Source organism: Chamaea fasciata, unplaced genomic scaffold (assembly GCF_029207755.1).
Source record: "Chamaea fasciata isolate MVZ Bird 193981 ecotype frontalis unplaced genomic scaffold, bChaFas1.0.hap1 SCAF_7, whole genome shotgun sequence".
In the NCBI taxonomy this organism is placed as follows: domain Eukaryota; kingdom Metazoa; phylum Chordata; class Aves; order Passeriformes; family Sylviidae; genus Chamaea; species Chamaea fasciata.
In genome coordinates this window covers 55,614,757-55,849,845 of record NW_027094092.1, presented here as the reverse complement: position 1 = coordinate 55,849,845, position 235,089 = coordinate 55,614,757, and the positions used below count along the sequence as shown (strand labels likewise).

General features: G+C 42.5%; 2 protein-coding genes across 3 annotated transcripts; one reads left to right on the top strand and one right to left on the bottom strand.

Moving 5' to 3' along the window:
• Positions 1–39,047: 39,047 nt before the first annotated feature.
• Positions 39,048–211,986, top strand: BRF1 (BRF1 RNA polymerase III transcription initiation factor subunit). The gene is made up of 18 exons (XM_066188970.1): positions 39,048–39,298; positions 53,071–53,151; positions 82,272–82,445; positions 108,041–108,072; positions 117,022–117,094; positions 126,227–126,376; positions 127,969–128,062; positions 137,800–137,926; positions 138,888–138,927; positions 139,017–139,109; positions 139,796–140,074; positions 163,818–163,879; positions 165,997–166,078; positions 166,177–166,232; positions 168,004–168,260; positions 202,918–202,969; positions 205,971–206,139; positions 208,310–211,986. The coding sequence occupies exons 1-18, from the start codon at positions 39,112–39,114 to the stop codon at positions 208,345–208,347; spliced, it is 2,046 nt and encodes a 681-aa protein (XP_066045067.1). The 5' UTR covers positions 39,048–39,111; the 3' UTR covers positions 208,348–211,986.
• Positions 119,021–122,495, bottom strand: BTBD6 (BTB domain containing 6). 2 transcript variants are annotated; one of them, XM_066188972.1, is made up of 5 exons: positions 121,913–122,495; positions 121,362–121,659; positions 121,061–121,151; positions 120,658–120,776; positions 119,021–120,411 (listed from the first exon to the last, which is right to left on the bottom strand). In XM_066188972.1, the coding sequence occupies exons 2-5, from the start codon at positions 121,568–121,570 to the stop codon at positions 119,379–119,381; spliced, it is 1,452 nt and encodes a 483-aa protein (XP_066045069.1). In that variant the 5' UTR covers positions 121,571–121,659; positions 121,913–122,495; the 3' UTR covers positions 119,021–119,378. The 2 variants fall into 2 exon arrangements, with proteins under 2 accessions (XP_066045069.1, XP_066045068.1); XM_066188971.1 differs by having other exon boundaries at positions 121,362–122,495.
• Positions 211,987–235,089: the final 23,103 nt, after the last annotated feature.

Below are 235,089 nucleotides of genomic sequence, written 5' to 3'. Positions count from 1 at the left end.
GCACCAGCCAGGAATTTCAGAGAGGGAAGAAATTTCTCTCTAAGAGCCAACACTTTTTTTGTAGTCTTAAAGAAAATCCAGAGTACAGAAATTTTTGCCCCTTTTCCATTGCTGAAGATATTCTTTCCCACCATTCAGGAATAGTTTGTGTGTTGCCTTCTTCAAAAGTTGACAGAGTTGTTGCATCGTGGACCAACAAATGGTACAAACCTCAAAGTGTGAGGTTGTTCTTGCCCATACTTGGGTAAGCACCTGTTGGCAGCACCTGTACCTTACCTGCTGGAGCAGTTAAAAATGTCACTGCTCCAAATCATTTGCAGGTCAGCAGATAGAAATCTATTTTGAACGGGATTAAGGAGACAAAACCATTTCCAGAAGTGGCAATGCTATGTACTTTGGCAGCACTCTGTAGAAACCTTTATGGGTTTAGGAGGTCTTGGTTGCCTTTCTGTATTCACTGTCAAGCATCATGAAATACTTTCTGTCAATCGTTGTAAGAGCTGCTGCACAGTCTAGCAATCACATGTCATGGATGAAAGCAGAATTTCTTTTTGCCAGGCTGTGTCTAAAAATGCACACATATTTCTTTCAAAACCACATTTTTTTCTCTATTGGAAGACTCCTTATTTCCCTGCTGAAGATCTCATTCATTTGCATTTGTGTTTGCAAATGTTCCAACACAGCCTGGTTAAAGACATTTGATGGTAGCTAGTCCATAGTCCTACTCCCAGCAGTACAGGTGGGAGAGAACTAATTTGAAAATTCTGATAATGTAAAAAGTCTCTGTAATGCACTAAAAACTAAAAGCCAGGTTCTCTGCCATAACTTCCTTCAAATTTCCTTCAAAGCTCATGGAATTGAATAGAGAAGATCTTGTCTATAGCACTTCTATATTAAGTTTTCACCTTTCTCCCCCTATTTCTATAGCAGGGAGGTGGTTATTATATCCTGAGAAGAACTAGAAACTAAGCTGTGAAATTTTTTGTAAGGTTCGTAGATTTCTGAGCACCTCTGAGTACAGAATCAAAATCTTGAACATACCTTTTGAGTGAGAGGTACCTTTTAATACTTCCTTCTTTCTGTCAGAAACACTTTAATAACAAAAGGTTGATTGTCGGGGGCACAAGGATGTGTGAAAAGGGCTGACAACTGCTCATGTTCAATAATCTCATATGATAAAACCATGCAGAGGGAGTAATGGCACGAGGAGTTCAGTAAAAGAATGTGCAGCTGGTTTTTCTGGCTTTCCAAATTCAGACTGTGTGCCCGTAAGTGGTGCCAGGTCACTGCCTCCTGAGTTCCCTTAGACCTTCAGCGTGGACTCAGGAGCTGATTCTGCCTTTGCCTGGCAACACCTTCCGCCAGTCTGGAGCTGTGGCTGTAGGGCCACAGGGCTCTGCCTCTGGGGCACGGCTGGTGCTGAAGGTGAGGGGGACACTGTATCTCTCCAGAAGCTGCAGTGCAGCTACTAAACTGCCCTTTGCTTTGGATTATCCACGGAATGCACTGCTCAAATTGCTGAAAACAGGGAATTAGGAGCTTCCACATTGCACGAAACTGAAGTGAAAACCTGCACCAATGTTCACAATGTTTCACTCAAGGACAGTATTTATTCCATTCGCACAGCATGATCCTGTTTTTAATGAGCAGGCAGAGCACTTGGCAGGTAAGTGGCATAGTCATGGACAATATTAGCTACTGTGAAATTGAAATCTGTGCTTGTGTGTCCAATACAAACAGTAATGCACACACGGAGTCTCATATTCCCAGAGAAACCAGGGCTGACATTTAACAGCCCCTGGGAAAAGAGGAGTAAATTAATACGGTGGGTATGGGAGACAGAGGCTTGACACAGCAAGAAGAAAGAGGCAGAGAAGAGGTGGATGACTGGATGGTGAGTCAGTGATATTTTTGTTGAGATTATGCATTTGTTTACTTTCTGGGTGTGATATCCAAATTAAACATTAGATATACCTAAAGAATGGGTACATATACATACTGTTGAGTGTTCTCAGCTACTGGGATGCTCGTGGACACACAAACACCACAAGAAACAACACTAAAAGAAGCCTATTAAGGGATCAAGGTCAGTGTTTCAGAATTATGACAATTGAAGCAAGCCTATTTCTTGCTTTCTTTGTGCTCATGCCTCATAACCCAGTTTTTAATCATGCACTAACAAGTTTTTTAGGGTTTTTTTTTCTTCTGCAGGGCACCTGCCTCAGTGTGCAGAATGGGCACTGTAAGCTATAAGAAGGCAGTAGTTTCTGATTCAACAAATACCTTATATGCTGTGTGTTGTTCAACCCCAGCTCTGAAGAAGAATTATTGCTTGGGATGCTGCATGTGAAACTCATCACCATCACATCTTGATTACTTCACATTATCTATTTAGTTTTTACCCCTCAGATGTATGTAATTCCCACAAGAAAGAAGGTGATAAATCAGCAAAAGCCAAATGCCATGTGTCTATTATGGCGTCTTCGACTGGAAATGCCAAGGAGCTGGTTTTTTTCAGAGAGCTTGAGCTTATGCTTTTCTTGGACTGTTCAAAACAGATTTCCATTACAGAGGAAGGTTTGTCTCCCCTGCCTCCTGCACTTCAAACACTAACACAGGTAACCCTGGGTATCTGCAACACATCCCTTACATTTGCCAATTCTTTTTGTACAACTTTTACTGGAGTCAAGATGGGCCAGTGGTCTCCTGAGGCTGATGACTGGCCCTGCTCTCCAAAAATGAGCCATCAGTTCCATACATTCTCTTTTCCCCTGAGCCTGTTTCTACAGTGCTGCCTGGCTGCTGCAGTGCTGCCATGTATGAGATCTGAGGTTCTTCCCAAACCTGCTTCTCTCATTCTCTTAAATATGTAACTTGGCTGCCAAGTCATAGATATGTCCTTGGCAGCTGGCAATAGCAACTGGAAACAACATACACAATGCATTTGTATTAAAAAATGGAAAGAGATGGCTGCAGAGAGCAGAGCCAGAGAGGAATTTTCAAGCTGTTTTGATATCCTTGCTTTATCTGTCCATGGACTGATTCTGTTTGCATGGATACGCCTCTAAATAGTACCCACAAGAGAAAAGATGCAGTGTTTGGAAGACTTTGGAAATAAGGGAAGCTGGGGACAAGTTGCTTTATGGAAATTTTCTTTTCCCCACACTGTGTTGTCCATTTGTTCTTCCATGTGCTCATGAACATCTGTGTTACTTTCAGGACTATTTTCCCTAGTTATCACAAATTGCAAAAATGATTGAGGCCATTTTTAAGAGGTGGAGGCACAGGAAATGTTCCTTCTGTCTTAGTGACCTGACTTGTCTAAAAGTCTTAGATCAGGTATTTTCGTCCTTTCAAAGTATACAGCAGTGCAGCAACATTTTCTTAGGTTGTAGCTGACCTGGTCTGTTGCAAGGTGTGGTCCTTCTCTTGTCCCCTTATATTTATTTGCATCTCCACTGGCCCTTGTCTTGACTCCACCATGAACTGATACAAAATGCTAACTAAACAGAAAGTTTCTCATTTATTTTTTCTGCATGACTACTTTTGACAGTTTAGGGAGCCGCCTTGCTGTGGGGTCAAAGTTAGAGAATCATCACACAGGTAAATGATGGGAAAATTTTGATGGTATCGAGAATGTTTCTTCCATTAGCAACTGGCTCTTAGGCTGGTTTAGCTGTAATGTGAAACCTCACCCTTGATGGAGACTTGACTTCTATTGGCAAAAAGTGCTTTTGTCAGCATAACATGTACCAATTTTGGGTGTGAACTAAGCAATACCAGTTATACACAACACTGACCCTCTGTGAATGATGTGTGAGAGATTCTCTGCTTGAAAAACCCAATGTTTCACAATATCCCGAAGATTCTAAACCTCAAAATCAAGGCCTAAAGTGACCTGCCTTAACAGATAGGAATTATTTCCAGGTGCAGCTTCCAAATCTTGAGCTGACTGCTCACATAAGGACCTAGGTCGTGCCACATACTTGTGACCTGATAGATATACTTTGAAATAGATAGATATACTTTGAAATCTTGTAAAGCCCAAAGCTAAAGTGTGTATAACATTCTGAGTCCTGTCACTGCCCATAATAGAAAGACCAGGTCCAGCTGCCCTCACTGCTGCCAGTCCTGGGAAAACCAGGAAAATCTCTGCAGCTCCTGACCCTCAATGCCACAATAAGCATAAATCAGTGGCTGTGGAGATGTTATCAAATGGAAAACAATTATTTCCCTGTTTGGACTCCAGTGTTACCTGGGGAAGCTGCTTAGCAGAGCTGGGAAGGAGCAGAGCACATTGGCCATGAGTGCCAGCACCCAGAGCAGGCTGCAGTGGAGGGAACATGCTGGGATCCGCAGTTCCTAGGGGACAGCAGATGGTCACTGCTCTAAGCAGTGTCACCCTATCTCCTTCACTACGGATGGTGTCCTGGCAGCACTATGTCATCTGTGAGCCTGCCCACCTTTCCCAGTTCCATCCTGTTGCTGCTCTTCGTGTTTGCTTCTGCAGCAGGTCCCAGGGGCCACAGGAGGCCCCACGGGTGGGCAGGGACCTGTTCTGCTGCCCCAGCACGGTGGCTGGGACAGTCATTTAGCCATTTGCATTAGTGAGAAGCAGCTGAGATGTATTTTGAAGACACAGGGGTGGAATTTTCTCCTTCCTGTGGCGTGCTGGTAGGTCTTGCTGTGCTGGATTACCACCTTTCCTATTTTTCTTTCGTGGCTCATAATCCCTTGTGTGTAACATAAAGGTACAGCATTTGCGTGGGCCTTTTCATCCGAGAGTGGCAAAACACTATTAGAAAGCTGGAACTGAAGACTAGAACAGGCAAGCTGAAATAACCACTTTTTGTCAAAGGATTAGAGCCATGATTTCCTCATATTCATCTCTGTGGTCTAACCACCACATGGGCTGTGGGCTGCTGACTTGAAATTATTCTGTTGTCCCATATCCAGCCTCTACTACCAAATTAGATTGAGTAAGAATCTGTGAGAGCCTTGTGGCTGCCTGGCTGAACAGTACCTGGCAAAAAGTCACAGGAAAGCTTAAAGTTTCACTCAGTTTAAATTTGTAGGCAGAGGGATTTCAGCAATAAGAGTCATTTTGCTTTAAAGGTGACCTGCAAATGATAGTTAAGGGTTTGGAAGTCTCTCTTATTATTTAAGAAAGGAGTAATAGACTGCATTTATTTCCAGGGGATATTTTTGTTTGGAATTCTTAAAAACGTATAGATGCTGTAAAATGCTGTTACTAGTAGTTTTGTCCAGTGCCCCTTGAACAGTTTATCTGGTATTTATTTAAAGTTCTCAGAATATCAGGAACATGCATAATATAGCCCATCTTTTAGCAAAGGTTTCTTTTCTCCTGATACTTAGATTCTACAATTACATAAATATTATTAAAACCCCCAAAAGCAATGTGTTGTTTAATGCCTGGTTTCATTTGGTTTCTCAGTCTTTTCAGATTCACTAGTAATCAAAGAACTGATTCCTTTAGCAAATTTCCCATTAGTTATTCATAACCTGAAAGACAAAAAAGAACAAGTACACATTTTTCTTTCTTACACTGGCAATCTTTGAGAACTTCTGTTGAAATAACTCACACACAAACAGTATCTTAAAAGCAGGCTGAAGAATGATGGAAAGTGCCCAATATGCACAGAATTTGCATTATAAATACTTTGTTGGCCTGAGAACTTGAGCATAGATTTATGACATGCGCTTTATACAGTGCTTCCTTGCAGAGGATAAAACTGACTTGAGGTGTGTGGTACTGGAAAGCTGATACTAACACCCTTGAATCTACAAGGGAAAATAATGACGTTTGGTTTCCAATTACACAGCTTTAGGCCTTGATAAATACAGCAGTTCCAAGTAAATTCAGTCTAGTATGTTTTTTATCCAAGCATCAACTGCAGGACAAATTCTTACATCATGTTAATGGAGTAAAGGAGAAATACACATTTACTCTATACTTCTCTCAAGCTGAACTACAGAGGGACAGCTAAAATTGTGTGTCGTGTGTCAGAAATGTGCCCCACACCCTGGAGCAGCCGTGCTGGACGTGAGGGTCAAATGCCACCCCAGGTGTCCAGAGGTGGAGGTCCATGGCATGATGTTCCCTGGTGGTGTGTGTGACTCTGCAGTGGTGGGCAGGAGAGGACTGCTGACCTTTAAGGGAAACCACAACTCTGCAGGGGAAAAAGTGCACCTAACTCTGCTTTGAATGTCTGTGGCAGGTGTGGATTAGGGCATTATCAGGCCTCTTAAACTATTAGGGGGAAAAAAAAAACCAACCCAAACCCCCAAACTATCACCCCCTGCGTTTTTCTCAGGGGCAGGGAGGCAGTGGAGTGTGACACCAGTGGGTCACTCGCTGCCTGCTGCTGCCTCCTGCCCTGCTGGGCATTTTCCAAGCTTTTGTCCAGCTGGAGCCAGGCTGCTCACCTCTGTCCTGGTCACACAGCTACAGCAGACACCTTTCTTGATCTGTGTCTCAGCAGCTTCAGCCAACTTCTCCACTGGGCTTGGGAATGCCGCTGACTCTGCCTGGCAGCTCTCCATGGGGAGGTGCAGGCTTTGTGGTGACCTCTGCCTGATCTTCCCTCAGTGATCCCAAAGAAGAGCTCTGAAATGGGACAGTTTGCATCTGAAATCTTCCTAAAGCCACTTGGGACACTGCTGGAAGGGTTTACGTGTCACAGGGCACATGGGGCAGGAGGCAGAGCAAGAGGACCCCCAGAAACCCCTTTGTTCTTTGCTTCTGTATTCTTGAAAGCAGCGTCTCACAATGGCCTCACCACAACCCAAATATTTTCTTAGTGTCAGCTAGAGGTCAAAATTGATACATCTTCATGTTCTGGGATGTTGACCTCTTTGTACTGCTGCTAGTAATTTAAAATCATACTGCTGTGTGCTCATACTCTGTATTTCAACTCCAGTCCAGCAGCTGAGGAAAACCTCAGGGAAGGAAAAAATGCTCTCTTTCAGGAAATGCGTGTTAAGACATTGAAGAGGTATTTCAATTTGACTAGCCTAGCTCAAAAAGAAACAAGATCATTTGGGTGGGAATATTTTCACCCATTGTCTGAGGATCATGTCTGAACAAAGCGCATGAAGCAGGAAGCCAGCTGTCATTTCAACTGGGTGGATGAGTGGTCTGAACACAAAAACAGAGCCAGACATGCCTGGTGTTGAATGCTAGCTCAGGCTCAGCCTGGTCTGATTTTGGAAAAGTCATTCAACATCTTTGTTGCTGTTTCCAGATCGCTCACAAGGAGGTAAGAATTCCCATCTACTCCAAAGCGTATTGTGAAGTAATTAATTCATCTGTGTAAGGCACTTCAAAGATTAAATTATTATTATTATTATTAATTTTATAAATTCACAACGTGGTACAGCTGACTTTCATCCATTACTTAAAACCTCTTTGATCTAAATAATACCGTCGCAATTTATTATATTAGCAACTAAAAGAGCAACTTCAGACGCAAGCTTGGAGGTGAAATGTCCTGTTTCTCTCCACATCCCCAGCCTGGTTTGTAGCTCTAACAGTTGAAAGTTAGTTCAGGATACCTGCCAAGCACATTTCACTGCCTGTCCCTTTGAAACTGAGTGCAATGAGTAGAGCATGAGCCAGGCAGACAATATTGTCAGACTGGAATGAGCACTGTGTCCTTGAATGTTATATATTGGTCAACCACCAGCATCTTCCAAGAGGATTGCAGCTCCATGCTCCATGAGAGAAGGCTGGCTGACAAAGGAGGAAAATTCCTTAGGCTGTCCAAGTGGGTACAACATGAATACATTGGATGACGTAAAATGTGAGTAATTGCTGTTATTGCACATCAGCAAGGCATTGCTTCTACAATTTAGAAAGCTGTTTCTGCTGACACAAGCAATTTTTTTAGGAAATACTGTTTTTCTCCTCTGTATGCTTTCAGATGCTGCTCTACTTTTGAAAGAAGTGAATGACTCACATCACATTACCTTTTGTAGCTGGTGTGAGGTATGTCATGAAGAGTTCATTTCCAGTGGAGGGACCTCTCTTCTGATGGAGAAACAGAATGAAAAATATTAGAGGTTTAAAATCTCTCAGCTGTATCGTTCAGTGGGAAACAGTACCAAATTCATGTTGTCTTGAACACATGCAAAGAAACAATTCTATCACCTGTTTGAAAGCTTTCTATTCTGTTACCCAAAGGCAGGTGAAGTGCAGAAAATATGTTTCTTGGAAATACCTAGGTAGACCCCAGTTCAATCCGCTCTTCAGCATGTTTATTGGACTGTCAATAATTCTCCAAAAACCTTCAAAGTCTTAGTGAGGGGTGGAGTGCTTGCTACAAATAGGTCTCAGCCATTTTGCTAATATTTGGTATAATGCAGCCCTTGAGCAGAGACTTTGTTCTTTCTCATAATGTTCTGGTGATGTCTCTATCTGCAAACCTGGAAATTTCACAGTGACCATTCCACCTTCTACTTAGGAATGAGCAACTAGATGAGTTCCTCACGGCCCTGCTCTTCTACCTACCTTTTCACCTGGGGAAAAAATAGCCCTGGAACTATCCAGAAAAGGAATGCAGATCCTTGATTTTGTGAGTACATTAAGGGTATAAGTACACAGAGCTTGCCTCAGCAAATCTAGAATCATAGATCAGCCTTTTGGGTCAGAATCAGTGGGATTCTGCTTGTGAGTAGGAACTGCTTGCTATATTGGGATATATGGGACACTACAAAAACCCCTTGACCTCACCATTTATGCCTCCCATCTCCCTGTCCTCTGTGCTTTCCAGGACATAGGCTCCTCTGACTGGGGAGAGGCAGATTTTCTGGTGGGGTTTGAACTCTGGTTTGCCCCAGCCCTTCCCTGAGTGGTGAGTTCTGTTGACCACATGCCATGGCAGCACCACAGTCTCCTGTTCAAGGTGGTGGCAGGGTCCAGTCCTGCTGCAATGGGCCACAAAATACTCTGGGTCCACAAGGTGATTTGAAGAAATAATTTCTACTACCAGTGATGTTAAATCTGTGTGAGTCCCCTGGACCAAATGACCATCCATTAATGCCCTTTCCCAGGACTAACATTAGCATTCAGCCATTTCTGCCTCCAAAACAGAGCAGCAAACAGTCACAACTGAGCCTGCTGGGTGTTAATTTGTGCTGTGGGTGACATTGCTTTAAGACTTAATTTCTAAATACTTTGCAAAGCAGGTTCTGATGACTCTTAGGTGCTAGAAACATGTTACAGCATGAGAAATGAGTGCTAGGAAAGCAGTTCCCAAGTCAGGGTGTGTGACCACATTTGCTGCCTTGCAGAGTGGAAGTGGGGATCAGGAGCTGCTGTGTTAAAGGGTTTTGTGCCTTGGGAGAAAGCACTGCAAAATTACAAGCTATGATTGTAACAAACTTCTGTGATTTTCTGGAGTCTACAATAGTTTCTGGAATTGGTTCACCATTTTCTTAAAACACTTAATGATTACTTGCTTCACAGTTCATGAAGATTTGACATAAAGACGGGGAGATTGATCTGGATTGAAGAAAAGAGTTTTGGAGGGTTGGTGTCCCTAAGGCATTGACTTGTTCTACATCCACAGATTTACAGGCATTTCTTTCATTGCTCAAGGAACAATTTATAAATAAAGAACACCATCAGCATAGTTCAATACATGAAGGTCATAGACTCAGCTGAGGTGCTCTGGGCTGCAGTTCACAAAACAATTCCCTTGCTCTTGGCTGGTAAAGGACAAGGAGGCCACGCCATGGGTCAGGACACCTCACTCTGTCATTGACTGATGTGGCAAATGCAGCAACAGACTGAAACAAAGGGGAGTTTGGACCTACTGCAACACAGGGTTATGTTTCCTGGATCAAGGGACCTCTGCTTAGTAGGGATCAGCTATAAGCTACTGGATAAACCCTGCCAGCTGAGACTTTTCAGTGCATTGTGCCATGCAGTGCTCTCAAAGTGAGTCCTGCCTATTGGTGGGAAACATGTACTGAGTACTGTACTTTTCTACAATGGGGCTTTATTTATATTCATTACCATCCCTGAAGGGAAGTGCTTGCTTGTCAGGATTATCTGAATGGAGTGGTAAGAGAAGATTAAAGAACGGGTACTTGCCATGCAGAAGCAGGAATTCAGGATATCAATCTACTGAATTATAAATACAAGTAAGGGAAATAAAATTACAAAAGGCAATTTTAGTTCTATTTAATGTTGAATTTCAACCTTAATTGTTTTAGCGTCTTAGCTGAATTGGAGAAGCAGGGGGATTTTAGTCATGCTGTGAAGAGCTTTCTGGTATTGCATCTTCTATCCCTACTCAAGACCCCCCATTTCTTGTTGTCCACACAGTCTAATTACAAACTTATATGTGATATATTTCATATTAAATGTATCAAGAACTGTCTTTCCCCTCCTGTGGAGTAGAATTCTGGAATGGAATAGTGGGGGCAGGCAAGAAAACTACTGTGTTTCTGAAGGTGGAGTTCTGAGAACTTGTGAAAGGGATTTCGTAACTACAGAATAGAATCAGAATGACATAAAATTACACTTGTGATAAGAATCCTTGGGCTTGTGATATGCTGATGTATTTGGGCAAATGTGAAAGAAGATTGCGTAGTCATTTTTTTTTTCCCGTATCTATCCCACATAAATCCCATGCTCAGGGCTGTTGCTAGTGGCCTGCTCAGGAAGAAAACTCCTCCCCCTTCCTCCAAGATAAAATTTCATTTCAGGGGCTCTTTTGCTTCCCTGCGTAGCACTGGCAATGTGCCACAAATAGAGGCAGACTGGAGGCAAGACATGTCAGTACCACTTCAAGTTTCTCGTTAGTGATGCCTGTAATTTGCTCCCAGTTAAAACCAACAGACAGATTACTTGGAGACAGGGCTTGGTGACCCACCTAGTCCTTTATCAGCCTCATGCTCACATATGACAGGCATATCCAGTGCTGTGCAGTCCTCCAGCAGCTCTTCTTGCAGGCCCAGTGAGATAACCTAACAACACAGAAAGCAAAGCTGGTTATTCCTGCTCCTCGTTGGTGTATTTGGGGGTTCCTGCCTCTTATTTGAGAGGCTTAACTCATCTGTTGGGTCTAATTTTGTCCATAACAAGCCAGACCTGATGGTCTGAATACCTCCTCAGCTGTCTTGAACCTAAACCACTGATACTTGTAGAAGTATCAGAGTCCACAGTCCCTCAAGGGAACACCTAAGACCATCCAGGCTTTGGAATTCATTGCTTCTGTGCATTAAACTGTCTTTGGAAAATAAAGTCTTGGAAGGGGTTCCTGCCAGAGAAAGTCAGGATGATTCTGGACATCTTTTGCTTCTTGTGACTTTGTCCTTTCTTGATGCCCTGCTGATTGTTTCGAAATCCAAGCCTGAGGATTTCATGATTTTTTTCTAGATTCAGGAAGGTCTTGTAAAATAACTTTAAAAACAACTAACTAGTTTTCCAAAGCAATGAACATGAGGCATTTCCCCACTGGAGAGAGCTTGGGAGGATTCATCTCTGAAATATGTGACTCTAAGAACAAAAACTCACCAGCGGTGGATAAGACATGAATGGAACAAGGGCTATTATTTCTGTCCTGCATTTTCTTTCTCCTTTAGTTTCTGGTTCTGCTTCCATCCCTTTCATGTCTTTTGGGGGAAATCTGCTGAATTTTATTAGCAATTATCCTTAAGAAGCCCAGAGTAATTGTTCCAATTTATTAAGGAAGGGTTGGGTAAGAAGATTTAGAGCTGGAGCCCATCAAGGAAGGGCAAATAAAACCAACTCTCCTGCGTGTGGGAAGAGGCTGGAAGCTTTTAGGCCAGCAGCACTCCCAGGGACCGGCAGACAGTCGGGTGGATTACAGGGGAGGCAGAGGAAATAGAAAGCTCTTTGGTTTGGAATTTCCTTAGTGTTTGATCTGAATTGGTTTAAAATACAGGCTTGCAGTGTCAGCCGGTCCTGTTCAGAGGCGGTCCCAAAAGCGCTTCGTGGGCCTTTTTGAAGAGCAGTAAGTGGTGACTCTGGGAGAGCCAGACCCACAGCTCCAGGCTGCCGGTGACAAAGCCAGCCCTGGGGATCCCTGCCCCCAGGGCTTTCCTGCTGGCTTCAGGAAAGGCTCATAAGCTATGCAGGATCAAAGACGGCAGCCTGATGGGCTGTGGGCATGCAGCTTATATGCTGTGTGGGGCAAGAAAGACTGTCTGGGCCCAAGCCCCAGCCCCTGTGCCCCACCAGCACTGCCCAGCTGCTCTGGAAGCATCTGAACCCAGCCATGCTCCAGAGGGATCCCTTCATGGGGGTGTGAGCCAGCATGTTGGTTTGGGTGCCGAAAATCCATGCTGACTTCTCAGGAACAGTCCCTCCTTCTGCATCCCTACTGTCCAGAGCCCCTTCCCTGAAAACATGGTTGCCTTTTTGTTTTAAAAAGGACTGTGACGTTTCAGAGAATATGTGTTGGTGAAGTTAGGGGTGTCCAGGGCCTGCCTTGCCAAGGTGTGCTGTATCCTCATCCTCAGACAAGGCATGGCACAGCAGCACCACGTGCCCTGTGCAAAGCAAGCCAGTCCCTTCTGGGGACTCTCAGGGGCCTCAGCAGCCCAGGGTCAAGGTCTCTGTTACATGACACAAGTGAATGCCCAGGACAAAAAATGTCTTGTGAGCCAAGGAGTCACAGAGACCTATGAGATCGTGAGATAGAGATGTGTCCTGATCTTCCTGCAGCTCTGTCTCATCTCCTAACCAATTCCAAAAGTGTTTCTGGTGAGCTGCTGACAACTGATTTGGCCACAATGGATTGCAGCAGAGCTCTGGATACCAGACTGGAAAGCTCCAGCCCTGGTATGCAGAAGTGTTGCTGAATACATACAGCAGAAAACTTTAATGGGCTCAACGTGAAAGTCAGCAAGGTAAAAATCAGTGCAGCCCTGAATCTTACCCCTGCCACTTTCACTTAATCTTGAAAGCAAATCATTGGATGCCTGCTGGTTGTCATTTATGGCTGCATAGATTTTCTCTTACGCCAAGTCTGAGATAGCATAAAGACACCTTTAGCAAGGGAGGGAGACAATGTCCCTGAAGGGCAGCAAGTGCAGGGAGTAGAGGTAAGAAGGGGCTGTGCTTGGGCATTAGTGTAGGATCCCACCTCTGAGTGGGGAAGGTGGTTCATGGCTGTTTCAGAGTGGTGGAGACCAACCAGGCTTCAGCAGTGATGGGCTGAAATGGGAGACAAACTGATGGTGAGATTTAAAAAAGGACCTGAAGAAGGCAGGAGAGGGCGTTTGAAAAAGGAGAGAAACTAAGGGAATGATGAGGACAAGAAAAAGGGAATTTTAAACAGGTGAAGGGGATGGTGTGATTTAACCCTGGCCGGCAACTAAGCACCAGAAAAAATGGTTAATGGAAGGAAAATGTAATGATAGAGAGATCATACATTGTACTAGTGTTAGGGACTCTTTCCTCAGCCATGCATGTCCTCACACAGCACTCCAGTCCCTTGGGATCCTTTCAGAGCAGTTTCATGAAAACTTTCAGTCAGTTGGTGTGAAACTGCTGCCAGTCCCCCAGAGAAGTCACAAACATGCACCTGCCTTCCTGCAGCACTGCTCCAGGCAGCCTTGCTCCTGGCTGGGGTGGGGGAACCTGGGTTTCTTTGTAATCAAGAGGAGAAGGTAACCCATGAAACGATGGAGTCATGGGTGGAAATTGCAACAGGGCTTCCACTGTAGTGTGTCCCATACCACAGGGTGCTGGACACAGAATAAGATTGTATTTCCCCTGGATCCTGACACATCAGCTCTTCACCAGGCACAGTGGGACCAGCCTTCTCTGCCATATTCTTGCTCCCAAATCCTGATGAGCAGAGTCAACCTTCTCTCTGGTTGGACAGGAAGGGTCATGACAGCATTTCATTACTTATTGGGTGGCCCTAATGACTGCGCTTATCAGAATCAGAAGAATTTACTGCAATAACTTGGATTCAAGAGCTGGATGCAGCTGGGTAAAAGCCAGTTAGCCCTGCTGCCACCTCATCCATTCCTATTGTGTAGTGAATGGGAATGGTTGAGACAAGCAAGAGATCTAATGGTGAAAAACCACCAGCATGAGAGTGAAACTGTGTTCTTGAATATTTCCATCACAGCAGAGGCTGGAGGCTGGGTTGGGCTGGGATGTTGGTGTCCAGGCTGTGGAAAGACACAGGCTGGAAAAGAGCTGTGTTTTTACAGCCCTCATGATGTAAGGCAGGTGCTGTGTGAGGAGAGGGCTCACTGAGTTACTCATAGCAGGGTGGCTGACTACAGCTGCCTTCAGAGTTAGGCTAATGCTGAGCCTGTTATAATATAGGGCACTTCCCATACCATGCTGCAATTCTATAAACATAATCTTTTCCAGGCTGACTCATTCCAGCCTTAAATGTTATCTGGATCCTCCCAGACCATTATATGAACAGCCAAGTACAAGAGCTAAAGGACAGAACTGGTTAACTCTCTTAATTATAAGATAGTTAGGAATTTTTTGAGCACACATGAGTTTGGATGAAATGGAAACTGTGGGGAAGGTTACTTTTGATGAGTTATTTTTTTAACATGAAAAATGTTTAGATTAAAAAGCTGAGACACTCTTGGTGGTGTATCACCCCAAGTTTTGCTGTATTTCCTTATAGCCCAGCTGTGGGTTCATGGTGGTTTTGAAGCTGTTGCTTTTCATTCCAATTCACCATAGCAACATTTAAATGAAATCTTATACTATGTTGGTAAAGTGTTTTCTGTGCCAGATCTGCCAAATGTCTATGTGTTCACATGAAATTGTTGATGTTTCATGGGAGTGTTTCCTACCTTCAGCTTAAACACTTACATGATTTGTAAAATGCAGCACTAAAACCCTATCTTGACACTATTCCAGACTGGAATTTGAGAGTTCCTGCAGACCTGTTATTTGTATGTGTTAGCATTCGTCCTTTTGTGCCTCCAATGCTAAGGAAGGAATAGGTGTGTCTGGCTTTCTCCTTTTAAGTTACGAGGATTGTGCAACCTTTCTGTAACGCCAGTTCCCTTATGGGCATTTGTCACGATGGGAAAAATACAGAGTGTTCCCAAAGCTGTTTCAATGGGGCAAACAGGGCTGTGCTGGCCTCCTCTTTCTTTTATGCATGAACTCACCCTGTCCCCTTCAGAGCTTTGAGAAGTCAATATTGCTGTGTCAATTCTATAATAAATATTGTTATGTTACTAGAAGCCATGATGCTTTTTGCTCACTCGTTCAAATTTCTTACAAGTCCTGTTCTGAAGCTTGTTGCTCCAGGATGTTTTCCTGACCCTTTTCTGTATTTTCCTAATTAGCAACTGTGCCCTAGACATGGGAGGTGCCTTCTAGTTCAATACTTATTTTAGGAAACTTTACTTCATTCAGGTCTTTTGGCTTAGTGCCTCACCTCAGGGAACAAAGCACTAGGAGGAAGAAGGGTGAAGACCCCTGGACTTCTTTTTCTCTAATTATCAGTGTTATTTTCTGTTCCTGGCACCTACATAGGCTTCTCTGCTAAACTAGGACCTTAGTTCCCAGACACCACACGAGCTCTATAATGTTAAAAGGAGAATCTGGGTTTCATATTTAAATTTAAGAACCTGAGGTCACTTTAGGTTTCTCTTCTCTGGTACTCTGAAGACAGAATGCTGTGCTTTACCAGAATCCATAAGAAACCCAAATCACTGGAGTTGTTTTGGGAGTTTTCTTTGGCAAAGGGCCATGCTGTGCATGCAGAGTCAGGCCTCTTTTCCCTTGTATATATGTGAAGTATCAGCAGGATTGTGGCTGGTGGGAACCAGGTATGGAGATACATGGTTTCCTTGATCAAAAAAATCAGTAATTAGAAGTCCAGGGATGGTAAATAGAGCTAAAGGGCTGAAAGGTATTATCTTCATGGACTGCTCTGCATTGCTATTTCTGGGGTGATGGCAGCTGGGGATCAAGGTCTGGACCACTTAATGTTTTCAGGAAGGTAAGGGACACATCAGGACCAGGTGAGCTGATGTGGAGCCAGGCTTTCCTGTGCATCTGGCAGGACCAAGCCAGCCCTGTGGGGATCTGTAGGTTAGCAGGGAAAATGTGCTTGCATTCCCAGGAGGGTGAGTTGTGCCATCTCCAGGAGAACCGAGTGGCTGCTGGGATGTGTGCATCACCCTCTGCTTAATGGCCACTTCCATGATGGACAGTCATTTGGCTTTGTGGGACCGTCTTGGGCTCAAGTGGGTGGCGACAGCATCTCTTTGGCTTCCACTGGGCAAATTGCTGCTTCTTTAACAAAGGCCCTTTGTTGTTCCTGGGCATGTTTTACATTTCTTCTTGGAGATACATCAGGCACCTCCTTCCTGGTTTTCAAATTTATTGTCTCAGCATTGTCCTGGCTTTGCGCCCCCAATAATTCTGCTTGTTGCTCTCCCATTGATGTCAGGAAGAGGTTTTTTTATTGACTTCAGTGAGAACTGGGTTAGATCAATGCTGACCACTTTTGAGGGGCCCGTGGAGAGAGCTCAGTCGAGATAGCATAGCAGGGGAGCCTTGCCTGCTGATCACAACCAGCTTTGTTCTCTGTTGGATTTAATTAACTCAGCCTTACAATATTCTGCATTTTCTTCTTCTGAGGTAACGCAGAAGTCCCGTCTTTCTCTTGGACAGTGGGTCTCCGCGTGCTGTTAATGAGGATCCACCAGCAACAACTTTATTGCCCTGGTGGAATGCCAGCTTGGCATAGCCCCATGAGTCATATTCAGTGCTCTGTTCAGAGAACTGAAAGGACGACTGCTGCTATTAATTTTGTGCTCTTGTTTGCTGCCTTAGGAGGAAAACATCATTGCACAAAGATCGGAGCTTCTCTGAGGTAAAAAAGTCACAAAGATAAACAGGGAGTGTGACTGGGTGTCAGCCCAGAGTGTGTCCCTCCCTTGCACATGCACCCAAATGCTCCTTTCTGGTTTTGGTTCCCCCAGTTTATTTGCAGGGCAGAGTGCACAGAATTAAATGTTATCTCCAGGGCCTAGGTGTACCTGTAAAATACCATCTCTTTGCCCTTTAGCCCAAACCTTTTCCCCTTGGAGCCCTAAACTGGGGAGTTTCAGTCCCTTGGTGGCTCTTGGACTCCGGACAGTTCCCACCACAGCCTGAGGTCCCTCTGGGAAGTCTGCCTTACAGATTTCTTCTCATCTTTGGCCTCAATGTTTCATCTCTATAGGTAAGAAGTTTTACAGTCTTTCATTTCCATTGCCCTTGGTGACATTTCCAGATGCCAATAAGCTCCTCTGGCCTGCCACATACAGCTCCATCAGCCAGTTGTGGGACTCGCCGTGTAGCAGGGCTTCAGCAGAATCAGTACAGAATATCTGGGCCCAAATTATACTTTGTACTTAATAAACTGGGAAGCTTTTCCTTGAAAGAGTGGAACCATGGATTTAGTTCCAAGGGTACCCAGCAGTCCCAGTGATGCCATCTTTTCAAGAACAGACTTTGTAGAGATCAGATATATAGGGAGTTGATTCAGTTTATGCCAAGGATGACAAATGTTACACAGCAGTGAAAAGCCATATTTTGTTTTTTTAATCAGCAAGCGCTTGGAGGTGAGATGCAATGAGTTGGTATTTGGTAGTGATATTTTCTGTGATAATAATGCTGTCATTCAGGGTGGGGATCATCTTGTCTACCTGCAGCTGCCTAAACACTCTCTGACCAGTCAGACCATGCCTTCAGCTGCCTCAACAACCACTGTGGAATAAAGAAGCTCAGCCAGAGGGTAAATTGTTGCCTCTTGAGACAGATGTGTGTGATAGGAACCCCCAGAGAGTGACTCATCCCATCAGTCTCTTTCCATTGATTATTGAGGGAAGCTGGGGGGTGATCTCAGGTTAGACTAGCCAAGACTAAGCCAAACTGGTCAGAGTTGAGCAAGATGGAATCCATCTGAGCTCACTCTGTTTCTAGCTTCATCTGTCTGCACACCTTTTAAAAAACAGTGCTTTCAAATCTTCACTGGTCCATGCATGGATTTGGTAGTGTTATGGGGAAGGATAAAACCTAAATCTTTCTCACTGAGAGAGGGGCGACTGGACTGAGTATTTGGTCTACACAGGAGGAACAGGAGTGTGGGTTCTGAGAGGCCTGAGAGAGCCTGAAGCTTGCAGGGATAGTTCTCTTGGTTATCCGATGGCAAAGCACCTACCACCAATTGTAGTGCTTGTTTAAAAATCAAAAGTTTTCTGTAGAAAGGAAATAGCCTTAACATAAGCTTGAGAAGAAATTAATCAAAACTACTGAAAATCAAATTGGGGTTTGTTTTCTTGCTCATGATTCATTCCAACTTCTTCAGTCTTCTTGACTTTTAGTTTTTAATAATGTTCTGATCAGAAATTACTGATATACTTTATTCCAAAAAAGTGAATTTGTTACTACATTGTACTTTAAACATGCAATTTTGATGGTAATAGAAATTGAACCTTTTCTCCTGATTCATGAAAAACACAAAATCTTTCAAGTCTGGGTATGCCATAGGAGAGGAATTCCATTTCCCATCCAGCTGTGGTTAACAGCAGTATCACTGCAGTACTTTTAAATGCAATAACTCAGGACTACTGAGTTATGAGTAAATCAGTTTTTCTCTGTTGAAGTGTATGGAAAGCTCCCTTTAAGACTTAAGTCTTCTTTTGCCTGGAAATGAGAAATAAAGAATCACCTTCACGAATGCTACAGCACTGCACATGCAAAACCTTTGGATGTGTCTCCAGCACATGACCAGTGAGTCTGGTATTTCTTGAGAGCGTGAAATTTGCTGCAAATGCTCCTGTAATTGTTCTGTGGATGCTCTGGGATCACCAGGTGCATCCCGAGCATCTTGGCTTTATACATTATGCACAGAGTCATGTAATTGGTATGCAAAGGAACCAAACTCTCAGGGAGCTTCACTGGGATGTCTGCAATCCACGCTGTGTGCATGCTCACTCCAGACACAAACACAGTGGGTTTTCAAGATGCTGAGGGTACAAGCACGGTCATTTGTTTACCCCTGGGGCAGGGCAGGCATTCTCTGCTAAAGGAGGAAAGGTTCTTCGCTGGTTTGCCTAGGAAACATTACAAACCTGTACCCCTCTCTCCTGTTTTTCTTTTGTGTCAAGCAGATTAACATGATGTTTTCTAACAGGGCAGGCATCACTGGAGCTCGTTGTAGTGAGTTAAAATCCTGGATGAGCACACCCCATGGGACAACGGAGGAGAAGAGGGAGAAGAAGAAGACGAAGGATGAGTGGTTTCTCTATTCTGACAGGTGACTTCAGTTTGCCACCCTGGGAAGCCCCCAGAGGAAGGCTGAGCAGTGGCAGCACTGTGCTCCAAAGAGCAATGGCAGGAGGTGACTGCAGCCAGAGCAGCTCGCAGCAGTGATGTCTGTGTGACAGCATGGTTTCACTTTGCTCAGAAAATCACTTTGAAATTGCAGCTTAAGATGCCCAACTCATTTGTCAGAGCTGGGGGAGTTTGACACACAAGAGACTGGGCAGGGTGACTGGAGATCTAAGCTGTAATTCCTGGCCCTTCATCTTAATGCTTTTGTTGGGCCATTTCTGAGAAGATCATTTTCCTGGCTCATTTTGACAGCTCCTTTGACACCTGCAGATGAATATAATTACTGATTTCAATGTCAACCCTGCTTTCAGCAAAACAACCAGGAGACATGACTTAGTAGAGCCAAAAAATTGGTGAAATTTTGCTTCTGAAGGAAGCTGTTCCAGAATCTCTAATATATTGTGTTCACTTGGGTTTTTTATTTTCCTTTCCTATATTTAATTTTTTTTCTTGGATAGAATTAACCTTAATTATGGCTATTTACCTATAAAATTATCTGTACTTGCCAAATATTAAAATGTTAGCATGGAAATTTTAGCAAGGAAAATTTAGGATGAAATCCTGACTTGGTCATAGCTGATAAAAAACAATGGAAAAATACTCAATGATTAAAGAGTGAAAGACAACCACAGGTGCAATATTTCATCATTGCTAAGAAGAGGAATTTGACACGTTGGTGCCAGTTTGGAAGTTTTTCAGAAAAATATATGAATGCTGGATAAGAAGACAATTATTTTACCCTTGCAATATGTGGTTGAGTTTTTAAAAGGATGACAATTTGCAGCACAGTGACGATGAGAAATGTACTTCTTCTGGAGTGACCAATAGTCCAGGGACTGGATCACTTTTGTGGGATGGCCCTGCACTGCCTTATTGAGACAGACACTTGCAGTGCAGGTTCACAGCTAATACTTAGTCTTCTCACTTAGACTGGCATATGTGATATTAAATGCCTAAGTAGCATTGTGGCCTAGGCTTATTTCCCATGTGTCAGGTGAGTCCTTTTACCATTGGATGAGGCTGTTGTGGCCTGCAGCTTCTCTTTAAGCTTTTCATTAGACATCCACTCTGGTACACAGCAAAAATATTTAAATATAACCTCTCTGAAATTTTAGGGGACGGAAACCTTCTCCCAGAGAAGAATAAATATAAAAGATATATTTAGAACTGTGCGTGGCTTCTATATCTTCCTCATAGAAATGATGGTACACTCTTTCTTCTCTGAGCAACCTGGTCTAGTGCAAGGTGTCCTTGCCCTTGGCAGGGGAGTTGGAACTAGATGATCTTTAATGTCTCTTCCAACCCAAACCATTCTGTGATTCTATTCAAAATTAACATTTCTAGGTTGTACCTTCATTTTGGGCACGTTAGCGATCATATGATCTGAAAAATGGTGGTAAGACCTTAACATGGGGCTTTAGCTGCAGTTTTTTCTGGGTCAAAGCACGTGTGAGTGGCTTTCCCAGCTGCATGGGTGACTCCTGGATGGTGCATGCCTGGTGGAACACGCAGGAGGCAGCTGTGGCATCACTGCCCTGTGGCAGCATGGTTTCCCTACATGATGCAGCAAAATGTTGGCCAATACCTGGAGCTGAGGAAGGTCATGGAACCTCTTCCCCCCTTTAGTCCTGGGAGAAACCTGTCAGTTCCTCCATTACGAGTCCACAGGTGCAGCTGTGTCCCTCTAGCTGCAGCACAGGACCCCTCTGGGACTTGTGGGTTGACATCCCAGGACACTTGTCCTTGCAGAAGCACCTTGCTTTGTCACGACACGGCCACAGACAGTGCATGGAGCCTTCGAAAGAGTACAAGGGCAAGGTGTCCTTTGCCACCTGTCTGCAGGGCAATGCAGACTGTGGTATGTGCTAATAACTGGGATTTGTTATTAGTGCCTGGGGCAGAGATTTCACAGAGTTGCGCACTTGGTCGCTGGTGGGCCCGGGATGACAGGGGAAGACCAAAGGGTGGAGCACACACTCATGTAGGCAGCAAAGCTCCTGGGTGCAAACAAGCCTTTTGTGCATGGCCACTTACTTGCAAGTCCTTGTCACTGTAGAGAGGAGGGAGTGCTGAGCAGCTGCTGGTGCTGCTTAGGAACAGTCCATGAGCTACTCACATTCAGAGGTGATATTCACCGTGCTTTGTTTGTCCCTCTACAGACTCAAGGCAGGTTCCTCACAGGCTCCTTGAGGGAGCAGCCCCATGAAATAGTGAGCAACAAGGGCCTGCTTTTTTCACGCCATTTTTCTTGGACAAAAGGCAGCTCTAGACCAGGCAGGGTCTCAGTTACTCAGTTCTGCACCTCGAATGTGCTGGCTGGCTCTTTTCATAGGATTTACCTGGGTAAACCCGCATGGTCCTAAGTAAGCCATGGTTTAAAACACTGCATTCACCAGCCAAGTCCTCAGCCATGGCTTTGCATCTAAGTTTTCTGTGGTAATCTAACAACAAACTTGAACTTTTCAGAAAGGGTTGAGAAATACCTTGAAGTTCAGGTCCTTTAGTCAGCAGAGTCCTTTCCAGGGCTCCCTTCTCAGCAGCAAGCGTCTGCTTTTTCTGAGGTTATGTGTGTCTAACACAGAGAACCCATGCTTGTTTCAGCATGTAAGCAAGACCTGGCAGCCTTTCACACATGACAGTGAGTCACCGTTCAGAGGAGAGAGTGAGTCAGAAAGGGCAGTTGACAAGCTTTATTTATCACTCTCCTGTTATTTGGCCCAGGAGAATTTTATCCTAAAAAACCCACCCTTGCTAATGATAGGCAGAGCTCAGACAAATCATATGACTACTGGCTTTTTCCCCCCATAGGTTTTACATGCAGTTTCATACCAGGAGATTATGACAGTTGGCTATTTCTGAGAATTTTTATTTTTCAAGGGGTTCTGAATGTACCAGCTATATTGGAATTACTTGCCTGATCTAGGGTCATCCTAAAGAGAACAAACTGGAGTGCCTCTGAGTGACGAAAAGAGCCTGGGGGTGTTTACAGAGTTCCCATTTACTTTCTTCTCTTAGGGCTGCTTTGCTCAGAGCCTAATTGAATGCTGCTAGCACGACCTAGTGTCTTGACTCTCTTTTGATTATGGTTCTGCCACTCACAGGCTCCATATAGGGTGTGTCCAGTGTAAGTATCTATTTTCAGAAGTTACATGGTTCTGTTACAGAAATTCATTCCAAGCAGAACGTTGGCAGGAAACGTCGCAACTCAGAAATGGAAAAAGAGACTGAGAAAAGAAGAAAAAAGTCTGCCTGATGATTAATTAAGGAAACTCTGTCCTTGGCAGTTTCAGACTTTACAGTTTTGAGAAAGGGGGCAGTGTAGCAAGGGAAGGCAGCTGGATTTGGGGTGACCATCACATGTTGTTGGGTGTCTTGAGGTATGGAAAAAAGTTAAGTGAGCTCAAGTCCATTTTACTTGTATTGCAGGTGGGTTTGGAGCAGCAGCCTATGAAGGCAGCACCCATTGTGCTCAGCAGGTTCTCTGTGAGCCAGCACGGCAGGACCTGGAGGCCCTGCAGGTTCCCTGCCTCCAGTCTGTCTGGTTCAGACTGTCCTTCTTGTCCTGTTGGGGGCCAGTACCTGATACACATGGAATACCAAGGCAGTCTGAACAGTGCATTTTTCTGTGCAGGCCAAAACCAGCATTTCATCAGCAAAGTAACAGTATTTGTCCTTTTTTGCTTGGAATCTTAGAGACATTTTAGTAGTGCTAAGCTCTAGTGAGACCAATGAACTAACACTTCTGTATGTGTTTAGGAATGTGGCTGGTTGTCCCTAAAAACGGGGACTCACTGGGTGCTGCAGCAGTTAAAGATGCCATCGTGTTTCCTGATCCCACCCGTGCTTTCTCTCTGCCTGGGGGGAAAATATTTTTTAGCTCATCCATTTAGCTCCCCTCACAGACAGACAAAGCACTCTTTGACAGAGCTCAAAAGACGCTTCCTATTGCTCCTGTTTATTCTGTGCTTTGTCTCCCTTACCCTGTCAAAGCCAAATCTTCACAAACCAACCAACCATCCCTCCTCCACTCAAGGAGGTCCATTAGCAGCTCCTTTGTACAGACACAGCTGCACCATCACCTCACTTGCTCCTCACCTGGGAATGGGTGCGTTGCTTGTGTTGCTTTTTTTACCTACAGGTGTACTACAGGAAAGAGCGACACTCAAACTGGAAACTGGATCAGGCAGTGATTTGCTGCAGGAAGAGAGGTTGTCAGGCTGGATTTCTTTAAAATCTGGATTTCCTTTCTGGATTTTCCTGCTTCCAAATGTTGGTGATATGTGCTCCTGTGCTGGCTGGGACTAAGACCTTCATCCTTTAAAGAAACTGCCCTGGAAGGGCCACAAACTAGTTACAGCTTCTGTGGTTCAGACTGAATTGTAAATATCTGCAGTGAGATTTTTACAGCTTGAAGGAAAGAAAACAAACTGCAATTTGAAGAATTTCAAGGTGTTCTTACCCTAATTCTTCTTCCATGTGAAAGAGATCATACTAAGGCTCAAGGAACAGGCTGTAAGTACACTGTCACCTGTCACAGCCTTTCTATTTGGAAGAGACAATGCTGGTATAAATGTAGTGTATTTCTCCCTGTGATCTTGCCTATTTACAGAAGAATAAACAGTCGTTTCCCCTTTCCTTGAATACAGCAGAAACAAACACAGACAACTCACTTCTGGACACAAATTCCCGAGTCTGCTGGTCCTGACAAGGTCTGACCTCAAACAGATTCCCTTCTGTGTGGCTCCTTCCTTTTTTCTCTCCTATCTGAAGCCAATAAAAGCACATCAACCATGACCGTATCTGGGCAAGCAGGAAAGTCCTTGACTTGGTGAAGGAAATGGAAACTGGATTTTTGAGAGGGCTTCCATTGTTCATCTGTCTTTACTACACTGGAAAAGAATATTTATTCTTTCTACTGAACCTGACAGAGTATGCACGATGTGTTTGTAACTATAATGGGGTGTGTGAGGATTGTGGATTAAAGCCTTGCCCCAAGGCTGTTATTATCATTTTTCAGAGGAATAATCAAGAGTTGAAGGTGCACCATCTAATTTAGGTGTTTCAGCAAGTCATCTTGAGACGGTGCCTGGATCTCCATATTGATTGGATTGGGAGGCACAGTATTCACAGTATTGCAGACCTGGACAGGCAGGGCACTGACCCACCCATCACTCCTTCATACTTAGATGCTGTAAGAGCTCTAACAGCTGAAGTGCTGTGATGGGTGGATATGTGCATTTTAGAAGGAGAAGGGTGAGATGTGAAAGACAGTTATGCTCTGCACAGAGAGGAGCAGCCCAGATGCATGGAATTCTTCTATGGACTGGGTGATGGCCAGGAGCAGAGGGAAGGCCAATACAGGGACCATCGTGGTAAGCATTTGGTACAGATCACCTGGCCAAGAAGACAAAACAGATGAAGCCTTCTCTCACTAGTGGAAGAAGTGTCACTTTTTCAAGCTGTAGATTTTGTAAGATTTACTACTTGACATAAAATCTGCTGAGCAGGAAACACAGTAGGGCAAGAAATCCCGATTTCTGGAGTGGCTCAGGGATGACTTCTTGATACAGGTGCTGGCCATACTGAGTAGGGGGATGCTCTGATTGATTTGCTACTCACAAACAAGGAAGAAATGGTTGGAGTTGTAATGGTCAATGGCAGCCTTGGAGAGACCAAGAAGTGGTAGAATTTAAGACCATGAGACAGCAGAGATAGGTGAGTAGCAGAAAAATTACCCTGGGCTCAGAACACCAGAGTTTGCTTTGCTTAGGAAACTAGCCAGCAGCTGGTCATGGTATATTGCTGTGAAGAGTTAAGGGATGTTTAGGGTGGACGATCTTCAAGGGCCATCTCCTCAAAGCCCAGGCATAGTCCCTTACTGTCATGCAGGAGGTTAAGAAGGCAGTGCATGAGGCCAGGGTGTGCAGAGAACTACTGACTAACTCACACATAAAAAGAAAACACATAATAGGGGGAAGCAGGCACAGGCAATCAAGGAGCAGTGCAGTACTACACAGGATGGGATTAAGAAAGCCAAAACTGGGCTTGAGATGATAGGCGGTGATGATGGGAAGAGCAACAGGAATGGCTTCTACAGGTACATTAGTAGTGAAGGGAAGACCAAGAAAATTCCACTGCTGAATTCCTCAGAAATGTGCCTTAAATTGTGCAACACTGAATGCAGCATGTCCTAAATGCCACAAAGCCCCCAAAACACCCACGTGACATGGGAATGTAAATGAGAGGGTGGTAGTAGTAGTAGTGGTCCAGGAACCAGAGCTGCCAGGAAGGTCTCTAACCTGTGGTTGTGAGGATTACAGGGTTTAAGCAGCACTCTCTGCTGCTCCACTCTAATCTGCCACCCTCCAGGGGTGCTGTAGGTACTGCAGGACTTCCTGTCCTGAACCTCCCATGGCTCACTCAGGGTGTTGGTGAAGGACTTCATGAGTCCCTAACAGATCTAATAATAGTCCCGGGTGGGCTGAGACCTCTGAAACCGAATTAACATCAACATGATCAACTGTGGCAGCTGATAGTGGATCTGTTCTTGTCTCACTGAGCTGGCAGAGGTTACAATGGGAGCAGAGTGCAGTGTAGGACTTGCCACTTAGGAGTTAGCAGGAAGACAAACCCTCTGAAACATACCCCAAGCAGATCTTGGAGTTCTTGTTATGCTTTTACTTTGTCTCTGAAAGGCTGCTGCTTCAGATGTTGCACAGTTGCTGGTTCAGCAGGTTCATATGCACAGAAGGGCTGCCATAACTGCTTCAGGATTAATTTGGGTTTAATCAGTGTTTTGGACATGTTAACATTTTTTATTTCAACACTATTGCAGAAGAGTTTTGCTGGAGGCTACTTAATCCTCTGGAGACTTCTGGCTGGAAGCACGAACAGATTTTTCAGGCCTGAAGCAGCAGATGTGTATCTGGACAAGCAAGACACTGGATCCCCTGCTGACTGAGTACATGGAGCCATGAATGTCCTGGAGCAAAACTCACAGTATTTCTGAACCATCTCTGTGGATGATGAAATCTGATGGAGCAAAACCCAATGATTACTGAGCTTAACATTGTAGTGAGGATGTAGCTTTAAGCAGGACAAATTTGCATATGCCTATAAGAAATGAAATAGACAATTTAGATCATCTCTTTGAAGAGTAGTACTTCTTCTTAATGTTGAGTCTGAACTATTGGTTGATGACAGTCCAAATATTCCAGGTATAATTTTTCAGCAGAAGTTGTATGACTACAGAAAGGTGAGAAACCTAGCTGAGAGCTTATCTGCATTAAAATAATTGCTTCTGTGCTATTCTAATTTCATTTCCAAACAGGGTTTGATCGCTGTGTTACTACCCCCTTGGCATGAGTAGAACTATATTCTTTTTAAATTTTTGACCTTCCCTTCACAACATGAAATATCTGACTGTTGTGACTAGAACACCACTCAAGAGGGGACATTCTCTTCAAAGGGAAAACTGATGTACTACACTGAGAAGAAGGTTGGTAGCAAAGCAGAGGAGTCGGGTAAAAATCCAGGAGTCTAGTTTTAACATCATGAGGAATTTAGTGCTTAAAAGGGCTTACATGTAATACAATAACTAATGCAGGATAATAATTATCTTTCTTTCATCATTTTGTAATTGGAAAACATCATTAAAAGATCCCTTTCAAAATAAACATCATTGTACCAGGGTGAGCAAAACAGATGAATTGGCATTGAGTTCTGGATTTCTCCAGAATGTTCTACTTTAAAATAGAACAAAGAAAAAATGAATCAGTGGAATAGTAACTTTGTAGAGTAAAATAACATAATCCAAGTGCTAAGAAGACATTTACAAACACCATTATAAATGCCAAAACATTGCTTTAGCTTTCCAATGAGTTCTAAATGTGAATCTGTCAGTTCCACTGAAGATCAGGAACTTGTCCACATTATTGTATTTTGACAAAATACTTCTCTGTGGTCCTCATCTGAGGTATCATCCAAGCCAAGCCCATCCTTAATGAATTAATATCAATGGAGTCACATGCCAGGAGTGTGGCTCTTTCAACACCCATTAGTCTAGGATCAGATTGGTATTTAATTGGTCCAGTTTGCAGAGCAGACCCCTGGCTCTCACTCCAGCCCCACACTGTATCAAAACATAAGACATTATGGACCTATTGTATCCTTCTCTCCCCTCACAGTCCCAAGCACCCACAGGCCTTCTCACCCAAGTTGGTGAGATACATCGAGGGAACATACACCAATTGACTTAGCCCAAATCTTTCTGTCATGCTTCTGCCTCTCAACGAGATCATTTGTGTGTTTTAGTTCCCTTGTGCCGTCCATAAGCCTCCTCTGCGGGTACAGAGCATGGCTGAAACCCCCAAACTGGGCCCTGCCAGAGGGGGCTGCTGAAGAGACCCTGTGACTGCAAGAGAGGGAGAGAGAGAAAAGTCCATACCGGTGCTGGTAATTTTACCTGGGATCTTCACAGCTCTGAGAATGTTGGCAGATGTTGGATATTGAGCACCGCTACTCGTGGTGTATTTTTAAGTGGGTCCCAGCTTCTCAGTGTCAGCATCCTGGAGGGACAGAGAGGAGCCCCATGGCTTCTGAAACCACACATGTTTTTTTCCTTTCAGGAGAAGACAAGGGCCCTGGCTGGAAATAGCCAGTATACAACAGCAGAAGGTACTGTCAGTGGACAGCATGGAGTTATTTTGGTCTCACACAATGCATTACCTTTGCTATTTATCCTTGAGTGTCTTTTCCCAGCACTGTGTTTATTTATACTCACACAGCTATAGCCCCCTGGGTGGCAATGTCAGTAATTCTCAATGCAATGGCACTTGTAGTGGTGAGCAAAATGCAGGAGCTGGTCCCTGCCAGTGGCAAAGTGTCCAGGGATGACAGCAGTGAACCAGAGAACTGTGTAATTCTTGGCTTGCTCTTACCTGGAAAAGAAACAGGACGGAGATGGAGCTTAAAAAGGCAAGCCACCTAGGCATCCCCATAAAGCCTTAGTGGTTTTGCCAAGAGAATTAAAATGTTTTAAAAGGAATCAAGTAAGTTTATAGGAAATTTGGAGATCTATCTATGTCAAGGGCTCCTCATCCTTACAAGGCAAAGCTGTTGATGCTGCACTTTTTAAAGGTACTTCCTGAGCTATCCTGGATCAATTCACTCAATGCTCTAGTGATTGTATTTCAGTTTGGCTAAAGGGAAATTCATTGTGTCTGACAACAAATTATTTTACTCTCTTCAGGAAAGAAGTGATTCTGTGACAGAGCAGATTCAACACACTCAGTTAATACTTACATCAAAGAAATGAGCTGGTCCTTTTACTGACATCTGAAAAATGAAGCTGGATTTGTTTGAGCAGGGCATTTTAAAGGTTTTTTTAAAAAATCCTATTTGGTAATATTATTCAATAATCAAGGCACACACAGCATCTGGACCTGTATGCTCTGTTGGTAAGTGTGCCTGCCTGTTTAGAGGGGCACAAATTTCCTGGCACCAATGAGAGTGACACCTCAGGGCTTTTGAAGATTAAGCCTTAGTTCCCAGTGCTGACATTCTCCATAAAGGTCAGTTAGCTTTTCCCATGTTCCCTGTCAAAGTCTCTGACACTGAGCCCCTCTCCTTTGCTAAAAATGATTCAAGCCCTTGAATATACCCTTGACTAAGGAGCTATTTTGGTTTCAGAACCAGCTGTTTTTCTGGTGCAAATCGTTGTAGCTCTAATTTAAGCCAAAGGATATCAGTTTGGCTTTGATAGTAAAACTTACACCCTCCTCCCAGGTGGATCTGTCATCCCTACAGTGCTAATGCTCCCAACAGCAATCCCTGTCCCCCAACTCCAACTCCATGCCACCTGCATGGATGAAGCCACTCCTTCAGCCCCCAGGCTTGCCAGAGCTGTGCTTTGCTTGTTTGTTGGATCAAATCACATTCATCTCTGAGAGGATTCTTACACCTCATCCCTTCCCTTCCTTCGTGGTCAAAGAAATCTCCCTCTTGGTTCATGTCTCTGCGTAACAATATAAAAGAACCAACCAAAATACAGTGGGGGGCTTTAATTAAACATATCTTCATTATATAGATGGATAACTTGGGGTTGGCAGTATCTGGTGAGTAGCCCAAGGTCATAAAGAAAGTCTGTGTCAGAGACTGCAATTATATCCAGCTTTCCTGAATCTTAGACCCTTATGTTTGTCATTAGAGCAGCTAAAACAGCTCTTTTCTACACTTCTCCCTGCATGTACTAATGAAAGGTGCATATTTAACAGTTTCAGTCAGGAACTCTTTATTTTGTACTCAGATGCTGCCAGAAAAATCCATGTTTTCCCTTTACTAAGGCAATGGAAGCATATACATCTGATGAAATTTGGCTTCTTCAGCCAATGGACGAGCTAAGCTTTTTCTGTTGCTGCACTTTCCTTAGTTCTTGAAATCAGCGCTGAGACAAGTCCATTTGTGTGACATGTTCCTATAAAATGGGATCATGAATATAAAATCCAGACTTCTTATATCAGTCTGAACATACCAGACATTCTCTAGGTCAGTATTTGGAAAAAGCTGTCACAGGCAGCTTATAGCACAGGAGTGGATTTCATACATATGACTTAGAATCTAGTTTTAGCTGAAGCATGTATCAGTGACTCATTTGTTAAAATACTGAGACTTGAAGGAAGAAAATGGTCTTGCTGATTGTGTTTCTGTGTTTTCTAGTATGTGTCATGGAAAAAAAAATTGACTGTCATGCCAAACTCTGCCTCCAAAAAGGTCATATTCCTTTAGCACCTGTTGATTAACACAATACCTGAAACACCCTTCCTTGCTGTTAATTATTAAGGATGATTGAAACCTATCTGTGTATTTCTAATAGTTGCTGGAATGCTGAGATAGTAGATATTTACCTGTTCTGACCTGCTGGGCTGGAAGAATCTAGAAGTAGTAATTTATTTACATTAAGATTCCCATTCTGATGAAGTCTTCCCAGAAGACTGGACAGTGTTATATTGGTGAATGTCCTGATCAGCACTGTGCTGCTCTCCCAGACATCAGCAAGGCTGGTTAGATTTTGTCATTTCAGTCTCTCAGGGCCTTTTCTAGTAGAAAACCTCTTACACCCAGGAGGAGATGTCACCTAGGGGGAATTATGTGACAGGATGAAGTGGCAGCATTGTGGATGGTGGAAAACTTTGATGGGTCGTAATCCTGTGGCAAATTGAAAACAATGGTTGAAATGGCTGAAACAGAGGTGGAAAACAATGCATGAGCTACCCAGTGGAATTGCATGGAGTTAGGACACCCTGGCGTTCCCTCCAAGGCCCCGCAGTGCAGAGGTAGCTGTCCATGGATCATGGTGCAGGAGGGCAGAGGTACAGAGGGGAAGAGGCCATGGCCTGGTACCACAGAACATGTGCTATGAGCTTGTCTGCAGATGAGTTTGGATGAAAAAGTCTCACCTTCAATCACAGAAATTGCTGCATTGGATTGGGCTGATGAAGACAGGCAGGGGATCCAGGGCAAGCTGTGCCCTCGTGGGTGCTGCATGTCAGCATCCCCCATGGCAGTATAGGAAAGCAAAGCTCTGGTGACCTGGAGAATACGTGTCTGGAGCCACTTACATCGGCTCTCTCCAGGCTGCCGGGCTTGTTGTGGCAGAAATGCAGGATTTCAGCAATCCTGTTCAAGGTTCATAGGCTTTTCAAGAGAACTGTCAATGCATGCCAGTGCTGCTTTCACTGAATGAAAAATGGTGTGGAGGGGACATGAATCAGCAGGTTAGGATTTTATTTCCAACTGGAAAATTAATATTTACCTTGTGATTTCCCGGCTTAAACTTTCTGTGCATATTGCTCAAATTTTTTTCATTATTGCTATAATTTAATTGTGGGATTTACATTTACTCTTTGGAAAAAAATCAAATGAAACCAAAACCAAAACACCAGATCAACCTTTCAGTTCTGTCATTCAAAAGAAAATTTGTTAGCAAGATATGTGCACTTATTAAATTGGAATGTTTATTAGTTGCTCATTACTCCTTCAACTATGAGAGGAAGTTTTCTTTTTCTCTTATTTCCCAACCTGTTTCTGTCAGGGAAACCTGATAAAATCTCACTTTTAAACTGCAATTTCTCCTCTTGTTTTTAGCAGACTTGATGATTGCAAATGAAAGGTGACCACAGAGGGAGTGGCTAAAGTGCCATTGTTGTACAGGCTGATGATCATTAGTCACGGTATATATTGGGAAAGGCTCCTCATAATTTTATATGCCATAAAAATAGTTTGATTTTGCTCTGAGTCCACTAAGTTGCTGTTTCAGCTGGATATTTGTTGCAGCTTGCTGCATTACAAAATCTTTGGTCATCTGGATAGTATTTTTGTAGCATGGGTGAGAAGTCATGGTAGTAGCTCTAAAGCTTTATTAGGAAGAAAGTTCCACAGTTACTGTTTAGAATGGGATAAACTAGGAAGGGAAGAGTTTATTTGTCAGAAATGCTAACACTATAATTTTATTCTTTTTTTAGACATCCTTTCTACTGACATCAAATATAAAGCCCCTTTCAGTAGGGGCTTTCTACATGTAAAACATCAGAGGTAGAAAATGTAGGGGAACATCCTTTTCTATCTTTCCCTTCCAAAGGAAAGCACATAGTAGTTAAGCTTTACATTTTCTGGAATGTTGCATGCATGTGGATGTGGAATTGAACATGCTAAGAGCTCTCTGAAATACTTCTCATGCTGCTATGAATATGCACACTCTACTAACAACTTGCATTATTGAAAACATTGTTGTCTACTGTACTCATTTCAAAAATAATGGTTTTGTGTAATTCTCAGCAATATGTTACAAACATAACCCCTGTAATGAAAACTGGTTCAAAAAGGGACTGAAGACCTCATTGTTTGGTCGAATACATAATCTGCTGACTGCTCTGTTCAATTTGGGCTTCAGACTGTAAACTCCTGGGTCAGGTTTTTTATAATCTTGGTGTGAGCTGACTGATTGAAGCACAGACAATGGAAGGGCAAGCCAAAGGCTCCAGATCTTACTGGCATATTGTTATATCAGATTCCCACTTTTAATTTACAGAAAAAAACCCCCGTGTTTAACTCATGAGATGGGGAAGAAGAACACAAAACTGTGATTTTAAAGGGGACAGGGGGCAGTCTGAATCTGCAGCACCTGGAAACAGAGCCAACAGATGTGAACCAAGAGGTCCTCCCAGGGAAGCGTTAATCTCCAGACCCGTCCCTCACTCACACCATCAGTTCTGTGGCTCCCAATTCCCAGCTAAGTATGGTGAACTGTAAAATATAGAGGAGAGGGATGATCCCAGCTCTTTCTGAGTAAAGCAGAGATTGGCATGGCTGGGGTGACAGCATTCCCCCTTTGTCTACTGATGTGGTCTTTCTGAAGAAATGGCAAGATTGCCTCATTGGAGACAGATCCTATTTAAGAAACTTCCTACCTTGGGGTAAGAGTGGGGAAGGAAACATGTGGCTTGCACAGCACTAACATTTTTCTCTTAAATTATGTTATAAATAAAAAAAAATTGCACTCACTGGGACCTGGGGTGATGATAAATGTCTCATTTTGAAAATTGTGGCAGATTTTCCCTTTGATAACTCCACACTTAAAGAAAGTATAAGAGATTTCCTTTTTTTTTTTTTTTTTTTTTTTTTTTTTTTTTTTTTGTTATTTAGTCTGACTCAAATTATTGGTATGAAACAGCTTGATTTACTCAAGGCATTTTTACGTCTGCCCTCTGAAAAATGTTACTTGTCTAATTTATTCAACTAATTCAAACTAGGAAATCTGCCAAATTCTTGAAAATTCTCCAGTGACAGGAAATTATTATACTGTGACTTCCCTAAGTCAAATGGTGTTTTTATTTAGCCTGCTCATAGCTTTAGACAGCAGACAGCAACTTTGCAGTTTTGACTGATGGTTTCTTTGGCACTTGGATAATTTTGGCATATTTGAGGCTCTGGGACTCTCCTGTCAGAAAAGCAGGCAATGACACACGGCTCATTCAAAGGACAATTCTTTGATGTCCTCTATGACCCAAACAGGCGAGAACTGGCCTCACCCACTGGCCAGCCTGTACTTATCCAAGCTGCTTGCTCCATCATAACTTTCCCTAGTCCTAACGGTCTGTATCAGGGAGGACACTGTGTTCCTTACCCTGCTTCCAGCCTCTCTTCCATGCTGGCAAAAGCAAAGGCTTGAGTGTGGCTGCAGCAGTGTTCTCTCTTACGGTTGCAGGTTTCAGTTTGAAGGGAGTCCCTGATGGCCAAACAGCTCATGACATTAAAAAATACACGCTTTGAGTCTATGTTGACACACAGGCATTTCATGGTCTTCAATAACAATTGACTGACATGCTCCTCTTCGATGCCAGCACATGCATTCTGGTTATGGCAGGCTTCTGCCTAAGAAATGCCAATAAAGAGAATTTATTTATTAATACTGCCTGGTGACAGAAAGGTTTTTAATGTCCTAATCCAATGCTAGTGAACTTCTGTTTAAGTGGCTGTCTTTTCTCCTAATCCTATTTGTTACTTGCCAGGTATAATTTATAAATGGTCAGCACTGTCTTAGGTACTTTACAGAGTTTATAGTATATATACCTTTTAACTGCATTGAATTTACTGCATTGAATTTTCCTCGTTGCTAAAGCAGATAATAAGCCATTGCACAGCTACTTTTTCAAACTTATTCTTCAGAACTAAAGGAGGCTCATATTTACTTTTTGATGCTTCCAGCTCATTTAGTCTGAGTTTCTGGATTTCTGTTCCAAATTTGGGAAAACAATAGGAACTCTCGGTGAGATCTGTGGTTTGCTTCTGTGTTTGAGTATGCAGAACCACTCAGTGTCAAGTCCTTTTTTTTTTACCCTTGCACATGAGTACCAGTGAATATTTAGTGAAGGCCTTATTTTTAGCCTGTATAGCAGATGTATTTGCATCAAAGTATCAAGTATGCACAGAAACATGAGACCTATAACCAGAAATTTCCTCATTTCAGTTCAATTTCCTTATGCAGACAGTTGCTTAAACAGGCAGTTGGCTGACTGGAATGGTTCTCTGATGGTGAGTGATGAATCCATGAATGGTTTTAATAAATAAATTTCAGAATACAAGAGCTGCAGACAATCAGAATTGCATTTTTATAGGAATATTTGCCTGTGCTTATATCCCCAAGTAATGGAGGCCTGCAGTTATTCAGTGCAGAACATAACTAATGTTTCACTAAAAAGGATTTCCTGTTAAATGACTCCCTGAGCAGATTATTTTGTGTTAGGACTGTCTGATCAGCATCACACTACTTATCTGGAGAAAGAGGTGCTCTTGTAAAACGATCATGATTTAGGGAAGCTATAAAACAGGAGTAAAAAATCCCAACTGACATGAAAGAGGTGTAACAGGAGGAACTCTTCACCACTGACTATAGCACAAGAACTCAGGACTGCCATGTGAAATGTTTGGGCCATTTTTAAACTTTTCCACTTGCTACCCAACTATATTGTGATACACCTCAAAGCACCAGATGTTGTAGCTCTTGAAAGCATACACAGACAAAAAAATTGATTAAAGAGCTAAAAAGTCTGCTAGTGGGTATGAGCCTTCAGCTGGTGAATCCTTAAGTTGCAGACTGCTAGAGACCAGGACACATCTATTTTTACCTTGCTTACATCCTTCTTAAAAGCACCCACTGACAAGTCATGCATCTTCAAGTGGTGTGTTGGCAGGGGCAGATGTTCAGAGCAAAATAGCTGCTTGCAGCTTCCAGCTTATGAGAGACTTCCTCAAGTGGTGGTGGTAGCTTCTGAATCTTTGTGCTCAGTATCTTTGGACTTTTCCTCTGCTAATTTCTCAGCAGATTTTCTAAGTGACAGAATTAGTGCTTTCTGCTGTCCTCGTGTACAAAAAATTTTACCAGGCACAGATCCTGGGAAAGTAACTGGGAAAGCCACAGGGTCTCTGCCACGCACCCGGGAATCAAGCTGAGCCATCAAATGCTGTCTCTGGACAGCAGCGATGTGATTCAGTAGATGCCAAAATCTTTTCTTCTCAGAATGTTCCCCCCAAAGTTTTTTCAATTACCATTCATTGATGAGCCTCCTGAAAACAACGTGAGGAAATAATTACAGAAGATGCAGACCTCCCTCCCCAAAAAAGGAAAGAAAAAAAAAAAAAAAAAACAAAGAAAAGAAAACAGATGGAAAAATCAGCCTGACGACTATTTCATTTCCTTGGGTGCCCCCTCGTGTCCATCACCAGCGTAGCCGAATACTGCAGTCTGAACTGACACAGACAAAAAAAAAAAAAAAAGAAAAAAAAAAAAGAAAAAAAGAAAACAGAAAAGTATTCACTTGCTATCACCTTATAAGGTTAATTCATTTCGAAATCCTTTTTCCCACCCCTCTATCTAGTAACCCTATGACTTAATCTCCAAGGTGTAAATTTTCACGTTGAGTGCATAGTTTATGCCTTATCTTGGACTGTCCAAAACCAAAAACCGCTTCCTCTGCTTGTCTTTTGCCTCAAGTTTTGTGCATTTTCAAACTTCTTGAGTGACTTCATCAACGCTCTTAGGCATGATTTTAAGAGGGAAAATTCCAGCTGAAATTCTGAGGATGCTCACAGAAGATGATCAAATTAAGGGATTAAGCTTTGCTCACTTCAAATATGAAAATATTTCCCACGCAGGCTGGTGTGTTGGGAAACTCAGTGCCCCGAAAGTTGAGTTACGACCAAAAAGCCAGAAAGGCTCTGGATTTTCTGTCATATGACACTAAAGCATCTGCTTCCAATCTTAATGTTCACAGAGGAGGATCCACCTCTCGCAGAAGTACAGTAACTGTCATCAGCTTGCCCTGGTATATTTCCTGTTGTACTTCAGAGCATTTGCAGGAACAGAGTGGGATTCCCTCACACTCCAGGCTGGATTTGTACAGCCCATTTGCATTCTTCCTGATGCTGTAAGAGCAGTAGGGGGAAAAAAAATAATTTTCAAGCAAATGAGAACTGTTCCTCTCTTTGAAACCTCAACAACTGAGTGTCAAAACCATACACCCCCAGGTGGATTGTATTTGATGTTTTTAGAGGCAAAGCAGGAAGGAAATTGGTCGGTCTGGGCTAACAGACATCCTGATCACCACTTTTTGGAACACTTAGGAGTAAAAATGAGAGATATTAAATATGAATAGGTGAAATGGAAAACAGGTCCTTTCCTCCTCTTAACTAAGAGGGCAAAATAATGCAGGGAAAAGAGCTTTGTAAATTCAAATTTTTAAATGACCAGCTCTTACACTCAGGCTTAGGACAATTTCTCAGAAGGTTATTTTTTTAGCCTACATGAACTGACCTAGGGGTCATTCAGCAGGCTCAGTGCTATAGGTCAAAAGAAGTTTAGTTAATCCTATAGCAAGCAGAAAGGGCAAAGAACTTACAGAGGTGAAAAATTACTTGTATTTTAGCTGATAGAATACAGTCCTATGGAAATGTTTGAAATACTTCAGGGGTATTGTATATGAAAGCTTTCATGAGTGGGAGGCAAAGACTGAAGTCTCCTGGACTGGGAACCCATTTTATTTCATCATCACTACCCTCACCTTATAAAAAGATAAAAATTAGAACAGACATCCCTCTTCAGTAGGACATTAAATGAGATTCTTTCTTTGGACAGCAGCTGTATCTTAGGCTTTCACAAGGGCCCTCGGCTGCTCACACTCAAAGTGAAACACTCTGAACTTGTTTGGGACTCACTGAAAAGTCTTGCAACACTTAATTGAAGCACCAGCAATCTTCAAAGGGATGTAAAACCTAAGTCCTCATGGGACAGGACTACGTTAGTCTCTACTTGAGTGAGGTAAGAAGAAACTTTTTAATGGAAAGGTATTTCAAAACTGCTCACTGCAGGATTTCTTGTGTTCCTGCTGGCCTTTGTCAGAACCTATCAGGGATTGTTTATCAGGAATATGATTTCCCTCTGATATTATCTACACAGTGTATAATTTTGTGAGATCATGCTTGGCTATTGTGGCACTCATTACCTCATCATCAGCAGGAGGAACTCCAGGAAGGAAATAACCTCCAGAAGCAGAAGGAATCCGGAGAGACCTAACGTTCTTATTTTAACAAATACACCTCTGTGAAAAGAATAAAAAGAAGACCAACTGTGTACATAGTGGTGCAATCTCCATTATGATATTTCTCATTTTCTTTTCAAAAGCACAGAACCTTAAGATTTTTAGGCAAGTGACATAATTTGGGCCCTATAAGATGCTCAGCTTTCTGGATGGAAAGATATTGCTTTAGTGCATGCCCCAGTGTGCCTCTAAAAGAACAAGTCATTTTGTACCATGTACCCAGTCAGTTCATGGAGGTCTGTACCTGATACCTGGCTGCATCTGAGTCATTTGGTGGAAGACAGACCCTGACAGTATTGAGTTTTATAAGGTGAAAATTTCTGCTTCTGCATTAATTCTGCATTTCAAAAGCCGACAGATGGAAGTCTATACAAACATCCAGCTACAGCAGCTATTCTGCTCAGCTTCCTTCCCATCTGTGTTATGGTGCTGATTTGCTAATTGTGGGTTGAGTGCTAAAGTGAGCAATAACTTGGATGAAAACTGAGTTCTTTGATTCAGTGATTGTATGAATCATTGAGGACATCAAGCCCTTGGAGCAAGTCCAGAGGAGGCCACCAAGACGATAAGAGGGATGGAGCACCTCTCCTATGTGGAAAGCCTGGGAGAATGGGGATTGTTCAGACGGGAGAAGAGAAGGCTTTGGGGTGACCTAACTGTGGCCTTACAATACCTGAAAGCACCCTACAAGAAAGATGGAGAGAGACTATTTACGAGGGCATGTAGTGACAGGACAAAGGGGAATGGATTTGAAGTGAGACACAGCAGGTTGAGATGGAATTCTAGCAAAAAATCCTTTACTGTGGCCATACTGAGGCCCTGGCACAGGTTGCCCAGAGCATCTGTGGCTGCCCCATCCCTGGGAATGCTCCAGGCCAGGCTGGATGGGGCTTTGAGCAACCTGGGATAGTGGAAAATGCCCTTGCCCAAGACAGAGGGATTGGAACTAGATGACCTCTAAGGTCCCTTCCAACCCAAACCATTCTGTAATTCTACAAAGAGTTCCAAAGCACCAGACTTCAACTTTACACTGCGTTTGACAGGCAGGGCTCAAATTGCTCTAATGAAATAAATTCATTAGGCCTCAACAACTTTCATCTCAGCATTACAGAACGATTGAACAGATCTGACGGATGAATTTGATTGATGAATTTGATCGATGCCCAGAGGGTGCTGACACAGGTGCCCTGGCACAGGAAGCTGCGGATGCCGCATCCCTGCGAATGCTCAGGGCCAGGCTGGATGGGGCTCTGAGCAACCTGGCCTGGTGGAAGCCATCCCTGCCCATGGCAGAGGGCTGGAACCAGGTGCTGGGGGGCAGGCAGGAGCCGCAGGGAAGCCGATCCCCGAGGGATGCGGGGCCGGGCGGGCGGTGAGGGAGGAGCGCTCCGGAGGGGCGGGAGCGGCGGGCGAAGCCTCGCGAGAGCGGGCGGGGTGGCGGCGGCCGCCGCGCTCCTCCCCGTGCCGGTGCCGGCGAGCGAGCGAGGCCTGTGCCGGGCCGGGCCGGGCTGTGCCGGGCTGTGCCGGGCTGTACCGAGCGGCGGGGGCGGCGGCCGGGCCCGTCCCGGTGCAGCGGGCAGGATGCCGGGCGGGCGGGTGTGCGGCGCCTGCGGGTGCGCGGAGATCGAGGTGGACGCGGCGCGCGGGGACGCGGTGTGCACGGGCTGCGGGTCGGTGCTGGAGGACAACATCATCGTCTCCGAGGTGCAGTTCGTGGAGAACAGCGGCGGCGGCTCCTCCGCCGTGGGGCAGTTCGTGTCGCTGGACGGTGAGCGCGGCCGGGCCGGGGCGGGCCGGGGCGGGGGGCGGAGAGGGGACCCGGGGGCACGGGGAGCGAGCGGGGCGTGGGGAATAGCGGGCGGTGTATGAAGAGACGGTGTTGCGGGGATGGGGCACGTGGCTGAAGGGAAAGGGTGCTGGAAGAGGCGGGGACAGGGTGAAGGGGCTGGGAGCGGTGTGGCATCAGGAACAGAGCACAGGGATGAGCCACCCAGCGGGTAAGGACCGGGGGATGCTGATCGACAGCGGCGGAACATGAGCCCGAGGCGTGCCCAGGTGGGTAAGAAGACCGGCGGCATCCTGGCCTCTGTCAGGAATGGTGCGGCCGGCAGGACCAGGGAAGTGATCGTTCCCCTGTACTGCCACTGGTTGAGACCACACTTCGAGTGCTGTGATCACTTCTGGGTCCCTCAGTTCGGGAAGGACATTGAGGGGCTGGACCACATTCAGAGAAGGGAACAGATCTGGGGAAGGGTCCGGAGCACGGGTCTGCGGTTGTTCAGCCTGGAGAGGAGGATGCTCAGTGGGGACCGTACCACTCCACAACTCCTGGCAGGAGGGTGCAGCCAGGTGGGGGTCGGGCTCTGCTCCCAGGGCACGAGTGGCAGGGCGAGGGGACATAGTCTTCTGCTGCGCCGCGGGAGGTTTAGGTTGGACATTAGGATGAATTTCCTCGTGGAAAGGGTGATTAGACGTTGGAATGGACTGGCCAGGGCACTGGTGGAGTCACTGTCCCTGGAGGTGTTTAAGGAAAGGCTGGCCATGGCACTCAGTGCCATGGTCTGGTTGACAAGGTGGTGTTCGGTCATAGGTTGGACCCAGGGATCTTAGAGGTCTTTCCCAACCTAATTGATTGTGTGATTCTGGGAGTTCAGGAGCAGGGCATGGGGGAGAGGGAACAGTGGCAGTGTGGGGAAAGGGGCAGGAGATGCTGTGCTAGAGGGTGGGGTTCTGGGCATGCTACGTGGAGGAGTAAGGGCAATGTATAGGGGAGATAAGGACGCTGTGCTGGGAGATAAGGACAATGTATAGGGAAAAGGTGCTGTGCAAGGGGATGTGAGGGACAGACTGTGGAAAACTGTATTGTGTAAAGAGGGGATATGGATGGTGCATGTGGGAGCTAGTGCTGCACAGAGTGGAGATGGGAGGGGCAATGCATGGGGAGAAGGAGAGCATGCTGTGCAGGGTGAGACTGAAATGGGGTGGGGGAGGCTAGGATGAATAGGAGAAAAGAGCTGTGCAGGATGAGAGAGATGCTCTGAGTGTGATGGAGTAAATGTGTGAGGGACTGGGGGCACAGGAAATGGGGCAGTAGATGAAATTATTTGGGACAGAGGACAGGAGAGGTTGGGTTGGGTGTTTAACAGATAGAGGGAACATGTAGGGGCACAAGGAGGAGAAACAGGCTGGACGTGAAGGGTCAAGCATCTCCTGTCAGTAGTTGGGTTGCAGGGATTGTGTGAATGCTCTGGAGGATAAAACATGGAAAAAGGCCACATCAAGAAGACACAGTGTTTAGAAGGGGTGAGAAGGAAAATGGGTGTGGGGAGGATGTAGTGTTTGAAAAGGGAGAGATGGAAAATCTGTGTGGGGAATGTGTATATGGAGAAAGAAACATAAGCAAAAGCATGGAAAAGAGCTTAACTGTGAAACAAGCGGCTCTGATGGATTGAATAGCTGTGGGGAAGGAAGAGGAATTCTTTCTGTGGTAGAGAATGCAGCACTGCAAATTGGAGTTTGGGAGTTTACTGTAGGCTAGGAGTTGTCTGATGCCATTCCTGTCTTCCAGCTCAGGGTGCTGGCATTACTTTTTTTATAGCTTATAGCTTTATAGCTCTTGTATCCTTCACTTTTTCCTGTTGTGATGTGGAGACTACATTTTTAAGGGCTTGTTCTGCTTTTTCCCTCCCACCCAAAATTGTGCAGGACAGATGGTATGCAAGTTAGAGCGCATTTTGGGATGCCTTTATCCTTAAAAAAAAATTGAAAGGAAAAGAGAGAAATGCACCATACTGAGACTTTTTTACCCTTCTGGATGAATTGCACAGTACTTTACAAAATTTATTTAAGGTATAGCCCCTCTCTTTTGTGTAAGTCCTGAGATGCTGCTCTTGGCTAATCTTTTTTTCCTGGCTAGTACATTAATTCTTTGCTCTTGTATATCTAGTTAGTTACCTGTTATATATTACCCTGAAAGAACAAAGTCTAGAAGACAGATAGGCACCCTAAAAGGGTATGTAAAAATGAAAATGTGATTGCAGCACATTCTAAGATGCTCCTGGTGGCTTTATCGGGCTGGCACAAGGTGGGTACAGGGGCTTCACTGGCACAAGGTGTGGTTGCAGGGGCTTCACTGTGTTCTCGTACTGTGATCCTTTAGCAAGACCCCATGTGCACTGATGTGTGTACTTTGGGAAGTGTTGTTTGTGGAAATGGCTGAACAGAACTTTAAAAACAATGCTGTTTGTAGGTTTGTTAAGTTACTGCAAAGATGAGTGAGGGTGAGGCCCTGGCACAGGTTGTCTGGAGAAGCTGTGGCTGCCCCATCCCTGGAGATGCTCCAGGCCAGGTTAGATGGGGCTTAGAGCAGCCTGCTCTGGTGGAAAGTGTCCCTGTCCATGGCAGGGGGTTGTCACTGGATGATCTTTAAGGTCCCTTCCAGTCCAAATCATTCTGTGATTCTGTGAGTACGGGCCCTGTTTCACACCAGAAATATTTTAAGGAGATTAGGATATAGGTGACTTAGGCTGGTATGATTCTTTATGTTCCAAAGCAGATGCTTCTGTTGTGAATAATTTTTTTTTTCCTCAACATAAACTGAGTGATGGAAACTAATCTGAAAAGATATATTTGTGCAGCAGTGTCTTCATCATATGTGCTTGTCTGTTAATAGGTTTATAACTGATTAAAATCCTATGGAATGGGGAGAAGAGTCATTTACTGTGTAAGAAGGATTTTGTATCTTTCCAAAGGGTGGAGAATTTACATAGGAATGTATGTTTCTTTTAAGTAAGAAACTGTGTACTTACTGAAAGCAACATTTTCTGGTCAATTATGTCTTTCAGTGACTTCTGATTATATTAGTAAATTTCTACCAAAATTGAATGAAATGCCTTGGTCTGAGGCTCCTTGCACTGTGGTCTGATGATCTCAGAGAGTCTTACTGTGTGGAGCATTTGTAGTGTCAGAGTGGTGCTGGTTTTGAGTCCCTGGCTCATGGTTAGTAGGGCTGGGTGTCTCAGAGAACGTTGTCTAAGGTTTGCAAAGGATGAGGGATGTCAGATTCTTTATTGCAGGCCTGGGAATTGAACGGGGCTTTTGGTATTTGTGGAGTTCAGAGCTATTGGTTGTGCAACAGTATTCCTAAATTCCTTTCAAGATCCATAACAGCTTCTATTTGTGTATTATGACTTTTTGAATACAGGTGCATTTATTAGTAATTTATTTTCGCCTTCATCATAAAAAAGCAAAAGGGAGTGGAAAGCACTGAGACACTGATTTTTCTTTTTTATATGTAGCAGAATATTTTATTTTGCCAAGCTACACGTTAAGATTTCAGAATCTTCCATCAGTTTACTGAAGGAGTGAGTCCTGCATTTCTCTATATTAACCTGAAGTGGCCAAGTCCTTGCTAATAAGTCATGAATCCCTATAAAACATCAGAAATCCCTTTTATTCTCTCAGGGTTGGAGGAAGGTGTGAGATTACAGTTAAGTTTTCTCTGGCAGTATTTACATTAAGCTAATTATGTGCCTGGTGTAGGAAGCCTCAACACTGATGCCTTTCACAGAGAAGTTTGGTGTGGCCTGTGTTTTCCAATGCAGGTGTGTGAGTCTGTTCCTTTCCATTGTTTTGATGTTTTAGCAGCTGAGCTTTTGGTGTGCTCAGAATGCATGAGCTTGTGCTTGGCTGTGAATGAGGGGTTTTGCTTTGCTCTCCATGAAGTCTTAGGAAAATGCAGGCTAGTTAAGTGTGTTGGACAAAAGGGTAGGATTATAGAATCATTTAGGTTGCAGGAGAACTTTTTATCAGGTTCAGCTGTTAACCCAACACTGCCAAGTCCAGCACTGAATTTTGTTCCTGAGTGCCACATCTACATGCACAGGATGAGCCAAGAAGGTAGAAGTCATGAAGGACAAAATATGCGTTCTGCCCAGATAAATATAGGGTAACAACGCTTTTTGGCAAAGTGGCTTGCCTTGAAAGTCCTTTGGAGCTTTCTAAGGAAGTTGGTAAGTGGGCGAAGCAGATGTTTGGATTTTCAAGGGAAGGTCAGCAAGATCTTTCACCAGAAGCTTTGTATAGTATCTGAGCTGTCATTGATAAGGGAAGATCTTTACAGGGCAGAGTAGCTCTTCAAATGATAACAGATATAGTCTACAGAGTACAGAAGGAGGTGCTTGTGAAATTCCATAGAATCTGGACTGATGATCTGGAAAACAGGTGAGTGGTGAGTTAATGAGGTTTGTGGGCAATACTAAATTATTTGGGGTAGTAAAGACTGTAGAAGGACCTGTTGTTTTTAGTGGATGGGTGGTAGGATAGCAGATAGGATCAAGAGTTGCTGTGAAAATTAGCACTGTTCCTTTTTTCCACATGTGGGATGGTTTCTTCTTCTGCATCCAGACTGGCTAGGGTAACATTGGAGGGATATCCTTAAGTCATGATGGATAGCTTTATAAAAACCAATTGCTCAATGTTCATTTGTGGTACAAGAAAACCTGAGTGGGGAGGGGATTGTTAGAAGTTAAGGGAGCATATGCAGCATGTCTGTACACTGTTACATATCCGCAGCAGTATCTCCAGCTGAAGTGCTGTGTGCAGTTCTGGTGGGTTTCTCTTTTCTTCCCCCTCCTCAGGAAAACCTCTATTAGAAGTAGAAAAGATGCAGAGAGGATGATGGAGTGATTAAGAGGAGAGTTTCCTGAAGAGCTTCTCAGTTAGAATGGCTGAATAGACTCAGCCTCTTCAGACTGGAAAAGAGATGATTGAATGGGGCCATAGTAGAGATCTGTAAATGCAATAAAATAACACAGCAAGGATGAGAGGCTGCTCAGGGTCACATGATGCAAAAGCTAAGAATGTGCTAAGAAATTTAGCAGCTAACTGATTGCAAAGGTAGTGGGTAGGAGATTTTATTTGGTTGGTTTTGGTTTTTACAGAAACCTCCCTCCTCCGTGTGAATCTGAATTTTGGATGTTAAAAGTTTACATGAGTTTAAAGTGATTGGGGAGACAGAATAAAAATGTGTCGTGGCCATTAAAAAGATATATTATTTCTGGTTCAGGAAATCCTTGAGCCACGGATCTCTAGACACCAGGAGGTTTTATGAGAGAACTATCACAACAAGCTTTCCTCCTATGTTTTGTGTTACCCTTGTAGGCATGTACATTAATGGACTTTCTCATTCCGAGGTAGGATACTGGACTAGTCTTTCAGTCTGATTTGGCACAGCTTTTCTTTTGAGTCTTCACAGGAAGATCATGTTCTTTGAGCTTTACCGAGCTAATCCCACCATTCCTTTCAATGCTGTCTGTCTGCAAGACTGGCAAGTCAGCTCTTCTTGCAAGGTACTTGTCAGTTCCTGGGTGGTGAGCTGCTAAGTTATTTCACTAGCAAGGAAATAACCCCTTCGTGCTCTAGAAGGGGCTGCTGTGTATTGTTTTGTTGATCTTTTTAGAGGAAGATCCTCTGGAAGCTTTGATATGCCCCATGCTGGTCTAGTTAGTTGTAATTCTGAATTCTGTTGTGAGTGGTCACAGTCAGGAAAGAATCCAGCCTCAGCCCTTCACCCTAGCTGTGTTACTGTCTTGAAGCTTGTGAAGGCCCTGCCTTGAAATTGGGTTTCTAAACCTGACTGGTTTTACCCTGGATGAGTAAGGTAGTAGTGGAGAAGGGTTATCATGCCTATTTTAGCTCCAATGAACTCTGTTTGCACAGAAGGTATTTGAGGCATGTACTTTTCCTAACTGAGTCTAGTTTGGAACAATAACTATTCACTTTATAATTGATGGCCAGTTCAGACTAGCCAAACAGATTGTTAGCAAATTTGGAGAGCTTTTCAATCCTGCTAATTGGAATGAATGGGTCCTGCTTTTTATTCTTCTTCATATCCAAGTTCTTAACAGTTCTGCCTATCAGTTGCTACATTTGAACACATCCCAGCAGGAAGTACAGCAGTACAGGGTCTAAGAGCAAGCTGCATTTCTCCCTCTCCATTATGCTATAATTGCATCCTGGAAGATGGAGTTACACTGAGCCCTTTGCCAGTTTGCACTGGTTTGATGGCTGCTGCTTTTGTAAGAAAGGCAAGAGTTGTGTGCCATGTCTCGAGGTTTGGAGTTCTCTGATTGCTTGTTCACTGTCTGAGTGGGAGTCCCCTGTCTTGTGGTAGTTGTTGGGAAGAGCTGTTTTCACAAGGATTTTCTTTGAAGCTGACAGGAAAAAAACTGAAGCTGAAGAGGGTAAGAGAAAGCTGAGCATGGAATAAGCCTGACAGCCCTGATCCCTCTTCAGGTTTTTGTTTAAAGAAGCTGAGAAAGGTGAAATCTGCGACTTGTGACACTAATCAAAGGAGAAGTCCCACCTGGGAAGGTTGATGTACAGGCAGCCCACCAGCAAGCTGGAAGATGTAACTGAGAAACAAAGCACAAAGAAACGATGCTGCAAGGTGTACTGAGCTTGTGATTCTCAAGCACACTGTCTGGGGAAGCTCAGCTTCTTTTGTTCCAGAAATTCCCTTTAAATGCTTGGTTGTAAGTTGAGAAGAACAGATCTGGTCACAAACCAGGTACTGCTGGTTCTTGCTGTCCCTGAGCAGCTTCTCTCTGGGGTTCCCCCAAGGCTGCCCATGGCCCAGGACCCATCCCAGTCCTCAGGGATGTCATTCCCTGCCACAGGGACTGCACAGCAGGGCCGGTCTCCAGCTCCCCACTGCCTTGCCCTGCCCACCCATGGACCCTGTAGAACCAGGCTCATGTCCTGTCTGGCCTCAGCCCATCCTTGTGGCCCTGTTTGGACATTCTGGGGCTGTGCCTAACCTTATTCCCCTTGCTGGGCCTGACCCTGACCCCCATGTGCAGTCTGACATCCTGCCTGGCCTCAGCCCATCCCTGCACCCATGCAGGTGCTCAATGCCCTCAGCTCTGCCTGTCCCTGCCCTGCTGTAGAATTCAGGGTCACATCTCTAGTACAGATTTAAATGAGAATTATCAGTAAGTCTCTTAACTTCTACTTAGTGACTAAGCTTGGAGGTTTTAGGGCAGTGGCAAATACACAGACACAGTCACAGAAACAGGATTCTGCAGTGGGCACTGACAGCATCAGTTCTTCTTCAGCACTGAGTCAGGATCCCTGGCTCTGGTACAGCAAACATGCATTAAGACTCTGCATCTCCAAGTGTACATGAGTTTGCAGTGCACTAATTTGAGGCTGGTGGGAGGTTATCTTCTTGCTTTTGCTCCTAGGGGAAGGGGAAGTTGTGAACTAGTAATCCTTAACACACCAACAAGTGTTTGTTAAAGTTTTTGGTGTAGGAGGTCCCACAACATTTGTAAGTAGCCTGCTTCAAATTTCAGAACATCAAGGAAGAGTTTATTTCTACTATTACAGGGGTTTTTTTGCAAGTAAATTATAATGAACTTAATACAGAGAGCCATTAGCGCTGCCACAACTGCTGAATGTGAACTCTCACTCTGCAGTGTCCCATGACAGATTTAATCTGTCTTTAGCTCTTTAGTAAAGCTGTGGTATGCTCAGTGTTTTAGGTGTACCTGTGGAAGCTTACTCTGAAGTATTTTCTATACTATTTTATCCTTAAAATCTTTGTATTTTTACATCGAGGCATGTGAGCTACATTGACCTCACATGCAGAACTTGACAAGGGTTTGCCTTAAATCTAAATATTTGTCTTTTGATGATTGTGGAAATGAAAAGTTACGGTCAACAAACCTGAAAGGAGAGAGGGATTGACTACACTGAGGAAAAAGCTTACATAAAATTTAAGCTGAACTTACTAGTCATTCATCTTCTGTACCTTTTTGTCCTCTAGAACTTTTTAAGATGGACAGGTACTGTCACGATGATTGGTAGTGAGTCAGTTGTGAAAGGGGAGGAACTTTGTGTTTTTATCAGTTTCTGTGCTTTTGTCCAGTTGGTTCCTATGTACAACAAAGGATTCTTGTGTATTTCTGAGTATTAAAAAAGTGAAAGGCGTAAGAGGGTTTTTTTTAATTGGTAGTTGTTAAGTTTCCATGTAAGATATTGAAAGACCAAGTCCTGGCATTAAATGTTTCTTACAGTGCAGCCTCCAGTAGTCCTGAGCTGGGCTCTGCAAATAATATACATGCTAAATTTGAAATGAAAACACTGGGCACTGAAAAGTTAAAATAATATTAATACCAAAAAGTTTCCTCGTATTTGTGGTCCAGCTTCTTAGAGATGACACAAATTCATGCTTAATTTTAAGTTGTGCTGAGTCGTCATGATGTCAATTGCAATACAGAGAAAGGAAGTAAAAGTATGCAGGATTTGCAGACTCCTTGATGGAAATCCTGAAGAGTATTTACCTGTTTTACTCTGTGCCAGATTTTCTCATTACAAAATTAGTTCATAATCAGGCCGTGTTGGGAAGGAAGAGGTGGAACTTTCATGTAAAATAATCCTCTGCTATATGTTTTAGTGAGATGAATCAAATCAATTCTGCTTCTCTCCCCAAATCCTCCAGGTGGCAATCGTGCACCAGAGTTCATATGAAGCTTTTTCTGGCATTGAGTCTTTCTCCTACTGTCCTTGGGATGGCAACAGCAGAGGGTGCTGCTGTCAGAAAAGTGCACATAACGTGGATGCTGACTGATTTCATAGATTTGGGCAGTCCTAAGTTGGGTTGTGGTATCTCTACAGTTGGTAGTTATGAAAATAAGCTATGATGGCAGAGATTTAAAGTTTGTCTGTGTAAGTTGATGTGGCAGAACTGTTTCAGCAGGCTCTGGTGCCTGCAGATCTGTTCATTTCCCTGGAAAAATGAGTGAGAAAAGAAGTGTTTCAGTTACAAACTTCGGAACTTGAATCACATAATTTTGCTTTTAAAGATATGAATTGTAGTGGGAGGTTTACTTACCCTCCTTTTTACTTTCATGGTCTAACTTCAGTAGGACGCTCATTAAATTTTTTATATTAGGTTATCTTGTCTTCCCCGATTATGGAGCCATTGGTGTGATGCAGTCTGCATTCTTTACCAGACTTTACCAGATTTTTTGCTGGATCTGTAAATACTTGTATTTGAAATAGAAGCTTTGCCCCTACCTTGTCCTGAAGAAAGGACTGGTGGCTTTTGGATTTAATTTGACAGGGAAGGATTTTGGTTGGATTGGTCCTCTCAGATAGCAGGTGCACTTCAGTTCAGGTTAGAAGCAGCTTCATTCCCTGTCTTCACTTGCTCATTTATGTAGAGGAAGCAAAATCTATAATGCTGGGATTGATTCTGTTTCTCCTCCAGGTGTTGAATCTGAAACTCATCATGTCACTAGCTGACAGAAAAGTGCCCTTTCAGCTGCAAACGCCCAAGTGGCTGCTCTTTGCCTCCACTGTGTGGAGTGATTTGATAAGTGCTGTTCCTGTTACCAATCTTTTTTTGGTTGCTGTTCAAGATTACCACAGACTTCAAGATTTGCTTGCACCTTTTACAGCTCTAGGAGTATTTTTATAGAGAAGCAGAGTGATATGACTTTGTTAGGGAGTTGGTGGAGCAAAACAAACTGCCGAAGTGCTTGTGCTGTGAGCAGCAGAGTGGTGATGGCAGCTTTTGGCTGATGGAGGGATAGTCACTGTAGAACCATACAATTGTTTAGTTGGAAAAGACCTTTAAGATTGTAGAGTCCAGATATTAACCCAGCTCTGACAAGTAGTTTAGCACTCGAATGATGCAGGGTAATGGTCTGGGTCTGGACCTGTGTGAACTTTGACTGAGTATCATCAGATTTCCAGACATGATCTCCTGCATCTTCAGTTCTGTTGTGTTAAGGGAGTGTAGCCCACTGGGAGGATCACATAAAAACTGGAGTAGCTGTATTTCTGAGCTGCCTAACACATTTCTTCACACCTTCTGTTGTCAAAAATTTCATGTAAATGTCCAAAGCAAACTTGAAGACAAAGGGAAGCTTCAGTTATGCAAAGATGCAAATCTGAGTGAGTTTCTAAAAGTAATCATAGAGTCATAGAATATCCTGTGTTGGAAAGGGATCCACAAGGATCACGAAAGCCCTGCTCCCAGCCCTGCACAGGACACCCTAAGAATCACAGCAAATGTCTGAGAGCATTGTCCAAGTGCCTCTTGATTTCTGCTGGTCTTGGTGCTGTGAACACTTCCCTAGGGAGCCTGTTCCAGTTCCCAAACATCCTCTGGGTGGAAAACATTTTCCTAGAAGCCAAGGTGAACCTCCCCTGACATGCCTTCATGCTGTTTCCTCGGGTCCTGTGGTGGGTCGCCAGGGAGAACAGCTCGGTGCCTGCCTCTCCTCTTCCCCCCACGAGGAAGTTGTACCTGCAGTGGGGTCTCCTCTCAGTCCCCTCCAGGCTGAACACACCAAGTGACCTCTGCTGCTGCTCATATGGCTTCACCTCTGGGCCCTGCACTGTCTTCATGGCCCTCCTTTGGACCCTCTAACACCTTTATGTCTTTTTAATACTGTGGTGCCCAAAGGTGCTCCCGGGGCTGAAGGTGAGGCTGCCCCAGTGCAGAGCAGTGTGTGACAGTCCCCTTCCTCACCCAGCTGGTGATGCTGTGCCTGATGCCCCCTCAGGACACGGCTGGCCCTCCTCAGCAGATGGGATGAGTAGATGGCAATGTCCCTTGAGAGGCACCACGTCATGGGGTGCGTTTGAGTTGCCTTAGGGAAATGGTAGCGTTAATGTTGAAGATTTGGCAGGCGGTACTTGAAGACACCAAATACTTCTCAGATATATTTTTGTATGTCTTGAAAGCTGAATGTGAAAAACCAAAAGCCTGCTTAATTCACTTTTGAAGTTGTGGGGGAAGAATGGAAAAGGTCAAGAAATGTAAAAATTGCAGTTAAGCTGGGATGTTAATTTGGTTGTGCCTAGCAATTGCTGTTCCTTTCCTTTGTACTTTTTAAATTGCTAGCTTTGTTGGGATTTTTGTCTTTAAATGAATTTGATGATTTCAGTTTTCTTTTTTCAAGAGTTTATCTTTTTATTAACCAGCCGAACAGTTATGTTAATGAGTTTGGTTTGCATTTTGCTTGTAAGATTAAAGCTGATGATGAGACTACATAGTCAATGGCAACATTAGTTTGCAGTTCTGAGAGTGAAGTGCTCAACAGACTAGTTTCTGTCAGTTTTCAAAGACAAATGCTAAATAGAGATGTTCAGCCTTTCCAGTTAACTTGCTGAAAAATGGGTACATCAATTCTGATAGTAGAATCTGTCTTTCAGATAGCTCTGCTGGTATCTGCTGCAGTCTCTATAGCTTGGAAAGAAATTACTTTTATGTATGATGTTATAGCTTGATGTCTCATGAAAAAGAGTCTCAGAGCAAAATCACTGAAATCTCAAGTTAATTTCATTTTGTTTGTATTATTTTGGATTTTCACTCCTGAGTAAGTTATTTAGTTACTAGCATTGTTTATCACCACTGTAAGATTTTGTGCAAGCTTTTTAGTAGTAACAAGGAGACATTTAAAAGTGCTGTTTAGCCAGTGCCAGTCCAAAGCAGTTCAGTATTTTGGTATATTCAAGGGTAGAGGGGACTGGGAAGTGGAGCTTTTGTGTTCAGGAGGGGGCAACAGTGCCTCTGACACAAGTGCTGGGTGAGCGTCCTGCCTCCAGCCTGCTTGCTCCTGCTTCTGCCTTGTGGTTGGTGCCCTCCTCTCATGTAGTGATGCTGGGCTCTCCTGCTGCAAATCAGACTAGTGAGGAAGCCTGTAGTAAAGGAAACCTTAAAACAGCAACAACAACAAAAAAAAGACAGTGGGAGGCAGAATTTCTGTTTAGATTTGTTCCTCAAGAAAAGGAATGTAAAACTATTGCCATCGTTGATATTTTTTTTGCTAGGTAAACCATTCTTACTAAATGTACACCTTCTTTATGCCTTCTTTTGTAGCTTGGTAGCCTGTCTCTGGTTTGATGCATTGGTTTGTTTTCAAGTGTTTGTGGAAATACAAGGCTATATCTGTAAAAATGGCAAGGAGATGTTTCTGTCTCTAATAGTCAAACACGGAGTTGGGGGAGTTACCTTTGTACCCAGTGAGGAGATCACCATTGAATATTTCTCACTTCTTATTAAGAAGAAGTAGTTAATCTGTGGGGCATTTATATGAGAGGTGATTATTGTTTGTTAAAGGATGTGTTACTGAATAAAGTTGGTTTCTGTTGTGGGTAGCACTGGAAACCTAATTTAAAGGTTATATGGAAAAATAAGCTTTGAAGGCTGATAGTAATTCTGCAGGAATATTAGCTTATTAGCTTTTCTGGGTTTTGGTTTTATTTGGTTTTGGTTTTTTCTCAGTATAGATGTACATTAAGTGCAACTGAGAGGAGACTAGAGCTAAAAAAGCCTGGTAAGAGTGAACGGTTCTGGTCAGTTTCTCATCAGTTGTACCTGCCATGGAAGTATCTTATTCAGGTGTGTACAAGAAATGCCCTGAGCTGCTTTAAAGAGCCACTTCATTCGCCTCTCTGTGTCTATCCCAAAGCCTTTCTAGTTCATTCTGAAGAGCTAGTCTAAGAGGAGAAAACAGCCACAAGAACTTGAGGAAAAGCTGTGTGCTTCATAGACAAAAAGATAGCTTTTTTCCCTATCCTGAAGACCAGACTACTTGAATTAAGTAGAATTCCATTTACTAGCAAATTGCTTGTTTTCAATCCTGTGCAATTCAGCTTTTTGGTCTCACTTGCTGTTAAGCTGATAGGTTCTGTTATCCTGCTTGAGGTACCCTGATTGTTTTTAAAAAAACCTTCCTGCTTTAGTGGGAGACTGTTTTTGTCCTTGGTAGTTTAATTCCCTGTTCTGCAAGATTGGTTTGCATGAGTAGTTCCACTGACTCCCAGCAATCTCTGCATTCAGGCTGCTCAGCATTGGCGTGGATGCCCAAACCAGCCTCTAGTTTATGCTGATTTACAACTCAGACTTCTTTTAAGTCTCCAGCCTTTCAGAGTGTAAAAGTGGCAGTTCCAGACTTGCAGTTTTTGTAGCCTAAGTGTTGCTGTGTTTACCTAATGACAAACTGAAGTTACTTTGAAATAAGCGTTATGTCTGTAGTAGCCAACACAGTCAGTAATGAATGCTAAACATGTTTTATGTTCTGTAATGCCAATAATTACCTATTAAGATTCTGTAAATTCTTCATTGAATATTCTTCAGACAAATAATACTAACTAAGCAATTTTTTCCCTCCTTTGTTTTGAGAAATACTTTACAGTACTGATTTTCATGTTCTGCTTAAAATAGACATTGAGAGATTTGTGTTGTTTCTTTGGAACTAAGATTGGGAGGGCTTATGGAGCCATGTAATTCTTAGGGTATCCCAAGAAAGAAATAATTTGCACAGTATTGGTACTTGATGTCTTAAGTACTCTAAGACCTTCCTAATGTTGTTTGGCATGTTGTAGATTATACAGATACTGCATATATTGGCACAATAAGTTTTATTTTAATAAATAAAATTTACAGTTTATTAACACTTTATTTTAATTAAGTTATTCTCTTTGACGTGTCTGGTATTTCTTTTTTTTTTCCCCTAATAGGTGCAGGGAAAACACCAACTCTAGGAGGAGGATTCCACGCCAATCTGGGAAAGGAGTCACGAGCACAAACTCTACAGAACGGTACTAGCAAATTTTAGTCTTGCTGATAGGAATTCTTTTTATTGATATGGTTGATACTATTAATTTTTAGTTTTGAATGTGACCTCAAAACCTTGGCAGGCCCCTTGTTATTCAGTGGACAAGTCTGCCTAGTGCTGATTTTTCATTGTGCTCTCATTTGGCTGTTCCACCTGATTTATGAGTTCATGTAGCTGGCTGACAAAGGATAATGGCACCTGACAATATTACTGTGGTTTAAAAGGGCTTTTTCAAGGTTGACATGCCCACTGCACCTTTTTATTATCTGTTAAACCTATTGTGGCTTTTTATTTATTCTGTTTTCAGGGTTCTTGAAATGCTTTATTCATGTTTATTTTTAAGTATAATTCTTCGAATATTTTTGGTCTTAAGCAATACAAGTGTGAGATAATGCATATAAGTAATCATGTGCTTAATATGGGATCGTTGAATAGAGAGAGGAAAAACGGAAAAAAGGTTTTAGCGCACAGATGACATTAAAATAAATATTCTCATTACACACTTTACATTTTAATTGGGATCTCCATATTCTACACTCTTTAAAGAGGGTGAATAATACCAGCTTTTATTCCAGGAGCAGAATGGTCTTCCAGTTTGCTGTTGCTCATATCAAGGGACAGGAGTTGTCATTTTTTGGCTAATTAATACTCCTGTCTCATGACTCTTGGAGATGACAGCTGATGGACTGTCATAGCAAAGTCTCAGAAGCTGACATGTAATTAACCAGGGATGTAAATGGGTTTTACTCATTTAGGGGAGCTATTTTAGAGAAAGGTATTTTCCTAAATTAATCTTACATTTGCAACTCAACACAGAAAAATCTTGCCTATATTATGCCTCCGTAGGTATATGAAGAGTAAGACTGATCTGATGTTATATCTTCACAGGTATAGACAGGTTAAGATTGATCTGTGTCATTGAAGTATACTCAGATTACTCTACTCAGCATTATTCAGCTGATGTATATACAGATTGTTTTATATACAGAATGTTTTATTCAGCTGTTTTCACTTAAGTGTATTGAGCCCCGTTTGTTTGGCAAAGTAAAGCTTGCACTTTAGGTGAGCTAGTGTCAGTGTCAGGTCTGGAGTTACTATATTAGGAAGTTTAAATTTCCTGTCTAGCATGTAACCTGTATAAGCAGTGGGATAAAGCCACTAAACGTAATGAAGACTGCTTTTGGATTAAGGCACTTTAATCAAAACTGTAATTTTGAACATGCATTTTTAAAATAAATTGGCTTTTTGTGCATAAGAACTTCACAGTTGTCTGTAATTGTAGAAAAGTAAAGTGCTGATGGAAGGAAATCTGTCTTGTTGCTTTGTGGAGTGTTTGAATCCTTCAAAAGCCCTTTTGGTTATGCCAAAAGGTAATCACAAGTAAAGACAGCGTAGGCGTTTTTCTAGAATCTAAACACAGCTTTTCTCTTGGATGAGTGTTTGCTGGGGAATATGTCTGAGCATCTTCCTTCCCCACAGCTTTGTGTGGGGGGCCTCCCTGATCGAAAACAATGATTGTGACTTGGCTAAAGTATATCAGCATTGTGTACGAGAAATTTTAGTTGCTTTAAGTGAACTTTTCTTCCAAACATTCTTGAAACAGGAAAATAATTTGTCTTTTTAGTTACACCTCTCTGAAGCTCTTTGCAGGTTTTGTTCTATTTTCTTTTTCCTGTGTCTATCCTTTATGTAAGGAGCAAGTATTTGGTCTTTGATTTCTGTAGCCAACCTACATTTGTCATGCTGCCAATCTGTCTCTGGGAAAGTTCTTTTCAGTGAGCTAAGTGATGTTCTTGCTCAGTCTCAGGCATGACAACAGCAGCTGATATTTCAGGTAGAGCAATTGGTGTTTGAAAGGCTTTTCTTTTCTGCCGCTGTATAATGAGCCGGTTGTCTGCTGCTTTTAATCACACTTTTGGCTTTACATAGTTTTTAATTGCAAATTGAGCTATGGCAATGAGCTTAAAAAAATCTCACCCTGTCACTGTGGGCCCATAATTGTGGCTTTTTTTGGGGGGTGAAATTATGTTAAATATCCATCATGGTTAGACTTGAAAGTGTAGCAAGGTAAATGAACTTACTGTACGTATTTTAAAGGGGAGGTATGGAGTTGTTCATCCAGTGAAACTGAAGTGCGCTGGTAGTTGGCTGTATGAAAAAATAACAGTTATAAAAAATGCCGAGCTACTTATTTATTTGCTGGTGGCACTGTGTTGGCATTTCCAAAGTTCACAGTGCTGCAGGTGGAGTGCTTTAACTCTCCCGTGGGGATGCTGGCGCAGGGCAGCCTGTGAGGGAGGGCTGGTCCTGCCACTCTGGTGGCTCTTACATCAAGGCTTCTGCTGCCCTCCGTGCTGTGAGCACACAGTTCTCCCCTGTACTGTCGGTGCTCCATGCAGGCTCCTGCTGAAGGGAAGAGCCAGGCCCTGGGAAGCAGGGATGGGCAGTGGATGGAAGTCCCCATTGTGCTGGAGTGCAGCTGAGAGCCTGTGTGTGGTCCGAGGGCTCGCTCTGCCTGCCAGCAACCTGCGAGCCTGACGTGCTGTAGGGAAAAGTCCAGCCGTGGAGCAGGGACTTGCTGGGTTTTAAAAAACAACCACACCTCCCCTTGCCATCTCTCCATCCCCCCACTCCTTCCCCATGTAGTCTGGGCCAAATTCTCCCTTACTGTAAAGTGTCTTTCCAGGGGAGGTGGAAGGGAGGTGATCTGGACTGACTGTCTCTTACTTAATTACCAGCAAAGCAGCTGGCCTTGGCTGAATGTATGATGCTGCTGTTTTTTGAGGCTTCTAATGAAAGGATGTTTAGAATTAGATGAAGAACAGTTTTCCATTAGAATGCTTAAGGTAATAACTTTTTTTTCATACATTCTAAAGTGAAGAAATGCAAAAGTAAAATCTCCCAGCAGCTGCTCATCAGCTCTGGACTCTTCTACAAAATCATGGTGTGCATTGGTGTTTTTATAAATATGTATATTTATGCTCTAAACAAAGCCATGGGTAAACCCTGAACATTTTGTAGTTTTCAGGTTTGTGTAAGAATGTCCATTATACAGAACTAGTCTCCCTTACCACACATGCCTTTGCTCTACCTTTCCTCACTATTTATAATGCAGCAGGGCATGGCCGTTCAATTTCTGCCTTTCTTTGCTGAACCAGCTGATGTTTGTGTATGTTTGTTTGGGAATTGGCTGCTTACAGAAACTGGAGTTTTGTTTACACTTGCTAAAATATTTATGCAGAGTAGATTTAATACTGTTGTATTTGCTCATAATCACTTTGATTTTCAGAGTGCAGTACTGTGCTAATTGAGTGTATGAAGCTCCACAAGTTCAACAAGCTCAGGCCCACAAAATGCTTTGTATCTGTATGTACAGACCTAATTCTTGTAGTAAAAACCTGCACACCTGTGAGACGATGTGGTATTTCTGCTTCATCTTTGTTTTAAGGGATATGGCAAAATAGCTAAATGCTACTGATTTTCTGAAAAAGAAGAATTATGAATAAAATACTGGCTCAGAGCGGGGGGACTCTTTGACAAGACATCTTCCTCTGTTCCTGAGCCTCTTCAAATTTCTTCATTATTGGTCAACACTTACAGTTCCACGATTGAAATGCAGAGTGATGTCTCTTTAAGTCCCATTTTACAGTTCCGTGCTACATTACATAATCTCTCTAAATAGCCAGTTTATTCTTGTTTCCTTGCAGACAATCTGCTCTCACTCTATCAGTGTCAGAGTCGTTGTTACAAGGGAGTTGTTCTTGACTTGGAGCTCTGATACTTTCAATAGTCTTCAGTGACCAAAAGGAAAAGGGAGAGGGGAGGGAGGGTCAGTGGTGTGATTGTAACTTGAAAGCTTCAGTTGCAGATATTCAAATTTGGTTTAAACTAAGTTTGAAGATTGCAGCTGCATCTAGCTTAATCTAATTTCTGAACTGTTGTGCTGTGTTTTTAATTATATCTATAAATGAATGTGTGTTTTCCCTCAGTCCTCTTAAATTCCAAAACAGAGCTAAGAGTATTTTAATGCTAAATGGGGAAGCGTTTCTGAAGATGTTCTGCAATGCATTTTTGACTGTTCACATTTAAACTATTTACTTACTTCTTTAACGTTGATTGTCATCACTCATTTTATAGCTGGTTTGTTACAGGTGGTTATGGAGGGTTCTGCTTCCTCCCATAACTATACATTGTGAATTAGACCAGGACAATATATTACACATGTGAAGAACAGAAGTATTCAAAGGGGAGGAACAGAGAACACTGTTTAACAAAACTAAAACAGCAATGGAAAGGAGAATAGTGGAATCCTAGAAGAACTGAGATTAAGAGAGATCTCTGGAGGCTGACAAAATGGTGGCTTTGAAGTTACCTTAAGCTGCTGAGGGCCTAGGGCAGCTGAGCTCCAGTTATTACCAAGGAAGGATATAACGGAGTTTCCCTGGACAACCTGTTCTCCAGTGGTTGGCTACCCTCCCTGTGAGGAATTTTTTCCTTGTGTCGAATCAGAACTTACTTTGATGAAATGTGACTCTTGCCTCTTGTCCTTTTGCTGTGCATCTCTGGTGATGCAGCTCTGGCTGCATCTTTATAACCTGCTACTGCAAAGCTGAAGGCACCAAAGAGAATTCTCCCTCAGCTTTCTTGAGACTCTGCAAATTCATCTGTCAGCCTCATCCGTGTGCAACAGACTCTGAATCATCATAGGGGCTCTCTGCTGGACTTGGTCCAATATGCCAACGCCTCTTCTGCAGAGGAGTCCTGGACTGGACAAAGTACTCTAAATATAGTCTCACAAGTGCTCAATGGGGGATGATAATCACTTCTCTGGGCCTGCTGGCTGCAATCTTAATTACATGGCTCTGGGATGAAGTTAACCTTCACCACTGCACTTGGGCGCTGCTGAGCCCTGTTCAGCTTTTTGTCCATGAGGAACATAGACCCTTTTCTGCAAAGAAGTCAAAGAGTCCCCAGCCTGTGTTTTTGCCCTGCAGTTCTTCTGTCCCAGGTGCAGAAGAAATGCATTTGGCTCATGAGGCTTCTGTCAGCTCATTTCTGCAGCGTCTGAAGATTCCTCCGAATAATGGCTCTGCCCCTCAGCATATTGGCCACTGTTCCAATGGGATGTCATCTACAGGCTGGCAAAGGAAACCTCCTGGCCTATTTTTATGTTGTTATTTGAGGCATTAAACAGTATTGACCCCATTATCAATCCCAGTTTTAAGTCTGATGGTGAAAGTGCTGAGCACTATTCTTTGAACCAGGCCAGCCTTTCACCCAAGTTGCTGTTCACTGGCCTAGTCCAGATCTCTGAAATTTGACTACCAGGGAGAATGGTTAAATGGGATGAGGGAAGAGCTGTAGTTAGAATTTATCTTGACTGCATGCCGGCTGTTGCACTTGGGCATGATCTACCCTCATTGAATCTGTGCTGGCAATTCCTGATAACTTTCTTGGGTTTTGTGTGTCTGGAAATGGGTTCCAGGTAGATCTGCAGGCTTCCAAGAGGCGGAGAGGAGCCTGACTCACCTTTGGAGTCCTACTTCTCCCTCTGGAAGAGAAGCCTGATGCTTGCTGCCTTCTAGTCAGAGAGAACCTCTTCAAATTCCCATAACTTTTTAAAGATGTCAGAGATTACTTTTTTTAACTGTCTCCCTTTGCATTCTCAGATGTATCCCAGCAAGTCCAGTTAACATGTGTGTGTAGACTGTGCCTAAAGGAGCCCTTGCTTAGTCTTTCTTTACCACGGATAGTTGCCTGCCTCTTCTCTGAGCCAACTGAAGCCCTCTGAAATCCAGTGCTGTCATTATGCTGCCTATCTTCCTCACACCTCTTAAGATGTTGTTAATCTTGGGTTGCTGTAACCAAGCCTGCCATCAGACTTTACATCCTTCACCACTTGTTCTTTTCCAAAGAGTGGTAGGTGTATCACAGCTTCTGCTTGACTGGATCCTGATGTGCTCTGGAATTCCACTGGATTGCCTGTGACCCACTGTGGTTCCTGTACAGCAGCTGCTGGGGTGGATGCAGTTCACCATGAGAACCTGGAAGTCTTCCTGCTTTCTAAAGAAGGCTTCATCTTCAGGATCGGATGGTGTATGGCAGGTGCTCGTGACTGTTTCCTTTGGCCTTGCCTCTCATCCAGACCTGTGTACTCTTTCTTGGCCTGTCAATGATTTTTCAGCAGAGCTTCACGCTTTCAGGCTGTTCCTTTGTATAGAATGAATCCCTGTCACCTTCCCTGTCTGCCCTTCTTGTGGAGCCTGCAACCATCCATCTCATTACTCCAGGCACGTGAGCTGTTCCACTGTGTGTCTGTAACTCCCCAGTGAATTCGTAGTTTTGCTGCTGTGCAAGTCTTCAGATGGTTTCCTTTGTTAGATGCAATCTTTTCTTTGACTCTTTCTCCTGTATCAATTCCTCTCCCTGGCTTTGATTTCAATAATGAAACTTCTAGTCTAGGCTCTCTGCCATTATCTTGTCCTTCTTGCCTTCATTTCTGTTGTGATAGAAGCTAATCCTAATCCTCTCATCTCTGTGTTTATTAGCACTACATCAAGTTTTCTCTTGTTGTCTTTTAAACTCATCATTGCTTAAAGTTCTCCTTTTCTGGTTTTGCCTCATATCTTCCTAAATTTCTTTACTGACTAAGGCTTTGAAAGACTTCCTCTTCTAGCCAGACCATTGCTTCTGTTTTACACTTTGATCTGTCTACTGCCTTGTCCCTTACGAGTTCTCTCTTATCATCAGCAATTTTTCTCTCATCCATTTCCTTCATCTTCACATTACATGTGTTAACTTCCCCCATCTCTCTTTGAAGGAGGATAAGGGGGAATCTTATCTTTTTCATTTGGGATGATATTACATGTTTTTTGTGTGTGGGTGTGTTTTGTTGGGTGATGGATTTTTTTTTTGTTGTTGTGTGTTTGGTTTGGTGGTTGATGTTTCAAGTACAACCTTTTCCCTTGGTAAACTTCTTCAACCTCAGCACACCTCTTCCATCTAGTCCTATGTCATGGCTGGACATGGGTGGCAAAATTTAGATGTCTGTGTGAGCTCCTGTTTCTCATCTCCTTTCAGAGGCTCTGCATAGAGGCAGACTGATTTGGGGTGTGATTAAATTAATCCGAAAGGAAGTCAATGACTCATTCTCTGAAGCGTCTGTTTCTCTTCACTCACTGAAGGGAAGTCTATATTGACTAAGTCCAGTCACTCATCTCTGGAGATAAGGGTGATGAATCGTAGGCTTTGGTGTCTGCTGAATCTGTCTGTATTTGTGTATCTCCTTGTTGACAGAGTTAGCATGGCCAAAACTGAACTACGAATTGCATCCAACTGTTCTGCCCTTTTGCATGTTAACAAGTTCAGACTTCTTCCCACTGAGGCCACTCACAGCTTTCTTTCCTCCTGTCTTGTAAATCCACCCTCTCCGGCATCTGCTAAACCATGGATGTGTCCTAGCCATAACATTCACAGATTTGTTTCTTGAATAAGTGTTTCTTGACTTTCATTACTCTTTCTCTCTCATCAGAACATGCTCCAGAGCCAGGAATGCAGAAAAGTTGTGACCTGGAATGCTAATTCTCTGGTCCTTAACTTCTTCATCAAACAATTTTTAAAGGAATGTTGTTTTCCCCGCTTGTTTGCCCTTTCACATTTGTGATTGCTCTTACTGATCACAGAACAGTTCAACAGGGAACTTTCCTGGTGTTACTGGGCTGTTGTGTTTGACTTCCAGCTGGCTGGACCTCTGTGCTTCTGAAGCTTGTTGGATGTCAGTAAATGTGGGCTTTCCTGGTCCTCTGGTAAGTTCAGCAGCACAAGCCACAGCTTGATGGACTCCCTGGTGGCTGAGTCTTCAGGGTATCTCAGTATCTTGCACGCTTTTCTCAGAGCTTCATCTTCCAGGGTTTGCAGGCAGCTGCAGTAATCAGCAATGACTTGAAGAGATGGGGAAAAGCACTTACTTAAGGAAAACAAACAAAAAACCTCAGAGGCAGAAAACCTACTCTTTAGCCAGCATGAGTTACTCCAAGAATTTGGGTAAAAGCAGAAAATTGTACTTCCCTGCCTGTTTCCCTGTTACTCTAGAGTTTGATTCAGAGGCCTCTGAGGAAGTTGGGATCCTTCTGGCACTCTGGCTTCTCTTTAAGCACGTGGAGAATCTCATCAATCTCATTTTGCTAATGAGACCCTGTACTTCATCATCTCCAGTTACCTTTGTTAAAAGACCAGTTGAGTTCATCAGCTGATCTGGGACAACCTTTTGGTTATGCATTGATTAATTAGTTTCTGCTTGAGTTGAAATTTGGAAATTTTTATTGTCTTAAATCTTGGCATATAAATAAATAATATATTTATTATATTTTTATATAAATAAAAAATAAATTTTTGTGTTTCGCTGGGGAATGATGAATAAAGTACCTGTCTTGGAGATGCTTTTGATGTGCTCTTTATCCTTATAGGGACAGTTTAATGGAGAAGAGTCCATGTGTCCTTTAATGAGATCTGATCTAAGAAGAAGATCTGGGATCCTTTAAGAGTAGAGAATCTGCTGGAGATAATGCCCAGATTTTGCCCAGAGGCTTCTTGACAACTTAAAACTTTGAGCACAGCATTCCACTGGGTTGAAATATGTGAGTCAAGCTTTGCTGGTCTTCCTAACTCTGTTCCTGTGTTTGCTTAGCCAGAAAAGGGAAAAATTAGAAAAGGCATTTCTAAAGTTCCTCGGCAATGTTGGTTCAGTCTGTATGTGACTGAGTAAACAGGGAGATTGTCCTGTGACTGAGGACAGTCTCTGTTACTTTTTGTTTTAATTTTGAAGGTTGTCTTTGAAGTTGAAAAAAAAATAAAATTGCAGTCTTAATCAAATGAGTTAACATGACTTGTGTTGTCTTAACTAATAACTAGAAATATTTGCATGTTTAGCTGCTTTGAACTGGCCCGTTTGTGACTCTGGAGTTGAAAGCATCTTTCATGATTCCTTTGCTCTGTCTCCTCTCTGGTCTCTGCTCAGTCTCTTGGTTTATTAGCTGGCTGTGGGCAAGAGAACTCCTGTGGCAGGGAAGCACAAATCTATCATTCATTTCATCAAACAGGAGAAGAAATGCTCTCTAAAGTTCTGCACACTTGTGAAATTTCTTGCTTGAATATTGAAGTTTTGGCCTTTTGTATCTCCAAATTTCTCCCTGTTAAATTTCACAGTTTCTCTGTGACACAGAAGCACAATACTGATCTCATTTGTGGAATTCACTGGTGGAGATTTATCTCCCTGCAGCCTTGTGTAGGTAATTGAAACCTGTCATTTCTCTTGAGAGCAATCCTGTACTTAAAGACAGTTTACCTAGTAGGCTAATGTTTTTTAAAACATTTGCTTTTTATAGTACTATTCATGAGGAAATGAACTTGGGTATTAATAGGTTTATCTTCCTTCTTGTACAGTGTGGCAGAAAATAGACAATTGCCTCTCTCCTTCCTCCCCCTCTAGTAATATCTATAAATTTCCACACTAGTAAGGTGCTTCTTCTAACAAGTGTCTGAATTAAGCCATTTTGGCTTTGCAATGTTGCCAGACAAGCTTAAAATATATACTCCAGGTAATCTAGCTTTGGTTTAGGTTCCATGTAACTGCTGCTTTCTTTTTTGATAATGAAGGAATATGTATGTCACGTTGGTGGCATAGGACTGTCTTAAACATTGAAACGTGAGTTTTGAAGTGTTTGTGTCATTTTATAGGCACTGTGGCTCAAAACTTGAGAGGAGGAAGGTTGTTGTTGCTTTTTAGTGTTGTGTTCTCTGATAGTGCTGAATTCTTGTCAAGTGTTGAAAGTGCTTTTTGTTTTATTCTGTGGAATAAATTGGAGTGCTGGTGATGTGACAGTACAGGAAAGCATTCCCCAAGCCTGAGGGTCTGCAAGCGTGATTTGCTTTTGGAGCTATTGGATTTTTCTTGAAGATTGCTTTTCTGAAATAACAGCCACAGCATTAAACTCCCGGACCTCTGTAGAAATTACAACAGAAGAAAATCAGAAACTACTGGGTTCTGTATCAGGTGTGGAATGTGTGTCAGTGGGAGCTTCCTGATCCAGTACAGCCACACTAGCAAATTTATTAGCAGACTGACCCATGTCAGCCCCCCTGTTCAGACGAAGAAACCACCAAAAACCTCAAAACCAAACTCTGGTCCCAGCCTAAAGAACATCTCTGTGCACACCAGCAAACTGTCTTTGAGCAGGGTGATTGCAGTGCTGGGGTTTGCTGCCCTCCCTGCAGGTTGTGTCAGCCCAGATTTGGTGCAGTGTGCGGGTGGGAAGGAGCTGTTGTGTGAATGTTTGGGAACTTCTCTGAGTGGTATTGCCATCAGAATCCTGCAGCTCTGGAGTCCAGTTCCACGATAGGCACCTTGTAACAGCAAAGCCGGTTCAATTCCAGCCTTTCCCATCCCTCAACTACCCCTTCCCACCCCCTTCATCCAAATGCTGGGCCTTAGCTTGGGCCGTGCACCTCTTTACTGGGACAGTGAAAAGATCTGGGTTTCATAAGCAAAATAAAAAAAATAAATAGAACCAACCTTTTTTTTTTTTTTTTTTTTTTTCTTTTCTTGTTTTCCTTTTATCATTTCACTCCTCCACATGCCACCATAGATTGGAGGAGGGAATGGGTGACGTAGAGATGAGCAGGAGCCTCTTAAACGCGTTCTGCAGCAGGAGAGGCTGAACGCAGAGCTGTGTAGTGAGCTTCTCTTTTTCTTTTCTCTCTTCGAGGTTTTTTAAACATTTATTTATAACCCACTGTCCAGTTACATTCAGTCCTGCACAGTCAGAGTGAAGGAAGGTGTTTTTCGTTCTTTTGGCTTGACTTAATATGAGTGGGAAGATTTTTAGAAATGTTCTGTTCATTGACTGCTGCTGGCAGATGGATGCTCTCTGCTTGAAGTGCCTCAGGCCTTGATATCTTCCGTTTTCACCCCCTCCCTCCTCCCAGCACACACCCTGGAGTGTGCAGGCTGTGCTAATTTAGTCACAACTTAAAAAGGAGTGATGAAGAAGAAATGCTCAGCTCTAACAGAATTCTTGTTGCTCGTGACATCTTTGGGGAGTACATTTTCATTTTCAGGATCCCTAAGGATTTTTTCCAGCAATGTGTATTAGATGTTCTGCGATGCTTCGATGGAGCAGCAGTAAAATTTGTAATGCATTTTAGGACCAAAATGCTAATTCTGTTTATATATTAATCAGTTTAGAAAATACAGCATACATGACATCCAGTTCGATATTTTTCATGTATTTTAGTAACCCACGCTTGACTGGTTCTGGTCTGAGGTGGCTTTTCTATCTGTCTGAACTACAAAGCAAACCTTTAAACAATCATTTGGTTAACACAGTGTGTTAAAACATTTGAACCAGTTGCTGTGTTTTACTAAACTGTGTGTTCCTATGTCAAGGGTTTTCCTTACTTACCATCAGAAGTATGCTGATGTTAGGTGTGAGGAGTGTGATTAATTTTTTAACAGAACCACGAAATTTTTACCATTTGCTGGTAAAAATTGCATGTATTTTTAATGGGAAAAAAATTTCCAAATTATACACAACCAGACTTAAAAGCTGTTCTGTGCAGATGACTATGCCTGAACTTAGTGGATGTGTTCAAAATCCTGTACGGCCTCAATCACCAGGTGGTGCTGTTACACACTGCTCAAAACATGCCTGGAAAATAAGTTTCAATTCTGCCACTGCCATACTTACTCAAGTGTAATTTCATGGGAGCAGTGGTGAGAAAGAGAATTTCTTTCTTTAACCATGTCTTTAAATTAGAGCCTTTCCTGAAAATTTTGGGTTTGCTCTTGTGAGAGGTGCTCAGGGCGGAATTTTCTCTCACACGGTTTATGGCCGTGTTTGATGTAAAAATGTGATACGGGATAATTTAGGAGGTTGGGTGCTGGGTGTGTGGGTTCATGTCTGGGCTGTATACAGACTGATTGCTTCTTGGGTGCTGAGATTATGAAGGCTTGCAATAAGGAATGAAGGAGCGTAATATGCAAGTATTAAATGTTTTAGCAAAGGTGAAAAGCTGAAGAGTGATGTCTCTTCAGAAGCTGCACATAACCTGTTTCATGAATGAGGTGTAATTTAACCTGGTGAATTTGGAAGGGCAGGAACTCCAGTCTGCTCTGGAAAGACTCTCTTTAAAAAAAGAAATCCAGGCTCCTAATGCACAGTTTCTTTTCAATGTCTTCAGTAAATGTAATGCTTTTTCTCTTATTTAGAAAAAAACTTTGCAACATACATATAAAATGTAGGGTTTTTTTTTTTCCCTCAGCAGTTGTTAAGTAATTAGAGTTGTAAAGAAAGTTGCTTTTTCCTAAGGCTTTGCAGAACTGGTTGTTTATGGTTAAATGTGGAATGGGAAATCATGAGTTTAAAGTTGCAAACTATTCCTTTAGATGAAGATGTTTTCCCCCTCTTTGTACTCAAATAATTGAATCATTTTGGACAATAAAGACAGCAAAATACTAGACTGCTTAGACTAAACCTAAGTAGTGATAAACATGTAGATAGAGATGAAGGAAGTTTAAGTAATTGCAGGAGGGGGGAAGAATTCTCAGATGCATAGTGCCTCCTGAAGGCATTATTATTGCTGTAATTTTAGATGTAATTTCCTACATTAAGAATGTAACACTTGAAAAATGAATGCTATTATTTCCTACATAGAGATTTTTCTTTTAACTTTGTTTTCTAATAGAAATTATAAGCAAATGACACTTATAAAGTAGAGAAATACAGCGTGGTCTCCTTAAACCCAGACTCCAGTATGGCAAGATGGGTTTAGCGTGCTTAAGCCTGGTTTTGATCCATGCTGTGTAGACCTGCCCTGGATGTCAGTGGGAGCTGTATTTGCTTGGCATTACTCTTTGGGACATCAAGTATGTACCTAAAAGATTGCTTTAATCACCAAGATTTAAAGCCTTCATGCTGTTACAACAAAGCTGTCCCAAACAAACACAGCGAAAATTAATTGGAAAGGCCATTGATTGCTTAGGTGTTTAAAGTCAGTTCAGAGGATTCCTGTGTTTTCAACCCAAAGAGGCTCCTCTTAAGTTTGAACAATGGAAAAATCAAAGATGGATCTTTCTTCAAAGCAAGGTCATTAGCACTGAATGCCACAAAACAAGGGCTAATTATATCCAAATGTGTGACTCCCTAAGAAGTTATATTACGCAAAAAATGAGCATATAAATGAATTTTTAATAAAATCAATTAGGGATGATATTTTTAGAAGAAAGCTGTATACTCTTCCTTTATGTGCCCTAATACCACTCAGTCCATTATTTGTACTTTTGGGTAGTATATTATGACATGCATAATATTAAGAGAGCAGATTAGGATCATGGTTCCAGTGTCTGAGGCACACACAGAGCTGGGTTTGTGGAATCACTTAGGATGTACAGGAATTACACCCACACCATTTTCTGTATGGTTGTCATTCCTTGGAGAGAATGTATTGATTAGTGTTTCCATTGTACCTTAGGTATGCTATTTGATTGCTCTTATAAATCAGTATTCAGGGAAAGCACTCTGTGCATTTTTACGGTAGGAATCACGAATTTGCTGCTTTGCGTCATAGTACATCCGCTTGGGATGAGTTTCTGAAGTGTGCTCTGAAGATACTGGTCATTAGGTCTGGTCTGAGGCTTGAGGGTTTTTCTTACAACAATATAGAACTAAGGAACCTGAGACGGCTTGTTTCCTGACCTTACAAAATTGATGTATAAGACAAAGCCACATTCAGTGTCCTTCCTTTTCAGAAAGCATCACATTATCTTGTCTAAAAGGGAGACATAAATGTGGTGGTTTCCAGCCACACTCTCCTGAGTTAGCACAGGTGCTAAAGCATGGGTGATCATCCTTAAAAGTCATCGTGGTACTTAATTCCAGTGTTTGGCAGAGCCAGTTGATGCATTTCTGATTCTGTTGGGCATGTGTGCATATACATGGAAGCTCAGATGCATAGAAATACTTCTACATGGGAAAAGACGATTTGTAAATTAAATTAGGAGATGGATGTCTTCGCTTGTGGCATGTAGTGACAGGACTAGGGGGAATGGCTTTAAGCTAAAGGAGGTTAGGTTTAGATTAGATATTAGGAAGAAATTCTTCCCTTTGTGGGTGATGAGACACTGGCTGATGCTGCTTGGAGAAGTTGCGGCTGCCCCATCCCTGGAAGTGTTCAAGGCCAGTTTGGATGGTGCTTGGAGCAACCTGGTCTGGTGTCCCTGCCCATGGCAGGGGGTGTTGGAGCTTGGTGATCTTTAAGGTCCCTTCCAGCCCAAACCATTCTGTGATCTCATGATGTTTCTGTAATCTTAGACAAAGCACAGAAGTTGTGTGTTACTGATGAGCTTCACTCAAGGCTTGTGGCTGCACTTCTTGCCAAGGCTTGTCTCACTTCTCTTTCTTGCTCTGGCTGATGCCTGTAGAAAACAGACTGTTGGTCCTTTTTCCTTGGATTGTGTCTCAGCACAAAATCATAAGAACACTGGGAGCTGGTGCAAGAGGTGGTGGTGGGATGGATGGAGGGATGTTGGATTTCCCCTTACAACTGTCACTGGCAGCTTCATCCTCTGCTATTTTACCTGATTTATTACGAAAGATAAAAGTAGATTTCTTTAATTCAAGAAGGACAGGACTCTTACAAAAAATAAAATGATGGAAAGTACAAGTCCAGTTGGTCCAGTTGAATCTAGTCTTCAGGCTGAGGGTTTTATGTGTCCTCTCCTGCTTTTTACCCTACCTTTGCTGTGAAGAGAAGAAAACAGACTTTATATGAAAACGCAGTAAATCACTAATAGCTCTTAATTTATCATTCACTCCTCTCTAATTACCAGCCTCTGTTTTAAATGTGAGATGAATCCTCACAATTTGCTAATCCAAATTCATCCTCATATTCAAAGGTGAGGATGAAGCTGTCCTCCTATTGTCAGCAAATCAGCATCTATAAATTAGGAGATTTTAGAGGAGTTGCCTTATTATCCTGAGCCCCATGCAGCTTGCCAAATCCAAGCAGGTGTTATGTTTGCTTGCTCCCTCTTTGTGAAAGTTCAGGGGAAATAGCTAGAAATAAAATTATTGAATGTCAGCAGAAATCTTGTGATTTCATAGCAGTACTAATGTGGGTGAATAGCTTTGCAAATACAGTCCCTTTCCACCTTAAAAAAATATTTCTATATCTAAAGGCTTCTTCTTTTTAGAAGGTAGGTGGTGGGGAAATAAGTTGACATATTTAGCTACATGAAATCTTGTTTTTAAACTTAAATACCAGGAAAATAATTTACAAGGTTGCTTAGTGATACTGTGGGAAAATGTGTATCTTTAGACTATTCAAAGGCATCTCAAAGTAGATTTAGAAACTATGGTTCCTGACAAGCACTAGAAAAAAAAAAAAAACTGCTGCTGGTGCAAGCTGAATCAGTCCTTGAGCGTGTCAAGAAAGAATACCACTTTTCAAGTGATTTTTGGATCAAATCCAGGGTGCTTGTGAGGTGACGTTTGTTGTCTGAGTGGTCTGTGTTATTCCAGCTGGCCCTATACTAAAAGTTAACTCTTGCTTGCTGCCAGCTTCTTTCTTGAGAGCAAATGGGTATCTGTAGCTTTGGTCAAAATAAAGTTGTTAGACATCCTGTGGATCATAAACATACTTCTGTCTCTTTGTGTTCTCTGTCCATGGTGAGCCCACTGTGCATTGATGGCAGATGGTCTCCTCAAGGGTAGTTTGCACCCTATTATAGATCTGGGGGAACTGGGAATAGAAGAAATGTTCATTTTGGAGGATTACAGCGGTGCTCAGATGCTCTTTTTGCCATCAGCTACACAGTTTTCCTGCTGCCTGTGTGGGTAGTTTGTTTCCTCCAACATTGCTCTTTACTTTTTGATCTGACAAATCTTGTTCTGAGATCACTGCAGTGTTTGATTCCAGCTTTAAGGAGAAGAGGAAACTTGATGTTGATCAAGGTCTTTGACATAGAGGGGAAAAAAAGCTTTGAGGTTGTTTTGGATTTCTGAGAGACACTGATTTGTCGTGCCAGGAAAGTCAAGTTGTGGGATTGCAGGGACACTGAATATTAAATACCAAATTCCATATCCTAAGAAAACTTCAGGAGAAGATGAAGGAGAGCATAAGAGAGTGTAAGCAGTCACATGGAAACGAAAATCAAGTTCTTAAAAAAGTACATATGGAATGGGTTGTCTCCTCTGCGGTTTGCAGCAGAAGTCAAGGGCTGTCACCTGCCTCCGTGGCTCAGCACAGGGAATTGTGTGTGGTTTTCCATCTCCTCCAGAAGCACTCACTCCCTGTTAATCTAAGACGGATCCTTGTGTCAGATATCCACTCCTGATTCAGTCTGTAGAAAGCATAGAAGGGAGACGACATAACAACAGCCACTTGCAACTAAGCTGTGGTTAAAGTTTGAGTGCTCTGATTTCAAAATGATAACAGGCACTGTTACTAGAGGATAAAACCACAGTTGATTTGAGGTCCTCAGATATGTTTGGTTGTGCCAAGTTCAGTTTCCCATCCATAGGGGCATGGCTTTCAGTAGGAGTTGAGTGCTTAAGATAATAAAATCTGGATTAAACAAAGCAGCACCTGTGCTTCTTCTTGTCGGACAGTGCAGTAGGATGGCATTTGACCATAGAGAAATGTGAACTTTGGTGTGTCCTGTTGCTGTTGTAGCTGCCAGGGACGTGGATACGTGGATGTAAGGTTATCTTGCACAAGGCTAGGCAGAATTTCATCAGCCTGTTGCTTTTCATAACACTTGATTACAATACAAAAGGTAGGAAGGGCCATATTATAATTGTTTTGCAGTGGGAAACCATAGTGCTTGAGGCTGATTGATGTAGCAATAGAACTTCTGAGGCCTTCAGTGAGGAGCTGCTTGTAGCATAAACAGGTCTGAGGCAGGCAGTTGATTGAAGTGTTTGTTTATTTTTGTGGATCTTGAAATAGGTCAGTAAATAGAATTTACTCTGTGGACTGTATTGAAGCAATATGTTAGTTAGGTTCAAGATGATGCTGATGTTAAGCGATTCCTCAGGGCAGCTTCTTTGATTACTGCTCCACAAAGTCAGAGAAAAAGCTCATTTTGGTGTTCACAGCACCTGCCTGATTAAAACTCTGAGTCAGCTTATTTAAAAAAAAAAAAAAAAAATCTAAACACTGTCACCAGTCAGAAAATGGTATGAAATTTAGACCTGTCTGTAGTCAGACCCAGGCAATGTTAAATTCAGATAGATCATTCTCTCAGCTGGCCTCAGAGCTATTTTGGGGGTTTGTTGCAGTCAATACTCTTTCTTGTGTTGAAAGCATCCTGTAGGAGCAGTGGTGGTATCAGGGGAGAAGAATATATGTCTCCTTTAATGAGATCTGTTAGGTTGTTGCATAGCAATCATCCCATAAATCCACTGATTTCTGTTTAAGTCTTTAGTAGTCAGTATGTTCTCTGGTAGCTATTTTTCACTATACCATATTACCTAGAGGAAAAGGAATTAATAATGCATCTACTCTTGGATACGTATGTTTAATGGATGATCTCACATCCTATCTTGGAGTCAGGCTGAACAGAAAAAGCCCTGTTGTAATTGATCTTTGAGGTTCAGCACATAAAGAACAGAAAAATGTAATTGTGCTTACCTAAAATTTTCTTTTAACTACTAAGGACTGGCGCACAGGAGGTAAGTGGATCATCTGGAAGAGCAAAGGAAGTTGGTATCTGAAGATCTGGTTATGGAGAAAATTTCTCAGATTTTGCTGCATGAACAAGTGTTGAGATTTTTAGTGGGTTTTTGGGGGGTTTTTTGGGTTTTTTTGTGGGATGTGCTGTTAATACAATATTTAATGAATAATTACTGCCATTTCATATTTAATTAATATTTAATATAGGAAAACCAGAATGGCGTGGTGACTGGAAAAAAAAATTAAAGCGGCAGAAACTTGAGTAGGTGGATCTTTGCTGTCCAGGTCAGGCTGTTCTGTGTGACTGACAGTGGGTCTGTGTTGTTCTGTGTCAGACTGAGCAGGCTGAAGGCTGTTGTACAAGTCAACAGTGGTGGCTATTTGGGGAGGAAGGGGTGGAAGGATTTTTTTCCCTTGTTATGTACACTCAGAATACTGAATGATTCTGTCATGCAAAGCAGCCTCTCTCCAAAGGTTACAGTTTTGCAAAAGCATAAGAACTTCCTTTAACCTAGTAAATCATCTTAGCCCATTTTTCTTATATAGCATCATTCCGTATCATGAATTTTTCTCGTGTTTTGCCCTTACTGGATTCATATGTTCCAAGCAGTGGGAGTTTCCACCAGTTGCCTTGGGAAACTATTATGAGGTCCAGTGAGTTTTGTTGTAAGGTCCTATGTTAACATAGTGCTTACATTTTCCTTTAATTTCATGTTATTAGCCCTTAGGCATGAACTCATGCTTGTATCTATTTATGGCTTAAACTTCCCTCATCTTCCAGAGATCTAGTGAACTTCTGCTTTTCTCTTAACAAATCATGTCTGATAATTAGGTGAAGGTTCTAAGTTCAGTCTCTGGGTCTTTAAACATCCACCCCCTATTTCCCAGCCGTGCTCTCAATCTTTTATTCTAGGGTGATCAGTGCTCCAGAGAAGAAGAACAAAGTCTAGTGAGAATTTCCTCATCCCAAACAATTGTTGATGTATGACATCCCATACATAAATAGTAGCCTCATATAAATGGAAGGCATAACAAACATACAGATAAATATTATTCAGATATGCCAAATACTTTCTAAGAGGGCTGCGTTAACTCTCTGGAAATATGTAGATGGCATTGTAGTTTTAATTCTTTACTGAAACAGTCTGTACATCTGACTTACATAAATGTTATTGTTTAAAGAAATACACGGCTGTTCCTGAAATATGTGCCTTCTCTCTTTGAACATAAATCTCTTTCCAACTCCAGGCTGAAGCAGATACCACAAGAGACTGACTTGATAAATGGCATCACTGATTCACTACATGGTATAGCTGAGATTTGTGGCAACCTTCAGTTATGCTTAGTTTAAAAAGGAAGGAAATGCAAAGTTGAGGCTGAAGCCCTGTTCATAATGTCTTCCATCATCTCTGGGCAGGGCAGAGGTGGGATTACCAAGGGCAGCTGGAGCTTTGATCTCAACAGGCTGTTTGTGGTGCTAAAGGAGAGCAGCCCCTGCAGAATCACACTGCTTGCATGATTGCTGTAGCTGATGGACTCAGCTGCCAGGGACAAGCTAAGGGCAGAATTTAATTCTTTAGCTGCAGCCTGGATAAAGATTGATGCTGTCTTACCTAACTGCCAGGTTTCTTATCCCTTATGTATAAAGGAGTAAGTATTTGACCACTCGTCAGCTTCATACAAAAATACCTTAAATAAGTATTAACCTAATACAGTCTGTCTTGCTTTTGTAACAGCTCTGTGCCTTTCCCTGCTTGATTTCAGTACTTTCTGCTTCCATTTTTAGATCATGTTTTATCTCTTATCCCTTTGATATCTCTAATAACTCCCTCTTTTTCTTCACCCCCTCAACTACTTCTCCCTGCATCCTTTCACCTTGATGCCTTCTTACTGTATTTCTATGGGTTTTGGTGATTTAAGAAATTTGCCTATTAGTTGATATTTATGAATTTTTTATTTTGGAAATGACTGTGTCATCTTCTTTGACTGCCAGTTGGGTAGGGTCTGGATGTGAAGAGAGTGCCGTTTGTTAGATGTGTATGTGGAATTATAAGAGAAAGGAAAGAAAACCCCAAAGCCCAAAAAACAAACCCCCAAAACAAGAATCAGAGCCTGAAAGTAGCTTTGGGCTCACAGGCCTTTTTCAGTCCTGGGGAAGCAGCAGCAAGTAGAGGCTGAGAGCAGAGTGAGTATTAGTGTCTCTATGGTCCTTCCTGCCTGTACGGTTGGATGATGGAGAGTGGAAATAACTTAGCACTAACAGCTGTATTTTGACAGAACAACTGGTGTGCAGAGGAGCAGGGCTGAGCTCTAGGACAGGAAAATTGTTCTGTGCCTGTCTGAGGACAAGTAAATTCTCAGACATGTTATGAACGGTGAGCGTTAAAGGTGGACAAGGAAAGTAGGGAAGGTTCACAGGGATATACAGGGGCCTCTTGGCAGGAAAAGGGAAAGGCTGGACTGGCTTTTATAGCAGGGAATATGGATTAAACAGGAAGGTTGTTTGGGTTGGTTTTTTTTAAACAATCTTAGTATGTGTGACCTTATCTAATGGCTGCTGCAGTGCAGCTGGGAAGTGGTAATTGTTCAGCTGTGGTAACTCAATTGCTTCTGCTCCTGTCCCTGTCCCTTGGTCTCAGTGGCAGTTCTGGCAGGGGATACCGTCAGCTCCTGCATCCTCCTCGTCCATGAGACTCACTGTGACTCCCGGGGCTCCTGTCGGCTTCCGTGGTGTTTGCAGGGCTGAAAAATGGCTCCTGTCAGCTTTCACTCTTCCGTGCCTGCTGAAAGCCCCGGTGTGCAGGGAAGGCAGGAGAGCTGGCTGTCAGCGAGCAGATAACACCGCGCTGATTTATATGCTGCTCGCATCTCCAAAGTTTTCCACTGCAGCAATGAAGCCCTTTGTGTTCAGTCATCGTTTTTTGGTTCATTCTAAAGATATTGATAATTTTTACCAATAGGTAGTGGGATTTTTTTTTTCCTATATTGTGCTGTATTAGTGAATTTTTCCCATTGTGTAGATTGATTGATGTAGTTGATTGTTAGTTAAATGCTTTTTGCGTTGTAAAAGTGTGAAACAGGTTCTATCATTCTCATGCTAGAATTGCAGGGTTTTAAAACTTGTAAAAAGTGGTCTTTTCAAAACTGTCAGCTTATGTCATCAGCAAATATTTTTATTTTTTTTTCTTGCAGTGATGTAAAAATGATTTTGGGTGGTTGAAGGTAGTGCTTGAATCAGCAGTTAATGCTGTTTGACAGCAGAAGTGTTCCATTTCTTGTTGTGACAAAAGTAACAATTGGTAATTGATAAGTGTAAGGGAAAAGGTTTACATGTATATCGATATTAAAAAAATCTCTATGAATAACTGTCCTTTAAAATGTATTTTTTTAAAAAAAAATCACTGTCCAAACAATACAGAGGAAGATAAAAGCAAGGCCTAACTGGTGGTGCTTTCAGAAGGAAATCTTGCACGTCCAAAAGCTACCACTGTCTAAAAGTTCTTGGTATTTTAATTTTTTCTTTCCAATTCCCTTAATGTGAGACAGGTAAGGGTTATGCTACATTAATCATACATGTACTCACAGTTCTTGCCAGTAGTACAGCTTTCCAGCTGTTTCAACTTCGAAACAGCTACAAATCTTCTGTGAGTAAAAAAATTCAGATAGCTAAACTTTTGGATATAAAAAAGCCCATATTTGCTTTCTTCCAAAATGAATCTGAAATTACCTGAATCATTCTAATAGACAAATAATTAATGAGCACGATAGCATTTGTTTAAACTGTGGTAAATCAGACTTGTGTGAGCGGCCTTGTACAGGAGGAGCAGCGAGGGCTGGGAGCAGTAGCAGGCAAGCAGGAGGGAAGCGTGGGGATAGCGTGTACTTTTCTCTTTGACCCATTTAGGCTTCAGTCTCACATTTGCTTTAAGTTGATCCACGTGTGTGTGGCTGCTGACAGCGTTTCTCCTGGCCCCTGCCACATTCTGCCGCCGTCAGGGCTTGGGAGGCTGCTTGTTGAGTTACATGAGGGAACTGGCCCAAATGAAAATTCAGCTTTCTTTGTTGTTGGGGTTGATTTTCAGCACAGCAAATTCCCTCATCTGTATCAGTGTGTGGCCATGTAAATGTCATGTTGGAGGTGGGAGCGCTGTCTGCAGGAACAGCTTGGGCTTTAGCTTCACTTAAAACAATAATGATCCAGTTCCTTCAATCAACAGATAGGGGTTTTGTTGGGGTTTTCTTGCTTTTGTTTTCTTTTAATATCAGCATTGACTACGAGTCCCCAACGTGACACCGTAAGTGAGGTTCAGTAAGGACTTTATGAGCAAGTGGTTCTTTAGCTGTGCTGAAAAGAGTAATTAAGCAGGGTTAAGAAAAGAGCAAGCTGCTGTCTCGAGGATGGTGGGCAAGATCAGCAGTAGGTTAAGTGCATCAACCTGCATCAACCATATGGCTTCTGGTCTGTAGTTGAAGTGTGGGTAGCAGTTAGATGGATAACGGGAATGAAATGGCAGCAGTAGAAGTGCCACCTGTGAGGGAAGCAGAATTCCAGGAACTGCACGCAGAAAATCAGGGGGAACCACTTGTGATGCCAGATTTTTCAGAGTGGTTAAAACAAATTAATTCGGATGGTCAGTTGCTGTATATGCATAGAGAAAATCCATGTGGGAGTGGTATCATAGGATCAGGGAATGGAAAAGGTTCTTGAGGAGGGAGAGTGGGAGAAGTAATGGGAGTGCTTTGCAGGCCTGTTTTGGCATTAATGGAATATAAGGGCCAATTTTGAGGGGATGAATACTTAAAGAAGTACGGGTAAGTGCTGAGAAGAGATGTTAACGGCAAATTTTCTAGGTGAAAGAAAAGTAGCTTAGTATCAAATATTTAAAAAGTGGTTGCGGCAGTGACCACCGTCTAAATTTTTAAGCCATTAATCTTAAAGATGCATGGTTGTTCTCTTTAGCTGAATGAGTGAATGAGCCTTTAAGGTGCTCTGGAAGGGCTTTACCAGGACAAACGGGACCTGCACCTGGTAAATGGGGCACTCTCATGGGAGGCAAAATGGATGGGTTGGATTGTTGTCAGCGGGCAGAGGAATTGCATACAGGTCTCTGCAGTCAGATAGTCTGGGTCTGGCCCTACAGAGATAAAGAGGAGGCATCAATCCTCCAGTAAACAGGTCTGGATTGAGTCTTCTTTATTTCACAGGGTTATTTTTAACACAGGTCAATTTACTGGTTTGGTTTTCTGTTCATTGCCACGAACGGTTTTTCTGGCACAGTTGGTGAAATATCGCAGGGGAAAGGGCCAGGAACTATTTCATTCTGCTGAGATAACAGGAACAGAGTGTACCCTTGGGCAGCCCCTGAAGCTGCCAGGTGACACGGGCACTGGGGAGGCATCAGTCAGAACGGGGCCAACTGTTCCCGGGCTCTAGGTTGTTCAGCCTGGGAACTGACACATCCCCATAGAGGAACTGGGGAGTTCTTGTGTGGGTTTGGGGGTGTGGGGTGCACCCCCAACCAGATGGCAAGATAGGGATTTGGAGCTAGGCTCGAGTTGGGCAGGGCGTGGACACGAGGCCAGCATGGTCATCACTTTCCTCACGGGCAATTAGGTGTTACTGGGAATAACTCTTAGCTAACCTTGATAAAATTAAACTTGTGATTGTGCTGGGTCAGCACTGCTGCAATGTCCTGCTGTGCTGCTACTTTTACTGTTCATTGGCCTTTTTCCTTACAGGCTCCCAGGGATAAAGCTGTTCCTCGCTCCCAGTATTGCGTGTGTGGCTGGAAAGGCTCGGTGTGAGCTCTGCAGCCGTCGCCTCACTTCCCTCCCTTCAAATGTTCTCTTGGCTTTGATCACAGGGCTCTCCCCTTGATTAGGCTGCCGGGACCAGCCTTCATGAGTGTAGCCCTACTGGACTGTCCCTGTTGTGCCTTTGTTTGTTTGTTTTACTGATTTGTTACACAAATAACATAGAAGCCTGGCATAGAGCAAAGAGCAGGAAATTCATTCAGGCTTTGAGCTGGGAATTGCTGAAACTGAAAGATGTGACGAAGCATGCAGGGATGCTCACACATAAAAACTGCTCTTTTTTTCCCTTTTTTTGGAGTTCTTTTGGGGAGCCTTTTCAAAGAAATAAAAAGGAATGAAAACCCAAATGCAGAACAAAATCTGCGCATGAAATTCAGTTGGTAAAGTAATTCAAATGCTGGAAATGAATACTCAATCGAAAACCATCCAAAATGTTTCTTTTAATGGAATCTAGTGTTTGTAACCATAACAATCCTTTTTGCAAAAGAAGGATTAGTGCTGTTAACATGACTCTGTTCCCTGCTTCAGGTAGCACTAGTTTTCAGGGCCCCTTGAGCAGGCTGTAAAAAGAGGGGAAAATTCATATGCCTGGATTTTGATGATGCACTTTAGTATCGTAATAACAATTGATTTAGGCTCTGGCTTTGTGCTGCCTGTTATTTCCCTAGAAACTTATGCTTCGTCCTGACAAGTTCTATGAAATAGCAGTGCCACAGCCTCCATCAGACTGAACGGAAGGCTGCAGATGAACAGACAGAAGACAGATAAGAGTAATGTAGAGCTGTAGCTGCTTGACATTACTGACTTTTAAGGGATGCAAGAAAAGGTACGATTCCTCTTCCACAGGGGAAGAGAACAAGATGTTTCTGTAGTAACGAGATCATAAAAGAAAGAAAATTGCTTGTAAAGAATATGTCTGATTTTCTCTCTTTTTCTACTTTGCTTCTATTATAACTTAAGCTGCAGTTTTGCTTTCAACTGCCTCTTGTGTAAGCATTTAATAGAACCAAGATATTCTGCAAATCTATTTTTTTTAACAGTGATTTTTGGCCTACGCATTTTGTTTTGTAATAACCACTCTTTCCTCTGTCAAAAGAATGGAAATTATCTGAAATAAAAGGATAGTAGTGTTCAGTGGTCCTATGTGAACTTGTCACTTCAGGTCTGCTGTGCCAGTTCAAAGCACTGATGTTGGCATCGGATGAGAAGATGATGGTGTTTCTTTCAGCATGCTGGGAGTAGATGGGCAGAAACACTTTTTTTCTTTTTTAGTAGGCTTGGAACTAAAAGCTGAAAAGGGCCTTTTGTTTTTTTGCTGCAGATTCAGGAGCGTGATAAACTTTACTACTTGGTAGCCTGGGAACTTGATTTTGTGTGTTGATTACAGAAGTGCAGACTTCTCTCTTTCTCTCACTTCTTCCCCTGCCTCCCCCTCCACCTCAATGGTACTATGAACCTTTGAGAAATAAATGGGAATTGCGTGGTGTGTGCTCTGTGCACTGCAAAATTTCTGTAGTTTCTAGACTTTTGTTCTTTTGCTCTTAAAAAGAAAATTTATTACTTTTTACTGGTGAGGGAAGGGGGAGGATTTTTGAAACCTTGCTGTTGGGCTTGTCCTGCCTTTTTAAAAAGACATAGTTCCCTGCCCTTCTCCCAAAGGTACTTGGATACCAATTTTCTTGCCATCACTAAATTTCAAGGGGAGCATTAGGTATAAGCTTTGACCTCAAAGGTGCTATTTCTTGTGGTTTAAAAAAAGAATCCCAGCGTCTGTCAAAAACCTGTAAGGCCCAAAAGAGACAATGCTTATTGCAAGTTATTAATAAAAGATGCACCTACTAAGTGACGTGTTTTACCCTTGTATATTTTGTGTTATAACTTGTGCTTCTACGTAGCAATTCGCAAAAGAAATGCAGTACTTAATTCTGACTGTTCCACGTGATGATATTCCTTTATTGTACTGAGATAGTAGCTGCAGGTTTTTAGAGCAGGGTCACACTGAAACTTCTTAAAAAGCTGTCCTGCAGGATAAAATGGATGAGAAAGTCAGGAAGGTGGTGTTGCGAGTGTTCTGTAACCCAGAACATGACAGGGTTTAAAGGTGTATAGTTCTTTTCCATCCAGTGGAGAAGTTCAATTCATTGGAGTTTGTAACACTGTGATGGAATCGGGTGAACACTGAGTGGAGCAGATTGCTAGGAAACTGGATTGTATTGTTGGATATTCCCACTGTTCTGGCTGAGATCCTCAGATCCTCAGGCTTGTTGCATCCTTGCAGCTGGCTGGACCGGCTCACTGGGGCCCTAAGGTGAGAGTGGCAGTGCGGGCACTGCTGGGGGCTCGCTGAACCCACACTGGGAGTCAGAGCAAAGATGGACACAGGAGGGAAACAGCAAATGCAAGGCTGTAAAATGCCACCCAGCTAGCAAGGAGCAGTGGGAGTGGGAGGATGTTCAAGGGCTGATGGCCATAATGCAATGCAGTAGGTCTGCTGGAGGGATTTGCTCATCTTCCCAGCCCTGGAGCTTGCAGCTGCTCGGAAGCTCCTCCCTCCACTGACCCTGCTGCTGGGGGAACAGTATCCCAATGCTCAGCAAGGTTTGTGGCGGCCGCTGCTCAGTTTTGGGGACTTCTCGTGTTGAGGGCTGGCAGTATGAATGAGTATTTGGACTCTTGTTTGTCAGCAGGAGCTGGAGCACTGGATAGAGAGTTTATTTTGATCAGTTGTTTTCTTAAGCCCAATTTCTCTGTGTATGAACATCTGCTCTTCAGATACCAACAGATTAAATCACTGTATTTATAGTTAAATAAAATGTTACGGAGACACTTTTTTCAGCTCTGGAAATGTCAGATTGGCCAAGTAGGCAGAAAAGGTTGGGAATCACAAAATAGCATACATTTGGTTGTCATCTGACTATGGTGAGGGCATTCTGCAATGGCTTGGTTGTGTACTGCAGTACTGGGGTGACAGCCATCTAGTTGATATCTGCCTTTTCTTGGACTCAGTGAAGTGCATTCGTGAATCTGGGAAGGAACCAGAAGGAGTAAAGGGTATCTTGAAGTTTCCTGTGGAGAAATCTAGAAGCATGATTGCTAAAGCTAACTTTTCCAGCAATTTTTTTTTTCTTAGTGTTACATAAGATACCAGAAAAATAGAATTTTGTTGTCATGTTAAATTCAAGGGGTGGAGGTGGTGATGGGGAAACAACAAAGCTTTTGATCTTTCTTTAGTAAATAGGAGACTGGTTACAGAATGTAAATGTTTATCTTAGATGATGCTGTAAGCAGTACATTTCTTTCTCTCTTCTCACAAATAAGGGCAAAACCAAGTTAGTCATCAAGATACACATAATTTCTAGGATGATTCTAATCCTGAATTAAGTTGTTCATTTTGGGGATAAGCAGCAGTGTAACAGTTGCCTTGTTTTTCCACAAACTCTATGACTGATACAATACCACAGAGCAGCTTGTGGGAGTTCTAGCACACAGAATTAAAGCCCTCTCTGGTCTGCAGAAGGCTGAGTAAAACATTTAGATAGCATTTCCTAAGTAGACAAGTACCTTTCTCTTAGATCTCTTCAGTATTTTTTCAGTAATTACCCCTAAAGTAATTCCAGTATAAAATATTGATGGTGCATGAAGAGCTCAGCTAAAAATGCATATATTACTCAAACAAGCATACTGTTTTCTTAGGATGGATTATGATGAATTAATTATATTTCAACATTTGAAATTAAGAAAAGGTTAAATACTCAGAATATTAATGGTAGCTTGGGGATAGGAGCAGCTCAGTGGTAAAAATAGCTTATGAAAGAAACTAATTTCAAGTATCTTTCTCTATGTTATTCTTCTTTCCTCTTTTGGTATTTTCTTTGTTTTTGAAGGGAAGCTGCTTTGCTGCCACTGCAAAATGAGTTTTTAGTACTCAAGTGCATTTTTCCCCCTCAAATGAGTATAAACTAATTCTTTCTTAGGGACAGGAGAACCAGCATACAGACTGTAGGGTGTGAAATAAAATTCTGGAAAGACTGGGTGCTAGTTAGTACCTTCATTTTAGGAAGATGTGGTATTTGTATTTGAGGCTGGTGAGTGCCAGTCCAGGGCCTGCTGATGGCAGTGGAAAAACTGTTCACCTAATGGGCTTTGGATTACCCTTGAGTAGCTTATCATGCCCACACCTCCCACGGAGGGTGATGGATCCTTCCTCTGCTGTTACTTCTTTGTCCAAATGTGTTACACCTGGTTGACCAAGGTGCCTTAAAGGATATCTTGATGCTGAGTGCATAATTTCCACATGTGCAGGAAGGAGAAGCTGCTGCTTTGTGGCATCTCCTGTTTGGCTGAAGTCCTGCTGACCCCAGCTGCCTGGCTGGAGCCGCTTCTTGTTAAAACCAGCATCTTTGGCAAAAGGTTGTTCAGAGGTGGTGCATTTTTACCATGTTATTAATGATGATGGTGTAGGGATTTGATTAAAACTCAGATGCGTGGTCTGTGCAGGAGCCAGTGGTGTTCTGGGAAGCATTGTGTGGTTGCCATTGCTTCCTGTGAGCAGTGGTGGGCATGGCAGGCACCTTTGTGCCCCTTCCACAAGCTGCTCCTGACATCCCTGAAGGGAACAGATGAGAGTTTCCTGTAAATACGTGTGCTGGAAACATCTGCCCGGCACATTGAATTAAAGGATTTTTCTTGATGTGCTGTCTGACCCCGTGTGCTGAGGAACTTTGAGTGCTCTGTTTTCCTCATGACTTCCCCCATCTTTTTCTTGAGCTGTCTTTCCGGCACATCCTTCTGTAGCTGGAGCGGTGGGGACGGATTGGACCTTGCTTCCCGCATCTGTCCCAGCAGCTGGACCACTTCCTGCAATGAATCATCCGAAACACTTTTTTTTTTTTCTTTTTATTGTTTTATTTAAGGGTGAAGGCACATTTGTTTCCTGAAGCCACAGGCTCATCTAAGTAGTCTGGCAGACAAGCCTCAAATGAAGGCTGGGGTGCGAATGTGTTTGGAGGAAGGAAGTGGCTCCCATCGTTGGGATCACGGGCAAGCCAGGAGCAGAGCTCTTTCCTGGCGGACTTCATTTGTGGTCAGAGGAACAGCAAAACCCATCACTTCTTGGAGAGCTGCAGCAAAATGTCTTCTCTGCTTGCACCTCAGTGTCAAACACATCATGACCTCTGGGTTTTGGCTGCAGCTAATGAAATGCTAATTGGCAAGTGATGTAAAGGGAGAGGGGCATAATCTTTTTTCTGAGAAGTCTTGGCTATGGCTTGGATCCTCTGTGAGACTGATGTTTGTGGCTGAGTTTTCCAGAGCTCATTGATTGCATGTGTTTCAATTTTAGCAGTCCAAAACAAGGCTTTTTTTTTTTTTGTCCTGACAAGCTGAGGCTAAATAGTTCCTGAAACTTGGGAGGTCATTGTATTTCACAAAGAGATGAAATCCAAAATCTGCCTCCTTAATTTTGTCTTAAAAAAAACCCCCAACACTAAAAGACCCCAACCTAAAAGCACATTAACTGCATAGCTGTAAAGCTTTTCTTTTCCTTGTTAACTTTTCTAGGGAAGCGTCAGATTCACCATTTGGGAAACCAGCTTCAGCTCAATCAACATTGTCTGGATACTGCCTTTAATTTTTTCAAGATGGCTGTGAGCAAACATCTAACCCGGGGCAGAAAGACAACCCACGTCATTGCTGCCTGTCTCTACCTGGTGTGCAGGACAGAAGGAACTCCTCGTATCCTTTCACAGTCGTAAAATATAAATAAATAGAAGACCCACTTTTAGCAAGTCAACTATCCCAGTTAGACCTTGTTTCAGAATGTGGAAAGGTAAGTGTTCAATAGCTAACTTGGTCATTGCTGTTTTTATCCATTGAAGTGAATAGGATTGTTTCCTGTGGTTCAAGTCAATTTTTTCCCTTTCGAAATGTACAATAATTAGTTTTTAATGCTATAAATGTCACTCTGCCTCTCATCACTAACTCTGAATTTCTTCTTTGGCAACATTTGCTTCTAGTATAAAATTGCACTTCCCCTGTGCTTTGCTAGCGTTTGTTATTTGTGGAGTATTTTTTTGTTTATTTTGTTTTTCTCTTTTAAAGTAAATGACAGTTAACCCCAAACCTCCTGCAGTGTCAGCATCAAACAGATTATAGTTCCAGTGGGTTTTCCGTCAAAATACTTGGATTTCCTTCTTCTGATACTTGCAGGAAGGACAGTATCACTCCTGTTTTAATTCTTGAAAAAAAATATGTTTGGTAAATTCTGAAATTTGCTCAAAAATCATACAGGAAATCAGTGGCTGGAGGTGCACACAGGACAAATTTCCAAGTGAGTACTCCCTGCTTTACCATCCTTATTTTTGTCTTGGGGAACTTAATTAAAATCCACATAAGCTTGAAATGCTGATGACCAAATTAATTTGTTTTACATATTTTTTATTTCTTTTATGTTGTGTTTTAGTTGCTGAAATTCAGAGTTTAGCATCAAGGAATTACTTCTGTGGCTCTGAGCAACCTGGTCTAGTGAAAGGTATCACTGCCTATAGCAGAGGTTTGGAACTGGATATATTTTAAGGCCCCTTCCAACCCTCAAACCTTTCTATCATTTTATCATTCTACAGTTCTATGTTTAGTTCCTTTCTACTTTAAAATAATATGTCCACATTTTCAGTATTCTGATTTGATGCTTTTTCTAGATTGCTGCTCTCATTCTGTATTTTTGCAGTTGAACACTTAAGCTTTCCTTTTAAGACTGAGTTTATTTTTTTTTGTAGTTTCAGAAACTATATTCAGTATTCTACAAGTAGTACTTTCTGATCTCGTAGTAGTGTTGTGGTCATTGTGTTTGCATGTTTAAAAAACTGTGGTTTTGCAGGAATAATGGAATTAAAAGGCAGGCTTGCCTTATACACTGGTCTTTCTTAGTGTAAATTCTCCATGTGAACTTTGAACAGTATCATTCTATCATTGCCATAAAGACAGTGTTGATTTTAAGGTGTTACCAATATCTTCCGGGTAACTACCTGGAAGAGGGTGGGATTAGATTAGCTATTAAAAAATTCTTTACATTGAGGGAGCTGAGGGCTTGGCACAGAGAAGCTGTGGCTGCCCCATTCCTGGGGGTGTTCAAGGACGCCTTGGGTTGGGCTCTAAACAACCTGGTCTGGTGGAAGATGTCCCTGCCCATGGCAGGGGTGTTGAAAATCAATGATCTCTAAGATCCCCTTTCTGATTCTGTGTTACATTTATGCTCATGTGGTGTTTAAAGTAATTTATTTACAGTTGTTATTTGATACTTCTGAATGATAGCCCAGCTGTAATATTCAAATCCATTTTTCCTCACTGATGGTGATAAAAAGCATTTGAAGAAATGTGGGCTGTAAGAGGCAGATAGGTACACTGCAATGTACAGCCATCTGTGCAGCAAGTGTAGCAAACAAATAAAGCAAAAATAATTTACTTGTTTTTTAACCTTCTTTAAAGTATTTTGGCATGTATCTCACTTATGTGCAAGATATACTGGTCTGGTTGACACTTAATAAACGCCTAAATGAATTTCCCGGCTTTCTTTTTTAAATGGAGATAATGTCCTGTATGATATTTCACATAAAATACTAGGAGTAAAGTGTGACTAAAACTGCAAAGATGAGTTCTGACTTTCTAAACCAGTAATACTTCACCCTCATTTGCACAGTTACTGTGCTTCCTGAGAATGAAAAGGTTGTTGTGCATGTTCATACAACTCAATTTTTTTAGTGTTCATTTTTTAAAAAATTCATTACATAAACTTAATTTTGTAGTTGATATTAAGAATTTAACCTTTGTCGCTTTGGGAGAGGGAGTTCATTCAGCTTCTGCCTGTGTTCCACTGTGATTTTGTTTGTTTGTTTGTTTTGTTTTGTTTTCTATTACTGTTTAAAATCCAGCGTTGTTAAAAAAACAAAACCCAAATAAATTATGGGCTCTCAACACTGAAATACAAATTCCTTTTGTGGTATCTTTTTCTTTCATGAGAAGCTTGAAAACCCAAGGGCTGCGGGTGTAAATTGCTGACCTTTGAAATTAGAATATGTTCAAGGCTCCGTGGATTAATTATGATGATCATTATCAGCATGTTATACCTGTTCCCAGCTTATATCTGGCAATACAGACCTGGGCCACAGGAGGCAGGGGTGTTCCCAGGGCCTTTGGAGCAGAGGGGCCAAGACCAGGTGAAGAGAGGATGGCCATGTGACAAAGTGCTTTAACAAGAATTGAAATCCATATTCAGGGTAATAAATTTGCCATTGGTTTTGGTCTTGTGGAGAAGGTGCCGAGGAGGGCTTGGAAAGAGGAGCAGAACACTGAGTAATTCTGTACAAAGGACATGCAGTATTTTTAACACTTCAGCATTTAAATACGCTGCTCAGCCGAGTTCCTGAGTTTGAAGTGTTCGTTGTTCATTCTAGAATTCTAACAAAGAAATGTGGGAGAAATTTAGAAAAGGAAGTTAAAGGCTGCAGATTGGTGAAAGTATTTTAGAGGAAAAAGGTGACATGGAAAAAGTAGCGAAGGGCAGCAGCATCCTCAGGACTGGGAGACAGCTCACTAATTTTGGATGGCCCAAATGAGTTATCTGAGTGACTTGGGAGTTGTGGAGGCAGGAGATGTTACCTGAGAACAGTGTTAGCACTAGAAGACATCACGGTTCTTAAAGAGTGGTAGAAGGAGAAAAAATGCCTGGGGTGGTACAGAGACATGTAGTAAGGGACTGAAGTGACAATAAATGTTGTGTTCTTGTGGTAGAATCAAAGGAGTGGGAAGCATTTCGAGGGGGAAAAGAGAATTTAATTGTGTCTGTGAGTTCAGTTTGAGGGAGTGGAATGTATTTATCTGACATGGTTATCTGCTTATTCTTCTTTTTTTCATAATGTACATGTCGCCAGCCAGCCTCTGTGAAAATGTGAAGAATACTGTAGCCAAGTCTACTAGTGCAGTCTGAATTATGCCCGAATAAACCTCAGCCTGAAATAGGAAAACATTATGTTCTCCTTGGTTCTTATGCATTATTTAATTAATGCAAAAATGCAAAATATTCTGGTAACTCTTTTTTTTTTTTAATCTGAAAAACCAGTTCCAGAACTTAAGGAGAAAAAACGAATTTATTTTTGTGAAGAGCAGCTTTTATTTGTAATCCTTTGGAAAGTTTTGTATATATTATTTGAGATGTGAATTGATTTTACATCGGTGTTTGGTTTTTATTAGGTTATGTGACACAAACCCCCACAATGCAGCCACTTTGGCATAGCTTTTCATTTGCCTTCCTTTATTGCTTGTCAGTGTTAATGTTTTCCAGGGAAAGCAGCTTGCTAACTATTAGCTGGATCTGGGAGGTGTTTCATCCTTCTGATGAGTTGCCTATAAAAACTTCAATTTATTATTCTCTTTAAAAAATGTGTCAATGTGTCTGTGTTATCAGTGTGAGAAGTAAAGGTATAATGCAAAAAAAAATACGTCTGAATGAGACAATGGTTTTTAAACCCTCAGGTGTGATGGAACCTGTTGTCCCCCTCCCAGGGACTGAGTGATGCTCAGCGTTTCCAGTGACGTCTGACTTTGTCTGGCACTGCCAGCGCTCTGGGCAGTTCGGACTCTGGCTTTCATTTGTTTCTTGGAATAGTAACAGCCCTCAGTTGTTTCTCTTTAATGTTTTGAACAGCTTTTCCACCCCTACACATGTTAGAATGGAAACAAAGGGCACTTTAGCTGGTCTTGCCGTTCCCAAGAGAGAGAGAACTTGGGAAGAGCCAGGCAGGGTGTTTGAGTGACTTATGGGCTCAGCTGTAACCTGTGGCTGCCCCAGGGTCACTCAGGAACAATGACAGCCTGGCCAGGATTTTCCAGGTGGGATATCAGTTTGTTTTAGTCAAGGAACATTTAATTCTGTTTGTAATCCCGTTACTGTACACAACGGTTTGAAAAACTGTACAGCTGTCCACTCTTTTGTGTAATATTTTCCAATGCTACCACCTAGGGTCTTTCAAAGCAACATTTTACATGGTAAATGTATTTTTATCCCACACACATTCACCTTTTTTATGCTATTTATTTATCCTTTTCCTTTGAAGCTCTCTGAAAAATGCACTTTAGTTGTAAACCAAATCCTGTCTTGTCAGAGCATAGTAAGTAAAACCTTTTCCACATGAGAAGAGTCCCTGCATAGTTCCCTCACCAGCTATCTTGTGTAAATATCCCTCTGTTTGCCTCTGAAGGTGAATTCAGGGCAGGTTTTTCTCCCTCCAGTAAAGCTGATCAGTCTCGATGATGGGGGTCTCTGAGCTGGGCAGCCTCTGAGACTGGGGTTGAGTTATTTTGTGAGTCTTTAGTGGCTTTTTTTGGTCAGAGGACAAAGGTAGGATCCTCCAGAGGTCAGGCCAAGGCAGCCAAGTAAAGCCTCTCCCCTGAGTTGTCTGCAAAACTTCTGATAAATGTATAAGAAAAATAACCTCTTCAATTTGGGTGTTGGGAGCAGAAGGCTGTCAGGAGAGCGTTTGGTGCCTTGAAGTCTTTCAGATGTAAACTTGAGCTGGGTGGGAAGGCATAAGGAGCTTTTCCTCCCTGGCTTCCTCTGCCCTGTGAACCTCCCTTTTGTTTGAGGGAAGATCACGAAGGCACTGCCGGATCTCAGCAGGCAAGAAGGGTTTGGGAAAAAGCTGGGCAGCTGAATGGGGCAGCACTTTGTTATTTCCTATCTGTCTGCAGTACTTGTACTTTATTGCCAAGCTATTTGAAAGTCTCCTGGTTTAATGTGTTTATTTTCATGTCACAGAAAGGGAAGTTGCGAGTATTTGTCTTCATTTCCATGTGCAGAGCTGAAGCGAAGTGACACATTCAGAGTTACCCAGAAAATCTGTTACGGAGTGAGGAACTGGTCTCTAATCCTTGGTCAAGCAGCAGCTACTGGGCTTTTCTGCCATGTTGGTCTTTGCCAGAGGAGTTCAGCTAATTCCCTCTCGAGCATTAGCGGCTCTGTCAGCTCCATGCTGTTGGGAAGCTTTGTACAGCCTGGCCATGAGAACCTTTGATGGATACATTCTTTGTTTCTCTACTAACACTTCAAGGTCTGTCTTTGCAAGGAAAAGGGCAAGACTTCCCTTTTTATTAGAAATGAAAAATTAGATCTCCAGCAATCTTTTGACCTCTACTAAAACTTCCTGGAGCCAGCAGGCCCTAGTGTTCCTGATTAAGAAGTTAACTTTTGAAATTAGACTTTAATCAAGAAATTTTAAAGCTGTGGTTAGGGAGGTTAATAAAACCAGTTTCTATTTCTCTCTGGTTAAGGACTTTCTTTTTAGTAACTGACCTTTTACTTTTTTTTATTAACTGCTGTTGCATTGAAATGTTGTTCAAGAGTGGAGTGTGACAAGGACATAAAAGAATAAAAATGGAATTTAAATTGCGCAGTTAAAATACATGTAATATTTACTGAGGCAAATTACTTCATTTCAGTGTGTGGTAAAAGATGCCAAGATCTTACTTCATAGTAAGTTGAATAGAGTATTTTCAGTTGGAACTGACCTACACTGATCGTCCAGTCCAACTGCTTGACCAATTCAGAGCTGACCAAAAGCTATACCATGTTGTTCAGGGCATTTTCCAAATGCATCTTTAGCCCTGACAGCCTGAGGGCTTCAACCACCTCTCTAGGAAGCCTGTTCCTATGTTTGACCACGTTCTTGGTGCAGAAATGTTTCCTGCTGAAGCATTTGCTTGGACATGAAGGCTTGCAAAAGCCTTGTTCACTTAATTTCAAAATGAAGTTTTAAAATTGCTGTGTTTTTGAGTGGATGCATTTTAGCTGAGAGTTTCATCTATTAAGAAAAAATTGCTGCCTTAAATAGGGTGTGACTGTTGTTGCCCCATGTCATTTGCATAGATTTCCAAAGAGTTAGGTGTTTGGTAATGCTTGGCTTTTGTGATCGTTCCTATTTAGTACCACACGAGAAGATGCTGGAGATGTAGGGAAGAGGGCAGCCAGGGACATCAAGAGAAATTTAATTTCTGCACCTTAATTTCTCCCCATCACCCTCTCCTCCAGCCAGGGCTGGACCTGTTGAATTTCAATAGCAGGGCTCATGACCTGAAGCCTGCCTATCCAGTCTGCTTTTCCATGGAATGGAGGAGAATCATATCATCTTTCACTTGCAGTGCTGCCTCACACATTTTTTTCCCTATAAAGAGGTATGCACAAAGCAAGTGTGGTGCTGAGAGAATGATGTGTTTCATGTTTCCAGTTGGTGGGAAAGTAGAATTTTCCTTCCCACGTGCTCATTGACATAATATATTCCACTGTGTGGCTCTGTCCCCTTCCCTGCCACATCCCCTTACTGCCAGGGGTGCTCATGGCTGGGCAGCAGTGGGACAGTGAGGCAGAAGGAGCCTCTCAGGTATCTCACCTGGCCTCCAGCTGTGTTGTAGGAGAGCCTGTGTTTCCCTGGGTCCTCTGGATGTCGTGTAGCCTCTGAAGTGGTGCTGGGTACTTGAATTTGCTCCACTTGTGTCCGGTGGTTTGCAGTGTTTTTCAGAGAGAATTCCTTCTTGAGGAGATAATAACCTGAAGCCTTTCAAACTGGTTTTGTGGCCCTGCACCCTGGGGGACAGGGCTGGAGACATGGTTAGGGGCCCTCAGGTTTTCCTCTAGTCCCTTGGAGGGGAAAGCCATAAACCTTCCTTGTGCCTGCCTCAGATGTGGCAGGAAAACAGTGAGCGTGATTGCTGACTGGAATTATCCTGCGGGGTGCCCTGCTCTGGAAGTCATCGAAGCTCTCTGCTGGGAGGCTGCAATTTTAATGTGGAGATTCTGTACTAGGGTGATTTCCTTTGTTCTTTTCAGGTTCTGAAAATACAAAAAGGGAAGGGAACTTGACATTGTGGTGTGTGTCAACTCAACATCCGACTGTTTAAATCCTTGTGCTAAATGCCCATTACGGATGCTGCAGGGAGGGAGGGGAAAAGCTGCTGTAAGTGCAGTAGTGATAATTGACCCACTTAAGAGAGCTGCTCTAATTTTGCATGTTACAGCATCCTGGAAATTCAGATAAGAATGTTGATCTCTCCAGCTAATAGGATTTCTAAATATATCATCCAAAAGAAGCAGGAGGACTGCAATTTTGCACGCATATGTGTGTGCTCAGGCTAATGTTTTGTTTAAGAACTGCACACTCTGAAAATTTGCTGTTCACTTGTTACTAACTCTGGATAAAATAGAGCTTGACCTTTGCTTCTGCCAAGGGGAGACCTGATCATGCCCCATTAAATTCACTGATGAAATTCTCACCAGCTTTTGTGTAGAGGGGTGACCAACTTTTTTCCTTTCAGGATGTTGGTGCACAGCAGGTGGCTCAAATTGTCAGCTTTTCCATAATGCAGCATTAAACAAACCATCTGCAGAGATGGAGAGGGGGACAGGGTCACAAGATGGCCTATCAAGATTACAGATTTTGGCTGGTGTTGATAGCTTTGTTTTCCTCATTTAAGGGAAATTTTGAACAGTAGAGGTCAAAATAATACTCTTTTGAAATCTGTCTGAAGAAATGCTTTATTGCTTTACAGAGTAGATCGTTTCAAGTCTCTCTCTGGGCGGTTTTTTTCTCAAAGCACAGCCCTGGGGTGGCCTCACCTCCAGTCCCGGGTGCAGTTTTGGGCACCACAATATCAAAAAGACATTAAGTTGTTAGAGTGTCCAAAGGAGGGCCACAAGGACGGTGAAGGGCTGTGAAGGGAGGCCGTACAAGGGGCAGCTGAGGTCTTGTGGGTTGTTCAGCCTGGAAAAGAGGAGGCAGAGGAGAGACCTCACTGCAAGCTATAACTTCCTCGTGGGGGAAGAGGAGGGGCAGACACTGATGTCTTTTTTTTGGTGGTCAGTGACAGGACCCAAGGGAATGGCCTGAAGCTGTGTCAGGGGAGGTTTAGGTTGGGTATCAGGAAAAGTTTCTTTACCCAGAGAGTGGTTGGGTACTGGAACAGCTCCCCAGGGACGTGATCACAGCACAAAGCCTGACAGAGCTCAAGAAACATTTGGTCAGTGCGCTGGGACATATAGTGTGATTCTTGAGGTGTCCTGTGCAGGGTCAGGAGTTGGACTTCGATGATTCTTGTGGGTCCTTTTGAACTCAGGATGTTCTATGACTGCTGAAAACCTTGGGGTTTACAGTCAGGAGAGCTGCTGCACCTACACTGTTTTAATTCTGGAGGTCCTTTGCCCTTGTTCATCATAGCTTCCTGTGCTGGGACAAACAAGAATCACTGTTGCCTTTTGAAATGTAGGCTTCTGGAGTAGGTTCACTGAAGCCTTTGTCACTGTGGGCTTGAATTACATGATGTGTGGGTAGGAGAAGCGTTTGGCAACCCCGTGCTCCATCACCATGTCAGGCCTTGTGTAACCCAGAAGTACTTACAGCAGAAGCATCTGGGCCAGATTTTTAATGTGTGCAATACTGGTCTGGTATTGCATGCATAAAAATAATAATTAATGAAATGAATTGCATGGTCTGTCCTTGTAGTAATTAGGCTCCAGTTTGGGGTGTCTGGACTGAGGAGACATTCTCATGGTAAAGGTGAAACAAGGAAAGAACCAGAGAGCCGGAGAGATACAAAAGCATCAATAATTCTGGGGTAGAAATAAAAGGGACAGCCCTCACTGGCAGCACTGAGAGGGGGTGAAGCTGCAAGGTGGTGGCAGAGGCATGGGGGATAACCACGGGAACAACGTCAGGATGAGTTCTGGGTGATGGATGAGGGGAGGGAAGTGTGATGGCAGGAGGCCTCCTTCCAGGGAAATAAATACAAAGGAGGGATGATAAGGAAGGGATCACACCTCTGATGTCTTTGACCTTCAGCGATCCTTGCATGCTTGTGAAAATAAATATTTAACAATCTTCTTAAAGCTTGTTTAAAAGAGGAAATAATTAGGTTGGCTCTCAGCTTAATACGGTTTATCTCTGCATCTGAATTTTGGGGCTTATGTCAGCAAAACCAGGATTTTAACTGGGTGGTGTTTTGATCTGATGGGAGCTAATATGTTGCTAACACCAGCTAAATAAAAACAGTGGGGTACAGCTGGTCATTGTGCAGCACATTCTTGCTTTTGCCAGAGGATATGCTGGACATGGTGTGGGATGAGGAGGAGATGCAGCCCCTTCCTTTCCTGCATGGCCATGCCATCTTAAGAATAAAAAAGGAAAAAAGAAAAAAAGAAAAAAAAAGGAAAAGCGTTACCTGATGCTTTGTTTAAATAAATCCTGGTAGCAAACATGATCAATTATGGTTGATATTTTTTGATTCAGTCACTGAAAAATATTCCTGGTTGTAGCCATCGCTAATATTTTATGAATTTTAATACTTTAAAAGTCAATTAGAAAATTAAATGCTCTCTTTCATTAAAATAGAAGATTGTGTATTTGAATATTAATGCAGTAAGAATGCTGCCTCAGAACACAAATTCATTTTATTAGATTAATTAAGATCAGTAATGCAAAATAGGGTGAACAAAAGCCAGTGTGTTGAGACCTATAAGCCCTTCTGTGCTTGCTATCTGCAAATATTTTAGCTTGAGGTTTTCTCAAATTGTGTCCACTTTCATCCTATTCTTAAGTCTTAGGCAGCTTTTTTCTGTCTCGCAGTTTTGATGTCGTAAGAACAAAGTGAAGGTGTATCAGAGAAACAATATTACCTGTCAAATTTGTTTTGTAAAAACAGGATTCATTCTCACACCTGACCTGGCCTTATATCTTGAAAGTGGTCTTGATAATGATTTCTTACATCCTGGTAAAGTATAAGCCTTTTAAAAATGGGTAAAGGTCCTTCTCAAGAGCTGTCATCTTTCCTTCAGATGTTTGTCACTAGGATTTTGTTTGCATGATTTTCATGCACAAACCTCAGACTTGAATTGCTTCTCAGTGAAACATTTTTAGCATTTTGTAATTCTTGCCAAGTAGAATGGTGATCTGAGCCTTTTCTAACTTTTCCCTGTTCATCTGCCTTTACGGCAAGTCCGTGTCCTTCCTCGAAGGCAAAAGAAAATGTCTTTTCAGTTCAACTGCCAGACTGGCTCAGTATTGTTGTAAGTATGAATGATGTAATACTCAATCACATGGTGGTATGTCTGCTATTTTCCTCTCTTTGAGAGAGAGAATAATCTTTCCATCTTATCCAGTTTCAAGAGTCTGGGAAAGTAGCAGCCTGAAATGAGGCCCAAAAGAACCAAAATCTTGATTTCTTCCAGAGCTTTTCTTTTGAAGCCAGATGTTCCCCATGTCTTCTTTATTTTGACTTGCTAATTGGAAATAAGATGTTAAAGATAACGTGTGCTTTGAAGCTTGTGTATTGTGTATTTTATTTAGATTTAATCCTTTAAACATTTGACAATAAAACATAAATTGCAGAGCTCTCATCTTTAGATCAGCTGTAAGTGAATCATTTAAGTTTTCAACATCCCTCCAGTTTGGGAGAAATGCAGTAGTCTCAGTGATGTTTTGACTGCGTGTGTTAGTAAAGTGCTGTGAGATTTGCTAATCAGTATTTTTTAAATGGAGATATATTGCTGTTTCTTCAATGAAGGAGCAGCTTGGCTCCCAAAAATACAGTCTTGGCTTATGCCTCGGCAGGGAGTGGAAATCTGAGTGCTTTTCAGATTCCTTTTGTGTTAATAAGCAAGGAGGAATAGTGAACAATGTATTTTATGTTGTCATGTGTCATAATGGAAAGCAAATTTTGAAAGAAGGGAGATACATAGACTGAAAAAAAGGAAGCCTTTTAGTGTGGACAAAAAATAGCGTATAACTTCTACTAGGCTATAATATTTTTAACACGTAGAGAAAACTATGCAGTGTAAATGCATATTCAGCAGCGTGACATGTATTAACCAAAATGGAAAAGTCCTTATTACATAAAAACCAGAACTCCAAACATTGCCTCTGTCTTACTCTAAGGAGAAATTCTCATCTTATCTATTTTACGGTATTTTTCCTTCTGCAATTGGTCTTTTAACCTTTTTATTGTGCCTGTAGTGGCCTTGCAGCTTCCAAGGGAAAACAAAGTTGGTTTTGTCGTTTCAGCGTCTGTAATGTGGGGCACAACTCTAGGGCAAACAAGGAGCTGGTGTTTGAAGTTAAACTGCAGAAGATCTGAAATGCTACCTGAACCTGCCTGTTTCTGAGAGAGCACCACTGTGCCCTCGCTTTGCAAGGATTTTGCCCTATTCTAGTTCACTTGCATTAAAAATACACTTTTTTTTCTTTCCTTAATGAATCCATGGCTTCAGAGTAATGCAGTTCTGCCTATCCAGCTCTGAAGGCTGTGAGATTATAGATGATTTTCTGTGACTCTCGCTTTTGGGCAAAAGATCTGGACTGTCTAAATTGAGATTATTTCTTTTGAAATTTTCCATTGAAATCACCAGTGGACCATCCATCCTTGATCTCCAGGGAAATTAGGAAAGAAATGCAAAATAATTTTTAGTCATTACTGAGCAAGTCGTCTTTTAAAGAGACAAGGGGATGTTTCAGCTGCTGCCTCTCACTTGGTACCTGGGATCAAAGAACATTCAATTCAAATTTATCTGGAGTTCAAAGTTTGGTTTTCCCATGTGAGTGCTCTTAACTTCTGCAGAATCTGAGCTGAATTTTCTTTTCCATTTGAAAACTTCTGGTCCTTAAAGGATCAGTCTTCTAGAGGATACAGCAGATGGACTGCATCTGTGCTGCTGTCTCTGAGGAACTCCCAGATCACTGCATTCTTGTCACATCTGGAGGACCCAGTTCATTGCCAATAATTATTTCCAGTGCATATTCAGATTATAGTTTTTGAGTTGAAAAATATTTTTTCTCAATGTTCAGTTTCATATTTATTATCATTCACCTTGACTCTAAACTCTCCGTGTGGCAGAAGAAACCAATTCAAGTGTTGACTGCTGCTTTTCTCATTCCTCAGCCTTTGAATGGGTGGCTTCAGTGTCTCAGCTGTTTCTCACAGTCTTTCAATGGTGAAACAAGAGAATGCTCCAGTCCTTGATTTCTGCTGATAATGTTGGCAGCCCTCCCGGCAGAGCTGTGAACTGATCACTTTCCTCCTGTTTCAGCTGGAGAATTTGGAGCACCATCAGGAGCTGAGAACATTGGCTGAGAGGTGGTATCCACAACATGAGGGCAGCATCAAAAAAAGAAGCGTCAAAATACAGCTTGACAGAAGTGTTTCATTACAACAGTCCTTCCTACTGGTGGGCTCTAGGGTAGGATGAAAGACAGTACAGTGTATTTTCCACTGTTTCTGCAGCAGTCAGAGGTTTGTATAGGTAAAGTATCTGAAGGTGATGAAATGTGTAGAAAAGCCTGTGCCCTATGCAGGATTGTAGAATAATTTAGATTAGAAGGGACCTATGGAAGTAATTTCTCCATTCCCTGATTACATGCTTAGTAGATGCCTGAAGCCCTGCTCTGGTTGAGTGTTGGTTGTCTTTAGCAATGGACATACCATGTTCTCTCTGGGCATTACTACTGTCACACCAAAGGGGTTCTTTTCCAAATATGTAAACAGATTTTTTTCTTGCTACAGTTCGTTTCTGAGGAGAGTTTGAGTCTGTATTCTCTGTACCCTCTCATTGGGGACACAATGTTAGGTGTCCCCTAAAACCAGGTTGACAAGCCTGGCTCTCTCACCTTTTCCTTGTAAATCACTTGTTCCAGCCCCTCAGCCGTGTCAGTGTGACTCTGATGTTGTACTTGAGAACCTCATCTGACCAAAGCTCTCCAGGTGCAGCCTCGTTGGTGGTCAATAGAGGGGAATATCCACTTCCCTGGAGTGCTGGCTGCACTTTTGCTAACACAACTCAGTACCTGTTTGGCCTTTCTCAGTTCAAGAGCCCACTGCTGGCTGCTGCTCAGCTTTTTTCTGTGGCTACATCCAGCTCCTTTGTACCAGCTCTTCTTTCCCTGCTCAGCCCCAGCCTGTACTGTGGCAAAGGGTTACTCTGTCTTTGCGTGTAAGGCTTTTCAGGAAGTTGAAAGACTGATGCAGCTCCTGTCAGCTCAGTTCTCCAGCCTCCTAAGATCCTCTGAGTGTAGCCCCACCCTGTGCTGCAGGACTGCTCGCCCAGCTTGGTGCCATCTGCATACCTGCCTGGGGTGCCTCTGCCTCCCTGTCTCACTGCTAATGGAGACAGCATTGTCCCCCGGGGATGCCTGCAGCAGCTGTCTGCTAATTGGACTTTGTACTATTAATCACAGCCCTGCAAACCTGGCAGTCCGGCCAATTTAATGCTTGCCTCGGCCAGCGAGGCAGGCCATGATGTCTCAACAACTTGGCTTTAAGAACACCATGGCAGACCATGTGTTCAGCTTTGCTGAAGTCACAGTGAGCAGCTCCCATTGCAGTGCCAGTGTCCCTGAGCTGGTGTTGGTTGGGGGCCATGATGGGTAGGTGACACTTTGCACAGGGGTGCAGCAGACCTGTGTCTGTGAGCAGCTTTTTTTGGCTGGTGCTCTGCATGAAGACTTTCGCTTTGCTCAGTCTGGAGCTGTCTGTCTTCTGATGGGCAGCACAGCAGGTGCTCATTGATTTAATTTCAGATTTTTTTTTAGTCCTGGTGACTAAAACCTGTTCCTGGTTTGCACAAACCCCAGATTCACTTCTGGAAGGGGAGTTAAAAGCTGAGAGGGGAGTCAGGGCCGAACACTGCCCATTCTCCTTTTGAAGCTGCTGTTGCTGTGCAGTCTGCAACACGAGAATTGTGAGGCCAGGAGAAATTCAAACAAGTGGAATCTTCTGTAGGTGAATGGCCAAGCTAAGAGAGGGAGTGTACCTAGTTCAGCTTCTTTCTCTAAGGTTACTCCAGTGTGTTTCTTTTTTTACAAATATATTAGTTATATATTATTCTCTTGACCTAATGCATAAACAGTTGTGGCAGTAGGACTGTAATTCCAGTTTGCCTCCTCCCAGCTGAGGGTCCTGTTGGTGGAGGTGTAGGATTTATAGTGTTTAATGGAGAAGGTCAGTATTCTCTTCTTCTGATTGGAGAAACTGAGGCATAGAAGGGAAGCAAAATGACTTGTTCATCAAGATGTAGGTATTTTTGTGTCCTGTGTGCAGCTATGCCTCTTACTGCTGCCTCCCATAATGTAGGAGCCCTGTTGTACATATTGCTTTCTATTTAATTTTTCTAAGACACTAGACTATACTTTTCCAAGTGTATTGGCTAAATACATTGGAATTTTTAGCTAAAATTTCCAAGAGGAGCAAGTTCTGCAAGAGCTCTGGTGTTGCACTGAGCTTGTTAGCAAAATTCTAGGCTGAATTTATAAACCTCAGTGGTGAGAAAAAAGTGATCATTTTTCTTGAAAGCTTTGCAAATATGACACAATCAGTGAGCAGCTGTAAACATGAGACTCACAATAGCATTCTCAGTTGTTGTTCAGAGCAGAGCTGTATTTTAGGAACTTGCCATCAGCGTGCTGGATAATGTTATTTGAAATCACACTGCTGGGTTACAATAAAACTACTGCAAGACGCTGTGAAAGGCGTCTAAGGAGATCTTTCCCAGCAATATCACTGGCAGTTTTTATTTTCCCAGAGGCAGATGATATGTATATCATTACTGATTTTTTTTTTTTTTTGCTTTCTCTCATGAAGAATTCCAGCCGCTGAGATAAGTTTACAGCTTCTTAAAAACTGATAATGACAGAGCAGTCTCTGTGCTGTAAGAGAGACGTGAGATAAGTGCTTGCCATTGCTACAGCATTCAGAAGAAGATAATAAAAGGATAAAAGTTTAAAATGACACTTCAGGAAAATACCTTATTTTCCAGCTTGATTAAAGCTATTTAATGAAAGTTGTTAAGTTTTAAGAATATGAAAAATACCATTTGCAAGTAAATTAACTTCAGTATGTTCACTAACTGATGCTGTGCAACATTGTCTTGAGATGCTTTGTGAGTTCCTACCTAAGTGAAGGAAATATTGACAGTAATGCCAACAGAATTCCAATATCTTTGACAAGTAAATTGTACCAGATTGCTTACTGATGCCTGAGTTTTCGGTAGGATATCAGTGTGGGTATTCTGTCCCCTTCCTACCCTCCATTCTCCCCACACACCTTGCTCCAATAAAGGGTTTTCCTTTATCCTTAATGATCCTTCATAAAGATGTGTAACCAATAACAAAGGAGTTGTCACTTGCTTTGTCTTTTTCTTTTTTTGACATTGAAAATTGATATGTGTGCTTACAAAGTGATTTTAGAGCAAATTGGTGCAAAGTTGAATTAAATATTAAACTGAATAAAGGATTTTGAAGTTATTGTAGGAGGTGCTTAGCTATGTGTGTTGGATAATAGAAGCATGAATATTAGAACTGATACTTGAAAGGAGGGACTGATCTGTGATATCTCTTGCATCTCTTTATTGTAAGAAGTTTAGGATGTCTCTTAGCTGTTAAACCCTTTTGCATGTTTTGCACAGGGAGACAAATTTCTTTGTTGATTTGCATAGAAAGAATGTAGCTTGGGTCTTTCAAAGGCTGGGAGCTGGTCTGAAAAGGAATTGTTGCCCATAAAGTTAGTCACCTGCTGGGGTATTATAGCTGAAATACATTTGAAAGCTTGTTTCTTTGACCTTTTGGAGAGACTCGGGAACCCCAGAGTCAAAAAGGTGTATTATAGTAGTAAGATAATCAGGATATTTCAGAGCATTTTACCAAGGAAGGGGAAACTGTTATCTTCATTATAAAAACATGATAAAGGATGGAATGTTTTTTGTTGGGCCATGGCAAAAATGGAAATAGAAATCCAGAGTCCTGAGGCACAGCCAAGAGTCCCTCTGGGCTATGCCTTTCAATTTCTTGGGAAAGATAGATTCCCAAAGGGAAGCATTTGCTTCCCATCCTTTTGTGTAGATAAAATACAATGTGTATCAAATGCCTGTGACTGTATTTTCCCTGCTTAATAGATCACCTCAAAGATTTATTCTTGTAATTGAACTCTCTGAAAAGTTAGCTGCCTTTAAAATCTCAGATATGCAAACTCCTCCCTCCACCTGCTCTATTATGCTTGTTCAAGGACCAAATTTAATCTTGTTCTAGAGACAACCTTTAGAGACATAAATTTGTTTTCACTTTAAAATCCAGTGTATTAGGTCCTTGAAGACAATGTGTCATGCTGAGAATTGTATTAATTTCAAGGTATGATGCATCACTTGTCCCTAGTATTTTAAATTGATATTTTAAATTGGCATTTGGTATTTTGAAAGTTAGAAAAACTGTTGCAGTTCTTTTTGGGTTTTTTTTTTTAGTTCTTATTGAGTTCTGCTCAGTTGGGCTAAACAGAAAGGATCAGTGAAAGTATCTTCTTACCCTGCCAGTGGCAACTAAAGGCAATCTCTCACTTGTGCATTGCTGGGAATTAGAAGTGAAGATGTGTTTGCATATTGCAACTTGTCCAGAGGTTGGTAAATTCAGCTGTGCTAACTCAGTGCTTCTGTCTGCTATCATATCCCAAGATACCTGGGTAGCTCTCCAAGGAGGTAATTTGAGTTTTCTACTCTCCTATTGCCAAATAAACCTCCCTTGAATACTCCTCCAGTGGCACTCTAAAGTGCAAGATGCATTGTTATATAATTTGGTAAAATACTTTATTAGTAAGTCATTTGGGATATGCTGCTATTTATGAACCATAAGGCATCTCTCTGCAATAAAAACCAAATTCAGCATACCTCAGTGCTGTTATAACTTGCGTAGTTTTCTGCTACAGTGAACAGGCAAGAGTCTTTTTTTAGGTTTAGTGTAGGCATTTCTTAAGTTGAAAGCATGGGGCTGAGGATTTTTCAACCCACCGATGCAGTGCATCAGGTTAGCTTCACGTATTTGTATTAATTTTATTGATAATACCTAAACCAGGCTGCTTTGAGGATTCAGCCACTGTGAAAGTGGGGTGTTGTCCTGACTTGGAGCAGTGCTGGTAAGCTCGTCCTGAGAGCCCAGTTTCCAGCCCCACGCTGAGTTCAAGTTCTGTAAGAAACACAGGTGATTGGGGAAGTTGCCGTGACTTACTGTGACGCCTTTAATTGAACTTTGATTAGTGCAAGAATAGTAATTAACAGTTCGGTAGCATCTGTGGAAGCATTTCTCCACCCATGCCCCAAGAGAGAGCCAGCCATCCATGAAGCCATAACACCTGACATTTTCCCAGTGGAGTGCTGTGGGTGTGAGGGAGGGTGAGAGCACAGAGAGCTCTTCCACCTGCCCAGGTGAGGTTTTCTGGTCAGCAGGAATACACCATTGGGAGGGAAGGTATTCCTGTAGTGCCCACTTCCAGAACACAGGGGCTCACTTTGGTGCAGTTCAGGTAATGAAAGGTTTCTGCAGGTGTGTGCCTGTGGGCATCTGATAGAGAAGGGTCTGGCATTGTGTTATGTGATATATGCAGAGATAGCTCTCTTAAAGGCCTTTGAGAGTGGGAAATTTAACACATCCCGTTGTTGTACTTCCCACCAAACACCAAAGGCCATTGAGGAGCCAGCAGCCTGGGAAGGGCAAGGATGCAATTCATTCCTTTCGGTGTTTTCTCTTAAAACAAAGGCTCAAGTGTCAAAAAAAATTTTTTTTTTCTTTTGCTAAATGAGTGACAGTGTTTTATGTGTATGATATTAGATCATTGCCTATGCCTGAATAAATTATGTCCACTGATCGTGGCAGGAAAGCAGCATCTGAGTTTGTGTGCGTGTCCCAGTGCGGGGACAACAGCTGCCGTGCTCCCATCTCAGCAAAGGTCTGCTGAGATAATTCACCCAGGAGCACTTAATACCAGTGCATTTGCCTCAGTATGGGTATGAAAGCTACATACCTTGGCTCCTGGCATGGGAAATGTAAAACATTCTGTGTCCACAGAATTTGGCTTTACTCTGATCTAATTGAGCACTGTAATGCTACTTTTTTAAAGAAGTGTAGGTGAGGTGAGTGCTTACTGTGGGTAAAACCAGAGTGGTACTGTGACAACTCTCGTACAGGAACTGTGTTTCTACTTATAACAAGGGAGGTGTTATCAGTTTTATAACATTTTGGGTTGCTATAAAGCAGTTACTCTGCAGTAACTGCTTACTTGTTTTTTCTCTTTCAGATGAGGTAGGCCTTTGTGTTTTGGCGCAAGTGGGGAAAACTGTGCAAACTTTAAAGAGAAATTTGAGAAGCTGGGATGGGTGACGGAGAGATTGTCTCAGGCTCTAGTTTTGGAGAATGCTTTAAGCCGCTGTGAGCTGGCACAGCCTCAGACAGAAGTTATCTTGCTTTGGCCTTGCTTTCTCAGTCCTCCCTCAGTCCATCCCCTGCCTTCTGTCAGCCCAGGTGTTTATGCAGTTACATGTGAACTGGGGAGTTAATCCAGCTGAAAGCAGGCAAAGAAAAAAAGAAAAGAAAAACCTGTTAATTTCAGGCAGTTCCTTTGGCTGGTTTGCCATGTTGCTACACAAATAGCAGCCATGGGGAGGGGGTAGTGATGAACTTCAATCAAGCTAGTTATGACAGGGTTTGGGTTTTTTCTTTTCTTTCTTTTTTTTTTTTCATATTTTTACATATTTCCAAACTCTTGTGTTTGGAGATTTCTGAAAAAGCAGAGTGTCAGGCTCATGACTCTGCTGGTTTTCCTCTGCCATCTCTGAGCAGGCAGTGATTTTCCTTTGCTGCTTCTCTCAGCCAGCTGCTTCATGTTTCCAAATGTGTGCATTGCTGCTGTGCTGAATACTTGAGAGGCATCTCAGAATAGTTCTTCTAAGTCTGCACCTCTGACTTCTTTGGAACTTTTCTTTCACTGCTGGTACAAAAGTCATAACCTTTATAGACTCTGTGCACACAGAAAAGAGAGAGAACTGAACTCCTTTACATTTACTTAAATCTTTACTATCAATGTCCTCCTTCCTAGGTTCTTTGTAAAAGTCCACTTTATTATCACATTGTCACTCTGTGCAGATTTTTGGACTGTGCACTTTCATAGCTGCTTGTGTTTTCTGCAGTGATTTTACAATTTATTCTGGTTTCTTTTCACCCTTGCAGCTTGAGCTTTGCTCCTTTCCTGCTACCTCTCTCCCATTCTCATCTGCCAGCCCTGCTCTTCTTTTAAGTTCTTCCTTAAACCTTGCTTCTCCTAGCAACCTCTCTTGTTTTCCCTCACCAGTGCTTGTTCAATTTACTGTTCGGGGACGGGGTCTCTCTTTCTTGTTTGGAGACTTTTTGTTGTTTGAATATAGCCAACTGTTATTTATACACGGCCATATCATTCAAGTTGAAGATTAACCTCATGTCTCTCAGAACTTTAAAATTAATATTTACATTTTCATTCTATGCTTAATTTTTCTTTTCCCTAAGCAAATATACTAACTAGATTAATCTTTCAGGGGCTTAGTATGGATATTCTTTGCATATTTTATCCCTTTGATACCCTGTATAATTGCAAGTTGACTATACAAGCATTCTGAGACAAGAAATGTATCTTTTCCTTTTTTTTTCTTTTCTGTTGTGTTGCACTGTGTTATAAATTTACATGTGACTATGTAAATACTTGGCACTACCCCACGAAGCAGGTTTTTTACTTGAAGTCAGTGACACTGGGAGCACAGCTTAGCCCCAGTTCTTTGAAGACCACGTTCTCCAAGGGCAGAGTTTTCAGAAGTGCTGAACGCTCGCTGCATATTCAGCCAGCCTGGGTGCTTTGGAAAATGTTCCTCTAAATGGCAGTGACTCTGAAGACAAGTACTGAGAAAAGCAGGAGCAGTAATTTAGGAAAGAGCGAACTGTACGTGCGTTGGAGTCTGAAGGTTGTTGTAGCTTGCAGGTCTTGTATCCCTCCTGTCTGCAGCAGCCCAGATTTGTCTGCAGCTGCTGGAGATGCAGCTGGGGAGAGCTGGTGTCAAAGGTCTTAGGTGAGCCAGAAAGCCCCACTTGTAACCCTTTCAGTTAATGCCAGGGAATCAGGCAGGCTGAATGCAGCCCCAAATGCCTGTCTGCTCTCTGATCTGCCTGGTGCTTGCACGATGCTGAATTACTGCTGCTGACTTTGCCTTAGCAATGCAGGTGGTGAGGCTGCACATGCTGAAAGAGAACTGCTTCAGAAACATCCTGATAGACTTGGGGAATGAGTGGGGTACTGCTTTTCAGTTTCAAATTGGGGATTTTAGAATACAGAGTTTAGGGCAATACACTTCTATGAAACACAGCCATACAGCTGTGTGCAAAGAAGAAAAAAACCCTGCAGACCAAAATGCAGTTCTTTTTTTATCATGCAGTAATCTACACATAAATAAAGATTGCTTTTTCTAAAACCAGCGTTTGTGCTTAGCAGTTTCATTTGTTAAATGCTGTTTTTTATTTGTGTACTCGAGTGCAGCCTGTGCTACATGGACTTCTCTGCAGAGGCAAAATTGGAGAAGGGAGACATTTTGGAATCTGGCTCTGAAGGGATTCAGCCTCGAGGCAAAGCTTTCATTAGACCTGTCAGAAATGAGTTTTCTACAAAAGAATTGAGTTTGGGTATTATTTTCTAATTGTTTTAGTTCGGTGTCATTGGAAAGAGAAATGTTTACTTTAAACATTTCGCGTTGTCAGTCAGTCTCAGTTAATAGCTAATTAAAATGGTGAAAGTTTGTAAAGCAGCAGAGGTGCAAGCCTGATAAGTTATAATCAGCAATCATATGGTGTATGAGATTATGGAAGGGGAAGATCGTGAATTGGGTGTCGATCTGAAAGGCTAAAAACTGGGTTCTGGGCCAGCCAAATGCTATCACTAGTTTTTCCCCCTAATTCTGTGTTCACCCTCCTTTTTGTCTTATCTCCTTGTGTTTGTTAAAAAAAGTGCTTCTGGGAAATTCCCATTTGTTATTTAGTTTATCCAGAGCTGTGACACTGAAATTGCAAATATTTCTTTCCAGTAAAAACTTGAGAAAATTTTGTTTTAATACTCAGATTTTTTTTTCTTTTCAGATGTGTTTCTTATTAAGCTTTGCTTTTTTATTTGCATCCGAATTGCTGCTGTTGAGTACAGAAAGTGAGATTATGTTTAAATATTTTATATATTTAATGGATCTGGATATAGCTTTTGTGAGAAACAGAAAGGATTTTAGCTTAAGCTGAATAAAGGTGACACTTCATTACAGTCAGCAGGACTTTTATGGATGTCAAATTTCTGCTGAGTGGCTTGCAGTCACAGTTCCTTGGCACTAGTCCTCCTTCCATGGTATGGCTGCTTTTGTAGTAAGCTTGTAAAAATAAGTAAAAAATGTTCCAAGGGTAACTTAAAAAAGCTAAGTAACTAACTAAAATAAATACTGGACCCTTTGTCTTCCCTCTGCTTCTTAATACAGGCCTGTCTCTCCCAGATACGACATCCTACACAATGGAAAAATTTTGAAACACAGTATGAAATAATCTGAAAGTTTCCTGATTATTGTAGATTGTCAGACATTAAAGATTTTAACTTTTTAAAGATTTTTTTTAGGAGGGGTAACAACTTTATTGTAAATGATAGTTGTTATTTTAACGGTGTCTTGTGCAGTTTATTCCTGCAAATGGCAGGTTTCCCTCTTGCTAGATGTTATTATGGAAAATCAGGGGGATTTTGCTGCCCAAGTACTTGAGGATTGCTGGAGTATGTAAAATGTAGGTCTCTCTGAAGTACAAATGCATGTTTGTTTTGGTATTTTGGGTTTTAGGTTTCCGGTACTATTCATTTCTTCATGAACTTTTGTTTCCTCTGGTGCTGAGAATGAGGTCATTATTGCTATGAATCATGGAGCTCTCATATTATCCACAGATTTTTGGATTATAAAGGCAGAAAGGGAACATTTTGGCCACTCTGTCTGACCTTTTGCATCATGCTGGCCAAAGGATTCCCTTGAATTTAATTTTTTGACATAATGCCTTTAGACTTATCTCATTTTGATGTAGACATTTAGACATTTCTAGTGATGGACAGTCAGTTGCATACCTTGCTGAAACTTGCGTAAAGAATTAATAGCAAAGTTAAAAGTGTTAATGCTTTTTCTTTTCAATTTTTTTTTTTTTAATTTGGGCACTTTTATAACCTAAGTCCCTTCGTGTTATTTGCATGGGTATGTCTACAATACCAGTAGCTTTCCATCCCTTTAGGAGCTTTGCCATGTGGGTAGCAGTCTCCATATGTGAAATGACCATTGTTTTCTTCCAGCCTCAAAGAAAACATTTGTCTTACGATTGTATAATTTTTGAATACATATTAAGTATTATCTGCTGTTTTCAGCTGTTGTTGTATGTTCTCCTGAACTGTTCCAGCTCTGAAAAGAAGTTTGAAAACAACGGCCTGTTTTTACAACTACTTCCTGCTGATAATCGTGCCCACAATATTCATAGTAAAGGCCAACCCAGTGCTACTGCATGACTCAAGTTTCCCCTTTTGCTTTGCTGTAGTAGCTACACATGTAATCAGGGAGAGAGATTGCTGGAGGCTACCTTAAATGAAATCCAGAAGTGCCACATTTTTACTGTGACCTTTGCTTACAATTTTCAGTGGACATGTGAGCTAACTTCTCTAAGGAGCAAGGGACTGTGTGTTAAAGCATCTGTAGTGTAGTTCTAAACTGATTCAGAGCTCTCTGAACCCTGCTACTGAATTTCCCAGCTCCTTAGCTCTGATCTTGTGTCACTATAAATGCATCCCATGCACTCTGTTTCTTCTTGGACAAAAAGGTGGAGTTGTTTTCCTTACAGTAATAAAGCCAAAGCATTTGTAATGTGTTAGTAAGTTTAGATTTTCCACCAAAGGGTATTTAAAAGTTTGAGGAGCTTGAAGAATATTCTGGTATACAGATTTCATGACTGTAACTGAAATGCCAGGGTTAAAAAAGCACCTCTCCAGCTCCCCTAAAATCTGAATTAGCACTGATGCTCCTTCTGACTCCTCCTGTCTCCACTGACAGCAGCCAAGCTCTAGGACCACTCAGTTACTCACTTTGGTGCCTCAATAACCGATGAGATGCTTTTTTTTTGTGTGTGTGTTTTGGGGTTTTTCCTCCTAAATTGTGGTGAGATCTATCAGATATGAGTGATAGTTTTACTTTGTCTCATTGGGGACGGTATCTCAGGGTGGGCATAGAATAATCAAGCACTTCAAGTCAATAGTGAGCTGAGAACATTTTCAGACTTAGAATATTTCTTGAGCACAAAACTGGCATTGTGATTTCTTCCTAGATCTGTCTGATGAGCTGACAATTATTATGGTTCCTTGGCAATTGCATTGCTAAAGTCTTTCCATTTTCTCTTTTTTCACTTTAAAAAAAAAATTGCACTGAATTCAGTATTTCTCTGTGTAGATTTCTAAGCTGTGTATTTTACAGATGGTTTTTGTTAGCAGTTTCCTTTACTGTGTTAAAATTTCAGATTACAGTAATGTCTTGCATAATACTACCTATAATGGATTTCTGATTTTTTTTCAGAGCCACACTGAATTTTCACCTAATTAGCTACCCAGCTATGCTGTGGGTTTTTTTTTAATTTGGAAATTAATTTCCACCAAATAATATTAACATAATGTATTAAATTTTGTAACAAATTTGGAGTACATTCATACAATTTCAAATGCAAACTAAGGGTAGAAATGCTCAAGGATAAAAGTTCTTAACAGGGAAAATGTTTATGTATAAACTGATTACGTTATCTGAATTACTCTCCTTCCACAGCTGATAATGTTTAGGAGAAATGTGAACTCTATTACTCTGGCTTACTTGAAGAACATTCACTAATACTTACGTTACCACAGTGTGCACCAAACTACACCGATGTCTCTGCGTTTTATTTAATGCTGGATTTCTTAACACATAGCTGCATACAAAAACCTCACATACAGCCCTGAATACATGTTTTCTTTGCTTGCCTCACCCTCTCCCCTTCTCTCACACTTTACCTTGACACTCCTTTTAATAATAAAACCAGAACCTTTTTACAACAGGTAAAGCCACACCTGAGTAGCTGATAGGAGATCTGGCATGTGCTCATGAACAGCAGTAAAAGGGCTACCTTTGCACTTTGGGCTTTGTGGTGCCTTTTTTTTTTTCCTCCTCTCTCTCTATTTTTGATGCTGTTTAAACAATGCATTCGTAAGTGTGCTTGCTTTCAGTTAAATCTAATGGAAACTTGTAGTGGTTTGGCTTGTTTTTAGCTATTATGTTTTCCAAGAGTGCCCATAATGAGTAGATGGTGACCTAATATTTTGCAGCAGCACAGGATATCAGTAAGGGAGTGAAAACTGAAAGGTAACAGCTGATTTGCTTGGCTGGGGAAGGGAGTAGCCCAAGCAGCTTTCCCTTTCCAGTTCTTTGATTGGTCCTCATAGAAGAGGACAAAAAAAACTTTATTTCAGTTTTTTTAGTTTGCTCTTCCATCTGATGATGCTTAATATTCTTAAGTGTAATATGAATATTCTATCTCGATGCTGTTACTGGTTTTAGTTACCATAGAATAATAGAATGGCCTGAGTTGGAAGGGACCTTGAAGATTATCTCGTTCCACCCCCTGCCATGTGCAGGGACACCTTCCACTAGTCCAGGTTGCTCCAAGCCCCATCCAAGCTGGCCTTGAACACATCTAGGGATGGAGCATCTACAGCTTCTCTGGGTAACCTGTGCCAGGGCCTCACCACCCTCACACTAACAGATTTCTTCCCAGTATCCAGTGTAATCCTACTCTGAATTTGAAGCCATTCCCCCTTCTCCTGCACTGCAAGCTCTTCTCCATCTTGCTTGCAGGCTCCTTTCCGACCAAAAGCAATTAGGTCATCCCAAAGCCTTCTCTTTTCCTGGTTGAACAACCCCAATGCTCTCAGCCTTTCCTCATATCAGAGCTGCTGTATCCCTCTGATCATCTTGGTGTCCTCCTCTGGAATCTCTCCAGCAGCTCAGTGTTCCTCCTGTGCTGGGATCCCAGTGGATGCAGCACTGCAGGTGGGCTCTCAGCCGAGCACAGGATCCCTTTACCACTGGATCTGTCTCGGGCTGCAGGATATGGTGAGTATTGTAGGTCACACAAGTGGTTGCCTTGTTCTTTGAGACCATCACTTCACAGAGACAAGTTGAGCAGCAAATTCAGCAGGTGCTGGCAGGGTGTTTTGGGCAGCTGAACAATTAACTGGATGTTGGCTGTTAGCATAAGTGGTGAATTGACCTAACCCATATTTGGTTTCTTTGACAGTTAACCTGGATTTATTTCTTCTCTTTCTTTGGCTTGCTAATGAAATGAAATTAAGAAATACTGTCACATTCAAGAAGCGTGTATATTCCTTGACTTCTTTCACAGACATGTTACTTGACCTCAGCGACCTTCTTCAGGTATTGTACTCTTTTTTAATTTGACTTTTTTTTTTTAAATTGTTAAAGTTTAAGATGTTTTTTAGTTTTTCTGTAAAAATCCTGAGTGGAAAATCACTGGGGTTGGAAATGTGAGTAATTTTTCAGTACAATTAAATGTCCAAAACTTTTTTTGCTTTTAATGCTGCAAATAATGTAGCAAGAGTTAGTATGATCCTTTCATCAGGATTCAGAGTCACTGCAGTGGCACAGGGTCAGATGCTGCATATTTTTAAAACAACAGTTGTTGAAGACAGAAATAACCTTTTTGGTAGGTAATGCTGTGTAAATGTATTCGTGCACTTCAGAACTGTGTTTTATAATATGTATTTTGAGAGAAATACGAACTTGCTCTGTCTGTGGAAATAGAAAGCTGTACTGACATATGTTGTCTTACCCTCATTCTCTCTGTTACAACTGTTTTACATACAATGCGAGTAGGTTACTTGCATCTATTTTTGTCCTCCCAGCTGTCTTGGTAAATGGCATCCCTCTGAAGACTATTTATTGCTTGAAGCAATCTGCTGGAATTGCAATAATCAAATGAATGTTTAATTCTGAAATTTAGTAACTTTCTTCTCTTTTCTAAACTCTGATTGAATTATTTTGATTGCTCACGACCAAACAGTACATGTGTAGAATGGGAGGTTTGTTTCCTTCTAAACACAGGTAATTTTTCATGGTGATGGTTTTGAAATAGAATGATCACAGTAATATGAAGAATAGTCACAATGTGAACTAGAAGAGGTATTGTATCTGTAAGAGGAAAAGGAAAAGATGTATCGTCAGCAGAAACAGACAAGAAAGATTGAATGATTTGTCTTTTCCCCTCTGTGCATTCCAGCCAGAAAAGATGCTGAGATGGGACTTATGAGGAACAAAAGGTTAAAGAGGGGTAACTGAGAAGATGGGAGAGACAGAAATGCATTACTAGTAGGGAGATAATCAACCCCTGAAAGAGAAAAATCCAAGATTTAACTGCATTTAACTGTATCTTCTGATACACTGTCTTCTACTTTATGGCTTCTTTGAGGTGAATCTGAGCACACGGGAATGTTGAATGTTATTGTTAACTCTACCTATCCAGAAAGTCCTGTTTAAGAATATGTAAATGACTTTCAGGTTCTAGCTTGATATTTTTTTCTCCTACCCCAAGTCTGTTTAAAAAAAATCAAACCCCCACAAACAAAACCACAAACCAAACAGAAAACCACAACTACAAACCAAGAAAAAAAAAAAAAAACCCTAACAAAAAAAAACACAGAACAAAAAAACCCCAAAAAACCAAAAAAACCACCCAAACCACCTTGGTAGCAAAACATTTGTGGCCCAGGCAGAAAATTTCAGTATATTCTGTTTAGATTAGTCTTTGCCCACAAAACCTGGACCTAAAAAAGAATTAGTTTATTGAAAATACTGCATTAGATAGTACTATTTTACCTTGAAGTGCCTCTTTTTTTCAAGGACTGCTCTCCCATCCTGAAGTTAGGATATAAGTGTCCTTAAGGAAGAAGAGTTGAGAGCAGTAGTAGGAGTGGCAGTGGTATTATTTTTCTGAATTATTTAATTTGTTCATACTCATCTGTACAAAATTTATTATAATGGTCCAGGTAACTGATTTTCTTGGTGAAATGAGAAAGATGTTGATTTTATATCCAAAAAAATCGCATCTGAATCTAAAAAATGAGCTACTGCTGACCTGCACCAGCTCTTGCTTAGAAACTAATAGCAAATGTTGAGATTTTTCTTCAGAATGTTCTCGATGCAGCTCAGTTGCAGTGGGAGGTGAGAGACCTGCAGAGCTCTTTGTCATCTGGCTGCAGGAATTTTTTAAGAAATTCACCACAGGAAACATCCTTACAGATTGTCTTCATGGAGGCTGCTGACTGAATTACTGAACACCCTGAAATAGGTTGTGGTGCATTTGAGAGCCAGAAAATCATAGAATCATTAAGAGTGGAAAAGACCCCCAAGATCACTAAGTCCAGCTATGAACCATCACCACTAAACCATGTCCTGAATCTGCTGTTACCTGCAACTCAGTGTTTGTGTAAAGACCTGTCTTCTATTCTTTCTCTCTTGATGATCTGTTTAGCCTTTTCTTTTTTTCTAAAAAAGGTGTAGATGAATCCTAAGCATGACCTCTTAGACTCTGGTTTTAACTTGTACCTCTCTTCCTATCTTTCTGGAGTTACTTTGGGACTTAAAAATATTAAAAAAAAATAAAAAGCTGTCCCCCTAGAGATAATGTGCTTTTAGGATAGTATTGTGCTGCTAAAACTTAGCAATAGAGGAGACTAATTTTCACTGTTAATGGCAGTCTGTGTAAAAAGTTGTATCAGTTTTCCTCTTATGCTGATGACTGGGATGTGGGAGTTTGTCTTGTTCCACTGGGGAACTGCTGCATTTTCATAATAACTTTTGGAGCTTCAAAATTGCTGCCATCTTGGGAAAAGACAAAAAGTGTTCTTTTTTTTCTTTTTTTTTTCTTTTTTTTCTTTTTTCTTTTTTTTCTTTTTTTCTTTTTTTTTTTTCTTCTTTTTTCTCTTTTTCCTTTTTCTTTTTTTCTTTTTTTTTCCTATTTTCTTTTTTCTTTTTTTCTTTTTTCTTCTTTTTAAATTTTTTTTTCTTTTTTTTTTAATTGGAAAGGCAATTTCCTTGATGTTTTATCTTTGTGTGAAATACATTTTATACCTTGTAAATCTGTTGAAAGTGTTGTTGAATCCAGAATTCCTCTGATACATTTGGACTTCAAAGCATGATCTGAAATGAACTGAAAATGTCCAGGGCACTGCTACAAATCAGGTGCCTTCCTTGTGCCGAGCAGTCGTGCTGCTTGTTGATTGAGTTGGAAGGACGACCAGCCATCAGTCTCTGACAGGGAAAGTACTTGCTTATATTTTCAGATCCTGCATTTTACTTGCAAATATAGTCCTTAGAGAGGTCTGCAATCAGCCCTTTTGTTTGCTTTTTTGTTAGTCCAATCGAAGCGACAGGCCTGGCTTGTTTAGGAGAGCTGCAAAGCCTGTCTAGCCTTGGCCAAGTTTAGGTTTTCTCCCATCTTTCCAAGCATCCCATTCCTTGCACCTGGAGAACTGTTTGGCTGAAGTTTGATCTCGGTGTGGTGAAAGGCTGCCTTTCACATCCTCAGAAAGGGCTGGGGTTTTTTTAGTCTCTTGTCATCTCCAGTGTCATGGTCTTTGCAATGGGGTCCTAAAAGACTTTGGGGAGGGGGCTTGGCAGTGCTCTGATCCCCAGTTTCAGCCTAATAGAATATAATTTTTAGCATGCCTTGTGGTGTGCCCTGCTGTTAAACAAGGCTGATGTTCTCGAAGAGCCAGGCTCTTTATAGGAGTGTGCAGCAGGAAAATTACCAGTGATGGATGTAATTAATTAAAATGAGATGTCTCTACTTGATATCAAGAAAAGGTTCTTCACTGTGAGGACAGCCAGATATGGAAACAGGTCGTTTAGAGCAGTTTTGAAGTTTTTATCCATCAAGGCTCTCAAGTTCCAGAGCAACCTGGTCTGTTCTTGTGCCTGAGCCTGCTTGGAGCAGGAGGTTGGGCTGGAGACCTGATGAGATCCATTCCAACCTGAACTACACTGTGGTTCTAGGTAAGGGAAGAGGATGCACAAGAAGTGAAAATCAGTAACTAGTACTTCCTTGGTCTCTCTTCCACTTCAAAACACAACTCTGACCCCTATTTCTTCATCTGCAGTTTGTCTAGTCAAGTAACAGTACTTGCTTGTCTAGAAGGACTTTTACCGTGACTTACTTTTGAAGACTTGTTTTCATTTTTTTACGCTAAAGGCAGCATTGGGCTCCCTGACTCCTCTATGATTGTTGCAAATTATTACCCTTTGACTTTCTTGTGTAGATGGTTTGATAATGGCTTTTTGTACTGCTGTGGTATTGGAGGAAGGGCTCTAGGATTGCCACACATGTCATTAGCAGGAGGAGAGTCTCCTTTGGAGTCCCCAGGCTGAAGGCAGTGCTTTAAAGCCTAGTATGAGAGGGAAGCTGCTTAATTTTGATTTGTGTCTCTTTTGAACGACAGGTTGACAGGCTGAGTTTGGCACTTGTTTGTATTTTTGTGTGTTACCTTTTGACTGCTCTAAATGCAGTATGGATCAAAAAAACCCAGGAGTTTCAGTTTATTGCATGGAGAAAGGTAAAATAGAGTATTCTTTTAAAGACTACTGGTTTGCTTCAGTTTTTAATACCCTTTGTTCATCTAAAGTTATTAACATGTTGACTGTATTTGCCTTTATTGCCCCTATGCAAATTGCTGTTGATTGAGTTAATTTAAACAACCTGGTTGGGACCTTCAGGCATTACTACACTAGAAATGTTAATAATGAATCAAATAACCACAGGTGCCTCTTTCCCCAGCAACAGACACTCTCCTTAAAAACTCATTTGCTTTTCATGCTTGCTTAATTATTTAGGCAAGCAGCCATGGATGTTTCACAGTGTGAATTCTCATCGTGTTCCAACTGCCCGGTCTTTGTCTTTCTAGAAGAATATCTTAACCACTGTCACATTTGTAGTACTTTGCCAGAATGCCACACTATGGTCATGAAAAGCCTTCTTGGAAATTGCTTGTAGAAAGGCTATTGATTTATAACTTTATGGAGCTTATGGTCAAACAAAATCTTCCATTCAGTGGTGGCAGCTTTATTTTTTGCTACTGTCCAGAAGTTAACGTAACCTGGTAACTGTATGAATGGGACATTCCCGGTTTCCCCAGGAGAGTTTAAAATTCTGGTAGGTGTTAGACTGATGAATTCCTGTGTTACTGGAAATGAGGTGTTTGTTGTTATTTCTGAAAGTGGAAGTACATTGGTATTTGTGAACAGATCAGGCATGATGTGAAAGCAAGAGGAAATTATGAAAGGATAAGGGTCTCTCTGGAAGTGTCCCTTTGAAATCAGTGTCTGGTGACTGACAGATGTGAAATGAAAAGACTGTCTCCAAAAAATACTGTGAAGGGCAAAGAGCATAACAAGTAGAAGGATCTTGTTGTGAAGATGTAACTGAATAATTGGAAGCTGTTCCTTCACTAAATGCCCCTTTTAATTAACATAATGTGTTTGATAATGAGAACAGAAATTAACTATTGGTAAAGGACAACATCTTAGAGAATCTTAAGGTCTCCTGTAAAAAGAGGTTTTTGCAGTGCCTTGGTGAGCACAAACCTCTTCTTTGTCTGAAAAATGTCTTCCTGCTAAAGAAGCTACTTGGTTTTTTTTGTGTTTTGCCTTTTCTTTTAAATAAAAAAATCTGTGATGAGTTTACATACTTGTAAACTTACTCTGTTAAATATGAGTTGAATGTAAGAGAATATGGTAAAAACTATCGGGCTACGCAGATATTTTAAAATCTCCCCTCTAACAGAGTTTGACACCCTTCTTTTGCTTTTGGTGTTGATGCTTAAACCTAGTGATTGCATCAAGTTTAGGAAATTTTAATATCTGGTGAAAATCTGCAAAAATAGAGCACAAGTCTTAAGAAAGTGTATGAAACAGTTGTCTCACTTCAGCAGTTTTGATTGGAGAGAGTTTGGAAAAATACTGTTTTTCAGTATGATCCTTTTAAATTAAGGGGAAAAAAGGCTGCAGTTGATGTGGTAAGCTTTAAAGCTGCACCAATTCAAGTTTAAGCCAGAGACATCCTTTTAGAAGGGCATTTTTGTTTATTCACCATTCTAAGAACTCATATAAAATTAGGTTTTATAAATGCAAATGTCATATGATTCTAAATTTGGAACGTTAAGCTTTTGATGGATTGGAGTATATGAATTTTTATAAGAAGTTCTTAATGAAGAAAGAACTAGAAATTAAAGTAGGCCTCTAAATTAATTCTCTTAATTTTCTAAGCTTAATGGAGTGCAGAAAAACCAAATGATGAGAGTAAAGAAAGACCCTCTCTAAATGCCTATTTTATGTCATATCTCTTCTATCACGGGATCTGTGTGTGTGTGAGTAATAGTTGAAATCAGTGATAGTGAAATAAAATTTTACTGAAAGGGCCACCTTCCACTAAACACAGAAGATGTTAAATACCATGTTCGAGGAGTTTAGTGGCATTACAGATTTCCGGGTGAACTTTATGCTGTCTTTAATTTTTCATTTATGAGAAGTGCCCCAGAACCTGTGAATATCTGTTAACTTTTAAAGTTGAGAAACATATTGTTTGAGAAGGCCTGAAGTCTTTTTTTTCCTACTGATTTGCCAGAAAAACCTGGAAGCAATTAAATATTCCTGATTCTTTTTGTGACCCTGGCATTAAAAATGTGTGAGCTTCATGAGGAAATCAATACAAATATGGACTGTACTGTATATTTTGCTTTCTTTCTAAATTGGTAGTAACCAGAAACTACAAAGAAATGGGCTTGTGAGCAAAGAAAAAAATTTCCTCATTTACCATTTCTATTTTAATTTATTATTTTGTGCAAATACACTGCCTGCACCTTGAAGTCAGTCATAAAACAGTGATGGTGAGGGTCAAGTGGAAAAGCAGGTTAGATTTAAGTGCATTACTTCTCAAATAAACCATAGATCAGGAGACTTTTAGTTATGCCAAGGAAAGAAGGATAAATAGTCATTGAGCACATTTATTATTCATTTGTCTTTGCTTTGGATTTAATTTGGCAATCACTTTGATTGTTAGAACTTCACTAGAAAAAAAAAATAATACCTGCTTCTTTACGCCTCTTCATATTTATTTGCTCTTTATTATTGCATTTATGGAAAGTTTGCTTGGGAGGAGTTTCTTGGAGAGCGACGTGGTTTGATGGTGACAAACATCAAGTATTTGGATGCCGTGACAAGGGGAAAAGCTAGAAGGAAAAATACTTGTTTGGATTAGAGTTTTATGGTTATATTTCTAGACTAATATGAGAGAACTAGATGCGTTTGTGAGGCCTCTAACAAAAACGTCATATGTACTTGGCTCCACTGAAGTAACTTTATTGATTTGTGCGGTGAAATCGTCCTTGCAGAACAAGATCTAAGTGATGAGGTCTAAGATTTATAGTAACTTGGTCGGCCAGCTTAGAAGGCTGAGATTACAGCCAAACACTCATTCTTTATGTTAATATTTTTTAGACAAAAGGTCAAAACAACCCGTTTTGAGCTTGCAGTGAATCTAAAGCCAACTGAAAGGCTGCAGACATTTTGCTTTAGTGATATCTGTTCTGTCTTAGTGGCTCATGGAAAATCACGCTCTCAGACTCCAGTATGAATTGCCAGATTCAGTAGGTGTGTATTTTTTTCAAATTTATAAAAGATTTGGTGACTTATTTCTTAGTAAATAGACTTTTCATTCAGATGGTATGTTTTGCTCTTTTCCTTCCCCTAGAATAGTGCTTCTATGTTGTCTGCTACTTCAGCAAGAAAAAGGGCAGTAAAATTGAAGGCTATATTTTTGCATCTTCTAGGCCAGTCCAACCATTGGTCAGACACAGCATGGAATACACTCACTTTTCACTAAATATGGGATGAATTACCATCATATCATGTATAATTGATTGCAAAGTCACTTTCAGGACATGTGATCATTCTGAGGATTTCTTTGAAGTTCTAATTTCTGATTTTTTAAAAATATATTTGAGAAAAATACACATTAAGAACATTTTCATGTAAACATTTTGAAGGGCTAGGTGAAAATAGGTCAGTTGTTTGGGGGTTTGGTTGTTGTTGAGATACATATATTTTAGCTAGCTTGGTAGAACCATCTTAACACTTGGGAAGAAAGCTTGCTTTTAAACTAAGGTTGGCAAAGCTCTTTGATGAAATGGAAAGAGTAATAGTTTTTTTAATTCTATAGGCTTGTACCATAATCATCACTCAGTTGTGGAATTGACTGCAAAGTAAATACAGTCATTGTCCAGGCACAGGAAAGAGAGGGGCAGTTTTGTTCCATAAAAGCCATAGAGTATATACCATTGTTCAAAACAAACCAAAAAAACCTACTTGCTTGGAGTGTAGGAGGATGGAGTTTTTCATACTAACCTTGACCTTTACATATGCCTTGGGGGAAGCAAGGTGTTCACGGAGCTCCGTGGGAATGTTTGAGACTGATTGGGAACTGGAATATATCCCGCCTTTCTTGCTGACCACAAAAACACATCTTAAGATAGAGAAAGAAAACTTCCTCAGACTTGTAAAATACAAATACGGTTGTCTGTGCTGTAAATTGCAAATCAGAGTATGAAGAGTAACTCCTCCCAGCAATTTACATCCTCCTGGGTGCAGCAGTGAAGAAGGGACAAGGGGCAGAGCTCTGTCCCTGGTGCCTGAGCAGGTTTGGTGTGGTTTAGGGCTTTTCTGATTTATTTATGTATTATTTGGTTTACTTTTTGGTTCTTAATGTTTTTAATGTGATCCCAAGCAATGTCCAAACAGCAAGATATGACAAATCACCCTTGGGGCATTTAACACCACTCCTTGATTTGGTGAAAAGTTTGGTGTGTGCTTGTGCAATACTTAATTATGCCACTACAGATAATCATGCAGAACTGAAATTTGCACTGACTTGTATTTGCTCAAGTTTTGTAATGGTACAAGATAAATGACACTTTATATATACTGATATTACATGGAAGTCAACTTAATGCCTTATGATGTAATGTGACAACTGAAAAACTACTACAGAGCAGCACTAAGCCCACTGAAGAGCATGATGAACAACTTTTTATAATTTTTTAAATATAAACTTATGATTTGATTTACAATGCTAATTTGTGCAGATTTTGACAAGCACTGAGTATTATCCTGTACATATGAATATTGCTTGTATAACTTGAATTTTTTTAAAGCAGGTTAAGATTTCAAAAGTTGGGGTTTTCTCCTTTCCATATAAATGTTCTATTAAAAACATTTGTGGTTTAAGATTTACATAATGCTTTTTTTGTCTTTTAATAGGTGAATGTCTATGTGCTGGGAAGAACTTTCCTTCTGTTGGCCAGAGAACTCTGCATAAATGCTCCAGCCATAGGTATTTTTTAGCAATTTGACTTTTGACTATTTGAGTCTTTTTTTCCTACGGTTACTTGAATATGTATGTATGTATGTATATATACATAGTATTGTATATTAATACCCAAGTAGTAATTTATCGTGAAGCTGGAATCAATCCAGGCAGAGGAGCATTGCTGACTATAAGAGCCTGTTCTCCTTTATGTAAGAGCTTTTTTGGACCTAGATGCTGTTTTCTTTTGCAAATAGTTTTGTTGCTTTTTCCAAGAGTAATTTGGGCTATACTAAGACAATGGACTGACGTGTAACAAATTTGTGTGTGTCAGCAAGCTCCTACAGGCCTGTCACGCTTCAGTTCCTCAGATGCAACATTTGATAAGTATTTGCCAAATTTACTATCTGTCCATCACCTGTAGCTGAGCTGTTCAGTGCTTGAAATACAATTGGCTTGGTGGAAAATGAGAAGCAACTTTTTCCAAACATATGAATAACTTCTGATAAATCAACACTGAAATCATAACTGTGATAGGAAGGTGGGTTTTAACATGTCAAAAGGGTGTAGAAGCCATTCTCTAGGTGGTGGGTTTAAGCCAAGGGAATTTGTGCCAGTTCCAGTTTAAAGAGTGCATTTATAGTGAGGTCTTGTGACTGTTACCCACCTCTGCGTAGGAATTATCTGCCTGCATCTTTACCCACTCTCACTCCCACTCTCCTTAATCTGTACCGAGAGAAATCAGATGGCTGTGTTGCAGAACAACACAGGCACATACACCCCTTCAGCTGTACTGGGGCTGGCACAGGACTGCTGCCTTTGCAGCAAGGGGAGCAGCTCACACACAGGGAGCATCCATCGCCAGCCACAGCAGCGCCCAGGCAGTGCGGCACCGCGCAGCCCTGCGGCAGCAGCACCGCTCCACTTCTGCTACAGGGATCTTGTTTTCAGCAATTCACTTCCCTTCTTAGTTGTCATTACTTTTTTGGTCTTTTTTTTTTTTTTAAGAGAGAGAAAACAGGCGGGATTTGCATTGCAGCTTAGTTTCAAGGTGAAAATTAATGCAGCTTGGGAAAAGGCAATCATGTTAGATGTAGAGGTGCTTGTTATACACAGAAAAAATACTGGTTTAGACTGCTGTTTGAGTACTCTCTTCCAAGATCATCCTAAGATTTATAAAATCCAGTAAATATTTCTGATTGGCTCAGCTGTATGATAATGAGACCTTTGAGAAAAAAATAAGTACTTTTATCACTGAGAAAAGTACTAGCATAAAATGATTGCTGATAATGCCGGAGACTGTGTTTTCCAAAAAACATAGAGCAGGAAGAATGATCCGACAGCCTTTTTTTTTTAAGGTGGCTTATTTCTAATTAGTAATCTTAAGCGAACGTAAACACCATCTTTCAAGTATTTTTCTAATGCCTGGTGCTCTGTTTAAGGATAGGATGTAAATTCAGATAGCGTCTGCCAGTAATACAGCCCTGGGCTAAATTTGTGATGCAGCCTTGTCACTGAATTAATTAACTTCATCTGTGTGTCTTGACTCTGGCCATTCAAGGGGGGGATGTTGTTTGACAGGTGCAAGTGGCAGTGTTGCTGTTTGGTGGGCAGGCTGGAGGTTAACAGAGATGCTGCATGTGAAGGGGCATTAGGCGTTTTCAAATATAACCACAGGATGATTTTGATCAGCTTTGATTACAATGATGGTTGTCTATCTTCAGCTTGGGCAACACACAAAAAACCCTAAGCTTCCTCAAATGTCAGCTCCTTTTCTCATGAAGGGAAATTAAAGGCTGCTGATGGATAGTTTCAGTTATCGAGAGAGGGAACTTTCCTATTTGCTGGGTGTGGATGCACACAGGGACCAGACTAGAGTGTCATCACCCCTGTTAGCTGTACATGAATTAACACACACGAGCCATAAGGTCAGCAAAGATCAAGTACACAGGATTTAGGGCAAGTAAAAATGTTTTATATATCACAGATTCATAAACTGCTCTAGTTTAGAACATTCTGTTTGAGTCAGCTGCAGTCTGCAAGTTAGTTATCTATATACAAAATAAATGCACAGTACGTGCAAAATTTAACATTTTTCTGCATGTTGCAGTCTTAATAATTAAGTCAAATAGCTTACGAATAAATAAAATAAGATTAAATTCAAGAGCATTCCTTCACTTATTTGTATAGCCTGATGTAGCAGATAGGTAAGTAGCATAACATTCCATACTGCTGCAGAGTTCGTAGTAAAACCGAAAAATCCCTTAATGTGCATCATTGCAGCACTGGAATACAATCAAGGTGAAATGCATCATGCATAGAAAATGAGCTCAGGTATTTGTCCTCCTTGTACTCCGGTTCCATTAGTACTGTCCGAGGAGCACTGGAACTGGAACGTCACTTTCCCGCACTGCACTTCAGTCATTCCCTCTTGTCCAAAGTAACTGAGTTCGTTACCATCAAGAATAGCACTTACATTGTAAAACGTGTCCTGCTCAACCTGCACGGGGTGTTCAAACCACACCGAGAAGGTGTTACTGGAGCCGTCGGAGGTAAACTTTGTCAGATTTTGAGCAAGGACAACACCTAAGCGCTTCAGTTCGATTTTGACGCTGTATTCAGCTTTGCCACAGCTTGACCCATACAATCCCAGTCCTGCTATAAATATCCGTTTGTCTACGGCAAACTGAATACTGTCACATCGCCCCCGGTACCTCCACTGATTGCTGCGATACGCAGACGACTGAAACCGATGGCAGCGCTGAGGCACGAGTCCTTTTCTTTTCGTCAGGGGGAACTCTAATTTGGGTTTATTTGCGGCTGTGTACCATAGGAATATGTTGTGAGTCTCCTCAAGGGTGAGGATGTCGGACTGGGCAGCTCCGTTGGCAAACTCTTCCAAAGTCATGGTTGGAATCCGCACCAAGTACAAAGCTTTTCCTAATACATTCCTCTTGTTGCGTGGCGTAACCGGCAGCCCTTGCCTTTTGCATTCAGCCTCTGCCCAGTTGAGAACAGCCTCGAAAACTACCACTTCCTTGGTGTTGAGTGCTTCCCGGGTTACAATGATCTCTAGTGTTTGTTGATCTATCTCACAGAAGCCCTCTGACTTCAGTGCCATTTCTGCCTGAGCATCAATCACTTCCCAGCAGCGCTGCGTCAGCTCTGGCTCCTCGAAGAGCCTGCTCTGAGACAGCAGGACACAAGCGTTCTTCGCTTCTAAGCTGGTCTCCAAAAAATTGACGCAAGCCTTTGCTAGGGCCGGCACGATGTACTTCTTGGCAGCATAGAGTGTAGCCAGAACTGTGTCAGCTTCCAGGTCTATTTCATCACTATACATGTACCTAGATTGGGGGGGGTGGGGGGGAGGAGGATGAAAAAAAATTAGTTTCTCAGGGTTAAAAAAAAAGTAGGCCATGAAAATAATCTATAGTCGTCTTTGCTGGCAGTGAATCTGACATTCAATATTTGTCAGCACATTAAGTAAACAGCAATAAGTGCATATTGCACAATGTCAATTAGGAGATGTATATTTTATAAGCTACTTTGATTCTGTCCATGTAATTAGCAGACTTATAGTGGCCACTTACTTTAATAGGATTAGAAAGGCTGCAGGTTCCACATCTGGTATATGGATTTCAGATTTGACCTCTGCGAGATCGCCATAAAACATAGCATAGAAGACAGAGCTACCAACTGCCAAAACATACTGGAAAATAAAGAGAGAGAAGCCTCAGTAACATGGATCAGGAACAGCTGAGCGTGCTGGCTTTCCTAAAAGCTACATTTAGCGAAAGTTACAAGCTGCAGTGGAAGCAGAACACTGCCTTAGAATGCTCCTTTTAATTTGCAGTGCATGTGAATTACTTCTGGGATTAGACAACAGCTATAATTAGGGAAAAAAAAAAAAAAAAAGTGGAATCTAGTTGTAAGGCAGGGGGAGAAGGCGACCTGCACAGCAGCGTTAAAAAGCCAAAAATTATCCGCACAAACCTTATGGGCAGGAACTTTCTTGGATGCCCCTGGCGGGCCCACGATGAAGTGAACGTCAGCCATGAGTTCGTTATTGAACATCAGCGCGTTCCTGCAAGCAGGGGAGGGGGGAGAAGCCCCGTTAGCCGCGGGCTGCCCCTCGCCCGGTGCCCCAGCCTCCCGCCGGCGGCCCCCGGGGCTCCAGCCCATCCATCCCTGCGCTCACGCCTGGCCGGGGCGCAGGTGCACAGGGCGGGCGCCTCTCTCTCTCTCTCTCTCTCTCCCGCCCGCCCGGGGAGGGTCCGGCGGGCCTGGCCCTTACCTCTCCCGCAGCGTGGGATGGAAGGATTGCCAGTTGGCGCTCTCCAAGTTGTTGTTGTTGAGGTTTTGGAGCTGGGGCGGCGGGGGCGGCTGGGCGCTCTGCTGGAGCTGCAAGGCGTTCTTCTTGCTGTTGGCAGCGGTGGCGGCGGCGGCGGCGTTGCTGTTTGCAATGTTAGTGTTGGTGCTGGCAGGGTAAAGTTCTGCAGCCATCTTCTTCTTCAGGGACAGGGGCACTATCTCATAGCATCCTGGCACCTTGCCGTTTGACCTCACACTCTTTTTGGACTTCTTTAAGGTCTCTGGAAGCAGAAGAAAAAAAGTCAAACACTTCATGATCCTGCCATTGAGGCAACCAGGGGGCAGTGGCATGAGCAAGAGAACTAACAGATCCCAAATGCGAGTCCCACTATCAGGATATTTTGTACGCTTCTAGATGCAGGGTGGCCTTTGGTTTTTTTTTTTGGAGTGTGCGCCCGCTCTTTGGTTACCGGCCCGACGCACCTTTCCGAGGGGAAAGGGGTGATGCTGTGTCGGATCAGTGCCAGCGCTCACCTTGGCTTGTAGGGGGGTCCCAGCCTCCACGGCACTGCCACGACTGCAGCGGGGAGCCCGAGCGGGGCCGGCAGGCAGTTCCTCCCCCGAGGAACGGGGAGAGAAAAAATTAAAAAATAATTAAAAAAGGAAAAACCAAAAAAAAAAAAAAAAAGGCCAAAATCCAGCAACAAAACCCCAGGAATCCGGCAGAGGCAGTGGGTCAGGAGCGAGAGTCAATCCACAAATCCTCCGAGTGCAGCAGCCCAGCGAGGGTGAAGCGCAGCCAGCCGCCCGATCCCCGCTGCCAGCGTTCCGCTCCGTCCTTCGCGGCCCGGCGGGGGCACATCCGCGGCAGCCGGGCCGAGCCGAGGCGGCGGCTCCCTGCAGTCCCGCTCCCGGGCGGCCCCGCCGCCGCTCGCACCAACTTTGCTCCGGTCCCCGCGGCGGCCGCCACCGCTGCTGCTGCTCCTCCGCGCTCCTCCCGCCCGCGCCAGGGGCGCTGCTGCCCGCGGGGCGCCCCGGCTCCTCCGCGGCGGGCGGGAGCGATGCGGCGCTGCCCTGGGCGCTCCCTTGGCGGTGGGATGCAGCGCTACACGGCCGGGCTCGGCGCGGCTCTGCCGGGCCCTGCCTCCGCCTCCCGCACTAAGAGGCAGCGGCCGCGCCGCGCGTCACGGCCGCCGGCGCCAATGGCGAGCGCCGGGGCGCGGCGGGGAAAGGGCCGCCCCCCGCCCCGCCGCCCGCCCGTCATCCGCCCCCCCGCGCCTACGTGCGCAGCGCCGGGCAGCCGCCGGCAGCGAGCCCCGCGGTACCCCGCGATCAGTGCCCCCGCGCCGCCCGGGTTCCCCGCTCCGGCCGCGGCGGGACAGGCGCGGAGGGACGCGGGGCAGCGCGGAGGGACCGCGGCGGGGCGGAGGGGGCGGCCCCGAGCGCGCAGCGCCGTTCCCGGGCGGCCCGGGCGGGGGCGCCGCCGCTCCGCGCTGCGCTGGGCGGGGGAGCCGCGCTGCCCCGCGGGGCCGCCGCCCGGGGCGCGGGGGCACGGCCGCGGCGGGGCTGCCCCACCGAGGGACGCTGCCGGGGCTCCTCCGCTTTCCCCGCAGCCGCCGTGCCCCGTCTGTGCGCGCCCTCCCCGCTCGGGCTGTCCTGTCCGTCCTCCGGGATCGTTCGGCGAGGACTGTCCCCCCAGCTGTGCCCGTTCCCGGGGGGACCTGCGGCGGGGATCGGCTGTCGCTTCGCTGCGGGCCTGCCGCTCTCGGTGGGGAGCACTCTTTCGAGCACAATTCGAAATTGTTCTTACATCCTTCTTAGTGACTGTGTGGCATCAAAGTTCTTCCAAAAGTCCAAGTTCCGAGGCAGTATTAGGATCAGGAGAGAAGGGAAAGTCTTCAGCAAAACTTTCTTAAAACATGAAATAATGTTTTTCTTGTGATCTGCTTCCCCAAGATCCCCTTTGAGGAAAACCAGTTGGGTTTTTCCCGACTCTGACTTGCTCGCTTGTTGGAGGGGTTGTAGCCGCAGAGGTCACCCAGAGTCAAAGGGGTCCCTCCTGCGAGCCGGGCGCCCTCCGCGCCCCCATGCTGCCTTGGTGCCCCTGGAAAGAAGCAATGTGTTTGGGTTTTGCAACTTGTAACATTTCTTACTTGTTTATTTTCAAATGTTTGCATCCATGCAGGACCTTTCTGTGATAACTTGGGCCCAGCTTCTGCTTTACATGTTCACTGTCTTACTTTTTTTAGTTATTTTAAGGCCTGCTAATTAAAACCCACCCACGTATTCATTTTCTGACTAGTAGCTTCAGAATTCAAATTAACGATGTGCAATGTTTTGTCAAATGACCTGTGGGCATGAATGCCAGCTGAAATGTCTGAATAGGTACAATGCAAATGTGTAAATGCTCCCGAAATTCAGCTCTGAAGCTCAGAGAAAGAGCTGGGAGTTGCTCCTTGCAATCTGGTGAGGTATGTGGTGAATTTACATCTGACATGTTTTGTCTAATTGCGATAATTCTGGTCCAATTTGTAGTATTATTAAACTGGCCGAAGTTTAGTCCTATAAAGTTTGACTCCACATAAATAATGGATCGATTGAAGGGTAATAAATGAAAAAGAGGTTTCCCTAACGATGAGCCTCTTCGTTTGCATTGTGTACTACTATTATTAATTCAGTCCAATTACCAGAGGATACCCCAAACAATGGTAAGTGTAACTGTTGTACCTCTCCAAAGCGAGCTATTGAAGATTACTTGATTTGTGCTAAAGCAAATAACAGGATTACAAAGAAACTTGCCAGGGGACCGAGGCCTTAGGTTGTAGGTCCCTTCCAAAGATGCCAGGTGGATTTTCCCGAAATGGCCAGGTTTAAATATCTTCAGGTTATAGTATGTCAGCTAACAGGGTGGCCTGAAGCATTTCCAACTGTTTCAGCAACGACAGGATTAGTTATTAAACTATCTTTGGAACAGATAATTCCAAGATACGGGATTGTGGAGGCAATAGGCTCAGATAGGGGAACTCATTTTACACAAAAGGTTCTTCAAGGGGTTGTGACTGCTTTAGGAGTACAATGGAACCTCCATATCCCCAGAGCTCGGGCTGGGTTGAAAGAATGCATGGAGAAATGAAGAAACACCTTTTGAAGCTGGTGATGGAAACCAAGATGCCATGGGTACGGCTCTCGCCACTGGCTTTGGCAAGAATAAGGGCCAGACCCGGAGGAGATACCCAGTTACATCCCTTTGAACTGATGTTAGAATTCCTTACCCTTGTCATTCTCAACCTTGTGCGGGGTGGAAATAAGTGATGTATATTTGAAACAATATGTGGCCAGGATACTGTCTGCTCTGTTCTGGCGGCTGCAGGAGCTGAAGCTGGGCACTCTTCGGATAAGAAGAGAGGGAAAAGCAAACCAGGCATTGCTTTGTAACATCACATGTGTTCCTGTAGTGCCAAGAGCAAAGCTAAAATGTATAGCCAGGCTATGGCTTCTGAAAGGTTGGAGTTCTTGTGGAATTTGGAACATGTCATTTATCTAGAGCAGAGCTTTATAAAATCGTACTTGGAAGTGCAGAACACCTATCCTTAGAATCACAGAGATTGGTAAAGTTCTAAACCTTTGATTTTTCGGGTCATGTTTGGGAGGAGACTGCAGTTTGGAATTTCTTCAGTTTTGAGGGAGTTTGATGTTGGAAGTTCTTGCTTTGTAAGTGCTTTCATTTAAATGCTTCTGCGGGGCTGACAGGCATTATCACCTATGGTGTGATCTTGGTAATTACGGATAGCAACAGGGCATCATTGTTAGAACTTGGTGTTAAGTGAAACTGCTTTGATTAGTTGTAAATCCCTAAGATTTTTCTAGTGTTTTGAGCTGAATTTTCATCTTTATCGGTTTAAGTGCTCACATAGGGGATCAGCAGAGGAAATTGAGTTGAGACTAATAGTTAACAATTTACCGTACATCATGGATTTTCGGTCAAGTGATAAAAGGCTGGCAGGAAATGAGAAATTGATATCTCAACTAAGAGTAAACATGTGTTAAGTGTAGCTTTTACAAGATTGTTTGATAAATTATAAATTGGTTTAGGCAGAGCACAATCTGTACTGACATATTTTGGTTAGTTTGGAGCTGAAAACACCAACGCTTGAAGTAAGTTCATAGATCTGGAGGCAGATCTGTGGCTGATGTGAATTGCTATAGTGCAAATGATGTTAATTGGGTTCCAGCACTTTATGCTGATGGAAGTCTGCCTTAGTGTCTGTAATAAACAGTATTTTGTATTCTTGGTATGTGAGTCTGAGAAGATGCTGGAATTAACTTTGAAGGTAACTACATTTTTGTTAGGGAGGATTTTAAGCAAATGATTTTTTTTCAAGCTTAGTTGGTAGTTAGGTTTGAGATGAAACATGCAAGTTACTTTGTTACTTTTCAAGAGGTGTTAGAAGAGAGACGCTAGAAGTTTTGGGAACAGGTTAGAAGTTTAGAGCCTAAAATCATGTCCTCATTCTGCAAAAGCTTTTGTAAATGCTTCAGTTTGGGCATGATTTCCCTGATACCAGTAACACTGCTCACATGTCGCAGTCAGCATGTGCAGCCTTGGATGGTGGAAATCAAGTAAGGATGTTTGTGCAGTGCTTTAAAGATCTCCTGTTTATAGAGCAAAAAATTATTTTGTTTTCGGTTATCTAAGAAAGTGCTTCTAAAGCTTAGTGGTAGAGGATCTGCCCAGCAGCACAGTCTGTGTTTGCTGAGGTGAAGCCAGACAAGCACAGCAGCCTCGCTGCACTGCATTTCCTAAATCGATGTTTGGCTTAGATATAATTGTGTTGCTTTCTGTTGCAGATCCGTGTTTGTATATTCCCCGATTTGCACACATGCTGGAGTTTGGGGATAAGAACCACGAGGTGTCCATGACGGCCCTGAGGCTGCTGCAGAGGATGAAGAGGGACTGGATGCACACAGGCCGCCGGCCCTCGGGGCTCTGTGGAGCGGGTAAGTCACAGCCTGGCTGTGTCCCTGCCCCCGCAGCAGGTGGGATGGGTGAGCCTGGAACAAATGAGGGCTTCCCCTTGTCACTGGTGATACCCACCTTCTAGGGGTTTTGTTCTGTCACACGTCTACAGATTATATAGGTCTTCATCGAAATAGTTTCTGAAACTGTAACTTCATTTTTGCCCCTGCTCCTACAGTACTTGCTCGGACTCTTTGTAGCTTACAGTTTGAATTTTTTTTTTAAACTCCTTTGTGGAGCTTTTCTTGCCCCCACTCTGCAGGCTCTAGCTGCTAAAAGGTTTTTTTGTCAGCTAAAATGACACCATTAGTGCAAGTACTTTGATTTGTGTCTTTACACAGAGTCTTATGCAAGAAGTGCCCTCTTTGACCTGTTTTGTGAAATTATTTTTCTCTCTTTCTTCATCTTTTTCCAAGATCCATCGCTGTCATGATGCTTGCATAAAACCTGTGGGTTTGGGAGGGCCAGGTTAAAAGATAGTAGCCAGTGGGGTCAGAGTAACATAGAGTGTAGGTAGTCACAGAGTTCATGTGTGAACTTTATTTTATTTGAAAGATCTTACATGTGTATGCATAAATGAGAAGTAATGCTCAAACCTTTGAGAACCCAGGACTATGCATTTTTTTTAACATTTCTAGCCCCTTTTTGTTAATAGTACTTGATTGTTGCACATTGCTAGAAATTTGAGTGTAGGCTATGGGAGAGCAGTCTGCTCTTTGATGCGCTACATGGGCTGTATCCACACAAGCAAGTAATTTAATTCAACAGGCACGGATCAATAGATGGAAGCAGGTGGTGCTGAGCCCCCTCCATCCATCCATCCAATATGCAGCTCATGTGTTGGGCTGTGGACTGGGTTTAGTTTGGTTCCGTGGCATAAAAGTCTATGCCACACATAGCTCGAATGACCAGTTGTTAGGTCAGCCCTGATGTACCCGTGCTCGTGGTATTAAACACAATACCAGAAGTGGAGCTCTGGTTTAGTTTCCTCTATAAAAAACCACTTTTTTTATGCTTAAAACTGCTCTGTGCAGTGAGCTACTGCATGATGAGTGGGGGTGGTGCTTCAAAACAGAGCTGGTGCTCTGAATCAACACACCATGTAAATGCAACTGGTTATCTGGCTGTGCAGATGGTCTTACAGGAGAGCACTTGGACACCAGCAAGACAGGGAGAGTAGTGGCAGTAATGAGGAGACCAGCTTAGGCACATATAGTGTTTCTCTGGAGATCTTTTTATTCAGGACAGAATTCAGTGAGTTCTGCTAAAAAGATGGTAACTGAAAATAAGTGATCACTGTAATGTTCTTGTGCTGTAGATAACCATGGTTTCCCAAATGTTAAAGCACGGTAATTTTCAGGGTGCAACTTGCACTCGGCTTAGTGGATAGAAAACTAAGTTGGGTGAAGTCAAGTCCATCTGCAGTATTCATAGACACAGCTGAGCATAGGCATTTACAGCTCTTTGGCTGAAGGCAGGGGCCAAGAGAGGGTATAGTTACCTGAGTATTTTCTGCTTTTCTTCAGGAAATTTCCCTCTTTTTTGATACTAACTTTCTGTGCTTGTTCTCTAGCTCTGCTAGTGGCGGCAAGAATGCATGATTTCCGACGGACTGTTAAAGAGGTCATCAGGGTGGTGAAGGTTTGTGAGTCTACATTAAGGAAAAGGTCAGTGCAGTCTTACTGCTTTTATCTTTCGTTTACACTGCTGAACAGTGATATAGTCCGAAATAAATGTGCCTTGGAGAAAACCGGGTTATTTTCCTAAGTGCCATGAATCAAATAAGTATATGTTTTAGCTGGTCATTGTAAGGTACTAACTCCTCACCTCTTATGTAAGGCCTCAAATGTTTAGCAAAGATTGTAAGGAGCACTGTGCCTATTTAATAGGTGAAGACTTTAAGATAAAGTAATGCTATGCCAGTAATGTTAACAGTATTGTCATGTCTTCAGGAAAACATTATTTATTGATTCTCAAAGCTGACAGTCTACTGTGAGATTTTTTTTTTTCATTAATCCAGAAGCCAAGTGATGAAAAGTCTTGTCTTTAAGCTGTTATTGAGGAGAACTTCCAAAATATTTTGCTGAAGTATTCATTTTTGGTAATGTTGCACTGTTAATAAATAGAAGACAGCACAGTGAATCTAATGATAAGTTCAGTGAAGGATCCCCTGAAAGTGGGAATTTTCCAAGAACCTTTTGTGTGTTTATTTTTTTAAAGATAAAGTAGTATTTTCCGTAATTCAATGATGTAAGCAGATACCCAGTTTCTGTCACTTTACTTTTGAGAAGTTGCAACATACTCTTTCCCCATAGGTTGAGTTAAAAATGACCTGACTGAAATACCATGATTTCTGTTGCCCACAGCTGGAAATTTTTCTATCACCGATATATTCTAATGTTTGTTCCCCCAAGGTCTGTCTTTAGAAAGCTCCCTTAGTGTCTCTCTTCACCTTGCTGGGATCAGCTTAAGCACATCCAACTGAGCCTAATACTTGTTAAAAATATTCACTTATTAATTGTGAAAAATGTTTTTGCTCAGATCTTCGTTGGTGGAACATGATGCTATTTTCCAGCTATGCATGGGTGGTATAGGGATAAATTTGAAGTGTTTTAAATGCTTCAAGGTACTACAACTATAAGGATGGAGCAATACCAATGCCACTTTTTTTCCTATGGCCAAAACGTTATGTGTTTTGGTTGTGCATTTTGTATGATTAATGAGTTATGCCCATCTACTCCAATCACATCGCAATCTACTCCAAGATGCCTTGCTTAAATAGCTAAAGAGTTTGTACCTACTAAGAAAATAAGCATAATAAATTAGGATTGGAAGGAAAATTAATTTGAGCAATTGTTTCAAGCGAGAAGATCTTACTTCAAAATTCATGCTTTGAAATGTTTACTCAAGTCAGACACATCAACTAAAATGACAGCCTTATTTACTTTGACAGGGTAAACGTGACAGCTGAATTATTTTCAGGCAGCTATAATTACAACTATTTATCATGAATCTATAAATTTGATTGATGTTTTTCAAATAAGAGCACGTTATATAGTATTTAACGAAGGCAAATAAAAAAAATACCTTTGAATAACTCTTTCTGCACTCCAGTTTTTTTCCCTCTTCTTTCAAGAACTCCTTTCAAAATGCCATCAAATAGAAGTTGTCTAAATGAATAAGAACTTATTTCACATTCTTAAAAATTCCTTTTCTTCTCAGTTTGATGTGCAGTTTTATTTCCTTTTAATTATAGTTACTCTGGTTGGTAAAGAGTAGCTGCTGCTGTGTTTTATGAAGGTGTTGGATGCTGTGCTCACTGCTGATGTCTTTGCCCTGGATGCTCTGGAAGTGAAACCCAACGTGTTCAGATAATGCCGACTCTTCCAGCCTGCAGGTTCTGCTGTGTGGTTTGATTCAGCTCCCAGTTGGTTTCCTGGGGAAGCACAAACCCTTGGAAGCTGGGTTTGGTTTTGGTGCCCATGGCAGAAATTGGCAAGGGAAGGCCCCACATGATATGGTCTGTCTAGGGGGGACAGGAGTGTGTGGATGAGGATGCAGGAATTATGCTCTTTAGGAAATCCTGATTGAGAATTCCTGGGAATGTCTGGGGAAGAGGCTCAGCAAGGGGTGGCAGCCCTTCCCTAAGAAGGGCTCTGTTTCTGGTCCTGGCAGTGCAGCTGGTGGGACTGGATTAGTTCACCCTGTTGTCCATCAGCTGGAGAGCACCAAGCCCGTGTGCCTGGAGACTGTGCCCCCTTTCACTGCTCTGAGCTGGAGGAGTAGCTCTTAGGAGGAGGTTCACAAAAATGTGAAATATCTCCAGGTCATAAAAATTCACAACCTGGTCATAAGGGGAATCGTTTCAGAAGGAAAAAGCAACAAAGCATGGCCCATGTGTGCTGTCACTCATCTTCCGATCAAAAGTTCTTAATTTGGGTATTGGTTTGGTTAAAAAGCAGTGCTTATTTATTTTTAATGTGAGTGGGTTTTTGGTAATATTTTTGTAGTCACTTCGCAGTCACTTCTAGCTTTATGTTTTGAAGCACACAATTAAAATGTAAAGCTTGTTGCTGTTGTTGAAAGCGAACTTATTAAATATTAATAAATGCACTGATAATTCTATCTCATTTCCAGTCTAATTGAAATTATATTAACTTATATATCACTTTATGTATTCAAAGTACTGTACAAATATTAGCTAATTAGTCAAATTGTTATTTTCTATGTAATCATCCGTGGAGGTAGCAGAAATTAACTTTTAATAAACCCAGTCCTTTTATTTAGTTCAGTCCTCACATTTGTGCCTGTGTTCAATGCACCTGTCTTTGCCTCTTGTCTTTTTAACCTTTAAATACTCTGCCCCTTCATCTTTTTATTCACTTCTTGCATGCTTTCTCTGTGTTCTACATTTTGTGTTATCTTCGGTAAGAATAGTTCTTGTGATACTTGTCCATTGTGCGTTATCTTATACTGTGCGGCCCTTATGCCTGTTTGAAGATCTTAGGCACTTCTTCCATAGAAATAAAAAGAAAAAAATATCAGCTTATCTTTCTTAACATTTGCATTTTGCTGCTTTGACTTGCTCACTTTATCTTTAAATTGAACTGCTTTTTTGCATAAAAAATGCTTCTTCTTAGTTCCATAAAGTACTGTCTGTTGAAAAACTTATTTGTGATGAACTTCAGAAGTAGTCAAGCTTCATTTAGAAGTAATTGGAACAAAAGGTTGGAATGGGTTTAAATAGCTCATTTTTGAGGTGAATGTTTTTTTCTTACGACCTCATAGTGTTTTGGGAGGGAAGACAAGACTTGTTATGAAGAAGCTTCATTTACCAGTTGTAGATGCTGCAGGGACTTTCGTAAATGGGGTCCTTTGCTTTTATCCTGGGGACCCTGTTACGGCTCTTTCAGTGACTGAGGTTCTAATTTTCTGGACAAATTAAAGATTTATGTGTAGAGATAAATGTCCTGAATGTACTGCCTGCAGCTTTTCTTTTTTTCTTTTTTTTTTTTCCTTTAATTTAATTTCTGTAATATATGGCTGGCATGAGCCTCGTGCCCAAGCTCCCACTGCTGTCTCAAACTGGACAGATGCCTGTGAGAGCAGGCAAAGAGAGGAGAATCCAGTCTGTATATGAGTCTGGAGTCAGGATGAGAAGGGAAGGTAACAGGGACATGGGTAGCTGTGAGGTGGCTGTGAGGTTGTTGTTATTCAAAACACCAAAGCCCTCTCAAGGCCAGGACTGAAGGGAAGGGCGTGTAGAAGTCAGTGTTGGGCTGGGATCCAAGTACAGCCGTGCTAAAATTCTGTGGAGAGTATCCAGTGAATCAGTGAGAGCTGGCCACCTGAGGTGTTTGAGTGTGGAGGGGCTGAGGATGCTCAGAATGTCAGAGTCATGTAAGGGCTCTTGCTTGAAGTGTGATGTGGAGAGAAGCATTTAGAACACCAGGAAATTTATTTCATGTAAAGGACCTTGTGGTGGTGTCTGCTCTGATCTCAGCTCAGCAACCAAGGAGCTCCTTTGCTGGCTGCTGCTGCTGCCATAAGCTAAATTGAGAAATACCTCATGTCTCCAGTTAAATCAATTCAAGTGGCTTACAGATGATTTCTAGAAACCTTTCTAGTATGGTGAGTAAAATGCATCTTGATCCACGTGGGCTGATACTGCGTACCTTTCTAAGTTGGATTGTCTGGTTTAATAAAAAAAGGTTTTATTTCTGGGGAATCCAATTTCACAGGCAGTGTTCCTTTTTATAAATCCAGCTTCTATACAGTTAGCAAGTTAATACATTAATTATATTCCTAATATATTTTAGTACATCATACTTCAAAATATAATTTCAAAATTACTTGGTAACTCCTACTTTTGAAACAATCAGTAACTTATTCTCACTAACTCAGGCTTAGATCTTGTAAATAGTTTTCCTATGTTTGACTTTCCTCATCTGAGTGGCTGTTAAGAAATTAAACAGCTTTATTTTTCTTTTCCAGGAGATCATAGAGTGCTTTTGACAGACCACAGCAGAGGAACCATGCTAATGAAGCAGAATTTTAAGGAATGCTACCACATTTTGTTTCATTAGCATGGTGTGAACGTTTGAATTAGGGGGAAAAAAAGAAGAAAAATTTTCAGGTGGTTTAGGCTGACAGAGTTCTGGGATGGCCAGGGATGTGCTGGTGGGATTATCCAGGTGCTGACAGTGGGCCACAAGTGTTAGTGCAAGTTAACTCTGTGTGTTAGCGTTTGTAGAATCAGGGTTTAAAATTTATGCTAACAAATTTGTGACAGTTTTAAATCTCTGTGTTGATGTGAGCAAGTAACAGGGACTAATTCTAAAGGGTGCTTTGTTTAGTACAATCTTTAGAGGTACCTGTTCTCAATACTTAGAGAGTTGCCAGCAACTTTGCCCCATAGATTATCAGTCACCTATTAATTGGAAATAAATCACTTTGTGTGTGTTTTCTTAGTCTGTTGCAAAAAGAGGTGATATGTATTGACGTTGGAAGTTGTGTACAGGTAAGAATATTTCTCTTTAACAATTGCGTTTGGCCAGGGACAGACTAATTTACCACAGCTCAGCTGATAAGTTGTAATACTGTAGCAACTGGATCACCTCTGATTTTGTCCTTACCTTCAGTAATGAGATACTCATTCATACAGCCTTTAAACTACCTTTTATATTGCTGCAAGTACATGTGAAATTACATATATGTGCAGTGTTTCCATATCAGGGGATTACTCTTCTATTTATTTACTTACTGGTGGCTACTGGGAAACTTTTTGTCATGTCATGTAGGAAGCATTTAATAACTCTTTCAGATATGTGTTCTATATTAAGTATCACTTTTAGGGTATGTGTTTACATACTTCCATAAATAGTTCATGTGTAAACATTGTATGGCTTGGAAAAAAATAAGGAGGGAAGGGTGATGCAATAGAGCGTTAGATTTATAGTACAGAAATAGTGATGGTTTGAACACCAGTGTGAATTCTGAGCTTCTCTGCTGTGAGTGCACAGGTTTGGAGTGACAGGAAGCCCTGATGATGAGGGTTAAATTAAAACAGTGAGGATGTTCTGCAATATTCTGGTTCTTCACTAAGACACAAAAGTAAATCTCTTCCAGAGTTTGGAATTGTCTGAGGTGTCAAATCAGCTGATCTATTGCTAGAATATTTGTAGTTGATATGACAGTTAAGATTATGTAGATATCACATAAGTTATTACTTATGGTTTTAATTACATTGTTAATTTGGGAAAACTCAGGGGAGTTTAATTGCTAGCACCAGTTTATCTTGCAATAAAGATTCTTTTTCATATATTTCTGCTAACAGTGTGGCATATTCACCTTATTATTTTTCGAATCCATTGATAAAATACTTGAAGTACTTTAGAAAGACCTCTCACAACAGGTAACTTAAAGGCTGATAGCTCAGGCTAAACCCCACATTCGCTCTTTGAACAAAACAACTGTCTCTGGAGTTGTAATTTGTTTGCCCTTCTGTGTGGAGATACCTCTGCTCATGCTGCCTGCTTTCTAGAGCTCAGTGCTGATTGTGTGTGGGTAGAAGGACACCATGGCAGCTCCTCAATGGTCTCTGCTTAGGAGTCCCTCTTGGGCTTTGAACTTGGGCTCCTGAGGCATTTGTGTGTTGGACCCCAGAAGTCCTTGTTCTTCTGTGTGCTTTGTTGCGCCCCACTGCGGCAGAATCTCAATTAAACATTAAAACTGAGCCCTTAGCTGCACACACGAGTTTGTTTTTTCCATCGTTGTGGACTGGATTCAGGAGTCTCCACTGGAGGGTATCCCTGGAACAAAGTGAAGTAAAAAGGACATTGCATGTAACTTCAAAATGATTGACCCATTTTCCCTTATTGGGAGTTAAATTAAGTGTGAACTGAATCGGTTTACTGGTTTGTGCACAAAAGTGCTTTATCAGAAGCAGAGGTGTGGTTTTGTCTGTAAATGGATGAAACAACAACTGTGGAAATTTTTCTTTGTAATAAAGGGTTGGGGTTAGAGGGAGATGACAGCAGGCTCTGGAAAAACTTTTCTCCCAAAGGAATTTTCTTGAAAGAGTTTGCTGTGAGAAACTGTAAGAGGACGGTTTATACTGGAAGTTGAATCTTAGCCTGAGCTTTAGTGGTTGCCTCTGCTTTGACTATAAATAGAAATTCCTTGTCTGCCAAATTTCAATTTTTGAAACCTTTTTGAATTTGTGCCAAGGAAATAATATTTTAATTTGTATATCTGTTTATTTTCCCTCTGTTTGTGCATAACTTAGTGGCAATTCTTATTAGATTTTTTTAGGTTAACAAAAGTGGAAAATGAACTTAGATAGCACTTTTATGTGGGACTTAAAAAATAGCCTGTAGCTATTTTTTTTCGTGAAGCCACTCCCTTGCCCTTGAAATTATTGTGTTTATAATTAAGGCTGTGTCAGTTTTTCTTAGCTGCCAAACTAATGTTGCTTTGTTTCATGTGGTGCAGACTGCTGCAGCATCAGTTTGTTGCCTTGGTGGCATGTGTCCAAACAGTGGATAAAATTAAAGAAATACTTAAACACATGTAGACAGGATATCAGCCAATGTAAAATGTTGAGGCAGGCAAGTGGTTGGCAAATGCAGGTATTTATTTATATCAAGTTAAAGGAGAAAATGTTGAGTGTACAGCTCGCTCTCCCACAGAGATGGTGTTCAAGCTGGGATCCTGACCATCAGGGATGGTTCCTCATTTTGGGAGAAGGGTTAGGGCCTTGGGGGCAAGACTTGAGAGAAGTGAAAAAATAACTTGCTGCTCTAAATTTGCTTCACCACCAGCCTGTGCTTAAACTGTGATGCTGGCAGCCCTCCCGCCTAGGTGGTCAGCCCTGCCCCGCTTGGATCAGGACTGAGGAAAGGAGGGCACGGGCGTGGGACTGGTCAGATGGTTGAACCATGCTGTGCTGTGGGTTTGAGCTCCTTGGCAGTAAACATGATGTAGCTCTGCCCTGTCCCAGTGTAGACACACTAAAGGTGTTGGGAGAGACCCATCCTGCCCATTCTGGCCTGGGGTGGAAGCTGGTGCTTGAGCTGGAGCTTGTGCCAGCTCCGGCATGTTGGCTCACCCCAGGGCTGACGTCCGATGGGCGCAGGGTACGTGACATGAGTCAGATGACACTGTGGGCAGGAGAGGGACAGACAGAGCCTGAGGTGTCTGCAGGGGTTGGGTGCTGACACCCAGCGTGGTCATCTTGTCCCCAGCCTGGATTCATGGGTTTTGCTCCTGGTGTTTTCTTGGCTGCTCACCATGCACAGAGGTGGTTCTGCTGTGGTGGGGCTCTGGCAGCTCATCTCAGACTCAGAGCAAGTGTTGGATAAACAAACTCTGTGTCTTTGCCAAAGTGCACCTTGGCTTTTAACACTGGGAGGAGAGTAGTATTTTAACGAGGTGAGGCTGATTGGGAGGATGAGTCTTGCTGAAGTGGGGCTGCCTGTGAGTACGTGATTCATCCGTGGAGAGATGGATGGCTGTTCTTTAATGATTGTGACTGAGAAGATCCACGCTCCTCAAATGATATATGGGTTTGGCATTAAGTGAATCCTGAATTAAAAAATAATAATAATAATAATAACAGTGCCCTAGCCAGGTTTTCCCTCTAACCTGATAGATGTGGCTCCCTCCTGGAAGGTGGGTAATGCATGCTGGAAGCCCGTTAACACCAAGAGAGGTTTCTGGTCTTTTAATTAAAAGCTGGGTGCTGCTGCTGCCAAGAGCATCCTCCTCTCCTTTCCAATTTGATCTGAAAGAGAGGAGGAGGGAGCTGGTCCCTGGTACTCTGAGGGAAGGGTTTGGTCTGTCAGTCACTCTTAAGTACACGGCTAATTTGGGGCTGTGTGGAGATGCTTGAATTCCAAAAGCATATCTAGTTTTCGGAGGCTCTCTTCTCCTCAGCAGCACTAATTCTGGCTGGCATTGCCATGCGTGGGCTTAGTGTGCTGCTTGCTGTTGAAGTCACGCAGGTGCCTGGCTCTCTCTGTGCATTTCATGATGTGAGATGCTGCCTGTGACCTCTGGCCCCTGCTCCAGGAGTGGGATGTCTCTGGGCAGTGTCCTGCAGTTGCAGCCTGCCTGCACCCCTCTGTATAGGTTGTCTTGTCATGCTCCTCAATTTATAAAGGAGGAAACACAGAGACTGATGAGGATATAGCAAGAGAATGTGGCCCTGTGCTTTCGGCTTTGACCTTGGTGTTGGCTAGAAACTGAATTTCTGTCGTAGAGAAAATTCCTTCTTCAAAAAGAGTTTTACTGCAAACAGAGGTAGAGGAGAGAACCGAGGAGAAAACCACAGCTGTTTTAGGGGGAGAGAAATGCAGAAAGGTCCCGTGCTGAGAGCACCGAATCACCATTTTTAGTTTCCTAGCTTTGCAGATGGGAGCTGTTGTCAGCTCTGCTTCCTCTGAAAGATGGGAATATTCCAGCGGAGCAGCTGCAGACCCATCATTGCCATTTTCCCATGGAAAATGTTGATATTATTAAAAGGGCACTTTCTGTCAGAGAAGCATTCTGCCAGACGTTTCCTGACCTGGCTTTGTACTTAACCTTTTGTCTCATTTTCTCCATCTGTAAAATGGATGTGCTTATTCTCAGCCACCTGTATAAAATGCTGGTATTTGGGGATTAAGTTATGACCACGTGGTCATATTTAAGATTGAATTCTTCTGAAAGACTCATCTGCTTTCATGGCAATTCCCCATGGAGCCAGTCCTATCTCTCACATAGGTAGGAACTTTTAAAATGCAAACATGAAATAAATCCAACATCTATTATTGTCAAATTATGTTCATCCATCTATTTCATCTCTGTGATGCGCAAATGACCAATTTATTTTACCACTGCTTCTTTGTGTCCTGGGAAAATTATTTCTTGTCCCTCTTCCAGTCTTCTGAAGAGGTGTTACTTTAAGGTTTGCTTTGTTTAAATTAATCATGCTGACATATCAGGAAGACTTTTGGGCAGACTCCTAAACTAGGATGACAGATACTTTATTTGGTGAATCCGTTTTGTTGTTGCTGTTGATAACAAAGCAACAAGAGGGGAGGAATGAGCTGTGTTTCTTGTCTTAGTTTTGTCTATACTTAATTGACCGTAGGGGCTGTAGTATTTTTGTTCAGTCTTTGTTCATCAAAAGAAAAAGTATGTTACATACTCTAATAAATCAAAAGCTAATTTGGGATATGAAAAGATACTTTCTTTGCAGCAGATGAAACAATTAGTAGCACTTCAGTTTTAATGTAGTCTGTGTTTGAGCCAGAGTTGCTAAGGATGACATGTTTATTCCACAGCTTGTCAGTTTGCAAATTTTGTTACTTTCAAAAGAGTTCTTAGAGCTGTTTTGGTCATGTGCTGTATGCTTTGGTAGGTTGACAGAGTTTGAAGATACACCAACCAGTCAGCTAACCATCGATGAGTTTATGAAGATTGACTTGGAAGAAGAATGTGATCCTCCTTCATTTACAGCCGGTCAAAAAAAATTGAAAATACAGCAGGTAAATTCTGAATTGGATGCTCTCTGTGGTTCTCTCCTCTCTCCTCCTTCTGTGCATTCCCTTTTGAATCAGTTAATGCTAAATCCTAACTGACCAACCCTTGGTAAGATTTAGTACTTTTATTTTGGGGTTCTTGAGAGAGGCATGAGCATTAGTGCATATGGTACCCATTAACTAAAGATATTTTTTGGTTTATTGGCAAAGGGATAGTTTCCCAAGTAAAAATGTCACAGGATCAGAAACCGTGCACTGTTTTTAAGGTGATATCTGTGGTTAGGAGAAGTGCCATTACAGAGAACTTTTTTAAAATAGATATGAAAACAATAACCCATTTACTTTAATGAGACTGCTGATGGTTTTGTGTGGTACACTTGTTTCCAGAGATTAGTTCTCATGTGGGTTAATTTCTTTACAAATCATGAACTAAAGCTGGCGGCAGAGGAGAAGATTTTACTGCTGCCATAGTCAATTCTTACATTATTGGTTTGTTAGGGTTTTTACTTGTTTTAATTGTGCTAGCATTTAAATGTCTGTAGGGGTGTTAGTGGTGTTCTCAAGAACCAGTCAGGTGCTGCAGGTCAGAGCTTAACTCTGCTATCACCAGCGTGTTCTGTCTGGTGTGGGCACTTCAGTCTCAGCACTGTCCTTGCACTTCTCACATCTGCAGGTACAGTCATAGAGTCTGACTGCTGGGGAATGAAGCTTTTTTTACAGCTTTACAGAGTGGAGGCTCCTTTTGAAATACAGTGATGGGGTTGATAACATTCAAAACTGGTCAGTGTTTTGAGACCTGTCTGTCATGCCTGTCTGACACTACAGACTAATTTCAGTGGTGATTCAAAACCTGCTTATGCTTTTGAAATACCCTGCCATTCTCTATCTCTATGTACAGCTCAAAACAGTTTAAAATTGTGTATACTTTTTAGTAATTTCATGTTTATTTTCTTTATTGTCATTTCAGCTTGAAAAGGCATTATCAAAAAAGCTGGAGGATTTCGAAGGTATAAGTTGTGTTTAGTGTAACATATCACTCATTTCTTCAATATTACGTCAATGATTGCTGAGTTTTATTTTTATTTCAACACCACAGGAGAAATATCGAGCTACCAAGATGAAATAGAGATTGAATTAGAAAACAGTAGACCGAAAGCAAAAGGCGTATTTGCAAATTTCACTAAAGATGGTAAGTCTATAAAGTCTTATGACTCCTTAAATAGTATTGAGCTCAGATCTGGCAGTCTGAGCTGTGTGAACATTATGGTGATAAATGTGATCATATATATTCTTGCATGGTACAAGATCACTTGTGTTGGGGTTTTCTCTCCCAAATAGGTGGTTCATAGATCAGTCTTCAAAACAACCACATTGTTCAATGCAGGGATAGTTCATTAATGATTTCAGTTGTTTTTCTTTCCTGGTGCAGTATAAGCTTGGCACTGGCACCTGAGAATGTTTCTTTTTATCACTGTAAATGCAGTGGACCAGTATTTAAACCCTTCTGTCGCCAAATTCCCCAGTTGACTTCCCATATGGAAGGGCTTTGTGCAGGTTGAACTGGCTATTTTTAATTTGTAATTATACCAGGAAATAGCTGACTTCTCTCACAAAGCCCTTTTACCTAATATGATAAGATGATGCTTCTATTTTAAATGATGATTGTAGTCACAAAAATACATTTTAATAGTCAAGGTAATGAATTTGAATAGCATCTGGAAAACTCCATATATTCATACACTGAACTAAAATATTGTGTATTTCTTTTACAGATTTCCTCTAAAGATTTTTATTCTTTAAGTGAACACCTCTCTATTTATTTAGTTTCTGTAACAGATGGTATGCAGTGATCTGTTGGGTTTTTTCCCCTTACAGATTCTATAGAAGATAATGCCTCTAGCATACTTGGAGAGGAGGAGGCAGAAGATGAGGAACTAGAAGCAGCTGCTAATCACTTAAACAAAGACTTTTATGATGAACTCAGTGAGAAGGATAGAGTTAAAAGAACAGAAGATGGGGAATGCAAAAATGGAAATGAAACTCTTGTAAGACCCCCCGCACTGGAATCCTTGCTTGGCCCACTGCCCACTGCTGCTAGTCTTGGCATAACAGAGTCCATCAGAGAGTGCATATCCACGAAGGACCAAGAGCCTGGTGAGTAGGAGTTAGCTCAGAGCAGAAACTGGACACAGGCAGCCAGCTGTGGGTTTCTTGTGTCATTTCCACGTATCTTGTTGGTTACTGTGGTGGCAGTTCCGTGAATCGCTGAGATGTCGGGGTAGAGGAGCTGTGAGGCTGGATGGGACCAGTGGTCTGGTTGTTGATGTGGTTGTTGACATCTGCTCCTCTGGAAGCTGCAGGAAAATCTGGGGTGCCTGATTATTTTCTGAAGCCTGAGAATGTGTATCTCTTGGTTAAGCTGATAGTTGATTCTCAGTCATATGATAGCTGATGGGCATATTTCAAGCCATGCACTCTCAATTAGGAAATTGGAGGAAGCAGATTCCTGTAAATGTGACTGGAAATTAAAACCCAAGTATGAGAATCTTAGATCAAGGCAGACTTTCTCAGGAGACATTTTGCTGGAGCGAAACATGATGCAGTCTGTCTCTGGTAGAGATTCTCTGCAAATGGCAAACATTTAAAATGTTTCCAAGAGCAAAAAACTGGTGTTATGCTTTTTTCTTTGAAATGAACGTCAGTGTGTGTTGTGCTGGTTTTGCCCCATTTTTCTTAAAACCCCCAGATCTATATGCATCATACAGCTCTGTATAGCACAGTGGGAGCAGGACTGATCAACTATAAAAGCCAGTTTTGCCGGAGCCACTATTGCAGTCAGTCAGTCATCCAGGCAGGTTTGTTTGCCTTTTCGTACGTATGCTGGAACTTTATGGAGACAGCATTTTTTTAAAATCCCTTTTGCATCTTAATGACTCTGAAAAAAACATATCTAAGGGGCATTTTATTCTTTATCACAGTTAATTTTTCCATCATAAGACACACCCATCTGAATCTGTTTTGTCAGCTTACTTGGAGGTCTGCGCAGCAGAACATTTTGTTATCCAAACTGTTGTGATGCTGATTTCTGTTCAACAGTAGATGAACTCAGATTCTTAATACGATAGTGTTCAGTCTCCAGAAACATAGCAGGATGATTGCACGTTTTTATTTTGTACAAACAAATTCATATAGAAACAGCTGAGTGGTTTTGGTTTTATTTTAATTACGATTAAGAAAACGGATGGCTCATGGCTTGTCTTTCTCCTGGAAATCAGCGGTTCATGTCACAGAGAGGTCAGTCATGGCTAGAAGCTGTTGTTGTCTGGTTGGCCAGTGACCTGTAAAAAGGAGTTCCCAGTGATGGACATTTCTCAGCTGGCATTGCTATTGACCATTTGAATGGGCAGGCTGAGGAACTGAGTGTAAAGATGAAGCTAATCTGGTGTCGGCAGGGAGGTTCCTCTGAGTTGGGCTTCAGGCAGGTGGGCAGGAGAGTGCAGGGCTGCTCATGCCGTGGCTTGTTCTGCCTTTGCTGTTTGTTTTCTTGCAAAAGTGGAGGATGTGCCAAATGAACTGAATTTCGAAACCAAGCAGGTTTCAGTATGTTCACTCTCTTCTCCTTCATCTGAGAAATCATTGCAGGTGTTTGAACAAGTACTTGTTTTCTTAGCATGTTATGAAGCACATATGCAAAATTACTGTTTTGGTCTGATTTTGATTATAGATCCTGCCCCAGTCTTTGTTGGATTTGGAGGGTTTTTTTGAGTGGTGAGGAGGGTGTTTGAGGGGGTTTTGGGTGGATTTCTTCGTTGTTTTGTTTTGTTTCATTTTTGTGACTCTGCTAATTTATTTTAACAGTTTGGGAGGTTTGTGTTAAATCCAATTCACTTTGGTTATGCCTGTACTGCAGGGTAGTCAATCTGGGTGCAGTTCCCAGCCTCCAGGCCCTTGCCACGTGGTGCCTGTGGTGTGGGTGCATCCCAGTGATGTGTGCCTCATCCCCCTGAGTTTCCTCTGGGAAGTCATCTGTGCTCAGGAAGAGCAATGGAACCTTGATGTGTTTTGGGTGAGTGGGAACCAGATCTAGCAGACAGGTTGGGAAGAACACCTGGCTTGCAGTTGGCATGTTATTATGCAGAATAAGGAAAACCTCTTGTTAAGATGCCTGACGTTGGTTACCTTTGTCTTGTAGCTCTGAACCTGATGAAAACCAGTGTAGATGATTCTGGCACCTCAGGCAATGTTGTTGAGTTCTGCCTCATAGCTCTGGGAAGTCTGGGAAGGTAGTATTTTCTTCTGTCAGACCAAGTGGTACAGTTCTAAAACTTAGACATTTTCCAGGTTTATGGGCCCTTCTTCAGGCCTGAAAAAGAAATGACAATTTTCAGAACTAAATACAGGATGAGAGCAGTTGCTCAGAGTTTAATTTGAGATGGCACACTTATAGATTGTCTTGAAACAGAAGTAGTTGGTAAGTATGGAGGGAGGAGGAAAAGCTCACAAAATTTCCTGCATTTATCCTGTGTATTTGAATTTGGTTTAGTGCAGTTTATATTGTGAATCTCAGCTGGCCATGGCTTTGCTGTGGTAGTTCACGTTCCAGGATCTAAGTCCACTAGAGGAGGGAGAGTGCTGTCGTAACACTGAACCCTGAAGGTGATGTTTTGGTCCTTCTCCGCAGCTGTGTAAGTCATAAATCAGGAACCTCTCCTTCCCTCAGCCCTCTCCAGCCCTGAGTCATCTCTCACTGTGTGGGTCAAGCTGGGCTGGAGGCCTTATGGGGGTGATTTTGTATCTCCTGCTGGGCTCCCTGTGTTGTTGGATGGGTGTGTCATGTCCAGCCAGTTCAGCAGCTGGAAGCAGCGTGCCTGGTGCTGCATGGTGAGGATGCCCAGCAAACTCTTGTGATGTGCTACAGACAGGGCAGGTGGCTCCTGTATGGGAGCTCAGCAAACAGGTGCAGTATGTGCAGTGTTTGGTCTCCTTAAGCGCAGGGTATCTCTCCTCCTCTCTGTAATGATCTCTCTTCCTCAAAAAACCTCTGCTGCAGGTACCTTCTGCAAAGTCTTTTCATTTGGCTTTGGCATGTGGTAATTCAGTTTATAATTGCCTACATCAGCTGCTTTGGGAAATCTTCCACCTTTGTGCTACAGTGGCAGCAGCAACAGCAGGTTTCTCACAAACTGCTTATGCAGATAAGACTTAGGTGCAGAGCTGAAATATTAAGAAAAAGTAAGTGTATTTTTCTCCACTTAAAATTGGTATTTGAGCACTGTGAGCTTGTCTGTATGAATGTTTTATGAAAAGCACAGTATTTTAACAAATTTGCATTACAAAGACAGCATGTAAGGTACCAGGTTAATGAGTCTGAGGCAGTAAAGTGCTTAGAATAAACACTACATTTGACTGTTTCTTCCTACAAAGTGTAATAATTTGCAGTGACTTTAAGCTGAAAACTGTTTGAGTCTTTGCAAGCTATTTCTCTCTTATTCTTAATGATAAAAGTGCTTTAGGGTGAGCTCAGAGATGGAGACCGGGTATATCTGTCCATTTTCCTGGCCATGCAGCATCCCAGCATCCTCTCCACACTCTACATGCTCTTTCTGATTCTCAGTTCCTCCAAAAAAAGTGCACCATTTGTTTTAGGAGACTATCACAGTCAAATACCATAGAGTTTGTTCTGAAGAAATGACATCCTTTGGTGTGGTGTGAAATTTCTCTCTGCAATTTATTTTTATGTCCCTTTTTAATACCATTTCAAATATTTTATCATCTTTCTTGGTGTTTCTGTCATTTTGCTGTTTGCTGGCTGTCGCCTTGTCCTTCCCACACTGGGCTGTACACTGCCAGTTCATCTCTTGCCACAGGAGGAAAAAGAGGAGAAGGTCTGATAATAGCAGAGATAAAGGTAAAATACAGGGTGTGAATTACCGAATGACTTTATATAACTTCCCCTTCATAATCTAAGTAAGGTTTGAGACCTGATTTAGGTTTTGTTTTGAATCAAAACTCACATGCAGTCATTCAGGGCAGTAATTTCAAGTCATGTGTGTGTGGTGGGTGGTAACGTGCTCCTGCACGTCCCTGTGGAAGCAGGCGGCTGGAGCAGTGAGCAATCGCCGTGCAAGTTCTATCTTGTGCCTGGTGAGGCACCCAGCAAACTGCACTTGCTGCTCATTTCACAGAGAATACATGGGAAAGCTTCACAATTAGCACTTTGCTCATTTATTGCTCCTCGTATTTACGCCTCCATTACCTGCTGCAAGCATAATCTGATGGGGGCTGAGGTTGAAAGATATTGCCATTGATTTCTGTGGGTGTTAAAGACCCCGTGCAGGCAGTGTTCATTGATTGTGGTCCTTGTCCCTGTGAACTGGCACTGTGCAGCTTCTTATTCTCGGGGGATGTGAAAAATGGCTAAAAGTGATCTGATATGAGGTGGGGATGGGCTCATCCTCCTGGGTCTTGCTTCATGTCTTCTGCATTTCATCCCTTGCAGCTGCCAGCTCCCACCTCATACTTCATCCTGGCCTTGGGACTTCATCAGTCCTTCTGTGAGCAGATTCAGCTCCCTCACCCAGCAAGGAAAAATACGTGTGTGTTCTGCCCTCCTCCTTTCTTTGACAGCAGCAGATGACCAGTGCCAGCGGCACTGCGGGCAGGAGAGATAGCAGAGATGTGACATTTCTGTCAGGGTCTGAGCTGCCGTGGAAGGATGCTTGAGGGTCTGCAGGCGTATGCCAAGGAGAGCTGTTGACCCCACCCAGGATCGCAGCATGGATTGCAGGATGGTGAGCAGCAGGCTCACTGCTGGTGCTGTTGTTGCTCCATCAGTGGATCCCACTTTGTACTGATTTCTTCTTCCAGCATCCTTTCTTCTTAGGATTTTGTCTGAACACATCAGTGGCAACTGTTTGGAAATACATAAATGTATATGTTATACACAAAAAGATCTGTGTTTATTCAATCTTGAGAGCAGATGTGTTAGGGGAGACTTATCACCATGTTCCAGTGTTTAAAAGGTGGCTACAGAGAGGACGGAGATTCATTTTTTGCAAGGAGTCAGATGGAAAAGGCCAGGGGTAATGGGTGAGATTTTTGATTGGAACGGAAAAGAAAATCTTTTCACAGTGAGATCATCCTTTGGATAAATCTCCTCAGGGAAGAGATGGATACCCTAAAATAGGACACTGATAGGATTTGCCTGGACAGAATACTGGACCATCATGTGTAGACTATGAAGGGTTCAACCAGATGATCCTTAATGTCTCTTCCAATATTATTGATTCTATGATAGAATCAGTAGAGAGAACATTAGGAAGCCCTACTACAAATAATTGCTGCATACATGAAAAATAAAGCTGCTGAGTTTAGTGCTAGTTGTGTTACATATTGAAGGGACACTTGGTTATCAGTGTAAGTGTGCGTGTCCCCATCCTGATTGCTTTTCTGGCTTCTGGCTTCAGCACCCCCATTGCTTCAGTGGTTTTATGCCCCACCTGTGGAAATGAGCTCTGTGCATGAGCTGCTTGGTGCCACCTTTCTTGTGGAAAACCTTCCACGCACTTCAAGGGTTTGATCTCTGTCTCCGTGTGCAGTTTGCTCACTGGAAAATATTTTCTGTGGCAAGACCAGCTCTTTCCCAATTCTGAGATCTAAACAATAAAAACCTTGATGCAAGCTGATCTTTCTCCTCTGGCCTCTGTGTGCCTGTGCTTGGCAGTCTTGATAGGCTCTATCCCTGATTGAGCCTTCATTATGCTGTTAATGAGATGTGAAGAGCTTGCTGCAGCCAGCACGGTAAGACCACCAACTGCTTTGAGTGCAGTTTTTTGATACCTGTAGTCTTGGGTGTGAATTACAGATGACAGGATTTTCTTACTTGTCTACGTATGTCACTCACACACAAGTACTGCGTGTGCGTCTCACTCCAAAATCAGTGTGCGTGGTTTTTTTCATGCAGGATCTTTGCATTTCATTAAAGGATAGGAATGCCAAATTCATTCCGTATTCATGCCTTGAGTAACTAGAAAGGTGAAGGGATGAAAACTAATCATAGAGTTCGGCTGAAGGATTTCTAAACAAATTTAGAGAGAAACCTGCAGTTTGTTAGTGCCATCAAGGGGATAAATTTGAGTGAAAGCATAAACTGAACCATGTGAGTACATTTTTATAGCATTTGTAGCTGTTTTAGGAACTTTCCAAAGGATTGGGTTGTCAATACAGACACTCCCTGTAGGAAAATTCGTGTCATTTTTGTCAGAAGTCTTGGTCGAAAAGAAGTGCCCCAGAAAAACGGGTGCTGGGGTCAGGAAAAGATACTGGAAATTTGGGTTCAGGTTCCTGATCCAAGTGAAGAAGACCCCATCTGTTAAACCTTACTTGGCTATGTTGCTTGTGAATGAAGGCCCTTAGCACCTGGCTGACCAGCCTGGCTGTCCTGTTATCCCCCTCCTACTCCAGCTGTTTTAGAGGAGAAGGTCTCTTGATGTTCTTCTCTGTCTCCTCCTTTTTTTTTTTTTTTTTTTTTCCCCCAGTTAGTTGGGGTTTTTTTAGGCAGTTTTTTGTTTGGTTTTTTTGTTGTTTTTATTTCCAGGCTTGGATTTTTTTTGCCTGCTGTGTTGTGACTGCAGTGGGCAACATGTCTTTTCTGTCTTGAATTTCTCCAATAAAAGCATGGTGGAAAATGAGTTTTATTTTCAGTTTGAGTAGTGTAAAAGCCTCACATTGCTCTTTGATGGGTCTAACCATCTGCTTAGGTTGCTTGAGGAATAAAAGGGCAAAATCCTCCCTTGCTTGAGGAAAAAAAAGTGCAAAAAGCTGCTTTTTCCTCTGGCTGCATCAACTGGCTGCTGGCCATGGGCTCTTTGGAGAAGGAGGTGGCAGCAGGGCTGCATCTCTGGCTTGGAGAGGTTGGACGTGTGGATCAGGGGCTCTGCTGTGTCATTCCATGTGAGATAATTGATATGTGTGTGCTGTGGCATAGATCCTGCTTTTTAGTGGAGCAGGAGAAGCAGTCAGCCCCAGCAGGATTTTTTTATCCATTGTTTTCCATCATGTTGATGGGAAGTCCAGGTCTGCTGTCACTTGCTCCAGGCTTAGGCTTAAGGGGCACAGAGCTGGGCAGGCAGGGAGGAGAAGCTCAGCTGGGGCTTTAGAAATGGACTTTTTTCTCTACCTAAATAACAGGATTGCATAAACACTTGTTCCCCATGTACTAAGGGAAGGTTGCGTTTCATGGTTGACTTACATGCCTCAGCATTTGTAGGTGCCAAAGGTTTTCCGTCTGCTGGGGCTTCTTTTCAAGGTTCTCTCCTCTCTGCACTCCCAAGCATCTGAAAAGATGGTGGTTCTCTGCATGGAAGGTATTTTCAGGGACATTTATAATTTCTTCTGTCTTTCTGGGGGTCAGTTCTCAAGGAGTCTGTGGAAGTGTAACCACCTAAAGAATCACTATCCTGCTCTTAAACCTTGGCTGAAATAAAATCATAGAGTTACAGAATGTTTTGAGGTGGAGGGCATGTTTAAAGGTCACCTAGTCTAACCCCTCTGCAGTGAGCCGGGACATCTTCAACAAGATCAGGTTGCTCAGAGTCCCATCCAACCTGACCTTGGATGTTTCCAGGCCTGGGACATCTACCACCTTTCCCAGGGCAACCTGTTCCTGTGTTTTACCACCCTCAGCCCCATAGACTGCAGACTAAAACAAGACTAGGGAGGTCATGTTTGGTGGTGATGACTCAGACACCTACAGGCACTCAGAACACCTGGCTAAAGCAACTCCCTGCTAGTATAAGAATTATTTGATCCTTTTCTGCACCTGCCTGAACTGATGCCCAGTTATGCCCACAGTTACTTGGGTGGGTGGCCCCTTTGCAGAAGAAACAGACATTCCTGCCCTGCCCTTCTGCCAGAAAGGGAGAAAAGTCACCAAAAAAGTGAAAACCTAAATCTTTCTTTGGAGAACTGTGGAAAGTGAGATGTGTGGAGGCTACAGAAAGGACACTAAGTTTGCAGGGAAAGGTAACTGCTGAGGGGGATGTTATCCAAGCAATTCATCACTGTATCTGAAGTGTCAGGAGTGGAGGCCTGGGATCAGTTCAGGGAGTCTCCATGGTCCCAGTTGTTACTGAGAATAAAGACTTATTAACCCAGGTCAAGGAGCCACAAAACGTGCCCTTGGAAGAAGGAAATACAGCACTGAGAGATTTGCAAGGCTTAGCTACTTTGGGTTTAACACGATGGGTAATAAATCTGTGGGCAGTGCTGTGGTGGATCCCGACCACTTGGGTTTGTCTGAAAAAGCTAAAATAATCCTCCGTTTAGTTCTTTATTTTCTTGTGGTAGAAGTTCAGCTGGAAAAGGCAGTACCTGGAAACTGAAAATCCACCGAAGTAAACCCTTTACATGGAGTGCAGTTTCTGCAGGGTTTTAATGTTTCTGTGCAGCAGTTGCGTTGTTTTGCTTTTGTTCGGTAGCTTTGAATTTAGTTTGAAAAACTAATTCCTATATCCTCTTAGGGATTAACTTCATCACACCCCCAAACACTTCATCTGTTTTGTTTGTTGGTCTTAAATCCGTGGGACTGTCACAGCAGGCAAGATGCACGGGTTGGACTGCGACTTGTGTAGATGACCCTTGTAATTAGGGATTTCAGCTGTGGCACTGTGGACTGGGGATGAAAACAGTTTGCTAAATGCTTTCATAAGGGATGTGTTCTCCACTAGAGGAAGAATATTAATGTTGACACTGTTGGCAATTAAAAACAATCCTGGAAACTGAATTTTACTTCTCCTGATTGCTTTTGAAATAATTTGTTTTTCAATGTTACTTTAGGATTGGTTCATTTATTAGGCCTTTTTTTCTTGTGTGACAATGAGATAATTGCTATTTATTTTTTATCCTGCAAGCAATTATAATCAAAGCAGCCAAATACAGAGTCTGCTTTGACCTGGAATCAGAGTGACCTGTCAACATGAGGCTACTGTAGTCTTCAGCTTTTCAATTTAATTTTATTTCATAGGCACTCACCAGAATGCACTCAGCATGGCTGAAAAAATTGTGGGTCGAGTTTTCGGTGTTCATTAATTACAGTGGTGCAGAGCCGAAGAAGTGGGCAGATAAGAACAACTTTGGGTTGGTTATTAATAGCAAAAATTGTGATCTTTTATCTAGGGTTGGGTGGACTGTGTTGGGCCAATGTCCCAAGCGGTCAGAGGAGGAGATGCTGGCAGGCTGCCAAGGGAGGGGTAGCTGCACATTAAGGGAAAATTGAAAACAATTGCCTCTAGGGAGTTTCTGCAGCCAAGTTTTGCTGAAAGGAAGCAGAAGATACTTTGTTTTTGAAGTTAGCAGTTTTAAGGTAAGGCACAGCTCTCACATTGAAACACACATGTACACATAAGACTACAAAAGTTATTTTCTGTTATGAAAGACCTGGACATCTACAACTGTGTAGCAGGAATAAGGGAATGCATATGGAGTAAGAGTAAGTAGTGCTGTTAAGTAGTACCTGGAATGAAATTTGGAGCAAAGAAAAGGGCTCTAGAGACAGATATAAACACAGTAGCCAGAAGTAAACAGCTGTGCAGGGGGTAGAAGGGTGCCATTTTTCAGCAAATTCACTGGTTACATGCCGTGTTTGCTTTAGTTACGGTGGGGAAGCCACTGTGTGCTCACAGATGGGAAGGGAGTAAGATAGTGCTCTGTGCCCAAATCCTTAACGCTAGCATGGGATCAGGGCAAATGGCTGATTTGGGAAGTTATGCTTAATGGTTCTTACTGATTTCCAGCTAAAACTGAAAAATGCAAATCCACAATACCACTGAAGTCATGTCTTGAAATGCAGCAACATCTTATCAACGTGAAATGATGGCACTGGTGGCAGTATTATGCTCTTGCAGTGGCGTGCATTAAATAAAACATACGTCAGCGAGAAGTTGCTTTTCCATGAAGTCTCTCTTCTCACTTTAGGCTGGAGTTTTTTGCAGTTAGTGGGAGCACTGCTTTTGCATCTCAGGGCTTGGTAGCTGCTGCAAGACTACCACAAAGCTCCTGTCCCAAGTTCTTTCCCTGTTTCATACTGCACTGTTTGGATTTGCCCTCCAGTTTAAGACAGAGCCGATGCATTGGGATGTTGTGGGTGTTGTTGGTTGAGGTTAAGAAGTGCTTTGCCTTACTGGCTCATCCCCCTCCTATCTGCTGGCATCAATGCCTGTGTAGTTGCCTCCCTCACCCAGGTCTGTCAGAAACGTCACAGGCTTGTGCAGGCTTTAACAGCAGTGTTATTTTGATGGATATATGTTAGAGAATGACACCTTGGCAGGTGCAATGGAAGGTGGAGAAACAGAGGGAAGGGGAACAGGGCCGAGTCGGGGGGAAGGAACCAGCTCCCCCAGTTCAGCTGGGGCTGGAGGAGCGTTTCAGAGCATGTCTTTGCAGTAGCAAAGAATGTGTATTTTGGAGGCTGAGTGGCATTTGTGCATTTTCCAGTGCTGGAAAAATTTTATAATCCATCAGTGACTTGGAATTGGCAATGTCAGATCTGCTCTTGCCCAAGGTCACTTTACATGCAGGGTCTTTTTTAAGAGAGTAAGGTTGATGCTCAGAAGTTCAGCTCCTGAAATGCAACATTTAGAAATCTGGGAGCAATGAAGAAGTTTGATTTAACAAGGTGGAGAGGGAATTCAAAAAGCTATGCTGAATTCTCTCCTGAAAAAGCCTCCTTTTAAATTTAAAGTTTATTGCTTTATTTTGACTTTCAGAAAACCTGCATGAAACTTCCTTGCCTTTGAAAGCTTGATAGAAACTCCTGAAGTACTTTGACTGAAACAGAAAATTTAATAGCGAGGCATTTTGAACCCCGAACGATGTTTGTGGGCAAGTAATTTAAACAGGTACTAATATGAAACAGTGTTGTACTTGAAAGGCTACAACTGGTATACACACATAAATGGGGTGGAATATCACTGGGAGCAATAAAATCTAGGGATGCTTCATACTTCTTTCATTGCAAACAATTTTTATGGTATGGCCTGTGAAGCAATTGAAATGAAGAGAGCTGGCACATCACTAGATTGATAATTCCTCCTGCTACTTACAGCTTATTCTCAGTACAGATGTCCCCAATTCTTTCTTTCTATCACATTAAAGTTTCTTGTCTGCTTCAATTTCGTGCCTGCCTCAAACGTAGCATTTTTCAAAACTGTCCCTCCAATTTATTTTTTTTTCCTCTTTAAAAGTTTATATCAGATGAAGCCTAACTGCTAGTTTCTATCCCAAGGTTTACACTTAAATTTTTAACAAGCTCGTTTTTAAGATTGGTCTTCCTTGAGAGAGCACTTGGCTGATCCATCAATAATTATGTAGTAATAAAGCAAATGTGTAAAAATGGCACCTTTGTGCTGAACAGATTGGTTTGCAGCGCCACTGACAAAGATGAATGTTTATTACAATTTACTACTTTTGGTTCTGCAGATGCAATAGAGCTTTTTTCTTTTTGGCTTTAAGTGTCACAAAAAGTAATTTCCAATTGTGGAATCTTTATGATAATAAGGATGGATAAGTAGGAGAGCCCAGACTGACTTTCAAATACCAGCATGAGTTTGCAATGCTGGTAATTTAGAAAAGAAATAAACAGAACATTTTTTACTTCATTTTGTTGCTGAAATTTTCTTTTTAAGCAATCACTAGGGCAGAACACACAGGGAACCCTACAGTATCATGTAGTTACTCTTCTGGATTAATGGCTATAATATTAATTGTTGATTCTTCAAAAACTGGCAAGTTTCCTCATTCTCATTGCTGCATCCAAAGATTTCAAATGTTGATTATTTTATTACAATTGAAGAAAAATGTAATGTCTAAAATTAACACAAAAGCCTGAAATTGTTGTTCTTTTTTTTTTTTTTTTAAGTGCCAGCACAATTAAGGGTGTGATTTAGATGACTTGTATTGTTCAAATCTGTCTTCTCCATTTGGGCAAAATGCAGAATAACATATTCTGTAAGTTTTTATGGCCAGCAGATGCGTCATTTCAGTCAGCCAAGCTGGTTGATTGCAGTGTCACTGCGGTGATGAAATTGCCTCTTGGTAGCAGCTGAGAAACACCTTGAGAATTAAACTTTCGTGGATACAGATGTTGGGATCTGTGCCTCTGCAGCCTCTGGTACAGCCTCTGGATACTCCTTTGCTGGATTTTCCCCGAGTGATGCCAGGTCTGGATGTCTTGGCACAGCCACACTGATGCCTGTCAGTGGTGTCAGAGCTCTAAGGTGCTTTCATCGACCTGCAAACCTCTTCTGGCCAAAGGCCAGAATTCCTGAGTTCTTTCCCATTGCTGCCAGAAACAGTGACTTTGCCTGATGTTGGGTCTGTTACTCCTGGTTTGGAGGGAGAGGTGCAGGTGGTCCTGCTCCAAAAAGGCCCTTGGGTGGCAAAGCTGCAGCTTCATCCCCTCGGTCCCTGGGGGTGATGGCAGAGCTGAGCTCCACATGCCTGGTTTGAGCTGTTCCACAGTCCAGTTTGTTGTTTGAGCTGTTCCACAGTCCAGTTTGCTGCCACAGCCCTCAAGCCTTTGTGGCAATGTGTAGCTACGTCAGCAAACGCTTTTAACCCAGGTCATTCATTTCAGTTGGCAGTTGCTGACAGTAATGTTCCTTTGCTTGGCTTTATTTTAGCATTTAATGATTTTTATGTTGGTTTTGATGGCGTGAAGGGAATTGCATGGGAGCGTTTTGTCTGGACTTTAGTATTCTCTGCTTTATCTTGCTAGCAAGATTTAAAATCTTACTCCTTCAGGAGACAGGGCTTTTGTCTGTGCATCTTCCAAGCTCTTCCCTCACCAGTCCCTTCTGTCAGCTCATTATCCTGGGCTTATTTCACTATGCAGTTCATGATGCTAAAGTTTGCTGTGGAAAGAGTTTGTCTAGTTAAAACTAGCATAAGGAACAATCCATATATTCTTACCTAAAGAAGTAAATGAAATAAAATATAAATAAGTGTCTATTCCATAGAAGAGGTTGGTAGATCTAAATTTGAAATCATGGTCTGGTGGGATTTTGTAATGAAATAGTAAAGTGTTATCCAGAACTTAATTTCAGAAGACAACTCTAGTTTTGTTAATTCTAAAGAATCATTCCTGATTTCAGAGAAATTAGTATTACCTGTGGTGCTGAATGTCTTTAAATGAACTGTACAAAAAAAGTACATCACTCTCTCCCAGTGGGCTGTGGACATGTGGTCATGTTCCTGAGAATGGGTGCTGTAATAGTGTTTGTTGTGGGGAGCCAGGATTGAACTCCACAGAAACTATCGTTATTCAGTTAATTAAGGAACAACTCTGATACTATGCCATATGCTGTACAATAAAGGGGCTGCATGGCAGAAAGAGCAATGAATCCCTCCAGTGCATGTGAGACGGAGACATGATTTGTGACTTTCTGCCCCTGCAACACTGTGTAAAGTAGAGGCCTAATAAATTGAAATAAAGAATTAATTACATGTGTATGTGGGACCTTATCTTTTCCAGTGTTCTCTTTGAAATGCTTACCGAGTTTTTGAGACTTACTGAAATCTTCCCAAAGTCATTTGCTTTGCTCTGCATCTAATCAACATTTAAACAGGGCCCTTTATGTGCCTGTAATGTGGAGAGGATGGCCAGATTGAGGAGAAACTGTAAAATCAGCAATGCAGAACTTAGCTAAAATGACATACGAAGCATAGTCCTGTTAGTATATAAACTTTATGTACAAGTCAGATGTTGAGATTAATCATAAGGACAGGTTGCACAGGCAGATGGCTGGCCTTTCTGATAGCCATTAGCTTGAAAGGCTGGCTTTGAAACCGGCTCCGTGCCTCCTAGGTGAATCATGCTGCTCGGCTTTGTTGGGAAAGGTTATTTCTCCGGCTCCACCAAAACCTCCTATGCACAGAAGTGCTTTTTTCCACTGTTCTTGGAGGATGAGACAAATTATTCTCCAGGAACTTCTCCACAACTTTCTTCTTTTGGAGAATTGTGGTGTCAGAGGGCGTTCCAGCGCTGTAATGGATGGATCTCAGGCATATGGAGTACACATGCTAATTGTGCTGTGCTTGGGGATCAGTCTGTCCAAATGCCAAGGCCTCAGAGCTGCTGCAGGCAAAATGTTAAAATCCTTCTCCTCTGTCTACTGTGCATCTGGGAAAAGGTTCATTGCAGTCACTGAAACATAGGGGAGAGGAGGAGGAGGAGGAGGTGAGGGACAGAGCCACACCTGTCCTCCCAAGGAGTTTCTGCAATAGCTGTGCTGTCTGCAGTGTGGCCAGGTGACCAAGGGAGCTTGCTGTGCTCCAGTGGCACCTGGAGCCACCCAGACAATGCCTAAACTTTGGATTGCAGACATCCTTATATGCTTCATCTATATAGTTGCCTGAATGGACACAAAACTGCCTTGGTCCTTGGGGCAGGGTTCCTACACAAGCTCTGTTTGGTCCAGAGCAAGATAGAGAAGTACTTTATCACCTACATGTTTCTCAGCCATTAGGCATGGTCAGAGACAAAAACATAGCACTTCATCTAACAAAAAACTGTGCAACTGCTGTAATTTCTGTATTAAAGTATGGTCTGTGCTGGCTGCAGGTCTCTGCTGCATAATGACTGATGGTCTCACCACAGATCTCCATTTCTGTAGCTGCCAGAAATTCAAATTCAAACCAAGTATCTCCTACTTTCATGTTTGTAAAACCCAACTGGTGATCCTGATCACCGAACCAGTCCAGATCTTATGTGTCCTTTCTCTCTGCTCCGTGTCTCTGATGGTCCTGGCAACATGAAACTCTGCTCTGAGTCCAGCCCCCATCCACCTCAGAGGATTTCCTTTGGGCCAACTTCCCACCCTGCGTTGGATAGGGAAGCTTCTGCTCTTGCCTGTTATTCTATTTAATAATAATTTTTATCTTTTCTTTCCTCTCCCCATCTCTTTAATTCCCTGCTTGCTCTTTCTCATTAGCAGTGAAGGAAGGAGGAAGCTGGGTAACAAAATGAGAAATTTCTTACCTAATAATTTTCTTTCAGCTAACAGCTTCTCACCATTCAGCCTGCCCGGACAGTGTGGTAAATGGCCAGGACACAAATTGATTTTTTTCCTCTAAATAAAGACTTGAGTATATAATTTCATACTCCATATTTTGATGTTGTCTTAATGCTAATAATTTTCTGCTGCAGCATTTCTGTAGTCTGGGTGGCTTCTGGTGGGTGGTGCTGAGCTTGTCACCAGATCTACCATAGACGAGCTCTGAACCTCAAAGGAGGGGGTAGAAATCAGCTCCCCTTTGCTGAGAGATGCTAAGGGTGAGTAGACACAAGTTATAAGTGGAAGGTTCAACTCATTTTACTTTCTTGCTCATCTGGGTAAGTTAATTTGGTAGGCTGTTTTTGACCTGGAGCAGCTCTTTGGTGCAGTTTGTGTTGAAAGAGGCCTTAAAGATCATCTAGCTCAACCTCCCTGCCGTGGGCTGGGACGCCACCCACTAGATCAGGTTCTGTGTGTTGTATACTTACATGACTCTATACATTTAAATTTTTTCCTGGTGGAACAGAAAGTGGTACACAATTTAAAAAAAGACCAACGATAAAATAGTCCAAGCAAAATTCTAGGATTTGCTTTTAAGTCCTCTGTAGTGCAGAGCTCACCGTTGTGTTTTATTTGGTGTGGGGGTTTACAGGAGGAGATTTACTTCTCAATAAAACATTTGCTGGGGTGGCTGAGCTCTGGCCACACAAGGATCCTGGGCTCGCAGGGACGGACAGCAGAGCATTTAGCGCCTGCAGCAAGACCTGGCGAGTCGCAGAAATGATGCTTCAGCACTTAAACATTAAGCCAGCTGTTCCCTTTGCGGCTGGCTGGGGTGTAAAGTGCTCTTGCTGTCTTACATAGTGGTCTGTCAGTGTGGGGAAAGCGAGCTGGAGTGGGATCTGAGCCCGGCTGCTTTTGCTGTCGGCTCTCCAGGGTGTTGGCCTGCCCTCGTCCTCTGCCAGAGATAACAGCAGCGCTCTGCCCTTGTGGGGTTTGGAGAGGGGAGCTGATTGAGATGCTGATCAGTTCTTCTCCTTGGTCTCTCCCTTTGTATAAACTGTTACTCTTGGATCCCCCTGCACAGATTTTTAAAAAAATGCAGAAAATACAGGCCAGAAGGCACCCAAAAGAAGGAAGGCTGGGGGAGGGGAAAGGGGAGAAAAGCTGCCAAGAACAGCATAAAAGGCAAAGGACGAAAATACAGCAGGGAATTGGTGATCAGCTGGAAAAGCACAATAGGCACGGGAAAACTGTCTTTATGGTTTTCATTTCGAGAAGTTTTAAGTCCATAACTGTTCAGGCAGGTGGGGTGAGTGTATGAGTGTAGACTGAGGTGAGTGTGTGGCACTTTCGGCACTAGCGCTGTGGTCGGTCTTGGCGTTGCTGGGTGCAGGAATCACAGGCTGGAGAAGACTTGTGTCTGTGCATGGGAGCTCTTACAATTTCCAGGGTTTGGCACTGAAAAATGTCATTTGTGGTAGTTAGGTAGTATGTTTCTGGGTGAGTATTGGTCGGTTTGATTATTGGTTATTGGTTCCATTAGCAAAAGGTTACTCTTTTGATACCGTTCAGAGCAGCCGTTCTCTGAGCACTCAGTCATGGCAGCGGGGTTGCAAGCTCAGAAAAGAATGACAGGTTCCAACAAGTAGGTTGCATAAACCATGCTCTTTTTCATTGTTTTCCAAAGGTGTTGGGGGAACATGAATGTAATTGCAGAAGAAGAACATCTGCTGCTGGTTTTGAGGACAGTGTCAAGATGTTCTTCTGTTCAAAAGCCTAATTTTCAGCTGTATTTATTTTGGGAGGTTGAAAGGGTTTTTTTCTTAAGAGCTTTTTATGTTGTTGTGTAGTTCAATGAACATGAGCTTACCTTTTCAAAGAAAATTCTTCATAATCAGAAGGGTTTTGTTTATTGCTGGACTGGTTTTGTACTACCTGCTTTGAAAAAATATATATTGCAGGGAGGAAAGAATGGAGAGATTAACTCTTTCTCTGAAGCATTAAGTTAACAAGTTTCCATGTCTGTTAGATGAGTGGTATAACCTCTAACTGGATATAAAATATGAGGTTGTGGTTTGCTTAGATCCTCCGCGGACTATGAGGTGAAACAATGGCATTTGTTTCAGTGTGGATGTGCTCTCAGGAAAGCAGCAGGGTTGGTGGTTAGGTGCTTTTTTTTTTCAGTTTTGAAATTTAATTTATAAAAAATATGTTCGCTATCTAATGAAAGTTCTGTGAGAGTGACTGACTGCAGGAAAAGCTTTTCTCGTAATTTGTTCCCATATATCATTAAGCACAGAAATCTGAAATTCCGTTCCTGTGACGAGGTAATGGTTCTGAGACCACTGTAGGAAAGTGGCTGATGGGGGAAGGCTGTTGGGTGTCACTCAGCTGAGCAGGACATACAGAGCATCCGGAGCTTGAGTCTCAGTGTGGGGAGATGGATGCAGGCACTTAAAAAAGATGAGTTTCTAGTTCTGCGCTGCATGAAGGCCCAGTGTTGTAGGAAAATCTTCTGCCTACAGCAGATGAGCCCGATGCAAGTGTCTACAAACCAGCCAGGTCTGGCCCTGGGTGTTACTCTGCTTTGCTTTGTGAGAAAGTCTTATTTTCAGCAGACAGGAGTGAGGAAATAGCTGATGTGCTTGTGCATCCCGGCTTTTGTACAGGCTGACCTTGCACAGCTGCGATAGTAGAGTATGTAGAATGTATTTTTTTTATTATTAAATTGTTCCTTTTCCCTCTTTGCCCTTCATTTGCATCATTTTGGGCTTTTCCTCTACACTTCTTAGGGTCGCAGTGTGAGGAGCTGGCCAGTGGGCACTTTGCAGAGGCAGGGCTGTGTGCCCTGGCACTGCCGGGCAGCCCGGCGCCGGCCGGCAGCGCTTCCCACCATCCCTCGTCGGCAGGAATGAATGTTTCTGGGAAGATGGGGCCTCACTCTGTGTGGTGTGATGTGTTTGCTTTCTCTGAGGAACTAGCAGGCTGGAAACTTGGCTTTGGCTGGAGAGGACCCCTTAACCTTGCCTTGGCAGAAGGAAATAATAAAGTGACAGACTTCATTTATCTTTATGCTGTGTGCATGGCCTCGTGTGCTCCGTACACCACCAGAGCTAAATCCTGGTGTCGATTTGGCACTGTGAAGGAGTGGGCTGTAATTTTCAAGGTGGCTCCAGGTACAATAAAGTAAAAAACATTTTCTCTTAAATACGAGCATACGTGTCATGTGTTTTGTGACCTTATCTTGTCAGCAAGTGCAATTAGTTTTGCTCTGTCCTTAACGGGGTTTTTTTGTGGAATACTTCTTCTGTTACAGTACATGATTTCACTGCCAAAGGTGAGTTGGGGGAACTGGAGCCTTTGGCAGCTGCAGGGTGCATGCTGTGGAATGGGAGCATGGCTGGGTGGGCTGGGATTGCCCAAGGAGGTGCCTTAGCTGGAGCAATGGGGTTGGCAACAGCTTAAAACAGCCAGGATTACCTCCCAGCCTGCTCTGGAGGGAGGCTTCTGCCCTGTGTTAGTGAAACTTGCAGTGTGTTCTGCTCATAGGGCCCCGCAGACTCTGCTCACCCCTGATGTGTGGTGTGTTTGCTTGCACACCCATCAATTCTTGTGCTTCATCCTGTGCTGCTGCTGCAGCATTTTCCCGTCCATTTCTGTTCCCTGCCTGGTCCCTACAGCACGATCACCACGGCACTTTGCCTGCCCAGCGCCGCTCCCCTCCCGGTTACCCACCTTTAATGACTGTTCCCTTCATGCCCCTCGGTAAATCAGTTATCTCCCCCTCCAGATGGGTTTGTGTCCCCTCTGATCAGCTAATCAATTATTTCCTGGCGTGCTTGTGCAGTGCCTTTTTTAACACTAAGCCACTGCCTTCCCTTCACACTCATTGCGGTTCCCCAAAGTGGCACCGGCATCATCGCTCGTCAGCTTGAGATGTTAAAGCATTTCTGCCCAATGGGTCCCTCCGATGGTCTGCGGGAGCTTTCTGTGGCTCCCTTTGGATTTAATCCCTCCCTGGAGAGCAGCAATCAATCCCAGTGTTTCTGCTGCCCGGGGCTCAGGTTGTTTGGTTTGTTGCTTAAGGATTTTTGTAGCTGAAAATGCATCTCCCAACTCTTGACAGATTTTTTTGTGCTCTAGCCCCAAAGTATTTCTTAAATACTGCAAGAGCTTAGTGTCTGGTGGTGTGCCAAATAAGTGCAAAGATTCTTTGTTTAAACTCTTGCTATGAAACGGTGTGATGAGGGATGTACTTGCTGCATAGGACCAGAGGACCAAGTGCCTTTCTATTATATCTACTCTAGAGGATTTCCTGGGAAGTGTTCAGCCTCCATTTCTGTCTGTAAGGAAATCCTCTTATCTGGGCAGAGCAATAAATAGTGCTGCCTCCTGTAATAGAAACAGAAAAACATATTCTTCATGTGTCTGTTTTTAAAAATATGGGGTTTAAAATGTATCGGGTGGAATGATTCTTCTGTAATAAATCCCCATAATAGTGCACTGTGTCTACATTTAACTAGCTGCACAAAGGTAGGGAGAGGGGCGCAGAGGATGTGTTAGAAGACAGTTTAGTGTGTATTTAGTAATGATAAGAACAGTAAATAATCCTACAGGTTTACAAACCTAATCCCCAGTGTCTGATTGTAGCCTTCATGTCTACTGGAATTGGTTGGAAAGACGTTAAAAGGCTGTAAAGGGAGGGCTTTGGGCGGAGGTTATTTTTAAATTTTTGGGAAGCTGGCTGGATGATTGATGGGTTTTAGGTAGCATGAATGTAGCTGATTCAGTACCTTGATGGAAAGCTCTAGAAGCGCCCCTCCTCCTCCACTTAGTACAGAGATCTTGGGTGAGGATGGAGTAGGCTAGTCCTTGCTCTGAACTCTTCCTGGTGATCTTTTGTTTAAACAACTGGATTTGGAGGGAAGGGGAGGAGTGTTGTTGTTTTTAATGCCCAGCTTATTTTTTGTCTGTGCCCTGCAGTAAAGTGGTTGTTTTTCCTAACAGAAGAAATCCATGATGTCTCAGAGCTGTGCCACGTGATGCTACTGCTTTTAAATAAGCTCTTAAGAGGCTGGACCAGATGTTGGCCACATCTGTGTTTTTATTTCGTCGAACATTTCATTTCAACCCTTTTATTAAAAGAGAAAATGATAATTTAGAAATGGCTTTGAAAAGTTGAGCAGCTAGGAAATGGATTTGCTTTCCATGCTCTGCAGTGAGCTGTGTAGCATCAAGCAGACAGATCTTCCTGGCTAGTAGGGTCTACTCCCATTGGAAACGATTGCCATGGAAATTTTCATGCCAAAATGGATGTGCTTTATTTTGAATTGGCATTCTGTAATGAAGCATGTATTTTTTTTCTCAGTGAAAGCATTAAACTAAGGATTTGAAGGCACCTTCACTTCTGAAAAACCCATTTAATGAATGCCTATTGCCATGGCAGGAAAAAGGAAGATTTGCAGGCAGAGGGATATCCTGCAATTACTCCCTCTGCTGCTGTTACGGGGGTCTAAGAAATGCTTATTACGTGTAACTTGCTTCTGGATTCTTCTCTGCAATTTAACAGTTGGAGAATGAGTTTTCTGTCCCTGTTGCTAATTGATCCAATGAGAAAAACTGGCACCTAATTCAGTAACAAGTTATATTTAAAATGACATGTAAAATTGTTCATGGTGCCTGAAATTGCATCATTTTCAGTCTGGCATGTTAGGGCTGTATAAGAGAACAGGCACCTACTGTACTGTGACATATTAAATTTTAAACCTCTGATCCAAAAATATAGCAGGGTATAGGAGGAGCAAGGTGTAAAATGATGAAAAGCAGTGGCAGCTTGATTTCAGTGGGATGCTTTTATTGTTTTTAAGATGCTTTGACAGTTTTTACTACAATAAATATTGGATCAATTTTATGTGAAGTTGAACAGCGAGTATGTCCATCACCACTTCCAAGTTTTGGTTTTCTAATCTGTGATTTTTTTGAACTTACTAGTGATTTTCAAGGTTGACTCTGTTATTCCCTCTCATAATTCCAAGCCTATGTTGACTGGACAATTTAGTTTATCTGGTACAATGAATAGTGAAGAAAAATAAATCCTTTATTCATGCAGGTAAACAAAATTGAAAATTTGGGGGTTTTTCTCCCAAAAGTAACCCTTGAGGGAACAAAGGGTAGATAATGCAATGAAGACGGAGGCCATCCCCCTTTCTGTCTTACAACTTGGTGTTTAAAATGCTACCCAGAATATGGGAGACCCAGTTTAAGTCTCATTTTTGTATGAACTCCTTCCAACCTAGGGGCGAGGTTATCCTGATCTGGACTCCCCTTGCACTCTGCTGTTGAGCTGTTCTATGTGATGGAACATTTCTTGGAGCCAGGTGCACCATCTCCTGGGGAAGTGCCTCAGATAGTGGACTACAGTATTTACTCATTTTCTTGGTGGAAATTCAGCCATTTTGCTCTCTGGAAGTTTCTATCTCAGTTCCAGCAGGAGAGATGTACAGTACAGTCTTGCAGAATACCCTGCACTCTCTTGAGTGAATCCTCTCCATGCTTTGAATGATTATGCTTTGCTAAAAAAAATGCAGTCAGTTGCATTAAAAAGGCAGCGAGCCACCAGGATGTGTTTTGTCACCTTGCTTTTCCTCCCCATCCTCAAGCCAGGGAGTGCTTGGCCATGTCCTGGGGGTGCATCCCTGCCTGGCTGGTAGCAGGGTGCCTGTGTGAGGAGCTGCTGGCACTGGTGCAGAAAGTTCTGCTTTTACTGCACTGTGCAGACATCAGACCAGAAGAAAAGCATATGTACTGATCAATTATGTAGTTATTATAAAATCTTCTGCACTTCTAAAGTATTTTGGGGAAAAAGGGTTATAAAGTAAATCTGGTGCCTGGGACTAGTGTGCAATTAATTTCTAAATGTAATGACAGTGAGAAATGTTCTTTAAAGCCTTTTTGGTCAAATTAGCACCAGATTATCTGAACTGGTAAATTTGATAATACTTTTATGAGACTGTCTGAGGAAAAAAAATCAAACCACAGTGTTATGGAGGGCTGGAGCACCTCGGAAAGGCTGAGAAAACTGAAACTGTTGAGCCTAGAGAAGAGAAGGCTTTGGGGTGACCCATCCCCAGCCTTTCAGTACCTTAATGATCTATGAAAGAGCTGGAGAGGGACCTTTTACAAGGGCTTGGAGTGGCTGGACGATGGGGAATGGCTTCAAACTGATAGAAGGTTTAGACTGGATATTAAAAAGAGACTGTTTACTGTGAGGATGGTGAGACACTGGAGTATGTTGCCTGGAGAAACTGTGGATGCTGCATTCCTGGAAGTGTTCAAGGCCAGGCTAGATGGGGCTTTGAGCAATCAGGTCTGGTAGAAGGTGTCCCTGCCTATGGCTGGGAGCTGGAACGGCATGATCTTTAAGGTCCCTTCCAACTGAAATCATTCTGTGATTCTGTGCTGTTCCTTGTGATGAGACATTTTTTGAGGGGTTAAATCCCATTTTGCTTGTGGCTTGGGGTGGAAAGTATCCAACTTTGTGTTGATTGTTTAAGGTGGACTTTAAAAGACATTTGTGAGTGCTCAGTGGCTGATCCCAAGGAATGTCTGTTGAGTTGAGCAGCCACACCCTTTGCACCACCTCAGGAAGCTCAGACTTTATTCCTAACCAGGTGTTTTGGTTGGATTCCCTTCCTGTGATTTCACGTAGTTCAGGCAACTGCTTTAAACCCCTGACTTTTGCCAAGCAGATCATTGTTTTATCTTCTGGGAATGCTCTTAATTCCAAGCTTTGCTTGACTTTACCATTTGGTTGCCATGACCTGCCATTGGATCCTAGAGCTGCTGCTGTCATCACCCTCTGCTGGTCCAGCACTGTGCAGGAGCACCAGGCTGGGGAATCAATCCATTCAAAGGTTTTGGTTTGTGGGGAAGCACATCCCCAGTACTGTGAACATACCAAGCTGCCCTGCACCACTTTGGTTTAAATTTGTTATTGCAGGTTGTTGAAACTTAATTTGTTTATATTTTTCTGCAAGTGAACTGGTGAGGTCATCTCTTGTTTGATCTTTATTAGATGTAATGGAGATGACCAAGAAGATCGCTTCATTCCCCAGCATAGGGCTTTGTTAAATAATTCGTTTTCTTCTCTACCTGGACTACATTAATAGTGTATTACTATAGTTCTTCAGTGCGATGTGGAAAATCAGGTTTTGCAGCTGTATGCTGTGCCAGTCCCAAATTAAGCCTCAGTTCTGTGCTGTTATGCTTTTTAATGGATGAAATATTTGAAAATTTGTTTTCAGAAGTCATAATAGCTACCAAACTAGCAAAATGCAGTGAAATTGTAATTTCAGAAAGTCAAGAAGAAAGCCATGGTGTAACTGTCAGCAGTGGTCTCTGCTGCTTCCCTGAAAATAGAAAATATTTTCTAAGTCATAATTTACAGATAAATTACTGACCTATATGCTCTGACACAGAAATTTTTGTTATGATGAAAGAAAAGTGGTCATCTTTTTGAAATGGTTTCCCCAGCTTCCTGCTGAGCATTTCTGGCTGTAAATTAAAACGGGTGAAAAAAAAGGCAACTGGAAGTCTCTGGCAGATTTTTAGTACTGATGAAGACTGTGCTGGTTCCTGAATTTTAAATTAATCCAATGTGGTGAATTTGTGTGCGTGAAGTTCTCTATTGAAAATACTCAGCAGCACATTAAACCTCCCGGATGAAAGCAGAAGGATGCAAATCTCTGAAGGACAGTCCCGAAGTGTTACATTACTGCAGAACTTAAGTTGCAGTCGATTTCGGAGAAACATATGGGCTGATTAAAATGTGTTCTTTTCTGCAGGTGAGAATACAGGAGATGGTGAATTAGATCTGAGCGGAATCGACGACAGTGAAATAGATCGGGTAAGGTGCCCTGTTGTCCCAGGTGTCTCCTATCCTGGTTGTCTGGATATCTGAGAAAAACAAAATGGTTCTTACCTGGTTTATCCTCTTTCTGCAAATGCCTCTTCTCTCTGATCTATAGAGAGGTTTGAGCAATTTCAGTGATCTGAAATCTAATGTTCATGCAAACCTGTGAATTTGGTGTTCCTTGCCCAAGTTATATATATATATATTTATGAGGCTGCTGCTGCTGCTGCTTGCTTTTAACATGCTGGAATAATTATGTTTTAGAATGTCTTTTATTCCAAAGGAGAACTTTAAAAAGTTTAGTGGAGCTCTACAGTCATTACTTAATTAAGATAGATTCAACATAGGAGGCTGCCATAGAAACCAAACTGTAAAACCAGCATGTGCGGCTCGTATGTACTTCCAGAGATTTCTGTGATGTTTTCTGGATTTATTTTTATTTGTGTGGCAGCAAAAAATACCATTTAACATTGAGAGTGAGTGGGACAGACACATGACTGTGGAAGAGGGCTTGTTGGAGGCCACACGGCTGGTTCAGCTCTCTGAGCCTGATGTCCTCTCCAGCCACCATGCTGGTTTACATTGTTGTTTGAACACATAATGCCTGTGCTAAAAACTCATTTTGGGGTACAAAATCACTGAGACTGATGAGGTTGCACAGGAATTACTGACCTCCAAAATGGAGCTGTGAGGTGGGATCTGCTGGGCATTAGGGTCTCACAGTCTGAGCGGACATTGAATGGAGGGACCAGGTGACGGCTGAGGTTTTTCACCGTAGCCAGTCCATAATTTAAACAATCACAGGGGAAGAACATATTTTCTGCTCTTCCTAGGCTCTGTGATGAAGTCATAACTCTGCTTTTATGACTTCATGTTCATTTCTGTGGCAGTAGACTGTAATCTTGTAAGCCCACGATTATGAACTCTCTGAAAGCCTAAGAGGGATGAATAACTGAGCTAGGAAAAAGTGGATTTTACTGTTATGGCCCACTTTTAATAGAAGCAGATGAAAGAATGAAAATATTGGTCTGATAAACCAGGACTTGCACAGCCATTTGCTTGCCTGCTTAGCCCTGGGAGGAAGGACTCCTCCCTGCATTAGTTTCATTTGACTGGAATTATTTTTCTTATGAAATCCTAGATGTACATCTTACTTTGGAGAAACTCTTGAATGCTCAGACCCAAAAGACAGAGGAACCTCAGATTGCTTTTTTTGCTCTTAAACAGTTTTACAAGTCTCAGGTGCACTGCTTAAAATAAAGTGTCTTGTTCATGATGGATGACCTAATTTGTCTTCTCCATTCTGCTGTTCTTCACTCCCAAACAGCATCATCTGTAGAGAACTTTTATTTCATTGATAATTGTGCTAAATACTGGGTTTATTTTTACATTTAGGTCATCTCTAATTAAGTAATTGCTACCTATCTGTCTATTTATTTCTGTGATTCATCTGAATAGTCCTAGATGTATTTTACAGCTCCATTCCCACTAAAGATGTTACCAAGACTAGGTGGAGTTAACTATAAAATGTCTACATGTGGTTACTGAGCCCAGCTGTCTGAAATCTAGAGAGCTAAAGCTCCAGCAATCTGAGCTGGTTTCCTTCATGCAGATGTGGCCATTGAACCAATAATCTCAGTGACTCTGTGTAAAGCTTTGCAGAAACCTACCCAGAAGACACATGTTTTTGTTTTGGTCGCACAGGGCAATGGTTCCCATCCTGTTTTGAATTACAGACCACCATCAACACACAGAACTACTTGCAGACAACTACGTTGTCGTGATAACCTCTTCTATCATCTGTAAAAGATCATAAACGCAGGATAATTTGCTTAATTAACAGACCGTATATAATGAGTCCTGGATGGTTCTTGGTCACTTCATCATTGTTTGGAAACCAAGGACTGCTTTTTGAAAACAGGTTGTTGCTTGTGCCAGCTTCAGATGTTACTAGAAATGTTCTCTGATTGTCTTATATCACTGATGTTTTCTTTTAATGTATTTTTTAAAACGGGATATGGATTGACCTTGCCAGTGGTTTTTCAGTTCAGTTTTGCTCTGTGGTTTTCAATTTGATTTCTGAAAGTAGATAAATTTGTTTTTTCTTTTAGTATATACTTAATGAAGCTGAAGCTCAGATAAAAGCAGAGCTGTGGATGAAAGAAAATGCAGATTATTTGAAGGAACAAAAAGGTAAGTATGTAGGACTGAAATTTGCCTTTTGGCTGGTGTTGCTGAAATGTGCAGTCTTGTGTAATCTTCATGCTGGTTACCCTTTTGTCATCTTTCAGAAAAGGAAGCAAGAATAGCAAAAGAGAAAGAACTTGGGATTTATAAGGAACACAAGGTATTAAATTGTGTGTTAATTGTGTCTGTTTGGAAATGTCCTGGAAATTCACTATATCTGCTGATCAGCTCCATGTAGTTGTGTGGGCATAATGGTACAGGTCACCACTAAAGGAGCAAAAGCTACAGTACATGTAGCTGTTACTGAATTGCAAGGCTGTATTTTTTTAGGTGGTGAGTAAAACACTTTCTTGCCCAAACTTCTATTTTAAATTGCCATTATGAGAAAGTTCTGTGCATGTCAAAGTCAGAGCTAGCTCTTTGCATTTATGATTGCTGTTCTAATTGCTTGCTTATTAAAATACAGGTTTTAAGACGTCTGATTTTTTTTTTTTTTTAATGTGTGCATGGGGAATTTGTTTGTACTTGCCATAACTTCAGTGGCTTTCTTTGCTCTTACAATAATGATTTCTTTAGGAAGGACTGAACAGATCCTTGTTACAGTCACTTGAAGGGGTATTTTGTTCTACCTTTCATGCAGAATGCAGCGGTTATGTTAACAAATGGCATGTCCTGTCTCCATGTTTAGCAGTTTAAAGCAGCCTAATTGGCCGTATATTCACGATTTACAGCATTAGTATTTTGTGTAATTGAGCAAGTGACAAGTCAAATCTTCCACATGCAACTAAAACCCATGTTAGTTTTTAGTGTGTATATCCTCTATCTTTTTTTCTGACTAATGTGAAAGGCAGAGTTTCCTGCTTCCCCTAGGTATTTCAACAATAAAAACAAAACCAGACAATGAAACACTGTTTTATACTTCAGAGTTTCTCATTCATCCTGCGTTTATGCAGACGTGGCAGTCTACCAGCAATTTTCAAAATTGTATAACTCGCTGGCACTGCCAAGTAGCCCAAACACCCACTTTTTTGTTCGGACAACACAGGAGTTTTTCTCTAACCTTGTATTGTTTCTGACAGCTCGAGTGGAACTTGATTAATATGGTGCTTTCCAATTTCAAGGTAGCACTTGACCCATGTAGGTAAACAGAGGGGCTATTATCCATTAAAAAATAAATCTCCTGCAGAGCGTGGTGTTAAAACCTTCCTTTGAATAGGAAAATGCCAAATGAGAAACAGAGGTTCTGGGTTGGGGTTTTTTTTTTCATACCTACCCAGGCATGGGACATGGCTGGAAATGTTCTCCGGTGTCGTTCCTGGTTGCCTGGCTCTGCACAGCATCAGCCGGGCTCGCAGCCTGTGCCTGGGAAAGGCAGCTGCAGGTGACAGTGCTCCCGTGTCTGCAGCCTCCTGCTCCCTGTCCCTGGTGCCAGCCCATGCTTGGGAAGCTGCTTCTGCTCGTGCTCTGGGCCCTTTTCAGCGTGGGGGAGGAGTTGGGTAGAGCCTTTCCCACTCTGTGTTCAGGTTTGATATGAAACACGGCTGCAGTTCCAATAACGGAGTTGTGACCCAGCTTCGCTCTCGCTTTAAAGGCAGTTTTAGCAGGGGAGGGTTTTATTTCCATGCTGGGTGATGCAGTGAGGTCCCTATTCCTGTAACAGCACTTCACTTCCCCCCTTTTTTTTTCATACGTGAAAAATGGCCCATCCTTCTTGGGCATTTCACAAAAAAGCAAACACTCATCTCTTGGAGAAAAGGGACCCTTCCATCCCAGTGAGTGGCAGGAGATGGAGCATTGGCTTAGCCTGGGCACATCACCTGCATCCCCCACACCAGCAGCACCTGAGCCAGGACTGCTGCACTCCGGCTTGCCCCTCTGCTTCATGGAAACTTTGTTTGTATCTACATCACTAATTTTATATTTTAATTAAGCCAAAGAAATCTGCAAAGAAGCGGGAGCCAATTCAAGCCAGCACCGCAGGAGAGGCAATTGAAAAGATGTTAGAACAGAAGAAAATCTCGAGTAAAATTAATTATAATGTGCTAAGGGACCTGAACAGCAAAGGAAGTAACACACCAAAGAAAGAGGATGACAGCACTGATGACAGCACCAACACCAAGAAGCTGTCAAGAAGAAAATCTATTGCCAGTAGGAATATAGCCAACCCTGTAAACAGTGTGGGAAAAAGGTACTGCAATTGTTCATTTATATCTCTGTCTGTGAGACTGTCTATGTATCTTTCTGAGCCAGACAATGCAGGGACTGAAACATTCGTTTGAGGCTAAAATAATGTCAGGGCTCTGTTTTTATTTATTTTGCCTGCACTGTCATGGCGACACCTTATTTATAGTTCACATTTCAGAGGTCTGCTTTGGTGTGAGTTAATCATCCTGAAGCCACAAAACCCACAAAAAATCACTGGAAATTCATAAATGTGAATCTATCAGTCAGAGACACCTTTTCTTCATAAAATCCTGACATTTGCTGTCCTTCTTTAAGTTGCCTGTATGAGCTGATGTGACGCTAAATGTTTGAAAGCTTTGCCTTCTTGCTTGATTTGAAAACTATAGTTCCCATCTGTTTTGACAGCTAGCTGCTTTGATTAGCTTTTATTTTAGCTTTATTCCAAACTTTTGTTGTTAATTGATGACACAAATACAAAGCTTTACAGTAAATATGCTTGTCGGTTTCCTGGTCTGCATTTGAAAATGTTTTATAGTGTGATGAAAGCTCCTGTTCTAATGAGACAAATACTCAACTTGCTGGGCAGATTTGTAGTGTGCTGTAAAATGTATAAGGAGATTGATATGTCCAATCTGCAATATTCAACTATTTTATCTGTCTTTGGTTTATTGAAGTCACGTTGGATCATCATTTGAATCATTTTGATGTACAGTAATTTCTTACTTAGATGTTTTTTATTTATATATTGCCTGTTTATTTACTGCCAGAATTATAGGCCAAATGCCACAAGGAAATCTTGGTATTTAATTTTGAAATATGAAATGATGTCTTTGAACTGTTGTTCAGATTTAGCCATGTGTTGAAACTGGGTAAGGGATGCAGGAGGGCAGGAGGGTAGCCACCTACCTACAAGGTGTGAGAAAACATCTGTTTGTGAAAGAACAGGATACATGGGATACCTGAAAGCATGATGCTGGGAAGGATAGGAAGTGCAAATCTCTCAGAAGCAGAGGAAAATAAGGATGGCAAAACCTGACCCTTTATTTCATTTGACAGTGAGGCCAGAGGCACGGGCTTCAGTTTGGGTTGAGAAGCCAAATGCCAAAGTCACTGGCTTCACTGTCACCAGATACAGATTTTAGCAGTATGTCAGACGTATTTTCTTCTTTATTCTGTATTTTTGGCTTCATCCTCGCTCGACTTCTCATTCTCAGTATCAAAAGCTTTTCTTTCCAGCTGTTGACTCACTGGTGGTTTTAGGCTCCCCTGTAAGTTGCACTTAAGTTTCCCATTAGTAAGAGACAGGGAAGATGCATTGAGGATTAACTTAACAGCATTTAGCTTATGCTTTATTTGCAGTTAACAGGTACTAACGAGTCGTATTTCTGGTATTTCCAGTAAAGTGGGACCAATTCAGTTGTCTGAAATGCAGTGCTGGGTGGGAAGTAGGGGCTGGGCAGGATTCTGGTTGCATTTCAGAGCTCAGCAGTGACTCTCAAGTTCCTTTGCCACATCCCAACATTGTCACTTTTGAGGTTTGAAGAAACGTTGAGCCCTTGGAACTCCTGTTGAAGTCGGCATGTAAAACTCTTAACAGGTGTTAAACTCTTTGGAAAATCATGCCATAAATATTTAATTTAACAGTGGTGCAACTTGAAAAGGTTTCTAAATAAATACAAATCAGTATTTTCCAAAAGCAGCTAATAAAACGTATTTATTTTTCCTCTTGAGAGCCTAAAGTACATCCTTCAAGATGCATAACAGAGTTTGATGATGATGATTAGCAGATCTTGGATACAATGAATTTTGCAGCAGAACACTTCAGAGGAGGTTGAGGGTACATGCAGATAAGTGAGCTAAGAAGATTGTGCACTCCTGAAGTAGGCAGTGCTCTTGCTTAAATATTATCAAGGACTTGACAAACATTAGTTGGGCTTTTTTTTTTTCTCTTATAATTAAAGATTTATGACATACTTTTGATTTTTTAAAATGCCATGCCTTTTAAATGGCATGCATAAATTTCTGTGTTCTGCATTGTTCTTATATGCCTTGCATTCATTCCCTTTGTTCAGCATTGTTCCTCTGAGAGGTGAATGGCTAAATACTTTCCCAGGGATACAAAAATCATGATAATTTATATGCAATTAATAATAATAAAACTCCTGAACATTGCTCATTAGAAAATGAATGAAGCACGTAATGTGTCTTTTTCCAGGAGGCATTTGCAGAAATGGGATCATATGGTTTGAGTTGGAAGAGACCTTAAAGATCATCTATTGTTTTGGTTTGTAGTGATTTACAGGCCTGCATATTTATCTTTATGTATTTTAAGTGTTTATTAAGCTGCATATGACTGCAGTAGCACCATGAATAACCAGACTTTGATCCAGTCCTTTAGTTCATTGGAGTTGTAGTCTGATCTTAAAGAGCTATCTCTTTAGTCCTGATCCCAATTAGAAGGTGCCAGTACAGGGAGTACCACGTCACAGGATGGGAAACAAATACTCACTCTTGGTGATTAAAGTAGTGCTCCTGTAATGGTATAAAAAAGGATTTTTTTAGTATATATATATAGATTCATATCTTTCTTTCTTTCTTTCCTTTTGCAAGTCATTTTACTTACCATACCAGACTTGGACAGATGATGTAGCCAAGTTTGTCATGTGTCTTAGAAATGGTATTCATATACAGTCGAAGGCACTCTGGAAATAGGAAGTTGATCTTCATTTCCATCTTTCTAATTGCCTTTTCCTCTTAAAATAATCTGTGCTGTTATTTCCACGCAGAGGACTTCAGATTATCTCTGAAAAAATGGTTACCCCTTCCAGACAGGGTGCAATCTCTGGGTGGTTTTTCTTTTTTTAATATCACATGAAGTAGCAGTTATACAGTGTTAATCAGCTAAAATACAGAAAAGCTTTTGTTTCCTGATGTGATAATGATAGGCAAATTTTACAGTCTTGTAAAAAGTCGTTGATTTGGAAGAAATTTATGAAGAGCTGAAATGCCTGACAGGTCCCAGGAGTATGCTTAAACTGGATAGTCTTTCAGTTGGTGGCCCTTTTATTAGAGCTTTGGTGATATTATAATCACTTAATGGTTACTTGGATTTCGAAGACAATACGGATTTATATACATCTTATTTTATAAAAAATCCTAAATTGAAAATCTCAGAAATGTTTGGTAATTTCTACAATTTTGGGAGGAAGGTACTTTCAAAGAATTCTTCCAAAGATCATGCAGGTTTCTCCTTGTTAGGTGGGTAGATATTATGTACATCAGTATTTTCAGAAGCCAGCTGATGTTTTGATCAGGTTTCTTTACTGTGAACTTTTTGAGCTTTAGAAAAAACTGTGCTTTCTGCAGACACATCTCCCAAAATTATACTGGGGTTTTACTTATTTCATCTGCCAAGATGGTAGAAGACTAGTAATGACCATGTAAGTAATTCTAGAAAAAATTTTGCTGTGTAAATGTTTTTCATTCCATTTCTTACTGCATTTTTGTTGCAGTGAGTATCACAACTGGTGCTTCACATGCAAAAGCCTTTTAATTCCCAGTGTGTTGGAGATGTGTCACAGTGGATGTTACCATAATAGATGTTGCAACTCTAATTTCAATTACCAGTTGCACAGTTTATCTTCACTAATGTCTTCTGTGCATATGAAACATGAGAATAATATGTTTAATTCCAATAAAAGAATGATTGCTGCTTCAAGTTACTTAAAAGCTAAACTCCAGTTAGAGCTGTGCCGTGCACTGGAGCACTTCAAGTTCAATAAAGAGGGTTTTTAGGACTGGAAGTATTTGGTTAGAAGCTTAATAATTTATTTTATATTTACTTGAGCTGAATTTTACAACATTACATGTAAAGTGAAATGTGCTGTACCAAGAAAATGTGGGAACAAGAAAGCTTTCAAGTCACTACTTTTAAAAAATTTTAAGCCTATTTCTTGCTATGTGCTTGAAATTGGTAATGATATCAGAAAAGACAGGATCTATTATCAGGGGAGTAAATGTGTCAGGTTAATCTCCTGAAGAATTTGCCTTGGAAGAAATGAAGCAGGACTGTGAAGCACAGTGGAATCTGTTGTAATGAAACAAGGTTGTTCTGAATGGAACCATATGAATATAGAATAGCAAACCAAATCATGCCTGCTATGAGTATGACAAAACCCCTTGGTAGTGATCACAGATCTGATTAGATTTGAAAATTCACCTTCAAATTCTCTCCATGGTCTCATTTGTATTTGCTGACTATCCATATTGCCAGTAGAGCTTGGTGCATGGCTCCACCTGTGCTTTAGAGCCACGGGATTTGGGTATTGGGAATTGTGCCCTTTCAGTACCAGAGACTTGTTCTGCTGCTCAAGTTCCTGCTCTAGGGTGCACATTTTCAGTTAGCATCTGCTCCAGCTACATTTTTGTTAGCTTTTCAAAGGGTGTCACAACTCCAGAAAAATCCTCCTTTTTAGGGAGAATGTATGTGATGCTTTTCTGCAGCCTAGCGTGCGACATCTTGTTTACCCTGATAAATTGCTTGGTGCTTTCTTGTCTCTAATTTGAATCATATTTCCCTGGAGAGGAAAACATGGGCAGAAGCCTAATTTTGATGCTTTGAAGGAGCCTGCAATGCCACACTACCAAGGGGAAACAATGAGAGGCCATCAGCAGGCTCCACCAACTTCCACCCTTGTTTGTAGTTGTCCCTTTCTGGTGTCCAGGACGGAGTTCCTGTTCCGTAAGGCTGGGTGCTCCAAACTCAGCTGCAAGTCTGAATGCTGCCCAGAGAAGCTGTGGATGCCCCATCCCTGGAAGTGTTCAAGGCCAGGTTGCGTGAAGCTTTGAACAACCTGGTCTGGTGAAAGCTGTCCCTTGGGCTGGACTAGGTGACCTTTGGAAGTCCATTCCAAGCCAAACTACTCTATGATTCCATGATTCTGTGAATGCTTTTTCTACATTGGCCATCGCTTGTCACTGATTTTTATAAAACCAAAGGAAAGGGGTTTTTCAGTGTACAATATTTCTAGTTCTACATTATGAGACTGGTATTTGTGGAAGGGAGGAGCATCAGCTCATGTTTCCCAAATGACTAAGACCAAAACAGCATGAAACAATGCTCAGCTTGAATAATCTAAGGGATTCCTGAGCCTCTTGAAACCTTTGTATTAGTTAAACCAGGTGATTATAAAAGTTAGAGCACTTTTAATTCACTGTGTCAAGAAGAGAGTTGTTGGTTCAGAACCTTCTTTGTTAAGAGAAATGGCATTGCAGTAGTAATTTAAAAGTTTGGGAATGGGTATCTTAAAAGTTCCTTGTCTGCAAGTAGTGCAGTGGAGTCTGGTGGGTGTCTGCAGCCAGTCCTACAGGGTGGCAATTGCTGATGAGGCAGAGCTCCTGAAGAGGGACAGACCCCTATGTTTGGTGGACATGAAGCTTTTGAGAGTCTTTTCCATGCTGGCTTTGGTGATTGTTCTCTCCACAAATGGGCCCTTTTAGTTGAGATCTTAATGTGCTTTACTTTTCTACCATATACTTTTATTTTTCAGAATTGCCTTCAGCTCTTTGTCTAATTTACTTTTGACATCCCCTTTTTCTCTCTCTCTGCTTTGAATTCTGTTACAGGGTTTGGAATTCACGTGTGTTTATTCAAAGTGAGATACTACATTTTCATTATTTTCTTGTGCTGCTTTAGGCCTTCTTTTTATATGTGACTTAAGGAGTAACACTGATTTCCCACCTGGAATAAAATTCCTTACAGAAGATACTGGGAGTCCTGGCTGAGAAGGTAGTTAGGAATTTATTCTATAGGTTAGTCATTATTTGGTGTTATTTAGTGTTTTTTATGGAAGCAGTCTCATGTTGACTGCAGGATTCAGGCTAGACTGTGATTCCTGGGTACATGTGGTGGGAGTATATGGAGTCAGCTTTTGGTTTGAATATTGTGTACGTGGTGAATAAATTCTCTAACCACTTGGACATAACTGTTTTCTTATGTGATCTGCGCTTTGAGAGTTTCCTTGGAGTGTAATTTCATGTGTGTTTCTGCTTTGCTGTGGTATATAATCATTTAAATCAAAGGTTAATCAAAATGATTACTCATTTTGAACAGGAAAACGGTGACATTTGATAAGTACCTCCACTTTAAATAAATCCTACCAGTGTTTTCCAATCTTGTAACTTTTAGAGGGACAAGCTTATACCAATTGTGTTTAGTATTTTATTTACAAAAAGCCAAGCCAAGGGAAAAAAAAATGAATCCAAGGCTTCCAAGGTTCTGCCTTTTAAGTCATGCATCTTCTTATTAAAGTTAGCTCTTCGGGCGAGAGCCTCCCGAATGACCTTGAAAGGAGCTGACACTTGAGTTTGCTTGTTCACAGTTGATTTGAGGAGTGGATCTGCTCAAGCCTGTAGTGTTGTAACCTGGCTGATGCTGCGGGTTGCTGCTGTTCCCGTGAGCTGAGCAGCCTTTTGTAATGAAGAGATAAAGCAGAGGCAAGGGTGGGAGAGAAATGGATCTGACCCAGTATGGTGTAAAAGGAGCCTGTGTGGTTTTAATGTCTGGACGCTGAAATGTAATGACCAGCAATCTTTCCCTCTCCAGTAAGTGAGGACACAGGAGGAAAAAGGCATCATCTTCTGCATGTTACTCCACTCCCTGAGAGGATGCAGAGTTAAGCAAATACCACTGAGAGACTGGGAGGCAGGAACCAGCTTGGGGTCCAGGCAACGATGCAGCAAACCTGCTGTATTACTTCACCCTGAAATTCACTTCTCTTGACACTGAGCTAGGACAGAAAGATGGAGAAAGAATTTTTTTCCTAAAAAACCAAAAAAATTCCCGAAACAAAACCAAAAAATGCCTCAACAAAGCAACCCCCTTCCCCCAAATTGTCCCCGAATGTGTCCTTACAGAAGCTGTCAGGTGTTTGTCAAGAATTGATGTTTATTTTGATTACTCAGACTATTTTGAAGATCAATTCCCCTGATACAATAGCATTTTTATTTCACATCTGTCAGGCTCAACGCCTCTCAAAATACAGCTGCACTAAACTCTGAAACATGTATGGATAGTGTTTCACTGGCTGTGCTCTGCACCACTGGGAAGGGAGCTCCCACCCAGCCATTGCCTGGCACGGCTTGTGTCCCCAGCCTGCTGCAGGGGCTGCTGCTGATAGTCATTCCCTGCTCATTCCAGCATCTCTGAACTTTTTGTTGTGTTTCTTAGGGTGAGGTTAGCAAAAATCTCATTCCTTCATCCCTTAGTTCTTTCCATCCTTCTGTAGCAGGTGAATCATTTCCCCTTTCATGCCTGTTCTGCCTGTGAGTCAAGAGAAACTAACTTAAAATATTTCCTAGCTTGTTATATTAGTAAAATGAGTATTCTTGTTAAAAATCCCAATTTGGAGTTCATTAGTTTCTGAATAATGGAATAAAATGCCAGAATTTCAGTATGGCAATTAACCCACCCATATCCTCGCTCTGTAAAATAGAGTTGGAGAAAAAATTGCCTTGTGATAGGGGAAATAATGCAAAGAAGCCTCCTTGATGTGACCTGTACCAATTTATTTAAGTTCAGTGATGCTGCAAATCATCCATCCCTAGTTGTACATCATTTATTAAGAGCTTTCAAATTTTATAGTACAGACTTCTGATACTGTCAGAATGTGGTGTAGTGTAAGGATAAGGGAGCATTGTCTGCTGGGACTGCAGAGGAGTGTTCCTGAGCTGTCATATACTGGGAGTTATGAGAACCTTTGAGAAATATACATATATAAACCCTTCAAGATTGGATGAGGACGCATCTAGACTTGTGTGAGTGTTTCAGGAATAATAAGAATCTGCCAAGTCCAGTGCTCTGTTCCATTTACCCTAAATTATTAGAATGCCTTCAATTTAAAACTAAAAAGGCATTGATCCGGCGCGACCTTGTGGCCCAGGCCCAGGTCAAGTCTCCTTGTTTTTACAGCAGCCTTTTTGTTTGTCTAATATAAATTGGATATTTCTTTTCTGCCTCCCACTCAAGAAAGTCATCCCTGTGTTGGATTCTGGGGGAGGGTGGCTGAGCAGCACAAAAATTCAGAGGGGTTTTTGGTGTCTGTCTGAAATAATTTCTTCCTGCATTTTAAAACCAAATAGGATCAATTTCAGCCCAGAAGATAATGTTGTGTGACAGTTGGATTGCAAGTGCCTTGTTTATCTATGTTCTCATTTTCAGGTTAGTTATAAGAAAAGACTCTGTGAGCTTTTTTCTTCCAAATTACACTCAGTAATGGTCTAATGGGAGACAATATAAATATGTATGTGCAGTCTCTTGAACCTTATAGCGTGTTAGCAAAAATAGTCATATGTGGTGCCAGGGATGAGGAGAGTGGGACGAAACAAAAAATTGGAAGTGTTATGTGAATTGTTATCAAACCCTGGAGGTGCATGTCCTGTGGCTGAGAGGGCTTCAGCACTGTAAAATGCTTGTTCTCAGTCTGTAGATTTTTCTGATTTATTTCTTCTTCTTTTTTTTTTTTTTTTTTTTTTTCACGGGTGGAAAATGGTTGGTTTCTGGATTGATTTTTCTTTGACCCCTTTTCCAGCAGGGTCTGCTTGTTGATCTTTACAGTTTGTGTCTGCTCATTTTTCCAGTTTAAACCACGGGAAGTCTATGTCTGATGTGTTTTAGATGTGTCAGTGTAGTTGAGCCTTCAGTGTGTATTTGTAAAATGTTGAAGGGAAAGGAGCCAACCAAACAAAAAGTTAACTTTCCCTCACTGCAGTATGGCATGCATTATTTTACCAAGACCACAACCCAAGCTAGGGGAGCAGTCACACAAAGCTTCTTGTTCCTTGATGTGTGCAGGCATTTCCGGATGGGATGGCTGGCAGCCATTCTGTGGTCAGGAGTGCGGTTCTTTCACCATGGCAGGGTAAAGGGTTGGAAAGTCGCAGCAGTTTATTACAAAACTTGAAGTACTATTTGCTCACGTAATATTTAACAGCATCCACATAATAAGTTTTAAATCAGCCAGTGTGCTGTAACTTAGTCATTTATGTAAGTGCTGTTCCATTACCCGGGGATGCTGCTGGTGCGCTCACTGAGTTCAATTTTACCTTGCTGCAGTTGTTGCTAAATTTAGGTTGAAACATTCTGAGATAACTTCTGCATGTGGTCGTGGAAGATATATGCAGCAAATTTAACTTTTTCTTCTGTTGTTGGATTTCCAATTTATTGTGAGTCAGAAATCTCTGCCCAGCATTTTCCCCTTCCTCCAGTGCTGCAAGACCATAGATTGAACAAACCCATTGCTGTGTTTAGGATATTCAGAACCGAGGACACTTCCTGAACTACTCCAGAGCAGCTTCTCTTCTCTTCTCTTCTCTTCTCTTCTCTTCTCTTCTCTTCTCTTCTCTTCTCTTCTCTTCTCTTCTCTTCTCTTCTCTTCTCCAGGCCCCTTCCTACAAAGTATGATGGAGGGAAACCACCAACTTTTATATATAATTTTCTCTCCCTCAAAGTTTTGTGCTGCCACAAAGGTCAGATGGAAAGACACAGAGTAGAGTACAGCATGTATGGACCTCAGGATCTGCTGTCCATCTGCGGTGGAGAACCTCTGACCCTGAGCACTCTTCCCAGGCATTGCTTGGCTCAACAGCTGTCAAAACCCAGACAATTTAAAGGATACAGCAAGGCTGTAACAGCCCACAGCATGACATAGTGCAATAGGTTTTAAATCTTCATTTATACTCAGAGTTGAGTCTAATTTTCCTGCTGAATTGGAGCACTGGATGATGTTGGACATTGAGAGCACTCTCAGGCCACATGCAGAATAGAAGTGTCAGATATGTATTCAGTAGTCTGTCACCTCATAATTCTGAAATGGTTTTAGATGTGATATTTATGTGAAAGAAATACATGCTGTTACATCATAGTGTTCTTTTAAGAAGTTATCAACATATTTTATCTGAGTGGTTTGAGATATTTTAATCTGAACTATGAAGGACACGCATACAGATTTGGAAGTGGAATAAAGTGGCTGGCATATTTATTTTGTAAGGTTATCTTTGCCTGTCTACAGGGGTAGCATAGTAGTTTCAAGAGAAAAATGGCTTTGCACAGTTCTGCATGGATTTTATAATGGACCAATAAAAATAATTTGGAATCCTAACTAAAGCTGTTGCTGAAGTTGAGTGAGGTAATCATCAGATTAAAGCTGTAGTTGAATTAATCAGTCATCTGATGAATTAATAGATGTAAGTCAACAATGAATCAAATTATCAGGTGAAGAGAAGCAAGACAGAAATCAGGGTAGTTGAAAACATTGCAGCAGGTTATTACAAGGCAGTGTCCCTTTGCTGCCTTGTTCCTGGAGGCAGAGGTGGGACCTTCCAGTCTGGGCTTTAGTAAGTCAGTGTTAGGGTTAATTCTGTGCCTGAAGGTGCTACATAATTGAAGGTGGTTTAGAAGCTTGTTCTTTTCCCTGCCAGATACACTGTGTGCAGGCAATATTGGCTTAAAATTTGATATGCAAATACAGCACGTCTTAGAGACATGTTTGTACTTTATTCATACTTATTGAAATATTACAGAGAAAAATGATGGGAACAGAGCAGCAGAATGGTGAACTCCTTTGTGTGGATTGTTTGTGGAACAAGGTGGTTGTGAGAGCAGCTTGGGTTGCTCGTATCACTGATGTTGCCTGCTGTGGGACTTGTCTGGTATTCCCATGTCAGGCTGTACCTTCTGAGCTTTCTCCTCGACCTCTGGACAGTGTCCAGGGGATTAGGATCATCAATGGCTCTCAGTGCTGTGACAGTGCAAAAAAATTACTGTTTGCCAGCATGTTCATTTGTTGCCCCACCTCAAAAACTGTCTGAAGGCAGTGGTGAGTTGGGAATTTGCTTTGCCTACGACCTGGTCCAGTCCAAATGTGATTTCAACCCCTGTGAAATCTGGAATATAAAAAATTGTTGGGCCTTACTATCAGATTATGTCTAACTTTTTTTTTCAAGTCAGAACATTACTCCAAAAGTACAAGAGAGAAACTTGGTGAGAAAGCTTTAGTCTCATCATGGGAAAAGTCCAGAGTATATATACCTTAAATTCCATAAATCCCTGTAGAAATAGACAACCTTTTTTCGATTCTTATTTTCATTTTCCTGTTAGTTCTTGAAATACTATTGTTCCTTTTCAAGAGCAAAGCATTGGGGTAACGAAAGAATTTAACTGGATTTCATACATTTATCTTGTATGACTCAGATAGACATTTCAAGAAAATGAACCTAATGCCGTACAAATTCAGCAAATCTAAAAGCATGAGATGACATTAGTTGCATCTCTTCTATTAAACACAAAAAAAATAAAAAAAGGAGGGTGGGGAAGCCATGAAGGGCAGACAGACAAAGAAAAAGGGCTAATTAAGGATTTAAAGCCACTGAGGTTTGGACATTTTTGCAAGCAGCGAACTGAGTCGAATGTAAAGTGTGGTGTGTGTAGGTTGTAAGGAATCATAAATTCTGTATAATGCAAAATAACTTCATAGCAAATGACTGAGTAGCTCGAGAAATCTTGGATGGAAGGGAAAGGTTTCTGTAAAAATAAACCTCATCTCCCTGACCTTTGCCGACCCCTGGCTGCCTCTCTCTTAATCTAACCTGAAGAGATTAGAAAAACTCCAAACATCAAAAGGAGCCGTAGACACTATTGTCTCCCAGAGCCCCATTGTGTTCAGGAGTGGTTTCTCAGGAAGCAGCAGCCTGCTCCTGCTCTGGAGCCTTCCCCCGCTGGCACCAACAATGCAGCCCTGGCTGTAGGTCAGGCTGGCCACCCTTGGAAAAACAACCCACCACTCTTGACATGATGGATGGGAAACCCGACTCCGGGATTCGTTTGCCCAAACTTGTTTGCAAGATTTGCTGGGTTTACTGAGCCAACATTTTTCAGGTGCTTCCTGTGTTTTATCCAGGAGTGGATAAATAACGCCTCTGTTCAGTGGCAGAAAAATATGAATGCAATTGCATCACATTGAAAGTTTGCCTTTCAACATTGTAATCCTCAGAGTCTGTATTTTTTTAAAGTTATATATATATATATTCTTACACATGCAGCTATATATATATATATATATAAATACACACACAAGTTTTACAGAAAAATTTCTTCAAATAGCTGTTGGAGGAAAATGCAGGTTTCATGCATTTATTTCTATCTCGTGGGGTGAATCGTCAACATTTCTGAGATCCGATGATTACTAGGCTGTAGTTTTCTGTTAGCTTTGGGTCACAATTTGAAATTACTCCTTAAAGCTTAAGGAAGTCTTAAATTATGAAGCAGTAGGAAATGCTGAGATCCAGGGCACTGAGTGGGCTTGCAGTATAGTATATATTCATTATTTTGTTGCTACTTCAGTAGCTCACAGGTATTAAGCACAGTGTTATATTAACTTTTTGGTGAAGTCCAGACACTAGAAAACTCAAGTTTATGGTTCAGCATTTGCTGATAGGATTTGCAACTGAGGGAAGTCCAGACTTCAGATGGCTTTTGCAGAGTGCTTGTAAGAGGCCAACCACGGGAACAGATGCATTTTTGTCTAAATTACTTTTCTTCTCTTTTCAATTTCAGTATCTGCTGATTTCATTTTAAAACCCATTTTAAAGCAAATGAAATTGCTAAGGGTTTTTCTAGCACAGTAATCAAGACCTTTAATACCCTACCTCTCTACAGACCAGAGTTTTAAGAGCTGATGTTTGTGCTGCTTGTGCCTGTGCTGGGCAGGGTGTTGGCATGTGCTGTGGGAAACATAGTGGAGCAGAGGTGACCCATTTCAGGCTCTACTTCCAAGTAATTTTAAAAGTTGATGAAGATTTTCAGGCTTTTATTGGAAGACTTATCTTTTCCTAAAGCACTCCGAGCAGCAGAGCTCCTCTCGCCTGTGCACTCAGCTCCACATCACTGCTCCAGAGATATCTGGCCAGCTTCCAGTTTAAATTCACTTAATAGGGTAAATTTGAAATGATTTAAACACTCTCAATTTACCACCATAACCAAAGGGTTGAAGCCAGGAGCTGCAGAAGCGCTGATATTGGAGAGAATTTTTTGCAGAGGAATTTAGATGTAGCTCCTTTAAAAATGTCGTTAAGATGAGATAAGGAATGCTTTAGGTAAGTGATTCCAATCTCCCAAATCTTTCGTTAATGGATCACCTGAAGATTTTCTGTACTTACCTAGCCCTGGAGTTTGTCCCACTGACCTTGGTGGGCTTTGGTTCATGATCTCAAACCTGAGTGATGTGTATTTTGGTGTATTTTGCTTTGTAAGTGGTGCATTTTGGTGGTATATGGTATATTTTGGTATGTATACAGGCACCACACAAAATGGTGAGGCTCTCTCCATAATGAGGCAGGCCTTTGAATGGATGTACTCAGGCGTTGCACATGCTTTTGGGATGAAATGGTGAAACAATCTACCTAAAAACATCTGAATTTTTGCCAATTTATGCTGCAGCTTTCTCAGTTAAGTTACTGTAGATGCTGTCTATTTTGTTGTGTAGATGCTGTCTATTCTATTGATGCAAATATTTTCCTTTCTTATTTTGTGAGACTTTTTAGGATGGGCATCACCCTTTTGTTTAATGATCTTTCTTCAGCTCTTACCAAGCATATCTCAATGTTATTTATTGTCTTTCTGTCTTACTTAGGCTCCTAAGCATGATTTTGACTGCAGTTCTCTCAAAATCTAGAAAAAGAACCTTTTATTTTGCATGAAGAGGGAAAATAGCTGTGTTTTTCTTTTCCTTAGAACTTCAAAGGCACAAAAAAAAAAATAGGAAAATGGAGAAAAATAATTCAGAAACACTGAAAGGGGCTCACTGATTAAACTGCAGGGAACATTCACGTATCTGCCTTTTTGGTCTCCGGAGAATCAATACTGGGAAACTAATCTATGATGCTGCAGCAGTCTATAATAACTCCAACATATTATCTTTCAGAGTATTATTACTGGAATAAAAATTGTTGGGTTTAAATTTTGAAGATATCGGGCTACTCATCCTGGCATTCATTATTTCATAAAATGGATCCACAGTGTTCTCTGTGTGCAGACACAGTTCGATATTCCTTCGAAATTATATCCAAGGATGATCATGCTGTTCCAGTGATCCTGTCCAGTACAGTTACTCTTGGATGGGGATGTAAAAAAACCCAAGAAACCCAAGCAAACTGTGGCTGCTTCATTTCTGCTGCTCATCATTGCAAAGTTGTCATCTCTCAACTGGCTGATGAAGGGAAGGTGAAGGAGTGTCTGTGTCAGCCTGATTTTTTGCAGTGAGAGCTGCAAATCCACCTTGAAATTTTTTTGTGTTGACTGATGGTCTTTGTTTGTTAGGTACTGTGAGTTTGTAATTGGGTGAGGAGGGAGAAGCATCTTTAGTGATGTATTTATTGCTGTACTGATAGACAAGTTATGAAGTTTGGGCTAATTATAATTTCCTGTGTCTCTGTAAATGGATTTGAAATTACTTGTTTGCTCTTGTGCTTTAGTAACTTCGGTCATTTATTATTTTTTCTTTCAAGCAACTGAATCCCATATTGCCTCTAATCTGGGAAAATATTAGATTTCTTTCACCTAATCGTAGAGTCTTGGTTTTGCAATTACATTTTGAAACAGTGATGGACAATTGTCAGTGAAAGCAAAAAGACACAATTCGTACTGAGGCTGAATTTGGAAGTCTGTTAAAAATATGTGCAAAACTACCATTAAGCAATGGAAGTAGCAAAGTTATTTTTCTACTTGTTGCCATCTTTTTTTTTTTTCCCTTGGTGATTCCCTTCCTTTCCTGAAGCAAGATGCCGAGTTCTACAGCTGTTGGCCCTGTGGCATGTGGTTGATTCTTTCCCCTTTGGTGGGGGGGAACTCTTTTGAATCTCCTCCTCCTACTTCCAGTTTTCACAAAGGAACTTGTTTATCTTGGTGGTGACTTCTGCCTCTGTGGTTTTTTGTGGTCACCGTATTTTTGGAGGGGTTGGAGTGGAATGTAAGAAACATAGATGGAGTGTCAGGATAGTTATCTTTTCATTATTATCTTTTTTTAAAGAGTGGAGAATGCGCCCTGTTTGTGTGGGTAAAGACTTGGAAATAAGGAGTGCATTTCTTTCAGGTAATAGCTGACTTTTGGGGCTTGGACTAGATGGCCTTTAACGGTCACTTCTAAGCCAAATTGTTTTATGATTCTATAAATTAATGGGACTTTCTGAGCTTACAGTGATGTGGGGTTTGGTTTGGTTTGGTTTGGTTTGGTTTGGTTTGGTTTTTTCCCCCCAAGTGATTTACTATCTAAATACCTTCTAACATTTAGTAGCTGTTGTTTTTTTCAGGATGAATCCAAAATCACCACGAAGCTAGGGAAAGAATAACCTCAAAAATAGCCTTTAACCCTCAAAAACACCCATGTTAAAGTTGCCCAAAATATTGGTAATGAATACATAGATGTGATGCATTTTATCAACTTTGCTTGTAGAGAGCCAAAGAGAGTTTGTCATAACACAGGTCCCTTATTGATTGATGACACAGTTGTCTGTGATTGATTAAAAGTGGCAGATTTATTTCAGCTTCAGCTCTTTCCATTAGCATTCCTATCGACCATCTGGCAGTGGAAAAGCTCACTCGTGAGATAGACTAGGATCTTTTTAAAAAAACTACAAGATTTCTTGGGGCCTTTTTTTTTTGCCAGTGTCCTGATGAGCCAGAAAGTTGTCACTTGTAGTGACAGTTCTCATTGCCTGAAAGGGTTGAGACTAATGCTGGGTCAGCCTGTGGCATTATTTTTAATGGCTTTTAATTATCGCCTCGATTGCAGCAAACATTCAGTTAATGGTTATGCAAGTATCATTTTGTGGGCTTTGTAGCTCTTCAGTAGCCTTCAGTTGTTGGTTAGGATGAGAAGGATCAACTTGCTGTTTAAGTGGGAGGAACAGAGCGAACAACTTCTTTCAAAATGGTGTCTGCATAAAACTAGAACTTTCCCTGTACTGCTCAATTATGAGAACATCATACCGTAATCAAAATCATTTGACTGTACTTAAGATGCCCTAATCAAAATCATTTACAGATGATGTGCAGGGAGGGATGCTTAAGGGGCAAAAAGTGAATTCTAAATGGATTGTGATGTTGCAAAGTGTGGAGTTGCCTATATGTCCATTAAATGGTAGATACATGCACCGATATGAGAGAAATATGGAGCTGGCATGAATGGGCGATGACACCTCAGGGCATTCAGTGAGGCTTCTGCAGCAATACAGTGAGTTACATCACAACCTGAAACGCAGCAGCTGCTCTGGCCCCACTGCCCCCTGATGAGTAATAGAGTAACAGGGCAGGCTTTGGTAAACAGCTTTATGGGGCTTTTCTGCTGCCGTGTTTGGCACTTGGAATTGTAATGCTGGCTCTGGCTTCGCACCTGCAGCATCCCCTGCTCCCCAGAAATGCAGTCACTAGAAATAAAGGCATGAAATCTTGTGGTTAGGACTGCTTCCTTCTAAATTTTATAGGGGGCATTCTAGAGATTAATGTTACCTATGTGTTGCAGAGAGGTGAGTTACGAGAAAAAATATGTGTTTCCTTGTATCTGCAGGGTTTGCTTAAAACAATTCTTTGACATTGTTGTTAACCATACTTTTTTCAGGGAGGGAGGTTTGGCAGAAATGTTTCCATTCCTCAGAGTGTGATAGATTTCTGTCCAGACTCTCCAGAGCTTGACCTTGGGGGCTGTAAATATTTTAAGTGATTCCATGGGTATTTCAAGGTTGGGGCTTGCTGAGGCATAATGCACCAGGGACTGCTCCCTAAATGGGCTCTTCATTGCACTTAGACTCACACAAACATTGCAGCAAGTGAAGGTGTTAAAAAATATGCGTGAAGGTCAAAGTGACAGGTCTTATTAGGAGCTTACTGGCGATAGTTTTCTTGAAGAGTAATCTCCTAACAATTTATTCTCAAATTTGTATTCTGTTTTGGAAATTGTGTTGATGCAGCATTAAGATTACAAAGATGGTAGTTACTTGTGCAATATTTAGCATTAGAAAGGAGACTGATCCCTTTTGGTTCTATTTTGCATCATTAGAAATGTTTATGCTGGGGGAGTATGCAATTTCTGAAAATGAAATGTTTTTGGAGTTAGCAGGGATTATCTGAAACCCATACATAATGTATGGTGTAATTCTTTTGAAGGTCTCCTATGTTATCCTTTTTTTAGTCTGAAGTAAGGTAATATTGGAGTAAAAATGGGGACGAAATTTATTCAGCCACTTGAAGGCATTTGGTGCAGCATTAAGATTTGTTTGGTTTTAAGTGTTTCTGAAAAAGTGCTTCTCTTGTCCGCTATTTTAATTGTGCCATCACATCTGTGGAAGATCATTATCATATTCTTTTATCCGGGCACGTGTCAAAGCATTACTCATTTCCAGCCATCTGTAGACTATTTGATACAAATTCAAAAATTGAGCTAATAGCCAAGGCACCATCCTTGTATCAGAAAGTTTCTTCCATTTTGTCACCTACAGGGTTTTTTTGTCCTACTTACTACATTTTCTTTCCAAAACAATGCCTTTTGGCAGCTCCTGTTGTATTCATAGCATTGTTTTGGATAATGGGCCAGACTTTCACACACCACCATCTCAGTGCACTCTTCTGGATCCTTTGCCAGTTGTCTGCTTGAACACCATCTGTTCCTGGCAAGGAGTTACCTTCAAATACCTAACAAAACAGGTCATGGGAAAAAACCAAAGTCTTCCAGGAGCTAATGGTGATAACACACCCAGATTCTCTGTTAGCATTTTCCTCGTAGCACTTTAGGAAACTTGCTCTGTTTGGGCAGATTCTCTTACCCCAAGATCTTTCCTTTGGAGCAGCGGTTCCACTGCTGCCAAAGTGAGCAGCAAGGAGGGTGCTAACTTGCAAGAAGATGTTTTGTGGAAAGCTTGAACAATGCATGAAATTCAGTCCTACCCCATAATGAGTTGGAAAACTGCACTAATGAAATCTGCAGGAGACAATAAAGTGAGTCATACAGCAAAGTCGACTAAAAATGACTGTGCAAAGTAGTGCTGCTAAGGAAAAAAAATTATAACCAAGAGTAGGAAATAAAAAAGAGCATCTTGGAAAACATCCAGGCTAATGCATCCAAAGAAATACAATCTGAAACGCAGACGAACATGGGAGCAGAAGCTGTAAAAGCCATAAGGCTGAAAAAGATAGAGATAGTGGACTGCAAATTAGATATGAGGCTCTACAAAAAGACCAATTTGGCCCACTCATTGGAGGAGCAGGGTATGACAGGTTAGGGAGGCATTAGGCCTGTCTTGGAGAACAGTTTACCTCTGCAGATGAGAGAATGAGAGTCATTAGTGTGGTTTCAGCAGGAGAGAACATAGTGATGTTGATCTGGAGGAAATGCTGAAGCCCCATCCAGAGCGTGGTGTGAGGAACCCACAGATAGGAAGTGTGCAAGCTTTTGGAGTGTAGATGATGGGAACAGCAGCATATGGAATGGTAGAGCTGGGATACAGCTGAGGAAAAGGCTAATTTTGGTGGGACAGCAGTAGTCTCGGTGGTGGTAAGGTTGGGTGCTGTGTTGGAAGACCACCAGCATTTGTCAAAATACAGGTTCAAGGCGAAATACTGAAATTAATTAAGATCTTTGTCTGCTTTTGGAGCTGTATCTGATTAGATGAAGTCTGAATTTCTTCCTTAGGGCACTCATGAGCTGGAAGAGATAAATGGTGATGGTGAAGCGTTTACTCACTTCCGAGGATCCTTTGTAGCTGGTGGTGAACCGTAACTGTGTGCAAGCAGAGGGTGCTGCTTGTCCCGGTCACTACTGGGTGAGAGGGGAGGATGAGGATGCCAGGCTGGGCCAGTTTCATCTCCCTCCATTGAAGTCAGCACCTGAAAAGTGCCTTTTTTCTGGCTGCTCACACAAGTAGAAGTGCAAAAGTGTTTGAAAACATCTTAAAAGGAGTTTGTAAATCACCAGGGCTGGTTTGTTTCTCCTGCATGAGTGGGGCTGTCACATGCTCTTTGGAATGGGGGCAGCTGAAAGCCCTGCCTGCAGCCTGGGGCCGTGCTGCTGTGAAGTGGAGCTGTCCTGACCTCTCTCCACCGTTGCTCCTGTTGACCCCGTTAAAGTGGGTTTAGTCCTAAAGAAACAAATCATCAGCTAATTATTTCCCCACTCTGGTGGCCTTTTCACAGATGTTTTACCATTTCAAGTGTGAGCAATTGCTTTAAGTGTTTTGTTTGTTTGTTTGTTTGGGTTTTTTAGTGCTGCAAACAGAAGGGGGAAACTAAAATCTGATGCTGGGTGCAGGTCAGTTGTTCATGTCAAAAGGGATGTATAAAAGCAGGTTACACGGTAGCTTTGAAAGTGGTCCAGCTTGCTGCTTAGCAGGCCTGCATTTTGCAGAGCCTGATTATTCAAAATCGTTTTTCTAATATTAGCACTAATTCCCTTACAGCAGTGTTATGAAGTTGCTTATTTCACAGTCCTCTCAAACGTGGGAGCCTGGCTGTGAGCAGAGCAGACAGCTTATCAGCTCACCAGCATCGTGTGCTCAGTAAACGCTGGCAGTCAACCTGGAGAGTTTCTGGACACTGGCTCACGCTCCCTTTGCTCTGTATTTCACTGCACTCTTTAAATCAGCAGTTTTAAACCCATGCTAAATTTAGAGAGAAGAGAAGGAATCTTCGAATGCACCAGCCCAACCTTCTCCCGCAGCAAATAGAGAACTGGAGCTGAGGGGTTCGGGGGACGGGGTTCGGGAGGGCTCTGCAGGCAAACCCCAGCAGCAGCTCTGTGGTGTGAAGTGAGCCCAAAGGTAGTTCATGACTTTGTCAGAGAAGTGGAGAAGGAAGAAAAGAGCCTCCAAAACAGCGCTTTTAATTGCTCCGGGCGGGTTTTTTTTTCTCCTTTCAAATGGTTTTACTTTACTGCATCTGACACCAGTCAAGGAGAGAGGAAGCTCTTTAACCTTAATGCAAATAAAACAGTAGTGTTTTAGAAAAAAAATCTGCTTGCTTTATACCTCTAGGCCGATGGTTGTGACAGACCAGAGAATTTAACAATAAAATTACTCATTAGTTGGGGATTTTTTTCCTTAATCTATTTAGCTGTAACAATGCATTTGGAGGCTGATTATTTCTTAGGAGGAATAAAAAAATTACCTGTAGCAATAAATTCATCTGTCTGTCATGGTGTTTATCTGTCTATCTATCTATCCCCTAAAGACTTGAAAACGTCGGTTTTTATTTCTGTATCCTTGCTGGAAATCAATTGTGACATTTTCTGTTTAGGCTGCTAAAGGTTTTGGCAGATAGAACATGGATTTTGTCTTTTGATGGTGAATTCAATTCAGCATTTATTGCGGAGACCTCAAGTGTTTAAACGTGTGGTGATAGACAACTAAACCTCCCGCTGTGCTAAACTCCACCAGGTCTCTTCAGTAGTTTTGCTATTCAAAAAGAATTGGGACTTGTTTCATCTGTTTTTAATAAAAATGAGGCTTGCACGCTGTTCATGTCAGAACTAAAGCCAACTTTGCGTTGCAGTTTGACATGCAGAGTCTTAACTTTTTAGCTCTTGCTGCTAAAGACACCTACTCGGGGTGTTGTTATCCTTTAAAAAACGTAAGGGGCTTTCGCATCATCTTATCTGAACCATGATGTTGAAATCTGTGAGGGAAAGGAAAGCAAAAACCAGGCTGCGCAAGTGCTGGTTTGTGTAAGAGGACACGCACCTGGACATGCTTGCTGGCCAAGGTGGATACCAGCATTTGGGAGCAATCACGTTTGGTTGGGTCTCAGATGCTGTTGCTGATGTGGGCATGAGTCTGATGGAGTCCTCTTCTGAAAACTGGGAAACGGGGGGAGGGCAGAGCTAGGTTTGGTGGGTCAGGCATCAGCATCAGCCTGGCCTCTCCTTCATCATCCTGGAGGATTTGTTCAGGTGATGTCTACAGGAGAGCGGTTGGTCATCCCAAGCTCCTGAGCCTGTGCCCTGAGCTTCCTGGGAGCTGGAACACCCCATGGATTTTGTGTGTGAACTAAAGTGCATTAAACACCGACAGCTGTTAACAGGGGCCGTGGGGGGGTGGCAGGGATCGGCGCATGGCAGGCGAGGGGAGCTCTTCCAGTGTGGTTTTGCCAAACACAGTCCTTGTGCTGCCAAGGAGGGCTGGTGGGCCAGGAGCCCAGGGCATGACTGCAGGGACAGCACTCGCTCAGCGGCCTCCCCAGACTGCTTTTGTTGAGAGATGAGAGAAATCTGCTCCCGGCCTCTCTGCATGGTGCTGCCATTTGGTGCAAACGCCACATCACTCGTATGCCGTCTCTGAAGTGTGTTTTTTCATATATATCCTGTGAGATGGATGGGGAATTTGAATGTTAGGACTGCTAGCATGGGCGTCAGAATTCAGTGGGAAGACGTAGAGGCAGTAAATTAATTCAGTATTGGACTGATCAACTTTTGCCAGTGTTGGCAATTGGTTTTATCACCTTTGTGTGAAGTGTGTTCCTGGTAGAAACATGTATTTTATTTAAGAGGTTTAGGCTGCTTTCTGGCTCTTGTATTAAGATTTTCAAATAAATTATTAATACTCAGAAGCCCAGAGGTAGCAAGAACCTTAGTGCTGTAATTTCCCCATTGAGGCCAGGCAAAACGTAACACTTCTGAAGTTATACGTTCTTGCTCTAAGAGTGACTGTGAAAATTCACACCAAAGTATCATAAATTGCTACCAAATTAATTTCTAATGGAAGTCTCTTGTGCATGTGTTTAAATCTGATTCAGTGTTTAAATCTGATTCAATATCTTTTACTCTGTAAAACGTTTTCTATAAAAACATGCCTAGTAAAAAGTGTTTATGTTGCAATATAGCACTTAAATTGCATTAAAAAAAATCCCACACAACAAAAAACCCTCTTTTATACAACTATTTATTTGCTGTAACATTTTACTAACCAACAGAGCAAAGTAACCCAGAAGTCTGTGATGTCATGCTAAAAGCCCAAGTTAGCTTGCCAAATATTGATGTTCTCACGATACTTTGTAGACACAAAAAACTAAGACGGTGCTGATAAAGGAAATGCAGTGTATGGAGATTAAACAGCTGAAAGGCAGGCGTGTGTTACGAGTGAGTCTGTGCAGACTATTGTCACCCTGGGGCCAAGCACTTCTTAGGCATTTGCTGCATATTTTGACCAAGTACAGAATGTACGCGATCTAAACGTTATGCATTAAAGTTTCTTTAAAAAGCAGGGGAGGGTGTCACTGTTTGTTTCTTTTTGAAATCAAGTTTTTTTCTGAAACTCATACTTCAGAAATGCCTTTAGAGAGCAAAATGAGTGTGGTGATGAAAAAAAACCCCACCAAACCCATAAGCAACTTGCTCATTAGGCCCGGTTAAAGCTGAGTTGATCATTGATACAAATTTGCATTATTTTCCCAGCGTGGTGTTCGGTAACAACTTTTCCTGGGTGTGCTTTTGTTTCAGTTGACATTTGCTTGAATGGCCAAGCAAGTTGGCAAATTCTGTGCTGCTGGTCTTTGAAGTTGTGACTTCAGCCCAAACAGCCTCGTCTTTGTGTGCGGCGGGGAGCCCCTTCCCTTTGGAGAGGGTGCCCGGACAGGGGCTGTGCATGCCCAGCCTCACACTGCTGCTGAGCACTTCACTCCAAGTAGCCCAGGTCTTGCAGGAATATTGGTTTCTTTGCTGTGAATTTTTAATGTGAGGAGTTGAAGTTCAAAATAAAACAAAAAAAAAGGGGGCAGAAGGTTAACCTGAAAGTACATTTTTTTTATTGATCTTCAAACACAGGTTAGTATTTAGAGGGATTTGAACTACAGTGGGAATTTGCTGTCTTCTCTGTTCAATACAATTATTTCACAGCGGGGTTGGAGAGCAAGCTCTGCTAAGTACAAAGGAAAAAGCAGGGATTTACTTGAGATGGATAGCATTTGTTTAAGATTTTACACATTGTCACTAGAGTAGTACTAAAATCTGTTATATGTCCAAAATTGTCTGAAAAACTAGGCACAATACGGTGACAAAATATGAATGATAGGATGGGAAGGAGGAATTCTGTATAAATGAGACAGTGTATAAATATCTATTTATTGTAGTATTTGCACATTTCATGGTCAGTTGAACTTCTTTTACTGTTCACAGCCCATATCTTAGTAATTGTGGTAGGAGTGTAGCTTACACAGCATTTATGTGACTCCCTCACAGTTGGAGCAGCACAGTGCTGAAGGACAACCACAGCCCCTCAGTATTTCTGTGCACACAGAGTTCAGGATGTGCATGAGCAGTTTTTGAATGAAGCCTTGTAGCTGCAGTAATTTTCTTTTTAATGCATCTTCCATAGCTACAGTGAAGTGGAGGAGAGGATGTTCAGCACGAGGAATTGCTTGCCTGGCTTTTACATTGGCCCTTCTTAGAAGCTGGATTTTTGTTGGCTGAAGAACTACGCACCAGGGGTCATAATTTCTTGGAAGGGTTGAGTAAAAAATTGAGGCGGAGTAAGGATTTTTAAACAGATCTTGTCACGTGGGTTTTGCCGTGTTTTGCTTTGACGGGGAGTGGCTGATTCCCAGTGACAGAAGTTTTGTCCATCTGAATGTTGGAGATTGGGGTCAGCCTTCCACCTGTCCAGGTGAGGGCTCAGTGCGGATGAGGTGTTGGGAGCCTTGGCTGTAAGCCAAGGTCAGGAAAACGTCTTCCCAGCAGAACTCAGCTCAGACCTGCTGCCTGACCTGCTTGTGCAAGTGCCCTTCAACTAATTGTGAAAACTCCAGCAATTTCAAAGGTAATATTTAGCAGAGGTCTCCTTCGGCTGACCTGGTTTGTTTTGGCTGAACCAGATTAGGGACTGGTGGCCCAGAGCTGCCCCCTGTTCACCAGCCACGTGCAGCTGACTGCGGGCAGTGGAGTCTTCACCTGGACAGGTTTTCCAGTTGATCCAGTTAAACCAGCCAGGAGAGGCTGTGAGAGGCATCTCCCCTGCAGTTAGAGTGAGGTTTCTACTGGATAATTCTATCTGTTAACACTAGTATTAAGCTGTGTTAAGGCACTGCCAAGAAAGTCTTCTTTACACATAGGATCCCCTGCAAAGCCCACCTAACGTCACCACAGATGTGCAACCTTACACACACTGGAGAAGATGGTGCTGTCTGCTCCCCAGTGCGCTCAAAAGCAGTTGCATGTATTGTACACAGATTTTAAAACAGCAATTAGTATTGTTTTCCTTCATACACATTTCCGTTTGGGATTTTCTTTCTGTAAAAAAAACGTGTCTGCATTTTTTATACCCATCTCTTTATCTGTACCAAATGCATTGTGAAAAAGACAGGACTTCTAGATCATGAAGGGCTTCTGTGACCCAGTTCAGCGATTCTTTGGTACATAACAGAGTGTATGAGCAAGCACCCACAGAGTGTAGCAATGCATATTTTAAGCTGGTGTCATATTCAATGGTTAACAGCCATTTTCCCAGTGATTTGTATTGGTTTTGCACTTCATTATCCATGCATACTTATACCCAAGTAGAGATTGCCAGGCAAGCAGTTTCTGAGGTGGGAATAAAGTACAGTTTACTTTTTGGTCCTTTCTTAGGCCAGTAAAGGTTGGATCCAAAATTGTGAGAGAGCTGTGTGAACTTGCAGGAATTTTGTATTGGAGATGTATTCTTCCTGTAGACTGTCCTGTTGGGTTTTTGGGATGGGATGTGGGATCAACCTCATATTAACTTTGAAAAAAGCTGTACAGGTTACTGTGTACGTATTCACAGTGTATGCTGGTATCTGTCCAACTCATGCTCTGGGTGTAGGCTGTTCTTGCCTGGTGCTGAAATGATGCAGTTTCATCTCTGTCAGGTTCATGGTTCCTTTTGCACAGCATCTCCAGGTGAGGTGAGAACAGGTATCCCACAGCACTCTTGTAAGGAGCAGGGAGACCAGATGCAGGCACTCAGCAGGACACTGCAGGACATCTCAGCCCTGCTGCCAGCAAAGCCTGGCTTAGCCTGTATGGCAAAGCAGGGAGGAAGACCTGACAGACCAGTCCTGCTCCTTCATTAGGGAGCCCAGTTTGCACAGGACAGAAAGTACTCAGGTGGTTACATGGCAATCACATGCTGGTCTGACCTCAGCCATCAACAGAGCATCGCTGTGGTTATTAGCTAAGTATTTCCATAATGTGTGCCTCTTCAAGCTGTAATTAAAGCCAAGCCTGCCCCTAGCTAATTACAAGCTTGCTTAGAAGTATAGTTTATATAAAGCTTTTAAAACTTTGTATGGGGAAGATACACATCCACAGGCATAGTAAGAATGACGCCTTATTTTCAAAATGAAATTTACAGGCTTTGGTGTCTGTTTCTCCCTCCCTTTAGTTTTCTACAGGCTGTTTTTTGCATCCTTGTTCAAAGTTTTTGCCAGAAATACTGCCCAAGTTTCACCGACATCAAGCTAGTGATTTTTTAGTTTTCTTCAGAGTGTTCTTGTTCTCACTGCTGAGAGAGTAAACCAGATGTTAAAATGCCTTTGAGCTTTGTGTTTGGAGAAGACTAATAAATAATACTTAGATCTCTCATAAAAAGAAGATAAGGAATCTTGAAAGTGATGAAACTTTTTGTTGAACACATCTCTACAAGGTCTCTGTAAATAATGATCCATCTATGGAGGAGAGTTGCTGTGTGTTGCTTAGGCGGTGCTGCACCTGTACATCTTCAGCTCAGTCTCTCAGCAAAAAAGCAGTGCTGGCAGTGTAACCCCCTGAGACCCTGAAGCAGCAATACGGGCAGGGCTTGGTGACAAGGCAGGTTGTGACTTTGACATGTGGTTGTAGGGTGGGCTGGCGTGGCCGTGGGTCTAAAAGAACATTTCCCGGTGGTTGTTGCAGCACCACATCGGCCAAGGCCACCCTCTGGGGGGACTCTGTGGCAAAGACACAGCCAGATGGTACTGACATGGTCACCACTGCCCATCCAAAGCGTTCCCTTTGGGTTTTTTTATTCACTTGCTGTCTTCCATTGCCCATTTCCAGGTGCTTCGCTTAGATCATAGTGTGGCCTGGCAGGGAGGAATGCACCACCACATTCACTGTGAGTGAATGGCACCTCAAAAAGAGAGGGAACATGGTGGAGCCTGCAGCACTTGTGCATTTGCCTTTGACACCTTTGGAACAAGGGGATGTTCACATAGCCTCCATCACCATGGCTGTTTGGGAAAAGAGAAGGGTACCTAACCCAATGAATGGCCGAGGAGGGCATGAGAGAACTTCTGCAGCTGAAGAATTCCCACTCCTCTCTTTTGTCTAGCCATTTTTGAATTTGGTATTCAGTTTGATTATTCAGGTCAGATCAGATTTAGGTCAGTTGTGATGGATTTTTTCCAAATCCAGTTCCCTAGATTCCTACTGTAAACGCTTACCAGATGACACGATGTGAAGCTGGAACAGACTCGAGCTGTGTGATGACCGAATAAAATCTCAGTGGGAACCACTTCCACGTTCCTGAGATCAGTTTCTCATGTAATAAATTCTGTATCCAAAATTGTATCAAATACTTTTCTGACAAGAGTGAGTTTTTTTTTCCTAACGGACAAATCCCAGCAGAGCTATTTATAAGAAGCCTCTCTCTTGTGTTTGCACTCACATGCCTGTTACTCAGACCTACACTGAAGAACAAATAGAACTAAATTTTTTTCTGTGTCCTTGCCTGTGCTTTTGGACTGACCCTGTTTGGTCTTATCTGACATCCTCCACTACATTTCTTTGCTGGTGTTCTGTTGGTAAGTGTTGCCATAGTAAGCCACCATTAAAGGCTTCTCCCCAGAGGAAGAATCCGGATTTATTTGGTGACACTTTTTCTCTGCCAACTGTTTCATTGCTTTGTTCTGCCTGATCCTCTCCCTGCTGGGAGGGATGGGGAGAAGTGATCTGAATGAGTGCCTTGCTCATACCCTATGCTAGCACCTACAAAACCCATGTAACAGGGAGTAGGTGTGATGTTGAGCACCTGGGCAGTGCATGGAGGAGTCCTTTGGCTTGGGGGGAGGAGGCTGGCCCATTTTGAACACAAATCCAGATATGGGAAAAGCTACTTGAGTTGTTTTTGTAAATATTAAATTTAGAGCTGTGTTCTTTCACTGTTAGTTCCTAAAATGAAACTGGACATTGCCCAGAAGTTCTTACTTAACCAACCTACAACTTCTTCTGTCACAGCCTCTTCATTCATTTCCTGACACAGTAAAGGGAATCCTTGACACCAGCCTTCCCTGAGCTGTGTCCTGGCTCACGTATTGCTGTGTGTAAATCTCTTCTATGTCAAGTCAGGCGGATGAGACCTGTGCTTTCAGTTTTGAAAAGTTCTGGTGTGTAAGGGTCACAGGGGAGGGCGGATTCTTCCACTTGTGTCTTCTTGGTGGCTGCAAAACCCACATTAAATCATGGTTCTACCATTCAGCTGCCTGATTAGATGTTCCGTGCATTCCTCAAAATATGTGATGTTTTACAGTGAGATTTGCTATTTAAATAAGAGGTTTGCCATAATTGGCTGTTATAAATTACAAGCAAGAAGGAATGATTTATTGCTTATAATTAGAAATGAGTTACGAAGGGGAATGTTGGTAATCATAAAATAAAGCTTGGAATACATTGATTTCCAGATGGCTGCCAGTGAAATTGCTCTTTAATGTATAATAGACCAGACACAAGGAAAAAAAAAGTCAGTCATCCATCTTTATTCCTTGATGGATTACTTGTATGAATCTATAGTTGCCTGAATTCTGAAATATTAGTTTTGCCTACATAATTGGATGAGAGAAACTGAATTTGCCTGGTGGTATAGGCTGCTAGAGTTGTGGAAGAAGTGAGTTACTCTCTTGTCTGGTATGATTTTTGTCCTTGTAATGTCAACAGGGAAGATCCAGCGATCGATTTGGCATCACCTTTGGGTATAACAACCTCAATGAATTGTTCCCAGAGACTGCAGGTTACTAAGGTGTTTTCTTTTTATCTTTCGCCTCATTTGAAGCTTTCATGAGGTTAAGATTGATCTAAACACTTGTCCAAAAGCAAACATCTGTAATCCTCCTTGCTTGAGTATAGAAAAATATATTTGCACCAGAAACAGACGGCAGTGCTACTGCTGAGAATTTTTCAATAGCACAGTCCTTCTGTTGAGATGATAATGTGTTCATTTAACTCCTAAAATTTCACTTCTTGTTGCTATAGTTTCAAGCACAATTTAAAAATTATTTTTATTTGCCTTATCTGCTAATAATGGTTCTTTCTGCAATGGTTCAGTTGCATTCTGCACTGTTGCCATTTGGAAGATGGCACTACATGATAGTTAAGACATGTGGATTGTCACCACATGAGTTGTCTCACGCCCATGTCTTAAAAGTGACACTGCCATTAGACTTGCTTAACTGAGACCATTATGATTACTCATTTACCTTCATTAAAATGCTTCATAGCTTCCTTATTTTAAGTAGCTTTTCTCAGCAAGGTGCAGATTTGCTTTGCTGCCATCATTTCATCTGGAAAAATTTCCATGGTGAAAGGAATAGCGTGTTTTCAACTAATACTTTCCTGACCTGTGGAGAGATGAGCTCATCAGTATCTTTATTGACAAACCCAGGAAGAAGGTGTGTCAACCAGAAATATTAGATCAGTCAGCCTGTCTTGTCCTGAAGCAATTGTAATTTCCCATGGTCTGCAGCAATTTCCTTTAGAAGCAGATATACGCAGATATTGTTTGGGATCTGCTGCAGGAGCATAATTTCATTTGGTCCCAATGAGATGGCCTTATATGTCATTCTTTTCATTTTTGCTGTTGAAAATCTGTTGGTTTAGTCAGTGGGAAGAACAGCAAGTTGCTATTTTCCAGCATCTAATTGAGGAAAAAGTGCTGCAGCTATGCAGAAAAATACTGCCCACTCTGAGCTGGGTTATTGGAGACAGATGTCATAGCCCTTGCCCCTCTCTGAAAAGCCTGAATTAGGTGTTTAACTCACAACACTCTAGCATAGTTCCTGCCTTTCAAAAGCCTTTTGGTGAGTGATGTAGGTGCTTAGTTCCTCAGTGGTAGATCTATTCCTTAGTGAATGATAGGGATTCTTACTTTTTTCCAGTTTCCTCCTGCGAGTTTTGGTCCCTCAGTGCTCAGTTGCAGGTGTTGGGAGAGGCGGCTCTCAGTAGCACTGAAGATGTTCTCAGTGCCGTGTTGTCTGGTGCTGCACTGATGAAAGCCAAGCTCCTCTGATCCAGCATGAAAGAGGACTGAGTGGGAATCAGAAGTGGGAACAATTCCTCATTTCACTTTAGGTTTTGTCATCAACTTCAGTTTGCTTTTTTCCTGCTTGAAATGGCTCTTTCTGTAGTGTTGCATGCTCAGAAACAGGACAAAAGCACTGACTGTTGGTGGAGTTGGAGCTCACACAGGGTTGTTGGAGCAGAGGTAACAGGAACTGGCTTAGCTGTCTGTTGGTAGCCAGGAGGGTTCAGACCCTGCCTGCTGCTCCATCAGTCACATCTGTACAGCTGGCAGCACTGAGCCATCTCCAGTGGGACCTCGCTGTGTGGGAGCTGAGCTCATTGCAATTTGGACGTGCTCTTAGTTGGAGTCTTTCTGCCATTGATTGGGGTCTCTGCAGCCCTGGCACTCGGGGGAGCAATTCAGGGAAACTCCTTGAGGCTTTCACAGTGATGGTGAGCTGGACAGGGTAAAGAGCCTGGTCTTGAGAAAGCCAAAACCACCTGCCTACCTCACGTTCAGGCACACACGGTTTCAAGGTGTGAGCATCACAGGTGCTTTGTCATTCTGCAGAGCATGATAGTGTCTGTAGATGTGTCTGGGCTTCTGAGGTGGTGCAGCGTACCTTGACCCCCAGCCCCTGTCTTCAGGGCATCATGCTGCTCTCCATGGGTGTCATGGCCAGCCATGGCCTTGGCTGTGTGCCTCCACTTCCTCTTGGGTGGTGGGATTGACTCCTGTGAGCATCTGGCTGTCAGGCAGAAGCAGATGTGGAAGATGGTGGGATCCACAGCTGGATGTGCAAACCCTGAAGTGCTCCAGGGTTATGGTTTTCATTGCAGCCTTCGTTTTGCCCTCTGGGAAACAGCAGTCATCCAGCTCTGGGAGGGTCACCCCTTTGTCCTGACTCAATGGCAGGACAGTGGGTCAGTATCTCCTGATGCTGTTATCTTTCCAAGAAGGGCTTTAAATCCTTGCAGAGAGGTAATTCCCAGCTTTCTGGTAAGGATAACATTGATGGTACCTAATTAAAGGGCACTCTTAGCCTGTCTAAACATTTATATTAATTTTCTTCTCACACAGATGTCAAGTAAACTGATCTCCTGAGGCAAAACCATCTGGCCTCAGGTGAGAGGAGGATCTCAGCCAGCATGAAGAACCTGACCTGTGTCTTGTTGAGCCATTTCTCAATAGTTTTTTCTGTCCCTGCACATGAAAAGCCTGTGCATGGATATACAGGTTTCATGGGCAGTTGTCTTGGATGACGTGCATAATTACACTGCTGGCTTGTGGCTGTTGGCTCTGTTCAATCTCTGCTTCCCATTGTTTATTCTGGGACCATCCGTGTACAAAATTAGTATGGGCGGTAAGCAGCAATAAGATGTTCACTACATGGGTGGATTAAATTAAAATTCAGTAAGAAACAGAGCTTTGGGTGAGTTTCCAAATTACTTGCAGGATTGCACTGAGGAGATTGTTATGGTATTGTCAAACTTTTTGGTGGATGAACAGTCTGATGCAAGTGAGGTGGGTTTATTACCTCTCACTGCTCTTTCTCTTTCATGTACTGTGCTGTGTAATCTTTTGTTATTAAATAATAAGCAAAATAAAAACTGTTGTTTGTCACAGCCAGCTTGTTTTTCAGAGAAAAACACTTTGAAAGTTCAGTCTGTGTGATCTCCAGCCCTGTCAGGAGCTATTATATTGAATCTTCTTTTAAACTGTTGAGCTGGAGGACAAACCCAGATGTTATCGTGCACATCTCAGCTGAGAGCGGAGCGGATTCGGCAGGGAGCAGCCTCTGATGCCTTGTACCACGCCATTAGTTTTTGTCACAAATATGTCAAGATAATCTGCTTCCAGTGTTACATGTGTTGGCTGACATGAGTATTAGTAGATCTGCATAATTTTTGAAGTGGTTTGAAGTGTGGATGTAACACACTTGGGGCTATGTGAAATCTTTTTTATCCCCTTTTACGGATCACATTGCTGTTCAGAAAGTTGCTTGTTCTGTTATTCCCTCCCACAAGGTACTGTGTTAGTTTGCAAAGTTCATAAGGAAAATGCTCCAAACTAGAAGTCATCATAAATAGTGAATGACAATTGACACACTTTGAAAGACCAGGAGCCCCAGTATTTCCCAGTCACGTCGTCACATTTTAAATGGTTGCTGTTGTCACTTCAGTATATGTGGAATTGTACCTCAGTGTAGCTTGTCATTATTTATGGAGCTTATGAACCTCTAATTCAGTCTGGACTTTGATGGACAGGCTCTTTCTTCTATAGTGTATTATGTGCACGTGTGTCTCTTGGTAGCTTTTACAGATGAGGTTGAGTCATGCCCAGTGAAAGCTGGAGAAGATACTTCAATTACTTTTTCAAGGTACTTTTTGATCATTAATACTCGGACCTGTTCCAGCCTCAAAAGCAGTCATGCTTTTCCATGAAGACACTTTTTTCCACCCTCTGAGGTGCAGCCAGTCAGCAGAAGGAGCCCGTATCTGTAGCCATGGCAGCCAGTAATTTATTGCTCCATATGGCTGGTGTGGCAGCAGCTGCTCTGGTTTAAGGAGGTCAGGACATTGGGGCATTTAAGAAACAAAACAACACCCCAACTATAAAACCTTCTTAAACGGTTTTGTACAGTAATAGTAGGGTTCTCCATAGGCGTAAGGAGAGCCAGGGGGGTTATATATTTGTGACTTTTATAGCTGTTGTTTGAATCAAAGCCATTATTTCAGCAGGGAAGTAAGTTTTTGTGTCTCTTTGTGGTGGTTTTACCTTTTTCCAGTTTCGTGGCTTGTGTTTTAGGAAGCAGATAGTATGGAGGGGCAGTGGGCCAGGCTGTTCCACCCAGGTGATGAGTGACCCCCTTGGATCTGGCCTGCAGCAGGTGCTGACCATCCATGGCAGGACCAAGGTCCACCCCAGGGCTTCTGGATGCATTTTGTACTATGCTGAGAGAGAAGCTGTATTGCCCAAATCAGATGGCAGTGCTGTATTCGTAGTAAGGAGGCAAAGACGTGCGCGTTGTGAGCGGCTCTCGTGGAACAGAAATACAGCTTTAATTTCAGTTTGGGTGTGAAGAGTCCCTTGCTGCTGAGAAATGGTATAGAAGGGCTCTTGGATGTAGCACTAAAGTTTTTGCAAATAGGCTTTTCATAAACGTGAATCTTTTTATTTTCATTAGGGGACCATTTTAATTAAAATGAAACTGGAATGTTTACTCTCTGCTTCCTGTAGCTGTGATTGTTTTCTTCACTGTGTGAGCACATGTATAATTTGCTCTGAAAGAAATGTCAGCAGTTTCTGATTACCTTGTGAGTCTTACTCAACAGCTTGATTTTAATTGGGGGGAGGAAATATTTTCAGGGTGCTCCAGGGAGGTCTGATGTCTTTGGGTAGCAGGAGGGAAAAGGTGCTATCTTTGGTACAGTGTTAATTGCAATAATCATGACTACAGGTTTAAAATAAAAGTCCTTCATTTCTTACCAGTGTTGGGTGTTTTTCAGTCATGTCAATGAAACACAACCTGTTTGGTAATTAGAATCCTTCAGCTATGCAACCTTTTGGCTTTTCTGCATCATATGTTTATAAGCAACTAAGCAGGGTGATTTTTTTTGGAAAACAGTGATGGAAAGTAGGTAGGTACTCTCAAATCTCAGGAGTTAAGGAAGACTTTTTTTCTTTTTCTTCTTTTTTTTTTCTTTTTTTTTCTTTTTTTTTTTTTTTCTTTGTTATGAGGGTGGTAAAGCACTGGCACAGGCCCAGAGGGGTGGTTGATTCCCTGTCTCTGGAAACATTCAGGGTCAGGTTGGACAGGGCTCTGAGGAACCTGGTCAGGTTGAAGGCATCCCTGCTCCTTGCAGGGGGTTGGACTAGACAGCATTTAAAGGTGAAAAATCTACAATTGGGGTTAGATAATGGAAAGAGAAGGCTGAGCACACAGGGAGGAGTGTGTCCAAACTTTCAGATATATTCTCTCTGACCCCAGAAGTCGACCAGGATTTGTAAGTAATAGATATTTATTTAGGTCTCTTGAAATTTTTTGTAATTATATAATATGACAAGAAGTATCAGTAGCAGAATAATGTGTTCTGGATTCTTCAGTGGCGCAGCTCCTGAAACATTCCCCTAGCTTCTTTTTGTTTTGATCTGCTGGGAGGAGGCACCTTCAGTTACTTGAGTTGCTGAAATGGCTTTTGGGTCCTGCAAAGCATTTCAGAGATGACCAGTTTTTGAACCTTTTTGAAGCTTAGCCATATCTTGTATTTTAATATTGTCTCCACCATCAGAGATAATGATCTGAGGCTCCCCCGCTCATTCTCTGGGGTTTTGTTTCCTCCTGCTGATTATTTGAAATAAATAAATAAATATGTAGGAAAACAACCAGTTTCTGTGTGTTAACACAGAGGAATGACTAAGAGAAAAATGAGAGTAAAATACTGCTTATCATAAAAGACTGTATCTCTGGAGGCATAAATTGGTATTCATTAAAGTTGTTTGCCTAGACTTCGTTAAAAGACGTGCTTGAGGAGCTGTCTGAGCAGGGTTTCTGTGGAAAGCAAGTCATCCTCTTCGTGACTAGATAGAAACATCTAGATGAGCAGGAGAGACCAGAAAGTAACACTAAATGATGGATTGAGAGCAGCCTGCTTGGCATTAAGGAAACAACAGACTATGAAATGTTTTTCAGAAGTAATAATATTTAACACTTAGCTGTAAAGTTATACTGATCCAGCTCTTCTCCCCAAATATGCAGGTCTCTTTCACAGCTGATGCAGTTTTAAGAAATGTTTACATTCAATTTCTCTCATTTCCCATTCAAGGTATTCAAGGTCCCTGTTTTCTTTGGGGTTTTTTTTTTATGATTTCTATAGCTGGAGGTTAAAATCTTGCCTGTGATGATTATGGTATCCTGCATGCATAATCTGACTGGTATCCTCTGTGTATCATCAGATACAGGGAAGCAGTTGCAGACCAGTGCTAGGTAATCAGAGCATGACCCAGTCTTGCCATGTCTGCATTCTTCCAAAAATCGTTTTTCTTTTGATTTTTGTAAAATGTGACAAACGTAGCTATTTCAGAGACCTTGGGGAGAAGCTGGGGCTGCCGTTTGAGATGAGGTTTTGCTACTGTGCTGGCTTCTTTCCCTATTACCTTGATCCGGGACAGACGCGTCCAAGGGAATGTGTGTGTTAATTATCGTGGCGTTTGTGGCTCTCTGGTCTTTATCTTAAATCATTAAAAAAGTAATTGCACAACATAACACTAGCAAAGTGCTTTCACTGTTTGGAGAGTGAATACTCTGTGTCAGAGTCTTGTGCAACTTTTCTGCTGTTCAGCATTTTTTCTTTCTTTCTTTGCAGATTAAGACCCTTGATTTCAACCCAGTTTGCTAAGAAGGCTGCCACTGAAGAGGTATGAAAAGTCCAGCACTTCTCCTGGTGCAACAGGTTGAGTTTGGAAATTCCCACAAGCTGTTTTCAGCCTGGCTCTGGTCATGTGGTAGATAAGGGTGAAAGAAATTAGTCTTGTCTGTCTGATCAGGCCAGGAGCTGGTTACTGTGAACACTGCAAAGCTGAGATTGGCTGTTTTCTAACCCAGACTTGCCTTTACTTATCCGTTAGGAATATTAGCATGGCCTCATGATGCTTCATTGGACAGCAAAAAAGAGAAAAGTCCCTGCAAGGATCTGGAAAGGTCCGTGTCAAATAAATGGTCAGGTGGGGTAGGAGGGGGCAGAGCTCGTGCCTGTTTCTGAGCACTTGGACTGACCTCACAGAAAAGAAGGACTCCACTTTTGTGCAGCCAGAGCTGACCCCAGGGATGGGCTGGCCTTCTGTCAGAGACCAGTGTGGAAAGAGCCTACCCTGTACAGCCTGGCTTACTCTTTGCTTTGTTTAGTTTGAAAATGTAATAGCGCCACAGAAAAGTGCTGGTAAGTGGCCACGAGCAGAAGCCCTCCTTGGGTGGATTTATGCACCTCCCAAAGGGATCTTAATTATTATCAGATAGTGAAACCAGATAACAATGATAGCTGCTTTCTTTCACCATTATTTTCACACTGTACAGAGTATTTACAGGCATTTTGTATACATTGAACTGTCTACTGCATCTAAAAATTCTGTGTACCAAAGGTATTTGTCCCTCTTGCCCTGAATGTGTGACACTGCCACTCTTCTGAAAGTGAACCAGTTCCCTTGGGTAGTTTAACACCTTTGACAGTTGCCCATCCATACATAAAGCTAAGTGCCAAACTCCAGTCCAGGACATCTGGAAGTGAATTCAGGAAGTTCTGTTTAAAGGTGTTGCTTGACTGCCTTATTTTTAAAATGACTAAAAGTCATTGATTTTCAGAAACAGTTTGATATCCTGCCTAGGGAAATACATTTTCACTTCTTATTCTGTGCTCATTAGAAAACTCTGCACATTTTTAGAAGTACAGCAGTCTGGAAGTGGACATGATAATTAGAAGAAGGTCACATTTTAATTAGCATGGTGCAATTTTAAAAAATAATGACTCAATTGTAGCTCCTTTATATTCACCCACTTTTTCAGAGCAGATGGATACTTTTAAATATATAAATTGTTGTATATTATGATGCTGGTTTGTCTCGAACTGTTGTGTCTATTTCTGCTTATACCAAGATGAACTCGATTTGATCACTCTAGAGGCAAAAGCAGTGGTAGGAAATACAAACTGGAGGGAAGTTCCTCTAAATAATAAGATTAATTTGAGCATTAAAAAATCATGCAAACCTGTCTTTGACTGATCCGAATGTCTAAATACTTGATTTTCTATTAAAATTAATGGGTGTCTTTTGCCCTATTAATGAGCTATTGGAGCAAACCCTGAGGTGACTTTGAAAAACTCAGGCAGATTCTTTAGGTTGACTGTCATGGTATATGACAAGTTCAGGAACAGCTTTGATGTTTGAATAATTAGACTATCAACTTTCTGGTACAGGGATTTTCTCATACACTGTATCTCTGAAGTGCCTGGAGTTACCGGGATTCTGGGAGCTACTGCATCCCAAGTAAATACATTTATAAATAAAGAAATAAATAAAAGTTAACTGCAGCATTTTATCAGAACTTGCTGCCAGTGGAATTGGAGAACATGCAGCAGTACATAATTGTGTACTGTAATTTAAAACTTAGAGAACTGTGGCACTATTCTCAGGGTATGAACCAGAGGAGATGGGGTTTTTTGGTCTCCTTTGGGCCATTCATTTTTAGAAGCACCTCACCGCTGTCCTTCCAAGGAAGTGGTCCCAGTCTTTTCCATCTGTCTTACTAGGGAAGGTGACTTCAGTGCAAGTAACAGCTGACTGATGACAGCTACTGTCAATACTCCCTTCTCAGAATTCTTCACATGACAACAGCATTCATGGCTAATCTTTAAGGTTCTTCAATTTTGGCTAATTTTGTGTGCCATGGGCTCTGTTGTACAAACCCCCAAACAGTCCAAGTACAGAATGGGTGTGGAGAGTACCCTCTTCCAGAGCTGATGGAGGTAAAGCTCCTGTGATGCTGCCCTCTGGATGAGAGAAGGAAGTGGAGCTCCAGGCTGAGCACACCATGAAATTGAGAAGAAAGATCAGAAAGACCAGAGCCTGGGCTGTGCTGCCAGACTGTGTTGCTGCTTCCTGGCCTGTTGCCAGATCTCTCCTTAGTGAACCAAAGACAATATTACCTACTCCAAATTCACCACTATTCCCTTGTGGTGTTGCCCTTTCCCTCCATGCTGTGTCCTGCCTAACCTTGGAGCAGCTGGGGAAGAACGCATACGGAAGAGGTCCAGTTGATGATTGATTCCCAAGTTAGCGTTTGGAGATCATTATTCTGATGAATTCCATAGGTGATGTTACAGGTGCCAGTGTGTATTATCAACTGAGTACTCTGCCATCACATTAAGTGCTGTCTACAGAGTGCTATTTGTTCCACAGCTCATTGCGCCATCAAATAAATCCAGCCAGAGCTGTCAAAACTAATACATGTTGGGCTTTTTTTGATTTGAAGGGTACATTTTTGCTATCATTAAATTGTCAATAACGTTGTTATTTTGTAATAGGCCTGATGTGAGTTGAGCACACTGTGGGAGAGGTTTGTAAGTTTTCCCACAGAGCTCTGCTGAGGAGCCTTCACTCCCAAATTTCTCCTCCCCTTGTGCTTGCCAGAGGATCCTTGTTCTGCTGTTACCATTGCTGGATATTTCACTTGCCTGGTTCTGGACTAAGTGAAAACTGGGTGGCTTTGCCTGACTTTCATTCAGACTTTCATTAGAACAGTTGAACTTGTAGCTCTGGACATGAGCTTCTGTCTCTCCTGTCCCTATTGTTTGGAAGCTGCTAAAGTTTTGTGCTAATACTGGACCAAAGGAAGGGCTGCTCTACTGTTCTCTCTTCTTTTGTGCAGGTTACCTTTCCAAATGCACAGCCTGAAGCCTCTGATGTAGAAAAGCCAGCAGCTGTGCTTGTGGAGAGTGGCCCAGTAGCTTACAACCCTGATGAAGAGGTGGAAGAGGAAGAGGTAGAAGAAGATGAAGATCACTGCATGAGCGCCTTGCAGTTAATGGGAGGGAATGGTGAGCTGGGGTTACCGTCTCCTGGTGCTGTGGGCGTTGTTCTTGCAGGGGTGGGGACACACAGGGTTCCCCTGCTTGTCCCTGTCCCAGAGCTCCTGCTGCCTTTTCAGCATGGCCCATTCCTGTGGGAAGCTTGGAATCACCTTTGTCTGAAACTTGCCCTTAGGGACTCCTCCTGAGAAAACTTTGCATCTTGAGCTTTAGGCTAAGAGGGCTTCTCCAGAACAAACTGAAGTGTGAGGTGTTTTCCAGAATTAGGTTTTTTAAAGTGAATCTGAGGAGTTAGGGGGTCAGTAACCCTCCATTAGCAGTGCTTGGGGCCCCCTGAGCCTCCCCTTCCTGCTCCTTGTGCCTCCTCAGTGGAGGCTGCAGTGATGTCCAGGTTGTCCCTGAGCCCTGGGGACGTGTCTTTCAGCTCAGAACAGAACAAATCATCACAATCTGTTTCTGGGGAAGGTGTTAGGAGGAAGCAGTTGTTCCCCAAGTGCAGGAATGACATTTGTGGTGCATGTATGGTACACAGATGTGTGCTAATTTCTTTGGGTTACCCAGCAAAGCCACTGGTTTAATTAGATTTCTTTGCTGGCAGGAAAAGGCAGTCTCCTCTCTGCTGTGGTTTTTCCTAGCTGGACACATCAACATTTATCCTTTATTAAAAACTTCCCTGTAGAAGTTAAGCTCTGAAAATACACAAAATTATTTTTAAAATGAGAGCTTCTAATTGTGGGTTGTGAAGACTCAAGAGATGGGAATAAGTTTCCTACTGAAATGTTATTTTCTGCAAAAATCGTTTCATCACTATTCATTTAGCTTTCGTGGACAATATGTATACATTTCGCAAAAGTGCCCGTTGCTTTTAAATTGATTTCTCTGCTGGAAAATAATTGCTGAACCGTAGGAAAAACAGTTTGTTGCCTGCATTTATTATTAGAATAACGTTCCCAAGAAAAGGCACCCATGTGGGGGAGGGTGGGTCTATGTTTATTAATAAACCCCCCACAAAAATAGAATAAAGGTCACTGAGTTTTTTTCTTTGTGAATGTTACTAATTTTGAACCATTCTGAGAACATTCCACTACTCCCTGTCTGGTCTGGACAACAGCTGAAAAATTAGAGTTAAAAAATAAAAATAAAAAGAAGGAAAGGAGTATTCCCAGAATTCGAATGCAGGTGTGCAGGGCTGCTCAGCACAACAAATAACTCTTTCCTAGCTGTTTCTCCATGGATTTTAAGCCTGTCTGCCTGGAATAACTACAGGAATTACAGATGGTGAACTTCACCCATTCTACACAAATCATTATAGATTACACTTACTTCTGCTTCAGAGCATTTGCTTGTCTCTTTGGGTGAGATGTTGCCCTGTATTGGATTTGGAATATAAAGTTTAACTTTCCTCTGTGCTCATATGTAATAATTATCCACAGGTTCATATACACGACAGAAAATATCTGTGTCAGTGCATTCAGAAGCACCCAGAAGAGAAATTGATGCATTAGAAACATATAGACTTGCCTTCTGACACACAGAACACAGTCTTTGCACTCAGCATTGTTTAAGAAAACAAAACAGGATTTAAAAATCTGGGCAAAAACCTTAAGTTTAGAAGTAAGAAGATAGGGGAGATCTGAGTCAGATGCATTGGTCGGGATTCATTCCATGACTCTTTTGATGTTGATGGGAACTCTGAGTTATCTCTGAACCCTTGAAATTTCAGCTCATAAATCCATGACTAATATAAACAAACCAGCTTTTTCCTTGGTGCCTATGTCTAGTGAAAAATGTGCCTACTTGTAAATGTAATGCTGCTGCTTATCAGCCACTGTGTGCCAAGTCACTTGTGACAATCAGGCTTGATCACCTAGTCTCTAAATTAAACCAAGTATTTCATATATACATGTGCCAAGTATCCTAAATGAGGGTCTAGTGACAAGTGAGAAGGGATATTTACACACACATGCTTAAAAATAATTTTATTTCATTGAGGGAAGTACATGTAAGAACTTATTTAGGCCTAAGAAAATAGATGATTTTTAAAATGCATGCCTAAGGCAAAACTTACCATGTAGTTACATAGCAAGAAAACAACCTTAAAGCAGCAATATTTCTATTGTGTCTTCCATCTGCCCGGAATATTTGCATTTTTATATGCCCTTGTCTTTGTGTGTTTCAGATTATGGCTGTGATATGGATGAAGAAGATGGCTATTAGCTCCATTTACTTCCAGGGGACATGGACTGTGTCTTGTTCTCAGCAAATCTTCGGTCTTCAAACTCTATGAATAGTGAAAGAAGCTGTCTATGGTCAGCAAATGCAGTCGAACAATCCTTACTTTTGTAAAGTGAATTCAAGGTTGGCATTGGGTCTGGTCAGTTTACATTGACCCATAACCCAGCAATAACCAGTTTGGATTCCTACTTGAATTTATTTTTATTTTGGTGGATCATAGTTGGAGAATTAAATTAATGAGAGTAATGTTTCCAGAGAACAAAAGAAAAGAGACAAAACAGAATGTGCATGAAGCCTGTGTGGCTGAAAGCTGCACATCTCTTATTTATGTGACTGCTTTAGGCATACTGCTGAAAGGGAGCAGATTGAAGGACAGGGCCTGTTGATTATTTGAGTACAGGAGCATTAGGTGTCTCATCATGCTACAACTGACAGAAAGAAATGTTTCCAACCTGGATTGTGAACGTGACCATGTTACTGTATACGAGCTCCCTTACCCCAACCCTATCAAAAGTTAATGGCAAGCTATATATTTGCAGAGCACTACTGGCTTTCTGAAACAGAGTAAATGCTTTATATTAATCAATTCATCGATTTCTTAAAATATCTGACAGTAGAAGGCAATGTTGGCAGTGAAGAATTGTCTTCCTCCGTGAGTCCGGTGTGGTTTTTGTGGAAGGAGGGAGAAGACTTGGATCAGGTAGGAAGTGTAGGGAGCAAGCAGGCAAAGATGCTGTGCTCATGAGCTGTTGCTGGGCATCCTTAGGGACAGCCAGGTGTTCTTCTAGGCTGGTGTTGCTGCAGGAGAGTCACTGGCTCTCTCTGTGGAGCTGCTCTTGCCTGACTAAGTTAGAGTGAATATCTGCTCCCAAGAGCTGCTGGTCTCTAAAACCAGTTGAAAGAAAGAGAAAGCTGAGCTTTTTAATAAATAAGCTAGCATCTGCTTTGACTGAATTTAATTTAATGTAATTTGCTTAACATTCACTGGGTAAATTAAAGGTCACCGTGCAGCAGTCTGACTTTCATGGCTCAAATCCCACCCTTGAACAGTCGTTGCTATGTAAATAAAGCTGGAGCTCGAGCCCTGTGTGCCCCGAAATGTCAGCAGGCAGGTCCTCTCTTACAGATAGCTCAGTTCTGGCAGTGCCATGAGAGCAGGGGTCAGGAGTGGAGCCCCTGTGGGCAGATCCCACCCTGGTGCCTCTGACCTGCTTTCCACTGGCACTGCTGGGCCCAAGGCTCTCGGCTCTGTGGGAAATGCACTGCGCTCTGGATCACACTCTTGATGTCTGCAGCTGATGTTTCCATCCCTCTCCCTTATCTGGTGACAATCATGAAAACTGCCATAGTTTAGTACTACTGCCATAGTGCTGCGGGCTTGTCTTAACACCAGGGAAAGATGGACATTTATCTTACCAGCATGGTTTCTGTTCAGCTGTGTCTCCTGGCCGGGTCTTCCTTCCTACCTATTTTGAGGAGCACTCGTTACTAAGGCACCATCCATCCTCCTGCTACAGAGAATGGCTCGTGGCAGGGAGAGAAGCAGCTTCAGGGTGCTCTGCCAGACAGGGTGATGATGGTGCTCACTTCTGAGGTCATCACCAAAGAGGGGAAGGGCCACACTGCCTTCCATAATTCCATTCTCTCTCCCTCTTGGTAGCTTGCATATGATGGATCATGCAAGTCGAGCAAGAGTGAGTGCTTTTTTTAGGGGCAGACTTGATACTTTTTGGCTGGTAAATATGGTTTGGTGGCTTGTATCTGTGAGGCATTTTTGATCCTTAGGAGTATTTCTGTAATGGCTTCTTAGAAGCAGAACTTGGTAACAAAATTGGTGTGGTAAGGCTACTGAAAAGAAGAGTTCTTCTGAACCAGATTCCAGTTACTTAGTTTGCAGCACTTAAATGGAAGGCAGAGATTCCCTATAATTCTTAAGAGAAAAGCTGGCATTTTCACCAAAAAGCTATAGATTTTTTTCTGATACTTTATAAATACTGCACAGAAACTGATACTGAGGAGATAAACCTTTCTACCTCTCTTTTATCTACACCATAAAAGTATGCCATAAGCAGACAGGTTTTTCTAAAAGTGGTTTGTTTTATCAAAGTCTGTGCTCTGCAAGTCTTTGAGACCATTGAGTTTGATTGTTTGGGTTTGAATTAATCTTCCATAGCACTGCTACAAATATACTCTCAGTATATTCTCAAGGCTTGGGTTTTATTCCAAGGTACACAGTATTCTCTATGCAGGAAATAAACATGCATAAATAAACATGTGTATGACTCATGTAGGTCGAGTGCTTTTCTCAAATGCAAGATGTTGGCTCTTAAAGAAACCGCTAAGATGAATATTGCTGAGGGTCTTTCCTGCAGTCCCGTGGTTTGTTCCCCCCCAAGGATACCAAACCTGCTTCCAGGGTAGTGAATGTTATGTGAGAGCTGAGAGCCCACCCAAATAACTGCAGCTAGGAAATTTGAATTTCAGTAGTACATTGTGTTGCTGAGAACATTGTTTTTTGCACTCCAAGTAGCGGGTTGCAGTTTTTGAATGCTCTCATGTGATTTGATTAGGAAAGGCCATCAGGCAATCTGCTGGAAGAGCAAGAAGAAAAAAAAAGACAGACCTACAATTCCATAGCATCTCAGTATTGCTGGTGAAGTTAATGGCATGGTTTCTGTACAGGATTCCTGAAGAAAGGATACTGGATAGGCAGACTTCACTCTGAGCTTCTTAAGCTATAGTGGTTATGTACATTCTTAATTTATTGGTGACTTACCGGGATTTTTATAATGTTCATTCCTTCTTCATTTAACTAAGCTCAGGAAATGTAAACAGATTTGAACATGCTAGTTTCTGTTTTTATAGCTAGTCATTAAAATGTAAAAAGATTAACACTGCATTAATTCTGTTTACTACTGTTGATGTATCTGGACAATTTTGTGTATAAGCCCAAATTCACTTGGAGTAATTTGGATCCTGCTTTTCTCAGGATTCTGATTATGATGTAAAAAGCTTATAAGGCTTCAACATTTGTTGTTCTTAGATCATCTTCCTTGAAGCCACACAAGCTGTGTATCATTGGGTTTGTTGCAGAAAGCACATCTCTTGCAAGTCACTTTGCTTGACAGGCAAAACCCTCCAGCTGTTGCATCCAGCTTGTCTGCCATGCAGCCTTTTAACACTCTGGTAGTGTGGGAGTAAAAAAGAAATAAGGAAAATAATGGGCTTCTTCACTGTGCTGAGTGCATTTTCAGTGTCTTAATCATCTATGACATTTCTTTAAAATCAGTGTGTTCAGTACAGCAACTTTTAAATGGTGCCAGACAGCCTTGTCTTGAGGGTTAGACATGTTCGTCTCCTTGCCATCCTGATGACTTGTTTGTGTTCTTTGGATTGCATTGAAACCCCAGTTGCAGATGTGTACAGTTAGAGTTTGCCTAATAAATGTTCTGTTTCTTATTTTTGTGTTGAATCCTCGCATTCAGTTCAGTTAGTGCCAAGGAAATGAAACCTTTTTGATGTAAGCATACATACCATCCTTCCACAACCACCAGTCATGTTAACCTTTTTTACTGTAATATATTTGCTGTAAATAAAAAAATAAAACCTTTATGTAGCCCATCTGTTACTGTGATTCTCTCCTGGTAATTTTTGATTTTTCTGTCTTTGTTCTTAAAAATGTTTGGTTTTGACTCTGCGTGGTTGGTTGGTCGTGGCCAAAATTTGTCATTTAGAGCTTTCTTTTGTCTTTAAAAGGGAAGACACAGCTAATCAGGCAAGTGTTTTTTACACGATACTGTTCCAGTGATGTAGATACTTTCTGTAAAGTGCATAACATTAACGAGGCTTTTCCACTAAGCTGTATAATTAACTGACTGTGGGAACAATATATGGTGTGTGTATTTAGTGGAACTGTTCCAGCGCTTGTTTCTGAAAGTTGTATCTTGATAAATAAGGTGTGTGCTGACTTAAAAATCATGTTATTTTATCAACATCTGGCTGCCACAGTTTGGAGACAAAAATCCACATCTGCCCTTTGTACAGATGCGTGTTTGCTCCTTTTAGTTTTTTGCTGGAAAAAGAGGTACTACTGGATCCTCAGGAGTGTCTTTTGCAAAGTTTTAGCCTATAAAAGGATGATTAACAGTAGATTTGATAAGGCAGTATGTGTCATTCCAGCAATTCACTGTGTTCCCATAGTGTGATCAAGGCACACTTCTGCTCTCATTGACATTGGGATGTTTTTATCTGAATTTCTCTTCAGCTGTTCCAGCCATTTTCACTGGGTGCTGGGAACTTCTCCAGCAATGTTCATCATGGATGCCCTCTCCCTGCTAACATCTGAGCTGTTAAAAAGTACTGAACCACCTTGGCCTCATATTTTCTGCTCTTCCCAAGCTCTTGGCTTTGTCCTGTAATTTTTCTCTTCTGTGCCACACCAGCCTTTCATAATGAACACCATTCTGTCCCCACAGCTGCATTCATCAAATATGCCTCCTTTAATGGTCTCAGAAGTTAAATAATGCTAATAAAGCTGAAATCTTACATGGCTTTATATTGCCTTCATTTGTCACCAGCAGGTCGTAGCGCATTTGTTCTTATATTCGTGTTTTGTAATGCAGAAGAAGCTGTTTGAGTTTTCTACTCCTATCTCATCTATAAGAAGAGTTACAGCACATTATTCAATATGTTTTTTTGCCCACCCTGATACCAGCAGTGATCTTGGTGAGTGGTGGTTGTTTAACAAAAGAGGTTAAGTACATGAGAAAGGAGGCTCAGTGAGAATTCAGGACTTAGGGCATAACAAATTTACTTGGTGAGTTGCTTCATTGTAATTATTTTTTTCTTACGGGACCTGTTGTGCATTCTCATGGAAATCAGGGAGGCACATAGAGTTCATAAAAATGCAAAATGAAATTCCCTTCTTGCCATGAGACTCCAGGAGCACAGGATTTAACGACTCGTAGCCTGAACTGCACATTTGTTATTGTGTGGGAGGGCAGCAAGTGGCACAGTCCTGGGCATGGGGATGGCAGTCATTGTGTTATCCATTTCTGTTGCCAGATTGCAGCAAGAAAGCTTTCTCCCTGCTCTCAATGCTCCTAGTAAAGTTTCTCAATTCTTTAAAAGCAGAAAAATACAGCAAGTTAAAGGAATTTGAACAAAGCGATGAAAAGAAACAGCACCAACACTGATTTCCAGGTAATTTTTCTCCAGTGCTCTTCTGTGGAAAAAGCAAAGGGAATTTGTATGCAGAGAGTAAGAGGGGCAAAAGCTGCATCTTGGCAGCAGCAGAGGTGAGGCAGTGTTGTCCATTTTCCACACAAGAGCTCTAGACTCTTGTGTTTCATGGTATATGCTGCATGATGTTCATGATTTATAGCCTGAGCTGTCCACTGGAGGGTATTGAAAGAGGTAGGACACCAAGCCAGATGAGGAAGAAGAGATGGTGAGGTATCATTGTTTCTCGAGTGGAAAAAAAAAAAAGGTATTAATTATTTAGAGTGAGTTTAAGGGTTGTAGTTTGATGTTAAGGAGAAAAGCTGCATTAAAACCAGAAAGATGAGGGAATATTCTTTGTAATGATGTGCACTGGACTGTGTAATAGGGAGTGAACATCAGGCAGGAAGAGTTTTGCTGGTTTACATCACTCAAAGATCTGTGCTGTTACCAGCAGTCTCTAGAGGTGGGAGCAGTAGTGAAGGAAGGGATAGAAGTGCTCTGGGGGAAAGCCAGAGTACTGTGGGTAAAACCAGTCCTGGAGTAAAACCAGATACTGTGCTAAGTCCAAAGCCCCTTCTTACTCTGTCAAGCCTTGCCTAATGAAGCAGCAAAGAGGTGTTATCTGTTCTGCTGCTTTTATTATAAATGGGGATGACTAAGGTTGTCAGAACTTTCTAGGTGGTCACAGACCTACTGTGACGTGGATGTGTTGTAATTGGATAATGGTTCTTCAGCACAGCATGGTGTCTGGGAAACAGATTAATCCTTGTATCAGCTGTGATTCATGCCTGTGCTCTGGGAGCTCAACTGAGGAGAGTCCAACACACACCAGCACCATTCAGGTAAGATTCATGGGTTGGCATGGCATAAAATACTGCTAAAGCAAATGTTTTCAAAACTCTAGTCACTGCTTTCAAGCAAATTCTTACGCAAGGCCACCGAAACATTGTTAGTTACTGCTGCACGCCGCATTAAATCAATAGGACCTACCATAAGCTCTGAGGTCTCCAACAGCAAATCAGCACAATGTGAATCATTGTGTTTTCTTTCTGGACCATCAGACACCATGAGGAGGAGTCTGAGTGTATTTTGTGCCTGTGGGAAGATGAAGGATCTTTTGTCTTGTTCGTCTTCCCAGTATAATTTATGTTGGTTCAGAGTTGCTGGCTGCACTGCATTAATAAAATGCCATCTGAAACACTTTTGGCCAGTGCTCTTGGCACACATGTGGGTGTGGACTTTCTGATCTCCCCTGGCCTCTTGGTGGGCAAAAGGTCTCTGTCAGCAGGGGTAGTGCCAGCCCTGTAAAGCTGCCCAGCACAGACCCCAGGTGTTGTCACTGCCTGTGGATGTAGCACAGAGTGAAGGGGGCTACACCAAATGTGAGACATGCCAGTACATCAGTCAGAAGATTACGAATTTTATGTGAGTGGGGAGAAGCCATTGCACTAATCGCTGTGCAGAGAGGTGGTTTAGGGGTCCCAAGGGCTGTGTTCAGCCCATTGATCAGTCCCATCTGTTAATCTACCACAGCAGGTATGAAGCTCAGAAGGAGATAAGCAATTAAGGCCATCTGTGGCACCTCAAGTGAAGATCAGCAGTAGGCAGGATGAAGACATAGCCATTACAGGACTCAGCAGAGCTTTGGAAGGCAGGCTGTAGCTCTGCCAGTGTAATTTCAAGCCTACTTTCACAGTTAGGCTTAGCTGTCTTTAAATTATTGGTTATATCTTAGGTTGATAGGACCATAGGGTGGGTTGCTATCCAACAAAGTGCTTTGGGGGGTTTTGGGGTGGGAAGTATGTGGGGTTTTTTAGGTTTCTCTCTCTGTTGCCATATTTTGCAAGGACCCTGCTTAGGATTGCAGTTTCCTTCTGAGCAGAGTCCTCAGTGCTCAGCAGGAGTAAGCAATCACTGCTGAGGAGCAGAGATGTTAAATAAGACAAAAAGCAGGGGAAAGCAGCACAGAAAATTGTGGTGAAACATGGGAGTGTGAAAGGATCAGTTGGTCCAGGTATCAAAGTCAGGGATGTCCCACATCAGAAGTGAAGAAGAGAGCAGCGAGTGGAGGAGACCTGGTCTGGTAATCTGTGGCCTGGAATTCCTCCTCATTTCAGCTCTGAGATCTGCTCTCTGTTCCCTAATACTGCCGAGGGGGGTAGTGGAACCATCTCAGATGGCTCCCCATGACTTCCCTTACTCCTTGCCATTAATTGCTCACAGGGGCATGAACCCAACTTGTGCTGCTCCTGCTGATGATTACAGACAGATCACAGCCTGATCATGCCCAGCTCTGTGACTCCACAGGAAAAGGGACTGGGATGTAATGGCAACAGCTCCTTTTCCTGGAAAGAGCAGTGCTGTCCCTTGGGGTTTCGCCCACGCCTTTGCTCTGAGTCTGGCTATTTGCTGTCCTTGGTGATCTCACCAAGATTTCTCATATCTTGTTCAATATCTGAGTAACTCAGAAAGTGAATGTGAGGGCTGAGGGATTCTAGAACACCAAGGGATTTTGGCAAGTGCACATAGACCCTTAGCATCAATGTTGTCTGTCCTTCTCTGTAATGTACCAGTCACTGGTATTTTTGGAAGAGAAGGATGTTGAGAAATAGTTCCAGGAAGTGCTGCTTTCAGTTGCTGTGTGTTAGGCAAATATCATGAGAATAGGAATTATGTTATTTGTACAAGGAATATTCAAGGGGCTGAAGTGTTCAGTCACATTAATGAGCCATGGGAGTGAACATCACCAGCTTTCTGTAGAAGAACAGCAGATTGCTGCCATTGTCTTTCTAAATACCTGTCCTATTTTCCCCTTTGTATATTTCATTATAAAATAAAATATTAAGGCTTTAAAAACTCTTCATTAACTAGCAGATGGTTTTGCAAGTCATTTTAATGAGATGAAGAAGACTTTAATGGCAGATATTTAAAGCTGTGTTTAGACAGACTATTCCATTGGAAAAAATCTAGTGGATGTTTTCTCCGTGTTTTTGGCAGAACCTGGCACCAGATTATGTACTAGGAAATAGAAGGAGATGATTTACACCAACCAGTTCCCTCCCAAGAGTGGTTTTACATCAGTGTAACGTTGTTGAGTTCCACAGTCACGCATTGATTCACAGAGGTGCAATGGGGGAGGAAAATACCATTAACTTGGTGCAGTTCAGGAGAAATAATACATTTCTTGTGTATTCACCTCATTCACTTGCTGCAGTCGCGACATTTTTTGGGAAGTTTAGAGGCCGCCCCCTGACAGGCAGGACAGCAGTGTGCCAACTCCTTCTGGACATCTCTGGGTATCAGCATCAGCAGCATGTGGGGATAAGATAAATGAGGTTGGAGAGCCCTGAGACCCTGTCCATGTGGGAAGGCCCTGTGAAAATCTGGCCTTCTTATCCCAGCCTCCCTAAATTTCCTGAGGCATAAGATGCTTGTGCTGAAAGCAGGTAGGAACATGGTTGACAAAAGTCCTTTCAAGGCCTTGATGGTTCTTCCAGTTCTATACTTCTCTCTTGAGCAACCAGTGCCACATTTTTAGGAGGTGCGAGATGCCTTACAGGAATATGGTCACATCCACAACAACCAGTCCCCGGCAAGAGGGGTTTATATCCCTTTAAACATGTGAATTCTTGTTGGGGTTGTTTGGTTTTGGTTTTTTTTTTTTTTTTTTTTTTTTTTTTTTTTTTTTTTTTTTTTTAATGTGAACAGTTGCTGACTCTCAGACCTGCTTCCTCCAAGGGTTGGTTTTGGCCATGCAGAGTCTCACAGGAGCAGGGAGAAGGGAGCATGTGCTGATTCATTTGCACAGCCAGAGGATCGACTGACCATGCACATATGAAGAGATGAATCATTCTTCACAAAAGCAATGAAAAATGCCTCCTGAATGAGTAATTGCCTCGCTATCTCCTTAGGCTGTCCAATTCTTTGTTCCTCCCCTGGACTGCTGACCATGTTACACCTGGCCAAGCTTCAGTGTCAGCTTTTTGCCCTGTTGGGGAGCTTTGTCTTCAGGTTTTTCTAGATCTGACTGATCCAATCTCAAAAGCATTTTTTCCAGATTTGGAAGAGCCTTATAGCTAAGCACAGGTCCTCAAGGAAAGCCTTCTCCTTTCTCTCCAGGGAGAGTGTGTAGGGTCAACTACACACCAGCAAGAAATAACATCTCTAATGTGTGTAGGAGCTGTAGTGAGTGATTTGTTAGAAATGCCCTGACCAATGCATAGAAGAGAAAACAGGACAGTTTGCTGGGATATTAACACTCAGCAGAGGAGAATTTCTCTACTTATGAGCCCTGAGGAAAATAACAGTTGCTCTGAAAAGCCCTGTGAGCTTCAAAGACTTGACATGAAGTTTCCTTCCTCAAAAAGCAGTGTTTCCCTGCCAACTGCTCCAACGAGGAGCTTGGGAAGCGGAGATCAGGGTAAACTGCCCTTCAGGATCCCAGTAGTGAAGGGATGTATCAAGGGAAGCACCAGCTCTTCATCTTCTCCCCTGCTTTGTGATATTAATACCGAATAGGAAACATCCTCTGTCATTTTGTCACCATCCCTGCAGTTATCCCCATTAGCTCCTGAGCAGCTCTTTGGGAACACAGACCCTTGTCATGTTCTGCTGCTTTCTCTCTCCAACATTTCTGTGGTATTTCTGTGGAGCCCCGTCCTGAAAGAAGGTTCACTTGCCAAGAGAAACACAATCCCTCCCTTTGCCAGGGACAGACAAGCAGCATCTCTGCCCCCTGCAGCAGATGCCCTGCGTGATGAGGGCTTCTCTCAGCCCTGGCACACAGCCTTCAAGTGGCCACAGGGCTGATGAACAGCAAATTGCCACCCACAGCGCTGTGATTCCTGCAGAATTCCAGTCAACCCACTCCTAGCAGCTCTGCCAGGCTTGGCACTGCAGAGGTTGAAGTTTCCAACTCTCAAATTGCAGTGCTGGCTTGTGTGGTGGCAAAGGGGCGAGAGGGAGCCCCGCATTTCAGCTGGGTGAGGAAACACCTTCGCAGTTGGGAAAGTTTCCATGCCAGGATGTTCGGGGAAGAAGCAGACCTGTGTCTCCATGGTCACAGAAAAATATACAGGGACTCACCTTCTTGCTCTGTTTTTACTGTGCACCTTTGATGTGGCCTATTTATCTCATTGACTTCCAAATTCACCATTCTGTGCTCTCAGGTGTGGCAGTGCCAGCCACACCCACAGATACACACGTGGCAGTCTACTGTCTAGGAACATTTTCCTTCATTTAAAGCCATTGTCTTAGCTTGGTGAATATAAAGGATCTGCTGGTGAGATGTTGGGACCGAGTGTCAATCCTGTAGGCACCAGGAACGAGGTGAGGAAATCGCATTCCCACCGGTCTCACCTTTCCTTTATAGTCCTAATTGTTCTGAGGAAAGGAAGGGAAAGGTTGGAGTGCCTCCCTTCTGCTATTAACCAGCCGTTGCGTGCCACAGAACAAAACAAAAAAGCTTTTAATGTATGGCCAGGCTGACCAGTCATGGTAAAATGTTGCACCATAAATATCTCAGATTAATAATTTGTTTATTTTCCCCTTCACAATAGGCAGGGGGAGCATTCGTGAGGCTGCTAAGCAGTGCTCAGTGCAGCTAAATTTGGCATTTAGAACACGCTCATGTGACAGGCATCACAAAAACTTTGTGAGGAATGAAGACAATGTGAAATGTCTGAAGCACATCAGAATAAATTGCAGCTGGCCTGTTTGCCCTGCACATTTATTGATGCTGCTGCTAGTTTCCTTCTCTGGCAGTTCCCACACTGAAGCTTCGGTAATAAAGTTGTGTCACATCCTGGTGCCTGTGCTTGTTTAATGTGGGCTCCATCAATGAAATCTGAAGTTCATGTGTGCCAAGTTAAGCCACATCCTGGATGCTGTGGCTCTCCTCCTGTCCCTTGGCTCACTGCTGTGGTGCCTGCGTCCATGTGCTGTGGCTTGGACTTATCAGAAGCCCTCCAGGAAGATTCCCAGGATGCTCTGATCCCTCCAGAAGTGACTAACTCTTTTGTAAATGATGCTTCACCTGAAAGATCTCATTGTTTTCAGGCACACCAGGGTGATGGGGAAAGGAAAGGGGAGTTAGTGTTCTTCCCTGGGGCAGGGGGTCACTAAAGGGCAGGGCAGGTACCTGAGGCTCCAGGGAACACTTGCATCCCACGGAGTACAAGCTGTCCTCATTTGAATTGAGGACAAAAACAACAGAAGGAATGGACTGAGTTCCTGAGTAAAAGAAAAAGTTTACAGGTGCCCTGGAAGGCTTCAAAGATGTGCTACGGGCACATGTGGAGGGTTCTTCTTTTCACGGTGAGATGTGTCATGGGGTCAGCTTGCAGGGGTGGCTTAAGGCACAGAGTAGGTGTGTGACTGGGAATGGGGGAGATGGTTCCCATGGCACGCTAGGGATGCTAGATGTCAATATTTTCTTGTTTAATTGCTCCCTGGATTTTGCAATCTCTTGTGATGGTGCTGCTTGAGTAAATGAGTGCTGTTTTTGATGTTTTGCTTAACCTGGCTAGTGTGAGCCAAGCATGATTGAAGGCACCTGTGTAACCCTCTGGCTGATCTCTCCCCGGAGCTGGGCAAACCTGTGAGCAGGACTCTGGGGCACGAATCCCAGGGCAACACCTTCCCTGGGTGATGGGGAATCCCTGTGGACTGTAGCAGAGCTCTGACTGCAGGTTTGTGAGAGGCCTTCAGCAAAGTCAAGGAAAACAAAAGAAGTTCATTTCTTCCCAAACAGGTCTCTGGAAGAGTTGTGCCTGTGATGGTGTGGAAGAATTACCTGCCATGTTTGTGGCTGTGGAGAGCAGAGGAAGGTGTGAGCTGCCCTGGAACGTGGCAGGGAGGTGCCCCTGCAGGAGCCCTGACTCTGGCTGGGTGGGCAGTATCCAAGTTAACCAAAGGCATGAAAATGTGTGGGGAGACACATCCCTGACCTTTGTGACACATGGAAGGTCTCATCATCTTGTGCTTTGTTTTCGCAAGGCTGTTGGGGTTAGAGACTTTTCCCTGCTGTTTATGACTGCTCAGTTTTATGGGGAGAACAGGACCCAGTTCTCTCAGGAAGGACAATTGGTCCCATCACAGTTCTACAGCAGGTTAATATTTCTTCTAAAATTCATGTGTGCATTGGTTTATGAAGTGAACACATTAGAGCCTTGTCAAGGGTGTCATCTGGGTCTCCCCTGACACACAGCCCCAAACTTTGCCCCTGCAGCCAACGACCCTCATTCCAATATCCCCTCTTCTCCTTCCTCTCCACCCCACACTTCCACATGGGGAACATCTCCTTTGCTTCCCGCTGGCTATTTCAGTCTGCAGCTTGCCTGGGTTGACCCTGGGGCTCCTCACTGGTGCTGCAGAACTGGGGCCATGGATGTGCTGCTGTGGGAGAAGAGTCCCAGTGTTCCAGTGCAGCTCCTGTCCCGGGGAAGTCAGGCTGGGGAAGTGGCCAGAGAGAGATGCACAAATCCCAGGATGTTTCCTGCTGCTGGAGTACTCTCTTCTGTGCAGAAAGACAGCTGCTGTGTTTGCTGCCCCCAGCTAAAGCTGTTTGGATAGATACAGACTGCATTTCTAAATGGGCAGTTTTCATCCACTTTTTAACACTAAACTCAGGCCCAGGGCGAAGCTGCTGTAGAAATTCCCATGGGAATTAGTGCAGAGTCAGAATAGGAGAGTCTTAAAGCTCCTCACAGTGTTTCCTAGAGCAGCAGTGGAAGGGGCTTGTATGTCAGCCTTAAACTGAGATTTCCTGTAATTTGTCGGTTTTCACAATTATACAATTATTAAAATGAGAATTTTCTCCATTTCTTTCCTTTGAATTTGCTGGATGCCATGAATCAGAAAGTGGCTGGAACAGTTATCTTGCTCCAATGTAATTTGATTCTCTTCCCCCAACCCCCTTAGTATTTGATGAGAAACCTTTGTATTTTCATGCTTTAATACAATCTGGCACATAATTACAAATGACTCATAGATAATCTTGGTCATGGAGCTCTCTGAAATTAGATGATAATTTAGCCTGGAATTTCTGTAGAAAGAACGAAGGAAAAGACAATTATAATTATTCTAATCAAGATATCTTTTTCTTTGCCTGGGGTATTGCTCTGTGAACTGCCAGAAGCCTGAAAGTGTTTTGACCATTTCTGCTGCTTGCTGTTTGCCAGGCAAACACTGCTGAGCACTGTGGAACTGCCTCGCTGTGAAATTCCCAAAAATGCTCCCGACAGAGAGAAGATGAGATGTGTGGGGGCATGACCACAGAGCTGAGAGCTGCTGGGGTGTGAGAGGGGCAGCCACTAAAAGGTTCTGTGTCAGGAGCTTTGTGCAAACCCTGGAGCAAAGAAGGGCATTTTGTGACGTCCACCACCGATTCTCACAGCATGGATGGAGGAACAGCAGCTGGCAGAAAGGAGGGCTGGATGCTCCTGTTTGCATCACTGGATCTTGTGCATCTTCCCTTCCTCAGGTGTTGGTTTAGGAGCTCCCAGTCACCTGCTGGGCTGTGGGGACAGCACAACAAGGCCAAGTGTAAGGTCCTGCACATGGGTCAGGACAATCCCAGAGACATGTTCTAACTGAGGAGAAAGTGGATGAAGAGCAGCCCTGAGGAGAAGGACTTGGGGCTTGGCTGACAAGAAGCTCACTGTGACCCAGCAATGTGTGCTCCCAGCCCAGAAGGGCAAACATAAACTGGGCTGGATCAAGGGCAATGTGGGCAGCAGGGTGAGGGGGGTAATTCTGCCCCTCTGCTCTGCTCTGCTCTGGTGAGACCACACCTGGAGCACTGTGTCCAGCTCTGGAGTCCCCCAACATAAGAAGGACATGGAGCTGTTGGAGCAAGTCCAGAGGAGGGTACAAAGATACTCAGAGGGCTGAGGCATCTGCTGAAGGAGACAGGCTGGGAGAGCTGGGATTGATCAGCCTGCAGAAGAGAAGGCACTGAGCTGACCTTAGAGCACACCAAAGGGGCTACAAGAGAATGGGAGAGGGACCTTTTATAAGGGCATCTTGATGGGACAAGAGGGAATGGATTTAAACTGAAAAAGGACAGATTTAGACCAAATATTGGGATGAAATTCCTTACTGTGAGGGTGGTGAGGCCCTGGCACAGGGTGCCCAGAGAAGCTGTGGATGCCCCATCCCTGGAAGTGTTCAAGGCCAGGTTGGATGGGGTTTGGAGTAAGTTGGACAAGTGGAAGGTGTCCCTGCCCATGGCACGGGATTTGGAACTAAATGATCTTCATTGTCCCAGTCCAAATCATGCTATGACTCTGTGACAGGACCCACCTTGCACAACAGAAACCATATCCTTATCCTCACTTCAGTGTCTGGGGCCCATTTGCAGAAGGGATGTCTGGCCCATGGGATGATGAGCAAGGGAGAGTCACCACAAAGTGCAGCCCCAAAGGGGAAGCAGTTGGCTGTCTGAGACTGACCCTGAACTACTTCATCTCATGTCCTGGTCACTCCTGTGATGTGACTAAATTAGAGCAGATTGGTAGGAAGCATTTATCTTAGGAGAGACTCAGAAGAGTGTGTCTTGTCTCACCCAGCAAAGGCAAAGAGGGGATCTGAGTTCAATCTAAAAATACTTCAAAGGGGCAGGCACCAGGGAAAATAGAAAGCAAAAAAACCCAAGGTTGCATAAGAATAAATAAGAATAAATTAACCATGAAGTAATCTAGGCTGAAAACTGGAAGGTTTGTTGGTATTCTGGAGAGTTTCTCCTGGTTTTATGTTCTGTTTATTTGGGAGAGGGACATAAAGGCTGCTCCCTCTGCATCCTAGAAAATGAGTCTGACATGTAATGACCAACATGTTCATGCCAACATCTCTGACTGTCCTGCTGCTGATTGCTTCTGGCAGCAACATAAAATGGATATGCATATGAACGATCCTGAGCCCTGCCCTGTACCTCTGACAGGCATCACCACCTTTCCATCCCACCTCCTGGGGCTGGCTCCTGGAAGTGTCTTCAATAGGGTCAAGCATTGGTGATGCAAAACCTCTCCTGCTTAGAAACCAAGAGATGCTGGGCCAACAGAAAAGCCAATTAAAGTGAATGCAGCAATGTCACGGGAAGAGGGATGTGATTGCACTGATTTTCATGATCACTCTTAGCATTAACTAGGTTAAATACTGGTTTTGATCTGTGGTGTGTCCAGGTTTCTCAGCCAGCTGTCCTCCTGTGGAGCAGCATCCAGGCCCCACAGGGCCAATACCAGGTGAGGGGGATTCCAGGTGGCTCCAGCCCCTGGGAGATGGATGTCTCTGGCATGCAGATCCCCTGCAGCACCCAGTCCATGAGCTTTGCCTTGTCTGTGGGCCCAGTGGAGGGCTGGCAGGGTGAAAGCAATGAGCACGTCTCCCGCCCCTCACACTGCGGGTGCCAAGTGCTGCTTGCACACATGAAACTGTGTGTTAACAGCTGAAATCTCACCTCCTTTTTTTTTTTTTCCCTCCTGCACCTTTATAGCTCTTGGCTTTTTCCCTGCCAGCTCTTTTCCCACCTACCACTTCCTAGCACACATCACATTGCAGGGTCACACCAATCACTTGGAAAAGAAGCCACTGATGGGGACTGGGCAAAAGTCTCCCTAAAAGGAACTTGACCTATTTCGCATTTATTTCTTTCTCAAGCAAAAACTTTGCCTTGCTTCCTCAGTTATGGTGGCATTTCCAGGTGTGTGCCAGGGTGCCACAGCAGCAGAGCTGGCAAACAAAGGCAAGGTGAGATGCTGTGGATGGGCAAGGATAAAACTCAGGAATGCTAATGTACTGTGGAAGCCACTCTGAGGCCAGGAAGGTGATAACACTCAGTTAATTCTGTTTGCCAAGCCACCATCTGATTTTGCAGCTGTGTCCCCAGCTTGGGTTCAAACCCTGCCAGCAGTGATATCCCAGCCAGCACTCTCCCTCCCTGTGCTGCCACAGGCACTGCCAGGGATGAGGGCAAAGGGGCTCTGCTGGAATGAACGAAACAGGAATTTCCCAACTTGCATTAAAATCCTCCACCCTAAATGGGGTTATCTTCCTTTTGTAGGAGCTCAGGTTCTTGGGGATAAGCCCTGCCATCCCCAGTCCTGATGCACTGGGGTAGCATCTTCCTGCTGCGCCAGCTCAATTTGTGCCTGCAAAACAGTTAAGCCTGAATGTTTACTCCTGCTGTAGGATTATGCAGGCAGCACTGTTATTCTGATGGAGCTCATCCCTTTACCCCCAGGAAAGCAGCCAGAGGAGGCTCAGATGGCTGGGGGAAGCATTTTATCCTTATTTTGCTATGGTGCTGTGCTGCCAGCAAGTGGGACAGGACTGGCCTGGGGCTGGGCCAGCACAGAGGCTCGAGGAAACAAAACAGTGGTAGATTTCATGTTTTCCCTTGTATTTATTAACTGCACACTCAGGGCAGGCTGTGAAGATGGGGAGGGCTATCAGCTCTGCCATGTGGATGAGCTGGGATCCCCTCAGGACACTGCTCTTCTGGAGCACCATTCCTGTGAAGAAAGGCTGAGAGAGTTGGGATTGTTGAGCCTGGAGGAGAGAAGGATTTGAAGAAATTTTACAGCACCTTCCAGTACCTAAATAAGGAGAGCTGCAGAGGGACTTTTTACAAGGGCATGGAGTGACAGAACAAGGGGGAATGGCTTCAAACTGAGAGAGGATAAGTTTAGACTGGATAGTAGGAAGAAATGTCTTTACTGTGAGGGTGGTGAGACTGTGGAACAGGTTGCCCAGAAAAGCTGTGGATGCTGCATCTCTGGTAGTGTTCAAGGCCAGGCTGGATGTGACCCTGAGCAACCTGGTCTGGAGGAAGATGTCCCTGCACACAGCCAGGGGGGTTGGCACTAGAAGAATCTTTAAGCTCCCTTCTGACACAAACCAATCTGTGATTCTCTGATTCTATGACGCACATTTTTTTTTTTTTTTTTTAAACGTACCTGCGAACCCTCATTAACTCAGCAACAGCACGAACAAACTGGGAAGCAGCTTGCAAGGGGAGGGCCTGCTCTGCCAGGGGTTTCTCAGGGCTGTCCTGCTTCCTGAAGCCTGTCAGAGTCAGGTTTAAGATCCCGTCGAAGTAGCAGGAGACTAAAGTCTCTGATGGATGCAAAAATAGCAAGATCAGAGAAAAATGCAATTGGATTCGGAGCAGCTGCTGGGAAACAGATTCTTTGCAATAAACTGAAACGCTCTTAGCACTTGATGTTTGTGCACTACAGTGAAAACATCCCTGGTACAGAAGGTTTATTTTAACTACAGAGGACACAACCTGTCAAACGAACGCACAGCTCCTGATTTGATCTGGTTCATTTTCGTGTGTGTGTTTTTTCTGCTCCTTGGCAGCTCTTGTGGGGCTTGTTGAGGCTGATTTACTTGTGCTTTTGGAAGGTGGGCTGTATGGGAAGCCACAGCTTCTGATCCCCATGTGGAGATGCGTTATCAGACAGGACGGAAGAATAAGCAGGGTGATGATGGATGTTCAGATTTGCCAGCTGACCTAAAACACTGAAGGGGAGAAAAAAAAAAAAGTTGTTCTAAACATTCTGTTTGAACTCAATCCAGATATCTGATTTCACTTCAGAGGAACTGTGTATTATTTAATATTTACTACACATACACGCACACACCTGAAATGTAAGTTACATTTAATGCACACTTGCTCCAGTATTTATAGTAAGGGATCATGTGTAAACTTTTGAAACATTGCTTCACAAAGAAAAGTTAATTTAAAGCAAAATGTTAATACTGTAGTCAAACTTCCCTTTGTCAGACAACACTTCCAGCTCCCTTTCGCTTTAACCAGCCTGACATGCATCTGTGAACTCTTTGGGTCTGTCTGAATCTGCATTTTCAATTGCATAAGCTCTGAACAAAGAATTTCCTTCCTGCATTAGAGAAAGCTGCTCTGCATCCTCTGCCCCCAACACCAGCAGATGCCCCTGCTCCCCTCCTGCCTTTTGTTCTTGTCTGGAAGTTTTTTGCATGACTCCTTTGGTACAGAAGCAATACCGGAGTGTAAAATAAGAAATCACTGTTCTGAATTGAAGCACTTGGTGTTTTCGGGGTGCAGCTGGGGCTTTACAGTGCTCCCTGCTCCTGGCTGAGCTCACATCTCTGTGGGTCTAACTTCTGATTGTCGTCTTGCTGACTTCTGAAGGAGAAAATTAATAGGCAGGACGCCAACAGCTTTATAGAGGTGGGACTTAGTGACAGAAAGGGACTTTGGCGGTGCTGTGAAAGGAAAATTATTTCTATACAATTTAACATGAATCAATGTCTTTTGAAGATGAAAAAAAAAAATCCATCACAACAAAACACCACCACCTGAGGACTGAAAAAAAGAAAATGTGTTTGCTTTTAGCATGGTGGTGGTACTGCTGTTCAGTAGTGGATGCTGGAGACTGATGTTTTCTCTGCACAGGCTGGAAGTGACCCACATCTTCTCTGGTGCAGGGATCTGAGCAGAAGCAGGGTTAGGGGGGCTCTGTAGACATGGCTGAGTGAGGTGTCAGGCCCACTTGGCCCCAGACTGGCTGCCCTGTGCTTTCATGGTTTGGTTTGAGACACTTTCTAGACTGCTGGCACAGAGGTGTGGAAAAGGGGGGTGGCCAGGTGGTATTCTCTTTCCACTTTGTCTGAAGGCAGCACCATCTCTTCTTCAGGAAACCTCCTCCATGTGTAACACTTTCCTCTGTGAGAAATGTACAGGGATGTGCATGTGCTCAGCCCACCGCACACAGATTTGGGGGTGAACCTCAGCAGCCTGTCAGCAGGGAAAACATTTTCCCACTCTGTGGACCCAACTCCGTATTGTGCAGAGGGTAATTCTACCTGGCGTCCCTCTTTCTCAGCCCTTCTGTTACCCTCAAATTCCTGTGATTAATTATCTTTTCCTATGAAAATCCTACCCAGAACATGGCAAGCCAGGAGCGGGAAGTGATTGCTCATAGAAACCTATCTAAATTGCTGAACTGGTACCAACCCAATGACAAAGGTGATTTTGACTAATGCTCCTACCTGAGGCAGAAGCTCCAGCACTTTGAGGAGCAGAATAGCTCAGCCAGCAGGTACCTGACTGCAAAATTAATGACTGATTCTCAGTTCTATATTTACTTTAAGGTGTCACCTTCATTTTGCTTTCCCTTGTACCTCCCAGCTCAGGGATAACTGGGTTCAGAGGAGGTGACTCTCACTCAGGGAAGAAAACTATAACAGCCTCTTGCAGCATCATCATCCATGGACCTTGGGAAGCTCTGTGGAGGCACAAGTAGCTCTTCAGGCCCCAGGAGCAGATGCTGAGGGATGAATTTCAGAGGGAAGAGATCATGGCTGGGCAGATGCAGTAAGTTCACAGGCAGAGAGAGATTTTCTTTTAAATTTGATTTATGATAAGTGGAGAAAGGACGGGACTTCCCAAAGCAGCTAAGGGAATTAGGTGCCTGATTCCCATTGATTTCCCTCTGACAGAGATTAATGCACTGTTTTCCACTTTGCAATGTACCCAGATGCGTTGGCAGGGCAGGATAATATATCAATCAGTGAGTCATCTGTCTGCTTGCTAACTCCCATGAATGGCAGGAGGATATTTTACATTAGGCTCTGGATTGGGCTTTTGTCTGCTAATCATATTTTGGGTCGTGTTGTGTTGGTTGCTTTCCTTTTTGGTGACTGCAAGGTGTGTTTGCAGGGGTTCCTGGGGCACCAACAGTGAGCAAGGCTGATCCCTGGAGTGGCTTTTTTTTTCATGGGGTGAGGCAGCAGCAGGTTTTAGAGAGGGGAACATCTCCAGTTCATTTTCATTTCCCCAAATTCACCAGAATCGCAGGAAGAATAATTGGACTAAATGATATTTTCCAACCACCTTAGGCACTTTGCTGAGGCTGCATTTGCATGACAGAGCTTTTTATTTCCCACCTTCTGATGCTCAGCAGGAGAGGGACATTATTGTCACTAGAATATTCCCGATTCAGTGAAATTTGAGTGGGCTAATTAAATAATGTAAAAACCTTGCCAAAGCCCAACACTTTTGCGTGAACGGAAACGGCATGGCGTCCCCTCTCTTTATTTAAATGGGAGGAGAGGAAATATGTGAGTCTAATGAACTCTATAAGTTCCTGTGGCTTATTCTGAGCAAAGCAAACCTTTAGCACTATTTGCATTATTAATATCCCAGATGGGCAAACTGGCTGATACTTGACACCAAATAAAAATCGCATGGAAAAACTTTATTAACCTCTTCCTGTTGTCTTGGTGAGATTTCTCCTCAGTCTCAGGGAGTGAACACTGCTCTTTGGAAACGTGCTGGACATGGTGAGCTCTTTCTGTCTGTATAACTTTCATATTCTGTTTGTTTAAGGACTGGAAGTTCTGGCCTTGGAAGTTAATACCCAGCTCCCATTCATGACAGTTGACTTTGGATGAGGCACATGTTGCTCCAGGTCTTTCTAGAGAGGGATGTGAACTTCCATCTTGGCAGAAGGAAGCAACCAAACCTCAGTTCTCACCAGAGCACCACAGTTTGGTTTTTTTTTTTTTGCTTTTCAGGGAAATACGAAGCATTTGCACGCTCCTCAGTGTCTCTGCTACTTCTGAAAACCCTTTCTGCTCACCAGGTGCCTTTGTGGGACCAATGGTTTCTCCAGGGTCCCTGAGGGCTCAGCTGACCAGATCTAGATGTGACAGAAACAGGGACACGTCAGGGTCAGATCACAATGCCCTGCTCTGCCCTGACACTGTCTGAGCTCTGAACCTCTGATATGATCCGGGTTAAAGATATCCTTTTTGGACACATGTTCTTTTAACCCTAGGTTAAAACCAGATCAAACCCAGGGTAATTTCAGTGGCCTTGTTTGCAACTGGAGCTGTGGGGTCTGATGGGAAGGAGGAACTTCAGAAACTGGATTTTCTGCCAAAAACTGGAGGCTTCTTAATCTTCACCCCCCCAGATGTAGCAGAACTGCCTCCTCATCAGAGCAGGCACAGGAGGCCCAAAACATAACTTGTCTGAGGGGCCACACTTTGGTCTGCAAACTGAGGATGCTGCAATTTTCCTCACCCCTCCTTTATCTGTCTGGCTGATGGAGACTGTAAACCCAGGGGACTGGATGTGGTATCACAGGAGGTGCCTGTGGACTTCTGTGGAGCATCTGGAAACACTGCTATGTCCAGGCAGGAACTATAAGAGAAACCTCAAGCTCAAATTTATAAATAGCTAACAAGGATCCCACGATTTCCCAGAGGGTAGATGTGGGATCATCCCAGCCCCTGGTACATTAGGTAGCCTCTGGAGAAATGATGTCCCTTGCTATCCAGAGCTCTGGATTAGGAGCCTGGCAGGTTAGATTTGCACTAAGAAGATGTCTCATGGTTTGGTGGTTTGTTTTTTTTTTTTTTTCCTGTACAACATGTGAGATGTGGTGAGAAGAAATGCTCGAATCATTCTCTGCCCAGATTGCTGTTACAAGTGAGTGCCTGAGGCTGAATGTTTCTGAGTGATTTCACTGTCCAGTCAGAACTGTTGATTCTGCTCCATCAGGTGCTGGCAGCTTGCTGGATGTGCTAAGAATTGCTGCGATTTTAAAAGGCCTTTAATATATAGTCTGTCCTTGCCAGTGCTCTGAGAAACTTTGTGAGGTTCCCAGAAGGTCAGACAGAGCTTGGAAATGTCCTGAAATATTTGTCCCAAAATCTTTGCTGGAATAAGGGCTGCTCCTCTGGTTTCAGGCTCTGTCCAAGAAGGCTCTGTAGCTGCCTGCCAGCCCCTCCGAGGTCCTTGGCTGCAAAGTGTGTGTGTGTGTGCTTGCTTCTAAATGAATGAATAACATTGTTAAAGCCAATAAGGACATCCATGTGCCTGGCACTCGGTTTGTTTAATGCTCTGCTTTCAGTTAGGGTTTGATGTTTTATCAGCCTCCCTTTGTGCTTCTGCAGACTCGTCCCTGCTCCTGTGTCTGCTCCAAGTCCCCGCTCCCCATCCCGTGGTGGGCTGTGCATCCCTCCCTGCCTCCCTCCCTCTCTCCACCAGCAGCACGGGCCCCCTCTGCCTTCCTTGCTGCAGGACATTCTGTGCAGTGCAAGGGAAGAATGAGCATCCCCCGTGCTGTTCCCCAGCTCCAGTCAGTGACCACATAACTCAGAGACCAGAGAAAGGATGATGGTGCAAACGTGATCAGACAGGAGGCGATGAACTGAGGAGAAGCATTATTAAAACTGCAGCAGCTGCAGGTTGAGCTGTGCATGGAAGTTTGTAGGGATCCTGCTTCTGGCCTCTTCCTGAACCTGGCAGTCATTTTGAGGGGTCACATAATACCCTGCCATAGGTCACAGAAAATTCTTTGACACCCTGTATCACTCAGGACTTTTTTTTTTTTTTTTTTAAAGAAGAGTAAATGCATCAGAAAAGGTGCAGAGGAGGCTGAGTAAATCAGCAATGCTGAAGTCCCTGCAACAGCAATTTCTTTTGTATCCCACCCCAGAAGCTGCCTGTGTTACAGAGGGGGCAAGAAAGTCCTTGCAGTCTCTGCCAGTCTGATCGCTTGACTCTGGAGACAAGTTTAACTCCAAGAGACTTGGAGGCTGAAGGAAAACTTTTTGTCCTAAAGCTGCCTTCTCTGCTGGGCCAGTTCTCATCCTCCCCTTTTATGTGCTTTCTGCTATTTTTATCTGGCACACAGGTTTGCTGAGTAAGAGAGCCCTCAGTCACTACTAATCAGCAGCCTCCCCAATCATGTCTGGATAAATAGAAGTGTAACATATGCCCCAAATGGCAGAAGAACTGGAAAACTTCGGTGACTAATCACTGTGAGAGGGTGCATCACAGACACCAGAGCCATTTCTGCTAAGCTCAGGCTAAAATCCCAGGGCAAATGCTATTTATGTTGTACAGCACTTCAGAGGCAGCCCTGCAAGAAAGCAGATAGAGATGAAGGTCAGACCAGGCCTTTTAAACACTACATTACTTAAATGGCTTTTCCTGCCTCAGCTGTCTTGCTCTGAGATTAGCCCAACTCCAAATGAGGAGGGTTTTTTTCCCTGTCACAGTAAATCCCATGCATATTTCTGTGCTGGTTCTGAGGCTGGGAGATGCAGAGCTGTCCTGTACATTTCCAAACAATTCCTCAAGCTGAACACTTGGCTGGGAGATCCCTTCTGAAATAGTTAACGATTGCAACATCTCCCCAAATTGCATCAATCCTTTGATCTCCTTGGTGTTTGAAAAAACCCAGCAACTCATTTTCTAAATTGCTGTCAAGTCTTTAATTTTTCAGATACCTAAAGCTGACATGTGAACACACCCATGTCTATAGCATAACCTTGGCTTCTCTGAATTTATGAGAAGCTTGGCGAAATTTGAATGATTGAGTTACTGAAATAACTTTCAGTGTAATTATCATGCATTGCCTTTCCAGGTACCAGGGAAATTGGATAATTGAAGTTCAGGTGACGGAGGTTGCAGAGCTCTTTGTAAAAGCATGGAGCGTCCACTGCAGCTCTTTGAAGAAACTTCATTGAAATCAACCGAGCAGCATATGAAAACACAGAGTGGTTCATGGTTTGGGAATACTTCTGCCCTTCTGTGGCCATTTTTTTTTTCTGTTAGGCTGGCTGGAAAGCTGGCTGGGTGCTCATGAATGAGGGTTGGGTTGCAGAGGATGCTGCATTCAGTGCAGTCCAGGGATGCTGCAGGGACTGTCTCAAGTGTTTGCACCTCCTGACACTCGGCAGGGGCAGAGACCAGGCTCTGCATTTTCAAAGCAAGTGTAAACCCAGATTTAGCACCCTATGGGTTACAGATTTAATCCAGTATAACAGAGAGCAGCATGTGGCCCATACTTCAGAGCTATCACTGCTTCTCATGTAATAAAGCAGTGGCACAGACCTGAATGCCTCAGAAACCATCTTTTCCTGACTCTGACCCCACCCTGACAACTGTGTGCCATAAGAATGCCTGTGCCCTGGGTTAAAATTGCACTTCCCAGCAGATTGGTTAACTCGGCACTTTCGCAGTGTTCCTAATTTGAGTGCCTTGTAAAGGCCTCCCCGTACCAAAATGAGCACGTCCTTGACCTATTGCTATTTAGGTAGATTGCCAGATTATACATTGAGTTATTTTTACTTATGCTGCCTTGAAGAGCTGTAGAAAGAACCATCTCTCCATCAGCTGAATGAGGCACCCCATAGATCCTTGTTCCAGGATCTCAGCAAACTCAAGGAAATGTCTCTGCGTCACCTGTGTTTGTTCCACACTTTTAACTTTTCTTTGGAAACAGGATTTCTAGAGGCTTTTAAAGACATTTGAGACACTTGCCTGTGCCCAGCTTCCATATCCTGAGCAGAGCAAGGTGAGACGCACCGGTGCTCCCTTTCACCAAGTATCAGAGGACTGAAAGATCTTTTTTGGGTCAGAACAAAATAGGATGCCCACACGAGCACAAGGGAACTGTGCAAATGCTGGATTTCTTTTTTTTTGTTCTTTGGCCAAACTGTGAAGGAAGCTCAGGTTAGATCAGTTCAAAGTAGATTTTTAAAAGTATTTTTGCAAGGTGAAATATTAAGCAAAATATTTTGTTTTACTGAGAACATAAAGTCTGACTGCTCTGGTACTTGACTTTGTTATTTTTTCATTATAGAGCTTGAAACAAAGCCATGTATTTCATGCCTGAATTTCCAAGAATTCCACTCCCCTCTTTTTTTTTTTTTTTTTTTTTTTTTTAATATAATTTGGAACATACCCAAGAAGTTCAGTCCAAGCTAATAAAATCTGGCCATCTTGAGAACTTCACTTTTTTAAAAAAAAATCTTTTTGCACCTTAATATTTCTGGCTGGTTTTCCTACACGGAGCTCCCAATCTTACGCCCCCAAGTCTTGCCTCTGGCACCATGCCCCATGTGAAAGTTGTGGGTGAACTGACATTTGTGTTGTCAAAGTGTGACTTTGGCTTGAAGAGCATCAGGTCCTTCAGGATGGACTCCTGTGACAACTCAAGGCAGCTTCTCAGAGACCAGAGAATTTTCTGAACAACAGAAGGACTAAAAAATGTTGGGAGGGACAAACTTTTAGGCTCTGATCTACATAACCATCATAGTGACAAGCCTGTGTGTTGCTGTAGTACTGCATCTTATTTTGCCAGCCAAGTGTGATATCAGATCCAAGTGGAAAAAAAAAAAATAAAAATAGAAGAGCTCAAGTCCCAGCTCAGATAACAGTTATGAAGTTGAATCAACCCAGCCTGAGCTAGGACAGCACTTAAATGTGTTCCCAGCCTTAGGAATGTACTTAAACTGGATCTAAGCATGGCCCTGAAAATGCTCATGTGTTTTCCAGAGCTCAGTCTGTTGCTGTCCCAAAGGTTCCCATGAAAGCTTTTGCCTCCGTGGGTATAGAGAATGAGCCTAGTGCACAGTTCCCAGAAATGTAAAAACTATAGCTAAATAAAATGGCAATAATTGGATTTATGTCATCTAAATACTCTTTGGTGTGAAATCTCCCATCTGTATGTGGGTGAAACAATTTCTTTCATCTTTGCATAAAACCAAGGAGTTATAAAAATGAGAAGGTATAAACACATCCTTCAGCAGTAAGTGTGGTACCGAATTGGCAATTCTTCCGCAGCTGAAGGGAAAAAGATGTTGAATATTACTATATTGTAGTGTACACATTAGTAGAATATTATACAAAACCAGCATTCATTGTTCTGAATTAAATAGAGGTATATATGCATTTAAATAAGCACATCGTGACTCGGGTTTATTGTGCCAATATTTTATTTATCTATCACAAGCTTATTTTTACTGCTGACAAATATTTTCTGTGTAGTTTGAAATTCAAAAGAAGTAGTCACACACAGTCATTAATGTTTAAAGTCACAGGATATTATTTAGTGTAGTGCTAGTTGTATTATATTATACATTATGCATTAAATACTTTTTGGTGGTACACTTATTAAATACAAATTGAGGCAAACCAATCCCTCAGTGGAAACAGACCTGCCAAATAACTATTTTCTTTTTACTTTCAATGTGACATACAAATGAAGATCTTTTGGATTTCAAAGCTGGTGCTGTTTTTACCCCTCTCTCTCAGTTTTCAGTGTGGATTTCCAGGGCTGTGGGGACTTGTTAAGGAAAGATCAAACATAGTATATATATGTATTAATGCATGAAACAGATATATTTACCTCACTGGGGCATTGAGAATTAATTAACCACTGATTAGAAAGTGGTGGAAAGTGAAAACCGCTATCTAAGCACTCGATGCTGTTTTCCCTTTGAATGTGCAGCTAGAGATGGATCCAGCCAGGGATGGTGCCATGGGAAGTGTCTGGGTGTGGGTGCAGCCCCAGCCCAGCCCTGGCTGCTGCAGGGACGTGCTCTGCACAGTCCAGCTGATGGATTTGTCACTTTTCAGGCTTTCCTGCACTAAGGTGTGGACACTCCTGATGAACCAGCATCTGCAGCCCCTGGTGTCGCTGTGTCCCCAGAGCC

Coding starts and splice junctions, on each gene's coding strand:
- BRF1 (XM_066188970.1), top strand. CDS start 39,112: ATGCCGGGCGGGCGGGTGTGCGGCGCCTGCGGGTGCGCGGAGATCGAG. Junction 166,233..168,003: donor GGATTTATAAGGAACACAAG/GTATTAAATTGT, acceptor ATTTTAATTAAG/CCAAAGAAATCTGCAAAGAA. Junction 168,261..202,917: donor GTAAACAGTGTGGGAAAAAG/GTACTGCAATTG, acceptor CTTTCTTTGCAG/ATTAAGACCCTTGATTTCAA.
- BTBD6 (XM_066188971.1), bottom strand. CDS start 121,729: ATGCCACTGCCCCCTGGTTGCCTCAATGGCAGGATCATGAAGTGTTTG. Junction 120,777..121,060: donor AGAAAGTTCCTGCCCATAAG/GTTTGTGCGGAT, acceptor TTTATTTTCCAG/TATGTTTTGGCAGTTGGTAG. Junction 120,412..120,657: donor GCCTTTCTAATCCTATTAAA/GTAAGTGGCCAC, acceptor CCCCCAATCTAG/GTACATGTATAGTGATGAAA.